The sequence below is a fragment of the Equus asinus genome, chromosome 2, assembly GCF_041296235.1.
Source record: "Equus asinus isolate D_3611 breed Donkey chromosome 2, EquAss-T2T_v2, whole genome shotgun sequence".
NCBI classification, from domain to species: Eukaryota; Metazoa; Chordata; class Mammalia; order Perissodactyla; family Equidae; genus Equus; species Equus asinus.
Genome location: NC_091791.1, coordinates 126024179 through 126311187, shown reverse-complemented (window position 1 = coordinate 126311187; position 287009 = coordinate 126024179). Strand labels below are relative to the sequence as shown.

General features: G+C 45.5%; 6 protein-coding genes, 1 long non-coding RNA gene and 1 pseudogene across 35 annotated transcripts in view; 5 read left to right on the top strand and 3 right to left on the bottom strand.

Moving 5' to 3' along the window:
• Positions 1 to 5914, bottom strand: part of UBL7 (ubiquitin like 7) — a 12845-nt gene extending 6931 nt beyond the window's left edge. Inside the window, exons 1-3 of one of the 3 annotated variants that reach the window (XM_070498148.1) lie at positions 5804 to 5914; positions 4195 to 4407; positions 3258 to 3377 (exon numbers count right to left, since the gene is read on the bottom strand). In XM_070498148.1, coding sequence (XP_070354249.1) covers positions 3258 to 3377; positions 4195 to 4407; positions 5804 to 5843 — 373 coding nt within the window. In that variant the 5' untranslated portion in view covers positions 5844 to 5914. Of the gene's footprint in view, positions 1 to 3257; positions 3378 to 4194; positions 4408 to 5605 lie in introns of all 3 variants that reach the window. The other 2 variants (XM_014859384.3, XM_014859383.3) reach the window with 2 other exon arrangements.
• A 25046-nt stretch (positions 5915 to 30960) lies between these two features.
• Positions 30961 to 36215, top strand: LOC139046250 (uncharacterized). 3 transcript variants are annotated; one of them, XR_011506089.1, is made up of 6 exons: positions 30961 to 31210; positions 31533 to 31712; positions 32095 to 32144; positions 32391 to 32558; positions 32936 to 32989; positions 33385 to 36215. It is a non-coding gene; the product is annotated as an uncharacterized lncRNA (long non-coding RNA). The 3 variants fall into 3 exon arrangements; XR_011506088.1 differs by having other exon boundaries at positions 31581 to 31712; positions 32095 to 32229; positions 33385 to 36214; XR_011506086.1 differs by having other exon boundaries at positions 32095 to 32229; positions 33385 to 36214.
• Positions 36216 to 70382: 34167 nt separating this feature from the next.
• On the top strand, positions 70383 to 122080 carry ARID3B (AT-rich interaction domain 3B). 4 transcript variants are annotated; one of them, XM_070498130.1, is made up of 9 exons: positions 70383 to 70509; positions 73040 to 73686; positions 99676 to 99747; positions 99947 to 100019; positions 113091 to 113274; positions 114455 to 114726; positions 114922 to 115110; positions 116569 to 116667; positions 119589 to 122080. In XM_070498130.1, exons 2-9 carry the CDS (start codon positions 73117 to 73119, stop codon positions 119750 to 119752), a joined length of 1623 nt encoding a protein of 540 aa, XP_070354231.1. In that variant the 5' UTR covers positions 70383 to 70509; positions 73040 to 73116; the 3' UTR covers positions 119753 to 122080. The 4 variants fall into 4 exon arrangements, with proteins under 4 accessions (XP_070354231.1, XP_044620439.2, XP_044620438.2 ...); XM_044764504.2 differs by having other exon boundaries at positions 116566 to 116667; positions 119589 to 122078; XM_044764503.2 differs by having other exon boundaries at positions 114856 to 115110; positions 119589 to 122078.
• A 2617-nt stretch (positions 122081 to 124697) lies between these two features.
• CLK3 (CDC like kinase 3) lies at positions 124698 to 170127 on the top strand. Of its 12 annotated transcripts, XM_070498061.1 has the most exons (15): positions 124698 to 124740; positions 126922 to 127148; positions 133108 to 133238; positions 145132 to 145283; positions 145930 to 146146; positions 148058 to 148154; positions 148432 to 148498; positions 150847 to 150963; positions 151703 to 151869; positions 153067 to 153161; positions 153248 to 153377; positions 153633 to 153715; positions 154222 to 154301; positions 154589 to 154679; positions 155325 to 155822. In XM_070498061.1, the coding sequence occupies exons 3-15, from the start codon at positions 133227 to 133229 to the stop codon at positions 155499 to 155501; spliced, it is 1485 nt and encodes a 494-aa protein (XP_070354162.1). In that variant the 5' UTR covers positions 124698 to 124740; positions 126922 to 127148; positions 133108 to 133226; the 3' UTR covers positions 155502 to 155822. The 12 variants fall into 12 exon arrangements, with proteins under 12 accessions (XP_070354162.1, XP_014714876.1, XP_070354161.1 ...); XM_070498060.1 differs by lacking the exons at positions 124698 to 124740; positions 126922 to 127148; positions 133108 to 133238; positions 155325 to 155822 and adding exons at positions 141541 to 141699; positions 163281 to 163401; positions 169330 to 170127; XM_070498056.1 differs by lacking the exons at positions 124698 to 124740; positions 126922 to 127148; positions 133108 to 133238; positions 155325 to 155822 and adding exons at positions 141541 to 141699; positions 163281 to 163401; positions 166223 to 170032.
• Positions 156256 to 215574, bottom strand: EDC3 (enhancer of mRNA decapping 3). 10 transcript variants are annotated; one of them, XR_011498345.1, is made up of 9 exons: positions 215463 to 215520; positions 196943 to 197024; positions 195284 to 195494; positions 192533 to 192852; positions 177863 to 178198; positions 165442 to 165595; positions 161429 to 161646; positions 158158 to 158700; positions 156256 to 156372 (listed from the first exon to the last, which is right to left on the bottom strand). XR_011498345.1 is itself a non-coding variant. In XM_044764506.2 (8 exons), the coding sequence occupies exons 3-8, from the start codon at positions 195445 to 195447 to the stop codon at positions 158366 to 158368; spliced, it is 1527 nt and encodes a 508-aa protein (XP_044620441.1). In that variant the 5' UTR covers positions 195448 to 195494; positions 196943 to 197024; positions 215463 to 215520; the 3' UTR covers positions 156256 to 158365. The 10 variants fall into 10 exon arrangements, 6 of the variants coding, with proteins under 6 accessions (XP_044620441.1, XP_044620440.1, XP_044620442.1 ...); XR_011498344.1 differs by having other exon boundaries at positions 215366 to 215510; XR_011498346.1 differs by lacking the exon at positions 196943 to 197024 and having other exon boundaries at positions 215463 to 215574.
• Positions 215575 to 241226: 25652 nt separating this feature from the next.
• CYP1A1 (cytochrome P450 family 1 subfamily A member 1) lies at positions 241227 to 248186 on the bottom strand. Of its 2 annotated transcripts, none has more exons than XM_014841349.3 (7): positions 247153 to 248186; positions 243901 to 244765; positions 243243 to 243369; positions 243065 to 243154; positions 242849 to 242972; positions 242616 to 242702; positions 241227 to 242452 (listed from the first exon to the last, which is right to left on the bottom strand). In XM_014841349.3, exons 2-7 carry the CDS (start codon positions 244735 to 244737, stop codon positions 242143 to 242145), a joined length of 1575 nt encoding a protein of 524 aa, XP_014696835.3. In that variant the 5' UTR covers positions 244738 to 244765; positions 247153 to 248186; the 3' UTR covers positions 241227 to 242142. The 2 variants fall into 2 exon arrangements, with proteins under 2 accessions (XP_014696835.3, XP_070354120.1); XM_070498019.1 differs by having other exon boundaries at positions 243901 to 244762; positions 247153 to 247288.
• Positions 248187 to 260918: 12732 nt separating this feature from the next.
• LOC106831253 (actin-related protein 2/3 complex subunit 1A-like) lies at positions 260919 to 264400 on the top strand (annotated as a pseudogene).
• A 3085-nt stretch (positions 264401 to 267485) lies between these two features.
• On the top strand, positions 267486 to 274043 carry CYP1A2 (cytochrome P450 family 1 subfamily A member 2). Its single transcript, XM_014841351.3, has 7 exons — positions 267486 to 267611; positions 268698 to 269537; positions 270098 to 270218; positions 270668 to 270757; positions 271026 to 271149; positions 272287 to 272373; positions 273348 to 274043. The coding sequence occupies exons 2-7, from the start codon at positions 268707 to 268709 to the stop codon at positions 273643 to 273645; spliced, it is 1551 nt and encodes a 516-aa protein (XP_014696837.1). The 5' UTR covers positions 267486 to 267611; positions 268698 to 268706; the 3' UTR covers positions 273646 to 274043.
• Positions 274044 to 287009: the final 12966 nt, after the last annotated feature.

Sequence of the window (287009 nt, the reverse complement as noted above, 5' to 3'; positions counted from 1 at the left end):
AACTGCACTCTCTTTTAAGCATCTTCAGGAGATAAACAAATTCAAGTTCCAGCAGGGGGGACTCTTACCACATGAAAGAGACTGCTCTGATCAATATCTCACTGCAGCAATTCTAGACTTCTTACATTTGAAAAAAGGAAGCTATAATCAACTCAGAAGACTTTTATGCAGTGATTTATAAGAAGCGCTGCAAGCCATCTGAACAATATGGAATTACGCTGACACAATATGTTAAGGGAAAGAAATAGAACACAAAGTTGGATGTGCATTCTCTAGGAAAACTACACAAAACGTGTCAGTGCACATGTGGCCCGAGGCTGGAAGGGGCCAAGTGGAAGAACAGCACTTAGGTAGGGTGACAGGATCAGGGTAATTATTTTCTCTTTGATATTTCCTTTCACGCTTCTGTAATATTATTTTCAATTAAAAAAAAAAGAAAAAACAAGAAGGACCAAGAAAACACAGTAGGGTTCTTAAACTTTCCTCACTCACCTGACAGCAAGTGTTTTACTGGAACTCAAAGCTTCTTTTTGATCTTTGGACACTATGACTCATATATATGGGAAAGTTTAGTTATTGTCTTAATTTTACTTGGTTAGTTTACTATTTAGGAAATTATCGTATTTCATAAGTGAAGAAATTTGGATAAAAGGAGGGGGTGTAAGTAGGAAGTTCACCACGGGTCACACTTTTAAAAGTGTGGTTACCCTCGCCTAGGATGGCTACTTGTGATTGTACACACTGTGTACTGGCCAACCCAGGAGCACCATTCCCAAAGCAAGATGAATGGGACACCTGGCCCCAACCATATTCCTACCTATAGTTCTAATTATACAGGTTGTCACTTTCGAAAAAGATTCATCTTAAGTAAATTACCTAATTTATTAATTCAATAAACATGTACTAAGTATTTACTCCACACTTGGTTTTGGGCAAGGCACAGGAATACAAGAAATAAGAGTCCCTGCCATCAAGGAACTCTGAAGACAGTAGGAGAAACAAGACTCAATCAAACACGCAAACACACAATTACAAGGTACCAGGCTGAGGACCTCAGCAGAGATGTGGATCCCAGCCAGGGGGTAGGGAACATGGAGGCCGATAGCCATTCCTGAGGGAGGGCCACACAAAGCTGCCTCCCAGAGGAGACCATCTGGGAGGATATTTAAGTTAGAGCAGATGTCTACTAGGAAAAGGTATTCCAGACCTAAGCAAGAACACATGCAAAGGCAGGTAAGGACAAAAGAACGAGGTGCTTCAAAGGAATGGTAAGTCATTCTTGTGGCTGGAGCTCGGGGTACACATCGCTGCTCAAATAGCAGGCTAAGAGATCCTGAAGGGATTTGTAACCGTCCATGGAGAGCCACCAAAGGGATCCAGGTGGGCAAAGAGGAACTGACAGGTTCTTCCTCCTACAGGCGCTAATCCAGTGAGAGATCAAGAAATGTGCTTCCTTTTGGAAGAGCACTCAAAGATAAAATATCTAAAATGCCATCACAAAACAGTTTCTTTTCAGATCTAAGTTTCCTTTCACTTCCCAATAAAAAACCCACTTGTTTTAAAAATAAATCTCCAGGCAGAAGGGGGGAGGAAAAGGACTCCTAGTATCTTAAGTTGATAGCCAGCTAAGAGTTACAGTTGTCTCCATAATATCTCTGAGGTAATCTCACCCTTTGGAAGTAGGAGGCAGCCAGCCCAGTGGAAAGAACATGGGCTCTTGAGCCAAGAAAACCTGGATTCACATCCCAGCTCTTGCATTCACTCTCTAAGGAGGTAACCTTGAATAAATACGTTTCTAACTCTCTTTTTCTTCATCTATAAAATGCCAATACTGTTACCTACCCTGTAGGGCCACTATAATGAACAAATGAAACAATCTGGCTCAAAGAAGCAATGAATGTTACTTTCCTCCTGTCAATGCCCTCCAGCCAAGACCAGAGGGCCACACATGCAGGTGAACAAGTTGGGTTTGCTGCTCCTTCCAGAGAGGAGAAAGCACACCACGGAAGTGTGGGGCATCTCAGTAAGAGGATGTTAGAAAGGACTTATTATAGGATTTGGAATTTGACTGGTGATTTGGGGGGAAGTTTAAGGAAGCAGGGCTTTGCTCTGGACTGGGTGCTGTCAGGAAGTGGGGGTGATTTTACAATTGGGTATCTTAATAATTCTTATCTAGATGGAAGAAAAACTAGAGCAAAGCAAAAGCTGTGATTGGCAAAGAAGCAACGGTCATTCATAATAGCCAGGACAGAGGGACAGTTCGTCACTTTTGTGGTCTGGACAACATTCAGGTTTTTGTCTCTGTTCAGAAATGAGAGGGATCTTATTTTGTCTTGATCCATCATGGTCTCAGAGTGAGTAGACTTGTAGACGTTGGTGACCTGTGAAATTGTTCATGTTCCATAGACTGGCTGAGGGCCAGGCCAACTCCTGGATGTCAGAGACTCTCTGCCTTTCTCTTTCTCACTTCCCATCAGGGTATAAAAGAAAATCTTTTTTTCCTTTATGTTTAGAATTGAAAAAAGGGGAAATTTCAAGCTGATAACCAGTCACAGCAATCATGAACATTATAAAAATACATCAAACTGCCAGTTTAACAAAGCTAATCTCTTGTAGACAGCTTAGCTTTACCCTTGAGGATGCTTTTAAAACACAGATGCAAAACTTAAACTATGAATTCCAAGCAGCACCCTTTATTAATAAATCAAAATGGCATTAGAGGCTTTGTATGTATTCTCCAAGAGCTACATTAATACTGTTTGAATATTTTCAAGCTTCAGGAAACTAAATGACCAGTATAGCAGGAGAAGCGAGCTGAGCGAGCACACCATCACCTGGGGCAGTTCGATGGAAGATCTGCTAAGAAGAGAACAAACTACAGCATTAGAGGGGTTTCAGCTTTTTTCTAAAGAGAACAGTAACAACAGAAACAAAAAGATACCAAGTTCATTGCGAAATAAACTGTTAACCTAAAGCAATTTAAATAGACACACACTCCCCACCACATTAAAACAGTGGGTAATGAACTGAAAAAGTAGAGAAACACATCCCCTTCTGTCAGTGGTGCTGGCAGCAAGAAAGTCAAAACTGCACCCTGTTTATTAATGTGGTCTAATCCAATCAGTAAGGAAGATATCATCGTCTCAGTAAATCATCCTCTGTTACCCCCAGGCCCATGCCTCAAGAATACACAGACCCTTCCCTTGTAGATATTCCATAAGCTCTTCCTGTTTGACTAATGGCTAACCCTCACTCACCTGGTTTCTGATCAGGCTCAGGCCAGGACTTGCGCAGAACATGCACTGTGGACCCAGGTTGAATGCCGTAGAAGTCAAGGGTCTGGTCATCTTTTAGCTTCCGGCCACAGTAGATCAGATCTAAAAAGAACTGTCCACTTATACTTTGCTCCTCAAAACAATTTAGATGGTTTCTGTCCCCTAAGAACCTTATCTTGATTGGCCAGATAGCTGGAGAATGCTATATGCTTTAAAAAGTGCTCTTATTTAACAAACACACATTAATAACAACTGCTAGCAAGTGCAAACCGATAAAATGTAGATTCCATGCACAGGAAAGCTCTAGAGCTTAACATCATGGACACAGCTCGATTCAAATGAAGGGGAAAATGCAACAACAAAAAAGGATGAATCCAGTGTTTTTATGACTGAAAACGTACTTTTTGCGAGTTTATACCATTTTGCCAGTTTATTCACCATTATATTTATAATCTAACTTATGTGATATTTAAATTCCTCCTTCCTCCAGCTAGACTGCGCTTGTCTAGGAAAGGATCCTTTTTCACTGCCTTCCCCCTAATCAACCAACCAGCCAAACAAAAGTTCTCCTAACCACCCCCTAGGACCCACCCCAAATGCCATATACTGGGGCGCTTTCCCTGACGAGCTCATCTTTCCCTAGCCCACTCCAAATTCTTGCTCTTTCGAAGAATTTAACAAACTCATAGTTAAGGAAATCTGTGCTAAAGTACTTCAATATAACACACAACTGAAATGACAACCAATAGTTTTATTATGTGATTTCTGTTTCTATTTACCTAACAACACTCTCTTCCCTGGAGTGTTAACATTATGAGGCAACGAATCCCAAACTCTCAATTTACCCTTGTAATTCCAGAAGTATCCTCCCCAAAAAGAGATCAGAGCAGCAGCCCATCCCCAGTCCACAGAGACTCACCAATCAGCTCAGGGTCTGGAACAGACTCCTGGAGTTTGCCAGCAATGAGCTGCTTCAGAAATGAAATACTGTAGCTCCCCAGTGAGTATTCTCCCAGCTCTGTCTCTGGCAACCGAAGAATAGACTTTGGGGCAAGTGGCTGGTCAGCCAGCTTCACCGCTAGGTGCCAATCTGAGAGAGACATCCTCTCTCTTTCGCGCTCTCTCTTTCTCCCTGTAAAGGAACAAAGCCTTAGTGGTTAAAAGGCAGACTACCACCCCACCAAGGGGTTGAATGAGTGATAATTCAGTGTGACACTGTTGGAAAGCACAGGATACAGCACCAGGAGGCCAGAACGAGAACGTGGGGGTCCTCTCTTTACTCATCCTATGATGGACAGCAAGGAACTTCCATTCTCTAGACCTCAGTTTCTTCATCTTTAAAGTGGACATAAAAAATCATCCCATCTAATAGGAATGTTGTGAGGTTCAAATGAGATCATCCAACTCTCTCCCCTACATACACTCCTTATTTCCAGTTTTCTTCATCAACTCTTGCTTGAACTACTACAACAGCTTTCTACAAGCTCCCTGCCTCTTATGTCTCCCTATCAAATATCCATGCTGCCATCCAACTCATCGTTTTAAAATACAGATCTGATCAAGTCACTCCTCTGTTTAAAAGTCCTCCAATAACTCCAAACCACCTCTATGAATAAGTCTAAACTCCACAGCCCGGCTTACAAAAACATTCACATCTGTTCTCTCTTGCCAGCTTTCTTCCCGAAGAGCCCTGTGCCACCCCACCCTCCCCAACACGTAAGTCCACCCCCACCAAGCCTCCATTCATAACAAAGCTCTGTCCCACTTTACACCTCTGCTCATCTAACACTGCATGTAATGCCTCTTCCTTCCTTGGTCTCTTAGCAAACTCCTATCAAGACCAACCCAAATCCAACCTCCTCTGTCCCCTCTCCCTTTCCTCTGTTGTCCCCATAGTCCCTCAGGGCAAAGTGTTACAAATATCTATTTACTTCTCAATCTCTCCCACACCCCATTCATGGAGGCCCTTGAAAGCAAAGACTAGATATTTTTCGGACTTACTGTCCCTATGCCTGGCACACATGGGTCCCCAGAAAATGAATCAGAAACTCTGAGAGTGGAAGAATCTTGTAAGGAAAGACAAGCCCTTGTTATAATCATTATTGCTTCCAAACAGGCTTCTTTGGAAAAGAAAAGAAAAAAGGCTGTGAAGGGAGGCTTTGAGGCTGCCCGGCAGATCTTAAGGCATCCTCAAGGTACCTTCCATCTCCAGGTTTATGACAGGGAAGGGAAGAGGTCTCTTTATAGGCCGTATCTCATTTAATTCTCACAACTGTGACCTGAGGCAGACATTATCATCCACATGTTACAGACGAGGAACTGAAACTCACAAAGGTGAAGTCACTGGCCCAAGGTCAGAGATAGCTAGTCGTGAGGCAGGGACATTATCTCTTTGGTGACGACCCCACTGCTCCCATGGGACCAGGTAACTAGTCAACAGACGACGAGCCCGCGCGCCCCGGGACCCAGCGCCCTCACCCGTCCCGCGGAAGGAATCCGGCCGCAGAGCCGCCGGTGTAAACACTCACTCCGGTCCTCTCGCCGGAAACCGGAAGCTCCGCGCTGCATTCTGGGAGTTGCAGTTCCTGCTGCAGCCCCGCCCTTTATAAATAGCCGACCGGCAAGGGGCGCTAGTTGCAAAACTTCCGGTTCCGGGAAGGGCGTGGCTTCTGGGCCGTTTGAAATTTCCGGCGCGAGCGTCCTGTTGTTGTTCTAAGGCGCAAGTCGCGAGAGGGATGCCTGTTGTGGGGTTTACAGCACCGTGATTCCCACGCCGTCCTGGGAAGCATACGGAGACTAGCGGGTTGCTACAGCGCCGCAGGAGGGAGCGCGCTGCCAGGCCCTGGGCCGGTTCGCGGACACTGATCCCCTCCCGCTCCGACCCTTCCCTCCGCGAGGGCTCTTAGCAGAGCGGCTTCTCCAGACACGCCCCAGCGGTTCCTCGCAGCCTCACTAGGAAAACGGCTTGCCCTCCGGTGAAGTCAGCCTATTTTGTGCTCCTCTCCTCCTCTTGCTTCTCGCGGCGAACCTTCCTGTGGGGGCATTCTGGGATCTGAACGATGACTGCTCTAAAAGTTGATTCAAGAGGGGAGTTAACTACGTCGGGTTCCCGGCACGCCACAACATGCAGTGGTGGGGTTTATATAACAGCCATTCATCCAATCAGTTTGGCAAGGGGAATTTCCACTGAACTCTCTTAGAGAAACTGCATATTTTAGTTGCACAATTAGAATTGGATTGTGCTTGCACAGAAGTTAGGATTAGCTAAAATAGAAAGAGGGGCTACTTCTGATTGGACTCTACTCAAGGAATTAATTGAAGGACTAAGGTGAATATAAAAAAATGAGATTGATCACAGCCAGTGTGCACAAACATAAAAGCATCACTCTGGAACTTCCCAATGTAGGCCTGGGACTAGGGCAGCGACTGAGCAGAACAACTCGACTGAAGCAGACCAACTGCAGGGTCTGGGAGGGCCTAACAGTGGAGGTTAATCACCCCTCTGCTGCTCCGATAAGATAATGTGAGAGATTTTCACAGTCTCTCACTCTGCCTTTCAGGCTGAAGCCCAGGTCCCTCATGGCTGTCCCCAAAGTCCCCCTTCCCCCAGCTACCCCTTCTCTAGATATAACCTCTCTTTCAGAAATCCTTCCTACCTATCCAGTCTTCTTTAGGCTCCTTCCTCTCCTATCTACTAAAGCTTGCACCTGAACCACATAATTTAGTGTTTTATTAAACTTTGTTCAGTGCTGTGCCTTAACCTGCACACACTTAACAACTGCTGGTAACTGCTATTAACACTTAATAACTGCTGGTCCTTAACAAGGACCCTGTCTTCATTTTGTTTTCCTCAAAGTGGAGCTGAATACACTAGATACTCATGAATTTCTTGTTTCAGTTGATTTCATTATAATCTCCCCAGGGAAATGGACAATGACTGTCTGGCACTCCACTTTATCTTCAGCAGGGCCTGACATGTAGTATTTGAGCAATAAATACTTGTTGAATGAATAATTCAGGCCAAAGGTTCTTCCAAATGTGGCTGTCTTGCTGTAGCTTGTTGATCCCAGGAAAGAAAGTAAGCCTCTCTGAGTTCTGATTCATTGCACTGTTCAGAAACATTGTAATAATAAATTATTAAATCAGCAGATGAATGAAGGAATAACCCAGGGCCAAACAGGTTCTTTGGGAACCAATTTACCAAGTAGGTGCTGTACACAGAAGCAAGGGTCAGATTCTAGATAAAATTAGAAGAACCTGGACACAAGACAAAGATGCATGACCAGACGTGGTAAAAAGGAAAGTGTTGGGGCCCAGTCCCTTGGCCAGTCCATATTTGGAGACATTGATACCCTCATTAGTTCTCTCTGAGAAAGTGGTGGACAGTTACTCATTAAACCTTCAAGAGATTATTTGGCCCAATCATTTAACTATTGTAAAACAAATTAAAAGAATGCACATTTGCATTCTTAACTTTTTTCCGTTTATAAAATTAACATGGGGATTTCTGGGTCTGGCAAGGTAGCAAATAAAAATCGTCTGTAGGGGCCGGCCTGGTGGCACAGCGGTTAAGTGTGCACAGCGGCCCGGGGTTCACTGGTTCACATCCCAGGTGTAGACATGGCACCACTTGGCACGCCATGCTGTGGCAGGTGTCCCACATACAAAGTAGAGGAAAATGGGCACGGATGTTAGCTGAGGGCCAGTCTTCCTCAGCAAAAGGAGGAGGATTGGCAGCAGATGTTAGCTCAGGGCTAATCTTCCTCAAAAAAAAAAAAGAAAAGAAAAAATCATCTGTAAATACTCCTGCTACAAATACATGTATAAAATAATACACTTATTATTATATCACATAGCTGTGGTCACAAGAGAAATGGGAAATCCTCAGATGCCAGAAATGAAAGGGGAATTGGAAACAAGGCAATGAGCTTGAGAGCTGATAGGTACCTCTCCGGAGAGATTAGTGGTCCTAGAAACCTTGCTTGGAGATTTTTGTGTGAATACTAAAGTACTGGGCCCCTCCAAGATCGAAACTGACACGACTACACAAAGTTGAAACCCTTAAAAGATTTGCACCCTAAGTGAAAGGGCAGACTACAAAAACAAACAAACAAAAAACCATGTATCAGCACTAAGAGAGGGCAAGAAAAGTTCTCTCTGCTTCTCTCTGAGGACAGGGCAACTGATTATGTGAAAGAATAATCCTCCCTGAGAATTTAAAACACTAGTCCTGTCCTTTGTGCAAGTTTGTGGTCAAACTTTTCCAGAAACATCCAAAATTGCTCCTGGGGTCTGCAGTTTGACATACAGTAACAGTACTATATAATGTCCAATGAATGGATACACAATGAATGGATACACAAACTGAGGCACTCTATTGAGAGATTAAAGATTCAATGGCAGAAAAAATATGTAGTTGGGTGGGTTTTGTGTGAGTGAACTTGACTAGACTGAGGTGTGCTATTTAATAAGAGGAAAAAAGGCAAATAACCTGTCATTTGAGTGTCTACAAATTTCAACTTTTAATCCAGTTTATTCTTTTACAGAAAGCAACAAAACCTAGATCTATATGAATAAAAAGTACAAAGACTTAAGACATGAAATTAAAATAAAGTTAGGATGTTCAAAGTGTTATCTTGATTAAGTATTACCTCTAGTTTTATAAGTCAACTTTATTTAGAAATAATTTACATACAACAAAATGTACACTTTCCTTTTTTTTTGCTTGGTCCTGGGGCTCTTGGTAAAGCAAATATAAGTCCTCTTTGGAGCAACACTATCAGAACCCATGCCATCCAACAGGAAAGGAGAAGGCTAAGCTGCAGACTTTACACAAAGAATTAGCAAATATTCATGGAAATAAGCCATTGTAAGAGCAAAGAACAAGCAAGAGTCACAACACCAAAAATGTCAGATATTACAAAGTCAATAAAAAATAAAATAAGCATGATAAAATTTGTTAAAAATACTAAAGAAGATATCAAGCCTTTGAGAAAGAACAAGACATGATGAAAAAAGAACAGGCATATATAAGAAGAACCAAAAAGAATTTTTAGAAATAAGTATTGTCACGGAAATGAAGAATTCAACAGATGCATGTTCTTCTCAAAAATGTATATTGTGTTGGGGCCACCCCCATGGCCAAGTGGTCAAGTTCGCACACTCCACTTTGGCGGCCCAGGGTTTTGCTGGTTCAGATCCTGGGCGTGGACCTAGCACCACTCATCAGGCCACGCTGAGGCAGGTCCCACATAGCACAACCAGAAGGACCCACAACTAGAATATACAACTATGTACAGGAGAGCTTTGGGGAGGACGAGGAGGGGGAGGAGGGGGAGGAGGAGAAGAAGAAGAAGAAAGATTGGCAACAGATGTTAGCTCAGGTGCCAAAAAAAAAAATGTGTATTGTGAATATCTTCTCCCAGTTGGTTGCTTGCTTTTTAACTCTTTTAATAGTATTTTTTAAGAACTTCTTAAAAGTCCAATTTATGAAATTTTATTTTGATGAAAAGTGCTTTTTGCATCCTATTTAAGAAATCTTTACCTGCCCTAATTATGAAGATATTTTCCTATGTTTTCTTCTGTAAATTTTATCTTTCACATTTAAGTCTATGATTAATTTCAAATTAATTTTTATGTATAAAGTGAGATAGGAATCAAGGTTCTTACTTTCATATGGGTATCAATTGATCCAGCACTGTTTTGGCTTTTAATCCTGTCCCTGCTGAATTTCAGTGGTAGCTTTGTCATAAATAAGGTGACTATTATGTATGGGTCAATTTCTGACTCTATTCTGTCCGGTTGATGTATTTTTGTATCCTTGTGCCAATAACCATACAACTTGATGTCTGTAGTTTTAGTGTAGTTCTTGATGCTAGTAGAATAAGCCCTCCAACTTTGTTTTGCTTTAGGATGGATCTATCACCAATAGATGACAATTGTTAGCTTTTTTTATGCTTCTAAAAATATAATTATATTGAATTAAATAAATACAAGTATTCAACAAAATTTAGATTATCCTGCACATGTATTTAGTAATCTACATATTTCACTGAACTTGTTATTTCCCCATGTGCTCAATTTGTCTTCAAGAACATGATATTTTTACTTTTTATTTTAAAATAATTTCAAGTTTACAGTAAAGATGCAAAAATAGTACAAAATAACTCCCTCATAACCTTCACTCAAAGCACCCAACTGTTAACATTTTACAACATTTACCTTATCATTCTTTCTTACTCTCTCTGTATACATATTATTCTTCTCCTACCCCCATTTCTGAGCCTTTTGAAAGCAAGTTGCACATATGATGCCCCACTACCCTTAAATATTTCAGTGGGTATTTCCTGAAAACAAGGACACAGTCTCCTACATAGCCACAGTACAAGCCATAAGAATCAAGAAATTAATATTAATACAGTCCAACCATCTAATCCATAGTCAGAATTCAAATTTCATCAACTGTCCCAGGTAGGTGGAGGCTGATCACCTCACGGCTGTTTTCATCGGTTATGTGGGAGACTTTCACAAAGTCTGTCATATCAGTCATTAATCCCAGCAGGCTTGGTTCCTTTTAATGGAGAATGGTATTTAGAATCCAAGTCTGGATGCCAGATGTGCTTATTGCCACTGGGATGTCATCATTTCGAGTTCTCAGTGGATAGATCTAGGAAATATGTGAATATTTACCCACACAAACACATTCATCTCTATTTCTATTTCATATATATGTTTTAACACCAATACTTCAAATTCCAATCCAATATCATGTATTTTTTTCTAGACTTCCCCTCTATAATTTTACCTCTCTTCTTCAAAATGCCTCCCGTTTTCCACAGTATATTTACTTGCATTTGCTCATGTTGAAATCCATGGTTCTATCATAGTGGAGCCTCTTCAACTTGAGGTCTTAGTCCTTTCAACATATGACCCTAGAAGTTTTTGATAGTTTCCTTGCTATCTGCCATAACAAGAGTTCCAGGTTCATCTTGTACATTTCCTGGCCCAGACACGAGAATGAGCCATTTCTTCAAGAAACTCAGATGGTTTTTAGTGAGAAATTGTATTTCAAGACCTCAGTCTGGGCCCTGGGGATGCTTGTTGCTACTGGATTGGTCATTATTTCTAAGCTGCTTTAATGGAGCCGGGGAGAGATGGAGAGCTAGATTTATAGCCAGAGAGAGAGAATTTATACTGCTACTTCAAATTCAAGACTACTTTTTTTTCGCATATATTCTTTTCATTCTACTCCCTCTGCTCCTTTCCGTTTTAACAGATGTATTACATATTATCAGAATCTATACTCATTAAATACTTTACCTTCTTCCTTTTAACTCTTTTCATTCTCCAAAGAATTCTATGTTTAATGTTCACCACTAGTTTTTTAAAATTGGAACACCTTCACGACTAGATTTCTGAGGAAGGGCCACAATATTCCCTGAACCTTTTCATATTAATAGCAGTTTGTCTGTGGCCTTTACTCTTGAAAATCAGTTTTCTGAATGTAAAATCCTTGGCTCGGATTTTTTCCCTTGAGATATTTCATTTTCTTTTGATGATGAAAACCTAATTTTCTTTCCCTTATAATTTACTTGCTCTTGTCACCTAGTTACCCAATGAATTTTTCCCTTTTTCTATAAGTTTCAGTAATTTTACCAGACTATATCTTAGTGTTGTTTGTTCTAGGTCGATAGTCTCAGACATGTGGTATGCTGTTTCAAAATGAGGTTTCAAATACTCTTTATTTCAGGAAAGCTTTCTTGAATTAGAAGTTTCAGAATAGTTCTGCTCTCTTGCTTTAGTTTGCTTCTTAAGAGTACTCTTGCTATCCATATGTTGGCTCTTCATTATCTCTCTTCAATATTTATCATTTTTTCTCAAGTCTTTTATCTCTTTCTTCATTTCTTTTTATTTTTAAGATGTTCCTCCTTTTCAAACACTTTATATTTCTCTTATAGCATAATCTGTTGCATTTATTCTTTCTTGCGTTCCTTTTGGTTTAGACTACCTATTGTATTGATTTTTTTTCCTTTTATTTGTAATTTTGTTTCCTGAGATCTGTCACCTCATTTCTGAGTTTTCCTAGTTCTAATTGATGTTCTGCTTTCATGTCTTATGCCATTTTCTTAAGCTCTTTCAGTTAATTTTGCAATAGATGATTATAGTTTTTATCTGTTTCTTGCTCATGTCTTATTGGTATGCTTTTATTGTCCATTGGAATGTAATTCTGCTCCTTCTCTAGACAATTGCACTGGCAGAATCTGACGTAATTATTTTGATCTCTGGAGTTTACTGAAAGCTTCAAGTTCAAGGGGAAGGCTTGGAGGGTAAATTGCAGTTAATATCAGTGAATTTCAGCTCCTAGCACAGTAGCAGCTATCCATCCCCAACCAGCCCCTTAGCAGGCAGTTGTGCATGTATTTCAGGAACAGCTTGCAGACAGCTTGCAGGAGCCAGGGTGGGCAAAAAGGACCCTGTCCTCCAAATATTGGGGATCTGTGCTCTGATCACTGATTGTTGCTTCTGATCAGACAGGTGCAGACAAAGAGGAGGACAGCCATTGTTGTGGCACCACCCCCATTGTTGCAGGTCCCTCCACCTCTGACAGAAGGGGCTTTCAGAGGATTTAGAAAGCCAGCACCCTTTCCCTCTCTCTTTCATTTTTCTCTTTTTCCCCATTTGGAAGCCAAACATTAAAGACTGGGACATTCAAAAACAACTGCATACATAGGGAAAATTAGAAAGTGACCATGCATGCTCAGGGAAAGGTACAGGCTCAGAAAAGACCTGAGAAGACCTTAAGTTTATACCTCATGTTAAGCCTTAGCAAAGAGACAGTCTACAAGAAGAAAAAAGTAAACAAAAATTTAAAAATAACAAAAAACAGAAAGTGCTAGGGAAGGGGGAGAATCTGATTTGAAGAGATACAACATTATTAGATTCAAATGTCCCATCTTCAACAAAAAATCATGAGGCATACAAAGAAACAGGAAAGTATGGCCCATCCAAAGGAAAAAATAAATCAACATAAACTACCCCTGAAAGAGACCTGATAGCAGACCTACCAGACAAAGATACTAAAGCAACTGTCTTAAAGATGCTCAAAAAACTAAAGGAATATGTAGAGAAAGTCAAAAAAATGATGTATGACCAAAATAGAAATATCAATAAAGAGATAGAAAACCTAAAAAGAAACCAAAGAGAAATTCTGGACCTCAAAAGTACAATAACTAAAGTGAAAAATTCACTAAAGAGGGGCCAGCCCCATGGCCGAGTGGTTAAAGTTCTGTATGCTCTGCTTTGGCAGCCCAGGTTTGTGGGTTCAGATCCTGGGTGTGGACCTACTCCACTCATCAGTGATGCTGTGGAGGCATCCCACATGCAAAATAGAGGAAGAATGGCACAGATGTCAGCTCAGAGGTAATCTTCCTCAAGCCAAAAAAACAAAAGGAAGGTTGGCAATAAATGTTAGCTTGGGGCAAATCTTCCTCACCAAATAAATAAATTAATTCATGAGAGACATTCAAAGGCAGATTTGAGAGGGCAAAAGAAAGAATCAACAAACTTGAAGATAGGACATTGGAAATCATTGAGTCTCGGGAACAGAAAGAAAAAAGATTAAAGAAAAGTGAACAGAGCCTAAGGGACCTGTGGGAAACTATCAGCAGGACCCACATACACATTTTGGGAGGCCCAGAGGAGAAGAGAAAGAGAAAGGGACAGAGAGAATATTTGAAGTGATAATAGCTAAAAACTTACCAAATTTGATCAAATACATGAATGTTAACATCCAAGAAGCACAACAAACTCCAAGTAAGATAATCTCAAAGAGACCCACACCAAGGAGCATTATAATCAAACTTTCAAAAGACAAAGATAAAAGAAGGAATTTTCAAAACAATAGGAGAGAAGTGATTCATCACATACAAGTGATCTTCAATAAGACTGTCAGATTTCTCATCAGAAACATGGGAGGCCAGAAGGCAATGGGCTGATATATTTAAAGTGCTAAAAGAAAAAACTGTCTACCAAGAATCCTATATCTGGTAAAACTGTCCATTAAAAATGAGGGAGAAATTAAGAGATTCCCAGATTTAAAAAGGTAAAAAAAAAGCTGAGGGGGTTTGTTACCACTAGACTCGCCCTTCAAGAAATGCTCAAGGGAGTCCTTCAGGGTGGAATGAAGGGACACTAAACACTAACACAAGGCCATTTAAAGCAATAAAGATCTCAGTAAAGGTAAATACATGTGCAATTTTAACAGCTGGTATTATAGTAACAATGGTTTGTAACTCCACTTTTTGTTTCCTACATCATTTAAGAGACTAATACGCTTTTTAAAAAACTATTAGGCTAAAAGGTAGTATTATTGTAAGTTTGATTTATAACTCTACATGTTGTTTTCTACATAACTTAAGAGACTAATTCATTTGAAAGAATTATTACTTTATGTTTTGGGACACATAATGTATAAAGACGTAATTTTGTGACATCAACAACTGAAAGGGGTGGGGAAATACCTATAAAGGAGCAGAGTTTTTGTATGTTAAGTAAGTCAAGCTGCTATAAATACAAATGAGAGTTTGTATTAAGAGTTTGAATTAAGAGAAATACAAATGAGAGTTTGTATTAAGAGTTTGAATTAAGAGATTCCCAGATTTAAAAAGGTAAAAAAAAAGCTGAGGGGGTTTGTTACCACTAGACTCGCCCTTCAAGAAATGCTCAAGGGAGTCCTATACAGCTATAGGATGTTAAATGTAATCCCTGTGGTAACCACAAAGAAAATAGCTACAGACTATAAAAGAAGGAAATGAGAAATAGTTGAAATGTTTCACTACAAAAAATCAACTAAACACATAAGAAAACAGTAAAGCAGTAAATGAAGGACCAAAAAAAGCTATAGGACATATATAAAACAAATAGCACAATGACAGAAGTAGGTCCCTCCTTATCAGTCATTACCATAAATGTAAATGGGTTAAACTCTCCAATCAAAAGACGGAGATTCTTAGAATGGATAAAAACACATGATCCAGAGTGATGTCAGCATCATGGCAGAGTGAATTTTTCCATTTGTCTCTCCCCTCTAAGTTACAACTAAACAGACATTCATTAACTAACAGAAGATTCCCTACACAACCCAACAGGATGCCTGAGAGATCCATGCAGCTGTATGTCTGAAGGTGGGTGGACTGGATCCCCTGGAAGCAGTGGAACTAGGTGAGCAGACCCCTCACCCTCCTCAGAGACAGTGATCTAGGTCATGGATCCTTACACAGCTGCCAGCACAACTGTGAGTCGACGCGTGGGCAGCCCAGCCCACATGCAAATGCTTTTAGAGTGGTAGCCAGGCCCACAGGAGCACCTACCTACTGAGGCACTCCACCCACATGAACACTCCCCACCAGCTCAGCCCATGCAAAGGTGCCCCACCCACCAAGTGCAGTGGCTCAGCTGTCCTGCCTGAAAGCACAGCGGCCCCACCCATGGGAGCACAACCTGCCTGCTAAGCACAATGCCTGGCCACAACCAGCCTGCCAAGCTCAGAGGCCTTGTCCACATGAGCACAACACACTGAGCTGCGATGGCCAGGCCACATGAACACAGAGTGGCTCAACTGGCACAACTACCAGCAGACAGGGCAGGATCAGAAAACACAGCTCCTGCCCACTCCCAGTGGTGGCAGGTGGAATCTGCAATCTGATACTACAATTCATCAAACACTGTGAAGAACTACAGTAACACTGCAGAGCAGAAGGAAAATGACGAGTCTCCAAAAACCAATCCTAAAGTCACAGAAGATTACAATCTAAATGACACATATTCAGAATAGTTGTTATAAAGAAACTCAACGAGTTACAAGGAAACACAGAAAGACAGTTCAATGAACTCAGGAATAAATTAATGAACAGAAGAAATACTTCACCAAAGAGATTGAAGCCCTTAAAAAGAACTATGCAGAAATTCTGGATACGAAGAACACAATTAATGAGGTAAAAATGATGTAGAAACCAAAAAAAATACAGTAGACCTTATGGAGGACAGAATTTGTGAATTAGAAGATAGAAATACAGAAATGCTTCAGGTGGAATAGGAGAGAGAACTAAGGTTTTTTTTAAATGAACAAATCTTTGACAAATATCCAACTCAATTAGGAAAAGTAACATAAGGATTATAGGTATTCCACAGTGAAAAGGGAGGGATAAAGGAGCAGAGAGGTTGATCAAAGAAATAATAGCTGAGAACTTTTCAAACCTGGGGAAGGAACTGGACTTACAAGTACATGTAGCCAATAGAACTCCTAATTACATCAATGCAAAAAAACCTTCTCCAAGGCATATATTAAAACTGGCAAAAGTAAATGACAAAGCAAAAATGTTAAGGGCATCAAGGCAGAAGAAAATAACCTAGAAATGAACCCCTATCAGGCTTCCAGTGGATTTGTCAGCACAAAACTTACAGGCTAGGAGAGAATGGAATGATATATTCAAAACACTAAAAGACAAAAGCTTTCATCCAAGAACACCCTATCCAGCAAAATTATCCTTCAGATGTAATGGAAAAATAAATGCTTTCCCAAATAAACAAAAAGTGAGGGAGTTCATCACTACTAGAACTGCCTTACAAGAAATGGTAAAGGGAGCCCTCATACCTGAAACAAAAGGGCAAAGATTTACAAATCTTTGAGCAAGAAGAAAAATAGACAAAATCAGAAAACTGCAGTTCTATATCAGAATATGCTAGCAGACAACTATAACATGAAATATAAAGAGAAAGCATCAAAAATAACTATAAACACTTCAATTTAGCCACAAACTCACAACACAAAAATGAATGATTTGTGACAAGAATAACTCAGAAGGGGAAGAGTAAAGGGACGGAAGCTGCTTAGGCTAACAGAGATAAGAGGCTAACAGAAAAGGGACAATCTTATCTGAGATCTTTTATGTGAACCTCATAGTAACTACTAAAAAAACCAGAGCAGAGCCACAAATCATAAAGAGAAAATTGAGAAAACCACCAAACTGAAATGGCACTCAGAAATATAAGGGAAAAGAAACAATGGAAGTATAGAACAACTGGAAAACAAGAGTTAAAATGGCAGCATTAAGTACTCATATATCAATAATCACTCTAACTGTAAATGGACTGAATTCCCCAATCAGAAGACACACTGTGGGGTCCAGCCATGGCACACTGGTTAAGTTTGGCACACTCTGCTTTGGTGGCCCAGTTTCGCAGGTTTAGATCCCAGGTGCAGACCTACACTACTCATCAGCCATGCTGTGGTGGCCACCCACATAAAAAGTAAAGGAAGACTGGCACAGACATTAGCTCAGGGCTACTCTTCCTCAAGCAAAAAAAAAAAAAAAGACATAAAGTGGCTGGATGGATTGAACAACAAGACTCAACCATATGCCGCCTCCAGGAAACACATCTCAACTCTAAGATAAATATAGGCTCAGAGTGAAGAGATGGATGATGATACTCCAAGCAAATGGCAAGGAAAAGAAAGCAGGTGTTGCCATACTTATATCAGACAAAGCAGATTTCAAGATAAAAAAGACAATGAGAGACAAAATCAGCAGTATAAAATGATAAAAGGGACATATTACCAAGAGAACATAACACTTATGAATATATATGCACCTAACACAGGAGCACCAAAGTGTATAAAGCAACTATTAACAGACCTAAAGGGAGAAATTGACAGCAACACAGTAATAGCAGAGGATCGCAACACCCCACTTACATCAATGGATAGATCATCCAGACAGAAAGTCTACAAGGAAACAGTGGCCTTAAATGAAACACTACCCCAGATAGACTTAATATATATACAGCATTTCATCCAAAAATGGCACAATACATTTTCTTCTCAGGTGCACATGGAACATTCTCAAAGATAAGCCATATGTTGGGAGACAAGGCAAGCCTCAATAAATTTAAGAAGATTAAAATCATATCAAGCATCTTTCTGACCACAATGCTATGAAACTAGAAATAAACTACAAGAAAAAACACCGGAAAAGTAACAAATATGTGGAGACTAACCAACATGCTACTGTACAACCATTGGATCAATGAAGAAATCAAAGTAGAAATAAAAAAAATAACTGAAGACAAATGAAAATGGAAACATTACATACCAAGTCTTATGGGATGCAGCAAATGTGGTACTAAGAGGGAAATTCATAGCAATACAGGCCCTCCTCAACAAACAAGAGAAATCTCAAATAAGTAATCTTAAACCACACCTAACAGAACTAGAAAAAGAACAAAGTCCAAAGTCAGCAGAAGGAGGGAAATAATAAAAATTAGAGAAAGACAAATGAAATAGAGACTAAAAATACAATAGAAAGGATCAATGAAACTAAGAGCTGGTTCTTTGAGAAGATAAAATTGACAAACCCTTAGCCAGACTCACCAACAAAAAGGAGAGAAGTCTCAAATAAATAAAATTAGAAATGAAAGAGGAGAAAATACAATGGATACCACAGAAATACAAAGGATTATAAGAGAATACTATGAAAAACTATATGCCAACAAATTGATAACCTAGAAGAAATGAAGAAATTCTTAGACTCATACAACCTCCCAAAACTCAATCAAGAAGAGACAGAAAATCTGAATAGACCAATCACAAGTAAAAAGATCAAGACAGTCATCAAAAACCTCCCAAAAAACAGATGTCCAGGACCAGATGGCTTCTCTGGAGAATTCTAACAAAGATTCGAAGATTTAATACCTATCCTTCTCAAATTATTCCAAAAAATTGAAGAAGATGGGATGCTTCCTAATTCATTCTACAAGGCAAACACTACCCTGATACCAAAACCAGACAAGGACAACACAAAAAACGAAAATTACAGGCCAATATCGCTGATGAACATGGATGCAAAAATCTTCAACACAATATTAGCAAATCAAATACAGCAATATATTGAAAGGATCATACATTATGATCAAAATAGGATTTATTACAGGGACGCAGGGCTGGTTCAACATCTGAAAATCAATCAACGTGATATACCACATTAACAAAATGAGAAATAAAAATCACATGATCATCTCAATAGATATAGAGAAAGCATTTGACAACATCCAACATCCATTTATGATAAAAACTCTCCATAAAATGGGTATGGAGCCAGCCCTGGTGGCCTAACGATTAAGTTCAGTGCACTCTGCTTCGGCAGTCCAGGTTCGGTTCCCAGGCGTGGATATACACCACTCATTTATTGGTGGCCTTATTGTGACACTGGCTCACACACAAAATCGAGGAAGATTGGCAACAGACATTAGTGCAGGGTAAACCTTCCTCAGGGAAAAAAATGGGTATAAAAAGAAGGTCTCTCAACATAATGAAGGCCGTATATGACAAACTTACAGCAACATCATACTCAACAGTGAAAAACTGAAAGCCATCCCTCTGAGGACAGGAAAAAGACAAGGGTGCCCACTCTCACCACTCTTATTCAACATAGTACTGGAGGTTTTGGCCAGAGCAATTAGGCAAAAGAAAGGAATAAAAGGAATCCAAACAGGGAGTGAAGAAGTGAAACTCTCGCTGTTTGCAGACAACGTGATCTTATATATATAGAAAACCCTAAAGAATCCATTGGAAAACTATTAGAAATAATTAACAACTACAGTAAAGTTGCAGGGTACAAAATCAACTTACAAAAATCAGTTGCATTTCTATACTCTAAAAACAAACTTACAGAAAGAGAACTCAAGAATACAATTCCCTTTACAGTTGCAACAAAAAGAAGAAAATATCTAGGAATAAATTTAACCAGGGAGGTGAAGGACTTATAGAATGAAAACTATAAGACATTATTGAAAGAAATAGAAGACGACATAAAGAGATGGAAAGAGATTCCATGCACATGGATTGGAAGAATAAACATAGTTAAAATGTCCATACTACCCAAAGCAATCTGCAGATTCAATGCAATCCCAATCAGAATCCCAATGACGTTCTTCATGGAAATAGAACAAAGAACCCTAAAATTCATATGGGGCAACCAAAGACCCTGAATTGCTAGAGCAATCCTGAGAAAAAAGAACAAAGCTGGAGGCATCACAATCCCTGACTTCAAAATACACTGCAAAGCTATAGTGATCAAAACCACATGCTACTAGCACAAAACCAGACACAGATTAATACAACAGAATGGAAAGCCCAGAAACAAAACCACACATCTGTGGTCAGCTAATCTTCAACAAAGGAGCCAAGAACATACAATGGAGAAAGGAAAATCTCTTCAATAAATGACTTTGGGAAAACTGGACAGCCACATGCAAAAGAATGAAAGTAGACCATTATCTTACACCATACATAAAAATTAACTCAAAATGGATTAAAGACCTGAATGTAAGACCTGAACCCATGAAACTCCCAGAAGGAAACACAGGCAGTACACTCTTTGACATTGATCTTAGCAGCATCTTTTCAAATACCATGTCTACTCAGGCAAGGGAAACAAAAGAAAAAATAAACAAAGGGACTACATCAGACTAAAAAGCTTCCGCGAGGTAAAGGAAACCGTGAACAAAACGAAAAGACAACTCACCAACTGGGAGAAAATATTCGCGAATCATATATCTGACAAGGGGTTAATTTCTAAAATATATAAAGAACTCATACAACTCAACAACAAAAAAACAAACATCCCTATTTAAAAATAGGCAGAGGAGCGGGCCACCGACGCACAGTGGTGCGCAGGTTGAGAGGCCTGCTGTCTCTCCTCCGCCCCAGCCTGGACTGGGCTCCAGACTGGCGGGCCCAGGCGGGTGGCGTGGGTAGTTGGGCCCGCGCTCGGCACTGGAGTGCAACCAGGGATTTAGATGGAGGTCCGGAGCCGCGAAAGCCCGCTCGTGTCTCTCAGCTTGCTGCGCCCTGGGGCCGCCGGACAGCGCCGGGGAGAGGCGGGAACAGCTTCTCCGGGCTTTGGGGTCTACCTCTCGTTTCTCGGCTCTTTGGTTTTGGATCTCACACGCTGCCGGCCTCCCTCCGTGTCCCGCGCGCCCTGCAGGGCATAAATAACTTGTGGGGCGCAAGTTATGCGAGGAGGACCACTAGCGGAGGGACGCGGGGCGGGGAGTGCAAACGCGGGAGCAGCCCTCCTTTGCGGTTCTGCATCGCCAAGGTGAATGCTGCGCGCTACACGTGGTCCTTCCCGCCCCCGCCCCCGCCCCCGCCTCCTCCTTCCCCCAACCCCAGGAAGCGTAAACTGGGCTCTTCTTCTGGGGCTCGTTTCCGAGGACTCGGAGACTCCTGCATCTCTATGTTGTGTCTTCTACGGAAAGGAGAACTTCCGAAGACTTGGAAGCCGCCTAAGATCAGCAAATTGCTTTTGCGTTCGCAGGGAACCGTGCGCACATTTGTGAAACCAGTGAGCTGTAGAAGTAGTTTAGCGTTGGTTAGGTTGTGGTTAGCATCAGGTCTTAGTGGCCATCTTGGGCGGGTAATTTAATCGTTTTTTGCTTTGAGTTTTTCATCTCGAGCACGGTATTGAAAGTAGTAGGTACTGCCCGAAGGAGTTGTTAAGCTGTTTGATGGAGATGTAAGTTTTGTGACACTTAAAGGTTCTAGGGACTGTTCATCTTAAAGAGTATGATTATAACTTGGTTAGTAGGAAGTTTACGGTAGACGGGGCAAGTCTTGCGTTTTCAGTTCTGAGAAGCATAACTCGTTTTATACTTGCTTTCTCAGTTTCTAATAAGTCATAATTTATTTATTTATTTTATTAGTATTATTTTGTGTGTGTGTGTGAGGAAGGTTGGCCCTGAGTTAACTTTCATTGCCAATCTTCATCTTTTTGCTTGAGGAAGATTGTTGCTGAGCTAACATCTGTGCTAGTCTTCCTCTACTTTTTTGTGTGGGATGCCTCTGCAGCATGGCTTGAGCAGTGTGTATGTCCTCAGAGGGGATCCGAACCCCGACCCCCAGGCTGCCAAGTGGAGCGGGCGAACCTAACAACTACCCCAGCAGCTGGCTCCAATAAATCATAATTTTTTTCTTTTTATTAAGATTATGATAGTTTACAACCTTGTGAAATTTCACTTGTACATTGTTAGTCATGTTGAGGTGCACCCCTTCACCCTTTGTGCCCTCCCCTCACCCCCCCTTTCCCCTGGTAACCACCAATCAGTTCTCTTTGTCTAAATGTTAACTTCCACCTATGAGTGGAGTCATACAGAGTTTGTCTTTCTCTATCTGGCTTATTTCACTTAACATAATACCCTCAAGGTCCATCCATGTTGTGAATGGGATGATTTTATCCTTTTTTACAGCTGAGTAGTATTCCATTGTATAGATATTCCATATCTTCTTTATCCAATCATCAGTTGATGGGCACTTAGGTTGCTTCCATGTCTTGGCTATTGTAAATAATGCTGTGATGAACATAGGGGTGCATGGGACTTTTGGAATTGCTGATTTCAGGTTCTTAGGATAGATACCCAGTAATGGGATGGCTGGGTCATAAGGTATTTCTATTTTTAATTTTTTGAGAAATCTCCATACTGTTTTCCATAGTGGCTGCACCAGTTTGCATTCCCACCAACAGTGTATGAGGGTTCCTTTTTCTCCACAACCTCTCCAACATTTGTCACTTTTTGTTTTGGATATTTTTGCCATTCTAACAGGTGTAAGGTGATATCTTAGTGTAGTTTTGATTTGCATTTCCCTGATGACTAGTGATGATGAGCATCTTTTCATGTGTCTAACACCCATCCGTATATCTTCTTTGGAGAAATGTCTGTTCATGTCTCCTGCCCATTTTGTTATTGGGTTGTTTAATTTTTTGGTGTTGAGCTGTGTGAGTTCTTTATATATTATGGAGATTAACCCTTTGTCGGATAAATAACTTGTAAATATTTTTTCCCAATTAGTGGGTTGTTTTTTTGTTTCAGTCCTGTTTTCCCTTTCCTTGAAGAAGCTCTTTAGTCTGATGATGTCCCATTTGTTTATTCTTTCTATTGTTTCACTCGTCTGAGGAGTTATGGTGTCCGAAAAGATTCTTTTTTTTTTTTAAAGATTTTATTTTTTTCCTTTTTCTCCCCAAAGCCCCCCAGTACATAGTTGTATATTCTTCGTTGTGGGTCCTTCTAGTTGTGGCATGTGGGACGCTGCCTCAGCGTGGCCTGATGAGCAGTGCCATGTCCGCGCCCAGGATTCGAACCAATGAAACACTGGGCCGCCTGCAGCGGAGTGCACGAACTTAACCACTCGGCCACGGGGCCAGCCCCCGAAAAGATTCTTTTGAAACTGACGTCAAAGAGTGTACTGCCTATATTCTCTTCTGGAAGATTTATTGTTTCAGGCCTAATCTTTAGGTCTTTGATCCATTTTGAGTTTATTTTTGTGAATGGTGAAAAAGAATGGTCAATTTTCATTCTTTTACATGTGGCTTTCCAGTTTTCCCAGCACCATTTGTGGAAGAGACTTTCTTTTCTCCATTGTAGGCCCTCAGCTCCTTTGTCGAAGATTAGCTGTCCATAGATGTATGGTTTTATTTCTGGGCTTTCAATTCTATTCCATTGATCTGTGTGCCTGTTTTTGTACCAGTACCATGCTGTTTTGATTACCGTAGCTTTGTAGTATGCTTTGAGGTCAGGGATTGTGATGCCTCCGGCTTTGTTCTTTTTTCTCAGGATTGCTTTAGCAATTCAGGGTCTTTGGTTGCCCCATATGAATTTTAGGATTCTTTGGTCAATTTCTGCAAAGAATGTCATTGGGATTCTGACTGGGATAGTATTGAATCTGTAGATTGCTTTAGGTAGTATGGACATTTTAACTATGTTTATTCTTCCAATCCATGTGCATGGAATGTCTTTCCGTCTCTTTATGTCATCATCAATTTCTTTCAGGAAAGTCTTGTAGTTTTCGTTGCATAGATCTTTCACTTCCTTGGTTAAATTTATCCCAAGGTATTTTATTCTTTTTGTTGTGAGTTCTTGAGTTCTTTTTCTGTTAGTTCATTGTTAGCATGTAGAAATGCTACTGATTTGTGTATGTTGATTTTATACCCTGCAACTTTGCTGTAGCTGTTTATTATTTCTTATAGTTTTCCTATGGATTCTTTGGGGTTTTCTATATAGAAAATCATGTTGTCTGCAAACAGCGAGAGTTTTACTTCTTTGTTGCCTATTTGGATTCCTTTTATTTCTTTTTCCTGCCAAATTGCTCTGGCCAACACCTCCAGTACTATGTTGAATAAGAGTGGTGAAAGTGGGCACCCTTGTCTTGTTCCTGTTCTCAGAGGGATGGCTTTCAGTTTTTCACTGTTGAGTATGATGTTGGCTGTGGGTTTGTCATATATGACCTTTATTATGTTGAGGTACTTTCCTTCTATACCTATTTTATTGAGGGTTTTTATCATAAATGGATGTTGGATCTTGTCGAATGCTTTCTGTGCATCTATTGAGATGATCATGTGGTTTTTGTTTCTCATTTTGTTAATGTAGCGTATCACGTTGATTAACTTGCAGATGTTGAACCATCCCTGTGTCCCTGGTATAAATCCCACTTGATCATGGTGTATAATCTTTTTGATGTATCGCTGTATTTGGTTTGCCAAAATTTTGTTGAGGATCTTTGCATCTATGTTCCTCAGTGATATTGGCCTGTAGTTTTCCTTCTTTGTGTTGTCCTTGTCAGGTTTTGGGATCAGGGTGATGTTGGCTTCATAGAATGTGTTAGGGAGTGTTCCATCTTCCTCAATTTTCTGGAATAGTTTGAGTAGGATAGGTATTAAATCTTCTTTGAATGTTTGGTAGAATTCTCCAGAGAAGCTGTGTGGTCCTGGACTTTTATTTTTGGGAGGTTGTAAGAGTCTAGGAATTTATCCATTTCTTCTAGGTTGTTCAATTTGTTGGCATATAGTTTTTCATAGTATTCTCTTATGATCCTTTGTATTTCTTTGGTATCTGTTGTGATTTCTCCTCTCTCATTTCTAATTTTATTTGTTTGAGTCTTCTGTCTTTTTTTCTTAGTGACTCTGGCTAAGGTTTTGTCAATTTTGTTAATTTTTTCAAAGAACCAACTCTTTGTTTCATTGATCCTTTCTACTGTCTTTTTTGTTTCAATATCATTTATTTCTGCTCTAATTTTTATTATTTCCCTCCTTCTACTAACTTTGGGCTTTGTTCTTCTTTTTCTAATTCTGTTGGGTGTTGTTTGAGGTTGCTTATCTGAGATTTTTCTTGTTTGTTGAGGTGAGCCTGTATTCCAATGAATTTCCCTCTTAGGACTGCTTTTGCTGCATCCCAAATGAGTTGGTGTGGCGTGTTTTCATTTTCACTTGTCTCCAGATAATATTTAATTTCTTCTTTAATTTCTTCAATAATCCATTGTTTGTTCAGTAGCAAGTTGTTTAGTCTCCACATTTTTTAAATCATAATTTTTAAGCCATTTGGTGAATGATGTCCACAATTAGTTTGCAATTAGTAATGCCTTTACTGGACATCCTTTAGTTATGTAGAAACTATGGTACAGGGCCAGTTTGGGCTGCTTTGCCTCCTTTGTTTACTCTGTTAGTTTCCTCCCTCCCCAGGACCTTTCCCCTTGATGAGGAGGGAAATAGTGGGATACCTCTCCTTGCCCACTTCCCCTCAGCAGACTCATGACAAAAACAGCCCGCTTACTATTAGGGAACTGCTACAAAAGCTACCTACATCCATAATAATTGATGCATAAGCTTCACGATTTTTGTTTCTTCTCCAAGTAATATTTTAAGCATCTCCTATTTGAGGCCTTGGATACATTGAAAATATTTTAATGTACATGTTCAGTTTTCCTTCTTTAGTACTTCTCATGGTTGTGCATGGTTGTTCCTATAAGTAAATTGTTGGATCTTCCAGTAATAAATCTTTTCAGTTTATATTGCTTTAGAGTATCATCAGTTGATGCTATTGAGAGATTTGCTACTGATGTCTGTATAAAGAATCAGAATATCTCAGGACTCAAGTGGTATTGATGTGATTTTCTCCAATAACACGGAGGATGCATGATGTGGTGGGAAGATTATGATTTCGATAATGAACAAAAGAGATTTGAATTCAAATTCTGACTTGGTAATTAATTATATTTGTGATATTAAGGCAAATTGCTTAAACTGAAGCCTCAGTTTCCTCATTTGTAATATGGATATAATTTCTTTTTTACAGGTTGATGTAATATTAAATGAGTTAATGTCTGTAAAGTACATAATAAATCTTAGTTTCTTTCCCCTCTCCTTTTTTTTTAGAAGAAATAAAAAAGTACTTACTTTTCAAAATGTCAGGATAAATTCTAATCTTGAGATTGATAATCTAAGTCATCAACTATCATAATGACTGCCCAGACTGTTGTTTTTTGTTTTTAACCCAAGTCCAGAAATTATTGGAGAGAGTCTAAAATCATTTTGACTAACACCACAGTGTTTGGAATTTCTAGCCTTTGATCTCTGTGGTTTGATTTCCCTTCCTCTGGGGAGAGCAGATGAGTGATATATTCTATAGTACAGATGGAGTGAACAGGTTCTAAAAAAAAAAAATAGGCAGAGGATATGAACAAACATGTTTCCAAAGAAGATATACAGATGGCCAACAGGCACATGAAAAGATGTTCAACATCGCTAATTATTAGGGAAATGCAAATCAAAACTACAATGAGATATCACCTTACACTTGTCAGAATGGCTGTAATTACCAAGACAAAAATAAGAAATATTGGAGAGGATGTGGAGAAAAGGGAACCTTCGTACACTGCTGGTGGGAAAGCAGTACAGACAAAATGGAAGACAGTATTGAGATTTCTCAAAAAATTAAAAATAGAAATACCATACAATCCAGCTAGCCCACTACTGGCTATTTATCCAAAGAACATGAAATCAACAATACAAAGAGATTTATGCATCCACATGTACATTGCAGCATTATTCATAATAGCCGAGTTGTGGAAGCAACCCAAGAGCTCATCAACTCACAATTGGATAAATCATGTATATATACACTGGAATACCACTTAGCCATAAAAAAAGACAAAATCATCCCATTTGCAACAACATGGATGGACTTTGAGGGTATTATATTAAGCAAAAGAAGCCAGACAGAGAAAGACAAACACTGTATGATTTCATTCATATGTGGAACATAAACAAACACATGGACAAGGAGAACAGATTAGTGGTTACCAGAGGGGAAGCGAGTGGGTGAGGGGCGTGCAAAAGGGCTAAAGGGGCACATTTGTATGGTCATGGATAATAAGTAGACTATTGGGGGTGAGCAAGATGCAGTCTATACAGAAACTGATATATAATGTACACTTGAAAATACACAATGTTATAAACCAATATGATATCAGTAAAATAATTTTGTAAAAAACTACACAAGGGGCCAGCCCTGTGGCCTGGTGGTTAGGTTTGGGCATTCTGCTTCAGCAGCCTGAGTTCATGCATTCAGATCCCAGGCACAGACCTACATCACTTGTCAGCCATGCTGTGGCGGCAACCCACATACAAAATAGAGGAAGATTAGCATGGATGTTGGCTCAGGGTAAATCTTCCTCAAGCAAAAAGAGGAAGATTGGCAACAGATATTAGCTCAGAGTGAATCTTCCTCTGCAAAAAAAAAAAAGCCACGTGACCCAACAATATACTGCCTATAAGAGATTTAGTTTAGATCCAAAGACACAAATAGATTGAAAGTGACAGGATGGAAAAATATATTTCATACAAGTAGTAATCAATAGAGAGCAGAGATGGTTATACTAATATCAGACAAAATAGACTTTAAATCAAAAAAGTTTACAAAGACAAAGAAGGGCATTAAATATTAATAAAGAGGTCAACACAGCAAAATACAACAATTATCATTGTAAACATTTATGTACCTAATGATAGACCATCAAAAATATATGACACAAATTGACAAAATCAAAGGGAGAAATAGTTCTATGGTAATAGTTGGAGACGTCAATGCCTGACTCTCAATAATGGATAGAACATTCAGACAAAAGATAAGGAAATAGAGGACAAAAACAGCACAATAAACCAACTAGATCTAATAGACATATACAGAAGGCTCCACCCAACAACAGCAGCAGACACATTTTTTTCAAGTGCACATGTGACATTTTCCAGTATAGAAAGTACATTAGGCCACAAATTCTCAATAGATTTTTTTTTTTTTAAAGCTTGGCACCTGAGCTAACAACTGTTGCCAATCTTCTTTTTTTTTTTTTTTTTCTGCTTTATCTTCCCAAACCCCCCACACATAGTTGTATATCTTAGTTGCAGGTCTTTCTAGTTGTGGGATGTGGGACACTGCCTCAACGTGGCCTGACAAGCGGTGCCATGTCCGCGCCCAGGATCCAAACCCTGGGCCACCACAACGGAGCACGCGAACTTAACCACTCAGCCACGCAGCTAGCCCCTCAATAGATTTTAAATGATACATATCATACAGAGTATCTTCTCTAACCACAACAAGATGAAGTTTGAAATCAATAACATAAAGAAAAATGGAAAATACACAAAATTATGGAAACTAAAGAACATCCTTTTAAACAACAAATGGATCAAAGAAGAAATCACAACAGAAATTAGAAAATACTTATGAAACAAATGAAACAAAACAGAAATACCAAAATTTATGGAATGCAGCGAAAGTGATGCCAAGGGGGAAATTTATAGCTATAAATCCTCACATTGCTTGTCAGTGCAATTGAGTTGATGCTGACTCCTAATGACCCTGTGTACAGCAAAGCAGAAGCCTGCCTGGTCTTTTTTGCGCCATTCTCTCACCTTCCAGCACCAGAACAGACAATGCTCTGCTGCTATTCATATGGTTTTCATGGCCAATTTTTTCGGAAGTGGGTGGCCCCAACTTTCTTAGTCTGTCTTAATCTGGAAGCTCTGCTGAAACCTGTCCACCATTGGTGACCCTGCCGGTATTTGAAATACCAGTGACATAGCTTTCAGCATCACAGCAACACGCAGCCACCACAGTATGACAACCAACAGATGCATGGTGTGGTTCCCTGACTGGGAAAAGAACATTGGCTGAGGTGATGAGAGCACCGAATCTTAACCACTAGACCAACAGGGCTGCCTAATCCTTATGTTAAAAATCAAGAAAGATCTCAAATCAAAAACCTAACTTTACAACTTAAGGAACTAGTAAATGAAGAACAAACTAAAGTCAAAGCTAGCAGAAGGAAGGAAATAATAAAAATTACAGCAGAGATAAATGAAATAGAGAAGAGAAAAACAATAAGGAAAATCAATGTAACCAAAAGTTGGTTCTTTGAAAAGATCAGCAAAATTGGCAAACCTTTAGCTAGATGAACTAACAAAAAAGGGAGAAGACTCAAATTACTAAAATGAGAAATGAAAGGGAGGACATTACTACCAGTTCTAGAGAAATAAAAAGAATTATAAGAGAGTACTATGAATAATCGTACAGCAACTAACTGGATAACCTGGTAGGGATGGACAAATTCCTAGAAACACAAAGCCTACCAAGACTAAATGACAATAAAATAGAAAATCTGAACAGACCTGTAACTAGTAAGGAGATTGAATCAGTAATCAAAAATCTCCCAATGAAGAAAAGCCCTGGATCTAATGGCTTCACTGGTGAAATCTCCCAAACATTTAAAAAGAACTAAGACCAATCCTTCTCAAACTTTTCCAAAAAACTGAAGAGGAGGAAACACTTACTAACTCATTTTACAAGGGCAGCATTACCCTGATACCGAAGTCAGACAAAGGTGCTTCACAAAAAAATTACAGGCCAAAATCCCTTATCCACACTGATGCAAAAATTCTCAACAAAATCCTAGCAAACTAATTTCAGCAGCACATTAAAAGAATTATACACCATGACCAAGTGGGATTTATTCCTGGAATACAAGGATGGTTCAACATATGAAAAATGATCAATACAGTAATACACCACATCAACAAAATGAAAGAAAAAAACCACATGAGCATCTCGATATAGAAAATGCATTGATAAAATCTGACACTCAAGATAAAAACACTCAACAGACTAGAAATAGAAGGAAACTACCTCAACATAATAAAGGGGCCTTCTTAATGAGTTTGGATTTTCTGAGCATACACCAGCTGGCTGGAGGGAGGCAGCCCAGAAGACTGCTGGGTGGGGAAGGGGGAGAAGGGAGAAGGGAGGGGAGGGAGCCAGGCCAAGATGAAAATCCCCAGTGTTCTCACAGTAGAACAGTGATGGGGTGCTGAGTGCTCCTCACAGATGGTCGACCCTCCGCCCTCCTCCTTAAGGGATAGCATCTTGCTCCTGCTTGTAGGCTCAGAGGGAGTAGTGTCCACTCAGGTCATCCCATCTTCTGAGAACCACAGAACTTGTTCTAAACCACTTTGCGGGCCATTCGAGGTTTTCTGGTATCAGGCTTTTCTGTGCCCTCGGAGAGATCCTCCCCGACTTGTAGGCCAATCCTTTCATGGGCTTGGAGGAGTGGATCTGAGGCCCTGAGAGGGAACCACAAGTCTGTCCTGTCCCCGCCCGCCCGGGTTCTCCCCGCGGAGGTGCTGGGGAGGGGACGGCGAAGGTTCCCGGGGCAGCAGGCACTTCGCGCCCCTTTGCGCAGCCGGGAGGCTAGCAGGGCTGTCGGGGCGGGGGAGGGGCGGGGTGGGGTCAGGCGTTTGACTCCGCCTCCTCGCGCTGGGCTCAGCCTGCGGTCGGGCGCTGGCTCAGTCTAGGCTGCTCGCCGCTGTCGCTCCCGGGCCGCGGGATGACACCGCCTCCGCCCCGATGCGCCGCCCTCGGCGCCCCGCGCGCCCGCGTCCCCGGTCCGCTAGCTCGGTCCGGGTTCCCGCTGCGGCTGCTGCTGCTGCTGGTCTGGACGGCCGCCACCACCCAAGGCCACCCGAGGAGCGGACCGCGCATCTCGGCTGTCTGGAAAGGTAGGTGGCGCCGCGCGGCCGGCGGCGCGCGGGATCGGACGCCGTGCGGGGCGGGTGCGGAGTGTGCGGCACCGGAGGGAGTGCGTGAGCGCGGCTCTGCGGGTCTCGGGCTGTCCCCGCGGGGAGCGTGCGGGTGTGGGTGAGTGTGTCTGTGTGAGCTGGCACGCGGGAGCGGGCTGCAGCGCGGCGCCGAGCGAGCGGCGGGGCCCGGAGCCCCGGCTAAGTCGCTCCAAGTCGGTGCGCAGCCGGGAGCCGCAGCGCCGGGGCGCAGGGGAAGGGAGCGGGCCCCTGTCTCGGCTCAGAGCCACTCTCGGTTCTCCAGGGCCGGGGCCTCTGTACAGGGCCCTTTCTCCTTATGCATCTCACTCAGAGCCTCGCTCTGCTGCGTCCCGGCCCGGTGGCTCGGTTGGAGCTCCTGCTGTGGCTACTGCTGCTGGTCTGTGCTGCCACCACCACTGAGGCCACCCGAGGAGCGGACCCCGCATCTCCGCTGTCTGGAAAGGTAGCTGGCGCTGCGCGGCGGGCAGAGCGTGGCTCTATGTCCCAGGCTGTCCCCACGGGGAGCGTGCGGGTCTGGGTCCGCCCGCAGCCCGGAGCCGCACGGCGGGGACTGACTTCTCCTCCAGGAGCATGCCCTCCAACTGGTACAGGGAAGTATCAGGTGAGCCCCAGGAGAGGTAATGCAGGTCCCCTCAGGAACCTGCAATGGCCCAGGGATTTACTTTACTCAGCAGCCATGTGTAGCGCTGGCAGGGGGTGTTCCTTTCGAACTCAGAGTCAAGGAGAGAGGAAAATATGAATTTGGAGAGTATGTGAGCTGAGATTCTGGAGCTACGCCTGTGCCTTTCTGTTCTTCCTCCGGAAATCTGTTCTCCCTCCTCCAGGTGGCTTCCTCTTTGAAGGGCTCTCTGATGATGAGGACGACTTTCACCCTGTAAGTGGCCTGGCTGCCTGCCCTTTGCGGGAGATGGTGCTGAAGATGGGCCCCTCCCTGGGACCTGGCACAGCCAAGCTGGGAGGTGGGCATAGGCCATTTGGTGGCCAAGTCTCTGTCATACTGTTCCTCTCTGAACCTGGCAGCTTGGGGAGTCTTCCCCAAGAGCGGTTCCTGGAGTGGGGTGGTGTTCACCTGGGAATGTCACAGTGCTGCTTCCCTGATTCTGGTGCCTCCTATCTCCAGAGTGCCAGGTCCACGCCCTCTAGCAGCACACCCAGCTCCCGCCCAGCCTCCCTGGGCTACAGTGGAGCTGCTGGACCCCGGCCCATCACCCAGAGTGAGCTGGCCACCGCCTTGGCCCTGGCCAGCACTCCGGAGAGCAGCTCTCACACGCCAACCCCTGGCACCCAGGTATGGAGAGAGAGCCAGAGGATGGAGGCTGGGCCCCCAAGGGAGAAGCTCCCTAGCAGTAGAATGGGTTAACTTTTGCTGGCCCTGGTGCTAGATCTGGTTTGAGCTGAACTAACCTGTGTGGTTTCTGCTACCCTATGTGGCCCTGGTGGACAATGAGGGGAATAGGAACAGGACCTGTGGACAGCTTGTTTTTTCCTTTCCCTCATCTTCCCCAGCTAGAGGCCTGTTCGCTCTGCTCTCTAGCTCAGGAGCTTTCACTGGCTCCACCTGGCCTGTAAAGTGAATCTGAGTTGGTTTCTGTAGTTTTTTTAAAAGCCCTCCACATCCTCACCGTTGCCTTCCTGCCTCTCTGAATTTGCATCTCTTCCCCACAGCCTTCTCCTTTTCACAGTGTGAGGCCCTACCATGCAAGAAAGAAGCCCCGACAGGTTAGTATTAGAGTTCATACTGACTAGACTGCTCCAGTCCCTTCAGACCTTGAAACGGACCCCTTGCACTTAGCCGCTATTGCAGTGGGCAAAAAAACCTCCCAGTTTCGGCTGCCGTTCTCAAAATGGTCAAGCTTTCCAGTAAATTTCTCTATTTATAAGAATTCCTATTCTGAGAACTGTTAGATGCCTCATTATTTCCCTCTGCTTCTTTCTGCATAGATGCTGATACCATGCAAGTCCTGTGGTTGCCAATAGTTTGCCCTCAGCAACTTGTATTTTGGAGTTCGTGGGAATAGCTTGTCACCTAGTATATTATTCTGCTCATGCTGCCATAAAAAAAATACCACAGACTGAGTGGCTTAAACAAAAGAAATTCATTTCTCACATTCTAGGGGCTGGAAGTTCCAAGATAAGAAGGTACAGCAGGGTTGGTTTCTGGTATGATGAAAGTCGTCCTCATCATCAGAGAGCCCTTCAAAGAGGAAGCCACCCGGAGGAGGGAGAGCAGATTTCCAGAGGAAGAACAGAAAGACACAGGCGTAGCTCCAGAATCTTGGCTCACATACTCTCCAAATTCATATTTTCAACTCCCTTTGGTTCTAACTGAGAGTTCCCGAGGAATGCCCTCTGCCAGCGCTACACATGGCTGCTGAGTAAAGCAAATCTCTAGGCTATTGCAGGCTCCTGAGGGGGCCTGCATTACCCCTCCTCCGGCTCACCTGGCACTTCCCTGTACCAGTTGGAGGGCATGCTCCTGGAGGAGAAGTCAGCCCCCTGCCGTGCGGCTCTGGACTGAAGGCAAACTAGGAGCCACTTAGCCCGGTTCTGGCCCCACCACTCACTCGCCTCAGCGTTCCAGCCCTCTCCACCATGCCAGCTCACACAGACACTCTCACATATCTCCAGACCCACACGCTCCCCGCGGGGACAGCCTGGGACATAGAGCCACGCTCTGCCTGCCACACAGCGCCACCTACGTTTCCAGACAGCAGAGATGCGGAGTCGCTTCTCAGGTGGCCTCAGTGGTGATGGCAGCCCAGAGGTGCAGCAGCAGCCACGGCAGGAGCTCCAATCAAGCCGTCGGGCTGGGATATAGCGGAGCTGGGCTCTGAGTGAGACGCATCCTGGCGAAGACAGTGTTATCCCGCAGCCCAGCAGTGACAGTGGCGAGCAGCCTAGACTGAGCCAGCAACTGCTGGCTGGTCCCAGCAGAAGGAGGCGGAGTCAATTTAATAAATATGCAAGACATTATGTCAGGAGCTGTGGAAATGTAAAATGAAGTACACACAAGAAGTTCATAGTCTGGGAGGGGACGTGTCTGTGCATTAATTATTCCATGAATTTTTTTTTTTTTTTTTTTTGGTGGGGAAGATTTGCTCTGGACTAACATCTGTGCCAGTCTTCCTCTATTTTGTCCATGGGACACCATCACAGCATGGCTTGACAAATAGGGTAGGTCCATGCCTGGGATCTGAACAACAATCCCAGCACCTAAGCAGAGCAGGTGGGGCTTAACCACTATGCCAGGGGACCGGCCCCTCCATGTATAATTTTAATACTAGATATAAAATATGAAATTTACCCTTTTCTGTGCCACTAAAGCACCCTGTGCTTCTCTCAATTATTGTATGTGTTTCCCTATATTGTCATTAACTTCATTTTCTTTCTCCCACACAGTGGTAGATTGTGTTGGTGGCCCAAGTCCTCACCCTCCCTGTATCCGTGCCATTGTCTAACTTTTCAGTGCCCATCCTCCGTGAGTGGAGTAACCTGCCCCGCCCCTTGAGTCTAGCTTGGCCATGTGACTTGCTTTGGCCAATGGAATGTTAGCAGATATGGTGGAAGCAGAGGCTTGAAATGGACTTGAGCTTTGGGAGCTACCGCTTTGCACCTCTGCCATCACCATGAGATCAGGCCTGGACTGGCCTGCTGGAGGATGACAGACACATGCTACTGAGCTGAGTCTTCTGAATTGCTCCCACCTAGGCCAGCCTAGGTTCTCTGCCTGTCAGACAACCTACAGACATATGAACAAGCCCAGCCAAGAAAAGTATACGAGTTATAACTGTACAACTTGATGAATTTTCACAAAGTGAACACATCTGTTTAATCACTACCCAGATCGAGAACAAGAATATTAGCAACACCTTTGCAGCACCTCTCATGCCCCTTCCCGGTCATTACCCACCTCCTCCTCCAAAGGTACCTATTATCTTGACTTCTAGCATCATGGATTCGTTTTTACCTGCTCTTGAACTTCTAAATGGAATGATGCCACAGATAGTCTTTTGTGTCTGGCTTCTTTCATTCAACATCATGTTAAGGAGATTCTTCCAGGTTGTTGTGGATAGCAGTAGTTTCTTCGTTTTCATTGCTTTACAATATACCAAGGTATGGATATAACAGAATGCGTTTATTAATTCTGCTGTTGATGTACATTTGGGTTATTTCCTATTTAGAGCTATTATGAGTGATGCTGCAATGAATATTCTTGCACGTGTCTTTTGTTGAGCATATGAATGCATTTCTGTTGTATACATAGCTGGGAGTAGAATTATTGAGATATAGGGTAAATGTATGTTCAGCTTTGGTACATATTTCCAAAAAGACTTCCCAAGTAGCTGTACCAGTTTACACTCCAAGCGGAAATATATAAGACTCCTGGTTTCTCTACCTCTTTGTCAACACTTGGTATTGTTAGTCTTTTTAATTTTAGCCATTCTGCTTGGTATGTAGTAGTATCTTATTTCGGCTTTAATGTAGATATCCCTTATGACTTCTGAGCATGACTACATTTTCACACAAACATTTGAATATCCTCTTTTGTGAAGTGTCTGTTCATGTAAGATTCAAATTTGTGCCTTATAGACTCTTCTACTGTAAGATCAGAAGGGCAGCTAGGCAGGTCATGAGGCTCACAGCAACAGATCCTGAAGGTAAAAAAGAACTTTGCATCAGCTCAGACCCAGCCATATCAACATCAAGAATGACGCAGTGGGGTTCCAGCATAAGAGCCTGAACTCTGAGGCCTCAAATCAATATCTAAGAAGTAGGTGATGGGTTGGACACATGGCAATGTGGGAGTCTTCAAGGGAAACCCGTTTGCTGGTTACTCTTAGCTTCAGAGGTTGCTAGAGATCTTGGAAACACCAGGGCTTCAAAGTCTGGTTCTCAGCCACGCAGCCTCAGAAAAGAGCTTTTGCAAGACACGAGTCAGAAATTAATGTAAAAATCAGAATGCTGATTTATTAATTTACACTATGAACCAGATGACCAAGAATTCCAGTCTCTGATTAGGACGCTCTCTCCCTATAAGAAAACACATTGGGATGTCAAATATAATCAGAAGGCTGCATGGTGAGCTGGAATCAGCACCAGAATGAGAGAGGAGCATTGGGAATAACAGGAGTGGGCTTCCAAGACCCTCATAGTGAAGATGGATCTGCCACTGGAACTGGATGGGTGTGATCTTGAGCCTGGCCTCCCTCTCCCCAGTCAGTGCTCCGAGGAACACTGTCAATGTCACTTCAGAGGCTGTCCTTTTGTCAGTGTTTCCAGTGCTAACTAATCCTCTCTCTGATTGACTCTTTCTTTCTTCAGACGTCCTGGAGGACATTTGTTGGTTGTCTTCCTATCATCCATTTCCCCACCTCACCCTCCAGAGGTCCCTGGCCCCTTTTTAACAGACCATACTTTCCATCTGGGGATCCATGGTTTTCCTGGGATAGTTCCATCCTAGATCTCGGTTTGGAGCTGACCACCTAGGCCAAGTCAATCAGCACATTCCATCGTCTGAGCCCAGTGATGAGTTGAGCATGTTAGCCACAAGCGCTGGCGTCCTGATACTCTGTATTTCCTACTAGGCACGAATGAGAAAGCTTGTAGCCCTAGGAGCCATCTGAGGACCCCAAAAGGAGTCAGCTTCAGATTATTCTGACACAGAGAAAGGCAGAGTGAAGAGCTGAAGAGAAACTGATTCCTGGTGATTTTAGTAAGCTGTTGAGTCAAGCAAGCACAACCTCTGGACTTTTCAGCTCTTTGAGCCAAGAAATTCCTTCTCGTGTGCAAAACAGTTTGCTTTGGTCTGGCAGACCTAGTTGACTATCCAATATCTGTTCTCCTCTTCTTCCTTACTTACAGAACCTCAATTTTACTGATATTTTAAAAATATTCATCTCCCCATACTCCCCTGGAGCTAAGGGTGGCAATGTGGCCAATAAGGTACAAGTGAAAGTCACTGGGTGGTGCGTCTGGGAAAGTGATTGATTTCCTCATTTAAAAAAAAGAAGAGTGCAGACTCAACTGGCGCGTGCATTCTGCCTTCCCTCACTCCCTTCTTCCTGCCTGCAAAGCAGACACCATACCTAGAAGAGTGACAGCCAACTTGTGATCACGAGGCCAAAAGACTCACACTAGGGATGGACAAAGAAGACAGAAAGAGCTGGGTTCCTTGATCAGCTGCATGAATCCCGGACTGCCTATCCCAGACTCCTCATAACATGAGAAAAGTAAACCTCTTATTGGTTTAGTCACTTTGTTAGGTTTCTGTTAAATGTAGCAAAATGCAATCCTACCAGATAGAGAACTCAGTACACTAACGTGGGAGGCTGCAAGTAATAGAAGCTGAAACATGGACTTTGTTTAGTGGTGGAGATGGAGTTTGGGGCCGTGAGGGTACAGACTTTGCAGACTGGAATGCCGATAACCTTGTCATGCAGTGGTGAAACGTTTGGTCCACTGCTGTTCTGTGGGGGACACTGCACATGCCAACCAAGTCTGTAGTGTTAGGGGAAGTGTTAGAGTAATTCAGAATGGCACATGCTAGTGACTTCTCTCCACTTCAAAAAGTCCTGAAGAAGACTGATGAACTAAAGTTATCCAGGCTAAAGAAAAAAGGGAAGGAAGTACCACTTCACTAAGGAAAACACTCTCCCTGGGGCCTGCAAAACTCCTTTGAATGAGCATCTCATCACCTGGAGACTTGCAGGGCTGAAAAAGATCCTTGCTTCTGTTCTCCAAATAGGAGTGGTGGCTGTCAAGCAATAGCTAGAAGAAGAAAAGACTGGTGTCCTGGGTCTTTCTTGAGTTCTTCCTTTAAGAATCACCATTAGGGGCCAACCTGTGGCTGAGTGGTTAAGTTTGCGTGCTCCACTTTGGTGGCCCAGGATTTGTGGGTTCGGATCCTGGGTGCGGACCTACACACCACTCATCAAGCCATGCTGTGGTGGCATCCCACACAGAAGAACTAGAATGACGTACAACTAGCATATACAACTATTTACTGGGGCTTTGGGGAGAAAAAAAAGAATCACCATTAACAGAGGAAGTAAGGTCTGCAAAGTGTTCTTTATCCACCAGAGCTTTTTGTTTCCAATTGTCTCAAGTCAGTAAACATTAAGTTGAAGGCTATAGGGATGGGCAGAGCACAGAGACCAATAGGTAATAGAGGAGGATTTTCAGGTTTTAAGACAGGCCGTATAGGAGCTTTGGCTGTGGTTACTCACACATAAGACTGAAGAAGAAGCAAATAGACTGGAAGCCTATAACATTTTTGGGGGAATCACATCACCAAAATGAAAATTTAAGAACCTCGCCAGCTAAAGCTTATCATTTTTCTACCCCAGGCCCCTGAGCACACCAACAGAAAGGGCATCCTCCCCAAAGTTCACTTCAGATATGGCTAAAGAGGATAATGAACAAGAAGTCATGTTAAAAGAAGATGGAACTTGAACCATGGAGCACAATAGGAAAGAGAGTTCCTTCCCGAGAGGAGTTCAGCGGAGGAAGGAATTCCTGTCGGGGAGGGAGTCCTAGCTGCTGCTGTCTAGCAGAATCTGGTATTTGCTGTAGATCTGATGTTCATTATACTTTGACGTGCTTCCCATTCTTCCCTTTCCCGTGTGGGAGTTTATTTTGTTCCTTCTCCACTATTATAAATACTACATGTTGAGGGAAGATAACTCATCTTTTAGTTTATAGGCTACTGGACTATAAGGCCTCACATCAGGACTAAATGGAGAAAACTGCATTTGGGCTAGATATTCTGGCCTTTTTTTTTTTTTTTTTAAGAATGGCATCTGAGCTAACATCTGTTGCCAATCATTTTTCGTTTTTTCTTCTCCCCAAAGACCCCTAGTACATAGTTGTATATGCTAGTTGCAGGTCCTTCTAGTTGTGGCATGTGTGATGCCACCTCAGTATGGCCTGATGAGTGGTGCCATGTCCACACCCAGGATCCGAACAGGCGAAACCCTGGGCCACTGAAGCTGGAGCTCGTGAACTTAACCACCCCACCACGGGGCCAGCCCCTATATTCAGGCTTTGAGGTGGATGCAGCATCTGGATGAGACTTTGAAACTGTCCCGAGTAGAGAGAGTGTATGTTCTGCCTGTGGCAGGATGGATAGCCAAAAGTGTGGATGGTGGCCATCACTGCTTTCTTTCTACCCAACGGCCATTCTTCTTTTCTTCTTTACCAGCAGAACCCTGAATTTGTTTGGGAAAGCAATTTGCCCAGCTAAAAATGACCAGAGTTTTTTCGCCAGTGAGACGTAAGCAAGACTCTGCTGAGGATGTCCGGAAAAGCTTTGCTTTCTGATTATAGGTGTCACTCTTCTCCTTTTCACTTCTTTCGTCTTTTCTTGCCTGAACCAGGTAGAAATTGAATCTTCATGAAAGAATGAAGAGCATTGGAAATGGTAAATATATGAGTGTCAAAGACTGCTTTTTCCTCTTGGTTTCTTTCTTTCTTTCTTTTTTTAAATTCCTTTTTTTTTTTTTTTAAGATTGGCACCTAAGCTAACATCTGTTGCCAATCTTCTTCTTCTTCTTCTTCTTCTTCCCGAAGCCCTCACAGCACACAACTGAGTATTCTAGTTGTAGGTCATTATGGCTGTGCTGTGTGGGATGGCGCCTCAGCGTGGCTTGATGAACAGTGCTAGGTCCACACCCAGGATCCAAACTGGTGAAACCCCGAGCCGCTGAAGCAGAGCGTGCGAACTTAACCACTCAGCCACAGGGCCAGTCTTCTTGGTTTCTTTAAATGCATGTGGCTATTTAAAAATAATGTAGGAGTTTCCTTTTTCCATGCTCTGGAACATTTTAAGTAGCTTTGAAGGTTTGGTAGATTCTCCTCTGAGTCCTTCTGGGCCTTGTGACTTTTCGAGGAGTGACTTTTTAATTTGTTTAAATTTTTTATGTTTACTAAGGTCGATTTTAGTAAATAATATTTTCCTAGGAAATTGTCTATCTAATCAGGTTTACAAATGTGTTTGTCTAGACTTGTGAAAAGTACTATCTTAAGATTTTTCATTTTTCTTCTGTTTCAATGGTTATTTCCTCCTTCTTGTTTCTTATCTTGCATATTTTTGCCTTTTCTTTTTTGTTCCTGATTAGGTTAGCTGGTGGTTTGTCTATTGATTGATTTTTTCCTGAGAACCAGCAGTTGGATTTATTTTTTTTTTTTAGATTTTTTCCTGTTTCTAACTCATTAACTTCTGCTCATATCTTTAACAGTTCCTTCATTCTGCTTTCTTTGGATTTACTTCCTTTTTTAAAAAAAAGATTGACACCTGAGCTAACATCTGTTGCCAATCTTCTTTTTTCTTCTTCTTCTTCTTCTCCCCAAAGCCCCCAGAACATAGTTGCATATTCTAGTTGTGAGTGCCTCTGGTTGTGCCATGTGGGACACCACCTCAGCGTGGCCTGATGAGCGGTGCCGTGTCCACACCCAGGATCCGAACCGGTGAAACGCTGGGCCACTGAAGCAGAGCGCGAGAACTTAACCACTGGGCCATGGGGCCGGCTCCTGCATTTTTTTTTTTTTTTTTTTTAGCTTTTTAATAGATGTTTAATTTTACTGATACAGGTACTTATTTTTTATTTTTTTGAGAAAGATTAGCCCAGAGCTAACATCTGCCACGAAACCTCCTCTTTTTTGCTGAGGAAGATTGTCCCTGAGCTAACATCTACGCCCATCTTCCTCTATTTTTTTTATATGTGGGACCCCTGCCATAGCATGGCTTGATAAGCTGTGAGTAGGTCTGCACCTGGAATCTGAACCAGTGAAGCCTGGTGTGTGGAAGCAGAACTTGCGAACTTAACTGCTGCACTACTGGGCCGGCCCCCGGTACAGGTATTTAAGGTAATACATTTCCTTCTAACAGCTGCTTTTACAGTATCTCATAGATTCTGATAAGCTGTGTTTTCATTATTGCTATTTTATAAAATTCTGCGATTTTGGTTTGTATTACCTTGTTGACCTAAGAGTTGCTTAATACAGAATTTTTAAAATTTCTAGGTCGAAGTCTTTTTGTTTTTAATTTTGTTGTTATTTTATTGCATTGTGATGCAAGAATGTTACTTATACTATTGCTATTTTTAAAGTTTTTGAGATTTTCTTTTGCAACCTAATATATCATCAATTTTCACGAATGTTTCTTCTGATTACTCAGTAGCTGGTGGTCTGATCCACCAGGCTCAGCCCTGTCCTCAGTGTTTGCCCTCTCAGGATAGGATCCTCTTCTTCTGGGGATAATCCGAGCAGATGTTGTTGGTCTCTGGCCTCCTCTAGGACCTGGCTGCTCTCTCCTCTCCTCCACACGGCTTCCCTCCCCCACTCTCCCTCGGTTCAGATGTGAGCTCTGGAGCTGGCTCTGTGAGCTTCAGGTGCTTATCTCCCATTTACATGGCAATTGAAGTTTAAGGTCTTCTCGTCTCCTGGGGTCATTTAATTTGCTTTCATTGTTGATCCGTGTGGTTTTGGGGGGATTGTGAAGGGATTGAGGCATCAGGAAGCTTTGTACTTTCTTTTTATCACATCTTTACTGCTTTTTCTTCATTCCTGCCTTCCAATGGCTTAATCAAATTTTCTTTTTTGCCCTTTCCCTCCCATCAACACTGAAGTCACAGATCTGTGTCTGTCCTCTGCGCGGTAACCCTGAAAAGTGTAGCATGCACATTTAGCTTAGCAAAGGCTAAAGTTAGTTAATATCACTACCTTCCCTCCCAACAAGATAAGGCCCTTGAATGCTTTCACTCCCGCCATCTTCCTCTCATGTTAGTATTCCTTCACCAAAAAATTTTGAGTGCTTGCTCTGAGCCAGGTTGATACAGTAATGAACAAAAGGTGGAGGGGAGAGAATCCCTCTTCTAATGGATTTACATTTTAGTGCAGAAGAAAAACAAGGTACAGATTCGAAATATGTAGCATGTTATACAGTGAAAAGTACTAAGGAGCAAAAAATAAAGTAAGGTACCGGAACATGGAATCTCCCATGTATGTGCGTGTTGTATGTAGCTAAGCATTCAGATATCTTGGGAAGAACATTCTGGGCAAAGAGAATAGCAAGTGCAAAACCTAAAGGACTTTTTGATGTGTTTAAGGAATAGCAAGGAGGCCTGTGAGGCTACAGTGAAGTGAAAGAGGGAAGAGTGGTAGGATTTGAAGTCACAGAGCTGATGAGACCAAAGTAGACCCTTACAAGAACTACAATATGGACTACAATCCATATTAAGGATTTTGGCTTTTATTCCAAGACAGGCACCCATTGAAGGATGCTGAACAGAGGAGTGACATGGCCTGGCGTATGTTGTTCCAGGACCACTCTGGTTCCTGTGTTGAGAACAGATTGCCGAGGGCAAGCCACTTAGGAGGTTACTGCAGTAATCCCTGTGAGAGATGGTGATGCTGGCCCAAGATAGGGAGTGGGAGGTGAGAAGAAGTGGTTGAATACTGTGTGTATTTTGAAAGCTGAGCTGACAGAATTTACTGACTGACCAGTGAGGTGTGAGGAAAAGCAGGAGGACAACGATGACATCCATAATGTTGACCTGAGCAAGAAGAGAGTTGCCATTAACTTCCTGTTGACTAGAAGTTAGTCACGTAGTATCATAGGCTGAATTCTGAGAATGCCCCCAATGCCCTTCCCCTTGCATAATCCCTTCCCCTTTGAATATGGGTATGATCTAATTCCTGTGATTATGGTATAGCATATGGCAAAAGGAAGACTATCAAGGCGGGCCTAATCTAATCATGAGCCCTTTGAGAGCACAGTATTTTGTGGCTGGTGGGCAGAAGGGAAAGTCAGAGAGATTCAAAGCATGACAAGGACTTGCTGTAAAGGTGGAGGAGACCACGTGAGAAGGAGCACAGGCAGCCCCCAGGAACAGAGAGCAGCCCCCAACCAACAGCCGGCAAGGAAATAGAACTTCAGAACCATAGCTACAGGGAACTGGATTCTGCCATCAACCTGAATAAGTTTCGAAGCAGGCTCTTCCCCAGAAGCTCCAGACAAGAGCTCAGCCCAGCAGACACTTGATTTTGGCCTTGTGGGACCCTGAGCAGAAAACTCAGTCAAGCCCAGACTTCCGACCTACAGAACTCTGAGATAAAAAGTGGGTGCTATTTTAAGCTGCTGCATTTCTGGTGTCTTGTTACTCTGCAGTAGAAAACAAATACACAGGCCACATGTAGCTCTCAGGGAGACGGGGAAACGGCAGCTCCAGCTGGGCATTCGAGTGCATGGGAAACTTGGCGGAGTGGGGGAAGTTCTACAAGGAAAGAAAGAGAAGAATGAGTATGGGGCGGGGGGGAGCGGGGGCGATTGGGTGTTCTTCCACACGGTAAACCTGCACTGTCCAGGACAGCGCCACCAGCCACGTGTGGGTACTGAGCACTTGAAATGTGGCCAGTCCAAACTGAGATGTGCTATAAGTATAAAAACCCACTAGATTTTGAAGACCCTGTATGACACAAAGGAAGGTAAAATATCTTAGTAAGTATACTTTATATTGATTACATTATGAAATAATATTTTTGATATATTAGATTAAACAAGATGCATTATTAAACTTAATTCCAACTTGTTTCTTTTTATTTTTAAAAAATTTGGTTACGTATGTAACTTAAAATTTAAAACTACATATGTGTCAGAGCTGGCCTGGTGGTGTAGTGGTTAAGTTCCCACTCTCTGCTTAGGCAGCAGCCTGGGGTTCGCAGGTTCAGATCCCAGGTGCTGAGGACCTAGCGCCACTTGTCAGGCCATGCTGTGGTGGCATCCCACATAAAAAACAGAGGAAGATTGGCACAGATGTTAGCTCAGTGACAATCTTCCTCAAGCAAAAAGAAGAAGATTGGCCACAGAGTTGGCTCAGGGCCAATCTTCCTCACACACACACACACACACACACACACAAATTACATATGTGAGTCACATTATAGTTTTATTGGACAGTGCTGCTGTAAACTCTTTTGTACACATCACGGTTTTTTTACATGTACATGAATTGAATTTTTTTAAATGTTATTTTGTTTTTTCATTCAACACCACAGGTTTAAAAAGGCAATGTTCCCATAAGAAATAAGGGCAAAGAAGGGAGTTCCTAGTCACACTCAGCAAACATGTTTTCCCAGACTATCTTAATACACTAGGCGATGCATGGATGTATATAGGAGGAGAGGCTGATGGAGAGATTGGAGGGTCTTGGAAGGAAGGAAAAGTTATGACATTAGATGACCACTATCACGGAGATGGAGACGGTGCTTATACCATCATAATTCATCCCTTGAGGGTGGGCACACCACAGTCTCAAATAAAATCTAAGTTCTAGTAGCAAAGGGCAAGGGGCGGCTGTTATGTAGGTAGATTTCACACCTGTCTTTAGGGGAGGATGAAGAAAGGAGTCTGTCACAGCTCAGCCTCACCAAGACACATGTACTGCCCTCTGGTGGACTCTGGTGGCACTTCAGCTGAGCCGACCAGAATCCCCCACTTACCACCTCCACCACCCCTATCCAAGCCACCATCATCTCAGGCAAGGATTATTCTAAGAGGTTCTTAATTGGTCTCCCTCCTTTCATGCCTGTCCACCAGTATGATCTTTTAAAACCTTCATCAGATCTTGTTACTCCTTTGCTCAAAACTCACAAGTACCTTCCCTTCTCACTCCCAGGTAAAGGCAAACTCCTCACCAGCCCTGTCCCCTACCCATGTACCACTCACTCACTCCGCTGTAGCCACACTGGGCTGCCCGCTCTTCCTCTGCCAGCATAACACGCCAAGCGCGCTCCCACCCTTGCATTTGCTGTCTCCTCTGCCCAGAGTGTGTGGAGTGCTCCTTCATAGCTGTGCTCAAATGTCACCACACCAGCTTATCACCCTAAGTAAAAAAACAGCCCTCCTCCCACCGTTTTATATCCCCCTCAACTAGATTCATTTTTTTTGTCATAGCATTTAACACCCTGTGACATAATGCATATTTCCTTATTACGTATATTATATATTTATTACCTGTCTCCCCTGTTAGTATGCATATATCAGAAAGGCAGGAGCCTTGTCTGTTTTCTTCACAGTTGTATCCCCAGCACCATGAACAGTCCTTAGCGTGTAGTAGGTATTCAAAAATATTTGTTGAATAAATAAATGAAACAAGATCTGAACAATGAAGAGGCATTGTATGGCCTTCGCTGTTTATTCTCAAATATGAAGACCATGTCACAAAAAGGCCAGCTCCAAAAATTTGTATAAAATTAAGAAAATTATAATCCCCACAGATTTCTTTTTAATTGGATTAAATTACTTTAGAATTCATTTGGAAAGAATAAAGCATCTGTGAATAGCCAATAAATGTAGGGGGAAGTACACTAAGGATGCACTTGGCTTCCAGATATCAGAAGACACTGTAAAGCTACCATAATAAATTCCACATGAGATTGGCGAAGGAATAGACAAATAAACCAGTGTAACAGACTAGAAAATCCAGGTATAGGTGTCTGTTGATAAGAATATAACACATGAAAGGTGAAATTTTAATTCAGTGGGAAAAGGATGATTATATAATAAATGGTGCTGATATTATCTACCAGGAAGAAAATCAGACCTTCATTTTATACCATTTATAAAAATAAGCTCTAAGTAGATCAAATGCTGAAGCATAGCCGGAACTTTTATTTTATTTTATTTTTGAGTAAGATTGCCTCTGAGCCAACACCTGTACGAGTCTTCCTCTGTTTTACAGTCTCCGCTGTGTAGCTTGACAAGAGGCACCAGGTCCACGCCAGGGATCCTGGCCTCTGGACCCTGGGCCACCAAAAGAGAAGACATGAAGTTAACCACTATGCCACCAGACTGGTCCTCTGTAGCTGGTACTTTTAGAAGCCTAACGTAAGTTCAGAATATTGTTAATTTTGTCCTTATGCCTATATAAAGACATATAACTGATTTCACCACAGTTGCGATTTATAATGCACATTCTTGATCTCTTTGCTTTAAAAAAATCACATTGCATGGCTGGGCTCAGAGTGTTGAAGCCCAAGCAGAGTGAGGAGGGAGTTGGTGTTGGGGAGCCGGGGATCGGTGGGGTCGGGAGGGAGATGTTGGAGCCCAAGCGTGAGGAGGGTTTCCACAGGGCGGCGAGGAGGTGCAGCAGCCACCCAGCTGGGAAAGTCGGAGTCGGAGCCAGGTGAGGAGAGGGTTCATGAAGAGGCGGGACAGTGGTGATACAGAAGATGCAAAGGGATTGATCAAAGAAGTAAATATTTTGAGAACAATGGGATGATGGGAGCCAAGTTTTCCATTGTCAAAAATGAAAGGACAGATTTAGTAATGGAGAAACCAGACAAACCCTATGGTGTTGGATTGGAATTGGAATGGTTTTTGTTTAATATAAATAGATATAATGTATGTGTAAGCGTATTATGTATGTATATAAAAAACATATATTCCCTACATCTGCCCACAGAGAGCAACTGGGAGCAGAGACATTCTAAAGCAAGGAGCCCATTTAGCACTCAGATCTTAGATTCTTAGTGCTAAGAAGCCTGGCAAAGACCATCTTACTCAAGTAAATCAGAGAATGAAAGTCAACATCACAAGTAACTGAACAAATTGAAGTTGTGCACCACCTGATAGTATGCAATGGGAGGAATACAGGATCACTGCCGTGATATTCCCGACAAAGTGCATAACTTGAATCTACACATGAGAATACCTCGGACAAACTGCAATCAAGGGAAATTTTACAAGATAACTGGCCTTTTATCATCAAAAATGGTCATGAAGGTCAAGGAAAGACTGAGGAAATGTTCCAGACTAAAGGAAACTAAAGAGGGATGAAAAACAAAGGCAAGGTGTGATCCTGGGTTGGACTCTTTCACAAGAACAATGTTGGGACGATTGGTGAAACTTGAATGGGGTCTGTGGGTTAGACTGTAGTTAAGTGTCATTGTCAATGGCCTGGTTTTGATGGTCACGTTGTGGTTTTGTAAGAGAATGTTGTTGTTTGTAGAAAATACACACAGCAAAGTATTTGCGTGGGTGACAGGGCATATTGCTAACAACATGCTCTTAAATGGCTCAGGACAAAAAAATTCTTTGTGCTAGTCTTGCAGTTTTTCTGTAAGTTTAAAGTTATTTCAAGATAAAAAGAAAGGAGGGACCGGCTCCATGGCCGAGTGGTTCAGCTCACGTGCTCCACTTCAGCAGCCCAGGATTTCACCAGTTCGGATCCTGAGTGCCGACATGGCACCGCTCATCAGGCCATGCTGAGGTGGCATCCCACGTGCCACAACTAGAAGGAGCCACAACTAAAAAAAATATACAACTATGTACTGGGGGGATTTGGGGAGAAAAAGCAGAATGAATAAATAAATAAATAAATAAATAAATAAATAAATAAAAAGGAAAAAGATCTTGTTTTAACCACTGATCCAATGGGGGGAGAAAGAAACACAAAACAAAACTGCACAGGTACAATTCGAATCTACATTTCTGTGTACATACTTCAGTATAAAATAATTGTCAACTTTTAGAAAGAATGAGTTGATGTATTTCTAGGAAGAAAGGAGTGTCAGGCACGGAAAGTCAATCTGTGATCACCCGTACCAGTAATCCGTATTATCCATTCTAGTGTAATTCCAGACACTTGTGGCACACCACTCCTGCTATATTGATTCAATGCATGTTCTGTATTCTGGAGCATGGCACCCTTCTTTGCAGAGTATTGCTTCTGCTTCCGCTGTGCCTTCAGCAGACTGCCCCAGCACTCTTATCAGGCAAGATTCCTCTTGCATCAGGTACAGCATAGGATATGACCATTAGTACCGGGTCATGGGTCTAGCTCCACAATTCCCTTGCTGTAAAGTGGGCCCCTGGTCTGATCCAGTCAGGTGGGATCCCATGATAGTGCATCTTCATGGTGCTGGCTGAGACCCTCTGGGCAGGAAAGGCAAACCCATACCTGGGATTTGTGTCTGTTCCTGTGAGAATGAACTACTGGCCCTTCCAGGATGGAAGGGATCCAATGTGCTCTGGGCCTGCTTTAGGCTTCACTCAAAGCTGTCAGTCCTTCATGCCATAGACTGCAACAGTATCCCTAAGGTGTATAATATGCTCACTCTAGAACCTGAAGAGGCCCACCAGGTGGAATGCTTCCTTCTTTGTGGCTGTTGTAAGACACCCATAATTTGTCTTTTACTTTGGAGGGCAGTCATCATGCCCCTGACGACTGGACTCCTAAAAATATTATGCATGTATAAGGCCCTGAATCCTCACAGAGCTGCCTCTGAAGCGCATGTGTCTTACCAAGGTCTCCAGTGTGCTATCCACTCTTGTTCCTCTGGCTCATTAACGTAATGTCATCAACGCGATGGGTCACTGTGATACTCTGCAGTATGTCCAGATGTCCAAATCTCTTCAGACTATATTATGACATATGGTAGGAGACATAACATAACCCTGGGGTAAAACTTTAGGTGTATATTGTTCTCCATTCCTTGTAAACGCAAATGCTTTCTGTCCCTTTTTTTTCTGATTGGAATAGTAAAGAACGCATTTACCAAGTCAATGATTGCATAGCACACACCTGAGGCCAAAGTAGCCTGCTCTAGCAAATATGCCACCGCTGGCACAGCAGCTGCAATTAGGGCTGGAGTCCCTGGGTGAGCTCGTGGTAGTCTACAGTCACCCTCCAGGATTCATCTGGGTTCTTGCGGTGGTGAGAAGGGTGACTTAAAAAGAGATGGGATGGGCGGCCAGCCCAGTGGCATAGTGGTTAAGTTCGCCTACTCTGCTTCGATAACCTGGGGTTCGTAGGTTCAGATCCTGGGCTCATCAGACCTAGCACTGCTCATCAAGCCATGCTGTGTGGCATCCCACATAAAATGGAGGAAGATTGGCATAGGTCTTAGCTCAGTGACAATCTTCCTCAAGCAAAAAGAGGAAGATTGGCAACATATGTTAGCCCAGGGCCAGTCTTCCTCACAAAAGTTAAAAAATGAAATAGAGAGAGGGAGATGATGGAAACCGGCATCCCTGCATCCTTGAGGATGGAACTAATCTCTGTTTTCTCACTCCCAGCACTTTTCTATGTTGATCCCCAGGAGTAAGCCAATCCCAATTATACACTCAGGGACTGGAAAATGACCATCAAGTGGGTCCAAGAGCCTGGTGGACCCACTGTAAGCCAAACCTAAGACAGGATTCCACTTATTACCGGGCCCCCATCTGCCTCCCAAGCTCTAATGGGGAGGGGACAGATGATACTTCAGGTCTCTAGTACCAGTGTCAACACAGAACATGTGTCCAACAGACCTTGATATGGCTGGGTATTCCGCCTTTCCCAGTACAGTTGCCCAAGCAAATGGCCACAGGTCTCTTTCGGAAAGAACTGGGGGAAACATTAGCATGGATTCTTGCTTAGGTATTGAGGGTCCTTCCTCCCATGGACCCAACCACCTCTTCAGTCATGGTCTGAAAACTAGCTCAAGTCCAGACAGTGGGCAAGGGATTGTGATTTTTTTATTGGGGCTATTGCCTTCAGTCTTTAGTCATCTATCCTAAATTTCTTCTGCTGGTACAAGCTAAGTGGTGTCCTTGACCATTGCCCGTCTATTTTGCCTCTAGGGACGCTTTGCTCTGTTAACTGTCTCCATCAGTCTCCGTGGGCCAGGTGTTCCTGGCTGCCACTCCAACCTTACCAGCCACTGTGATCGCTGTGATTCTCCAGCTTCTGGAAGTTAAGCACTACCACCTGCCTTTATTGTTTCAGGGTCTGATTATCCCCATTGCTATCAGTAAACCAAGTTCTGTAACCGTCTCTTCTATCATCATCCCTGACCTACAGAAGAGAGCCACCACTTAGTTAGAGATTCTGGTGGGCCTCTCACCAGCAAATTCTTTATGGCTTTGGTAAATAGCGTGTCTTTTGGTTCTTTCCATGGAACATAATTATTTGGCAGGCCTTCTAATTATCCGTAGTCCATCTGGCATACCCACTTCCTTGAGTCTTTTAATCCCACCTCTATCACCTTCCTTAGCTATTCTAACATTTAAGCTCCCTTTCACACAGGTCATCGCTCTTTTTAAGCTCTAGGCCCTATCCTAGTGATGAATTTGTGCCATCTCCTGGTCCTTGCCAGGACATTGAATGCTGTAACTCAAAAGAGAGATCCCAAGTCAATAAACTCTTCCCTTTCCAGTTTTAAGTTCCTTCCGCCTTCATCAAGCACCCGCAGAAGCCAGTTCCACGTGTGTCCCCTCTGGCTCCTGCTAGTACATGCTGGCTGGGCCTTGCCACTCCTATGGGGCATAGTCCCTTTCCTCCCTTAGCAGGCCCAGCACTTCTATAGCTGGGTTACCCCGCAGCTAACCTCGTACAGGCCTGCAGGCTGGGAGGGGAGGGGGCAGATCCTGAGGGGGTACCTGTTGCTCTTTGGGGGACAGTTTCGGCATTGTCTTCCAGCAGAGAGGGAGTGCTGGCTCCTGCTACGGAGGAGTGGGCCACTTCTGCAGGCTCAGAAGATTCAGGGGAATTTGTAGAGCTAAAATCTTCAGGAATGGCCAGCCTGATGTCTCCATTCTATGTGTCAGAATCCCAGGTTTTTCCAATGAGGACCCTGACTTCAGCGTAACAGATCTTCCTTAGTTGGGCATTTAACCATCTTTAAAATCAGTCATTCACACTATTAAGTCCTGGGCTTTGTCCTCGCCTTCTCCACTCTCCCACTGCAGGAGGTGTGGGCTTCTTTGTATGAACCAAAGACCCTCTGGTTTTCATAACTGGCTTTCACTTTCCTGTTACTGGCCCTAAGTTGTTCATTATCCAGTAGCACATCCGTGGAGCTTAGTAATAGCCACTCAATTCCATCATCCTTATAGCTACTATTCCCTCCATACATCTCAAGCATTCTCCATTGTGCCTTCTAGAGCATTCCATTCTATTGGTCCACTCTCCCAATTCACTCCTGGTTGTGCTCCACCTTCCTCCAGTAATGGCATCCTTGTTGTGAGATGGGTGGGATCCAGTTCCAAAACTCCATCTTATCAGCTTTCTCGTCCACTTCTGTTACCAACTGTTGAAGGTCACTTTCTCAAGAAGGAGATGCTGAGACAGAGCTTGGGATATAAAATGCTTGTTAGAGATCTACACCTGTCAAAGGAAGGGAGTGAAAGCAGGGTTGGGCAGGGAGAAAGTCAACCTGTGCTGCAGGCTCAGCGAAGTCTCAGCCAATCAGCAGATCACTCTGGAGTGAGAAGTCCCATCAGTTGTCCAGCATCAAATTGAAATGGCTGGACCTTTATGCCCCTACTTTGCTCAGTCACCAGATGAAAGTTGCCCCAGGAAGGATGTGACTTCAGACAAGCCAGCCCTCTGCAAGCTCTGAGGGAACTGACAGCTGGAGACGGTCTGCTGACCCCTCCACCTGCAGTTGACCAGTAGGTCCTTCCTTGAAGGGAGATCTGGGGAACACATCACCACATGTCCCACGGTAACACGAGAGTGCATAAACCTCAGGGTGCAGCTTGGTGATTTCACCCAGGTAACCATCACCCAGCTCAAGAAATAGAAATTACCAGCACCACAGAAGTCTTATTTATCCCTCTTCTCAGTCATTATCTCTCCCCCACAGTAACTATCCTTCTTCTATCACCATAGATTTATTTATCTGCTTTTTAAAAAAATTTTTAACTGTAGTTAAATACACATAACGTGAAATTTACTATATTAACTATTTTTTAATGCTTCTTTTTTGCTGAGGAAGATTGGCCCTGAGCTAACATCTGTTGCCAATCTTCCTCTTTTTTTTTTTTCTCCCCGAAGCCCCAGTGTATAGTTGTATATCCTAGTTGTAAGTCATTCTAGCTCGTCTATGTGGGATACTACCACAGCTTGGCTTGATGAGAAGTGCATAGGTCCGCGCCCAGCATCCTAACTGGCAAACCCTGGGCCACCGAAGCAGAGTGCATGAACTTAATCACTCGGCCATGGAGCCAGCCCAGAATCTTAACCATTTTTAAGTGTACATTTCAGAAGTGTTAAGTAGATTCACATTGTTGTGCATGCATCTCCAGAACTCTTTTCATCTTGCAAGACTGAATCTCTATACTCATTAAATAACAATTCTCCTTTCTCCCTACCCTCAACCCCTGGCAACCACAATTCTACTTTCTCTCTCTATGATTTTGACTACTCTAGATACCATATATAAGTGGAATCATACAGTATTTGTCTTTTCGTGGCTGGCTTATCTCACTTAGCATAATGTCTCAGGTTCCATATTGTAGCATGAGTCAGAATGTCCTTCCTTTTTAAGGCTGAATGATATCCCATTGTATGTGTCTACCTTACTTTGTTTATCCATTCATCTGTCGATGGACACTTGGGTTGCTTCCACCTTTTGGCTACTGTGAATAACGCCACTATGAATATGAGTATAGTCATTTACCTGCTTTTGAACTTTTTATGAATGGGATAAATTATACCATGGGTATTCTATTGTGGCTAGTTTCTTTCCTTCAATGTTACATTTGTGAAATTCATCTATCTTGTTGCATATAGCAATGGTTTATTCTTTCTCACTGATATATGGTATTCCGTTGTGTGACCACACCCCAATTTGCTTATCCATTCTACCATAGATGGACAGTTAGGTTGTTTCCAGGTTTTAGCTATTATGAATAGTGCTGCTATAAATATTCTTGTTCATGTTTTCTTATTCTTGTTTCTCATCCTCAAGAGTACTTGATATCATCAGTCATTTTAATTTTAGCCATTCTCGTTGGTATAAAGTGGTATCTCATTGTGGTTTTAATTTGTATTTCCCTGATGACTAATGACGTTGGAAAACTTTTCATGTTTATCAGTCAATTGCATATTCTCTTTTGTGAAGTGCTTGTTCATACCTTTTGCCCTTTTCTTAATGGTGTTGCCTGGGTTTTTCCTTATTGATCTTTAGTATTGTAGTATGTATATATATTTTCCAAAGGGTGTTTAATTCTCCACTGCAGATGGCATGGCCTTCCTCCAGAACCCCAGGGATCCTTCTGAGGCTTGCCACAAATTACACAACTGTCCTCTCCCGTCTCCCATACACATATGTGTGTGTGTGTTCTTGATAAGTGTCCACTGTTGGATATATGTATTGCAAATATAGTCTTGCTGTCTGCAGCTTGCCTTTTTGCTCTCTTAATGGTGTTTTTGATGAGCAATAGTTCTTCATTTTGGTGTTTGAATTATCGATCTTTTTCCTATGGTTAGTACTTTTTGTGTTCTGTGTACTAATTATTTTTAAAATATATATAAGAATAAACATGTATCTATTGAAACAAAATATTCTTTTGTGACCAACCTAAGATTATGCTGTGTAACCCCAGCGGTCCTCATTGGCCTACTGGATGAAGCACAAACTGCCTAACATGAATCCACAGTCGCACCGCTGCTAAGCCCCCTGCCTCCTCTCGTTGCTTCCTTTTCTGTACTTCACCCTGCAGCTATTCCAAGCATTGTTCCCTCTCCTACAGCATGGTGTTGCTAACCAACCACCCTGCGCCCGTATCAGCAGTTCTGGAAACAGTGTGTCAGGAACTGTAGCAAACACTCCTCCTCTTTCCCACAGAGCCCTGATTGTGTTCAGGCGTCCGCACTCCTCCACATAGCCCTGTGCTTCAGGGGCAGATGGCCCAGCTCTGAGCTACTGAAGGGGCATCCTGATTGCCTAATCCAATCATGGCTCCACATCCCTCCGGCCGTGGGCATAGGACCCAGTTCTGGCTGCGGAAATGCCAGAGGCTCCTGGGAAAGTCATCTTTGTTCCTGCCAAAGAGAACAGGAAGAGGTGCTGCATTTCTTACTTTGGACGTTATGGGGTCTGAGGGCAAATCCCATACAGTGAGCACAGAGATTTACCTAAAAGAACCCGGGCCTTTGGTGATGTTGGGTGCCAGTGTTCACATTGTGCCAGAAGAACAACCTTCTGCTAGTCTATATTTCCTCCTGATTTAAGCCAGTTTGAATCAGGGTTTCAGTCCCTTTCAGTTGAAAGCACCTAGTGACCTGGGTGAATGACTGAAAGTGGACATCCTTGGTGGACTGTGATGTGCAGGGCCAGCTTGAGGAGTGTGTGACCTGTGCCACGACATAAGGCCTCAAGGTTAGTAGGACACAAACACACTCTTGGTTTAATGTTCTGCTGTTACTGTTTTGAAATTCTTAATAATTTATGTTCAAGAGGCCAAGCATTTTCATTTCACACTGGGCCCCCCAAATTATGTAGCTGGTCCTGGTGATGTGACATTTTTTTTATCTCTTTGTTTTTCTTTATCTTCCCTCTCAATCTTTGAATCTTCACAGCTTCGTCTTCAAGACACTAGGCCAGATGTGTCATCTGTGAAACCCACCAGCTTAACTGTAAAATGGGAGATTGAACCATTCATCAGCTCATACCTCTGGATACCTTCCAACACTGTTAAGAATTCAGCTTTCCTCCCACCCACTTTGGTAAGCAATGACTTCTTAGTATCCAAAAGTGACCTCTACAAGGCAAAGTCCAAGCCCCCGACCTGGCATTCAATATCTTTCTCAATAGGTTGCTCACGTCCATCTTTCAACCTCAACCTCCATTACTCTCCAGTGGGAATCACCCGCTTCAACCAAAATGAGAACAACAATAATAATAATGAAAACAATGCATTGAATAGTGGTTTACAGACTACATTCACACATATTACAGCATTTAATCCTCACAGTAATTCTGTGAGACATAATTTAAAAAATAATTACCCTGTACCTTTATTCTATTACAAACAAGAATTTGCTTATCAGCATTATATTTAGTGCAAAAGTCCACAAACTTAATAAGTATCATTAGTTACTAGTCACTTTTAACAACTTTTTATTTTGAAGTAATTTCGGACTTACAGAACGGTTGCATGAAAACCACAAAGACCTCCCATATACCCTATATTCAGATTCCCCAAATGTGAACTTTTCACCACATTTGCTTTATCATTCTCTCTCTATATATGTATATATAATAAATATACACACATGTAAATGATTTCTTCCTGAACTATTTGAGAGTAACTTGCAGATATGATGCTCTTTTATCCCTAAATACTTGATTGGGTGTTTCCTAAAGCAAGGACATTCCCTTACATAACAATAGCAAAATTATAAAATCCAACAAATAGCATTGATACAATAATACTCTCTAACCTAGAGACCTTATTCAGACATTATCAACTGTCTCAATAATTTATTTTATAACAAAGAGGAAAAAATCATTTTTCTGCTTCATGATCACACATTACATTTAGTTGACAAGTCTCTTTAGTTTTTTTCAATCTGGAATAATTCCTCAGGTTTTCTTTACCTTCTACAACCTTGTCACTTGAAGAATACAGGCCAGATATTTTGTACAAAGTCCTTCCAATTAGGTTTACCTGCTTTTCTTCGTGATTAAGTTCAGGCTGTGCATTTTTGGCAGGAATATTACAAAAATGATGCCATGTTCTTCTCAGTTCACTAAATTAGGAGGCATGTAACGTCTATTTGTCCTATTATTGGTGATGTTAATTAATTTTGATCCCTCGGTTAAAGGTGGTATCTGCCAGGTTTTTCATTGTAAAGTTATTCGTTGTCCACTGGCAATTAATAAGTATCTTGTGGGGAGATATTTTTAGACGATATCCTATTCCTCATAAAACTTTCAGCTGCCAGTTTTAGTATCTATTGATTCTAAAGTTACTAATTCTTTTAATTGAAAAAGTATACATGACCCAATGGTTAAAAAAATCCACACAACGTAGAGAACAGTTCAGTACAATACAGTGAAAATTAATTCTTCTGATATCAGATCCTGACTCCCTCTTCCTGTCACCTGTTTTTTGTGTGTCCTTGTGGCAGAGACAATGTCACATGCTAATGAAACCCATTTCCTTTTCTTCTTCTTGGGCCTGAAGGATGACAATATTTCCTACCCTGCTTTGCTTGAGGCTGCACCCGTAAGACTAGTTCTGGCTCAAGGGCTATGAACAGAAGTGATATGGGCACTTCTGGGCCGAAGCATTTAGCGTTAGTGTGTGACCCTCCAGCTTTCCCTTCCCTTGCTGCGACAATTGTGGAGGCCATACCTTTAGATGGTGGAGCCACAAGATGGAAACAGCCTGGATCCTTGAGTCACCAGATGGAAAATACCTATCCTGAAGAGTTTCCCATCTCACATTGGACATGTGTATGCACAAGAAATACAAGCCTTTGCTGTGGTAAGCAACTGAAATTTCAAATTTAATATGTTGCTACAACATAATTTAGCCTGTCCAAATAAAATTCTTCTGGAAATGTTCCTCACATATTAAAAAAACATGTATTTATGCATAATTTTATTGTATGTAAATAGGTACATTATGAAATATTCTGTATGTTCCTTTTCTTACCTAACAACATTTTTGAGATTTTTCTACATCAGAACATATAGCTCATTCTTCTTAAGAGTTGGAAAGTGCTCTATGGTGTGAATGTACTTTCTTGAGTTTCTTGAATAAGTAGTACATACATATGATTTAAAATTAAGATGGTTCAAAAGAGTATATGTGAAAAATTCTCCTTCCCACAGCTTTCCTGAGCCAACAAATTTCCCACCAAAGGTAACCAATATTTCTGGTTCCATATGTATACTTCCACAGATGTGTTACATATAAGATGTTTAAATGAATCTCACTTAGTCTCAGGCTTGGCTGAGACCTAAAACAATAAGGCCATATTCAAAGTTAGATGCAAATCCAACAACACAGGATTTGCCACGGGAGAGTACAGAAAACCAGTCTTTCACTCTTAGTTCACCACCCACCTCCAGCTTACAAAAGATGTTGGAGAGGTTGAAAAATGATAGGAGATTTTTTAGAGATAGAGATAAAGTTTTTAGAGAAAGCTATTGGTGTAATGAGTCATTGTCACCACCCCTAAGGAGTGTATGACCCTCACCTCGTGCTGATAGAAGGAGTTTTGCTGGGATCCCACAGCAGTACATGGTATTCCTTCCAATGTGAGAGACATGGTGGCTGATGTCTGAGTTATGTCTGGGACATGTAAAAGGTGAAGGGCTGGCTCGGGCATCCTGTGGGGTTGGGATGAGGCTGTGGTTTGGGATGGAGTAGCACTCTCAACAATGGTTCAAATGAACATGTTTCCTCTAGTCCAAATATAGTACGCATAAGCCAGAGTTCTGGGGAAGTAATGTCTTGGATCCTGTTCAAGAAAACTGCCTAGAGAAGTGAGTGGACTTCAGCAGAAGGAAGGTAGAGGCATATAACCAGGTGCCCTGAGTTTCGAGAAGGAATTGTAAACAAACAGCTGTAAACACAATGCATTCATGTATGGGAAAGAAACCACAGAGATAAGATCCTCAAAGATGGTACGAGGGAGCTTTAAAGAACTCAGGAATACAGCCCCCCCACCCCAAAAAGGAGTAAGCCTTAAACATCTGCGAACCCTTGAGAATGCAGGTGCCACTCACAACAGTACTAGTCAAGTACCAATGTTACTGTCCCCCCATTACTTCCTCCATATGCCCCAACCTTCACAGGTCTCACGATTGTGTAAGTCCTTCACGAAAAGGGTGCCTGGCTGCAGGTGCAAATGGGCGCTGGAATCCAGCCTGCTTTCCACTCTCCAAACCATAAGCCCCAGTAGAGGGCTGTGTCTACTTGGAGGAAGAGTTGCTTTTTCCTACTTCATGAGAAGCAATTCTCTCACCGTGGAATTGCATCCACCCAGAAGGGGAATATTTTTCTAAACTACGCAAAGACACCAGATGGACAAACAACCACTCAGGGATCATCTTTCTAGCAAGATGAAGAAAGGAGTGGAAGCATTGAACGAGGGAAGAGTGAAACTGGTCACACACTCCTTTTCCATAGGCGTTGGCCCACCTTATAGAGCCCAAGCTGGGAGAGAGAGAGAAGCTTCAGTTTTAAATAAATTTTAGTGTGATGACTATTAGAGGGGGCTGGGTATTTTTGTTACTTAACTGATGATGTTTGGGAGACCAGCATGACAGGAGAACTTTTAATACGTAAGAGTGATCAGAAAAGTTGAGGGACCTGACCAAGTTTTCCTCTAAGGGGGCAAGAGAAAACTAGCCCCAGAGAATAAATTAATGGGCCAGTAGAAGACAAAAATTAAGATGTTTTCTGATTTACACCCTGTATGGAGACCGCTAGCTCCCTACTAATCTACATTCTGTCCTTTAGGCACAAAGCCAGGCTATATTTCCCAGTGTCCCTTGCAATTTGATATAACCTTTAGACTAAATTCTTTTCGATGGAACGTGGGATGGGTTAGGGCTAATCTGATGGATGCCACTTCCAAGACTGGCCTATTAAACACCCTCCCCCGCCTCCCCACACAAAACTCTTTCTCTCCTCTTCTGCCAGCTGGATGGAGATGGTGACAAAGGCACAAAAGTTGACAGATAGAAGGAATCTGGGTCCATGAATGACAGCAGTGATGAGAGCTGCCCTATGAAGCTAAACACCTGTCCAGACTACTATGTGAGCAGAAAATAAACCTTCATTTTGTTACATCATTATATTTTAGGTTTGCTTATATTAAAGGAATCCCAATTCTTTCAAATCTAAAAAAATAAAACACAAGTAGAAATTATTTCTTGCCAAGCAAGAGAGAATTGCAGGGAGACATATAATCTCTGTGAACAAAGTAAAAGATAGGGTTTATAGGGCTTGGGGAAAATGTGGGATTTAGGTTAAATATAGATGATTGGCTTTGATTGGCTCAAAGCAAAATGGGGTTAGTCATTGATTAGATGGATTTCAAGAGCAGACCTATTGGGACAGGGTTTGGTGTCTGTGGGTCATTCAGCCCAAGACTGATATTGACTGATCTTACAGTTTCCTGTTTAAATACCTGAGAGCATGAGTAAGGTCCTTCAGGCAAGAGTGGAATTTTCCATTCTCATTTACCTTTTGGTCCTCATTGACAGGTCATGGAAGAGGCCGTTAAATATTGTCTAGAACAGGGATGGGCAATTTTTTTTTCTGTAAAGGGTCAGAAGGTAAATATTTTAAGCTTTGCAAGCCATACTGTCTCTGTTTCAGCTACTCAACTCTGCTGTTGTAGCACAGAAGCATCATAGACAATATAGAAACAAATAAGATTGGCTATGTTCCAATAAAACTTTATTTACAAAAACAGATGATGGCCCAGATGTGACCCACAGGCCATAGTTTGCTGACCCCCGGTCTAGAACTCTAGATCTAGTCTATCTAGACTAGATATGGTTTTGGTTTTTCCTACAGGGTGAAATGGTGGCTGTGGTGATCACCATGATTTCATTTTGTTTTTGATTCAGGATCATCTTTTGCTCCATCTGATGAGACAGTCACCACACGGTAGAGGTTAAAATTCTGGCCACCAACTAGACAGTATACAACTGCAACATAAACAAATACACAACTAGGAGAATCAGGAGGGACCGGAAAGCTCACCAAAATCAAGATCCAAGTTTTCAGAGATTAAACTCCCAGAAAAGATCCACTTCTTGACCTGAGTTATGGGAATAAGATAAGGAGTATTGACCAGGTTGTTATCTTTTGAAATTTTTTGAAGTTTCTCTAACTTTTTTGATAATGTTGAAAATCTGTCTGAGAGATCTTTGGGAATATAAGCTGCTTAGAAGCAAAGAGATCTGAAGTTTCTGAGGAAGTGTATTGCCAAAAAGCCCACAAGCCTGGCCTGAATAAATAAGTAAAGCCATAAAACAACACTTGAATCTGCAAACTTGAGCCATCAGGAAGCAAGCTGTCAAAGCTGTATAGTCAGTCCCCAAGGAAGGCAAGCTCCCCACTTCACGTAGAGCCAGGGACAACAATGGCTGGGCGAGAACTTGCCAGAGGCCAGAACCAGGGCCTAAGGAGAACAATGACAGAATTTTTCCTAAAGAGCAAAATTGGGTCTAATCTAGGAACTTCCTTCACTGTCAGGAAAGGGCATCTTCATACATCTCAGGATTCCATAATTGCTTTTAACGTGACTGTTTTGTGTTTCCCATTCTCCCTTTTCCAAATAGGAGTTTTTATGCAGTTTTTCTGTCCCCTCTATCACTGTATATTGCGTGGGTGGGTTTATTGGGATAGTGATGAAGTGGCAACACCTTGGCTTTTAGTTCACAGGTTGCTGGACCATGAGGAAATTCATCCAGGCCAATTAGAAAAGACTGAGAGGGGGCTGGCCTGGTGGTGCAGCGGTTAAGTACACACATTCCGCTTCGGCGGCCTGGGGTTCACCGGTTCGGATCCTGGGTGCAGAACTACGCACCACCTGTCAAGCCATGCTGTGGCAGGTGACTCACATATAAAGTAGAGGAAGATGGGCATGGATGTTAGCTCAGGGCCAGTCTGCCTCAGCAAAAAGAGGAGCATTGGCTGCAGTTAGCTCAGGGCTAATCTTCCTCAAAAAAAAAAAAAAAAAAAAGACTCAGATCTAGCTTTTGATATGAAATGCTATAATTGGGTGGGATTATTTGTCATCTTTCTTGCAGGAAGGGTGAGTATCTTTGCTGACCAGAGAGACAGACTGTAACAGAGACCTCTTCTGTTACAGACTGTAACAGAGACCATTATTCTCTTTAGGCACACAACTAAACTCTTTCCCACATTACCTTTCAATTTGTGTGTGGCCATATGACAAAGTTTTTTCCAATGTAATGTGAGTGGAAGCAATGTGCACCACTGTCTGACCTAGTGGATGGTAGACCACAAGATGGAAGGAGCCTAGGGCCCTGAATGACAGCAACGAAGGAGAGCCACCTCCTTGACTTGAATATCTGTTCAGGACTGTTAGGTGAGCAAGAAATAAACTATTTTGCCCAGTCATGTTTTGGATCTATTTGTTGCAGTAGTTTAGCCTACATTAACTGATACACACCCCTTGAGTCATGCTTGTTCAACATAATGATTACACATGTACATCCTTTTTAAATATAATTATTTATTTATTTTTTTTTGGTGAGGAAGATTGGCCCTGAGCTAACATGTGTCAACCTTTCTCTATTTTGTATGGGGGACGCCACCACAGCATGGCTTGATGAGTGGTGTGTAGGTCCACACCCAGGATTCGAACCTGTGAACCCCCGGCCACTGAAGCAGAGCATGCGGACTTAATCACTAGGCCACTGGGCCGGCCCTATCAAACATAATTACTAATGGAAACATACTAGACACCCTGTAATGAAGCTTGCTTTTTTCTTTAATGTCTTGGAAAGGGTTCTATATCAGTATATTTAAAACTTCCTTGTTCTTCTTTTCTTTCTTTTTCGCTTTTTGATAGCTTAAGTATCATGTTAATTAACTAATTACCTACTGATGGATGTTTAGGCTGTTTCTAATCTTTTGCTAGTGTCCTATGTTCAGCTTCTTTCAATTGGTACTCTGCAAATGCAAGGCACAGGTCAGCTTGGTGTTTAGCATTGTCTAGTTTTACTCTCTGACTTAGGACTTTACTTAGCTTCTTTTAGCCAAAGTACAAAGCTAATATGCGACCCTACTGATTCTCTGTGGCCCGTTATTGTAAAATGTATATTGAAAAGTAAACTCAAATGGTTACAAGTCAAATTTTTACACTGATAGGAAGAATATGGCTTGGTGGTTACCAGCATGAATTATATAGTCAGACAGCCCTGGGTTCAAATCCCAGCTCTGCTACTTGTAACAGGGAACTTAACCTTGGGCAAGTTATTTAACTCCTATAAGCACTAATTTTCTCACTTGTACCATGGGGGTTACTGTGAGGATTAAATGACAATGTAAGTGAAGGGCTTAGTGCATGATAACTATCAATTAACAGATACTGTAGATTTTTCCTTAATATGGAATTTTTTCTAATTATCAAAGAAAGCAAAAATTAAACGTGAGTCTAAGGTTAGGACATATAACTATCTTTATTGTTAAGACGGGAACTTGTTTTTCAAAAGATTAAATCATCATTCAATGTTTTTTTCAAAATGATTTTACCTACTTTTTGGTAACTTGCTAGTTTCTCTTTAAATTCTACCACTAACATCTCCCCATGTCAATAGAAATGTATTGACTTTATTCTTTTTAATGGTTAAACCATTTTTGGGGTAACTACAGTATTCGTTTTTAATAAGTAGAGAGCCCTCAAATCTTGTGACTATTCATTTGAATTTTGGATCAAACTATGAGCATTAGATTGTATTGGGTCAGGGCTGATCCTATACTGTAGGTTCAGAAAATGCGGTCATTGCAGATGCCATAACAAATGTTAAAGCAAACAACACAGCGGCTTCCTCGCTTTGGGAGGGAGAAGGGAAGGAGTTGTAGAAAATGTACACAAATGTACATGCCATTCTCCTAAGCCCTTGAATTCCAGAAGTGAAACTGGAGGGCTATGCTGTCCATATTAGGAAATGAATGGTTGCTTGATGACCACAGCATTAAGCTAAGTATTTTGCCACTTTTTTAGGGGGGAGGCATGGAAGGGAATTGGTCAGGAAGATATTATTATTAGATGAATTAGCTTTATAACCCCTCTATTCTCTTCCAACATAATCTCAGTGCAGTCACAGGCATTATAAAACCAAACTTTCACTTTAACTGGAGAGACTGAAACCCAGCTCAGTCTTTAAAGATGAAGTTTCTGAATCAGATTCCCAAATGAGGTTATCTGTCATTCTCTGAAATTGCAGCAGGGTTAAAAACCTGTGTTAAGATTGGTTTGAGGGGCTGGCCCCGTGGCCGAGTGGTTGTTAGTGCACTCCACTGCAGTGGCCCAGGGTTTCACCGGTTCGGATCCTGGGCATGGACATGGCACACTCATCAGGCCACATTGAGGCAGCGTCCCAGCTAGAAGGACCCACAACTAAAAATATACAACTATGTACCGGGGGGCTTTGGGGAGAAAAAGGAAAAATAAAATCTTAACCAAAAGATTGGTTTGAATCAATCAAAGCATTCAATATGTGCTCTTGCTATAAAGCAGTAAATGAAGGCCCAGGGTACAGACAACCTTTTCAACCTCTCTGCCACTGAATATATTTCACCGTAATAAATATCAGCATCTCCCATTATACTATACTTAGTTTCCTTTAGCTTAGAATCAGGGATAAAATATCATTAAGCTTGCAACAGGAATACAGCTGTATGGCATGTGCTGTGTGAGGGCAGTAAAGATGTGATGAAGGCCAGCCCCAGCAGCCTAGTGGTTAAGTTTGGTGCACTCCACTTTGGCCACCCAGGTTCAGTTCCCGGGCGTGGACCTATACTACTCATTTGTCAGTGGCCATGCTGTGGTGAAGAAGATTAGCAGTGGATGTTAGCTCAGGGGGACTCTTCCTCTGGGAAAAAAAGAAAAGATATGATTATCCAGGGGCCCAAACACCTCAAACTTAACAAAATCAAGTGGGAAACTCCTTTTCTACACCCTCTATTTGGGAAACTTCTTTTTCACTGAAGTTTCTCTGGGCCACCTTGCATCCTCAGAGCTCATGTTTCCAAAATACTTGCCTGGTGTCCTCCATAACTCCTCTATACTTTTCTCCTGAAAGATTTTTTATTTTTAACTCAGAAAGGACATATTTTTTTTTTTTTTGAGGAAGATTAGCCCTGAGCTAACATCTGCTGCCAATCCTCCTCTTTTTTTTGCTGAGGAGGACTAGCCCTGAGCTAACATCCGTGCCCATCTTCCTCTACTTTATGTGTGGGACGCTTGCCACAGCATGGCTTTCCAAGCGGTGCCATGTCCGCACCCAGGATCCAAACCAGCGAACCCCAGGCCACCCAAGCAGAATGTGTGCACTTAACGGCTGCACCACCGGGCTGGCCCCTGAAAGGACAGATTTTCGTTTTTTTTTAACTCAGAAAGAATCCTGGCCAACCTTGACAACAGAAAATGTTTATTAATATACTTTATAACTCAATATTCAGTGTTGGTGCTTGGAAATAAAGATTTTTTTTTTGAGGAAGATTAGCCCTGAGCTAACATCTACTGCCAATCCTCCTCTTTTTGCTGAGGAAGACTGGCCCTGAACTAACATCCACGCCCATCTTCCTCTATTTTATGTGGGACGCCTGCTGCAGATGGCTTTGACAAGCAGTGCGTAGGTCCACACCTGGGATCCAAACCGGCACTCCCAGGCCGCCAAAGTGGAACGTGCGAACTTAACCGCTGTGCCACTGGGCCAGACCCTAAATATTTTTGATAGATGTAAAGCCCCTGGGCACGTGTAGGTGTCTATGGACACATTTACAGGAACTGGTTGGCCCTACAATTCTCCCAGCCAGCCACGCTTTTTGCTAGGCTGACTTCAACTTGGGCATCCTCTCCTAAGTCTTAACAGTACTTGACAGCATCTTGTTTATAACAGCTCTGTCAGACGGGGGGGGCCAGATGGCTCCCAAAGAGCCCCGACTAGAGGCCCAGACCTGTAACCAGATGTCTTGTTCTAGGACAGATGGCTTGAACTGCCTCCTATTCCCTTTTGCTCTGACAGGCTGTGGGACTGCTGAGTGCTGGGGCCACCACAGAAATCTGGATGGAGCTGTGCAAAGACAGCTTTCTATTAAGTATCAAGGAGAGTGAAATGATCCAATGTTTTCAAAGATGAGTTACTCGGGGGGCCTGGCCCAGTGGTGTAGTGGTTAAGTTTGCACGCTCCACTTCAGTGGCCCAGGGTTCGCGAGTTTGGGTCCCAGGTGCAGACCTACACACCGCTCATCAAGCCATGCTGTGGCAATGTCCCATATACAAAATAGAGGAAGATGGGCACAGATGTTAGCTCAAGGACAATCTTCCTCAAGCAAAAAGTGGAAGATTGGCAACAGATGTTAGCTCAGGACCAGTCTTCCTCACCAAACAAACAAAAAAAAACCCCCAAAAAACCGATGAGTCACTTTGGGATTGGCCTTTTTACTTGCCTTAAAGTTCTGACTACTTCCATTCCCAGGTGAGTGAAGAACAACATGGTGCACTTCATCAGAATGTTGGCAAATCCCAGAGTCACAGGAATGGAAAGGACCTTTGTGGTGAGAGCAAGTTGAAAGGGAATGTGAGCAAAAAAGTTGAAAGGGCAAGAGAGCATCTACCTGCAGAGGAATGCCGGCTGCCACAGGCCAGCAGCCCTCATTACCTTGAAGACATTCTCAAATTTCAGCTTTGGGCCTCAGGAACTAGGTGCTGGCAGTTCCCCAGGGTTGACTGGCTGGGGGAGGCTGACACATCATATAACTCATGACATCAGATACCAAATGGCAATTGACTGCTTTAAAATGCAAACTACAACACCACAAATAGGAACAGTTCTGTGAAAGAAAGGACCTAGGAGTCATGGGCATATCACCCTCTGTAGGAACACACACCGGAAGCCCAACCAGACTGCAGATAACATTCCTGGTGTATCCATCTCCACAGCAGTGAGGTCGCCTCAGGAATGTGTTGACTTGATATACCTCCTTTCAGGCACCCCCTGGACTGTCACATTTTTTCTTTTACACAAGTTAGCACCATTTACTTAGCAGAGGCTTTACACATGCTAACAGAGGCTCCTGAGGCTATACCTTGATCTCAGAAGAAGAAGAAACATTAATCTTCTTGTTACATTTTAATTTTCCATGACAGTAAAAGGTACAGTAACTGCAGGACAGTCCTCTTCTGCCTTCCTAGGGTAATTAATCCTGAAAAACCTCATGTGGGGCCAATGTAAGTCAAAAACGTAATCACCGTTAATTTCAGTGGGAAAACATTTTATATGTTCCCTGAGTCCCAAAACTGATGCCCCCCCATGCTAAAATACCAAATCTCATTAAGACGGACACAATTACATCAATAATTAACATTGGCTGGGGCCGGCCCGGTGGCACAGCAGTTAAGTTCGCACATTCCGCTTCAGTGGCCCGGGGTTCACTGGTTCTCATCCCTGGTGCGGACATGGCACTGCTTGGCAAGCCATGCTGTGGTAGGCGCCCCACATATAAAGTAGAGGAAGATGGGCACAGATGTTAGCTCAGGGCCAGTCTTCCTCAGCAAAAAGAGGAGAATTGGCGGCAGATGTTAGCTCAGGGCTAATCTTCCTCAAAAAAAAAAAAAATTAACATTGGCTATCATAAACACAAACTAAAGACATTTTCCCTTCATTAGTTATGACTGATTACATTATTATAAAATATGGCCATTTACCTGTTGTTTGTTAGCTTTTGTCATGCACATTTAAGATTAAATTTATAATAAAACTTACATACAAATGATACCAAATATGTGTACAACTCAACCTTTATTTTAAAAAAGAGTAATAAAATCAATGAAAACCATGCAAATGGTATTACCTTTACTAAACATGTGGAAATATAAGAGACATGATGTGTAAGATTATTTCTGCTATAAATAAGCAAAACTATGAGAAATCTGATGGGAGAACTTAAGGTAACATAAGCCAACTTCACCAACTAACATAGTGAAGATGATCCACAGTGGCTCTCTTCTTCAGGTGCTAGCAGCTCCAAGAAATAGACCCAACCAAACCCAGCCTGTTGATGCAAAGAAATGCCTTGGGTATCATTTAACTTTTATTGCAAAACAAACCACCTCAGAACTTATTGGTTTAACTTTAAAGCAATAAACATTATTTTTCATTGGTCTGTGGGTTTGCTGGGGGGTTCTTCTGGTCTAGGTCAGTACAGCTGGGCCTACATGGTCTACGATGGCCTAGCTCACATGTCTGGTGGTTGGCAGGCTAGTCGGTCTAAGGAGCCAACCTCATATGTCTAGCAGTTGGTTAGATGTCAGATGGCATGATGACCACATCTCTCATCATGCATCAGGTTAGCCAGGAGTTTTTCACAAGGTGGTGGAAGAGTTCTCAGCAGCAAGAGAGAACAAGCCATAATTGTAAGCACTTTTCAAGGCTTTTCTTGATCAGATTTGCTAATGTCCCATAGAACAAAGTAAATCACATCACCAAGCCTAGATTCAGAGAACGGAGAAACAGACTCCACCTCTTGATGAGAAGCTGAAAAATACCGTGGCTATTCCAGCCAATCTACTATAGCTTGGAAGCCAAAGCAGAGAGATTAAATGATATTACTTGTAACCAGATGGGTGAATATCTCAGGGTTTAAACATATTTCTATGAAGGGAGAGGGACTTTTCTGTTTCAACTACTGAGGTCATCTAGTATGGCTGCCCTCTTGGGTCCTCTACACCTGAGGCAAAGAGATAAAACCAAAGAGGTAGGCAGAGGTTAGGGCTCTGCAGGCCACATGAAAGTATTTAGGTCTTGATCCCAAGAGCAATGGGAAGCCATAGAGTGTTTTAAGAAGGAGAGATAAGATCACTTGGGCTGCGGTGAGGACAGTAATTCTAGAAGCTCTGTCAGGAATGGGAATAGTGAGATAAGTCTTCAGTCACAGAATATGGCATCAAGAGAAATGTTTTTTGGTTTTTTTTGAGCAAAAGATGGTTGAAACTAGAGCTTGTTTGAATACTGATGGAAGGATTCAATATTGTAAGCGGTTAAAGGGAGACCCCTGAGAATTGGGAAGGGAAACTTGAGCACGCATGAAAAGTTTGCCTTTTAAAAAAAATCATCATATAATAAAATTGATTATATCTTTGTTGTACAGTTCGATGGATTTTAACACATGTATGGATTCATGTAACCACCACCACAATCAGGATACAGGAGTTCCATCACCCCAAAACCCTCCTTCTTGCTATCCCTATAGTCACTCCTCCATTCCTAACTCCTGGCAACCGCTGATATAGTCTCCATCACTATAGTTTTAATCTTTTCAAGAGTGTCATTTTGAGACTAGCTTCTTTTACTAAGCATAATGTCTTTATTGTTATGTTATTATAACGCCAAGTTGTTGGGTATATCAATACTTCATTCCTTTTTATTGCTGAGTAGTAGTCCATTGTGGTCATTCTGAAAGTAATCCCCAGGTCAGTAAATGATATCACTATTCTACCAGGTACTTGGCCCAAAAACCTTGGCAACATCCTTGACTCTATTCTCTAACCTATACTTCCAATCCACAAGGAAATCCTGCGGGCTTCACTTTCAAAATACACTTGGAATCTGACCGCTTCTTACCACCTCCCCTGCTATTACCTAGTTCAGGCCATGATCATCTTCTACCAGGACTAGTGGTTCCACTCTTACCCTTCCACTCCCATAGTCTATTCTCCACACGATAGCTAGACTGATCCTTTTAGAAGGCTTAAATCTGATCAAGTCAGTTTTCTGCTCCAAACTCTCCAGTGGTTTCAGTGGTAACAATCCAAAGTTGTCACCAGGGCCTACAAGGCCCCACATGATTGGGCACCTGGTTACCTCTCTGAGCTCATCTCCTACCACTCACCCCCTCAATCACTCTATCAGCTGTAGGGGTCTCCTTGCCATTCCTATAGCACGTCAAGCATGCTCTTGCCTCAGCGCATTAGAACTTGCTATCTCCTCTGTCTTGAAAATTCTTTCACTAGATATCCACATGGCTCACCCTTATCAAGTCAATTTCAGTTTTTGCTCAAATGTCCCTTACCAAAGAGTCCTTCTCTGACTAATATCTAAAATAGCAGCTACCTGACACCACTGTCTAACCCTGATCTGTTCTTCAAAGCACACGTATGTTTTTCTGTCTCCACACACTACAAAGATCCTTGAGAACAAGGAATTTTTTTGTTTACCACTCAACAAGCACCTAGATGAGTGCCTCACCTGGCATATAGTGAGAGTTCAACGAATATTTTTGATTGAATACTAAATTATAGGAGGGAAGGACAGGATAGAAACACACATAGATTTCTAGATTTTAGGGCATCCTCCATTTTTCTGTTACTTATACAGTAGGATAATCAGGGGAAAGAGTATGGGAAGTGTGGGGTTAGAGATCTGCAGACAGTGGAGAGCAAGTTAACTAGAAAAATATAATGAAATTTCCTGGCACTGTTCAGAGCCCATTTAAGGCTGAAATTACTAATTTAGTGATGCCAAACTATTCAGCAGGACAATTTTCTGTGACAGAGTACAGACATGAAGAAGCATGTTGGTCCATTCAGGGCAGAGGATTTGGCTGGGGAAAAGGTAGTACTGGGGCAGGCTTAAGAATAAGTAAGAGCAGGATTGTAATGATGTACCTTGAATCTAAAATGGATAAGGAGGGAAGTGAGGAGTGAGGATTAAGTACAGGCTTTCAACAGATTGGAGGTTCTGATTAAGTGAAAAAACAGTTATGGTGAAGTTCTTGAGCAGTCAAGCTTAAAGGATATCAGGCTGTGATTGGACAGAGGGATGTTCTAATTACTGAATCGTGCTGCGATAGCGTTTCTGGTGACAAGGTCCAGGGTTTTGACTGGGATTGGGAGGCTGACATAAAGGTCCTTAGAGATGAGGCTCGGACGTTAAATGAGTTGTCCACATTGACTCTGAAATTATCAAGATGGAAGATGGTTAGAGGAGAGAAAGTAAGACAAGGAGCTGGATGCACAAATAAGCAGATGATCTCTACACTGGCAGCTGACAAAGTCTAAAAAGTAAGCGTCAGAGAGGCAAAGGTTTTTACAAGAGGCGACAGTACTGGGCACGCAGCCCCTCATCTTTGGAACCTGGGAAGTGAGAATACTAATCCATAAGAAGGGGTTCCAGGGAATGCTGCACCCTCAGGGGACGGCCAGGTCTCCGTCCAAGGAGTGTAGAAGTTCAGAGAAAAGCCGATCTGGAAGCGGGAATCTCAGAGGAAGACTCATTGTCCTGTATTTACATTCTTCAACCTACCGCCCGCGCCACAACAAACTCCGCAAACTAGAAAACACACAGAGAAGACTGCATGCAAACCAGCTCTTTTCAACTGCCCGCGGAAGTGCTCACACCGGAACTCCTCCGTGTCCGCGCTTTCCTATTGGCCGAAGCTTCCCCCAGCTTCAACCCGCTTCCGCCCACGACTCAACCGGGCGGGGCCATCCCTAGAAGTCACTTCCGCCTGACCCCGCCCATCGTTCCCTTTTTGGCCGCTTCCGGCCTCCGGCCCCGCCCCATCCTTGCGGCCCCGCCCCCGCCCCGCCCCGGGTCGGCAGCCCGGCCCCGCGGCGCCTCTTCCGGTGCGGGCCCCGCCCCGGCTGTGGACCCCGGCTGCGGAGAAGTCCGAGACGCAGCTGCCGCGCCGGGGCTGAGCGGCCGCCTCCTGCACTGCGGGCGGACCGGAGCGCCCCGCGCAGGTAAGCCTCACGGGGCCCGTCTCCTTTGGCCGCCGCGGGAGCGGGGGTTGTGGCAGGTGGAGGGGACGGAGGAGTGGGAGGGGAGGCAGGTGTGTCAGGGGAGACGTGAAGGCGCGGGCTGGCGGAGCGTGGGGCCGTGGAGGAAAAGTGAGAGCTCTGGGAGGAGCCCGGAGGCGCCCTGCTCCCATCAGGGTGATTTGAGATAAAGGAATGGGAAGAGTAAGGGGCCCCCGGGAACTGAGAGGGCAAGGATAGGTGGGGTTGGGGTGATCGGAGAAGAGCCAGCGGATTGGCTGTGAGGGCTTGGTAAAGGTAAAAGTGATAGGGCTGGACCTGGGGGGGGGCGGGTAAAGAATGGGGGAGGGGGCTGGAGTAACCTGGGACGGAGGTCTGGGGCTGGAAGGGGGCCGGGGCCTGAGGGATCCGGCGGCGAAGGTAGAGGGAATGGTGGGCGAGGCCGGGTTCAAAGCTGCAAGTAGTCCGTTGCGCCGGGCTTGGTGGTCCGGGAACTTTAGGGGAAATGGGGGAGGGGGCCGTATGAAGGGATGAAGTGGCTTAGATTTCTGAGACGTTAAGTTTTCTAAGTGTGGGCCGGTGGTATTGTTGTTTGGATCAACTGGCTGCTTAGGGACAGGGGGAAGATGGGCTCTTTGGGGGAGGGCGTGTGTATTGAGTTGTAGAACTGAGTCATCTCAATCTTACTAAAGAGGCCGTGAGACACCTCCCCCTCTGCTGGGGACAGCATGCAGAGAAGATGGTGCCACAAGACAAGAAGCAGTTGTTCAATGACTGGCAGGACTTGGTTGAAAAATTATCCTGCTTGTGATCGATTGACTGTGATGATTATAAGGAAAATTAAAATGACCACCGAGTTATTTGCTTTATTCTTTTGTTTCATTTTCTTTGAGGCAAATTGTTTTTATTTTATATGAACTCTTGTCCACTGGATTTAATGTGGGTGCAAATCTTTTCATGCTTTGTTACACTATAAAAAGGGCTAAGCAGAACGAAAGTATTGCTACAGGCATAACTCACACTTTCTAAGGTGCCAAGAGAGGAAGTAAAGGCAGTAAGAGGCAAATTGGAATTTGAATCTTTCACAGAATACACAGACTACAGAAGGCAAAAGCAGTGTTTCTAAGATAAACAGAAAATGAGAATTTTTTAATCTCCGCTTTTTGCCTAACTTTAAAAATTGTACCTTTTTTCTCTAACCCATTTAAAAACTCATAAGTCCAAGCAGTTTTTATTGCTAGGGATGTGATTATTTCCCCATGAATTTTTGGAAATGCTAAAAACATTTAGGTTTTTAAAATCTTTCTCCGCAATCCTAAAACAGTTCCACAGAATGCAAATATCAAGTCCTAACCTGTGCCACCCAGGTCCTTCTTTCATGTGATGACAACATTGTAGCCATGTTGCAAGTCCTGTTCACCTAAAATTTGCGCATGCATAGTAATCCGTTCAGTTTTGGAGCTTGCTGAAGAAAGTGAGGTTTGTTGGGGGTGGGGGCCTGGAGAGGAAGAAGGGAAGTGGGGGTTAGAGGAGGAGAGGGTGTGAAAGGGGAGTGTGTTTGGAGACTGATTGGTAAGAATGCTGATAAACCTGCCCACAGAATACTTTTGGCCTGAAAGCCTTTTCTTTTTGTATTCGTCATAGAATATCATAGAAGTGAATCAGAAAGAAAGGGGATGTGAAGAGATTTACTTGGCTGTTTATAAAAAAGAAACATTGACTTGTTGTTTAGACACTGTTGATATCTCTTTCAAATTAATTAACTTTAAAATCTCCAGAGGAACTCCCCCTTATTTGTTTTTGAGTGACTATTGCAATTTGAAACTCTTGCCTCCTCGCCTGTTTTCTTTCTTTCATGTTGTTGAAATTGGATTCTTTTTGAGGCTCTAATGTCAAGTTAGTGTGGTTCAGCCCACAAACGCTGGCAGTTTGATCTGGGAAATTTGAAAAGTTTAAACCCCAGAGCATTCTGCTAGGTTCTGCTTTTCTGTGAGAGAAATCTGTCTGCCTGATAGTTGTGTGTCTACCTGATGGTGCTGTCTTTCTCTGATGGGCCCGGGAACCTAAGCACTATTCTCTCTTTGGTAGGCAAGCCCTTCTTTCCCTTTATTATTGTGGTTTTCATACTCACAACCTTTGTACAGTGCAAACCCAGTTGCCTTCTCAGTAATAAACAGATTAATGTTTGATAATGTTGAGGGAGAGAGCACACAGATGTTTGCAGGCTAGATATTGTCTGGATTTACGTCTTTTTAAACCCACAGTAGTCACCACTACTGAGATTCATCCCTTATTTCTCCTGTTAAATCATATTCCTCTTCTTCATACTCTTCCTTACCCACCTACCTCTCCACTCCTCCCCGAGTCCCACCACTCACTCACCTTAAAACTGAAGTTTAGGGACATATGTTTAGTGTTCAGAATTCATGCCCTTTACTGGAGAAAAGAAAGCCTTCTTGTACTTGTTTTACATAGTGTTTTTTTTCTCTTTTGTGGTTTCTATCAATCACTTAAGGTTTAGGCCCAGTGTGCCTGCTGGGCTGTGCCCACATTCAGAGCCATGCCAATCTGTGGGTGAAGCTTGAGGTAGTGATGGAGCCACAGCAGCAGCAGAAGCAGCAGCAGCAGCAACAGCAGCAGCCGCCGCCACAGCCGCCACCAGCACACCTGGCTGCTCTGCAGATGGATACCAGAGAGAAACAGGGACAGCAGATGAGAGAAGCCCAGTTCTTGTATGCCCAGAAGCTGGTCTCACAGCAGACTCTCTTTTCTGCCACACCTGGGAAGCCTTCTGGTAGCCCTGCCCTTGGTCCCTTAGCCAGAGTTCCGCAGGCCCCAGCAGTGACCCGAGTTTTTGAACGGAGCAGTGTGAACTCAGAGCCTGAAGAAGAGGAAGGATGTTTGGAAGATGAGGAAGGGGATGACGAAGTTACAGAGGTGGCTGAGAAGGAGGCCCAGGCTGCTTCAAAATATTTTCATGCGCAGAAACTGGCTCGCCAAGACCCCAGAGCAACACCTGTGTCTGGTCTACTTCCAGCACCAGGGCTCCCACCACATGGACAGCAAGCTAAAGAAGACCATACCAAAGATGCTTCCAAGGCCCCACCTTCAGTCTCCACAGCTGGGCAGCCAAGCTGGAATCTGGATGAGCAGCTCAAGCAGGTCAGTCTTTCTGGCATGTGAGGTCCTTAATTCTTCCTAAAGGCTAACCAGAGAAGGTACTAGATTGCCAGGGCTAGGGTCTCTGCCAGTCTGTGCCTTCTCATCCCACTTCAGTGACCAGCAGCCTAGATATAAAAAGACTTTGAATTTTTTTCTCAAATTTGTTTTCTTGATTAAAGAAATGAAATGTGTAAGTTATTCCTAATATAGATTGTTCCAGGTTTGATGTGAAAGAATATAAATACAATCCCTTTTTGTTTTTTTAAAGATTTTATTGTTCCTTTTTCTCCCAAAGCCCCTCGGTACGTAGTTGTGTAGTTTTAGTTGTGGGTCCTTCTAGTTGTGGCGTGTGGGATGCCTCCTCAGCGTGGCCTGATGAGTGGTGCCATGTCCGCGCCCAGGATTCAAACTGGTGAAACCCTGGGCCACTGAAGCGAGCGCGCAAACTTAACCACTCCGCCACAAGGCCGGCCCCTCCTTTTTTTTTAAGGAAGAATGAGGTTGCAGCAATGTTATGAGGCATATCTAAAAATGAGATGTGTGACTCTAATTATAGTTTTTCTAGTAGTAACGTAAAGAGCAGTCTTGCCTAAGACAGTGTCTTAGCCCCAGGCTAACCCAGGTTCATGCCCTTTAAGGACAGTTTTGTTGTTTTGCAGCTAAACAAACATCCTTGCTGAGAAGCTTTTGCATTGTATGTATTTTCCAGCAAAGAGCCTTGTAGACATGATTTTATTTCACCTTATATATCGCCTCCTTTGAAACAGGAAAAGGTAGGCCTCACAATTGCCTTTTTAGCCAAGGCAAGTTGCAGTGATTCCAATACATCGCTGAGCATAAGAGTCATCTAGGGAGCTTTAAAAAATACAGATTCCAAGTCCTAATGAATTATCTCAGGGGGTGGAGCCTAAGGAACCTGTGTTCTCAACCAAGCTTTGACTTCTAATTTCTCTTCTCTTTCTGACCTGTAATGCAGCTTTTCCTCACCCAAAGAATGGGAGTGATGATAAGTTGTTCCGGGTTAAGTGTCTTGTTGGTGCTTAGGCAGGAAGTTCATGATAAAGCTGGTAATATCTGTCTGGGTACTCCCCATAAGCATATACTCTTCATGTAGTCCACTGGTGCTGTTTAGAAATCAGTTGTGAGGAGCAGTGGGTTTATTCAGTGCAACTGAGAAGTCGTGTAAAAAATGTCCTTTGGAACCTGAAAAATCAGCATCTTTGTATCAAGGAGCCCTGTGCAGTTGATCTGAGTCTTACAATAGCAGTGTTTGCAGAGTTTCCAGAGCCAACAAAGTGAGGTTCAGATCCCATCTCTTCCATTCATTACCCTTGTGATCTTTCGGTAGGGCTCTTAATTCCTCTGAGCCTGTGTCTTCTCCTCTGTGAAATAAAAATACTGAAGTGTACCTCCAAGGATGTTATGAGGACTAACTGAGCTAGCACATGGTAGGTAGTATTGCTCCAGGCGCACTTTTATGCAAATAGTGCCATCCTCTGCTGCATCCACACAGACATGCTCGGAAGCCCCGAAGGTGCTGAGATGCGTAGAGGTTTTCCCTCAGATCACCTGGGAGGTAGTGGCAGAGCTAGAAGTAGGATCAGAGAATCCCAGCTTCCACGACAGCAGCAGCCTGGCTGCCAGCCCAGACCCGCCTCCTGGCTGATTGCTTTGGTTTAGCAAAACATCTGTGACTTGCCGGCCGCCCCCGCATTGCTGTGGGGTTGGCAGAGTTCCATGCCGGCCGCTGAGTCAGCTCATAGTGGGATCCCGCCCTGACAGCACTGGGAAAGTTCAGGCCCGAGGCGGCTGGGCTGCCCCCACCTTGGCAGCTGGCCAGCCTCTGCATGTGTGCGGTCGTTCCTAGAAAGTGCAGCCGCGTGCGAGGAACAAGTGGAGCTCCAGAGCCTGTCTGTCTTCAGGAAGTGCAGCAGGTGTTGAGGTCAAGCCATTAGAGCTTTGAAGAAAGAGACTGTTCGGAACGGGCGTGTGCAAGCACACATGTGTGCACCGTGGCCGGCACCCAGCTCTGTGTTCTGGGCGGCAGCAGCCCCATGGCTACACAACTCCGTGCTCAGGAGGGTGGCTCTTGGCTTCTGAAACCCTTTGAGTTCATTTTAGGTTTCTGAGGCTTACTCGCTAATTATAGACTGCCTGGCAGAGCACCTGCCAAAATGTTTTTAAATGCCAGCATAGCTGAAGCCTAATCTTGCACCCTAACTTTACCTCCCCCTGGGTTTGGAGATTGAGAACTGGGTTAGTAGGTCATTGGGTAACAGTGACTTAAAACCTTAGATGTGCATCTCCTTTTCCCCTTTTGAATTTAGTTTTTCAAAACTGATTTGGCCTGTGTCATCCTCCTTTGTCTAACCCCACTTTTAAAGTAGTAAATATTGTGTTTGGGAATTTAAAAAAAAACTTTTTAGTTGTGCTTTGGAAGGGGGACTAAGAAAATAACATCCTTAGGGAGAGCCTATGGGAACCATTACAAACTATGAGACTAGCTTTTTTTAATTGTCCAGTCTTTTGTCTCTTATGCAATTAACTTCTAGAGAGCAGAAGTAGAGTGTCACTTACTCCAGCAACAATTAACAAAGATCTTTTACAGTTGATGCAAAATGATCTTGTTAATATGTTACAGTGTCCATTTTGTTCTTTTACACAACAAACTTTTACAGAGGCTTGTTGGGTCAGGCCTCTGTTCCCTGGACAAAGGCGTGCTTCTCCCTCAAAGAGCTCGGGGTCTAGTGGAGGCAGAGCGGGAACCTCAAGGGAAACTGGGTCCTGAGTCAGCTGAAGCGCAACTGCCCAGTCTGAGCTGTGCTGCAGATATTTTAAAATAGGATTTTGTTTCAAACGTTCCTACACCAATACAAAAGTTGATTTCGTCTACAGCATAGCTTGGTAAACCAACAGGAGTACTCAAAGTAATTTTAGAGGTTGGGGAGGGACAGGCAGCAGGCATTTGTCAACTGAAAAGCAAAATTTGAAAAGCTTAAGGGCTCCACAGATTATTTTTTGTTTCTGAAATTCCTTTCTTAGAACATGTAAAATCAAAATTATTTCATGGATTCTCTTTGAAGAAACTCTTAGAAAATAATTGCTGAGGCCTGGATTGTTAGAAAGAGCATGGTGTTCTCTGACACCAGAGTAATGGGAAGATGGATAATGCCATTGAGCCGAGGGTTCTAAAGCCCATCAGATTTCCATGGGCAGAGTAAATAATTGTAAAACAAGACAAGAAACAAAGAGCTGAGTGTCCCTTCTCTCAAGGGAAATCAGTAGAGCCCTGTCAGCATGCAACCAACTGGGGGGTGTTGCTGGCCTATTAGGTCTTCTGTCCTCCTGGGAAGAGGTCGGTTCAGGCAGTGCAGGCATTGTCTGTCTTGAGCCCATTAGTGGAGCTAGTTTTCCAGAAGGGCACAGACTGTCTCCCATAGAATAGAAAGATGAGCGATGGCTTGATAGGCATGTGGGAGCCAGAGTGTGTGTGTCTGATTCTCTGCATACTTTGGCAGGCAGTCAGTTTGGTTACTGAATGTGAAGAGGAGAAGGATGCTTAGTCTCCAGAATCTATTACCAAGAGTCCCTCTAAGTAGTAAGGTGTGGTCTCCTGGGCTGGGCCTATTTTTCTTGGTGTGTACTGCATGTCTTTGAAACATCTGATGCTTTTTGTAAACATTGTACAAACTATTGCCTGAAAATAAATAAGGTCATAAGCTTTCCCCAGTTTCTTTGTAGGTCTCTCTTGTGTGCCCTCAACTTCTATAGTAACAGTGAAATTCATCCAGATCAGTGTTCCTCAACTGGAGGTGATCTCCTCCCTACGCCCCCACCCCCACCCTGCCCCCAGGGGATGTTTGGCAGTGTCAGGAGACATGTTTGGTTGTCATGACTGCTGCCCTGGGGGGAATGTGCTACTGGCATATAGTGGGTAGAGGCCAGGGATTCTACTAAACATCCTACATGCACAGACAGTCCTCCACAACCAAGAATTACCTGGTTCAAAATGTCAGTGGTACCAAGGTTGAGAAACCCTGCTTTAGATTGTGTAATTAGAAAGAGATCGTATGTTGTGCTTTCATCAGACACTGCCTTGGACTCTGTTCATTTGTGTTTTGGTCTTGGTAACTGAGAAGTTTGGCAACCTTGAGTTTTCTTCACTTCTGTTTTCAATAACCATGTTGAGTTCATGTCTTCACCTGTAGTCATCTGGGTGAGCAGACTCTGTCACTTGAGAGAGGATTGGGACCTAGAACGTGCACTCATTCTTCCAGCCCAGCATTCCATGATGTCTAGGATGTCTGTGGTGATTTGTGAGAGAGCTTGGTTGCTCTTCTAGACATTAACCCCAAAAGATTGAGTCGTAATTACTCAGCAGACTTGTTACGTAACAGATTTAATTATTAAATCAGCCTTGATTTTAGAGCCAAAAGATGGGCATTTAGATCCCAGCTCCACCACTTGCTTTCTATAGTACTTGGGACAGGTGTCCTAACCCACCTTTCTGAACTCGTGCATACATCTATCCCAGTGGATGATAATCCTCTCCTGCCATCCTCCCGGAGCAATTTTAAAGATATTACAAAGGTGGAAGAAGAATATGAGTGTGAAAGATCTTGGAAAAGCTATACCATCATACAAAGTTTAGGTCAAATTGTCATTAGCACCTAAATACTTGTTGAAGCTATAATTTTTCAGTATTTACTATCTTTGTAGGTAAGATGCCCCATAAATCCTAGACTCTAAAACAACTCCTTTTCAAGTTTTCAAGAACTGTGACCAAACTCTAGTATTCTGGAGTTGTCTGAAACATTTCAGGATTATGTGAGCTAAAACCATTGCACTTTTGAAGCCACTTCTTTCCATATTAAAATAAGGATATGTGCATATTTGTTCTTTAGTAAGCTTTATTTATATTAAATTCTTATAAATACATGATCACTGACTTAACTTGGGTCCTTATCCATCTTACCAGAGACTATTCCCTCCTGATTTTTGAGGACTTGCTCCATCAGTGAACTCCCCATTCTCTTTAGACTCACTCTCTTCTGAAGCCTTTTCCACATTCACCCGTGTTCTACTATCTCCCAAATTTAAAACAATCCCCTTTAATCATAAATCTACCTGATTTGATTGTTACAGGGAAATGAGAAGTCGCTTTTTAAACGCTTTCCTGTGACTACAGTCTCCTTCCAGCTTGTTCTATAGTCCTAGCTGTCCCCCACTCCTCACAGCAGAGCTTCTCAGAGGGATTGTGTGCACTCCTTACCTCCACTGTCACCTCCTACTCACTCCTCAGCGCATTTCAGTCTGGACTCTGTTTCTTCCATGTCCCTGAAGTTCCTCTTGGTAAGGCCTCCCAGTGACCACCATTTTGCGGTGCCCAGCCTGCCCTCACCGTATTTGATTTCTCAGCAGTATTGAATACAGTAGTTCCCTCTCCTTGAAACAGTCTCTTCTTTTACTTTCTATAGCCTCTCTATCGGCTTATTTTCCTTTATCTCTTTCTCTTCTATCTGACCTCTAGAGCTCCAAGTTCCCTAGGGCTCAGATTTAAACACTCTTCTCTGTATGTTCCCCCTGGGCAATTTCTTTCACTCTCATGGCTTTAAATACTATCCACAAGCCACTGACTCCAGTATATATGGTTTGAGCTCATGTTTCCATTTGAGCTCAATGGATATATTCCCAGCTACCTTCTTGACATTTCCCCTTAGAAGTTTTACTGGTATCTCAAGTTTAACACATATAAAGCCGAACTCTTGATTTCCAACCTACTCCCCCACAATTATTTCCTCCTTTATTTTCCTTCTCTGTAAATGGCATTTCTATCCACTTGGTCATTCATATCAGAAACCTTGGAGTTGACTGTCTTTCATACCTCCTACTCTGTCACTCCATGTAGTAATGTCAAGTCCATCACGAGGTGTTACCAGTTCTCTCACCTAAATATCTAGAATCCTGTCACTTCTCTCCTCCACCATCATTTATGTAATCCAAGCTCCCTACCTACTGCTGTAGCTGTCAACAGGTTTGTGTCTCCGCCCTTCCCATCCATTCTCTACCCAGCAGCTAGGGTGATCTTCTGAAAAACAAATCAGATTATGTCACTCCTTTAACACCCTCCAAGTATGATGTGAGTTGCTCTAATTGGAAAAGCCAGAATCTGCATAATCTGATCCCTGCCGGCTTCTCCAGCCTTATTTTTACCAATCTCCTGACCTGTCACTGTACTGCAACTACCCTGGCCTTTGCATATGCTAGTCCTTCTGCCTAGGACACTCCTCCAGGTTAACTCTTACCCAGCCTTCAGTCCTCACCTTAAACATCACTTCTTCAGAGACACTGTCTTCACCTTTAGTATAGATCAGGGTATATGCTCTCATTAAACATTATACTTTTATATTTGTGTTCTTTGATATCTGATTCCCACACTAGATGGTAAAGCTCCAAGAGGACAGGGACCATCTGTGTTTTGCTTGTCATTGTATACTAGCACCCAGCAGAGTGATGGCAAATAAGAGGCACTGAATAAAAATTTGTTTCTTCTCCTTTCTTTTAATTTGCCTTGTGGCATTTTGTTTGTTTGTTTTTGTGAATGGCACCATTTCATTTCTTAAAAAAAAGTAGACTTTATTTTTTAGAACAGTTTTAGATTCACAGCAAAATGGAGCAGAAGGTGCAGTGATTTCCCATATACTCCCTGCCCCAACATACACACAGCCTCCCCCACTATCATAATCCCCCACTAGAGTGATAGATTTGTTGCAGTTGATGAGCCTACATTGACACATCGTTGTCACCCAAAGTCCCTAGGTTACAGTAGGGTTCACTCTTGGTGGTGTACATTCTGTGGGTTTTGACAAATGTGTAATGACATATATCCACCATTATAGTATCATACCAGGGTAGTTTCACTGCCCTAAAAATCCTCTGTGCTCCATCTCTTCATCTCTCCCTCCTTCCTGAGCCCTGGCAACCACTGATCTTTTTACTGTCTCCATAGTATTGCTGTTTCTACAATGTCATCTAGGTGGAATCATATAGTATGTATCCTTTTCAGGTTGGCTTCTTTCACTTAGTAATACACATTTAAGGTTCCTCCATGTCTTCTCATGGCTTGATAGCCTCATTTCTTTTTAGCACTTAATAATTTTCTGCTGTCTGGATGTACTACAGTTTGTTTATCCACTCACCTACTGAAGGACATGTTGGTTGCTTCCAAGTTTTGGCAAGTATGAATAAAGCTGCTATAAACATCTGTGTGCAGCTTTTTGTGTAGACATAAGTTTTCAACTCATTTGGGTAAATACCAGCAAGTACAATTGCTGAGTTATTTTGTAAGAAACTGCCGAACTGTCTTCCAATGTGGCTGTACTACTTTGCATCCCCACCAACAATGAATGAGAGTTCCTTTCGCTCCACATCCTTGTCAGCATTTGGTAGTGTCAGTGTTAGGGATTTTGGCTGTTTTTTAGAATTATTTTATTAAGGTCGTATTGACTTACACATTGTGCATTTTTTTAATTGAAATTTTCACTGAGAAATTGTAGATTCACGTGCACTTGTAAGAAATAATTTAGAGAGATCCCTGTACACTTTGCCCAGTTTCTCCACCAGTAACATTTTATAAAACTACTAGTATACTATCACAACCTGGATAGTGACATTGATACCATCCACTGATCTTATTTAGATTTCCCCAATTTTGCTTGTTCTCTGTGTGTGTGTCTGTTCTATTTTTAAGCCTATTTTGTTGTATGTTTAACATATCTAGATTTCTCCCAAGGTCGCACTTTGCTGTATCCCACGTTTTGATATGTAATGCTTTCATTGGTTAGTACTAAACATTTCATAATTTCAGTTGTGATTGCTTCTTTAACCAATGGCTTGTTCAAAAGTTTTTTAGTTTCCAAATATGTGGGGTTTATCTTTTTCAAAATATTAATTTATAGCTTATAATTAAACTCTAACCATAGTGATTAGAGAACTGGCATGATACCAATTTTCTGGAATTTGTTATGATATCCTTTGTGTTGGCCTTGTATATGATCTGTTTCTATAAATTCTCCATATGTGCTTGGAAAGAATGTATATTCTGTTTGATAGATGTGGGGCTATATATCTGTCTATTGGATCGAGCTTATTAATTGTGTTGTTCAAATCTTCCTTATCCTTACTAAGTTTTGTTTGTGTTGTCACTTCAGAGAGAGGTGAATTAAAATATTCCAGTGTAAGACTGGCTTTCTTTTGATTAGTATTAGTACATTTTTTTTCCTTACACATTCCAAATCTTTATATCTTGAGATCACATATAAAAGACCTGAAATCTCTGTCTTTTTTTATTAGGTTATCTTTTTTATTAGGTTAATTTAAGCCATGTAGTTAGTAGGATTGTGATACATTTCAACCTGTTTTTGCCTGCTAACTTTGGATTTCCTGTTTAACCATACTTTGTTTCTGGTTTTCTCCTTTCCTATCTTTTGTTCATTTGATTGAGTTTTCTTTATTCAGTCTTTATCTCATCTACTGGTTTAGAAGTTATACTTTCTGTTTCTATTCTTTTATTGATTACTTTTAGATTTTTTACTTGCATTCTTTCCTTTTTACACAACTTCCAAACGATATTAGGACCTTAGAAATTCTAGTTTTAACTTCCACTTCTCTGCTACCATCTTCCAGTTTATTGTGGCTAGCAATTTATATCCAATTTGTTTTGATCCCTTCCCCAAATTAGTTTTTTTCCTCCCCTAACAGTCAATATTTATTTAGACTTCCCAGCAAGTTTATCCATTTTTTTCCTCCCTCATATCTCACTATTTCCCTTTGGGCTCCGTCGTCTTTTTCCTTTTTTCGTAACTCTCTTAGCAGAGATTTGTATATAGTAAACTCAGTCCTAGTGTGTCTGAAAAAAGTTTTAATTTATATCTTTGGTTTTTTTGCCCTTACTTTTCAATGATTGTTCATAGCTCTAGATTCTAGATTGGCCATAATTTTCCTAACACTTTGATGGTATGATTCCATTGTCTTCTAGCAACTATTTTTGCTGTTGAGAAATCTATGTTCAGTCTAATTGTCACCTTTGTGAATTCTTTTTCTCTTTTGTAGCTTTTAAGACTTTTCTTTTTGACTCTGCTATTTTTCACTTGAACTACAGTATTTTAGGTCTGGACTTATTTTTATTTATCCTACTTGGGCCCCTGGTCTGCTCCTTCAACCTGATTTCTATTTTTTTTTCCCCTTGGCTTCTATTTTTTCTTGACCATTATTCTAATAGAAGTACTTGGAACCTTCTCATTCAGTCTTCTATGTATCTTTTCTTTCATAACCTTCTCTCTTTATGTCATTCTCCTGCATTCTGGAATATTTTCACATTCTGTTTTCCAATTTCTAATTCTTCATCTCTATTCTACTTAATAACTTTTAAAATATTATCTTAATACTGTGTTTAATTTCTGTACTTTTTTTTTTTTTTTAAAGATTTTATTTTTTCCTTTTTCTCCCCAAAGCCCCCCGGTACATAGTTGTGTATTCTTCGTTGTGAGTTCTTCTAGTTGTGGCATGTGGGACGCTGCCTCAGCGTGGTCTGATGAGCAGTGCCATGTCCGCGCCCAGGATTCGAACCAACGAAACGCTGGGCCGCCTGCAGCGGAGCGCGCGAACTTACCCACTCAGCCACGGGGCCAGCCCCTGTACTTTTTTTGGCTTTTAAAAATCTGTTCTTATCATATGGTTTCTAGTTCTTTTGCTTTTTGAACATCTTTAACTTTTTAAAAACTTTATCTTATGGAATTGTTAAAACTTTTTTTATGGAAATCTCAAACATACAAAAAAGAGAATGGTAATGAACCATCTGTGTTCCTTATCCAGCTTTCAACAGTTACCAGCATTCTGCCATTCTTTAAACATGCTTATTTTATTGAAACTTTTAGATTATTCTGTTGTTATCTTAATTCTTGGGGTGCAGGTTCTCCTTGTGTCCTGTTACTCTCGCACATGATGGTTTATTTCCTCTTGTGGTGATGTGTTTTTGTTTTAATGTAAGCTCATTTTGAGTTGGGGCTTGTTTCCATGGAAGTTTTGTATGCTTTGGTTTATGGAAGCATTCGTAAGGGAGTTTTATTTTCTCCTCTACTGGGTCCTGCAAATTTAGCTGGTTGTCATTGGTTTGGCGTAATGTGAATTTGGGGTCTACATCTGTGCCTGGTCTACAGTCTGTTTCTTGTAGACCCTCTTTTTCCCTGAGGCCTCTGGCAGATGGCAAGGTTCCTTGCTTCGCTTCTCCAGCGTGGTAAGCAGTTTTTTAGGCCCCACTTCAGGGGGGTGGAAGTGTAGTCCTTCATGGCCTCTGGCTTTGTGCGTTTATCTCGATTCTGGTTCCTGGCATGCAGGGGGCTGGTAGCCTGGACTCTCCTCCCTTGGGGGTGATTAAATCCCCAGTCTTCAGCCTTCAGCTGTTAAGAAGTCTATCCGGATCTCTTCTCCCTTGAGCCCTTCAGCTTCCGTGTCTGCTCACTGCTGATTCCTTCCTTTTTGTTTCTGGCGCTGTGGGCTCTGCTGCCTTTCTGGGTTTCAAGCTTAGCCCTGTGTGTAGGGGGTGGAGTATTACATTGTATCCATCATTTCTAAGCAAGGTTTTCTTTGGAGAGGGAGGGAAGCGGTAGAGTTCTCCACATCAGACTATCCTCACTCCTGGTTTTGTTTTCTGCTTTTTTCTTTGATTTTTGATTTTTAATAACTTAGACTTGATGTCTCATGTGCCAAGTACTTGCCGTCTTTCATTGCGTTGTGTGAGGCAAGCCCTGATAGTATCCTCCCTTCACGGGTTTGTTTTTATTTTGCAGAGGAGGGAAGAAGGGTGGAATGGGCTGCTTGCAGTCTGGTGGGGCAGCTGGGCTCTGAACGCAGGCGGCCTGACTGCAGCCTCCGTGCTCACCTCTCCCCGTGTTCCCTCTCGCCCCATTCCAGACAGAGGAGGGTGAGGATGATCTTCTTCGGTGGGCTCCTTATGTCAAAAGTAACTTTGATTTATTTTTTCTGATTGTCAGAGTAATTCAGACTCATTAGAAAATATGGAAAATACAAAAATTTGTAAAGAAAAAAATGTAGTCACATAACTTAGATATAACTGTAAACATTTTCTTATATTTCCTGTGTTTACAAAAAAATCCTATTATAGGGATACTTTTTGGTTTTATGTATAATTTTGTGCCCAACTTTTATCACCTAACAGTCCACAAGCAATTTTTATCATTAAAATTTATTTTAAAGTATTATTTTAAAATAGTTTAATTTTTTAAAAACATATTACAGAAGTTATATTGACTCAAATAATTTTAGAAATATAGAAATGTGAAAAGTAAATGTCAACCTGACTTTCCATGGCTCATTGTTGTTACCAGTTTGGTCTTTACCTTTTCAGAACTTTTTCTCTTCACAAATACATTTTGCTTGTTTTTAACAAAAAAAAGGAACTCTGCGTATTATTCTACAACTTACTTTTTTGACTCAGTATTATGGCTGTCTTTCCATATGTGTTCATAAAGATCTATTTATTAACATTTTTATAATCACTTATCTCACAGTTACATAAGTAATGTGAATAGATGCTCATGAAAAATTAAAACAATATAGGAAAGTAAACTTTATACTGTAGAAAAATATTAGAGTGTCCTTTTGCCCACCTGCCCTTCCCATCCACCCCCTTATCCCAGAGGATGCCACGGTCAGGTGTGAATCAGCCTCTAGGGCTGTTTCTAGATATTTAACTACCTTAAGTGGGTGGTCCCAGAGAGTGTGTGTGTGTATATTTAGTATAAATATAGACTCTCTTCATGGATGCTGTATAACCCTGTGCCCTTGTGTCTGTATTTCTGTAGTAGATTATTCTAGAGGTTGAATTTGCTGTATCAGTGGGTATATGTATATTACTGTCTTTTCAAGTGTTTATGTGCTTTTTGTATTTGTTCTGTGACTTATCTTGCTTGTAGCCTTTGCCCATTTTTCTTCCTTCCTCCCTTCCCCCCTTCCTCTCTCCCTCCCTCCCTCCCTCCCTCCACCGTCCCTCCACCCTCCCTCCCCCTCTTCCCTTCCTTCCCTCTCCTTCCTTCCCCACCTTCCCTCCTCGGAGCTAACATCTGCTGCCAATCCTCCTCTTTTTGCTGAGGAAGACTGGCCCTGAGCTAATATCCATGCCCATCTTCCTCTATTTTATATGTGGGATGCTGCCACAGCATGGCTTGATAAGCAGTGGGTAGGTCTGTGCCTGGGATCCAAACCAGGGAACCCCAGGCTGCCGAAGCAGAGCACACGAACTTAACCGCTGCACCACCAGGCCCCTTTCTTTCTTAATCATAAAAATCATGTGAGATTTACCGTCGTAGCAAATTTTAAGTGTACAGTACATATTGTTAACCGTAAGTACAATGTTGTATGGCGGATCTCTAGAAATTTTTCATCTTGCACAACTAAAACTTACACCCATTGAATAGCAACTACCCTTTTCCCCTCCCCACAGACCCTGGCAGCCACTATTCCTCTTTCTGCTTTGATGAGTTTGACTACTTTAGAGCCTCATGTAAATGGAATCATGTAGTATTTGCCCTTCTGTGACTGGCTTGTTTCACTTTATTTACATTTATTTAAATTTTTATTGAAATATTTACATTATTTAGCATAATGTCCTCCAGGTTCATCCATGTTATCACATATTGCAGGATTTCCTTCCTTTTTATGACTAAATAATATTCCAGTGTGCATATACCACATTTTCTTTATCGTTTCATCCATCAACGGACACTTAGGTTGATTCCATATCTTGGTTATTGTGAACAATGCTGCAATGAAGATGAGAGTACAGGTATCCCTTCAAGATTCTGATTCCAATTCGTTTGGATATATCCCCATAAGTTGGATTACTATATCATATGGTAGTTCTATTTTTTATTTTTTCAGAAACCTCCATACCGTTGTCCCTATCAGCTGTACCATTTTACAATCCCATCAGCAGTGCACAAGGATTCCAGTTTCTCCACATCCTTGTCAACACTTGTTATTTTCTGTTTGTTTGTTTTTATAATGGCCATACTAGCAGATGTGAGGTGACATTGTGGTTTTTATTTGCATTTCCCTGATGATTAGTGATGTTGACCATCTTTTCATATACATGTTGGCCATTTGTATGTCTTCTTTGGAGAAATATCTATTCAAGTCTTTTGCCTATTATTTAATTGGGTTATTTGGTTTTTTGCTAAGTTGTGGAAGATCCATGTTTTCAGTGCTAAGTTGATTCTAACTCCTAGCAACCTTGTGTACAGCAGAGTGGAGCCCTGCTCAGTCTTTTTGCACCATCCTCTCACCTTCTGGAGCTATTTCAGACAATGTTCCACTGCTATTCATAGGGTTTTCATGGCCAGTTCTTTCAAAAGTGAGTGGGCCGGTCCTTCTTCCTAGTCTGTCTTAGTCTGGAACCTCTGCTGAAACCTGCCCACAATGGGTGACCCTACTGGTGTTTGAAATACCCATGATATAGCTTTCAGCATCACAGCAACATGCAGCCACTACAGTATGACAGCCAACAGACAGGTGGTATGGTTTCCTGACTGGGAGACGAACCTGGGCTACAGCGGTAAAAATGCCGAATCTTAACCACTAGCCCACCAGGGCTGGCTTGGAGTTCCTTATATCTTTTGGATATTAATCCCTTATCAGAGAGATGGTTTGCAGATATTTTCTCCCATTCTGTAGGTTGCCTTTTCACTCTGTTGATTATTTTCCTTTGCTGTGCAGAAGCTTTTTATTTTGAGGTACTTTCATTTGTCTATTTTTACTTTTGTTGCCTGTGCTTTTGGTGTCATATCTAAGAAATCATTGCCAAGACTAATGTTGTGAAGCTTGTATCCTATATTTTCTTGTAGCACTTTGGCAGTTTCAGGTCTTATGTTTAAGTCTTTAATCCATTTTGAGTTGATTTTTATGTATGGTGTAAGATGAGGGTCTAATTTTATTCTTTGCTTATGGATATCCAGTTTCCCCAGCACCATTTGTTGAAGAGACTATCCTTTCCCCATTGTATATTCTTTGCACCCTGTCAAAGATCAGTTGACCCTATGTGTGTAGGTTTATTTCTGGGCTCTGTATTCTGTTCCATTGGTCTCTGTGTTTGTCTTTATGCCAGTATCATACTATTTTGATTACTGTAGCTTTGTAATATGTTTTCAAATCAGGAATTTTGAGGCCTCAGCTCTATTCTTCCTCAAGATTATTTTAGTTATTCAGGGTCCTTTGTGGTTCCATATGAATTTTAGAAGTTTTTTTTCTATTGCTTTAAAAAATGCCTTTGGGATTTTGATGGGGGTGGCATTGAATCTGTAGATCGCTTTGAGTAGTATGGACGTTCTAACAATAGTAAGTCTTCCAGCCCATGAACATGGGATGTCTTTCCATTTATCAGTGTCTTCTTTAATTCCTTTCAGCAATGTTTTGTAGTTTTCAGTGTACAAGTCTTTCACTTCCTTGGTTAGGTTTATTCCTAAGTAGTTTATTCTATTTAGTGCTGTTATAAATGAGATTTTTTTCTCTTAATTTCCTTCTCAGATTGTTCATTGTCAGTATATAGAAACACAACTGATTTTTGTATGTTTGTTTTGTATCCTGCAATTTTCCAGAATTTGTTTGTTAGTTCTAATGGGTTTTTTGTGTGTGGAATCTTTAGAGTTTTCTACATGTAAGACCATGTCACCTGCAAAAAGATAATTTTACTTCTTTCCAATTTGAATGCCTTTTATTTCTTTTTCTTGCCTAATTGCTCTAGCTAGGACTTCCAGGACCATATTGAATAGAACTGAAAGAGTAGGCATCCTGGCCTTGTTCCTGCTCTTAGAGGAAAAGCTTTTAGTTTTTCACTGTTAAGTATGGTATTAGCTGTGGGCTTTTCATATAAGGCCTTTAAAATGTTGAGGTAATTTCCTTCTATTCCTAGTTTGTTGAGTATTTTTATCATGAAAGGGTGTTAAATTTTGTCAAATGCTTTTTCTACATCTGTTGGGATAATTATGTGATTTTAATCCTTGGTTCTCTTAATGTGTTGTATCACATCGATTGATTTTTGTCTGTTGAACCACTCTTGCATCCCAGGGATCAGTCCCAATTGGTCATGGTGTATGATCCTTTTAATGTGCTCTTGAATGTGGTTTGCTGGAAGTTTATTAAGGATTTTACATCTGTATTCATCAGATAGTTTTGTTTTAGTGTCTTTTTCTGGCTTTGGCATCAGGGTAATGCTGGCCTCATAAAATGACTTTGGAAGTGTTCCCTCCCCTTCAATTTTCTGGAAGAGTTTGGGAAGGATTGGTATTAATTCTTCTTTAAATATTTGGTAGGCTCACTCGTGAAGCCACCTGGTTCTGGGCTTTTCTTTGTAGGGAGGGTTTTGATTACTGATTAAATCTCCTTACTAGTTATAGGTCTCTTCAGACTCCCTATTTCTTCGTGATTCAGCCTTGGTAGGCTGTAAATTTCTGGGAATTCATCCATTTCTTCTAGATTATCCAATCTGTTTGCATATAATTGTTCATAGTAGTCTCTATTTCTGTGGCATCCATGGTAATGTCTCTTCTTTCATTTCTGAATTTATTTGTCTTCTCTTTTTTCTTAGTTTAGCTGAAAGTTTGTCAATTTTGTTGAACTTTTCAAAAACCAACTGTTAGTTTCGTTGATGTTTTTCTATTTTCTGTTTTGTTTATTTCTGTTCTAATCTTTATTATTTCCTTCCTTCTGCTAACTTTGGGCTTACTTTGTTCTTCTTTTTCTAGTTTCTTGAGGTATAGAGTTAGGTTGTTTATTTGACATCTTTGTTTATCATATTTATTGATCATGTTTATCCCTGTAAACTTCCCTCTTAGTACTGCTTTTGGTGCATTCCATGAGTTTTGTTATGTTTTGTTTTTGTTGCTTTTACCTGTTTTTCTACTCTGTTATCTTTTTCTTATTGATCTGTAGTAGCTCTTGGGCATAGGCCCTTGTCTTTGTGTGTCAGATATTTTTCACAGTTGTTGGTCTTTCAACATGATTTGTAGTTCTTTCATTAAGTAGGAATTTAAAATTTTCGTGTGGCTAAATCTATTGATCTTTCCCTCAGTGGTCTCTGTCATAATTTAAAAAGCCCTCCCCTCCCCAGGATTATAAAAAAATATATTGTTACTGTTATTTTATGGGTTTTTTTTATATGTAGATCTTTACTCCACCTGGAATTAATGGGAAGGATGTGGAGTAGGGATTGAACGTTTTTAAAAGGCAATGTTCTTTTTAAGGCCTGCACAATGGTCTGTCACGTGGATAGCACCTTCATTTGTTGCCTATTCCTTTAGTGTTAAGACATTTAGGCTGTTGCTAATTTTTTGCTATTATAAATAGAATTGTACTGTACTTCTATTAATTTTTGTGGGGTAGATTCATAGAACAGTATTACAAGATCAGGAGAAGACTGAAAAAGTGAGGCTGTTACAAGCAGGGACTTGAAGGTGCACTGCTGGCATTTGATTCTCGGCTCCACTGTTTGGTTGCTTTGCAACCTTCTGCAAATCACTTGCTTGTACCTTGGTTTTCTCATCTGAAAGATGGGGGTTATAATAGTACCCACCTCAGAGCATTGTGCTGAGGTTTAAATGTTTGATACACATAAAATACTGGAACAGGGCCTGGCATGTAGTAAGTACTCGATTCTTGCTAGTTGTTGCTGCTGCTGCTGTTTTTATTGTGATGGGCATTTTAAGGCAAGTGACTTTGTGGAAAGGTCATGCCATTTTTATATTTCCTTTATGGGAATATAGGAGATCCCATTGTCCCAACCCTTGTTACCATTGAATATTATCATTTTTTAAAGCCTTGCTAATTTTACTTAGATAATAGGCTCCTGTTTTCTCTTTTTTTTTCTTTGATGCACCCTCTTCTGTTATCCTCTTGAACCTAAAAATTAAACTGCTATCTTTAGGAAATGGTTTATATTGCCTTTGAGATCCTTTTTATGGACTTGTATTTTAGAACTTGAAGCCCACCTTTTAAGTGTGCGATTTTTTTGCCCCAAATTCATCACTTAGCCTGAGGCACTTCTAAGTTTATTCCTGTGGCTTGTTCTTCAGGTACTGACGTTCGTTTGAGTCCCTACCATCTGCCAGGGACTGTGCTGGGTGCACAGGCCTCATTGAGGAATAAGCTTCTGTCCCTGTATGAGAGAGACTCATAGCCTGGGAGAGGTGGCAGACAGTGCAGGGACAGCTGGCATCAGAGTTGGAACTTGTATGCCATAGGACCACCCCCTGGGATGGGGATGTGGGGATGGGAGAAGCCCTAAGAGAAGCTCTCAAACTGGTAAATGGGGTTGACTTTTAAACAGAAGTACAAGTGTGTTCTGTCTGAGGAAACCTGCTCTGTGGAATCCGAAACTTGAAAATGAAAGAGGGACTTTTTTTTTTTACTGTATAAAATAATTTATCATAGCATTTTTTAAAAACGTGGTCTTCCTATATATTTAAAATATATAGTTTGAAAAAGAGAAGTTTTTAGGAAACTTGTCTGAAGCACTGCCTTTGGCGCTCAGTTTCCCCTTCTGTCAGATGAGGGGTTCTCCCGCTCTGCTCTCCAGCTCTGACTCTGAGCTCTGTGGTGTGCGTGGTGTCAGCGGCCATTATGAAAGCTCAGGTGGTAGGTGGCTCTCGGGGTGGAATGAGCAGTACTGCCAACTTGGATTCTGCAGAGAACAAGGCCTTCCTCTGTGGCTCTCAGACTTGGACTTGGCTGGGCCGCTTCACTCTTTGGCATAGAGCTGTCCTCGTCGCCAACATTGCATTTTAGTTTCTCTGCCTCCTTTTGTAGGAACAGAGCATTTCTGGGCAGTCTTCTTGATTATTGACTGCGTGGACTGATTGTGTGCCTAGATGGAAAGGTAGGCCTGCCGCCCTCTCTCCCTTCCCCCACCCATCCTCCTTTCTACTGCTTCATCAGAAAAGTGTCCTTAGTCTTTTTCCAAGCCACCGAGTTTGAATTGATCTTTGTTGCTAGTAAGAGGTGGGGAGGCACTTTCTGGTTCCTGCTAAAGTTACCTGACAGCGGAAGGTGTGCATCTGATAATTATAACTCTAGTGCTTCCAAGGCCCGAGCGATTTAGCTAAGAGCAGTAATCCTGATCTTATCAGGAGGGTTTTGTAGTCCAACAGTGTTGCTTATAACAGTATCTGTTTTACTTCCTGGGCTTCCCCTCTCCTCTTAGGATTCTCCTATAATCCTGCCCATTACCCTCTTGTGCATGTCTCCTTACCTCCTGGAATCAGTTAAAACTGGTAGGAGGACAAAGATAGCTTTCTTTTCTTCCTACCAAGATCTGGGAATTGGACTTTTAACATTACAACATCATCAGCCTGGCCAGCAGTAGAGCAGTCACAAGTGCGGTACAGATAATACCTGCAGAGCCACAAACCTAGCCAAAGAGAAGGTAGTTTATGCATTGCTTATTAAAAAATAGTAATAATACTAGCAACAGCAGTATTCAGCCCAAATCAGAACTTCAATTGCATTTTGTATTTCAGAGTAATTAATTGGTGTCCATGAGCGTGGGATCAGCCCCTTACTAATGACTACTTTGAGGTTCAGGTCCTAGGCATTTGCCCAGATCCTTCACCTTGGGATTCAGAATCTATCCGATTGTAGAGAGTAGACAGAAAGGAAACACGTTACTCTTCTGTATCTTCAGAGAACACTCAGGAATCTCTATAGAAGTTGTCAGTGTGCATGATGGTGTGCTAAGGACGGGACAGTTTCTTAGAGGTTTCAGAATACAGGGAGCCCAAGTGAAGAATAGGCGGCTTAGCCTCTGTGCTTTGAACCTGGAGGCAAGGGTTAACTCTTGCCTTGCGGGGGAGTGAGGAATGGGAACTAAAATTGCTTTGGACATCTGAGCTGTGCTTTAATAAGATATTCCAGGTGGTCAAGGAGTAATCCTAAAATAGCCTAGATACTTAATTGCTTTTAAAGTCAGGCACTCCTGTCTCTGGGGAGGTACAGCTCTCAGGAATGCAGTGCTGGCTCCTAAGGTCTTAGAGGCGTGGTCTGGTTGGGCTTTTTTTAAATCCCAGGAAAAAGAAAGGCACAAGGTAGTCTTCTTGTCAGGAGACACTGGATAAATACTCCCTTTCTCCTCATTGGAAAGTTGGCAGTAAGCCTTTGGCTCCTGCTGCTGCCAGCTGCCATAACCTGGCTTTGTCTAGGGCTGTGGGATTGGTCTTGTCGCCCCCCACCCATCCCCAGAGACAGTGGCCTATTTTCATGAGTGCTCAAAGGCTTCCTGTTTGATCCTCTGCCCAGCGTCTCTCCATTTCCGTCAGAACATACCTTTCTCACGATTAGATTCAGATTCATCCTGCCCTTTCTCTTTCATCCCCTCAATCCAGATCCAGTTGATTCTGATTTGGCTGCTGCTTAAAGTCCTTCCTCCCTGGGCTGCTACTCCGCCAGCCCCTGAGCGGGCTCTCAGTGTGGGAGACTGCCCAGTGGCCAGCACTGGCTTCCCTCTCAGATCTTCAATACTGTTTACAAAAGTAACGTATTGACATTGTAAATCATTACTGAGGGGCATTAAAAATATATTTTATTAAATGAGTCATACTGCTCTCTTGCTTGAAAGACTAAATATTGTGAAGGTGTCAGTTCACTAAATTATTTTATAATTTCAGTGCAATCCAGATTTTCTTTGTTGGCAGGGGAGAGCAAGTAATGGGTCTTGACAAATGATTCAAAAGTTAATACAAAAAAAAAAAGCAGGGGCCGGCCCGGTGGCACAGTGGTTAAGTTCGCACATTCCGCTTCGGCGGCCCAGTGTTGGCTGGTTCGGATCCTGGGTGTGGACATGGCACCGCTTGGCAAGCCATGCTGTGGTAGGCATCCCACATACAAAACAGAGGAAGATGGGCACAGATGTTAGCTCAGGGCCAATCTTCCCAAAAAAAAGAAAAAGTGTTTTGATTCTTTCTCTCTCCATTAGACTGTAAGCTGCGCCAAGTCAGAGGCTCTTACCTGTCTTGTTCTTTTCCTCTCAGAATCTTTCACAGTATCTGGTATATCTAAGGTGATCAACGTTAGTACGTAATTGAATATCAGGAAAAAATTGAAAAATGAAAATCCCAATCCAAGTAGGTGTCTACATACATTTGTGTGTATATATTACATTTTTTTCCAACAAAATTGGGCCATTAAAATAATCTAAAACGCTGATTTAATCCTTTGTGTGTCTGTTCAGAAAACACCCACTGCCTCCCTACAGTTCGGAGTGTAAACTTCCTCCTGGTATTCAAGGCATCTCACAGCCTGTTTCCACTTTAACTACTCTGACTTGCATCCTCCCTGCCAAAACATGCCTTGTTTATCCCCTTCTCCAGGCTCATTTAAACTGTAAATCTCCCCCACCCCTCCTCCACCTCCCGGGCACTTTGTGTCCTGGTACTTTGACTCGCTTTGTTCAGTGCTCTGTGTGTTCAGCTTGTTTTGCCAACCGGGAGGTAAAGCTCCCAGTGGTGGGACCGCTGGTTTTTTTGTATCCTCCTCAGCAGCTTGCACAGTGCTCGACCTGGGGTGGGTTCTCCGGAAATCAGTGTTGAATGAATTTGGCATAGGATCTTCACTTCTCAGGACAGAAAGGAGCCCTGGAGGCCCTCTCGTCCAGCCCTGTCTCTTGTTGGATTCCACACCATGACATCCCAGACAGATGGTCATCTAGGGCTAGGAAGCTGCCCATCTCCTGAGAAGGCCCACTGCATTACTGGGCAGTTTGGATTGTTAGAAAAGTCCTTCTATCAACCTGAAATCTTCCTGGTTACTTCTGCCAGTGACTCTAGTTCTCCCCTCTGGGGCTTTCGAGGAAAACAAAAAAAAAAACCGAACAACAAAAAAACCCTGCTTCCTCTTCCACAGGCAGCCTTTTAGATTTTCAAACACAGTGAATACATTTCCCCCGTCTTTCAATCTCCCGAGGCTGAAGTGTTGGGGAAGCACTGTTTTAATTTTGAGTAGCAGTCAAGTTAGACTTAGAGTCATTATTTTTTGAAGGCTTTTATGTGCATGTCACCGTGCTAGCTGCCATATTTCTCTGATCCCCTCAGAGGTGTAACCTGCTTGTCTTTCTTTCCTGATCCCCTGTCCCCTGGGGGAACATGGGGGCCCATCCTACCCAGAATGTTCTGTTTGGGAGGTAGTGGTAAAAAGTTAGCAATTCCTTTTTTTTTAAGGTATGCTTTTTATTTACCTTTTTGGTGAGGAAGATTGGCCCTGACCTAACATCTGTTACCAATCTTCCTCCTTTTTTTTCCTTCCCAATGCCCCAGTACATAGTTGTATATCCTAGTTGTAAGTCCTTCTAGTTCTTCTATGTGGGCTGCCACCACAGCATGGCTTGATGAGTGGTGTGTAGATCCGTGCCCAGGATCTGAACTGGCGAACCCAGGCCACTGAAGTGGAGTGTGCAAACTTTAACCACTACACCGTTAGGCCACCCCCCGGCAATCCTTATTTCACTATCCCAGATAAGTCTCCTGGGCAAGTGTTGTGTGAGGGCTGGCTTTCTGTTTGGCTGCCTCTCCCAGATGAAGCCAGTGAGATGAATCAAGAAATAAAAAAATCTCCCACTGATAGGAGCCTCCCAGAGCCATGACTTGACGTTGTCGGCATTGTATGGTCAGAGGATTTCATTCTTTTTCTCCCTCTCTCCCTTCCTGATATCCCTACCCAGAACTTTCTACTGTTCTTTCAGCCCACGTGGCAGCATGGTATAACAAGGAAAGCCAGACAGCCCTGGGTTTAGGTGCTGGCACCACGACTCAGAAGCTCTGAGGCCTTGGGCAGGTGAAGTTACTTGCTCTTTGAGCCGTTGTCTTCCCATCTCTAAAATAACCACCTCAACATAGTAGAATTAAGTGAGGAAATGCTTCTTAAGCGTCTGGCCCAGTCCTTGATACACAGAATGTGCACAGACACTAGCTTCCTGCTTCCCTTTCTCCTTCCCCCCAACCTTCTTTCACTACCATTTTTGAGGGCAGAACACTCTGTGGCCTCCCAGGGGAAAATGAGCTAGTGTGGATATAGTAACCAAAGCTAGTCTTGGGTGAGTATTTGGGAATAAACTGTTTCCTGTGAGCCCCTGGTGAGATCAAAGCTGCTAAAAGAGAGTTCTCAAGTAGGAGAGGCTGAAAAGGTTGTAAATAGCAATAAGTGACCACTCTGGCTACTGTTGACTTCTCGCACACATTTCTGCCTGCTGCCCATGGGGGAGTAACAGAGCCTGTTCCCTGGGCAGGTGAGACGTGCATGCAGCGCCCCCTTATCTGAATTGTGTTTCTCTGGGACCTCTCTGGATCCCTAACCTGTTGAGCTGGCTCTTTTTGGATATGTTTTCCCTGTACTTGCCTCTACCACTCCCTGCTTTCCTCCATCACTACCATCTCAATCAGACACACTCAACATTGAAGAAAAGAATCATTTCTCTGGGCTGATAACTGTCCAACAGTCACACCCACACCATGTTGATAGACCAAGAACCCTCCTGCACGTAAACCTGAACTGCATAAGTGAGCTATGTTGTGCAGCAATTGGTCAGAGTTAAGAATCAAGAAAATAACTGCTGAAGCCTGTAATCCTCCCAATGAAAGGAGAGAAGAGAGGTGTTGTGGGGTTGGTGGTCTCATGGGAGAGCCCATCCCTGTCTTTCAGCAGATATGTCAGGGCTTTCCATGTCCTGAGGGCTGGGGGTACCCTGCCAGGATGCTTACAGACTGGGAACATAGGCAGAGGCACAGGGAACCAGAACCCAAGGGGACACAGCCCAGAGGAGAAAGGCATTGATTCTGTCTGGTGGGGAGAGGCTAGAGGCTTCGTGGAGGAACTGGCATTCCAGCTGGACTGTGAAGGACGGGCAGGGTTCAGAAATTACTCTCACCTCAGCCAGAAAATCTTGTGAAGCAGAGTCGAAGTTTAACGGCCCCAAGACAAACAGAGTAATGCAAAGAGAGTGGATGTTTCCCCATCAGCCCCAACTGAATAATTTTTTCAATTAAGCAATGGACCATCCTGGCCTTGGAACTGGACAAAAGAAAACGCCTGCACTCCTGGGCAACTCTTGTGCGCGTGTCTTCTTTAAATGGTAGCTGACATTCCTATCCATGGAATGGGTCAAACAATGGCATTGCTCAAAGAGTTTAGTGTCCCATTTCTACCCTGTTCTGGCAGGTTTCTCTGTTCTTTGTGATCACTGAGTCAGGGGCGTTTCAGGCTAAAATCCAATCACTAAACAGATTTTTAAGCAAAATAGTTCACCCTTAGTGCAAGGTCTGACCATCCCACTGTTCAGATTCTGTTGCGGTTTGGGCAGAGCTGGAGAAAGTGAAGGGAGGGGGTCATAATGACCCCCAGACCCCATCCTCCAAGGCATTCTCCTCTGTTCCTGGAGCTGAGCTCTCACACTTGGGTGTTTATTTTCACACGTAGTCACACAGTGGTTACACTGACGGGCTTGTTTTTACACTCCTCTCCTGCTGTAGAAAACTCTGTCTGAGAATCTAGGTTGTGGATTCCATCCTCGCCACCCAACAGAGTGTTAAATAGTTTCTGAGTGAGCATTCGGAGTGCCTAAAAGTTACTGTAATTAGCAAAAAAATCTGTTTTCATCTCCCTTGGTGACCAATAGAGAAAGAATCCTCCTGTGAACAGAATCAGCTTCAGATCTCCAGCTGGAGAGAGTTGGGAATTGAGCTGCCACAGTAAACAGCTGACATAACAGAAGCTGCAATGATCCCCCATTAAATGTCTTTCAGCCGATAGGGGCTCCCACGATAATTGACTTTCCAGCAGGAATTACTGGCTCAAACGAAATCACTGGGCATTAGGGCAACCTACTGCATCCTTTGAAAGGAGGACTGTAACTCTGTTCGGTTTTGCTGACCTGACAGGCATAATTCATCTTGATTATTCGTTGTGCTAGTTGCCATCAGATGACACCCGATTTCTGTTGACTGTAATTAGAGTGTCGGGGTGAGTTTTAGCTTTTTTTTTTATTAAACAGTGTTCCACCTGCTTGGTTGTTGGCCTCCCTGAGCTGAAGGTGCTTGAGGAAGATTCCTCCAACATCTGCCTGGGAGATGCTGAGTGCACAGTCAGATGGCATTTACTGAGCACTTCCTTACACGTCTTTTACTAGATAAGCAGGGAAACAATTTGGTGTAGCCTGTTTCGTTTCAACTGACAGGGTGTCACTTCTTCTTGGTTGTACTTACCTCCCTCTGTGCTAAATTGCTGCTCTGCAGTGGGTCTACATCTCAGAGCCTGCTTTGAGCAGGGGAAGCACAGGGTGACCCCAAAATATAACTGAATAATACCTCCACTTTCAGGCAAGCTCTATTAAAGGGAGAGAATGGACTAAGACCAGGCTTCCATTTTGTTGGCTTGGTTTTACAACGAAATCCCTGTGCCAAGGATTTCCTCCAAAGAATTTCCAGTCCAAAGAATGTCCTCCCAAGAAACTCGTTCCCCATCCCCAGATGCCCCTCCCCAACCACTTAACACACCCCAGCCAGCTGTGTGGCATGTGTGTGCATGTGCATACATGTGCCTGTGGTCCTAGGGGAGAAATGAGAGTGTGCTGGGCTTAGTGCATTTGGTCCCATCCACTGGGTCCTCCACTGGCCAGTGGAGCAGCAGTGAACGGCAGCTTTCTACTGACGTTTCATAGTCCCCACTAGCAGAGGGCCTCTTTGACTCTCTGTATGGTATATGTGTTTGTATATTTTCTGAAGAGGTGCTTAATTGGTTCAAATAGCCAGTTAATGCCTTTTAACAATGATTATAGTTCATCACGAATTCCCTGGGGCCTAATAAGTGCCTGGCAGTGTGCTGTATGCTGGACGTGCAAAGATAGATAAGACACCTTTGCTCCCAAAGAGCTTACAGTACGGTGGGGATGACCGATAATTTCAAAATAAGATGTTAAATTCTAAGCTTGAAATGTACGGAGGTTGCTTCCAGTGTTGTTAGCACAGCTGGGAGTGACTGAGGCCTCCCCGAGAGATGTGCCTGCTTTGGGGAATGAGTCACCCAACTGAATAAAGGTAGGAAGCGATTTCAAGAATGTCAACAAAGGCATATTTGCCATTTCCTCCTGTTCAGTTGAATGGTGTTGGTCTAACCTAATCAATTAAATTAGGATTAGGTTTTCATTACTTCTCGATGAAAATGAACTCCACCCTACTGGCACTGGAGTCTCTGTATTTTGGGAATAATCTCAGGTCCCTTCTAGAAGTTTTATGGTTTCAGGTCTTACGTCTAAATCATTAATACATTTTGAGGTAATTTTTGTGTGTGGTGTAAGATAGTGGTCCAGAAGTAACAGATTGTTATATATCACTCGGGAGTTCTGATTGCTAGACTTAGGGCTTCTAGTGGTGAGGCTTGGCTGAGAGACCACAACTTTGTCTAGGTCTTGCTCCCCTTGACCTTTCATCCCCACTTAGAGTGTTGCGTGGCAAGCCAGGCCAGGTATCTTCACAATATACCATAGAATGTACAAACACATAGACCATACAGAACCTGCAGAAAAGTGCTACATCTCAGAGTATTGGCTTCTGGAAGATCAGCTAGGGATGAGCAGGTTCTCAGAAAATTGAGCCTTTGTGTCCTCTTCTTCCAAGATTATTGGGTATAAGTAACACCCCCCTCCTCTGACAAATGGCGATGATTCTTCTACCTGACTCCCTCTTAGTTTGGAGCCGTAATTGAAAGCAAAAGACCCAAAATGTCCCTGTAAGGGTGGCGGTGGCAGTTACCTGAGCAGTCTTTATACTGTGAGCCAGGATAGCACAGTTGGTACGAGTCTTCATCTTCCCCCTAAATGATTACCTTGCCCTCTGTCACTCTCTTCCCATTCCCTTCTGAACGCTGTGCTTTCTTCCCCTTCAGAATGGTGGTTTGGCCTGGAGTGACGATGCGGACGGAAGCCGGGGACGAGAAATCTCTCGAGATTTTGCCAAGGTCTGTAATGTTTCCTTTGTGATAACAAATGGGGTAGTTCTGCAGTGGGTTGTTATATCTGATCCCCAAGGAATAGGGACAGGAGTGGTCTATGAGTCCCATTTGTAGTCGTTCAGATGGTTCTGTGTCTCTGGTGTAGACTTCCTGCACAAGATGGAATTTTTCATTGTGTTTTTTTCTTGGGGGATCGGGACTGCAGCTGTATGAACTGGACGGTGATCCGGAAAGGAAAGAGTTCCTGGATGACCTCTTTGTCTTTATGCAGAAGAGGGGTAAGTGTGCAGTCCCCTCATCATTTCAATTCAGTGGATATTTATCAAGTGCCTACTGTGTGCAAGTCACTGTTAGCCATCCTCCCCGCAGAGTACCAGTGTCTTAGCCCAGGAGGACAAGAGGCCTTTACTACTGATTGGTTCCAGACTTAGCCAATAATTGACAACCAGATCCAAGAGGGCAGAAATGGCCTTGGCAGAAAATGAATAGAATGATCATCCAAATTTGGTGCTGCCTTATTTTTGTCCCTCTTCTTCCTCTGATTAACTGATCTCTGGAGTCATTTCAAATTCAAATATACTTTTTTCTTAGCCTTATAGCTGCCCTAGACATCACTTAAACTAGTATGTGGGACTTCGTATTGGTGCATTTAGTCTTATAGGGACGGAGAAAGGTGGATGAAAGAATGGCGGTCCCTCAGGATTTGTTGGGAGAGTCTGAAATGATCCATGAGAGAGAAGGGCTAACAGTTTTCCTATCCATCGGCTCTTTGATTTTTGCATCCACTGGCTCAGTTGGGGCATTCTTGCAGTTTAACTGTGGGGTACGTGGGCATCTGCTTTATAATGCACATTCGTACTTCTCTGTCCCTCTCTCCTTCTCACGCCTCCCCCACACACCCCTAACTAACTCCACCCTGGACCATGGCGTGACTGGGTCTTGAGCCCAGTGACTCAACTTCCTGGCTTTATATCCTGTCACAGCAATGGGTTCACCAGCTGGGTCAGCCCTCAGGAAGCACGGCCAGAACCCTAGCCTCTCTAGGAGAAGGTCTTCAGTAACCTGTGCAGCTCTACCTTCATCACCCTCAGGACAAACCGACAGGAGAGAGCTGCTCCCACCAGCCTCTTCCCTGGTACCCTCCTTATGTCTGATGATGTATCTCTTGGTTTCTGTGTCAGCTCCTTTATTAAGACCTGGGAGTGAAATCTTCCTCTCTATCCTAGGCTGAGCCATAATGGCAGCTCCCAGCAGCTAAATATTCTAAATATCCTTTCCCTCCCTCTTTCCCCCTCCTTCTCTTTCCTTTACCTTCTAAAGCCTTGTTGCCTTCTTAGTAGCATGCCTGTTACTGGTGATTTGCTTACAAAGGCAATCGAAAGTTTTGAGTCTTGGTTCCCCCCCATATTCAAGCTCATCAAAGCAGTCTAAGCAGCCTTAATTAGTTTATTCCTTCAACTGTTATCTGGAGATGCATGTGTCAGTAAAAAACAAGAATATAATCCTGAAAGATAATGTGACTGGCAGCAGTGAAACTCCCTGGTTGCCCTGAGAGAGAGAAATCCACTTAATACTTTGGTCTCCCCTTCCAATTACCTTTTAATTATTTACAAGCTCCACAAGCCCAGCTGGTGCAAATCCACGAGCTGATCTCGTCTCAGAGGGGCTGCCATAGCAATATAGATTTTAATCAGTGGTGTAGCGCCACTGCTTTATTTTCTACTTTATTGTTTTTCTCCCTTCCCAGAAGGATTTTTAAAGGAAAATGGAAGTTATATCAGCCTAGCCAAGAAAGAAGACCAGTCATTTTTGCTTATTACTGTGTGTCCCCACTAGACTGGGGACTCCTTGAGGGCAGCTACTTTGTCATGTCTTTTTGTCCCCAGTCCTAGCACAGGGCTAGGCAGGGCGGTGCTCAGGACACATTTGCTGTATGAGCACTCCTGTCGGTTTTCCTGACTCAGCTGGCCACACACGGGGAGGCTGTGCTCCCCTTTAGACAGCTGCGCTGCAGTTGAAGTCAGCAGCGGAGAGCAGTGAGTGCTGCTCCTCCGCAGCGTCGAGGCGCTCCACACTGCTGTCTCGTGCACTTCTGAGTGAACCCAAAGCAGGAGTGAGTGACTGCCTTTGGTCATGTCGGTTTAGGGTTGTTCAGGCCCCGGGTAAACCTTTTTCCTGTCTTCAGCACTTATGTCAGGTATTTCACTATTTGCTGGCATCGCCATTGAGGGGAAACAATTGAGCCAGTCTTCCTACTTGTGAATTAGTCTAATACAAGGCTTCTCAGCCTCAGCATATTAACTTTGGAGACTGGATAGTCCTTTGTTATGGGAGGCACCCCTGAGGTGTGATAACCAAAAATGTCTCTAGATATTGTACATGTCCCCTGGGGGACAAAATTGCCCCCCTGTTGAGAACCACTGCCAAGAAGGTTGGGAAAGAGGGTGAAGATCTAAATTTCCTCTGCAGAACAACTTTTTATGGAAATCATCTTCCCTCCACTCAGGTTCAGTATCTGAGGGCTGCAGGGCCTGTGGCAGGCACTAACGTGAGCGCCCCTCCTGTGGCTGAGTGCCAAAGGAGAGGGTGCTGGGACCCCATCCTGGGCTGGAGTGCAAGGCAGGCCTCTGAGAGGAACTGCAGCTCCAGCATTTTGGAGGTAATAGGAGTGAAGAAAACCACACAGGTGGAGGCAGAAATGCAGTGGCATGCGTGATGTGCAAGGCCTGCATGACCAGGCACAGCTGGAACCCTTGTCTGCGGCCTGGACGAGTGAGCTGGCCCTGTATGGCCAGGAAGTTAGCACTCAGTCTATGGACATAGCTGAGTTACTGAAGTTGAAACATGAGGAATGTCACCAGAGGTGGGCTTTCAGGAAACTTGCTGTGGCAAGTAGTGTGTAGTTGGGCCGGAGAGGGGAGACTGAGGCATGGAGACAGTGTGGAGGCTGCTCCCTTTAAATTCATCTCCCTGGAACAGGGCACGTGTCTGATGGTCTAGAGTGGGTGGCTCAGGAGGGCTGGGAGCAGACTGCACTTGAGTCATGTGAAGCTTACTGTGCTCTTCCTAGAATGGTGAGACCAAGGGCCCCAGGTCATCTGTGACTTATTTGTCACTCCTAAATTGGAGTGTCTGGGGCACTCAGGAGCCACATCTTGTAAGCTAGCTCCAAGGAAAGGCCTCATAGACCTCAGCAGCAGGCCAGCAACTCATCCTCCAGAGCTAATGTGAAAGATAAGCAGTAGATTTCATAGGAGCCACTGAACATGCCTGTCTTTGAAAGGCCTGGTGATGCCCACCTGGGCCGTGAGTGGTGCCGGGCAGCTTTGTCACAGCAGGCTGCACTGGAGAGGAAGTGGCCAGGGCTCCAAGAGAGGCACACACAGCAGGCGGCCCGGGATGACCGCAGCTGCAGGTGATAAAACGGCTGTCCAGAGGGAGGGGGCCGGCCGTAACTGCTGTTTTTTGCTGGGTCTCTTTTGCTTGTTACCGTCTTTGGGTGAATTGACTGCAACAGATGGACCTTTCAGCCTGAGGCACCTTGGTTTCTAGGCCAGGCTGGGTTACTTACCCCCCTGGTGACCCCTCCCCCACCAGCAGAGCAGCCAGCTCCAGGAGGACCCTGAAAGAGACCTAGGCAGTGCCCGGCGGCTCGCTGTCTCCTGTCTGCCTCGGAAACAGCACAGCAGCCCTGTCGGGAGGCATGCAGAGGGGAGAGCGCTCTAGACAGAGAAGTGGACAGCCAGGGCTAACATCCCACCCCTCTCCATGGTCTTGAGCAAATCCTTCCCCTTCGGGCACCACAGTTTCCTTATCTATTAAAGGAGAGGCTTCACTTAGAGTCAGTGTAGAAGTTTCTCCCAAATTCTCTGTTCTGTGTTATGCATCCATGATTGAGCTACCAAGAGATAATGAGCCACCCTTGATGACAAAAAAAAAAGGAAGAAAAGCCCTTTTTAGCAATTTTCTGTCAAAATAATTGTGTAAAAACTACACCAAGGACGCCCAAGACCAAATGCTCCCCTGTCCTTGCTGAATAATGTTTCCTCTTTTGTTGACTGAGCCAAATGTAATTAAACAAGTTGCTTTTGATTCTCTTTCCCACCCCAAATCTTTCTCTAGAAAGACTGGTTGGATTTCAGAACTCTGATGCCCCTTTTTGCTCACCTTTTGCCGTGTGTGTGTGTGTGTGTGTGTGTGTGTGTGTGTGTAAAATATACACACATTTCTTTGCCAAAATAAAGCCAAACCATTGTAAATAGAATTCTCTGGGTAATTTAACCCCCTGTGGGTGGTTTCTGAGATATGAATCCCTGGTAGATTTTCCAGGGGAAATCTAAGGAGTGGACTAATGTGGAAGTCTGCTAAGCAAAGGCTTATAGACAGTTCCACTCTGCTTTTATCAGTGAGGAAGAAAAGCTTATTCTCTTGTTCCCTAGGCAGTGGAATAGAAAGTATGGTTTCATCAAAGAGGAGGAAGAGGAGGAGAATTTTGCTGTTATTTTTATTATTATCTCTTGCACTTTACAGAGCCCTTTCAACCCAGTATTGGGATCTGCTGCTCCCCACAGCTCTAGCTCTGTGGGGTAGAGAGAGCAAAGGTTATCTTGTTAGCCAGGAAGAATTGGCCCCAGGTTACATGACTTCCCTGAGGCCGCAGAATCTAAGCCTAGGGTCTCCTGACTCCTAGGCCAGTGCTCTTTCCCTCTCCTGCACTGCCTTTGAGAAACTTGGCCCCCATCACCCGTAGCTCCATCACTTCCCCTTGGGGCCTTGGACAAGCCTTGCTTCTCCTTCAGCCTTCTGAGCCCCACAGAGAGCGCTGGCCTGCCTCCACAGGCCAGTGGCTAGGAGGGTCTGACAGCGTCTGGCTGATTAACATGGGGTGGAAGTCTTTGTGCAAGAAGAGTCTTCATTGCAGGGTAAGGCCTATCTCTCAGGGAAGGGCAGATGTGACAGTTCACAGTGGCACAGAGGCTGCCGTCTGTCAAGGCAGGATGGAGTGGGGGTGGGGGCACAGGAGACAGAAGCCCTAATCGTAGCATCTTGCACACACCCAGAGTGCCCAGGAGCGGGGCTCTCCTCTCCGGCCCCTGCCCCAGCTGGGCACACTGGGCTGGGGAACTGCTTGGTCATGTAGAAGACAAGTTTTGTCAAGATCTCACCCGGAAAACTGCCTCCCTCCCCCACCAGTTCTGTTCAAGGCTGCAAACTGACCTTGGTTTTCCCAAATGGCTTGTTGGATCTGTTTTTGATGTGTATATACAAAGAATTTACTGTGGGAAAAGGGCTTGGTCTGCCTTAAAGTGCAATTTGAGTGTTTTTCCTTCTGTTGTGTGCTTATCTATCCATCTCAGGCAAGGAAATGTTCGTGACATATATTGCTTTGCCTTTTGGTGGAAGCAGTTTCTTGTATATTCTTTGTATCTTGCAGTAAATGGTCTGTGCCGTGGACATTCTTCCTGATAGACTAAAATATGTTGTCTCTGTCAGATAAAATAGGCTTTCGGGCTTCCTTTTCTACCTTTATCCACAGACGAAAGTCTAAAATGCAAGAGTTTGTCTCAGGGTTAGCCGTTTGTCTGAGGCCAGATCTTTCTCTCTCCCCAGGTGATCCAACTGCTGTTGATATACTTTCTTTTTCCCACTTTTAATAGTCATTTAATACCCTATAACTACCCAGTTATCCATGATAATGGGAAGGGATCCTGGTTTTTGAAAGGCATGATTACTTTGTTTTTTTTTTTTAAGAATTTATTTTTCCTTTTTCTCCCAAAGCCCCCCAGTACACAGTTGTATATTTTAGTTGTGGGTCCTTCTAGTTGTGGCGTGGGGGATGCCACCTCAGCATGGCCTGAAGAGCGGTACCATGTCTGCGCCTAGGATCCGAACCTGCGGCAGAGTCTCGAACTTACCCACTCGGCCACAGGGCCGGCCCCAAGCATGATTAATTTGAATAGCCCACTTTTGTCATTACAGTCAGCCTCTTCCCCCTTCAAAATATTTTATTGGTCCTTCTAGCACTTGGTAAAATTGGGTTGATGAGTTTTGCCTCCTTTGTTCCAAGGTGAGCCAGTAGTCAGTAAGTCGTCCAAGGGTTGATGCAGGCAAAGTTTAAAGTGAGGGTTTGGTCCCCTTACACTGTGGGGAAGTCTAGTGGGTCTTGAGAGGCTACTGGCACGGACTGGCAGTGGAAGCTCAGAGAGCGGTGCGCTGCCCATGCCAGAAGGCCCTTGAGTTGCTGTGCCTCTCCCCGGGCAGCCTTCCACCCACTCTCCTGGAGACGACAGCCGGGTCTGTTGATCAGCAGAAAGCAAAGCAGAGAAGACACCACAGTCCACCTCCTTCTAACTCCTTGGCCAACTTCTTTGAACACAGTTTTTAAGGAAGGAGACAGCGCAGCCATAACCATAATTTTATTATTAGCCATAGTAGAATACAGCATTGCACATACTGTTGAACTTCAACTAAAGCAGTTTGTCTGAGCTAGAGTATCAGAAAGCATAATGAGTTTAAAATTAACCTCTTGGGTTGTGGTGCCTCCAGAACTCCCATGCATTGCTGATGGGAATGTAAATGGGCATAACCACTTTGGAAATCTGTTTGGTAGTATTTTACTAAAGCTAAACATACACTGACCCTGTTACCCAGCAGTTCCCTCCTGGTTTATACCCATCAGAAATGAGTGCTTGTGTTCACCAAGAGACACGTACAAGAATACTCATAGCAGCACCATTCATTAGAGCCAAAAACTGGAAAGAACTCAAATGCCCATCAACAGTAGAATGGATAAATGGTGGCATAGTCATATAGTGGAATACCACAGCAATAAAAAAGAATGAACTAGGGGGCCAGCCCTGTGGCCAAGTTCTGTGTGCTCCGCTTCAGCGGCCTGGAGTGCACAGGTTCACATCTCGGGCTTGGACTTACTCCACTCATCAGCCATGCTGTGGAGGCATGCCGCATACAAAGTAGAGGAAGATTGGCACAGATGTTAGCTCAGGGCCAACCTTCCTCACACACGTACAAAAAAGAATGAACTACTGCTGTACCCAACGAGGGTGACTCTCACAGACCTGTTGTTGAACAAAAGACGTCAGACACAAAAGAATATATACTACATGATTCCATTTATATAAAGTTCAAGAAAATCACCCGTGGTGATACATGTCAGAATAATGGCTACCTCCTGGGAAGGCTGGGGTCGGGGGATGGGTATTGATTGGGAAGGGGCATGAAGGAGTTTTTTGGGGTGCTAGAAGTGTTCTGTATTTTTATCTGAGGAATGGTTACAAGGGTGCACACAGAAGTAACACTCCAGTGAGCTGTATACTTAAGATTAGTGTGCTATACCATATGTCAGTTGGACCCACTCAGTGGGAGCTCGGAGCTGGAGGGCTTAAGGATACCTGTCAGTCCAGTGTTAGATATTTGCACATCCTTGCCTCTGCCCTGTCTTGAGGAACAGTCAACTACACACTGCACTGCACACTACCAGACACGGCTACCCTGTTTCCCGATGGGGAGTGTTTTCTACATAAACAAGTCTGAGGGGAAAATCACCAGTCATTTCTCCACTTGTTCCTGGGGACTAGAGCGGGGCAAGAATTAATATGCAGAGGAATGGGCAAGAGGCCTACCTACCTGTCTGTCTGTGCACGTTCACCACTTAACATGGGGCTTAACTCTTCTAGGCTCTCTGGTCAGCTGCCCAGCTCTCTTGACAGGCTATGGAAATGATTAATGATCTTTTTCCAAGTCAGGAAAAAGCAGCAAGGGTCCCTGAGGGCCACGCCCTGGGTCCTGGGCCCTCACCCCTGACCAGTAGGCAGGAAGACAGCCATGCAGCTCTGTCTGGGGTCCCTGCCCCCTGATTGCTTCTGGTCTTCATTGGAACTTGCCCATTCTCTGTGGTGGGGAGGAAGTGGCGCTCCCCACAACACTCCTGCCATCTCCAATCTTTATCTCCAGTGCCAGAGGAGACCATCCTGAGACTCCCTATGCCCTCACCCCTACCCCCACCTCTGTCTCCATGGTTTGAGTGGTGGGAAGGAGAGCAGAGTGCCAGGGAGCAGCTTTTGTTTGGCTCCATCTGCACTGGAAACTCCTGATTATAGCTTTGGCCCACTAATGCCTGTGTCCGGAGGCATACCCACCACCAAGGGTTAAAGCCCCAGGAGTCCCCACGGCTTCACTGGGTCTGTGGCCCTCATAAAAGCCTTTCTGCATCATCCCTCAGGCTGCCTCAGGCTCCCTGGCTGAAATCTGATAAGGGGTCTCTTTGATGGAACTGTCAGTCTCCTTTATTGAGGAGGGAACTGGAGACCAGCGGCATTTCTTGGGGTACAGATAAGGCCCTGGATTCCTGTCAGAGGGAGCATGATTAATTACCCTCAACCCGAGCTCCTGCTTTGATAGCAGTGACTGACAGTCCGCAGGCTTCCCCATCAGGTGCTCACCCCGCTCTGGGAGGCGTGATGGGGGAGGAGATCAGCCTCCTGCAGGGCCAACACCAGTGACCCACAGAGAGCTCTCTGCAGTGGTTCTTTGCCCCCTTCCTGGTTCTATGCAGGTTGCTTTTGCATTTATTGTGGACAGAGGCCTGTCCCCTCTCAGATGAAGAGCCTCCATAGAGGAAGATGTAATCCGGCCCAGAGAGCAAGACAGAGACTCCCTGCTTCCCTGCAAGGCTAGGGAAAGAGCCATTGCGTACGGACTTGAACTTCACAGACCTGGTCCTAAGCCACACAGGGGCCCTTCATAGGAGAAGATCCCAAACCACCCATCTCAAGGTCACTTGGCAACATTATTCCATTATTCAGGCAAGCTCCCCAAACCAGCTTACCATCCCTTTGTAATAATCACAATCACCAGTTTTTGTTTCATTTTTATTCATAGCCCCATAGGAGTTTAGAACTGAGAGTCGTCTAGTCCAAAGTCCTCATTTCACAGATGGGGAAACTGAGGCTGAATATGTCGATCCCCCATCCCCACTGCCCAGTATAATGTATTGGTTTTCTTTCTTGTTCAGGCAAGTAAACTCAGCTAAAAGGCCTTCTCCCTTCTCTCTTCATACTTGAGTCTTAGGACAAAGGAGGTGGACGCCAGGGCTGTCAAGCACAGAGCAGGCTGCAGACACAGGGCAGCCTGAGGATCCTGCTCCTCCTTGTTGTCAGAAGAATTGAAGCCAGGGCAGGTTTTGTTTCTGGATTATTTGGATAATGTGAGAAAACCATACTGTCGTCGGGAGCTAGCTCTCAGAATAGCCTCAAGTTTATTTCTGACAGTACCGAGGGGCCTGTCTGCACTGGGAGCTACTTTTAGCAGTGTCACAGGTGTCCACACAAGGAAGAAAGCGCCTGTGCCCCCTACCCACTGACCTCTGGAACCAGGGTGCCTGGCCAAGCCGTAGGGGCCCATGTGAGGGAAAGCAAGATCCCTGTATGCCCAGAGTAGGGCTGGGCCACTGAGCACGGCTGCTGGGGTCACCACCAGGGTCCCAGTGCACCCCTGGCCTGTGGTTTCTCTGGAGAGCTTGGAAGAGGTCCCTCTTTGGTTAGGCTTACGTCCTTGACTTCAGACACCACTTCGCCCCTTCCTTGTCCTCTCAGGTCCGATATCTACCTCTGTTCCCCTTGTCCCTGACCAGTTCTCAGCCTAATGCAGTCACACTCTGGGTGACTATGAAAAGGCCAATTTTTAATGAAATTTCTGCATCTGTAACGTTGTCTTTCAAAGAAGCCATTTTAAATAGCTAGACATTTAGTTCAATGGCTACTCAGAATTTATAATTCTTCTCTGGGGAGTGGCCTTCAAAGGCAGTTTGAGCCATACTAGAAAATCTGTCATGGTTTATGGTCACACCCATCTTCAAACAAAATCAGTATAAACAGCCTGGTTACTTCATCCTATTCTGGCTTGCCTCTGTGAATGGCCATTTCTAAACGTAAAATACACCCTTTACTTTTGAAGATTTACCACCGTTGAAGAGATTCAAACGAAAATAGTGCAAACTCTGAAGGCTTTTCCCAAGTGGAGTTCCAAAACCTGGTGGTAGCTGGCTCACCAGGGGGACTGTTCTGAAGGACAGCCCTCCATTGCCTGGGCAAGCCCTGCTTGGTAGTTATATGCTCAGCCACACCTGTTCTGTGTAGGTCACAGCCCCAGCCCCCTCCCCTCTTTAATACGTTTTCCCTTCTCTTTGGCCCCACTGAATGAGGTCATCGTTTCTTTACCTTCTCAAAAGCCCCAACTCTCCATCCATTCTGCTGCTAGTCCTCTTACTGTGAGACTTTCACACAAAGAGCTTAACCACTCTGAGACTCAGTTGCCCCATCTGTTTAGTAAGGGTTGTGACCCTGATGAACCTGCTTGGACTTGAGAAGAGAAGGTGACTTCTATTCAGCGCTCTCAGCATTAGACATTGAAAGCTAGTGACGGGTCCTGGCGGGCACACCACAAGCATGAGGGAAATGCAGTTAAGATTCCCACTTGGGTTACCATGGAGCTGCTTGTTTTTGACTCTGAGAAGCACTTTTGTTTTTTAGTCTGCATGGTGGTTTGATTTATTATATAGCACAATATTCGAGACATGTGAAGGAAAAACAATCCCTGCCTTCACAGAGCTTGCAGTCCTCCTGGGACACCAGGCAAACATGCAGTCATGTGCCGCATAACGACATTTTAGTCACCAACAAACTGTGTGTCCAACGGTGGTCCATCAGATTAGCGCCATGTAGCTTAGGTGTGCAGTAGGCTCCACCATCTTGCACTCTATGATGCCATACAACGACCAAATCGCCTAATGACGCATTTCTCAGAACTTATCCCTGTCGTTAAGTGACTCATGACTGTACATGAAACAATCAGAATAATTATTTGCTGAACTTGTAGGGTTTATAGTAGAAATTCTGAGCAGGAAGAAATCCACGTGAACAGGAGTAGTGAGAAAGTTCTCCCTGGAGGGAGTGCAGGTTGAAGGCCATTGTAGAGGTGATTTGAGCAGAGGCAGATCATTTTAGGCTTGATGAGGAGGGAGAGCACAAAGCAAAAATTAGGGGAGAAATGAGCGTGGTTTTAGGGGTGACAGTGAGAAGCCCTGACTCACTGGAGTGAGAGTGAGTTGCTGGGATGTGTTGGAAATGCTTCATACGTAATCTTTTAAGGAGTGTTGACGAACACGGGTCGTGAGACTGAACATGTACGGTGGGATGGGTAGGCAATAAGAGTCTTTGTAGCTTTTTAAACAAGGTTGTGAGTAATATGGTAAAAGTAGTATTTTAGTAGGATTGTCTGGCAGCAGTGTGCAGATTGAGTGCATGGGTGAGTGGCTGCTGTAGGCATCTATTTGTGAGCCACCAAGGGCCTGGTCTGGGGTAGTGGTTATGGGCCAGAAAGGAAGATAGCTTTGAGAGGCACCTCAAAGGAAGAATCGGAGAAGCCTCATTACAACCTAAAGGTGGGTGAAACAGGAGAGAAGAGGAGCCAGGGCTGCCTCTGAGGTTTCTGCCTAAGACTTCAAAGAGTGATGGTGTTGCTGGAAGAGGAGGAAGCAGTGGGAAAAGGGAGCTAGCTTAGGGGATGAAGGGGAGCTTAGTGTGAACATTCTGACTTGGAAGGGAACAGGTCACACATGTGAAGATGTCCTGGAAGCTTCAGGAAATGTGAACTGAGGGGGCCTATGTGAGGGGACCTTAGGAGTGGTCCTCCCAGAGTCTCCAGGTGATGCCATGGAGAGTATGAACTTGCCAGGCCGTGAGGGTGCCCCGGAAGTCAGGCCTCCAAAAGGAGGTGATCCTTAGCCCTGTCCTGCCAGGGGACCAGTTCTGCTGCATCAGGCTCTTGTCTTTATGACAGGAATAAGGTTTACCATCTAGAGCAGCAAAGGGAGAAGGTAACCAACACGCGGGCTGTGTGTCTTAGGCGGATGCCATTAATCCTCTGATGCTTTCCCTGTGAATCTTTGAATTTAACTCCATGACCCCTTTATCCTTGACCCTCCAAAGACCAGCTGGTCAAGACAAAGGTCTTCGAGACCTCTAACTCCCTCTCCACACTTAGAAAAGAGGCCTGCTCCCACCATAGCAGTCCCATGTGTTCATGCTCACGCTGCTTTCTCTTCATAAATGTGGGACCCCTCACTGCATTCTCTGGCTTGAATTCTCCTATAGAAGAGTTGATGAGGCTGATGTTCCAGGGCTGAGAAGAAAATGCCATTCCTTGAGGGGAAAGAAGTGGGAGGAGCGAAACAAACAGTCCTTCTCTAATCAAGCTGGCCTGAAGTCCACCAGGCAGTCAGTGAGACCTCAGCAAGATTGGGGCAGTGGGAGAGGGGCAAGACGGGAGGAGCAGTCTGTGTACAGTAAAAGGGGTTTGCCATCAAAAGGCAACAAGTCTCATACGCTGCCCTGGACGGTGACCCTTCCCTGTGGAATTCTCCCCTCTGACCTCCAGATCATTAATCTCGAGGCTGCCAAATGACAGTCATCCATCACGCCTCCTGACGAGCATCCCGGCCGCCTGTGAACAGGGCTCTGGCCCCGCCCTCCCTGCCGTCCCCTGGTGCTCATTAGTAGGCCTTCCTGCCCAGTGCCCGGTTTCCTAATCAAGTCCCTGGCTCCTCTCACTTCCCTTCGGGCCCGTGGCCGGAAGCTGCGCTGACCCTCCCTCTTTCAGAGGCCAGGGACTCGGCAGAGTGATTAGTGGGGAGAGAACTGTTGAGTAGCTTTTCATCCCTCTGGAGACCTGTGTGTCCAGCAGCTCCTTTGACATGGTGGGGACACAGGAGAGAAAAAAACCATTTCTGCATCCTGCAGCAGGAGAGGAGAAAGCAGGCAGGATGCAAATAAAACACTGTTACAACTGCACTGAGAGCTGCAAAGGAGAAGCCAGGGAACTGCCCGGGGGATGATAGGGCAGGACCGGCGGGGAAGGCTTCCCTGAGGAGGCAGCTGATTGGCTTCTGAGGCTCCAGAGGAGTGTGAGTTGCCACATCATTAGGAGAGAATCTGAACTCTACTGCTAGCACAAAAAAATAGAAAATAAAAAATAAATCTTCGAAGTCATCTAGTCCAGCCCTCTTATTTACAGATGGGAAAAGAGACCCCGAGAGGCTACATGTTTCACCCAAGGCCACACAGCCTGTGAGTTGGACCTATCTTTCTGCTCATCCCAAGGACAACTGGCAGCTAGTCTGAGAGCTTCCAGGCTTTTAAGGGTTTAAGTCAAATTTACTTCTAAGCAGATTTCCTGACAGATTTCCAACTCAGCAGAAGGTGGTATGCATAAGCAGATGTATTCTCTGCTCGATGATGACATACCCCACTGTTTCTCTCTTTGGACAATCACAGGGACCCCCATCAACCGAATCCCCATCATGGCCAAGCAGATCCTGGACTTGTACATGCTCTATAAGCTGGTGACGGAGAAGGGGGGCCTGGTGGAGATCATCAACAAGAAGATCTGGAGGGAGATCACCAAAGGCCTGAACCTGCCCACATCTATCACCAGTGCCGCCTTCACCCTGAGGACACAGTGAGCAGCCAGGGCTTGGAGAGAGGAAGCCGAGGCTGGAAAAGGGGAGGTTTTAACCTAGAGGAGGGGAAGGAAGGATGTTCCACTGTACAGTGAGCAAGATGAGTGGAATTCCCGAAACAGCCGGGAGCTTGCTGAGGTGACTCCCTTGCTAGACCCAAGTACCAGTGAGAGCCCTGTCCCCCAATGTCCCCATGCGCTGCTGCTTCACCATTCTGTTTCATTCAAACCTCCCGTCAACCCTGTAAAGGAAGTGTTGTCTTCACTTTCCAGATAATAAAAACCAAATCTCAGAGGTTAAATTATTCAGTCAAGGTCATACCAGCTAATAAATGGTAGAGCTGAGGTTCCCACCTGGGCTTCCCTTTCCAGGACATTGACTCCCACACAGCAGCTCCAGTCTAAGCCTGGCTCTTCCTCCCCGACACTCAGCTTGCCCAGCAACAGAGGACCCAGAGGAAGGCAGGCAGTCAGGCCCCACTGGGATTGGTGACCTCTTTTTGTAACCATTTGAGTTAATTACAAGGGTGATAGAAGCAGTGAAACATTGGAGAATGAGGGCCAGAGGGGAGTCTGTTCTCGGAACACACTGGAAGTTGCTCTATGAAGAATAAGGAATGAGCAGCTGACATATCAGTTAGGTGGCATGTTATGACCTTGTTGGAAAGTGAAAGGGCTTTATCTAATGGAACGGTTCCAGCAGAATTGGGGACAGAGTCATAAGCAGTATAACAGTCTTTCTCTCACAGTTCTTAGGTAGAGAATTGCTTTTTGGGACATCTGACACTAAGAGGGACAGCATTTCTGGGTCCACGCACAACAGGAGGAATTGCACCTCTCTGACCAGCTTACTTAGAATGGTTTGGAGACCAAGGAACCGGAAATACGTGGCAAAACATGGGCCTAATTTCTCGTGGGGTGTAGGAAGTTAGGGAAGATGTTACCTATTCACCTTAACGATGCCTCCAGTCTGAGCAGTGTTTAGAATTGAGTAGCAGTTAGAGGGGCCTGGGGCCGAGTGTCCAGCAGTCCTGGACTTTTCCATCAAGTGCTCAGGTTGTGATCCTTTGTCCTAGAGGCCCGTCCAGCAGAGGCAGCTTCCAGAGACCCATCAACTTAAAGTGAGCGGTCTCTGGTACGTGTTTTGCATTGTTCTCCTTGCTTCCTTCCTTCCCTCCAGGTACATGAAGTACCTCTATGCCTACGAGTGTGAGAAGAAAGCCTTGAGCTCCCCAGCTGAGCTCCAGGCAGCCATTGATGGCAACCGGAGGGAGGGCCGGCGGCCCAGCTACAGCTCCTCTCTCTTTGGCTACTCTCCCACTGCTGCGGCTGCCGGGGCCCCTGCCCTTCTCTCCCCACCAAAGATCCGCTTCCCCATCCTTGGACTGGGCTCCAGCAGTGGCACCAATACCAGCAGCCCTCGGATATCCCCAGCCACCACTCTCAGGAAAGGTCTGCAAGGCCCTTGGGAGAGAAGGGAGGGAGGGAGCCAAGTTCCCCGTGTCCAAGACTGGGTGGGGGAGTCGGCTGTCAGGCAGGAGGGTGGATTGTGGGTGGGTCCAGCTCTGGTGCTTTTGCCAGGTGATGGAGTCTCAGTGACAACAGTGCCCGTGCCAAATCGCCTGGCTGTGCCTGTGACCTTGGCAGGCCAGCAGGCCACTACCCGGACGGCCACGCTGGAGCAGCTGCGGGAACGGCTGGAGTCAGGGGAGCCCCCTGAGAAGAAGACATCCCGGCTGTCGGAGGAGGAGCAGCGCCTGGTACAGCAGGCCTTCCAGCGCAACTTTTTCAGCATGGCACGGCAGCTGCCCATGAAGATCAGGATCAACGGCAGGGGTGAGCGCTGGCCCAGGGCAGGTTCCTCCCCTCCTGATGAGTGCCAGCCCGGCTCCAGTCAAGGGCATGGCCCCAGGACCATCCCCCAGCACCAGGGTGAGGCCCCTCCAGGCCCCTAGAAAGGTCTAGAGGCCAGAAAACCATATGAAATCATGGCCACTGAGATCTGAGTTCACCAAGCAGAGGTCATTTTTCAAGGGGCCAGAAATCGCCTCAGGCAGTGCCCTGTTCTTTAGCAAAAAAGAGGTTGTTGGAGGAGGGGCCGGAGACCTTCAGGAACAGCTGCTGTGTCTCTGCCCCCCACGAGCCTTTTGATGTATCCAAATTAAAGGGCTCAGCCTTCACCCCAGTACCTCACGGGATGTAGGTCTCTGGCCTGGGAGGAAGACAGCACCTCTATTCCTGAGGCTCAGCGAGGAGCCAGTGTTGCCTCAGGCCAGGCTGCCAGTGACCCTGGGGAATGAAAGGAAAGGAGGAAGTACAAGTTTGGCAGCATTATTGACATCCTCCCCTCACCTCTGCATTTCCTAGGTGCTCCACCTTCTCTCCCCCAAACTACAGTGCCATGTTCCTTGTTCCTCCTTCTCCCCATTTCCTCTTCACACACATATTCTTTGTCATTCTTGCCCTTGGCTCTGTCTCAGAACAAACATGAATAAGCATGTGTTGGGAAGAAATCAGGTGTGAAGGTTGCTGTGCATATTCCCAGGCAGCCCCTCCCTGTCCCACTTTCCCCTGAGCGAGGAGCAGAAGGGAGCTGGAGCTAACAGCCCGCACAGCAGGCCTCCACCCTGTTACCCATTCAGGGCCAGGTGCCCCTGGTCCTGCACAAGCCAGAGGCTAATAGAAAAGGCAACTCATCTGGAAGAATCTCTGCTGTCTGCGTAATGAAAGGGCGGAGCCTGGGGTGAGCTGGGCAGAGGCCCTATGTGCCAGCACCCGCAGCCTTCCCTGAACCCCACATGCTCAGGTGGAGATGGAGTGCCGGGTGCTAGGCCATGTGCTGGGTAGGTAGACCCTCTCCTTGAGGACTTCCCAGCCTGGTTATGGGGAGGAGGCGGCAAGGCGAGTCCTCAGAGGCAGGGACTGGGTCTTACTGGTCTCTGATCCCCAGCCTGATGGATAGAGGGTGCTCAGTTAGGCCTTGCTGAATCGCGTTGAAAGTGTCAGTGCACAGCTGTGAGCCAAGGTCAGCCTCCTTGCCAACTGATCCCTTTTCTCCGAGAGCAGCAGGACTTGGGAAGTGAAGTGGCTCAGTGGAGAAAGCAAGCAATAGAATGCTGGCAAGCCTGGTTCTCCTGCCAGGCCTTACCCTCAAGTGAAGGTTATACAGATGCTCTCTAACAGTGGGAGGCCTCATCCTGCCACGGTCAGGCAGGGAGAGTGGGAGAACCTCAGAGAGGACAACAAAAGAGCCAGGAGGCCTGACCAGGCCTGCTGTCTTCCTTGTCCCAGCAGAAGACAGATCAGAGGCGTCGGCTGCAGCACTGAACCTGACCACGAGCAGCATTGGGAGCATCAACATGTCTGTGGACATCGATGGTACCACCTACACAGGTGAGGCTCCTGGAGCTCTAAGGGAGGCCGCCGGTGTGGGGGCCCTCTTGTCACTGTCCTATCTGAAAACCTTCCCGGGGGTGGCTTCCTTCTTTGTAGTTTCCAGGTCCCAAAGGTCAGGTGGTTCTTCTGGACCAGTAGGAGCTGAGGATTGCTAACAGGATGACAGGTCCGTCCCCTCCACCTTTGACAGAATGATAGAAATCCTTCATCTAACCGTTTTGGATCAATGGTTGGCTCATTAATTGAAAAAGTCATTTAATGTGAAGAGTTACAGTCAACCGCCTTACACATCATATTGTAAGTCACATCAGTGTCCACCATTACAGTCTTCTAATGCATCGCTCTCCTTTCTTGACTGTGGCTCAACTCTTCTCTTCCTAATCATCATCTTTCAGTCCCCTTCTTTGAAATGGACCAAGCAGGGGCCAGCCCTGTGGCGCAGCAATTAAGTTTGCACATTCTGCTTTGGTGGCCCGGGTTTTGCTGGTTTGGATCCTGGGTGTGGACCTACGCACCGCTTGTCAAGCCATGCTGTGGCAGGCATCCCACATATAAAGTAGAGGAAGATGGGCACAGATGTTAACTCAGGGCCAATCTCCCTCAGCAAAAGGAGGAGGATTGATGGCAGATCTTAGCTCAGGGCTAATCTTCTTCAAGAAAAATAAATAAATAAAAATAAAAAATAAAATGGACCAAGGACTGAGCTACAAGCAGTGGAATCTGAGTGCAGCAGAATCAGCCTATATTTTTTTTTGAAAATTTTCCGAAGTCTTTTACAGTTCTGTCTCCCTAAATCTAATGGCAATAGGTTTTTTGTTTTTTTGTTTGTTGGTTGCTTTAGCATCTTTACCAAGACTATCCAAGACACTCAACTTCATTTTCATAGAAACAGCCATCCTTTTCCCATTCCCATTTCTTTGGGAACAAATGCAGCCAACTCTTAAGTGCAGCTTCATGAGTGGCGGCCAGGGAGCCCCCGGGGCACACGAGCCAGTGGCCTCCTCCGGGAGCCTGGGCATTGGCCTCCTGTTACAGAGGCAGAAGGAGGGGCCTGCGGAGGGCGTTACAGCTGCACCTTCCACCAAAATGGGGGCCTGCTCCTGTCTCTCTGAGTGCTCCTGTCCTGGGGGCTGGGGACTAGTCCCCCTGAGGCACCACCGGCAGGCCTCATACTTGGGATCTCTTCTGGGCCACCCGCTGTGGCATCAGGGTCAGGACAGGGAAGGGGCAGAGCTCCTGGAAGCAGCCTGCAAGCAGCCTGCAGAGAGGCTGTGCTGCCAGGTTGCCTCGCAGGCACCACGTAGTTGGCGCTTCAGAGGCCACATGCTGAGGTCTCTGCCTGACATAGGAGCCCCTCGAGGAGACCGGGCAAGCCAGCTGGTAGGGCCAGAGTGCCCTCTGCCTCCTGGTGTGCTGTGGTGGTCCAGGAGGCTTGGGGGTTAGGAGTGGCTCTGTGGAGAAGGCAGGGACGGAGGAGATCAGCGCCTGGATCTCAGTATCCTCTCGTCCTCTGTGAGGAGAAAGGAGAAGACAATGCCTCTTTCTCAGAATGGGGAGCACTCAGAAGAGAGTTGAAGGCTCCCCAAACCTCACTTGCCTCAGTCCCGGTCCCACTTGTGCCCTTCTCAGTGGGTGTGCAGTTGCCCAGGCAGGGAGCCTGGAAGTTGTTCCTGAGAGCTCCTCATGCCCGTCCTCGTCCCCCAGAGCTAAGCAGGCAGCGCTCCTCTGTGCTCCCTCTCCTCCTCTCCCATCCTTGCTGCCACCACCGCCCCGGTTCAGACCTCTCTTCCCCTGCTAGAGTGGCTACCTTGCAGGCCTCCATCACCCATATTCCTCCCAACCCCACAGAGAGCATTCTGTAACTTACATCTCATGATGTCCCTTCCCTGAAAATTTTCAAGGGAGGGCTGGCTCAGTGGCGCAGCAGTTAAGTTCACATGTTCTGCTTTGGCGACCTGGGGTTTGCTGGTTCGGATCCTGTGTGCAGACCTTCACACTGCTTGTCAAGCCATGCTGTGGCAGGCATCCCACATATAAAGTAGAGGAAGATGCACATGGATGTTAGCTCAGGGCTAATCTTCCTCAAAAAAAAAATGAGTCTTTGGGCCGGCCCGGTGGCACAGCGGTTAAGTGCTCATGTTCTGCTTCAGCGGCCTGGGGTTCGCTGGTTCGGATCCTGGGTGCGGACATGGCACCGCTTGGCACGCCATGCTCTGGTAGGCATCCCACATAGAAAGTAGAGGAAGATGGGCACAATGTTAGCTCAGGGCCAGTCTTCCTCAGCAAAAAGAGGAGGATTGGCAGCAGATGTTAGCTCAGGGCTAATCTTTCTCAAAAAAAATAACAAAAAACTTTCAAGGGCTTTATGACCCCTACCGGGTACACCCCGGGCTTCCTAAGAGGCATACAGGCCCCCGTTACCTCGCCCTCCTGTCTCTCCAGCCTCACCTGCTCCCGTGTCTTGCCTTCGGCATCCCCTAGTCACTGCACGCCACTGTGTCAATCCAGCACATTCGCTGCCTCTCTCTGCTCTTTGTTCTCTCAGATCTCCTTTGCCTGCAAACCATCCCTTCTTGATTTGGCCCTTTTTCTGACAGTCTAGGCATGCTCTCCCTCTGGAGCCTTTCCTGATCAAGTCTCCCCTGCCCTCCAAAACCTTTTGGTTCCCACAGTGCCCCGTGTACACTTCCCCCAGAGCCTTTGTGACATTTCAGCAGAATTACTCTGTTTCCCTGTCTGTCCTCCTCTCGGGCCTAGAAGCCCCTGAGGGCAGGACAGGGTTTGGACATCTGTCAGCACTAGCACGATGTCTAGAATGGAGCCTTGTGCAGAGTTAGGCAGCAGACAATACGGTGGAAATGAACTGAACCTGCCCCTCTCCGCATCTGCTCACACTTTCGTCTCCTCCCCTACCCCAGGTGTGCTGTTTGCCCAGAAGCCTGTGGTCCACCTCATCGCGGGATCTGCACCCCAGAGCATCGGCAGCAGCGCCAGCAGCAGCAGCAGTTCACACTGCTCACCAAGTCCTACCTCATCTCGGGGCACCCCCAGTGCAGAGCCCTCCACCAGCTGGTCCCTCTGAAGGGCAGACCCAGCTTCCCATTCCCCACTCTCCTGTTGAGAGTGAAGGAAGCTGATGCACAGAATTTACCTCATCTCATGGAGCCCACGTCAAACACCATTTGGCCAGATGTTGAGAGTTTGGACATGTCTGTCTGTCCAGGCTCCATTCGGGTCCTGCTGTACTCTGGGGACAGGGGGAGGCTCGAGGGGCAGGACAGGGCAGCGTTGTCCAATCAGGGATTGTCCTGGAGAACTGGGTGGGGTCTGTGGGCATCCAGCTTCCTCCAGGGTTCCCAGGCCACCTCGCATCCCGGGCACAGTGTATCGACAATCTGTAAGCCGACACGGGGCTGGAGGCCTTCCATATTCCTTTCCCTTTAATTTATTTCCCTTCCCCTCCCTTCTGCCATGACCCCAGGGTCACTGGTCTCTTCCCCTGCTCAGTCCCCAATCTGTAACTCCCCTGTGGGGCTGCTGGGAGCCAAGAGCAGGCCTCCATGGACTTTCTCTGCTGGGCATGGGATAGGGCCGTCCAAGCCCACCTTGCCTACCATGTTTGGTTCCTAGGGTGTGGGTCCCTCAGATTCAAGTCTTGAAGCAGTCCTCAGGGCCCCACTTCCCCCTTTTAATTGTCCCAGGAAAGGTCACCTGCGGGCAGTCCTCAGGTCCCAGGGCCTACTGGGCATCTGCTGAGGGAGAGGCGGGGCCTCGGGGCTGCCCAGGCAGGTCCTGGCACCCACTCCACACTGATCCTCCCGACCCTCCCAGATCTCACGTTCCCCACTCTCCCTTGTTGGCCAGCAGTCCCGAGAACAGCCCACTTGTCCCTTGGGCCTCCCTTCTTCTCATGGGGCTGTCTCAGCCCCAGCATCCCCAAACCTGCTGATGTCAGGTTCATTGAAATACCTCAGATTTGTAATTGTTGATGTTTGATTCTTCAGGAAGTATTTGCATTTCTGAAATCTTTTTTATATGTGTTTTGCTGACTTTTTTTTTTTAATTTTTATTGTTATTGTAGCACCAAAGAATGAAAGCAGATCACCCCCAAAGCCGAGCAAATGATTTGTTACCCCAGCCCCTCTGGCCCTTCCCTAAGACCCCAGTGAGGAGGTGGGGGAGGCAGGCAGGAGAGATGACTCAGGGATCACAGGTGGGGGAGGAGGTGAACAGAGAGGCCCGCTGTTGTGCAGGTTGGGTCCTGAAACCACACCAGTTCTGAAGATGGTCCTTGACCCATTTCCTGCCAGAGTGGGGCCAGTCCCACACCCATACCCCCAGCTCACCAGGGTAGGGGCAGGACATCTCCCCTTCACTCAGCATTCCTGCCTCAGGGCACGGGCAGGCCGTGGGCCTTGCAGAGGTCCAGCTGCCCCAGAGGAGGAGATGCCGAGAGAGCTCCGCCTCCTCTTGGACCCTGGGCTGGAGCAGGCTGCTCCTCTGTTGTAAGAAGAGGTGATTCTCACACAAGGCTCACCTCGCAGTCAAGTAAGCCTTGCAGTGATCAGTGGAATGCCGCCCACGGACATCATCAGCCTCTGGTGGTCAGGGCCCACGCCTGGCCCACGTTCCGTCCTGTCTGGGAAGGGAAAGGGAAATCAGAAGCTTGAGCACAAAACAGATACCTCAGCCTGGTAAGCCACGGCTCTGCTGCGCTGCATCTTCTTTCCTTCCCCCAGCCCCCCAACAGACCAACGCACAGCCCCTCCATGGGGGGCTGACCCTCCTCGGTCCTCAGTAGCCTTCCCCACCAGGCGAGCGCAGGGCGTGGGCAGAGAAGGGAGCCCGGGAGCTGGTGCCAGGGAGGAGCCCAGTTGGCTGGCGCTGGGCCCACTGGAAGGTGTCACAGATATTTGGCCAGTGTGTCTTTCTCAGGGGTTTGGTCACGAAGGATGGACTCTTCCCACCCGGAGGACGCAGGGACAGCACACTGTCTTTCCGGTCACTGGATCCTCTCCCTTTCCCCATGCATCTTGCCCAGCCTCACCTTCTCAGCAAACCTTCACTGTCCTCAAGGACAACAGCAGGGTCTCAGCCTGAGAGTCCAGGAGTGGGGTCCCAGCAGGTGCCCCCCGGAACAGGGCCCTGGGCCAAGAGGAGCTTCCCCTAAAGGTGCAGACCTGAAGGCCGCGTGGTGGGCAGGTGGCCGGGGCAGCTGTGTTCCGGCCCCCCCCCAACGTCTTATATGTATTCTAACCAGGAAAACGTGATAGCACATGGGTAGCCTAGCCAGTGGATAAATACCTCAGACGTCCTCTTGCAGCAAGTGTCTGTATATGTTGTGGCTATTTTCTATCTTACATGTTCTCGAATGTTTATATTTCAATAAACCTCTACCTCTTCACACCAGCGGTGCTCTCAGGTGCTTTCAGTGACTCTTCCATCAGACAGGAATGGGGAGAGGCAAGAGCCTTCAAAGTAAAAAGGGGTACGTGAACTGCTCCTCTGATCCCCTGATTTTTCCTGAATCTTCTCCCCTTCACTGCTCACCCATCCTTTCCCCAAAGCTCTCACTCTCCACCTGTTTTCTGTATTAGAGTCCCTCTGGTACTGCCTGATCACCAAAACTGACTCCAGTGGTGTCACATCAGTGTCCTGGCAGGTGCAGGGCCCAGGGATCACCTCCATTTAGTAAGTCCTTTTTGAGATGCTGCTGAGTACATGTGGTCCCCATGCTTGTGGAGCTCACAGTCTGTCTGTGAGGCATGCACAATCATCTTTACAAAATCCGGTTCTTTAGAATACAACATGACTGAGACAGTAGGCTGTTGGTGGGCAGACAGATGCTGGAGCAGCTCACTAGGGAATCTCTGGAAGGCTTCCCAGAGGTGGTGAAATTTTAGCTGGAAGAATGAGACTGCCAACCGGAGACGAGAGAAAGCATTCTCAGCAGGGGAACTGATAGATATATGGAAACTCAGTGGCATCAAAGGACCTGGCACTGGGCAACTGTGGCCATTGCCTAGGGTTGGTGGGACGGAGAGGAGGGGAATTAGGAAGAAGTGTGTCTGGGGCTAGGATGGATCCCAGGCTATGGGTTTTGTGTGCCATTCTCTGAGCATCAGGGCACTGCCAACATATTTTAACCAGGACATAGAAGATTTTCTGGAAGGGTGGTCTGGAGCCAGGAGACATTCTGGCCATGGGCACCCTGGGACACTGCCACTGGAACTGGGGCCTAGACCCTGGGCGCTCAGCCTTTTTCTCTTGCCGTGATACACATCCTATGGGCACAGCCTGGTTTTGGCAAAACCAAAAGAAACGGGCAGAGAGGTAAAGCACTGGATGGATTTGTGACTTCCTCCTCTATCCACAACAACACCCACCTCACCTGTCTGTGCAACCCTCTGAGGTAGGCAAGCGGGGACCCCTCTCTGCCATTTTGAAGTGCTAGAAAATGAAGGTGACATTGGGACAGTCTTGAGCCTCTCTCACTGATTTCGTAAAATCTTTTGAAAGAAATGACCAACCCTTTAGGACTTTAATTACTGGTAACCGGTAGTTGGTATCACACTTCAACTTGCTGTGACACACCAGGGGCTGCCACGTGGATATTCAGTCGGCCTAGTCTAGGAGGGCGCTGAGAGAGGAGGAGAAGCAGCGTCCAGAGATGTTTAGATGGAAATGGTATGTAGTGACTGGATGGGCTGCCGAGGGAGAAGAGGCAGCTGACTAAGGCTCCTGATAGAGATGGGGAATCTAGGAAGAGCAAGGCACCTGGCCACTGCAATTCCATCCCATTTCAAATTCACAGAAGAAAATATAAAAGAATATCTCAAAGACATTGAAAAAAGGGAGAATTTCTCCAACTTGACCCTCCAAAAAAGTTCATCAAAAGATACCGTGAAGTAAAAAGACAAAGTGGGAGGAGATACTTGGACCACACAAATAGCAAAGGAAAAGTCAGAATGTATTCTTTTAATCCTTATTGTTAAGATAAAGGCAAAAAGGATTGGGGAGAGGGGGCAAAGTTAGGAAGAGGTGTTTTGCAGAAGAGGAAATACAAATGGCTGGACCTCATTAGTGATCAAGGAAATGCACAAAAAGCCATTCACACCAGCATCATCGGAATGGCACAAACTCTAGTCTTACAATACCAGGACGTGGTGAGGATGGGGACCAGTGGGAACTCTCACAGACTGCTGGGGGAGTGTAAATTAGTCTGACCACTTGGGAAAACACTTCAGCACTATCCAGGAGAGTGGAACGTGCACATGCCGTAGGGCCCAGCAATTCTGCTCCTAGGTTTGTACCCCAGACCAGCTCTGAACATGTGCCCCACGAGATGGGACAGCACTGATGCTAATAACTTGGCTGTGAAACTGGCATGTGCCAGGTGCCTTTTAAGGTCTTTGCATGAATTAAGTCATTTGATCCTCTACAGATTTATGAGATGGACTATCACTATCCCCATTTTACAGACGAGGAAACTGAGGCACAGAGAGGTGGAGTAACTAGCCTGAGGTCCCATTGCTAGTGAGAAGAGCAGCAGGGGTTCTAATTCCATGGCTGCAGAGCCGCGAGTCTGTGCCCTAACCCCGTGCTAAGCACTCCATACACAATATCTCATTTAACACTCCACCCACAGACCTATGAGGCAGTGACTTTGTTCATTAGTCAGATGGAGAAACTGAAGAGCAGAAACGTGCTGGAGGTCACAGATCTAGTGGATGGCAGGGCTGGGAATGGACTCCAACGGAGCTGCCCTACCCTCTCCTGCATGTGCCCGCATGTGCCTCCCGTCAGTGAGAGGCAGGGGCGACTCTGCACGGTGACGAGAGGGTGGAGGGGGTGTTGGCAGTCCCCTCTCTCTGCTCCGCCTCGCTGCGCACAGCCGGGGGTCTCCTGAGGCCCTCAGCGGCTGCAAGCACCCGCAAGAGCAGCTTTCCCGGCTACGCCGCAACTCCCCCACCTCATTGGTCAAGGCGGGTCACGTGCCCTCCGCATAGCCAATGGGGGCGAGGGGGCGGGACGACTAGGAAGGACCTCGGACTGCGCGGCGCGACGAGGGTAAGTTGTGGGCAGACTGCGCCGCCGCTCGCGGGCGCGCGGCCGCGGTCCCTGTGACACGGAGTGCAGGTCGTTGCCCGGAAGGAAAGGGGAGCTGTGGCTTGGGCTTATGAAAGAGAAGGTCCGGAATCACCATTGGAGGGAAGGGGAAAAGGAACCGACCAGAATAGCAGGACTGGGAAGAGTGGGGCCCTGCTGCGCTTGTACACACCTCGCAGCAGCTGGGACGCAGGGACAGATGAGAAGGCCGGGGACGGGGGGGACGCGCTCTGTGCCAGGGAAACAAACAGGAGCCGGGTCCGAGAGGGTACGTGGCGGGCAGACGCCCGGCCTAAGGGAGAGCCTTGCATCAGGGCAGCGGTCTGGTTTTGGAGGCACTGGGGATGTTTCCCGGGCAAGGGACCCAAACCACTCGGGCCACGTAAGCAGAAAGGAGAGGGATTTATTCTCGGACCCCAGGGTGTATGGAGGAGCCCAAGGGCAGCGGGACCTAGGGCTGGCCTCAGGAAGTGTCTGGAACCCCAAAGCGCTGCCCATGGAAGTTATTCCTCTCCTGAAGACCAGCTCACCCTGCTGCCCAGGCCACAAAGCAAGGTGAGATGACCATCCCAAAGGCCAAGTTTATGTCTTCTCCATGCAAGAGATCCCCCCGGGCTGAACCACACTCTCTCCATCCCATTTCCACTCTCTGGGACTGGTTGGCTCCGTTGGTTCTCACTGAACTCCAGGTTTTTCCACAGTGAAAAACAGGGCAGTTGACAGTTCCCATGTTCTGTGTGTCCAGTCGTCAACTGTGGAGAAACTACTCTTTTGTCCCAAGTCCAGTGATCCTAGGAAGGGGCCCATGGGTCCCGCTGGGCTCAGTCCCCAGTGCTGGATCAATCAGTTGAGAAGGCAGCAGCCCCCACGGCAGCCATGTGGCTGGCAGGAAGGGCAGAGAACACTCTGCAGAAGGCGATGCTGGGGCAACAATCCCAGAGATGGTCTGACCCTCCACCCTGCCACAGAGTCCCCCTCCCCAAAACTCTGCTGCAGTTAAAGCAGTAGATGGAGAGAGTGTTCACTGACAGAGTTGAGGAGGATTCTGGGGACCCGAGGCCCAGCTGACAGAGCTCTGTAGAGGAAAGGTGGGGACAGAAGTGCAGAAAAAGAAAAATGGCCAGTTGACCTCCAGGGGGATGTCAACCCTAAAACAGTCTTGCCTCTGGCCACTGAAGATGGTCATGCTGTCAAGCTCAGAAAAGGTAGTGTGAAATGAGAAACCACCTTTTTGGGACAGGTTAGAGGACCAGGGGACTTAGCTGCTGTGTGGCCCAGGGCAAGTTACTGCCCTTCCCTGGGCAGTTTCCCTGTCTGGGACATGGGGACTGTACAGAGGTCTGAGGCACAAGTGAATGAGAACTCACTTTGAAAAGTCTAAAGCCCAATGCCCAAGGCCTTCACCAGTAAGACAGAGGGTCCCTGGTTGTCACTCTGCTGGCACTGCAGCATGAATGGGCCAACCAAACCCCACAAGGACCCCAGCACTTCCACTGGCCACTCCCTGCCCAGCTCTACTCCTAGCTACAGGGTCCCCCTGGGAAAGAGACAGGTGGCCTCGTCTACTGAGAGTCAGGACATGGTATTCAGGCCAGGGACAAGGGAGGCCTCTCTGCAGCCACCTTCAGCGGGCCCCATTCCTCAGGCCTGACTGAGACCCTGGCCTTGGGGGCTAATGGCATAGCAGAGGAGCCTCCCTTCTCCCCAAGGAGTCCTTGCTCACCCTTGATTCCCTGAGGCCTGTCAGTCCAGACCTTCTGTGCCAGGACCACCCAGGTCACTGGGGGTGGGCAAGGGGCTGACCTCAATCTCTTGTGCTGCAGGGGGCACTGTGAATCTTCCCTGCTGGCTCTGGGCCTCAGTCTCCATGCCACCTTTCTCCCCCAGCCTGGGCACTGCCCCTGGCCACGGACTTTTCTCAGATGCTCCTCTTCTTTGTGGTTCCAGGGCTGTGGCTGAGGTCCGGGGGTCGATGAGGCAAAGGCTGACCCCATGGAGGGTAGAGAGGCAGGTCAGTTACCAGGTATGGGGTAGCTACAGCTTTGTCCAGGGAAGGGGGGCCCGGCTGAGGAGTCCACTCAGAACCAGCAAAGGCCCAAGCTGGAAGGACCCTTCAAACCTCTGTTTCCCCTCCAATTGCAGGCGGAGAGATGAAGGCAGCGAGAGGAACTGAGCAGAGATGGACTGGGCCTGGGTCCCACAGGGAGGCAGCGTCACTCCTCCCGCCCTTCTAAAGAGTCCCTAACTGCTGCCTTCAGGGGTTGAGAGGTGGCTGGAGACTCCTGTCCTCCCGATGCCAGCACTGGAGCCCTTGATGCTTGGAGCTGCCCCAGCTCCTGCTCCCTGAGGACACAGTTCTCAGCCTGAAGGTCAGCAGTCTTGGAGTCTCCCCAGCATATCTGACCCCCTTCCCTAGGGGTCCCCAGAGAACGGGTGAGGCAAAAGACAGGAGCCCCACCCCATCAAGCTCCTGCATGCAGGGTCATAAAGATGAGGATCTCTGTCAGAGTGGAACAGTATGCAAGCCTAGACCAGGAGCGCTCCAGGCAGTGGAGCGTGCTACATCGTCTGTCACTGGAGGCTGCATATCACATCACAGTGTTTCCTGAATTTAGTAAGAAGTGCAAATAATGCCTTGTTTTGTTTTTTTAAAGATTGGCCCTGAGCTAATATCTGTTGCCAATCTTTTTTCTTGTTCTTGTTCTTGTTCTTCTTCTCCCCAAAGCCCCCCAGTACACAGTTGTAAGTCCTTCTAGTTGTGGCATGTGGGACGCTGCCTCAGCGTGGCATGACGAGTGGTGCCATGTCCGCGCCCAGGATCTGAACCAGCGAAACCTTGGGCTGCTGAAGCAGAGCGTGCAAACTTAACCACTCGGCCATGGGACCAGCCCCTCAAATAACTCCTTGTTGATGGAACACTGGATAGCTTTGTGACTAGAGCCCTCTCTGCAGATGGTCTTGGGCACACCTCCATGGTTTTATGACTTTAGCACTGACTCACACTATCTGGACCCCAGGTACAGGGAGACTCAGGAGGACAGGAAACAAGCATTGTGCCACGTGTGCTGTCTCATGGAATCCTCACTTCATCCTGTGAGGTAGTATTGTTAGTGTCCCCACTTTCCAGATGAAGAAACTGAGGCTTAGAGATGGCAGACTTACGCTCACTGGGCTGGTCGGGGTGGAGCTGACTTGAGCACAAGACTTCTTGGCTCTGAAGGCCACTCTCCTTCCGTCCATGATCCTGGCCCAGGAGCCCAGATGTCCTGACTCCCTGGGCCCCCCAGAGCCCACCTAGCCACATCCCTTCCTGCTTCTTCCCCTCTTCAGAGGGGAGAGGGCAAACCAGGAGATAATCAGCCTCCAGGACCAGCAGTCCCTCCCCAGAGAGTGAGAGGACTTTCTCCACAGCATGTCCCCAAATGCCCCCTCCTACAGGCCCCAGGTCCTCAGGGAAAGGGGAAGAGCTCTGGGGTCTGGTGAGCATCTCTGTGAGGGAACAGGGGTTTCTCCCTCAGACCTGGGTGCCCCCTTGCCCCACGTCCCTCGCTTTTCCACCAGCTCATGCTCCAGAGTCCTCAGCTGCTGCTCCAGGCTCAGCTTCTCAGCAAGGCTCTCTGCCACCTTGGAGGGAGGAGAGAGAGGCAGTGAGCATGCTCCAGGCCAAGCCCTCCCAGGGGTAGGAGTGAGGGCGGCTCAAGGGCTTGGGAGGGACTTGATTGCGTGAGTCTGGGGAAGGGAGGTCAATGGCCACAGTGGGCACCAAGGATTGGGCATGAGGAAGACTTGGGGTCCCTCCCTAAGCATGCAGTCCTGGCAGAGGCACGGAGCTGGGGCAGTGCTGAGCACCTGGTTCTGCGCACCCTCCAGGGCCAGCTGCTGAGCCTCCAGCTCTGAGTCCCAAGCTTTCAGCATATCCCAGACTTTCTTGAGCTCGGCCTGCATCTGGGCTAGCTCTGAGCCCACTTCCTCCAGGGAAGTCTGGGAATGGGGGCAGGGTGGGGGGCATTGGTTCCTGTCGTGATCTGGTGCTTCCCCACGGACATCAGCTCGCCCTGTCTCAGCGCTCCATTCTCACAGGGGCCAGCCTGAGACCATGCCTTGACCCTTCAAAGAAAAGACATAATGGCTATCCTGTGTTGGCAGAGGCTGATGGAACAGCACTGAGGGGAGGGAGCACGACGGCCTCATTCTTCCCCTCCAAACTGTACAGGGGACTCCAAATTTCCCTGAATCTAAAAGTCTTGATGGGTGAGACTCCCTCAGTACTCCCTGTGTAAGTAGTACCACTCAGCCTGAGGCTCCCTGAGGGCAGGCCCAAGTCTCCAGACACCCTCCCTCTCCAGACCCTTCCCTTTGTCCCTCTGCAATGGGTCCTTGTGCACCAGGCTGTGCCCTCAGTGCCTTGGCCCCCATGAACTTGCTTTGTGTTGATTGGTGAGCCCACCCTGCCAAGGAGTGAGTCACTGGTCCCCTCTCACGGCCACCCCGAGACAGTGCTAGGGCAGGGCAGCCTGGAGGTCCACCTGGGATGGGTCTAGGCTCAGGTCTTGGCCCTGGGTGAAGATGTCCCAACAAACCAGGTGCCATCCCCTCCCCCCCTCCCAGGTTCAGCTGCACCTTCACCTCTCCGGGTGGCCTCAGTCTCAGCTCCTCTGGTTCCTGGTCACAAGGGCCCAGTGTAGTCTGAGAGTGTCCAGTCCACACAGCAAAGGGAGACAGAACCCTCTGCCTGGAAGGCCCCACCTCCAGCCCTGTCCCCCACTTGATCTGAGGGAGGGCAGCCCGGACCACCCCAGCACAGCTCTCACCTTCTGGGGGGTGCTGATTAGCTCTGCCCCCGCCTGCCCCTGAGATCTCCCCTCCACCCCTGGTGGGGCCCCCCCAGGACACTCCTCTGGCTCCTCTGCGGGCCTTGACTCTGGCAGCTCCTGAGGCCTGGTGGGGACAGCAGGACTGTGTCCCCTTATCCTCATCCCATTCTGAGCATCAGCCCAACCAAGGCCAGTGGGCCAGTAGGCTGGGACACAGGCCCAGTTCTAAAGAGCTGGAGAGAGTGTGACCAAGGGACAGTGACCCAATGGGTAAACTGAACAGGGTCATAAGATCACTGAGGGTCAGAACCCCTCCCAGAGTACACCACTCCCAGAGTACAGATGGGGACCTGAGCCCAGAGACAGCAAAGGGCTTGCCCAAGGCCACCAGCCACAATCCCATCTCTGTGTTCTTGGAAACTGCTGCTTGAGAGGCCCGGGGAGGATTCCACGGCGGCCTCCCTGACAGGCTGTGGGGCTAGAGGCTGAGGGAAGCAGGCTTGGCTGATGCCCACTCAATAAATGCCAGTCTGGTCCCCAGAGAGAAGCCAAGCTGGGCCCAGAACTCCACAGGGGCTGGGGGCTGGGGGCGGAAGTGGAGCCCACCTTTCACGTGCAGACTCTGGGAGCTCGTGCCTGGGTGCTCTGCTGGGGGCTGCGCCTCTGGGAAGAGGGCAGGTGGTCAGGACTCAGAAGCACCTCGGCTGCTTGCCTTCCTTCTAGGTTGGCTTGATTGTCTAGTTGCTCATGTCCCAGTCCTGGGGTGTGGGCAGGCCTGGCCACACTTATCTGAGGGCACCTGACCCTCACCCCGAGCAGCTGATGCTGCAGCTTCCAGTGCCAGCTGCCCCCAAAGCCCTGCTCCTGCCCCCAGGGATCCAGTTCAACCTGGAGTACAGGCTCTTGTGCATTTGTGGACAGATGGGCAGCTCAGCCCAAGAGGCCCCACTCCTGGACCTGAGCCCCCAGGTATGGCAGGGGCTAGGGCAGAGTTGGGACCCATTATACAGACAGGGAAGCTGAGGCCCCGTGAGGGGAAGGGGCTGGTGACTGTGACTGACTGAGCCCAGGCCTCCTGCTTTTTTGCACTAGGTCCTGACTTCAGGTTTGAGGAAGACTCTAGGGTCATTGGGAATTGGGGACCTTGACCCTAGGTGGGCCCCACCTCACCCCACCCCAGGCAGCCCCCAGCTCCTCCCCACCTCCCACCTCTGGATCCCAGCTGCCATCTGGTCGTCTTCCTTCTCCAGAGCCTGCATCTTGCTCCTGTTGCTAGCCAGGGAGAGGCACTGAAGGAGCAGACTGCATCCCCATCTGAGAGGACCCCCACCTCATCCTCTGTGCCTGCAGACACCCTCACACAGGCTTGTGGGTTTGGGCAGGGCTTGGCCCACAGGGAGGAGCCCAATCTCCAGCCTGGACCCCAGCCTGCCTCTCACCCAGATGCAGACAAGGGGTCTGGGGGCTCACTGAGTGGCACACACCACTACTCACAGCGGCCCCTCTCTTGGACGCTGCAGCCTCTCTGCCGCTCTATCAGGGTCCTAAAAATGAGACAGGGAGGGGCCGGCCTGGTGGTGCAGCGGTTTAGTTCGCGTGTTCTGCTTGGGCAGCCTGAGGTTCGCCAGTTTGGATCCCAGGTGCAGACATGGCACCGCTTGTCAAGCCATGCAGAGGCAGGCGTCCCACATTCACATATAAAGTAGAGGAAGATGGGCACAGATGTTAGCTCAGGGCCAGTCTTCCTCAGCAAAACAGAGGAGGATTGGCGGCAGATGTTAGCTCAGGGCTAATCTTCCTCAAAAAAACACAAAAACAAAAAACGAGACAAGGAACAGCTGCGCCCCTGAGATCCCAAGTCACACCCAACCCCCCCAACAGGAAGGTAGAAGGAAGCAAATTAGGATGTTATGGGTTGAACTGTGCCACCCCCCCCCCCCAAAAAAAGACATGTTTCTGTTCTAACCACCAGTAACGCAGACTGTGACTTTATTTGGAGACAGAGGTAATCAGTAATCAGGTTCGAATGGGCTCATCAGAGTGGGCCCTAATCCAGTCTAACTGGTGTCTTAGAAAGGGAGATCTGGACACAGGAACCTGCAGAGAGGGAGAGTGCTGTGCGCACATGAAGGCAGAGATGGGGGTGACACATCCACAAGCCAAGGAATGTCAAAGACTGCCGACAACCACCAGAAGCCAAAGAGAGGCAGGAACAGAGTCTCCCCCACAATCCTCGGAAGGAACCAGCCCTGCCAACAGCTTCATCTCAGACTTCCAGCCTTCAGACTGTGAGACAGGAAGTTCCTGTCATTGAAGCCGCCCACCTTGTGGTGCTTCATTATGGCAGCCCTAGCAAACTACCACAGAGGGTGAATGGGATCCAAAGGAACCCTGACTTAGAAGGGGACTTTGGCCTCAAAGCGGCCATGCCTGCGGCAGCTAACATTTTATGCCTGCATGCCATGTGTTGAGCACTGCACTGAGCCTTTTACATGCTCGTTGAATTTAACCCTCACAGCCAGCTGATGGAGGAGAACTGTTATTGTTCTCACTTTTTGTTTCTTTTTACAGATGAGGCCCAGAGAGGTGGAGTGACCTGCGTAAGGTCACACAGCTAGTATAACGTGGAGCCAGGAGTATTTAGGCTCCTCAGCCCACAATCTTAACTACTAATTTGGGGACAGTAAAGACCACAGAATCCTAGGATTGAAGAGGAAGACAGACTGAGGGAGAGACCCAGAGGGGGTCCGGGTGGAAGGAGCTTGAGGTTGAGGATGGGACTGAAGATGAAGACTGCTGGGGGCCGTGGAAGCCCCTTCCACCCCCTGCCAGCCAGATGTAGATGCAGCGTCTGGCCCGCATCTAGCTGCTGCTGTGTCTCCTGAGAGCCTCTGCCCTGCTGTAAGTTTGGCCCATCAGCCACTCCCCGCAGGACCCTGCTCATGACCCAGAGCTGAATTCTAGGTCACCCTGGACAAGCCCAGGGCCTGGGGCACCCACTTGCTCACAGAAGGCAGGCCTCCCTGGGGACTGGAGAGAGAGAGGAAATGGCTTGACATCCCTGAGGGGCAAGGGCCCTTGAAAGAAGGCCCTGCAGTTGGGGCCCAAATTGGCACTAGTTTATGGGTCATTTGCATGTTCTTGCTTAGGGCTCACCTGGCGCCACCTCCTTCCCAGAGCCTGAGTTTGCTCTGAAGGCCCAGCACATAGTCCACTGCAGACCCCCAAACTGACTGGCGTGCACACCCCATAAAGAATAGAGTCCCTCCAGGCCCTGAGAAGACAACCTCCAAGCCCCAGGGGTCAGGGCTGAGAAAGAGAAAAAAACCCAAGATCTTTTTCCGTACAAATGTACAGTTGCAGACTATCATTGCAAATTTGCTTCCTTAAGGAACTGACAGCTCTCTCGGAGCACAGTTCTGGACCCCTGGTTCAGACCAACTCCACCTTTCATGAGGCCCGAGGCCAGCTAAGTGCGGCTGCTGAGGCCTCCTCTCCCACTCCTTCCCTCCAGGTCCACAGAGCAGCTCCACAGGACCTCACAACTCCACATCCCTGGGGCTCCCAGCCACCTCCTTGGCGTCTGTATCTGTTTCTCTGTGTCTCCGGGTGTGCACATCTGGGAGCCTGGGCATGTGTCTCTGGGTGAGTGTCTGATGGGTATTTTGTGGGGGGGGTATCCGTCTGTCTGTCTGTCTGCCTGCCTGTGCACACATACATTTGCTCAGGAGACTAAAGGAGGACACTGGCCAGGAGGAGGCAGTCACCAAGCTGGAGTTGGAGTTGGTGGACAGGACATGGGATACCAGAGCCCTTGCTCTGGCCCCTGTCCCGCATTTCAAGTAACCCCTCACCCCCTCCACTTCTTACTGGGTCAGGGACTATTTACAAGAGCCCCACCTCCACGTCTCTCCTCTCTGGGCCTTTGCACATGCTCCTCCCTTTTGCTGAGATGCCCTTCATTCCTTCACTCCTGGAAGATGCCTGTTCCTCCTTCGGTGAGGGTTCAGAAGCTCAGAAACACCCTTTCTGGGGAGAACTTTCCTCTCTGCTGCCCCTGCTCTCAGCTCCCATGTGTCTCTACCCTCATCAGGCATGTTAAATTGTAATTGCCTGCTCAATGACCGTGTGACCCAAACCATAAGCTTTTGGGGATGAAGAGCAGTCTGATACGACTTTGGTTGTCCTGTGCACAGGCCAGACATGTAGCAGATGCTCAGTGACTGCATGCTGAATGAGTGAATGAGTGGCTGATGGAGGAGAATGAGGAAGAGGTAGAAGGGAAGAAAGGGTAGGATAAAGCTAGGGGGCATCCTAAGAAGGGGGAAGAGACTAATTGGCTTGCAGTAGGAAAGACAGGGCTGTGGGGAAGAGAATGGAGGAGATTGTGGGGATGGAGAGGAAAGGGGTGGACAGAGAGCACCCACCGGGGGAGGCCAGGCCTCATTCTGCCTCTGGAGTCCCTGCAGTTCCTCTTTAAATTGCAGCCAACTGCCACCTGGTGCCAGCGTGCCTTCCAGTACTCACCCACCTTCTCGTGAAGCCTGGGATGTGATTCTTCCTCCTGTAGCTCTTTCCTGAGGAACACTGGTACCTCCTAGACCAGGAGTGTGCTAGGAGAAATGGGGCAATCTGGATGTAGCATGGCCCCTAGATCGCCCCCACGCCATTTTCAATGATTTCTTTCCAAGTGGCATGGATGTCCTCACTATGTCGTCTTTTTTTTAAAAAAGATTTTATTTTTCCTTCTTCTCCCCAAAGCCCCCAGGTACATAGTTGTATATTTTTAGTTGTGGGTCCCTCCATTTGTGGCATGTGGGATGCCACCTCAGCATGGCCTGATAAGCGGTGCCATGTCTGCGCCCAGGATCTGAACTGGCGAAACCCTGGGCCACCGAAGCAGAGCGTGCGCACTTAACCACTTGGCCACGGGGCCGGCTCCCCTCACTATGTCTTGTTGACTGGGATGGGACTGGGGCAGAGACATCTCCTTCATGGCTCCCTGCACACATGAAACCCCCTGTCCTGGGCACTTCCACTCCCAAACATCTTGACTTGAGCCCAGCAGCTAAGGTTATCTCACCTCCCCCAAGCCTGGCCTTGGGCTTGCAGAGGGGCTCAGCCACGTGGAGGGGAGATAGGACTTGTTGCAGCTGAAAGATTTCCCACACGCGCCCATAAAAGAGCCAGAATGTGACAGCCAGGCGTGTTGATACCTGGGGAAGGGAGTGGAAGTGGCTTTGGCCATGTGATTCAGAGTTTGGGTCTCTGGGCTGTTCCAGCTGGTGGCAGAGGCTGGCCCACCTCCTGCCCACAGGGCCCTCTCACCCAGTGTGAGAGCAGGACCCCAGCCCAGCCTGGCTTGGACACTCTGGGGGGTGGGCTGGAGCAGCCACTTGCCAGGTGTCCCCGCCAGGGGCCACTCCCAGCACTGCAGCCGCACTGACTTCTCCCCCAGCAGCCTGGCCCACTCTGCCTCCAGGGTCTGCAAGCGGCCCTCCAGCACCGTCTGCTCTCCTTGCAGCTGCGGCGGCAGCTCCAAGCAGACCCCTAGTCGCTGGTGGTTCTGGCCCAGCTCTTCCGAGAGTCTTTTATTCACCTGTGAAGACCCTACTCCACACGGAGTCATGGCTTAGTCTCCTTCAGGCCTGTGGGCCTCATCTGGCTGGGATCTGTCTGCACAAGCTAGCTCCCAGGCCTTTACCGATACAGTCTCCTCCTCCCAGAGCTTCTGATCTCCTCGTCCTCTGGGGCTCAACCCTTCCAGGAGGCCTTCTCCGATTACCCCAGCCCACAGAGGCTTCTCTAAACTCCAGGCTTCAATCTGGAGCAAACAATTTAAGGCTAGCCAGTACCTGGCTGCACACCACCAGAGGGTGCTGTTTTAGTGGACCACGGTGTGAATGTGCTCCCTGGAGTTGTGTGGAGGCCCTGCTCCAATCTGTCCCTCCTGGTCATTGTCTTTTCCATGGTACCCCTAGAGCCTCTCCCCCAAATTCAGAATCCCCCAAAGACAGAGCCCAGGCTCCCCTGCTTCTCTGTCCCCTGGCACATGTGGGCACAGCCTGGCTCAGTTGCAGCCCTGCGTTCCCTGCGGGGCTGACCCTGTCATCTGTGTTGACCTACCTGGGTGAGCATCAGCAACCGCTCCTGCAGGAAGGTTGTGTCCTGAGCCTAGGTAAGGGTCTCAGCTGCTCCCATTGAGACTCCATCTGGGCCCTGACGTACCTGGGCCCCATCCCCATCCGAGCTCTGCTCCTGGCCCTGCGTGCCTGGCGCCAGCATCTCCTGCAGATATACTCAGTCCAGGATCTTGGGCTCTCCTCTCAGCCTCCAGACCATGCTGTTATGACCCTGTAGAAGCTCTTCCCTACCCTCTGGGCTCTGTTTTCCCATCTGAACTAGGAGGAGAGTTAGCTAGATGATCTCAGGGTCTTCTCAAATGTGCATGTGTGGGTGGGGGTCCCTCTCTGGCTGAACAGAAGCCTCTGTACAGTACCTGACACAGTAGCCTCCTTCCCCAGCTACTGCTCCAAGAGTGAAGACCAGAGAATGCAGTATGGGACAGGGCCAAAGGTGCGGCAGGGTCAGTGGTCAGGGCCCTGCCATGCACCCGCTTAGAGGGGGCTCTGGGGTCATTCCTACCCCAGAGGGCCCCAGGCTGGGGTCTGGGCCAAGGGGCTGTCGGCTCATCTAGTCCAAACACCACTGGGCCTTTTCCACTTCTGTCTACAGTAGCAGGATCCTGGGGACAGAAGGGTCTATCTGCCTGTCCTCTGTCACTCTGCCCCTCCCCATCTCCCGGCACCCTCACTTGTCTTCTATGTCTTGGCCTCCTCCACTCCTGTCCCTGAGATCCCCGCAGCTGGTGCCTCTCCTGCTCCAGGTGGGCCAGGGAGCATTCCACCTGCTGTGGGTAGGGCTGAAGGCAGCATGGAGCCCCTGCAGAGGGCTGGCCCTGCCTACTCTCCACCCGCTTTAAGGCATGGCAGTGTCTGCGGCCTCTGATAAAGCAGGCTGACTCCACAGGGCCCTGCCTGCTCCACCAGCTGTGATAAACCCAGCCAGGGGCCCAGCTGACGGCCCAGCATGGACCTGTGCCCTGGCTTGTACACAAGGGACTGTGTCCCACGGCTCTGAGAGGCTGCCCAGCTATTATCACTCAGGCACCAGATGTGCAACCCTCCACCCCCAGCTGGACCTGAAACACTTCCCTTCTCCACCCCAGCTGCTGATGGCTTTGGAGCTCCAGCAACAAGACCTTGGACGCTGTCATGGAATGCCAGAAAGTGGGCAGGCATGAGGAGACAGGCTGTCAACTGGGTCCCCTGGGTCCCCTGAGGCCTGGTAGGGAGGAGTGGCTCTAGGAGGGTCAGCTGTGGGCTGAGATCCCCAGGTCACTAAAGGCTTAAGTATCTAGGCCATCACACTGTGAGAGTGGCGCTGTCCACACTCTCACATGGGGCAGGGATGCTCCCCTAGAAGTCTCAGTTTGCATAGCCCCCTCGTTCTCCCTGGGGAGTGCAACTTTCACCAGAGGCCACTGGGCTTCTGAGGAAACTCTTCTGTCCACTGAGCTAAAACCAGCCATCTCCCTCCAACTCTCTCTGGGGTGGGGGGCAGGGCCCCACAGGGCCCTTTGCCTTCATCCAGTGCCCCCAGTCACACGACGCAATGCCCTGCACGCCTCCAAGGGGTGCCATTCACAGAGAGGACACTGTTCAGCACAGCAGCCCTGTTGGGATCTTGATTACCCTCTGTTTCCTTTGGGTGTCCCAGACCCTGACAAGCCTTCTTTCTGAGAACATGACACCAGATGTGGTTCAGCCTGGTAAGGGGACTTTGCTAGCTCAAGGGACCTCCCAGGGGTTGCGGACAAGCAAGGAAGGTCAAGGAGAGAGGACGGGAGCCTCATTTTCTGCTTCAGAGCCAGTAGTTCACACTGGGCCCTGCCAAGTCCCAGCTCGCGTTCTCGCCTCTGCAGCACCTGTGCTTGCTCTGACAGGGTGTCCAGTGCCGCCGGAGGGTGGCCAGCCAGGTCGGCCCACTGCCATCTGCTGTCTGCCAGCCACACCCACAGATCCTTCTCTCACTGCCTCCTGTCCTGCTCAGGGACCCTGTCTGAGCACCTACCAGGAAGACAGGAGCTGTGCTTCAGCCCGGCCCCAGGGGCTGCTGTGCCCACATTCCCCACGCTCACCTGGCAGGCCTTTCAGGGGGGCTCGGTGGGCAGGCACAGTCCAGTGGCCAGAAGTGACAGTGAGGACAACAGGCGGGGCCAGGCATCAGGTCCATGGGGCTCTGCCTCAGTAGGTCCTGAGAGCAGGGCAGATGGCAGCCCCTGGAGCTGGCACAGTCCTGCTCTCCCAGAGCACCAGCCTCTGAGGCCCCTCCTGAGATGTGGCAACCGAGGCCCTGGGGCTGCGCATGCACTTAAACCCTTCAACCCCAACTGCATGGCCCAGGATTTTCCCTGGTGGTTGAGATTTCAAACCAACACCAGCCTCAACCCCACTAAACAGTTCTCAGTTCCAGCAGGTTCCAGGAGCTGGGTGCTGACTATAGTCCGGCCACTTGCTGAACAACCAAGCTTCTCCCGTTTGGGGAGGTGGGACTGAAGCTCAGAAGGGGAGATCGATTGCCCCAGGTCATACAGGGAGTCCACCGTGAACTGGGCCCATGCTCCCCCACCCCTGCTGCTCCCCTTCCCAGTGTGGGAGTCTGGAAATGGCAGGGGTCAGGGGAACATTTGGGGGACACCGTAGTTCAGCTCTGATGTAGGAGTCAGAGCCCTCAAATCAAGTCACCGCTGGGTACTTCTCTGGCTTCCAGAACCTCAGCTGTAAGGTGGGAGCCCCGACCGCCATGCCCCACCAGCTTGGTAAGGGAACTCACGGTGTAGATAGGGGCTGCTCAGCTGGTGTTACCTCTTACCCCACTCCTCCTTACCCCCTCCCACTTCACCTCCCGGGTATAGGTGTCAGGATTCTACCATTGTCTCCCTACCCACAGCCTGGGACACCAGGCACCTGCCCGAGCAATGTGTGGACACAGGAAGAGGGCATCCCCTGAGGAGAAGGTGTACTGGGCTGAGCTCCCCCTGACCCTCTAACTGACTTGCCCACTGCTCACATTCTCAGACCTGCCCCCTGCTCCCCACTCAGGATGGCGGCCCCCCCCCCCGACAGGCCCTCTCCCCTCTAGACACCTTAACTCTCTCCTCTCCCCTGACTCCAGGCCAATTCCTGTAGTCCCCTCTTGAGCTGTCTTCCATTTCACCACCATACAAGGCCTCTCCGAAATGGACCATGAGAACTGGCCCCTACGCCAACCTCCCATGCCCTGGCGCAGCATGCACAACTCCTGGCTGGGTGCTCTGTCTTCCCATTTAGAAATGGGGGCTCTGCACGGCAGTGCCAGCCCTCACTGAGAACTCGAGCTCTGCTGGCTTGGTTTTGGAGGGGCTCATGGCCTGCTGGAGTGGGGAGTGGCACAGGGCAGACTGTTGAGTTTGCGCAGCCACCACAGAGGAAAGCACAGCTACAGAGTGCTGTGTGAGGACAGGGAAGGGGAGTCTGACGCTCCCTTGGGGCCCCCAGGAAGGCTTTCTAGGGGTGACCCTGGGGCTTAGGCGGGAAGGTGAATTAACTGCCCCAGAGAAGGCACAATGGATGTAGCAGGAAGGAGAGAGCAAGGGCAGCAGGAAGAGGAGGGATCAGGGAAGCTGGGGCCTGGAGGGGGCAGTGAGCTGAGCCAGAGGGGTAGAGGGGAGATCAAGAAGGGCAAGTGGCTGGTGGCAGGGCACAGGGCAGGGGTGTGCCCTGGTGCCTGGGAATCACGCTGCAGTTCTCAGCCCACACAGAAGAGACTCGGTGGGCACAATGGTTGAGGCCTGGGAAATAGTTTGGGCCTGAGGGGCAGAGGATTGTGGAGCAGGCCTCCTCCAGAGCCCACCCCCTGCGCCCCCCAGGCTCCGGTGCCAAGGTGTCAGCCGTCCAGCACTGGAGAAATGAGGGGGTGAAGGGGGAGTTAGCCAAACTTCACCTCAGGGTAGATCTTTTTCCAAGGGCCTATCTGAATCTCTGCCTCTCTTTCTTCAAGGTGTGAGTTCTTTTAGGAATAAAGAGACAAAAGAATGAAGCTCTGATGGAAGAATCTCGGGCAGGACAGCTGCTGGGCTGCAGGTTTTGGAGAGGAGTTGGGAGAGGGCTCCTACACCACTTCAGAAAAAGAGAGTTGCTTCGTTTCTGGGAGGCAGGGACTCCTGGGTTCTCGATGGCGGGAGGGCTAGTGGGAAGCTGGGTCCAACGGAGCCCCTCAGAGCCCGGTCCCCAGCCCTGGGGACAGGAGCCTCTCTGAGCTCCTCTGCCCTCAGCTGCCGACACGGTCCTGGCTTCCAGGAGCCATGGAAACCGCAGGCAACACCAAACGGTGGGAGGAGGACACACGAGCGTCCTCCCGCCCCTCCGAGTGCATGAAACCCTGAGAGGGACCCCTGCTAGCGTGGCCGCGGCCGAGGACCAAGCACTGGAGCCGGGCAAGCAGGGCGACTCGGAAGCGCCGGCCCGAGGCGGGACCCGAGGGGGCGGAATCGGGGCAGCACAACCGGGCTTTCGGTCGCGCGCTGCGCCCTGGAAGCGGCTCCTGAATTTCTATATTGGGGGGCGGGTGCATCGGGTGGGAAGGGGACCAGGAGCCGGGCAGGAGTGGGCGTTAGCGGAGCAAGGATCCGTTTTTACTTAGCTTCGGTTGTTTCCTTCGGGCAGGGCTCACGGAGATTTGGGGGGTACTAGGCACCCGCTCAAGCCACGCCTTCGGATCCCAGTTTGAGGGGAGCCAGAAGCTAACGACTAGAAAGCCCGCCGGCCCTCGGGAGCGGGGGCTGCGCCCGGACCGCGCCGCCCGGGCGGGGAGACGCCGCTCCGCGTCGGGGTCGCGCCTGCCCTACGGGGGTAGGGCGGGGGCTGGCGGACGGCCCCCGCGGCGCAGGGGACAGCTGGCGGCCCGACGGAGTCGCCCCGGGGGCAGGGCCCCACCCTCCTGCTCCGCCCCCTGCGTGGCGTGGGGGCAATTAGGGGCAGCTCCCGCCCGCGTCGCTGAGGGGACGTCCGCGAGCCGTGAGGTCTCCCAAAGGACTCGGCCTCTGTTTCCTCATCCGGAAAACAGGGGCCTCGTTATCCCGCCCTCACCGACGCGGGACCGGAGGTGGGAGGGGCTTTGAGGACCCCACGCTCACGGCCTCGGCAGAGGAGTCGTCGAGTGCCTCCGAGAGATGGCGAGGGGGGCCTGACGGCGGCAGGGCTCGGGCTTTATGAACTGAGAACCGACGCTGGCCCTTTTCCTGCTGTGCTCAAGGAGAGGGAGCCCCCTGTACCCCAGACCCCGTCCCTCGAGGCCCTGCCGACGGGGCTCTCGGGCGTCTTCCCAGACACTGCTCTGCGTGCATATGGAAGCTTGGGCGTGCCGCCATGGCTTTAACCGCCCCCCCCCCCCCACACACACAAAGAGAATAAGGTCTCATTTGCTTCTTTCACGTAACCGAGTCGTGACCGCCTTCCCGAGCCTCGGGCACAGACCTCCATAGTCTTTAGCGCCCTCCGGGGCCCCGGCACCGGGCGAGCGTTCAAAGTCCTCCCGGTTCTCACCGAGGAGACAGCGAAAACAATGCCCTCCTCCCCGCGCGCAGCAAGGGTTGGCGGGCACAGGCGGGGTCCGGGCGGCAGAGCGGGCCAGCCCCCGGTCGGGCCGGGGCTCCACCTTCCGGCTCCTAGCGCCCGCCGGCGGAGGACAGCGCCCCTGTCGCGTCCTTGGGGCCTACGTGCGTCGCAACACGCCGCGGGGCGGGCTGCGGCCTGGGACGTCCCCTGGGCTCTCCCGGAACCAGTCTGCACAGCTGCCGCACCGACCGGGGCGGAGAAGACGGGTCCTCCAGAGCCTTCGAGTCGGGGGCTAGAGCGGCCAAGCCACTGAGCTGGGTCGAGCCCGCGCTGGCGACGGCTGCGTCATGTGGGGGGCGGGGCCGCCACGGGCGGAGGCCGGAGCCGGAAGCGGAAGAGGCTCTCGGAGCGGGGAGTGGGGCCTAGCTGCAGCCGGAGCCTGGGAGACGGTGAGTGCGGGCCCGGGCCCGCGAGGGCGGCGGTGGCGGGGGGTGAGTCGGCGGTGCGGGCGCGCTGGGTGCGGTTCCCTGGGCTCTCGGTTCGGTGTCGACCTGTTCTCGTTCTTTCTCCTTGTCGGCCTAGCTCAGACCGCGGCCCCGACCTCTCACCCCTGACCCGCCGCTTCTCCCCCGGAGCGCGGTCACCGCACACCCCGACCTCTCGATCCCGTGGTGTCGGAGTCCGAGCCTGAGCGGCCTCTGAGGTCCCTGCAGGGATCCAGTTTCAGCCCTGCACCTGCCCGCGGAATGGGGTCGGGGTCCTACCCGGGATAGCCTGGAGGAGCATTCAGGCCCCCCCAGCCTCCTTCGAGGCTTGTTCCGCAGACGACTCCTTTCCGCGCGGCCTGGAGTTTGATTCTGGCCCAGGCTAGCCTTCTCCCTGCCCCCCAGGTCTCCCCTTGCTGCCACTGGCGGCGGTTATGGGGGACGGGGCTCTGAGACCCGACGCTCCGGGAAAGGACGCGAGCGAGGGCCCCGGCCTCCCTGCGTGTTTTGCTGTGATTGTGGAGCCGCTCCAGCCCGGGGGAGGGGCCTGGCCAAGCTGACTGTACAAATGCCCTGGCTGCTCCCCGGCTCGGGAGTCTCTGTGCTTTAGTTCCGGGTGCGGGTGGCTTGGTGTGGAGCTGGGGTGGGAATTGCCTGAGCCAGGCCCCCGTCGAGGCGGAGTTGGCTGCCTTCCAGCTTCCCTCCTCCGTGCCCTTGAAAAGGAGGAGCGTTTCACCCGGTGGTGGCAGCATGCAAGGTGGCAGGTTTGAGGTTGCAGTGGTGGGGCAGCGTCAGCCAAAAATAACCGTGGGGCGCTGGGGTGGCTGGCATCCGGGAGGGCAGCCGCTGACCTGGCTGGCTACTCTTCTTGTCTGCCCAGTTCTCTGGCCAGGAACAGCAAATGAGAAGCCAGCTAGGCCTGTGCTCAGAGAAAAGCTGGCATTCTCGGCCTGGTTTCCTTGACATTATCTTTTTCTTCATTTTGCAGAGCAGAGCTCTCTGGAGCATAATTGTGGCTTTTAGCATTTTTAAATAACCCGTTTGCTGTGGTCTCAGAGAATCAGAGATAATTGAAGAGAAGTGAGCCTTAGAGCCCTGGCTGGGAAGATAATCAGGGGCATCTAGTATTTCCAGTATTTCACCTGTCTAGGATATGTTAAAGGAGAGGTTATCTCCTCTATGATTGCTTTATGTGTGGTACTTTATAGCTCTCATATTTGTCTTCTTTGCCAAGTTGGCTGGGAGGTGTTGTTATCTCCATTTTCCAGGTATGGTAACCAAGGCCTAGAGTGACTCGTATAAGGTCACGAGCTCAGGAAGTGGCATTACTGGGATTTAGTTAAGGATTTTCTACCTAGAGCTCTCCTTGCACACTTTGGAAGGGACTTTGGAACTTTTTTACTGTTCCTTCAGTATTTCTTGTGGGCCCAGACCTGTGCTAGGCATTTGACCTAAAGGCATGTGTGACACATGTACTTAAAGGAGTGACATAATTTAATCTTTGCAGAACCCTGTAAGAAATTACTATTCTCTTGTCGCAAGAGGAAGCTGGAGGTCAGAGTAGTTTAATAACTTGCCTGAAGGCACACAGCTAGGAAGTGGCAGTGCCAGGATTCAGATTGACATCTATCTGACTGAAGCTGTTTTCTTTCTACTAATGTGAACATGTGTGAACATAAGATCGTTTAGGTCCCAGAAGGGAGTCTTTGGCCTAGTGTGGACTAGACTGTGTTCTCCAGCTCTGGTGCTTTGTCTGCACAGTGAGGATGGGCAGGGCTTCTGCCTTGGCCACCAGAGCATTTTCCATGTCACTTAGTGAGATGTGAGATAGCGCCTTTGTTCCATAGCTTGGGCACCTGACCTAGGGTCATCACAGAAAAACAGTGAAACATTAGTCAGCTGAACATCAAAACAGAAGAGCAGTCTAAGCTCTTGAGGAGCTCTCGGTGATTCTACATAGTATTTATCTCCAGGGATCATGGGGGCTTGGACTTCCAAGTGGACGGGGAAGACACCTGCTGATGGGGAGATTGAGGGCATCTCAGGATCAGGATCTTGGAGAAGGAAGATCAAGGAGAAGTTTGATCAAGGAGATCAGGATCAAGGAAAAGCTCCCAGGGCTTTGGTCAGATAGGCCTCACTGTCCTGCTCATGCAAGGGGAGCCATTGTGCTCTGCCCCTGACAAACCCTTCTCATGAGATGGGGTAGCCTCTCTGGGTTTGTCCAAAATGTGCTTGGTCAGGCGAGCCCAGGACTGACTACCACTGGAGGTTGTCAGAGAGGCTGGCCACGATCTCTGGCTTAGCCTTCCCCTGGAGGCAATGTCTGGGTTTTCGGTGTGGGTGGAACAGGGAGCTGGCCTCACATAGCCATCTTTCTCAGCTGGTGGCCGATCCACCCTGGCAATTTCCTGTGGCGGGTAGAAGTCCCTGTTGAATGGGGATAGTGAGGTGAAGCCCTTTCGGCCTGCCTCCCTAGCACACAAGCCTGCCAGACAGCCAGCCGTCTGGCTACTCCTGAGATGGGCGCAGGAGAGGGTACACTAGTGATACTGTTGGATAGAGGTAACACACTGCCTGGCATGGTGCTGCAGAGGTCTGAGGATGCTAAATAGGCATTGGGCAAGATACTTGGACGCTCTGAGGACTCTGGCATCTTTACTGGTGCTAAGACTGTATAGACCAGCAAAAGCTGGACAGACCCCCATGTCTGCTTGGACAGACCCTCAGGTGGGCTAGGGAAGGTTTGTGAGACCCTGTGTACCTCTTTCTCCAAGGGCTGATCATCTTGTTTCTGCCTGTGGCTCTTCACACTGAGTTGTGGTCCTTGTTCTATTATGTGGGGTCCAGTTCAGGGCCTCAGCCAGGCAACTTGGCTTCTCAGACTTGAGGGCTTCCCCCCTTGTTCCTGTGTTTTGGCTTCCTGCCAACAGCCCTTTGGCCTCTGGCTTGACACAGCAGTTACTTCATAGGCCCCTGCAGACAGGCAGGAGGGAATTGAGTGCAGGAGCCTCCCATTTCTCCTTGACCTTGGTCTCCTGTGATGGTGCTCAACAACTCCCCCCCCCCCCCCCGCCCCCCGCCGCCGCATGTTCCACCTCAGCACCTGTCTTGGCTCGCCCAGTTCCCTGAGTGCTCAGGCCACCAGGCCAATGATGCTGTGTTGGGGAGGCAGCTGTTTGTTTGTTCACTGGCAGAGAAGGGTGTTACCCATTGTCTGCTGTTTGACCAGTGTGACCTCAGAGTTCTTCCTCACTTCATAAACCCCTGGGAGGGGCTACCCCTAAACAGAACAATGGGCCTCTTCTTCAGGAGCGCCTAGGCTGCCTGAGCAGCCCTGTGGCTGGAGGTGGCTGGCTGTGTGTTTAGCAGGGCTTTCTATTTCTCGTGGCCTAGATGCATCACTGTAAGCGATACCGCTCCCCTGAGCCAGACCCGTACCTGAGCTACCGATGGAAGAGGAGGAGGTCTTACAGTCGGGAGCATGAAGGCAGACTGCGATACCCATCTCGAAGAGAGCCTCCACCCCGGAGATCTCGGTCCAGAAGGTGAGAGGGAACTAGGTCAGAAGGAAGGGCTCCTTCAGGTGACTGCCGCTTCTGTGGCTGCACCTCGATCACTGCCTTGTCCTCTTCGGGTTTCTTCCTGATCTCACCTGCAATCCCTGGCCTCAGCATTCACTGCTATCCTTGCTGCCCCTTCTTTCTCCATCCTTGAATTGTTTTTCTCCCAACACATTTCCCTGTTTTCTAGGCCAGCATCTCCCTTGCTAACCTCTGAGCCTTCCTCGGTGGGCATTTGGAACGTAACCTCAGCCCTTTCCAGGGGTTGGTCCATGGTTCTATCTCAGCCCCTGGACCAAAATTACAGTCTCAGCAGGCCACAGGGAGCTCCGGGGCGTTGGAACCCTCAGAGGCCCTCAGCTGTGCTTACCTTCCCTTCGTCTTCACTGTGCTCTGCCTTCTGTGGCACTAGAGGGATGCTGTCAGTAGCTGAAGTTCTTGACGTTGGACTTCCCACGTACACTCCCCCCTCCCCCACATCCCCCAGCCTGAGGGCCTCTGCTCCAGCAGGCTACCCTTGTGAGCCCCTTGCACAAGGGGCTCCACTGCACACCTCTTGCCTGGTAGCAGAAACCTGGCTAGTGGGAGGAAGGGCCCCATCTGACCAGTGTCCCCATCCCCCTCTTGGCAGCCATGACCGCCTGCCCTACCAGCGGAGATACCGGGAGCGCCGTGACAGCGACACATACCGGTGTGAAGAGCGGAGCCCATCCTTTGGAGACGACTGCTATGGGTCTTCACGTTCCCATCATCGTCGGCGGTCACGGGAGAGGGAGCCATACCGGACCCGCAAGCATGCCCACCACTGCCACAAACGCCGCACCAGGTCTTGTAGCAGCGCCTCCTCGGTGAGTGGTGGCCAGAGTGCGCTGGCTGGGGCTTAAAGGCCTCATCTCTTTCTAGCCTTCTCTCAGGCTGGCTGGTCTGGGTGAGTACTGCCAGCCCTGCGCACGCGCATTTGGTGTGCGTGCATGTGTGTGTGTATGTGTTGTCTAGTCCAGGTGCAGGGCTGAACAGCGCGCCCGGCTCCTCTATCTTCTGGCCCATTGGCAGTGGCAGCGATAGGGGCTCTGGCTCCGTCCGGCGCTGACTGGCCCCTGGCCTCTCTGTGTCTCCGCACTGCTTCAGGCACAGGCCACATGGTGCAGGTGGCTGTGGACACTTCGTAAGGATCCTAATAGGGTTGCTGGTATGTGGTCTGGAGCTGTATGGCCTGGTCCTTCCCACCCACAGATTGCCTCCACATGGAGCTGAGTGCTCTGACTGGTGTGGATGGCACCCACCTACCTCTGCAGTCTCATCTCCACACCCCTCCCCAAAGGTCTGGAGGCTGGAGGGAGTGCCCACGGGTACGGGATGGTCTACTTGTCAGTGAGCTCTGACTGGGAGCTTCCCTTCTGACCTCCTGCCAGGCCCTCTTCAGCCTAGCTTCTTCACATGAGGGGCAATCAAGGCAAGGGGAACGAGCTGCCTGTGTGACGGGCATGTGAAGAAATGACAGAAAGGTCCACAGCCCCAGGCTTTATCCAGTTGCAGGCCACGTGCCAAGAGCAGGGCCTGGCAGTGTTCCTAGCCTGGAAGGTTGTGTAGATCTCTGCTGAGACCAGGAGCCCACACTGCACTCAGATCCCTGTGAAGGAAAGCCACTTGTGTATCCCTGAGGTTGTCTGTCTTCTCTTCTCCTCCCCATCCCTCTTTCCTCCTTCATTCCCTCCCGCCGGCCATGAGGAGTAGTGGCGGAACCAGTGGAGGAGGCCAGGCATCTTCTCTGCCCAGCTCTCCTGTGACTTCTTTGAGTGGCCATGGGTTGAGGGTTGACTGTGCAAGTGCCCAGCAGGGCCTGGTGGCCTCTCTGCACACTGCCACCCACTGCCACCAGATGGCAGTGCAGGTCTGTGGCTCTGTTTCTTCTCTTTTTGGTGCCTTCTCTTGTCATGAGGCTCGGGATGGGCCTGGCCTATGAGTAGCATGGGTGCCAAGGCCAGGGCAGGAGCTGGCTCGGGGCCTGTGCGGGCCATCATGGTAGAGGGCCTGGAGGTCAGCTGGCCCAGAGGGACCCAGGCTCCTTCCCTGCTCGTGGCTGGTGGCACAAGGGCTGCTGATGGAAGGCTGTTTCGGATGGTGATATTAAGTCTGGCCAAGGATGCCGTCTGGGGGGCAGGTAGCAGCTTGGCTCTGAGTGGCAGCTGTCGGGCACGTTCAGGATTGTACATGCGAACAGAGGCAGGCAAGGACAGGCAGGGCATTCTGCAGCTGAAGCCAGAGTGTCCTCTGACCATTCTGGATGATCGGACCCAGTCTGGGCCAGCTACCTTCTTGCGCCGTTCATGAATCACTGCGTCTTCGCTCTGGCTGAAGCCGTCATGGGAGGGTCCGGGAGGGGAGATTCAGTGGAGGAGGGAGTCAGGGCTGTGGCTCTCCGCACGGCCCCGGCCCCTCAGCAGCAGAGGCTGGTCATCTTTCTGAGCGTTTGCCGCGCCCTTCTCTTAGATAATGTCCGAGTTTTCTTTACATACCTGTAGCTGTTTTTACTTTTCTGTTTTTGAAGTCAGTTTGTGTCTTGACGTGTCCCTTGCAATATCCCTATCGTTATATATGCTGTGTGCCTTATGAAATGCTGGGATCTGGAAAATCCAACCAACCAACCCACCGGCTCCTCACCGTCTCCACCTCTGCCTTTGACTGACACCTCAATCTGTCAATCGGAACCGCCTACCATGCGATTGGTCGGATGGCGTTTCGGGGGGCGGTGCATGCAGAGAAGCCAACAGAGCAGTAAGCGCAGCAGCCGGAGTGTGGAAGATGACAAGGAGGGCCACCTGGTGTGCCGGATCGGCGATTGGCTCCAAGAGCGATGTACAGCCACCTTTCGTAAAACTTTACCTCTCTACTTTCTACCCCCCTTGTTAGATGAGACCTCTCCTGCCCGGAGGGGCCTCTAGTGCGCGTGGCGCCTTAGCGGGGCCACCAGTAATTGCCTGAATGACACAGACGCTAGCAACTTCTGTTTTTAAGAGTGTAGCAGTGAGAGAGCAACCTTTTTTGTTTTTGAGAATTTGAATGCTGTGAACTTGCAGGAGCTGCCGACCCTCTGCCCTCCAGACCCTCACGCCCTGCTTCTTTTCTCTCCTAGATGAGATCGTGGGGAACCTGGGTGAAGGCACCTTTGGCAAGGTGGTAGAATGCTTGGACCATGCTAGGTGAGCCATCTTCTTGGGAAGAGCTAGCGAGAGCTTCTTGAATGTGGTGGCAATTAGAGCTTAACTTTTTTCTTTTTGATGGGTAGCACCAAAGGAGGGTTCTGATCTGCACATGTTGGGGTTTTCCTGATCCCCTGAGATAGGAGGGAGTTCCAGGGGTTCCATAGGCACGTGGCATCCCTGCCCACAAATTGCTCATCAGTGAATGGTGGTACCCCAGGTTCCGTGCGTCCCCAGGGCTGTGTTGGTGGATATCAGAACAGGGCCAAGGCCCTGGCTCCTCTGTGGTCTGGCTCTGCTTCCTGTGATCTCTTTTAGGGTCTGGACTTCGGAGGGGGTTGAGAGTACTGCTGAGCCCAGCCCAAGCATGAGCCCCCACCCTCTTGGAGGTCTGCCTGAGAGGCTGTGCAGGTCCCAGTTGAAAGAAACAGGACCCTGAGCTTTCTCACCAAGCAGGCCGCTGCCTTCTGCAGTTTGGCTAGGGTTTAGTGTGGGCCCTTTTGAGTGTGCTCAAGTAGAGCAAGGTAGACCTATGCGTGTTAGGGTGCTGCTGGGGGCACCTTGGTCCCTTGCAGGCTGAACAGTGAAATGCTTTTGTCCCCTTGCCATTCTTCAAGCCTGGAATCATTGCCTCTTCCACCTTAGGCTGGGAGACTACCTTCTTGGAGCCCATTGCCTCCTTGTCTTAATGGCCTTCTCATTGGTTCAGTGCTTTAGCTATAAAGTGTTTGTGTCCTTCCTGTTTCATTTGAGCCATGTGCCGCCCATACGTGACCCTTTCACTATTTTAGAGATGGAAGAAACATGCTCAGAGTTTGGCCATATGCCCAAGCTGTTGAATGGCAGAGCTGGGTACTGCAGTACTGCCGTGTTCCCACTGTCAGAGGGCTGCTCAGAAGGGACACTTAAACCCAGCAGTCCAGCCAGCCCTGCAGCCCCAAGTTAAGGTGGTGATGGTGATTGAGAGGAAGCCTCCCTGGGCTTTCAGTTCCCATTTAAACACCTCTCAGACCCAGTGTAGCCCAAGAGGTTAGGGTTGGGACCAGTAGGCATAGGGACACGTAGACTGTACTGTGACCAGAGAGATGTGGCAGATCTGAGAGCTGTGACTCATGGGGGCATCTAAGCTCTCTGAGCTGTGCCCCTGGAGGGAAAGTGAGCCTCTGAAGTCACTAAGGGACAGGCACAGGGCTCAGGAGACTTTTAGGGGGTCCAAAGGGAGTTGACCAGCGGGGTTATTGTGAGGAGGCAGAATTTAGCTCAGCAAAAGGAAGGGCCTTATCCTCAGAGCTACCCAACCCTGCCGTGGAAGTGATGAGCTCCCTGTGTTGAGGGTCAGAGTGCCATTGAGGGATGCTGTTCTGGGAGGAGGCTAGAGTGGGTAGCCTTTCCTCTGAGGTCCTTTCCTGCCCTGAAAACATGGGAAAATGGGATAGGGAGAGAAAAGCAGGACATTCTCTAGAAGATGCTTCTGCTCAGGGGCCTGTGAGCCTTGCCTTAGGCACCCAGGCCAGCCTCAGAGGCCACACCCTTGCAGGCCAGGACTGTGTCATTCCAATTTCCCACCAGGCATCTGAACTCTGGCTGCCCCTTCCTGACAGCCACTGGGCCTGGTATCCAAACCTCAGCAGGTTTCCTTCTTGGCTGTCATCCTGCAAGTGGCCTCGGGGGTGGGAAGTGCAGAGCAGGAATTGTTAAAATTCTCTTTGGACACTGAACAAGGGTTCCTGGCACTCAGTGGTCTCTGATATATGCCATGGCTGGTAGGTACGTGGGGCCGGAGGGGGTGTGGTAAAGGGAGTGGCTGTGAGCCTCCCAGTGAGAGGACCCTCCTACTGGCACCCTTACCCTCTTGCCAGGCCTTCACTCCATCCTGGAACGCCCACCCCAGGGGGAGCTCTTTCCCCAGACTGCACCTGTGCTTGGGAAGGTCAAGAGGGGCCACAAGAGGGTTCTGGGTGGGATGGCCTGGCCAGGGACAGGGCTGACTGGCCTACAGGTTGGATTACTGAGTGAGCTCTAGGGCTGGTGCTGGTCAGCAGGATAGCCCTCTATTTCTCTGCCCACTCTCCCCTGGGAGCTGGCAGTGGCTGAGATCATAAAAGCCTAAGGATGGCATGGATGCCAAGACTGTTAACTCACAGATGCCAGGGGAGCTTGCTGTGAGGAGTTTGGAGGTCTGGTGTTGCATGGAACAGGCTAGGCATTAAGCATCTGCTCTCTTCAGGGCAGGCCCTGTTCCTGGAGTCCTGAGTGGTAGTTGCAGGGAGTTGCTGAGTTGGGGTGGAGGGTGGGGGAAGGGCTGGGCAGCTTCTCATGAGAACCTTTGCTTCCTTCCCTGGTCCCAGAGGGAAGTCTCAGGTTGCCCTGAAGATCATCCGCAACGTGGGCAAGTACCGGGAGGCCGCCCGGCTAGAAATCAATGTTCTCAAAAAAATCAAGGAGAAAGACAAAGAAAACAAGTTGTGAGTGTTGGCAAGGAATGGGAGGGGAATTTTCAGTGGAGACAGTGTCCACTCCAGTCCCAACTGCCTGGACCCCCCAGGCTGAGCAGTGTCCTCTCACCTGGTTGGCACCATGCCTCCTCCTTACACCCAGATCCAGGGGTTTGGCGAGTGAGTCTTGGTGGAAGGAGCCTTTGGACTTCAAGCCAGGCTCTACTTCACCTGCTCTGTGTTCTGAGGCAGGCCTCCCTGGGTTATGGGGGGCACTAGCCAAGATATAAACTTGAAGCTGTTTGGGGCTCTTGCATGGTCAGAGACATCCAAAGGAGAGCCGCCTTTGGCACACAGACACTGAGCGTTTCCTCTCCTGTAAGCACTGTGCTGAGCCCCGCAGACCCTCAGGAAGCTCAGCTGAGGGAGTTGGAAAAAGCAAGACTAGTCCTGTGGAGTGTACTGGCATTATTCCATCTGTTCTGAGGTGCCAGGACCATGACATATCATAAATAGGTGAGGCAGCAGACCTCAGACCAGAATGACCTCCGTCTCCCCACAGCAGGAAGTTCAGTTGCTCTGGGTAACAGCTGGTGGGGAGATGTGCTCTTCTTCTCTTAACTGATTCTCTTTCTTCACATATACCTGCATTCTGGTGTGTGACCCAGTGGCCTGGGAGGGAGTGGGGACTGGCTTCATCTGAGGGAGGGGGTGGGGTAGCCAGCCCCCACAGCATGGAGCCTGAGTCCCACCCATCCTTCTCCCCCAGCCTGTGCGTCTTGATGTCTGACTGGTTCAACTTCCATGGTCACATGTGCATCGCCTTTGAGCTCCTGGGCAAGAACACCTTTGAATTCCTGAAGGAGAATAACTTCCAGCCTTACCCCCTACCACACGTCCGGCATATGGCCTACCAGCTCTGCCACGCCCTTAGATGTAAGTGTCTACCCTTATCTGGAGCATGGGGCGGCCACATACCTGCAGCAAAGACACCTGGTAGTCTCACTCTCCCCCATTCACTCTAGCACATTGCCTAACATTCTCCTGGGCCTGAGAGACACAAGGGCCCCTTTGGCTGAAAGGCCTTCAGGTAGGAATCTGTAATAGAGAGGCTACAGTGCCCTTCAGTGGCCTCCTGAGCCACCCTCTGCCCCCCAGGCACTCAGGAAGAAAAAAAATGAAAGAGCTGCTCTAGACTTAGCCCCGCTACCAACCGCATTCCCGCCTTCCTGCATAGGAGGAAAAGGTTGAAGGTCCTGCCCACACGGACACCCTCTGTCTAATCATCACTTCACATCTGTCTGCCAGCCTTTAAGAGCATATTTGATGGTGCCTGTGCTCAGTACTGCAGGATCTGCAGTGGTTGGAGCAGGACAGAAGGGTTCGTTGGAGAGGACGTAGATATACCTAGAGCTGGACTGTGCAGGGTGTGCATAGATGGTCTGGGAAGAGCATTCAAGCAAGGTGGGCAGCTGAGTGACAGCCCCAGAGCCTGGCATGTGCTGAACCTCACTGGTGAAGAGAAGGCCCATGTTGGGGAGAGGTGGGCTACACTGTTGTGAAGGTCTTGAGTGCAAGATGGGAGCCTGGGGCCTGAAAGTGATAAATGGCAAGGCACCACCATCAGTGGGACAGGGGCTGGAGGGGAAAACTTCCTGCTCAGGGCTAAGGACGAGGAAAGGCAGGGCCAGCTTCACAGGTTGTGCTTCACAGGTGGCCCTGTGCTTGGTTTAATGCTCTGTTGCCACTATCTTGACATTCTTAATCATTTTTCAATAAGGAGCCCTGCAGATTATGTAGCTGATGCTGGGGAGAGGGAACCACCCCAGAGCTGATGCTGCAGCTTTGGTGAGAGACCAGTTCAGGCGGCCTGGGCCCTGCAGAGGAGAGGCGGAGGGTTTTTGGAATGGAGAAAGTCTCCTCCACCCTCTCTTCTAAAGTATCAGAATTGTCCAAGGCCGCAAGCACAGGCAGAGTACAGTCTGCTCCCTTGGCCCCCTGCTGAGGTTAGGGGTGTGAGGGGCTCTGGTAGGCTGTCTTTGGAGGAGGGATCTGGCCTACAGCTGGAAAGAGGGCCAGCGAGGAAGCCCAGGTGCTCAGTGTCTGCTTCCCTCCTCTCTCCCACTTCCCCAGTTCTACACGAGAACCAACTGACCCACACAGACTTGAAGCCAGAGAACATCCTCTTTGTGAATTCTGAGTTTGAAACCCTCTACAATGAGCACAAGGTATTGGTGGGGGAGAGGGTGAGGCCCTCTCCAGGGGTGGGTTACCCTCTGGGACAGACTCCTGACCTGGCTGACTTGCATTTCAGAGCTGTGAGGAAAAGTCAGTGAAGAACACCAGCATCCGAGTGGCTGACTTTGGCAGTGCCACCTTTGACCATGAGCATCACACGACCATTGTGGCTACCCGTCACTATCGCCCGCCTGAGGTGATCCTTGGTGAGTGACTGTATAGCCCTTAGCCCCCATAAAGTGTGCAATTGGGAGGGTATGAATAGAAGCAGTGATGAGCCTGTGTGCCACCCAGGGTCAGTGTCATGAGTCACTGTGGTGGTTGACTTGGCCTTACTGAGAAAGGGACTTCTACTAGGATTTGGGCAAGAGTCCTACCAGCCAGTATGGCAGCTGCTCTGTGACCTCTAGGCTGGGAGCACAGGACTGGATCTCATAGCCTCTCCCAATCTTGGCTTTCAGAGCTTGGCTGGGCACAGCCCTGTGACGTCTGGAGCATTGGCTGCATTCTCTTCGAGTACTACCGGGGCTTCACACTCTTCCAGGTAAGGTCTGCCACGTGGCTCCACTACACTGAGCACTGCTACTCTGACAGGCTGCAGGGGCCTCGTGCGGGAAACCCTTCCACCCTTACCAGTTGTGAGATTTAGACTCCTGAGGGTTGCAGATGCTCTGGGGAAGGAAGAGGTGAGGGTAGCTGGAGCACTCAGGGAGTCTTGCGCTGGGTCATCAAGGATGGAAGATTGGGGTGGGAGGAGTGCGCATCGTAGGCATGGAGATGGGCTGAGGCGGGGCACGTTCTAGGGAGAGTGAGGGGAGCTATGCAGTCATGGATGAGTCTACCTGAAGGGCCAGGGAGTGTGACCCGGACCTGAGAGAACAGGCTGGCCGACTGCCACCAGGTCAGAGAGGCTGGCACTGCTGTTCCATTGGTGGGTTTGCATCTCCTGGGGTCAGGAGGGCACTTGCCCATCTGTTTTGCCCCTCACTCTCCCTAAGGCGGCTGAGACTGGTACTGACCCCCACTTGCTCTATACCTGACCTTCCATAGACGCACGAAAACCGAGAGCATTTGGTGATGATGGAGAAGATCCTAGGGCCCATCCCATCACACATGATTCACCGTACCAGGTAAGGAGCCCTGGTAGCTCCCTCAGGGCTGGCCTAGGGAACTTTCCCATCTTGGCTGTAGGTTAACAAGCTACTTGATAGTCTTTGCAGGACATCCCAGGGATCCTGCCAGCTCACAGCAGCCTTCCCTGTACATGCCTGTGGGGGATCTGGCAAACCAGTTGCCCAGAATTTCCTGCCCTGCTAGGTCAGGCCAGGACCCCCTGCCTGGCTTTGCTGCCATTCCCTAGGCTGCCGCTGTCTTCTCCACCCCAACCCAAGACTTGTCCCTCTCCCTTCATTTTCAGGAAGCAGAAGTATTTCTACAAAGGGGGCCTGGTTTGGGATGAGAACAGCTCTGACGGCCGGTATGTGAAGGAGAACTGCAAACCTCTGAAGGTCAGTTTCTGGCTTCCCCCAGCTCAACTCATGCTCAGGCATTGGGCAGACATACAGCAGAGAGACAGGCTAGGCAGCTAAAGGCTGCCTCCTTGCTCTGGCTATATGGGCGGCTGCTGGGTGCTGGCAACGCGGCTTGCAGACTGCCCCAGAGGGGCCCTTAGCCCTACCCCTTCCCCACAGGGTGGCTATGAATATAATTAGGGAACACCAGAAGAGCCAGATGTCAGCCACCCTGCTGCTTCGGCACCCTCCCCACCCCTCAATTTTGGGAAGAACTAGGCAGGACTGAGGTGAGGGGGAGGGAAGACCTAGACATGGCCAGGAAACCTCTGTCAACTGCATTTGATGCTCAGACAAATGAATTTCGCAGAGGTGATTTCTGTCTGCCTATCAGGACTTTGCATGTGGGGGCAGAGGCACCAAGTCAGGAAGACATCTAGGAGCCTGACCAGTTCAGAGCAAAATGCTATATACACAGGCATGAAAGGAAAGGAGCTGCTCGTTGTCCAGGAGGGCAGAAGCAGTCCTTCAGGGAGGCATCACTGCCTCCTAAACCCAGTAAGGCTTCCTAGAGGCAAGGGGACCTGCTATGCCTTCCCATGGCCCTGCCATCACACTGAGGCACCTTGTGTCCCTGAGCAGAGTTACATGCTCCAAGACTCCCTGGAGCACGTGCAGCTGTTTGACCTGATGAGGAGGATGTTAGAATTTGACCCTGCCCAGCGCATCACACTGGCGGAGGCCCTGCTGCATCCCTTCTTTGCTGGCCTGACCCCTGAGGAGCGGTCCTTCCACACCAGCCGAAACCCAAGCAGATGACAGGTGCAGTCTGCTGCATGAGGAGATGGGGAGCGGGACTGGGCTGCCCAGCCCCATTTTCTCCAACCTCTACCGCCAGGCCCCAGGGCCAGAGCCACCCAATGAACAGTGCAATGTGAAGGAAGGCGGGAGCCTGCAGGGGAGGAGACGTGATGCCCGGCAGCCAGAAAGCACAGATTTGACCCAAGCTATTTATATGTTGTAAAGTTATAATAAAGTGTTTCTTACTGTTTGTAACCCCTGGTACCAGTGTGTCCATCTCCAGGCTCCTTGCCTTCTCCCTTCCCTACCTTATGAATAAAGTCTTTCTTAGCAGTTCAGCTTGTGGAGAGCTAAGTGTGAACTGGGCCAGGCACAGAAGGGCTAGCCAGTGAAGACCAGAAGCTGGGGTGTCCTTCTGGGCCCAGGAGAAGAGCAGTTTATAGCCCTGAGACAGGGCCGCCCTGAGGCAGCAGGCCTGCTGGACAGTCCTAGAAAGTACCTGAGCCTTGACCTGCACCTGCTCCCCAGCTGGCCTCTGTATCTCTCTACTCCAAGGAATTTAAGGGAAATGACCCACTGTAGTTAGCCAAGCAACAGCTAGTTTTACCTATCTTTCCAGCCCTGTCACTGGCTGGGACTTCAGGCTGTACATGCAAAACCACCATGGTTTACTGAAGGCTGTCAAGCATGAGACAATCAAAGTGGGCTCCTAGGGCTAGGGTGGCAGTACCTCACTGCAGCCTGCAGAACAATTCACCACAGAGCAAAGGACTCCATCATTCAGCTTTATTTTAGTGCTGGTTTTTGGTTCCCCAAGAGCTGCGTGAGTGATAGGCTTGACCACCTGATTGGGGCCCCTTGGGGACGGGGCACTGTGCGCAGGATGCCTCTGAAAAAGAGTTGGAGAGAGAGGAATCATGCTTATCTTTGATACCACTGGGGAAGGCCCAGGCCAAGAGCAAGGAGAGGCTCCAGTGCCACCTGGGGAGAGGAGTGAGAGGCTTGGGCACAAACTCCCAGTGGCCTCTCAACAAGGCCTTTACCCTCAGGGCCACTGTGACTTACTGGGGCAAGCAGAGTCTTCTGAGCCAGGGTTCTTCTAGCTCATTTTCCATTGTACCCAATCAGGGGACCCAACTGCATTAACAGGAAGCCAGAACCTTTTTAATGGTTGCTTACTCAAATGCCTGTACTCCAGCACTGCTCCTCAGATTATGGCCCTGCCTCTAAAGTGGGGGCCCCATCTTGAGAGCTGCTTGGCCCTGAGAGTGAGCAGAGGCTCAGGGAGGATACACAACACAGGGTCACAGTCTCTGGCCTCCTCCCACTGCTGGAGACAATTTAACATTTGAGGGAGGATGAGAGGAAAGGAGGGACCAGCCCTCTCTGCCCTGCCTCATCTGCTCCTGGCTATGCTCCTATAAGAAAAGTGTTAACTAGCCTGAAACCCACGGGACTAGGGCCTACCCTGTGTCCACAATCCTTGGTGAGCCCTCCCACTCACCCCCTTAACCACAGTAGGTGGGCACAGAGCAGAAGCCTGAAGTCCTGAAAAAGGCTTCAAAGCACAAGCCTTTTGCAAAGGCCCCTGCTAGGGACTCCAGGGCATGGCTCCTGTTCCACCAGCCTCCAGGGCCTAGGCCTCTGAAGGTCTGGGGGCTTAGTTGCCTTAGGATCCGAGCAGCAGTGTGTTCCTATGGCTGAGCCCCAACCAGCTAGCTCATCTACAACTAGCCTCATTTTGGCATCTTTGAGATAGGGAGTGGACAGCCACAAAGGGTTCAAAGCCCAGACACTGTCAGAGCTGGGGTGGAGCCCAGACAGGGGAGGGACATGCACCCTGCTCTGGGATGACAGCTGCAGAGGACCGTTTCAGGGGCAAGGCAGAGGGGGCAGAAGAGAGTAGGGATATGTACGTGCAGGCAAGAAGGTGGAGGGAGTGATGGCCTAGGACAGAAGCACCAGGGAGCCTCTTCTGGCTCAGCACCAGGCTCCCCCAGGGGCCTCCCCAATACTGAACATTAAAGCTGTACCCGGAGGGGTCTGGCCCCAGACTAGGCAAAGGCTCAGCCCCCAACTAGAGAGGGTACGGTGTGGGGGGGCACTGCTGGCAAGATGGGCACTGTGGTTCTACAGTAATGTAACCTTACACCTGTGCTGAAGACAACAGAAAGAAGAGTATAAAATCCCAATACAGTAAAACCATCCTCATGGCACCCCCTTCCCTGCCTCTCAGAGCGATGGAATGGAAAGGAGGAAGGACCCTTGAAAAAAATCCCAGCATAAAACTTGCATTAGCTCAGGAGAAAAGGTCAAAAGCCCCCCAGTCAACCTGTGGGGCTCAGGGAAGGCCGCCTCACAGTCCTCAAAATGAATGGAGCGGGCAAGTCTCCCCTCTAGTGGACAGCTGCGGTGCAGCCGGTTCTACGTGCTCAGAGGAAGGGCTGCCAGCTGGGGGAGCAGGGGAGACAAAGACACAAGCTCTGAAAAGAGCAAGTACAGGGCCCTAGACAGGATCTGCCCCACCCCACAAGGTGCTTGCCCAGGCCCAGCTGCTGTAAACCTCAAACAGTCTGAGAGCTGCCTATATCTGTAAACAAAGCCCCACCTGGCCACAGAGGGGGCCGAGCATAAGAGATGCCTGGAGCCACTGCACACTCAGCCTGCCACCTACCTGCACACCCAGTGAGAAAGCCTTCCCTGGCTAAGGGCAGGTGACAGGTCAGTTTTAAATATGATCTGTCCTCTCACAGAAGAAACAAATCCAAAAGAAAAAATTTAACATCAAAGTCCATGAAGCTTCACATCCTTAAGGCGTTTGTTGTCAAGTTCAGTGTCAGGAGCAGCAGGGGACTGCAGTGTCCAGCCTGCCCAGAGCCCCTCTAGGCAGAGTGCAGTGGGATGACAAACTTGCAGCCAAAGGGCGAGTGGTAGTTGATGCCCACCTCCTGGAATACCTGCTGGGGAATGCCAATGTCGCACAAATAGATGCGGCCTGCATGCTCTCCCAGCGGCAGAGGCAGGCCCAGAGCCAGTGACCACTTGGCATCGATGCCCTGTTCGACTTCATGCACAGGAGGGTCTATGCTGAGCACTGGTGCCCGGTTCTGGTTGGCCCAGGCCACGGCTGCCTTGTACCAGGGCTGATCCCGCAGGAAGGCATTCTCGGGGCAATCCAGGCAGTTGATCACCAGGTCCACAGGGCTAGTGGGCAGATCTGCAGGTGGAAAGAGTGCCATCTGAAAATCCCTATGAGCAGAGAGCAGCCCAGGCTAGAACTAGAGCCCAGGTAGCCCCAAGTGTGTCTTGTTCAGACACGAACCCAATGCTTCTCCACATGCCAGCCTTCTGAAGGCTGGGCCAGGACTCAAGCCCCGGGATTTCCAAAGCCTGGCTGGGCTGGGTGCTAGAGACCAAGGGCATGTCAGCCCAAGGGACCACTGTCCTCATGGAGCTCCCAGGCTGAAGCATTGTCCTGCTGAGTGTGCAGAGCTTCTCAGGGCACAAGGCCCTCACATCCTCTACATATCCAGTTAACTTCCTGGGTACATTATGAGCTCTGGGAAGGCAGGGTCCACTGCCAAGTCAGCCCTCAGAGGGAGGCCCTGCCCAGGGCCCAGCAGAAATGGGTTGCCATTTGCTGACTGGCCCAAGAAGTGTGAGCAAGCAAGAACATGCTCACTCACTCTACTCTGGGCTGGCCTACTCACTCTGCTTGAGCCAGCCTGGCCTCGCTGGCCCCTCTACCATCTCATGGGAATGGATCCTCCTTACAGCCCAACCTTAGGAATGGGGAGGGAACCTATCACTTTTCCCAGGCATTTAAAAATGCTTCTCTGCTCTAACCAGGCCTCTGGGTCAGTTTAAGAATAGATGTTTCAACAAGTGCATAAATCTTGACCAGCCTAAGAGAACTGAGAAGAACAGAAATCAGACCAAACTTAAGGGCTGGCATCCTCAGACTTGCCTCCTAGAGCAGATGGGATAAGCAGCCTTTTGGGCAGCCAGAGGAAGAACTGCCTGGAATAGGGCATCATGTTGGATTTCAACAGGAGGAACCCATACCAGGCCCCCTTCCCAGCTCTCAGCCTAAAGTAATATTTCTCAGTTACAGACTCATGGCTTCCTTAGTTAACAGGCCACCATGTGGGGGTCCCTGCAGGCCACGAGGCTCTCAAGAGTGAGAGTGGCGTCTTATCTTCTGTGTGCCTACAGGACCCTAGCTTGAGAGGAGACTGAGGCTCTGGCCCCAGCTCTAGCCCCAACTTGCCATCTGACCTCTGGCAAGGCCCTTTCTTTAGGCCATATTTGCTCTCTCTACTTCTTCTCCCCCATTTTCACTTAAACTCACTCCAACCAGACTTTGCCCCATCACTCCACTTGAAACTGTTCTTGGCAAGATCATCAGCAGCTTCCACACTGCTAAATCCAGTGGTCAATTATCAGTCTTCATTTGAACTTAACCTAGACTGGCTTGCTTACAAGGCTGATCACATCTTCCTCTTTTTACTTGTCTTTCAAGTACAAGACTCTCCTAGTTTTCCTTCTCCTTCACTGACCACTCCTTCCCTGTCTCCTTAGCTGGTCTCTCAACTCCCTGACTTCTAAACAAAGAACTCAGTCTAACAACTTCTCCGTCTACTTTCTCTTTCATTGTTTTTGTTTTTTGTTTTGTTTTGTTTTGAGGAAGATTAGCCCTGAGCTAACTGCTGCCAATCCTCCTCTCTTTTCCGAGGAAGACTGGCCCCTGAGCTCACATCCGTGCCCATCTTCCTCTACTTTATACGTGGGACGCCTACCACAGCATGGCTTGCCAAGCGGTGCCACGTCCCACCCGGGATCTGAACTGGTGAACTCCAGGCCGCCAAGAAGCAGAACGTGCGCACTTAACTGCTGCGCCACCGGGCCGGCCCTACTCTCTCTTTCTAGGAGATATCTTATCCAGGCCGATTACGGCTTTAAATACCACCCACACACTTGTAACTCCAGACTGGATTCCTTCACTGAACTCCAGACTCATCTGTATCAACCAACACTGCCACCTGCATATCCAACAGGCATCTGTAACTGAGCTTCTGCTCTTCCTCCCTCAAGGCTTCCCCGCTCAGTGATGGCACCTCCATCCTTCCAGTTATTTAGGCCAAAACCTTGGAGTCATTCTTAATCCTTCTCTTTCTCTCATCCCCTACATCCAATCGGTAGACTCTATCTTTAAAACTGATTCAGAAACTAACCACCTTTCACTACCCCCACCACTACCACTCTGCCTTAGCCACCATCATCTCCCCAATTTGTCACAATAGCCTCTGAACACTTCTCTTTATAAGCTCATAGTCTACTCTCAAACAGGAGCCAGAACGATCATTTGGAACCTGAGTTAGAGTCTATCTTTCTTCTGCTCACTCCTCCAGTGACTCTCCATCTCACCCGGAGTAACTGTTCAAACCCTTCCAGTGACCCACAGGCCCTTTACAACCTCACCCTGAAATGTCTAAGTCTGCTACTCCCTGCCAACCCTCCAACATTCTGTATCTCCCTTCCTGCTTTTTATTTGTCTCCATAACACTTACTATTATCTGACCTAACAGAAATGTTACTTATTTGTCACTTCGTCTGTGCTAACCAGAACGTAATCTCCATGGAAGACTGGATTAAAAAAAAAAATCTATTGCTATATCCCAGTGTCAGGAACAATGCCTGTTCTGTAAATATCTGTGAAATGAATAAATGGGTCCCCAGCCCTCCATCTGAGTAGTGGGAGAGGGAAGAGGGTGAAGGAATGGGAAGTAAGCAAGACAACACCAAACGTGTTTCCCTTATGTGCCAATGCTCCTTACAGGCAGAGCACTTTTTAATTCATGGTGCCTGCCACTGGGCGGCGCCACTGAACCATCAAACTACCAAGGATGAAGGCGGCCTCAGCTTAGCCCTGCACAAGTGCTCACCTTTGAGGCTAGATACTTGTTGGCCTTGGGTCTTGCTGAAGAGAGACAGCTCGTTGGTGATGGACTCCAGCATCTTCACAAAGTTTGGCAGGAAGAGGATGACCTGGACATCATGGTTGGCTAGGTGCCTTCCACAGCTGATACCTTGAGCCCCCTTCACATGGGGCCCACATAGCAGGGCCACCGTAGGCCTCTGGTGAACATTTTTGGGATTCAACCTGCAACAGAAGGTAAAGAAGCATTATCAGCTACAGACTTGCCAATCCCTTTTACCTTATACCAGATGGGTGCCTCTTGGTACCTGTTACTCCCAGAGTTCTTGATAGTCCCAGCTTCCAGAGGGGGCCAAAATCCACTGCAGTCTAATCTACAGGGTGGCATTCCCATCGTCTCACACCCCAGTGTCACTTCATCTGCTGGGTCCTCTCACTAGGTAATTCACCCAGATCTTGTTCCATATAACACTGGTGCCACAACACTGCTTTCTGACCAACAACACTTACTGTTCTCACTGTGTCACCCATTAGGTCCAAACTCTGCTTGGCAAAGAGGCTTTTCCTTCTCTGCAGCCTTCTCTGCTCTCCTTCCCCATCATACCTGCTCCACTGCAGCAAGGCTGGTCTCATCATTCTCTCCTGCACTTGGAAGACTCTTTCTTATTTCTGCTCAAACTATGTCCCCTGCCCAGAGAGCCCTTCACTTTTCAAACTCTGACCCACCTTTTCTTTGAGATCCAGCTAAAGGCTCACCTCTTCTAGGATTAGTCTGGCTCAACTCCTAAGAAACTCACAGCAAGTACCAAACAGGACAGTTCTAAATCATCCTCAGTCGGTTGCCAGTCTAAGTTCTCTTCACGGAGCTGCCAGTAAGCTAATAAGGGCAATGCTGTAGCTTCTAATAGTACCTATTTCATAGGATGCTGTGTGGATTAATGGACATACCACACTTAGAACAGGGCCCGACACACAGAAAGTGCTCAATCGATGGTGGCATCATTACTGTACTGGTCATGGGGGAAGCAGCAGGCTAGGGGCTTCCCAGTCTCCTAAGCTGGCAGCTGCCTTAGACACCCACTTTATGATGAAGTAGTCATTTCCAGTTTCCTGCCATTTGAAGTTGAGATCCCTCTGAGCCCAGAGAAGCCACAAGTATGGAGGTTTAGAGGATTAGCCCTGGAGCTGTGCCCAACTCACAGGCAGTACAGTCTGCCCCCAGGACAGGAAGGTACGGGCAGATGAGAGCAAGAAACAGGCTTAGGTCTCTGCTTAGGGGCAGAGCAGGGACAGTCACTTACTGGTCTCCCAAAGGAAGGAAAATGACAGATGCCGTTGAGCCAAAGAGGAAATCCCTACCCTCAAAGTAAATTTTGGGGAATTTAGCAATGTTGTCTACAAATACAGTAAACTATTCATTTCCCCCAATATATCTGCATCATAAAGAAATATGACGAGTACTTTTCCCTTCTGACAGATACTGCAGAGTTCTGGCATCTGACTCACCCGTGTCTGTTCCCTCAATGGATTCTCCCCCTCACAGAGGCACCTCCTATCAGAGGACTCAAAGCAGACCATGGCACCCACATACCCAAGAGCAGGGGGCAAAATACAGGCACTGGAGACAGACCTATATGGATAGGAGACCTGGCTCCACCACACACCAGCAGCGTGACGTGGTGCAAGCTTTTCAGCTCTCTGAGCCTTAGCTTGCTCATCTTAAAACACCGGGCTACTATTTACCTTTGAGGTGAAGTTATGAGGATCAAATTAAATGCTGCTGCAAACGCACAGCAAAAAACTGCTTGGTACTTGACATACATGAAACTGACTACTAACTGTGGCAATCTTTCTCAAAGGAAAACCGCAGCTGCTGCAAAGGACAGAAGACGGCCCTTCTGAGAGTTCAGACACTGAGAGAAAAGACAGGTGTGAGGACAGCCAGCCCCCAAGAAGCTGGCTAAAGAGGACTGTGACTTGGTGAGGACATTCAGTCCCTGCCCCCAAACTGTTGTTTCTGGGAAGCCACTTTTATGGCCTCAAATACTCCCGGGAAGACCTTATTCCCGGAGCTGCCCCAATGGCTGCTCTGGGAGGAAGCGCAGCAGCCACCAGACCCGAAGGCCCGATGCTCCTTCAGAGGGCAGCCTGCACTATTCCTTCCTTTGGGGGTCTCTATTGGCTCTTCCCTGGCACAGGAAAGGCCAGGGATCCAGCCTGATTAGCAAGTACGCCTAAATAAGGGACAAGGAGGAATGAACACCCCCAAACTCTGTAGGGCGAGGGCGGTGGAGGTACAGGGGAGGGAATCTCACAGCCAGCTTGGATCACTTTAGACACCACTCTCCCACAAGGTTGCCAACATCCTCCTCTACACTGACAAATCGAGCAGACACTCGTCAACTCTAATTTTGCCTGATCTCTCAGCAGTACGACTGGGGACCATTCCTGTATTCTTCAAACACTATTCCTTTGGTTCTTAAACACTACCCCTCTTAGTTTTCTTACCTCTCTGGCTTTCTTTCTCAGCCATTCTGAAAGGCTCTTCATCTCTAACTATGCCTTTAATGCTGACATTCCCCGGAATTTCACCCTCGGCCCTTTCTTCCCTTTACACCCTCTCCTAAGAGGATTTCATCTATTCTTACACCATCTACGAGCTGATGACTTCTAGGTCTCTATCTTCTGCTCAGACCTTTTCCTAAACTTCAGATCCAGACTGCTAATGGTCTATCAGGATATTTCACAGGGCTCCCAAACTCAACACATCCAAAACAAAATCCACCATCTCCCCCAAACCTGCTCCTCTTCCCATATTCCCTATGCCAGTGAATGTTCTCACTACGAACCAGGTGTCCAGGCTAGAAGGCCTGAAGTCAGTGATCACCGACACTCCACTTTCCACCACCTCTCACACCCATTCAGTTACCCTGCCCTGTTGATTTTACTTTAAAAAAAAAAAAAATCCCTCATCTATCTACTTCTCTGATCCCTACTTCCTTGGTTGGAACCACCATCATCTAGCCCCTGGCTCAGTTTTCTAACTGGTCTCTCTGCCCTCAGTCTTGCTTCCATTCAATCTATTCAGCCAAAGTCATATCCTTAAAACACAGGACTAATCATGTCACTGCCCTAATGAAATCCCTTCAGCGGCTCCCTACTGCTCAGCTATACTAAGGCCCTACTTCCCAGCCACACAGAATGACTTATGGATCCCCACAACTTCCACGGTCTCTCAATTCTCTGTGCCCTTGGCACATGCTACTCTTGAGACCTAAGACTACTTTTCCTCCTTTCTGCTTGCCACAGTTAATTCTCCCTTGTTCTGCAGGACTCAGCTTGGGTGCCACTGTTCTAGGAAGGTTGACTGGCTTCTCCAGCCTGGAGCAGAAATGTGGCTTCCTGGAGAACATTCTGTTTCCTCTACCCCAGCACTGTACTTTCTGGAGACCTCACTAGGCTACTGGAGGGCAGGAGCAGTATTTTATTCTTCTTTGTATCTTTAGTGCTAGCACAAGGTCTGGTACATGGCATCAGTAAATGTCCACAACTAAAATTAAGTATTGCTCCTGATAGACGAGCCCAAGGGGCAAGTGAAAAGGTGCCAAACTCTAGCTCTCCCACCCAGTTGTCAGGGTGGCTCTACAAGTTTTCAAGTACGGAACTCAGGCTGATTTGTATTCCAGCCCCTCTGAGTGAATGACGAGTAGCACAGCCTGGGGCTCTGAAAAGCTTCTTCAAAGGCAGGCCTCCTGTAGTAAGTAGGAATCTCAAAGTCTTTCCTGTTACCAGGATAGAAAGGGTCCAAGGGTGGCTTGCTGGAAGAAGAATGAGGTCTGCCAGGAGATGAGTAAGAGGGGCAAATGAAAACCTCGTAGCATCCAGGAAAGTGACTTCATAGAGATACGCACACTAGACAAGCAGGAACTATCTGATGAACTCTCTGTGAGGCCCTGTGGTGATGACTTGGCAGAGTAGCATCACCCCACACTCAGCCCCCACCAGTCTATAGGCATTTACCTGTTGGGTCCTCCAAGCAGGGTCAGTGCCATCTGACTGGCACATACTCCTGTCATCTCCAGTCTCCGCTCCAAAGTCAACCCATGCTTCTCAGCCACAGACAACAGCTTTTTATGCAGCTCATAGGAAACACTTGGGACAACCAGGCCAGAGTCTGTAGTTCAAAAGGAGATGAGAAGAGAAAGGGAAGGTGATTACAGGAAACCAGGTCCACAAATGGGTATACTTGATCCAGGATTCTGTGAAAGCCAGATTTTAAGACTGACCCTTCCCTGGCCCATCCACGTAATCTGGGACCTAGCCATGCTCTGCAGCCCTCCAGAGCTCGAGCAGCGGATGGGGAACTGAGGAACAACCTGTTTAGGTTACCAGAGAGCAGGGATGAACTTAAGCTCTCTTAGCAAGTTTAGCTTTAGACCTCGAAGGCCAAATCCACCTAGATGTATTTGGTAGTACCAAGAAAAGGCTGGCCCAGAGTGTGTAACAGCAACTTATCGATCGCATTAGAAGAGAACATGCTTTGCTTAAGGTGGGGGAAATGCCATCCTGGCAACGGGGTCTTCCTTACCAGTAGACCCCTTATTCTTCCCCAGAAGTAGAATACACACTAGCTGACCCTCCTGACCTCGCGGTTCAATTTCAAGGCAGGATGACTTATTCATCTACCTGTTCCCCACTTCTTCTTCCTCTTCCTTTCTTCTATTTAGCCCTTCCTCTTTGCTTAAGAAATTCAGTCAGAAACTTGTTTTCTCAAATAATTTGTCATTTTCTCCTCATGCAGGGTGAGTGTAACCCAGTACTCACATCACAGGGAAAGAGTACCTGGAAAGTAACCCAGAGCTTGCTGTAAGCTACTCAGAAGAATCTTGGACATTTTATTCACCACAAATAAAGAGAACTCTATAAAGGGAGGATCACAGTCGTTGAAAGTACACCACGGAAAGTACTTAGTTTTAACAAGGCCAAAGTCTGCAGCACCTGGTACACTTGAAGGAGTCTATGATATCGTACGCCTCAGTATCAACATACCAGCTACTGTTTCAGGGCCCAGAAAACCAGGACAGGATAGAAACAGCAAAAGTCAAAAATTGTGATCTGTAATGGGTAGCTCTTGCCTTGAGAAGCAATGCCATCTTACAAACAGGGCGACAGGCTGGCCCCAAGGGAGCAGACCCTTTGCCAAATAGCCCCATTTGGACTCACTGGCTGACAGACCAATAAACATGATTCCAATTAGCAAGTCATCGTGGGACTGCATGTAACCAGTTTTGTCTGGCTGAATTAGATGCCTTTTTAGATCCTGTGTCCTCATCTATACTGAATTGTAAACTCCTCAAAGTAGGGAAATAAGCCTTTTTAATTTGGCCCCAACTCCTCAAGCTGTCTCAGCTATATATATTCAATAGGCCAGATTTCTCATCAGGTACTCACACACATAAATGATGCAAACCTAGTGCTATTTCTGGTCTGGCCTAACTCTAAGATAGAAGTTCTCAGCAAGTTCATCATCCTCATTCTATTAGTTCCCGTGCTCTCTATAGAAAAACCTGTCTTCCTAACTGACCAATTCAGGAGAAATTTCTTGAGGTTTTATCGGGTGTCCAGTTCTGCCTACACAGATTCTTAAAACCACACAGAATGATTCTATGGCTGTACATTTTAACAACGGGAAACCAAACACAAACACTGAACCTTAAGCACCCAGGTCTGTATCTCTCAAGGGAAGGCGAAATAATAATTTCATGTAATGATGATAATAAAAAAGTGTCTACATATCAAAATTAACACTATCCTTTTGGTTAACTGAGCCCCTCTACCTGCCTGAGTCCTACTTCTACCTTGGGCAGAGATAACAGTGCCATGAGGAGCGCTGTCTCTCCTCCCACCTTTTCTGATTTGTCAATTATTGACATCCCAGGTGCCAATGCTGGAGGCTGCAGCCTGACCTTGCATGTAAACAGCTGATTAAAACAGCCATTTTTATGGCCTGCTCCAGACACGCACATATTATCAAAACTAATTAGGAACCACTGATAGCAGTGTGGAAAAGCTGAAGGAATTCTCACGAGTCCTAAGCCACTAACAACCCTAAACCTGTCAGACAAGTCATGCACCTGCCTACTTCAAACACCCGCTTTACCTGCAAAGTCACGCAAGGGAGAACTTCCCCTCAAGTCTGCATTTCTTTACCTATTTATCAGATGAATGTGAAACAGGTCAGGGGAGTGAATCTTGGGCCTGCCACACTACAAATCAGGCTTTCTCTCTGGGTCTAGGTCTCGTGCTGTGTATACAGGCACCCCCCTCTCCTGTTGAGGGCTCTCTGGAGGCAGGCTGAAGCATTCTCTGTCACCTTTCTCCTCAAGTCCTTAAGGGTACAAAACTCATGGTGCAGGGAGAAGAGAACTTATCCCACTGTAGTGCCAACCCTGACAGTTTTATTATATTTTTCTTTTTTGGAATGTAAGTTACTGACCTCAGCTTTGATTACTGAGGCATCCTTTCAAAGAGGCATCCACTTCAAAGATGGCTATCTCAAATAAACGCATTGCCAGTCACATGACTAGATAAAGAGTCAGGCTGCCTCCCCTGACTGAGGCTCCTTTGTTTCAGAGATCTTGGTTGATTTCAATAACTGACCATTTGGGCTATCTTTTTCTCTTCCTGCTTAAATTCCCACTCATGTTTTAAACTCGCCAATAAAAAGTGACCCCACGAAACCCTAGGTCCCCACCCTCGATCCCAGTAAAAGCAGAACCCTAGGCCCTTTCTCTCTTTCTCTCTCTCTCCCTGTGACCTCTTGTGTGGCCCTAGATGTGCTAATGTAATTCCAGGTCTTGTAAGTAATATACCTTCATTTTTTAAAAGTTTCCTGACGGTTATTGCTGAAAGGTGTCTTGCAATCATAATAAGAACCATAAGGGCTGGTCCAGCCACAATACTGGTAATCGACAGGTTGAGACCAGCACAAAACACCCACTATGGCTGGCTGGATGCTGCAGATGGAAACTGCGTGCCTATCGCCGTCTCCCCACTGATCTGTGCTGGGGGGAAGGGGCACTGTTGATGAACTGGCTAGCGTAGGGAAAGCCAAGGCCAAGAATCTTTTCTGCTCAGTCTGCCAGCTGCAGACTAGGACTCCAGTGTACTCTTTTCTGATTGCTTCTCTGAAAGGAATATGCAAGCACACAAAATGTTCCTTTTCAGCATTTACATACAAAGTCCAACCAGTCAGACTGGCTTATCAGAAACAGTCAGAGAATAAAATTCCAAAGGAAGGGAACCAAGAACATAGCATGTAACTGCAAACAATAACACTGCCAAAGCCTGAACATGGGCCAAGCCTAATTATGTTTGAGTTGGAAGGTGGATCTTTATTGTTTGAGAACCAAGGCAGTAAAATCAGTTGGTAGAGTTTCTCTTAATATGTATTTTACAGCTGTTGGTGAAACAAGAAAGGGAAATAAAGTTATACTGAGTTCGGGACAAGAAGAGCCTTTCTTAGGCTTAACCTTAGGGTATCAAGGAAAATGACTTCAGCACACTCAGTACAGGCCAGGGGAGAAAAGTCCTCCTCACTGCACAACTCATTCCATAGCATGAGGCTAGGGCTACGGAACCCAGTGGCCCAAACACTGCCCATGCCTGCTGCAGTCTGCCCCTTCTTCATGGCTTCATCACTTCCACTGCTCGTTCCAGTATATACTATTTCAGGCCTTTCCCTCCCTTAGACACATATGCAAGTTCTCACACCTTCTATCGCACCACTCCACCAGCACCATGTACAAGCCTTTTCCCAGAAAGGGTCAGCTGTAAACAAAGGCAAGTATGGGTGAGATGTTTCTGACTCTTTCCCCACCTTTTCCTTCCCGCTTTTACGACAACTAGACCAACACCCTGTCCACACTGGACCTCATTCCTTCAGGTTAAAGCTCCAGTGGAACAAGCTTTGGATTCAAGACGTAAAGGCCTTCTCAAGATTACTTATTAATTACAAAGGGGAAAGTATCCTTACAAAGAAGAAATCTGGTGGACACCACCTTACCAAGTGATCAAACTTAGCCCCAGTGATGGGACAAACTGACATCACATGCCCTGAGAGAGAAAGAGCCCCACCAAAATCCTGGAAAAAATGTTTAACATGAATCATATCAAAAGGAAACAATCAGTAAAGTCAAAACTAAGGGGTATTCTGCAAATCAACTGGCCTAGATTCTTCACAAATCTGTATCACAGAAGACAACAGAAGTTGTGAGAACTGTCCCAGTTAAAGGAAAAGAAACAAAAGAGATATGACAACTAAATGTAATATGCAATGGCTGATTAAAAATATGACTTTATAAAGGACATGACTGGGACAACTGGAAAGTTTTGCATATGGAGCATATATTAGATAATACTTTTGTGTTAATTTTAAATTTCCTAAGGGCAATCTTGCAGCATGGTTGTATGGAGCAATATCCCACTGAATACTCACAGAAGTATTTAGGGGTGGAATGTAATGAGGGCAACTAAATCTCAAATGGCTCCAAGATCTGTGTGCGTATGTTTATATATTTATTAAGTAAATGTGGTAAAATGTTAGTGAATCTAAATGAAGGGTGTATGGCTATTCATTATACTATTCCAGCAACTTTTCTGAAAGTTTGAAATTTTTTTCAATATAAAAAGTTGTGGAGAGAAAGGAAAGAGAGAGAGTTAAGAGTCTCCAAATATGATTGACAAATGTTTATAGAGTAATAATACAGCAATCAGTGGTGGAGTGGGGATGGCAAGAGACAGAGAAAATAAAGAGTATGAAAACAGACCCTGTTCTCACAATCTTACAATCCAGCTGGAAACAAAAAATATACATGTGTAAATATTAGAGAATACACCACAGTCCTAAAGTGTGTCATTCTGGGCACAACATGAACAAAATTCCAGAGGTGATGTGAGGCTAGCTTAGAGTCATGGGCAGGGCCAGATTTCAGATGGCTGTAAAAGCTGAGTTGTTTTATGCAGGATGAAGTAGACAGGGATAGAAGAGGAGGGTGGAAAAATCCTGTAGAATTGATTTCAAGGGATGTGGGGAGCCTACGGGGCAGCACACAAAACTAAATGGTCATGATAATTTCAAAGGAGATTTTGAAGGAAGAAGAGAATCTAGAGCCAGAATGAATACTGAGGATAAAGGAAAATTCCCTGACAGGGCTACTACAGAAGGAATCACCTGCTATTAAATTAGAAAAAATGGCCTCCAGGGTCCTTTCTAGTCGTGAATTTCTATGAGAAGGAAGAGGCAAAGATGGCCCCAAAGTTTCATGCTGGACACTTAAAGAATGGTGATTCCACTGAAAGGAATGGGCATGCCAAGGAGTCAAAAGATATGAGTGGGGGTGAATTACTGACTTAGCTTTGATATGTTGAATTTAAGGAGGATGGTAGGTGCATTGAAATCAAACTATTTCCTCACTCTGGCTAATACTTGTGGCTCTGAAATGGCAAGGGGACACATATTGGCAGAGGAGTCACATTTGAAGAGATCAACTCATTTTCTAGAATGACCAATTGGCAGCTTTATCAAAAACCCAGGTACCAGGCCATAATGTGCTAGGCTCCAGATCCTCCAGCCCTTAGTCTGAACTTAAACTCTTAAATTAAAACTCTGGCAACAAGTTGCCATGAGACCTTTTCCAGGCGACAGACTGCAGGAAGCACAAGTGTTCACTACTGGGGGAAGAGTCTAGCCAAGACATCTGTCTTACGAGTATGGCTCTAAAACCTCATGAGAACACCAATGACTACAACCAAGCCCTTCAGCCCTATGACAACTGTCCACCTGATTAGCCAGGTCTCCATGTTAAAGGGACCGACTACTTCCCTCTACTCCTGGACTGGAGGATCGGCTAGAACCTGAGGTTCCCCAAATCAACCAAGTTGCTGTCAAACAAGTCTGCCTACCGAGACACAATTTTAGAAACTAGGCTCATTAGCTCTGCTCAATGAAAGTTGTGACACTTGGTGCAGGAGCACAGGTGTATTAGTGTTGGTATCCTGGTCCAGAATACCTCCTAGAATTTACCTCCTGATATCTCCCTTAAAATAAGCAATGTAGAAGAGGTGCCTTCCTGGGAATGGCATCCCTGTAGCACCTGGTCTAACCTGTAAAAACAGGACAGGGAATGGAGTAGGGGTGGGGATCGAGAGGAGACCACGGCAGGAACCCATGTGGGTTGGGTCTCTGGTTTGAGAAGGCAATGAGATCATGACCAGTTCCACTGCAACCAATAGTGGATTCTCTGAATGAGAAGGATCCTCAGCAGGAACACAACAGCTGCTGAAGGGGCCTCACTACCCTCAGGGTAAAATTCTTAAATGGCCACTTCTAACTCAAAGATTTATTTCTTCCTGGATTCCTTTTGAACACATAACAAAACCAAAGCAGGTTTCCTGATTATTTATCCTTTCAGAGATAAAAACACTGCTGGTCTTGAAAGCATTAGAATGCTTCTTGAAGGACTCTTGATGACAAGAAGCAGAGAAAGGCAACCAGGGCTCAGAGGCAGAAATGGAATGCCAGCTGTGGAAGACAACTGCCAGCATGGAATGGTGAAAGCCAAGCTTGTCATTAGAGCAAGATACATCCCCACTGAATCTAAAAGACTTAGCTCACAAAGGTGGGAAGAGTAAAGAGGCAAGCCACAGGAACAAACCCACTGTGGCTTTACCAGCTGTTCCCCTTCAGAGTAGGAGCTAGAAGTGCTTTCACCAAGAGAAATGAGTATGGATAAGTCGTGTTGGACCCAAAGGGAGCTCAGACCGGAGTGCCTCACGCAAACTCTGACTGGATCCTTTTGCAAGACAGTAAAGAACAGTAACCCTACTTCAGGTCACCCTCACATACTTGCTGCTCCCTAAATCTCAGCAGACACATAGTGTGGAGGTAGAAGAAGGTCTTTCAGACAAAGCAGATGGGACAACTGCGGAGACTTGGTGCCTGCACCGACAGCACCCCACTGCCTCCCATCTGGGCTTCTACATACTTGAGGACAGAAAAAGGCCCCACAGTGGAAAACAAATGACATAAGTTAAATAAGAATTCTACCCAAATGGAAGCGCTCTTGAATAAATATACCTAAGAAGAATTTATTAGAACCCAGGAAATGAAGAATTTGAGATACTTTAAAGTTATTCTTGATGAAAGTTTTACTGGAACACTTAACTCCAGCAAACGGGGATAATAACAAAATGGGGCTAACAGTTCAACCTCATAGAGATGCCATGAAAATTTACTGAGATAAGCACATGAAGTGCTGAGAATGGTGCCTGAGACATAGTAAATACCCAATGAACATTTCATATTATGATGTTGGCTATAATCATGTTGCTTCTCTTGAATCAGGCCCCTATCCTCCCCTTTCTGCCACCTCTAAACCTTGTACACACATCTATTATTTGTTTGTTTATACATCTGGTTATCCTATACTCTAAGGCCCCTGAGGTGACGGACCATGACTTACCCAGAGTATCTAGAATGGTGCCTGACACAGAAATTCTGTAAAGGTTGATGTTTTAAAATAATCTTACTGAGGCAGCCTTTCCAATTCACATTTAGAGTCAAATACTGATTGAATAACAATTACATGCCAAGCATTTTGCCAGCTGCTTTTCCACATGATCTCCTTTAATTGACATGTATTACGCCACTTTACAGATAAGGAAACAGGCTCCGTAGCCTCCATTTGGCTACATACCTCATTTCCCTGCCATTTTTCCTGCCCCACAGGTCCAGTGCCTCTGAACCCTTTTACTCACTCAACCCTTTCCCACCTATTTTCAATCACCAAATCTTATCAAATTCCCTTTTGTCATTTCTCTCACACCTTCGTCTTCCTTTCCATTCAGAGGCCCAAATCCCTGGTACGTTAGTCATGACATGAGCCTAACTTAACTGGTCTTCTGCTCTGGTCTCTCTCTCCTCTCATTCTATCCTGAATCCTTCCATGAGACCAGTCTTCCTAAAGACTAAAACTCTTCCTAAAAGAGATTTTGGATCATGTCATTTTCGGAATCCTTCAGTTGTTCCCCATGGCCACAGGACAAGGATAACATTGGCACACAAGGTTCTCTGTGCTCTGGTCCAAAGCTTTTTTTTTTTTGTTTTTTTTTTTTGTTTTTTTTTGGAGGAAGATTAGCCCTCAGCTAACTACTGCCAGTCCTCCTCTTTTTGCTGAGGAAGCCTGGCTCTGAGCTAACATCCGTGCCCATCTTCCTCTAGTTTATACGTGGGACGCCTACCACAGCATGGCTGCCAAGCAGTGCCATGTCCGCACCCGGGATCCGAACCAGCGAACCCCGGGCCGCCGAGAAGCGGAACGTGCGAACTTAACCGCTGCGCCACCGGGCCGGCCCCCAAAGCTTTTTTTTTTTTTGAAAGATTGGCACCTGAGCTAACATCTGTTACCAATCTTCTTTTTTCTTCTTTCTTTCTTTTCTTCTTCTCCCCAAAGCACCCCCGCACATTGTTGTACATTGTAGTTGTGGGTCCTTCTGGTTGTGCTATGTAGAATGCCGCCTCAGCATGGCCTGATGAGGGATGCCATGTCCACACCAAGGATCCAAACCAGTGAAACCCTGGGCCACCAAGGCAGAGTGTGCGAACTTAACCACTCGGCCATGGGGCCAGCCCCCAAAGCTATTTTTAATTCCTCCTACCCCCAACACAAACTCTGTCCTGGCCAAACCAGACAATGGCTAATTTCCCACACAGCCCTTTACTCACACTATTCACCAGCACCTGCCCAGCCTACCCACAAACATCCTCCTCTTCCTCTGCCTGATAAAATCCTGCCCATGCTTCAAGGCTTCTGTCCTGCTCCCTTTGTGAAGACTTCCCTGATCAGCCCAGCCTTTAGGACCCCTCCCCGCCTCTCAACACCCAGTGCTCTTAATGTCCACACTCTCACTGGACTCTGGGCATATATAGTATCTTTCCATCTCCAAGTACATTTTAACAACATGAAGGTAAGGACCATCTTAGGGTGACTTACACATAATAAGCACAGTGTTCTGACTGACCCAAAATGTCTTAAACATCTCTTTTTAGAACATTATGAGTGTCGAGCAAAGATTCTTCACTGAAGCCTTACCACTCTCCTAACCATTGCTCTTTGGGGACCTCTCACCACTGAACACAGAGGGCTCACACACATCTAGCATTTTACAGCCAAATGTAACACACATGTAGCTGATCACTGGACACCATTACTTAGCGAGGTATGTCCAAGCTGGAGGAATGTCTCACAATCTGTGAATGTTGGAGATAGCAGCACTGTCAAAAGACCCAAAAGAGCTTTCCAGAGAGAAAAGATTTGGGTTAAACAAAGAGATAAATTTAATTGCTTCCTGAACATGTTTTTCCAATCACCAGCCTTTTTATAACACTGCCCCCCCCAAAACACCCACATCCACACCCACAGTTGGCAGAGCATTGCCAAGAGGAGTATGAGCAACTAGAGAATAATGGTTTAGAAACTGTTGACAGCACTTAGCATGCAGTCCATGTGTAGGACACTAGTAGCAAGCTGTCAGAATCCTAAAACCCAAGCCACCATCCAACGGGGAGTAAACATGTTGTTCTTCCTTTGCGACTCTGAGGATTAGCAGAAGATAAGGTATTGGGGGCGGAGGGGCCGGCCTGGTGGCACAGCGGTTAAGTTCGCATGTTCCACTTCTCGGCAGCCTGGGGTTCGCCGGATCGGATCCCAGGTGCGGACATGGCACCACTTGGCACACCATACTGTGCTAGGCGTCCCACATATAAAGTAGAGGAAGATGGACACGATGTTAGCCCAGGGCCAGGCTTCCTCAGCAAAAAGAGGAGGACTGGTAGTAGTTAGCTCAGGGCTAATCTTCCTGGAAAAAAAAAAAAAAGGTATTGGGGGTTCTAGGACACGAATGCTGCAAGGCTACACTGGGGAGCTGTCCAGGCCGCTCTCCACAAGTTGCTGATGTAAGTTGGTTCATTTCTGAGGGAATACTAAAAAGAAAAGACTATAGTCTATTTTGCCATTAAACTGCCCTTCTCTTCTTATATATACTCTTCTTCCTCTCTAACTTATCCACATTCAGAAGAAGAGAGGAAATGTGATGGATATGGTTTGCAAGAGCCTCTACCTCTCTGGGCCTCAAGGGCCTTATCTATATAAAGGAGCAAATTATACTAGGTGATCAAGTAACCTAACACTAACATTTTACGGTTCTAAGTTGTTTCCCCACATATTCCAGATGGTTTGCCTTATTCTGATCCTAACATTTGGATAGTAGATCCAATTGGAAGAGTGTCTCCAGCTCTGCACTACCTGAATACCACTCAGTAAAAACCTGCTTTGAGGCTTGTGCCTGGGAGCTGGCAGAGATAAAAATCACCTGTAGGAGAAGCTGCTCAGCAAGGCAACTGCTTGCTAGCTCTATTTCCAGCAAACACCCTGCTTGGCAAAAGGACTTTATTTCCACTCCTTCTCACTGTTGAGAACACAGAGAAAAACCAGATGATATGAGGCTGCGAGACCTCTCGTCCCCTCACTATCATCACCAGCAAAGTGCAGCCAGTCGCTACACACCACAAGCCACCAGAGTGACTTACTGGATAAGGACTAGCACGTGTGGTTTGTAGTATGTTTGTTAATGGCAATTCTGGAAAAATAATTTCACAAGAGAGGAGGCAACTTTTTACTTCTGTCATTAAATTAAATAAGGTGCAAGGATCAAGGTGTGGAGGTAAAGTGTGTAGATGGAAAAATTTCCCACCTCTCCTTGTGTCTACTTTAGCAAATGTTTTCTCGGCCTCTTTTATCTGAGAATCTTCCCTGATCTTCACTGTTATTCTCTCCATTTTGGGAACTTTACTCCAAGGCAGGCTATAATCTCCCCAAGCTCAGGAATTTCAGGGAAATCACCACTGCATGACCCATCCACCACAGCTCAGAGAGCTACCAGGAGAGGCAGCTTATTTTGCAACTGAGGGCAGTAAAAAGGGGAGCAGCCAGAGGTGGATGGATGGCAGGATCTGAGTATACTACCAGACCTGCTTGATGATAGCAGTCTTCGAAAAGCTTAAACCCTGGAAACTTAAGCGTGATTGTGAGCTGGGCTGTTTGACTTTACACAGGTGGTAAAAATCAAGAGTTCAGCAAGTCACACTGTCAGTGCCACTCAAGGAAACTACCTTAGTATAGAGGCATGCCTGCCAGTCTGCCAATGAAAGATAGAAACAATTTAGTAGTCTTTCTTAGCCTGACAGTCTGCTTTTTTTGTTTTTAACATATAAAGCACATTCAAGCTTCTGTACTCAGCAAAACCAAATACAATACAGCCATACTGTTGTCTGCAAAAAAGCCATCCCATTGTCTCTGATTTTCCTCTAAATGTAATTAAACTGTCTCCAAAATTCTCCCTACAAATACTACTAGCATTCAGGATTTATATTCCCTATATTCAAAACTTCAAACCAAAATGAATATTATATTACTAAAACGATGATTCCCCCTTTAGCTCTTAAAATCATTCAACAACAATCGTATTCAAACTGTATTCCAAGAAGCACAGTTAATAATGTGGTTTTGGTGGAAAGGATAGGGACAGGGATGAGGCAGACCACCTCTCCCACAGCTGCTTTTATCTGCTTCAAATGCCATATGTTTGAGGAAAGATTCTAATGCTAAAAAAAAGAAACCTAAAAATCACTGAGGTAATAGACTAGACTACTATATACAGTGACCTATATAACTAAACAGGCACTACTACCTTGCTACGAGAATTATGACTAGCCAACTCTCAATGACCAGGGCTAGCAGGAGATGAGGACAGTGGAGTAAACAAATGTAATTTACTGAAACCCTATTTTCAACCAATGGATTCAACCATTCATCTCCAACTGTGTTTTACCCCAGCAAACAATCAGTAAAACAGAGCTGAACTTCTGGTAAAATGTACAGGCAGTAACAGGGAAGCTAAAGTGAAAACAGATCTGATCATGTGAATCTAGACATTCTCATCTGGCTACCCTCAAAGGGTGGACCAAATGACTGGTATGCCAAATGAACCTCAAACATAGTCTAACTAAACATAATGTACTTCCTTTTGAGAGACTGAGCTCCTCAATTTTACAGAAAATATTCTGTCTTTAGTTGTTACTCATAAGCAGTAGACCAGATCCTGCCAGCTGCAGGATATAAATGGACGTGTAGAAAAATTAGCCCCTCCACAGTGGCAGGCAGGATGCTGTACTGGTCACAATCCCCAAGAGATAATAATAACCACGAAGCCACTTTACTTAATTCCTAGTGCAAGACTCTGACTCAGAATCTGGGTCATTCTGTTACAAGCATAGTAGAAAAGGAAGAAGGGCCAGTGGAATGTGGGACCTGGTGCAACTCACCTGTGCAGAATTCCTTGCTCACATTGTGGGGCACTGTGATCCGTCGGTAGACGATGGGCTCTGACTCTAGGATGTTCTCATCATGGCGGTAACGAGCAGGCTTTTCATTCGGGATGCCCCGGGAACGGGTACCACTTCTCCTCTCATAGGTATCAATCTCCTCAAACACAGCTGCCTTGTCAAAAAGTGCCAAGTTCCCTTCAAAATCAAAATCTGTGTCTGGGATCTCCTCAATATCATCCCCGAAGCACTCGTCATCTTTACTCTTCATTTGGCCATTCTTTAAACCACTTTTCTTTGGAGTTGCCTGATTTGGGTGCCTGCTACTAGATGACCCTGGAGAAAAAAAGAGGGACTAAAGTCAGAGTGCCCACAGAAAGTGCTCATGGAAATGGAAAACACAATACATTAGTCCTTTATGGAGTATGTTACAAGAATCAAAGTGAAGATGGTAAAGATAAGCTATTCTTAAATCATATTAGGTTTACTAACACTTTTTTTTTTAAGATTTTATTTTTCCTTTTTCTCCCCAAAGCCCCCCGGTACATAGTTATACATTTCTTTTAGTTTAGAATTTTTTTCTTTAGAAGTGGGTCCTTCTAGTTGTGGCATATGGGATGCCGCCTCAGCATGGCTTGATGAGCAGTGCCAGGTCCGCACCCAGGATCCGAACCGGCAAAATCCTGGGCCGCCGCAGCAGAGCGCGCGAACTTAACCACTCGGCCACAGGGCTGGCCCACTACCACATATCATCATATTAGGACAAACTACCAGAAATCTCAAGGAATAACTGACGTTGTATATTACCCAAGTAATAGTGAATATGAAACAAGCAGTACTGGAAATCGCAACCAGTTCTGCCCTTCATAAGGAAGTTGGTAATGAGGCTTTTTTGACAACTGAATATCAAAAAAGCAGCAGAAGGGCAGGAATACAGCAATCTCCTCCCACAGGTCAGGGTGGTTTGATTCTGAATGTGTGGCAGTTGTTTAAGAGAGAATTACTTCCAGAGTAAAAAGTGGCCAAGCACTCATAATCTGAAGTTCACAGGAAGATACCATTCAACTGGTTCTTAATTCTATGCTTACAAAGTAAGCAACCTTCTGATTTTTAATTTGTTCTCTAGACCCCAGCAAGAGGGAATCCCTGATTTAGACAGATTTCAGATCTTGAGCCAGATATACATTTACCACTAGAAGTTGGTATTTTGACTTATAAACTTGTTTTTAGATCTTTTGGTTAATGTGATCTCTTTTCTCAGAATTTTATTACTTCTGGGTAAGTAATTTCTAAACCATTAAATAAGGACAAAGACTATATTGACCTGATCCTGTAGAGGTCACACCAAGACGCACATCAACACCAGAGCAGCCAGGTATCCTCTGTCTCTGAGTCTCTATTTGGCCACCACATATCAGTCTATTCCTCCTGTAGCAGCCAAGCCGGAAGACCCCACAGAATTCTCCAAACCATTCATTCCCAGAGAATCCTGAATTGAGTTTATACTCTGATCCCCACCTGGCTACCCCAAAGGGTGGACCAAATGACTGGTATGCCAAATGAACCTCAAACACAGTCTAACTAAACATAACGTACTTCCTTTTGAGAGACTGAGCTCCTCAATTTTACAGAAAATATTCAAGTAGAGGTTAGAATGATCACAAGCAAACCCCTTCACACATTTCATCCTAACTATACTGCTCTAACTCTTCTCACAGCAACTCCCTTCTACCCAATGCACCATGAGTCAGGAGACCTAGGGTCCAGTTGCAGTTCTGTCATTAACATGATCTAAAAGATCTAAGAAGGTGGCCTCCTGACCATTTTAACCATTTTTAAGTGTTACACAACATGCTATATAATCTTACACCTGCCACCCAACTTCTCAATTTCCTTGTATGTAAAATGCTCACTGTGGTATCCCCAGCAGGGTTTCTAGCACATAGCAAGCAGTCAATAAATATTGGTTTAACAAATTAATCAATATCAGCAAGATTAGTTATAATAATTATTCTGAAAGATGTGTACTACGCAAATGTAACTCATGTCTAAGTCTTCCTAATGCCAAATATTGGTATGGAAAAGGGCTGTGCTAGCAGTAACCATGAGATTTATGCCTCTGAAAAAAAACTAAGGCTGACCAAAATTATGAAGAGGAGGAAGAGTTGGCTGAGCCACCATAAATAGTTCAGATTATAAACCACTGAGAAGCTCGTCAAAGTATGGGTTAAGTTCTAGCTCCAATAATTTGATAAAAACATTAAGCAAGAGCATGCTGTGTGCCATAGCTAGGTGCTTGGAATATAGTATATAACCCAGACATGCTACTCAAAAAAGGAGGAGGAGAGATATATAAGTAAATAACTAAAACATAATGTAATGAGAGTTATAATAGAAGTTTATATAAAGGGACACTGAAACATGGATGAGAAAGCAGAGCTGGATTAGGAATGGGAGAGCAGGCATGAAAATACAAGGTCAGGATAACACCATTAGCAATACATATTGGTAGGGGAAGAACTAGAGAAAAAGTCTAGTTTGCAAGATTACCAACGTACTCTCTCAATATTAATTCAAACTATCCTATTACCAAACAGGTCTCTAGCCTAGCAGTGTCTCTCCAGTGGGTATGTGCATACCCAGGAGTGTACAGGATGACCCACTTGGATGCAGAAAGAAGATACTGAATATTCTATTTACTTTTCCTTTTAACTAAAAACAGTAAGAAATTAAGCTTTATGATTTTTTTTTAAGATTTTATTTTTCTTTTTTCTCCCAAAGCCCCCCGGTACATAGTTGTGTATTTTTAGTTGTGGGTCCTTCTAGTTGTGGCATGTGGGATGCCGCCTCAGCATGGCTTGATGAGCAGTGCCACGTCTGGCGAAACCCTGGGCCGCCAAAGCGGAGCGCACAAACTTAACCACTAGGCCACGGGGCTGGCCCTAGCTTTATGAATTTAATGTATAGATGGAAATTGGCACTCTTATAAGGTTTCATGCCAGTCAATCACTGCCAGTATTTGAGACATCTGAAGAAAGAGTGACGTTCCATAACAAGAAGTATATCCATGCAAGTAGACTTACATCAATTTTTTTTATTGTAGTTAAATATACATAACATAAAATTTACCATTTTCACTATTTTTAAGTGTATAGTTCAGTGGTAGTAAGTACATTCACATTGTTGTGCAACTATACAAATTTTTAACTAAAGCATACAAAAATGAGTAAGTAGCTTAAGAAGATTCCTACATAGAAACTATGTATTAAAGATAGTACTGATAACGCAATCCTAAGTGAGCGAGAGTGCAGAGTTAACACTTACCCTGTTCTTCTCATAGGCCTTCTTCAGCTAGAATGAGGTTTTTAAATCCATCTACTCAGTTCTAAGAAGGTGGCCTCCCAAATTAAAAAGGATCAAGGTTATTCCAAACATGAATCCATATGGACCATCACTGATTAACTTCACCCTAAGTGTATACTCCACATCAGAAGTCTGCAAACTATAGCCCTGGGGCCACACCTAACCCACTGCCTGTTTCTGTAAAGTTTTATTGAAACACAGTCACACTCATTTGTTTACATATTGGCTAAGGCTGCTTTTGTGTTACAAAGGCGAAGTTAAGTATTTGAGACAGAGACCTTATGGCCTGCAAAGCCTGAAATATTTAACACTTGACCCTTTACAGAAAGTCTGCTCACTCTGCTATACATCATGCCTCTCAGAGGTATTCTTTCTATTACGACAAAGAAAAATTAAAAAATTAACTGAACCTGGGATCAGTTCTTTGAATCTCTGTCTCATTCAAAGTATTAAGTGTGTCACTTATTAAACTACGGTCTTTCAACTCCACAGTCACTCTTGTGATGCAGGGCTGGAACCCTACAAACTACATTTTTCCTTCTTTACCTAGCTTCCTGATAGGTTCCACCAGTGGTAGCAGATACTTGAAGAGACTAGGAGGAAGGAGAAGGGCCTTCTCCTTTTTGTCTGCTTGCTATTGGCACCAGCACTGCCCTGGCAGTTGGTTCCAGTCTCCAGCTTTTCCTTCTGGCATGCACAGACAGAACCAGCCTCATTGCACCCCCTCAGAAGTACTGGCATCAACTCTGTGAAGCCTCTTCTCTGAACTTCAAGGTTCTAATAACCCCAACCTCTTCCCGTTGTTTCTTTTCTCTCAACATCTCCTTTAGCCTTTTTAGTCTTCCAACACCTACTTAACCAATTCTCTACACTAAATGTTTTCTGAAATAAGTAGTGCGATTACTATTTTCCTTAGTGATATACCAAGATTTTAAAAGTTAATGACTCAAAGTTAATCACTCTGTTTGAGCCAAATATTAGTATTTAATAAGTAAAAAATGTTCTGAACCATCATTAAATATTACTGTAAAAACAGTTCATTTCAGTTTATCTAATCCTTTTTAATTTGTAAAGGTAAAGACCCTTCTGAATTACTGACACATACACATACAGAGAGATTATAGATTCATTTCTAAAATCACAGACATGGGTCAAGAGTAAACACAGAAATATAAACACTCAGCAGTCTAGATATCAAAGAGCTGATCTTCTCCCAGTGGGCATGAAAATCTTAAACAATTTGAAGCTCAAAGTAGATGAACAGAAAAGACTAAAAACAGGCTAATCAACCAGATTCTCTGTTGTCTCCCACCCAACAGAGATTAGATATCTAGCAACATTAATCCCTTCACAGAGATCACCAAGTGTTCAAACCATAAAGCCAAACACTTTCAATCACTGCTGCTCCCAATAGGGACAGCTTAGCTGTAAACCAACCAAAAACAAAGTAAAACCACAAAATTAGCAGAAGGAGAAAATACTAAAGAAACAAAGTCAGCCAAGTTCTATTATTGCTTTGGATTCACCCCCGGGAGCCAAGAAAAGATGCGCCTGGGCATCATCTGCTCATGAGGTGCATCACTATTTTTGTTTGTTTTACAGCTTTACTGAGGTATAACTGGTACACAGAAACCTGCATATATTTAATGTATACAATTTGATGAGTTTGGAAATATGCATACACCTATGATACCATCACCACAATCAAGGTAATACATATATCCACCACTTTCCCCCAGACCCCCAAAAAGTCAATGATCCACAATCACTCTGTTCTAACCAAATATTAATTTTTAATAAGCAAAAATTATTTTGAACCATATTTTGAACCAGTAAAATATTACTGTAAAATAATTTACTTCATGTTTATCTAATTATTTTTGATTTGTACTCATGTCTCATATCTAACATATATAATATGTAGGTATGGTAGAAGTCAATAAATAGGTAAGCCAATCAAGAGTTCTTATCAATGTCACAGAAATGTTTAGGAGGAAGTACAAGAAACCTAATGAAATAATATCAATATTATGACTCACCTACTTCAGGCTTTTTTTATTAAGATTATGATAGTTAACAACCTTGTAAAATTACAGTTGTACATCATTATTAGTCATGTTGTAGGTACACCACTTCACCCCTAGTGCCCTCCCCCCACCCCCCTTTCCCCTGGTAACCACCGATCAGTTCTCTTTGTCTCTATGTTAACTACCACCTATGAGTGGAGTCATACAGAGTTCGTCTTTCTCTGTCTGGCTTATTTCACTCAACATAATACCCTCAAGGTCTATCCATGTTGTTGTGAATGGGAAGACTTTGTCCTTTTTTATGGCTGAGTAGAATTCTATTGTGTATATATATATATATATCTTCTTTATCCAATCATCAGTTGCTGGGCACTTAGGTTGGTTCCATGACTTGGCTATTGTGTATAATGCTGCGATGAACATAGGGGTGCACGGGACTTTGGAATTGCTGATTTCAGGTTCTTAGGATAGATACCCAGCAGTGGGATGGCTGGGTCATAAGGTATTTCTATTTTTAACTTTTTGAGAAATCTCCATACTGTTTTCCATAGTGGCTGCACCAGTTTGCATTCCCACCAGCAGTATATGAGGGTTCCTTTTTCTCCACAACCTCTCCAACATTTGTTACTATTAGTTTTAGATATTTTTGTCATTCTAATGGGTGTAAGATGATATCTTAGTGTAGTTTTGATTTGCATTTCCCTGATGATTAGTGATGATGAGCATCTTTTCATGTGTCTATTGGCCATCCGTATATCTTCTTTGGAGAAATGTCTGTTCATGTCCCCTGCCCATTTTGTGATTGGGTTGTTTGATGTTTTGTTGTTGAGCTGTGTGAGTTCTTTATATATTATGGAGATTAACCCTTTGTCGGATAAATAACTTGTAAATATTTTTTCCCAATTAGTGGGGTTTTTTTTTTTGTTTCAATCCTGTTTTCCCCTGCCTTGAAGAAGCTCTTTAGTCTGATGAAGTCCCATTTGTTTATTCTTTCTATTGTTTCCCTCGTCTGAGGGGTTATGGTGTCTGAAAAGATTCTTTTGAAGCTGATGTCAAAGAGTGTACTGCCTATATTCTCTTCTAGAAGACTTATTGTTTCAGGCCTAATCTTTAGGTCTTTGATCCATTTTGAGTTTATTTTTGTGAATGGTGAAAAAGAACGGTCGATTTTCATTCTTTTAGATGTGGCTTTCCAGTTTTCCCAACACCATTTGTTGAAGAGACTTTCTTTTCTCCACTGTAGGCCCTCAGCTCCTTTGTTGAAGATTAGCTGTCCATAGATGTGTGGTTTTATTTCTGGGCTTTCAATTCTGTTCCATTGATCTGTGCACCTGTTTTTGTACCAGTACCATGCTGTTTGGATTACTGTAGCTTTGTAAGTATGTTTTAAGTCAGGGATTGTGATGCCTCCAGCTTTGTTGTTCTTTCTCAGGACTGCTTTAGCAATTTGGGGTCTTTTCTTGCCCCATATGAATTTTAGGATTCTTTGGCCAATTTCTGTAAAGAATGTCACTGGGATTCTGATTGGGATAGCGTTGAATCTGTAGATTGCTTTAGGTAGTATGGACATTTTAACTATGTTTATTCTTCCAATCCATGTGCATGGAATGTCTTTCCGTCTCTTTATGTCATCATCGATTTCTTTCAAGAAAGTCTTGTAGTTTTCGTTGTATGGATCTTTCACTTCCTTGGTTAAATTTATCCCAAGGTATTTTATTCTTTTTGTTGCGATCGTGAATAGCATGTAGAAATGCTACGGATTTATGTATGCTGATTTTATACCCTGCAACTTTGCTGTAGCTGTTGATTGTTTCTTATAGTTTTCCTATGGATTCTTTGGGGTTTTCTATATATAAGATCATGTCGTCTGCAAACAGTGACAATTTTACTTCTTCATTGCCTATTTGGATTCCTTTTCTTTCTTTTTCCTGCCAAATTGCTCTGGCCAACACCTCCAGTACTATGTTGAATAAGAGTGGTGAAAGTGGGCACCCTTGCCTTGTTCCTGTTCTCAGAGGGATGGGTTTCAGTTTTTGTCCGTTGAGTATGATGTTGGCAGTGGGTTTGTCATATACGGCCTTTATTATGTTGAGGTACTTTCCTTCTATACCTATTTTATTGAGGGTTTTTATCATAAATGAATGTTGGATCTTGTTGAATGCTTTCTCTGCATCTATTGAGATGATCATGTGGTTTTTGTTTCTCATTTTGTTAATGTAGTGAATCACGTTGATTGACTTGCAGATGTTGAACCATCCCTGTGTCCCTGGTATAAATCCCACTTGATCATGGTGTATAATCTTTTTGATGTATTGCTGTATTCGGTTTGCCAAAATTTTGTTGAGGATTTTTGCATCTATGTTCATCAGTGATATTGGCCTGTAGTTCTCCTCTTCAGGCTTATTTTAAGGCACTGTTTAGGCCAAAGCATAATTCTTTCGAAGCTGAGCATAGTGTATTTGGAAGAAAGGAATGGGATTGTCTACCCAAGTCTCTTCATTTCAGCCAACTGCATTTATAATCACAAGACTGCTGACTGAATCTAAAATACCATTTCACTCACGAGAGAATGCTGATCAGCATTTCTCTATATTCATTTATTCAAAAAACTTTCATTAAGCATCTGCTATCTACTAGGATTTGTGCTAGGTGCAGAGTCAACAGTGAACAATACCAGTATAACCCCAGTCCTCACCTAATGTTATACTTATCCCTTTACTATTATTCCAAATCACTCCTGCAGACTCAATAGTCAAATTGACTGCATTTTCCAACATGGCACTTGCAATAGGCCCTTGCCACAGGTAAGCAATTTTAGAGTGAATGTTTTTTTCCCCTGTTAACAGACTCTGTTATTGCCTGTCCAACATCCAGACCCCTCGACCCTCAGAATAAAACCCATTTTTATTCAGATAGCTACCCCCCTCTCAGGTGAGGGAGCTGATTAATTTCTACATTGATCAAGGGGTGCTAATAACTGATTTAAACATGGGCATGTGAAGCAACATTGGCCCAGAAGACATGAAGGGGCAGGGGCTGGGGAGATGGAGATCTTGGAGCAGGGTTTTTTTTTTTTGAAGGTTAGCCCTGAGCTAACATCTGCCGCCAATTCTCCTCTTTTTGCTGAGGAAGACTGATCCTGAGCTAACATCCGTGCCCATCCTCCTCTACTTTATATGTGGGACACCTAGCATGGCGTGCTAAGCAGTGCCATGTCCGCACCCAAGATCTGAACTGGCGAAGCCCGGGCCGCCAAAGCGGAACATGCACACTTAACCGCTGTGCCACTGGGCCCGCCCATCACTTAACATTTTGATGTATTTCCTTTTGGTCAAAATAGATTATACCATATTGATGTATAACATGTCTATTACGAATTTTTAAGCTATTTCTCATTTTTATTGTTACAGACTCAGCCCAAACATGCTGCCTTTGATCACTCCAGCTAAAAATCACTTCCTTCTGATCACTTGCAGTAGTGTGGGTACAATTCATCCAGCACCTACCCTGTACTACTTACTTTGTTCTGTAGTTATCTGTGTTCTTACACTAACTCTCCAAGGAGCTTGTAAGCCAAGAGAGGGCAGAACCATGTCACTCAGACCTGTCACCCAACACTACGCCTGATCCACCATAAGCACAAAAAATCAGTGCTGAATTAAGAAATAAAAACAGTCATATCAAAAAACCAACCAGGGGCCAGCCTGGCAGCGTGGTAGTTAAGTTCACGTGCTCCGCTTCAACAGCCCAAAGTTCGCCAGTTCAGATCCTGGGCACAGACCTACATACGACTCATCAAGCCACGCTGTGGTGGCATCCCACATAGAAGAACTACAAGGACTTACAACTAGAATATACAACTATGTTCTGGGGATTTGGGGAGGAGGAAAAAAAGAGGAAGATTGGCAACAGATGTTAGCTCAGAGCCAATCTTCCTCACAAAAACCAAACAAACAAAAAAACAAACAAATAGTAAAAGTTAAGAGTTTTAAGAGGTTATAAAGAAAAGGCAACTCAAAATTAACTATGAAAAAAAAGGGAGTCATCGAAAACTATGCCAAATGTGTTGTGTGACTGAAAAGGACAGGAAGATGAAGTTGTCAACAATAATACAAGAGAAAATATAAGGCAAGGGCTTCAGAGGAAAGGAGTTCAGTCATGTCCAGTATTAACTGACAATGAACTATCCTGGACCTATCACAGCAAGAGATGAAGACAAGCAATTGATCAATGTGAGAGAAGACAGGGTAAAAGCAGCAAAATATGAAACCAGTGCTGGCGTGGCCATAGGACTCTACAAACATAACTCACAACCAAATTCAGAGCTGTGTCTTTAGAGGGTACCAGGCACTTCCTCATGCTCCCTCTGAATACAGATCTCCCGCTCATTCATGTGACAAATATACACTGACTAGCTACGTTCCAGGAAAGTAGAGAATGAAAAAGATTTCTGAGAGGTCAGCAAGGAAAAGATAGGAGAATATAAAATAAATGAAAGGCAAGCTAACATGCTTAGTTGTCTCTTATTCTTCCCTTTCCTCATACTTTAATACAATATTGAGAAATCCTGGGTGAATAAGCTGTCTCAACACTTGGCTTACTCAGCTCAAATGGCCTGGCTCTGTATTAAACTGGCCTTTGACCACTGGGAGAGAAAAACATTTCCCTTGGAAAAGATAAACAGTGTTTCCCAGATTTCTTTTCCTTCTAATTACAAAGGCCAAGTATGCGTTAAGACTGGAGGATGGCCCTCTTCCTGTGCCACTTTGCTGCCAGCCTTTGGCACAGAGGCCCTTTGGTCAGGATAACTTATAACAAACACATTGTTGTGTAACTCTCAGTACCACTTATTTATTGGTTTCTGTCACACACACATATTGTAAAACGGAACTTTGTCCTGCACTTAGCACGCTAAAGGGCACCTGAAGGTCAAATTGCAAATATTTCAGTGCCAGACTCAATAGGCTTCGTGAGGAGGTGCCCGAGAATATCTGGGAACTTCTTTTCAACTTCCAAATTCTAGGCCCTGATAATCAGTCAACTTCTTGGGCTCCAGCAGTAGCACCAGGGTTTGCAAGTCTGTTGGCTATATGAAGCACATTCAAGGAAGTTAAGAAGTTACATTAAGACCTTAGTAAGACCATGAAAACTTTGTAAAAAATAACTTTCTGACCTCAGATGGTGGGATCACTGTTAAAATGAATAGACCATACACAGACCTGTATCCCTTTTTTTTTTTCCCCCCACAGACCTGTATCCTTAACTGGCGTCAAGTGGTTTCCCTCTGCTCCTGAGACTGATGTTCTATTCATCCATTTGACAAACATTCCCAGTTGGTCAGTTCAATGATCAAGGTCATATAAAATATTCTTTATAATCATGTCGTCAATCTAAAGTAAGAGATTAAAATCTGCTTGTGCTAAAATTTCTCATCGATGTTGGACTAGGTAACGACCCAACAATTCCCTCAACAGCTCATTACTAACCTTGAAAGAACACTTAAAAATCAGAATTGAAGAGAGATTATGTTCCTATAGCTTTATCAAGCTACTAGCCTCAAAATCCATGTAAATATACCAGAGAAAATTCTATTTATAGATTTCTAATAAGAAAAATATTTAATCTCCATTTCTTCATCCAGCATTGAGAAAAACATTGATAATCTACATTACAACTGTAGCAGGAAGAAAGCCATCTAGTTCCTTGGAATCCTTAAAATGCTACATAAATGCTAAGTAAAATTCTGGCAGACCTATCTACTCACCTTACAGGGCTCACTGTAAATATACCTTCTACCACAAACCACTTCTGAGCCACAGCTCGACATCAAATTCCCAGGCCACAGACATTTTCCACACTAACCTGGATTCAAAAGAAGTTCTCTCAAAGAGAATAACATTTTATTGCCTATGACCTCTTTATTTACACACAGTTGACAATCTACGAAAAGGGAATGGACTAAACAGCAAAAGCAGAAGCAGCATCAACCAGGGTATACTTTTAAAAGTGACCCCTACTTTTTAATATATCAGAGTGACCTGTTAAAGATCAAATAAATTATTTGTTTTGACGTTAACTGCACTCCTTCAAGAGAGTTGCTATAATTGTTAGTAATGGAAAAAAAAAAAGAAACACATAGTCTTACCATAACATCCAGCAATCACATTCCTAGTTATTTATGCAACTTATCTGAAAACTTATGCCCACATAAAACCTGCACATAAATGTTTGTAGGAGCTTTATTCATAATCACCAAAAGCTGGAAGCAATCAAGATGTCCTTCAATAGGTAAATGGATAAACAAACTTTGATAAATCCGTACAATGTAATGTTATTCAGCAATAAAAGGAAATGAGCTATTAAGCCACAAAAAGACATGGATGAATCTTAAATGCATATTAAGTGAAAGAAGCTAGTCTGAAAAGGCTTCATACTGTGTGATTTAATTTCCAGAAAAGGGAAAACTAAAGAGATGGATCAGTAGTAATCACTGGGGTGAGGAGGAGATGTCATGAAGGGAAAAGAGGAAGGACTGAATAGGTGAAACACAATGGATTCTGTATAATATTATAGTGATGGATACAAGACACAATGTATTTGTTAAAATCTACAGAATTTTAGAGCACAGAGTGAGCTTTAATGTATGCAAACCTTAAAAAATTCATTGAGGAGGCTGGAGGATCCCAGAATGGAATGCAGCATGTGACAAAACAATGCAGAATGTTACAACGAGGGTACAGGTTACATATATAAATAATTATAGATGTGTATATATACTGGTTAAGTGTACACATATATATTCCCTTGCTCTGTTGGCTGAAAGGGTGACACCCAGTGCAATGAGCACATCTAGTGCCCAGATTGTGGTTTGTAATATCTAATTCTCCAATAAAAGGAAACAGGGCTCCTTGGAGACATGGCTGAAATATAGAAAATAAACCTGGAGCATCTTGTAGTGCCAGAAAGTAAGGAAGTACTGCGAAAAAAACCACCCACAATGATGAAGCCATGTCAAAGGGACTGAAAGAGTTCCCAGTGGCCAAAGCTGAAACGATTTGAGCATCAAAATAAAGCAGTACTTAATTATAACCTGAAGTATAAATTAAATATTTATGAATCCACACTGATAAAAATGAACGACTGAATAAAGAAAGAAACGGGGGAGAAGAGACAAATCTCTGGTGCAGAAGAATTCCAAATAATTTATGTAGTTACTCTGCATAACTCCCCACTCCTTACATGTGGGCTGCACACAGTGACTTCCCTCCAAAGAGTATAGTATGGAAAGGGGGGAAAAAGAACTTTACAAAGGAGAAACCTGACACACACTACCTCAGCCAGGCAATCAAGGTCAACATCAAGTCATAAACCATGTCAACAGTACACACCCCTGATATGATGTGATGAAAATGACACTTTATCCCTGTGCTCTTCCTCCCCAAAACATATAACCTCAGACATGAGAAAAACACCAAATACCAACCATGGAATATTCTACAAACACCTAACCAGTACTCATCAGAACTGTGTAGGTCATCAGAAACAACGAAAGTCTGAGAAACTGTAAGAGCCAAGAGGAGACATGACTACTAAATGTAATGTGGTATGCTGGAACACGGCCTGTAACAAAGACATTATGTAAAAACTAAGGCAATGTGAATAAAATACACACTTAAGTTAATAATTATGTATCATCATTGGCCCATTAATTCTAACAAATGCACCATAATAATGTAAGATGTTAATAACAGGGGGAAAAATAATATATAAATTGCTAATGAAGTCTATCTCCAAGTGCATGATAGATTATAAACTGCTTGAATATTTGAACTTTTAACAAACAAGTCAATAGTTTTGGTAAAGAAAAAACTTTTTTTTTAAAGAGAGAATAAAGCAAAGTAGTGAGGGTTAAAGTCTAAATGGAAAGAGCCATTTCTAGCCAAGCATTCTACAGTTTTTCAAAGGATACAGAAGTAATAACTCAATTTCAGTCTCAAGTTTTCAATCGTTGTCAATTCAGATAGTTACTTAAGAAGCACTGAAAGAGGGGCTGGCCCCGTGGCCAAGTGGTTAAAGTTCCACACACTCCAGTTCAGCAGCCTGGGTTCGCAGGTTCAGATCAGCCACGCTCTGGAGGCATCCCACATACAAAATAGAGGAAGATTGGCCCAGATATTAGCTCAGGGTGAATCTTCCTCACCAAAAAAAAAAAAGCACTGAAAGAAAGTGCCTTGAAATACATTTTTTGAGGGTGGGCTCCATGGCCAAGTTGTTAAGTTTGCGCGCTCCACTTCAGCGGCCTAGGGTTTCACCACTTGAGATCCTGGGCGCGGACATGGCACCGCTCATCAGGACCATGCTGAGGTGGCATCCCACAGAGCACAGCCAGAGGCACTCACACTAGAATATACAAGTATGTACTGGGGGGCTGTGGGGAGAAGAAGAAGGGAAAAAAAAGAAGATTGGCAACAGATGTTAGCTCAGGTGCCAATCTTAAAAAAAAAACCTTTTTTTTAAATTTTCAAAATTGCAACCATTTATTCATGGAATCAGGCATTTTCAAAACTTAGAAACGTTGGCCCCTGACACAGGTGCCACACAGATTATAGTGAATCTGTTATAATTCACTATTTTAACATTATTCTAATGAATATGTTAAAGAGCATACCAGATTCTAGTGAATTAACTATGATTCTATAATGAGTAAATACTATTCAATAATTTGTTAGTACCAAACAAAACTAGGCATCAACACCCACCAGTGCATGCTCTCCCTGATGTGCCAGTAGGGACAGTGAATATAGAAAATTTTAAATTGTCAGTCTGTCAGAAACTGTATGATCACAGAGATGTCTAGACTAGTCCTTTCCTCTCTTCTGAGGATGGTAGCCAAATTGCAAGAAGAAAAGTTATTGAAGAATCCTCCGGAAGAGCCCAAGTGCAGGTTTAACTCAGACATCACTACCATCATCGTTACCAAATTAAAAACAACATCCCTTTGTCTATGTGAACTCTAGCAGATCGCTGACTTTTCTTGAAGGAACGGAAGTGGTGGGAGAGGGCAGGGACTAGTTTTAGTCTCCAACAGCTTATTCCTTTTCCCTTAATATCTTGAGGGAATAGCCCTGGAATAATAGAACCATGCTACATTTTTGTGAAGCTCTGCCAGCATCCTTTTTTATTAGGGTAATAAAGGACTAGTTTAAAGAAAAGCAGTGGATAAGAATTCATAGCCCTGAAACATCAGGTTAAGAAGAAATATCAAGTTGATCCAACTTACAAGAGTTGTGCCGACGACGGAAACTTCTGGACTGACTCAAGGATTCCATGTGCCTGTCCACATAGCTCTTTGAACACTGCTGCTGCTGGGGGGAAACGGCAACATCTTGGCTCTTCACATCTGTCCTCTTAGGGATGTTCTGAGGGGCACTGCTGGAAGACGCTGGCTTCTTGACCAACTTGCCCATGCCATTCTGATTGATACCTACTTGGTACCCAACACCAGAGGGGCCTAATTCTGTCTGATGGAGGTCTCCAAAGTGTTGGTTTTCTCCAGGACCTGGTATCTCCAGAATTTTTAATTCTGTAATGTCACCTGCCCTGAAACACACAAAAGAGTCCAAGTCTCAAAACTATAACAATGATAACAGTGATAAAACTAGCATCAATAGCAACCAGCCACACCTTTGCAGGGCTGCATTTCAATGAGTTAGCAAAGGCAGAAACTAGAAAAGGTGGTAGAGCACTCACAGACAAGGCTTAGCCACCAACATTCAACTGACATAGCACTGGCCTTTAAAGAGACCTACTGTTAATCACACAACTACCATTAGCATCTTAGATTTCCAAAATGCTTAATGGTTTTTTTTCATTCATTCACTCAATTACTCATTCAACAGGGATATGTAGAGTACTTACAATGTGGTAAACACTGTGCTACAAATGGGTATATACAGATGAAAAGCAATACATGCCCACAAGGAACTTACACTCTGGTGAGCATAAAAGACAAGCAGACAATCAGAAGTGTTAAGTACTATAACAGAGGTGTGCAAAGAGGACTAGAGATCCCAAAAGCAAAATATATAAGTTAGTCTGGCAGAGACACATAAAACACTTAAGCTAAGTCTGGGTGGGGAGGGAAGATAAGAGTTGGCCAAGGACAGTATGGTAGGGAGACGGGCATTTCAGGCCAAGGCTCAGAGACTGAGAAAATGTGGCCCATTTGAGGCACTGCAAACGTTATGGCGCTACTAAGGGAAGGATGCTTGTGGAGGGCCATCAGGTGGTAAGGCTGTCGAGGTAATCAGGGACCAGATCATCATCACACTGGATTTTTCTGGTGGCTGCAGGGAAGGTGGAGAAACTAAAGGCAGGAGCACCAGTCAGGAGGCCAGACAAGAAATAAGAGATGAACAGGGCAAGTGATGATACAAAGGGAGAAGGGAGGATGGAACCAAGAGACATTTGGAATCCACAGGATTTGGTGACTAACCGAACATGAGGATCACAGAGAAAGAAGAATTTATTATGATTCCTAAGTTTCTAACTTGGGTGAAAGGTGTCAGTCACAAATTAAGGGTAGTCGATTGGAAGAAATCTGCAGGTAACATAATGAGTTCAGCTTTGAAAATCTTAAATTTAAGATATCTTGTGGGATATCCACTTGGAAACGACAATTAAAATAGTGTCTGGAGTTAAGATAATGGGTTTAAATTAAAGATTTGGGGTCTCATTAATGTATTAGAAGGTACACATGAGATTGTCTAGAGAGAATACAGAGAACAGAAGCAAAGATAGAACTTTGAGTAAACCAATCTTAAAAAGTGAGTAGAAGAAAAAGAACCTGGGCAGAAAAAAAGATGTAAAGGAAGAATACATGGAAGGAAAACCCAAAGCAGTGACAGAGAAACTAAAAGAGAGCACTTCAACAGTTAGGAAGTACTTGAGTAAGATTAGAACTGAGATACTGCAACTGAATTTGGCAATTAGGTCATTTGTAACCTTGGCAAGAGCTAGTTCGGCAAGACGGTAAAGTTAGAAAAAAGATAATGGTGTGGTAAGGAAGGACTAGAGAATGAGGCCACAAAGGGAATGAAGGCAGATTGTTTTGCTCTGAAAAGAACTGTGGGTATAAAGAGAAGGGAAATGACAGGGCTATACTCAGTGGCAAATGCAACGTGTGGGCCAGGGGAGTATTTTTACTATGGGGGAGGCCTAGGAATGTTAGAATGCCAAGAGGAAAGAGACAGTATAAACGTTGGAACTGAAGACACAAAAGAGAGGGAGTAGAGTCTCAAAGGAGACAGAAAAGGATAGCATATAAAGCATAAATGATAAAGTTAGCCCTGAACATAAAGGGTATTTCTTCTATTGAGACTTCAGAGGAAGTAACAGATAATGAAACCTACAGAAAAGGTTATGTGTCGGTATTGTTCAGAAAGTCAAGGAAGTTCGTGCTGGACAGTCTTTCTTTTTCTTAAGAAAGCTCTCACAAACTGGTGAAAAGAGGGATGTGAAAACAACTGAACTTGAGATCTGCTGCCAAACACAAAGAAAAATACATTCCTGTAACTAAGTGCTTTAGCTACCACCTACAGTGTGCTTCTGGAGATAAATTATAATACAAATCTACAAAGAGAGATAGATTTATGCAGGGGGAAAAAAATCAATAAAGACCTTAGCTGTAAGAAAGGGCAAATAATACAAAACTGAGAAAGAAAATTTGAAATTCTAAAGGAAAACAGAAAGGTTATTCTGAATTTGACCCATTTAAATAATGTAATATCGCGTGCTTGAAATAGATTAGAATAATGTTTTACAAACCCTGAATCATTCGTTGAAAGGTAATTATGACACAAAGTCTCTGCTGAAATAGCAGCGGGACTATAAGATCTAAAACTGCAAAATCTTGCCCCGACAAGACTCTACTCAAAAGCAGCCCTGTGCAAGAGAATACTGGCAATCAGATCTAGGTTCAAGCTCCATAGACCACCAGGCTGGATTTAGAAGAATCAGTCAAGACACTCACCTGAAGGTGACCTCTGGCACGAGGCACTTCACTCCATTGTGGAAAGGCCGGGTGAGAGAAATGGTCTGGCTGACCTGATCCACTGCTGACACTCTTCCCTGATAGACACCCAAGCTATCTCCACAGTTGATGGACACAATACTGCCCAGCCAATCCGTAGCCATGTTTCAGATGTGGGACCACCGTGGTGAGAAGGAACCATTCAGTGTGCCTTGAGAAACAAAGCTTTAATTAAATTCAGCAAATAGTATGTCAAGCTCTGTACCAGGTGTTGCTCAATACATATTCTGTCACATCTGTAATTGAAGTAATAAAGCATAAAAAATAAACATTTTTTTCAGTACAAGTAGGCATATTAATGAATAAGCAATATCAGTTAATATATATAAAGATCTTATCATTTCTTTAAAGCACATGTACTAGATGAAGATAATATATACCTAGACATTAAATCACACAAACTACAACCTGTTTATAATCTATTACATTTTATTACATCTGCCATCAGAATCTTCCTAAGAGAATATATTATGAACAAATAATACATAAAAAAAATAATACTGGTAATGTCAGAGTAGCTCATATCAGACTAACCCTCTTGTTGATGATAATGATAAATTCTGGACAAAAATTTTTTTTAAAAGCTGACTGAAAGCATTATAGAGCACTATACCTAACAACTACAGAACATACATTCTTTTCAAATCCACATAAAATGTTCGCCAAAATATGCTGGGCCTTAAAACTAGTATCAGTTCTGAAATCAGAGTATATTCTTTGTCCACAATAGAATTAAACTTGAAATTGATAAGATATTTCAAATATTCCCAAATATCTGGAAATTAAGAAAGACATTTCTAAATAACATATGGGTTGAAGAAGAAATCAAAAGGGAGATTAAAAAATAGTTCAAACTCAATGATAATGTTAATACAATAAGCCAATATTTGTGGGATGCACTTAAAACCATGCTTAAAGGGAAATTTATAGCTTCAAATGCTTATATTAGAAAAGAAGAAAGATTTAAAACCAATGATTGAAGCTTCCAGCTTAAGAAGCTAGGAAAAAAAGAGCAAATTAACCCAAAGTTATTATAAAAGAAATAAAGAATAGAAATCAATAAAACAGGGAACAAGAAAAATAAATAAAACCAAAATAGTTCTTTGAAAATATTAATAGTTGACAAATCCCTAACTAATGAAGAAAAAGAGAGAAAACATTGTCAATATCAGGAATGAACAAGGGGACTTCACAGGCATTAAAAAGTTAACTTTATGCCAGTAAATTTGACAACTTAGATGAAACAAATTTTTTGAAGACAAAAGTTACCAAAACTGATACAAGAATAAAAAGAAAATCTGAAAAAGTTTATATCTATTTAAAAAACTGAATCTGTCAAGAGAGTGAGAAGACAAGTGACACACTGGAAGAAAATATTTGCAAAAGACAGATCTCGATAAGAGACTGTTATCCAAACTATATAAAGAACTCTTAAACACAAAAATAAGAAAATGAACCATCTGATTAAAAACCGGGCAAAATATCTGGACATCTCACCAAAGAAGATATACAGATGGCAAAAAAAGCCTATGAAAAGTTGCTCTACATCACATGTTATCAGAGAAATGAAAATTAAAACGACAAGATACTACTACACACCTATTAGAATGATCAAAATCCAAAACACCGACAACATCAAATGCTGGAGAAGACATGGACCAAGAGGAATTCTCATTCATTGCTGGTAAGAACACAAAATAGTACAGCTACTTTAGAAGACAATTTGGCAGTTTCTTACAACACTAAATTTACTCTTACCATATGGTCCAGCAATCAACTCCTTGGTATTTACCCAAACGAGTTGAAAATTTATGTGCACACAAAAACCTGAACATGGATCCTTATAACAGCTTTATCCAAACTACCAAAACTTGGAAGCAACCAAGATGTCCTTCAGTAGGTGAATGGATAAATAAACTGTGGTATATCTGGACAATGGAATATTATTCAGTGCTAAAAAGAAATGAACTATCAAGCCATGCAAAAACATGGAGGAAACTTAAAAGGATACTACTAAGTGAAAGAAGTCACTCAAAAGGCTACATACTGTATGATTCCAACTATATGACATTCTGGAGAAGGCAAAACTATGGAGACAGTAAAAGGATCAGTAACTGCCAGGGGTTTGGGGGAGGGAAGGATGAAAAGGCAGAGCACCATTCTGTATGATACTATAAAAGCGAATACATGTCATTATACACATTTGCCAAAACCCATAGAATGTACAACATAAAGAATGAACCCTAATGTAACCTATGGACTCTGGATGACAATGATCTGTCAATGTATATTCACCAATTGTATCAAATGTACCACCGTGGTGCAGGATGTTGATAGTGGGGGAGGCTATATGTGTGTGGGGGGGGGGGGGGGTAGAAGGTATATGGGAACTCTCTGTACTACCTGCTCAATTCTGCTGAGACCCTAAAATGGCTAAAAAATGAAGTTTATTTACAAGAAAAATAATTGAATCTTTAATTTAAAACTTTCCCACAAAGAAAACTCCAGGCCTAGATGGCTTTATCAGTAAATTATCAAACATGTAAATAAGAAATAATGCCGATCTTATACAAACTTTCAGAAAATACAGGAGAATGAAACACTTCCCAATTCATTTAACAAGACCTACATAATCCTGATATGAAAGCTTGACAAAGGCATTACCAGAAAAAAGAAAAGATCAATATCCTGTACAAATATAAGCCAAAAATCGTCAAGAAAACATTAACAAATCAAATCCAGCAATTTTTTTTTTTGAGGAAGACTAGCCCTGAACTAACATCCATCACCAATCCACCTCTTTTTGCTAAGGAAGACTGGCCCTGAGCTCACATCCATGCCCATCTTCCTCTACTTTATATGTGGGACGCCTGCCTCAGCATGGCTTGACAAGTGGTGCCATTTCCGCACCAGGGATCTGAACTGACAAACCCTGGGCCACTGAAGCAGAACGTGTGCACTTAACTGCTGTGCCACCAGGCCGGCTCCCAGCAATATATTTTAAAAGGATAATATATCATGATTATTTAGGTGTTTACTCCTGGAATGCAAGGTTGGTTTGACATTTTAGAAATCTATCAATGCATTTCACCACGTTAACAAAACAAATGAGAAAGTCATATAATTTTTACCACACCAATAAATGCAGAAAACTATCATGATATCAAAACTAGACAAAGACAGTACCAAAGCAACAATAAAAACCAAAAAATAGCTACAGAACATCCCTAGTGAATACAGAAATAAAACTCCTTATCAAAATAGTGAATAGAATTCAGCAACATATAAAAAGAATTATACACCATAACTAAGTGGGGTTTAGTCCAAAGTGCAATGCTGGTTCAATGTTAGAAAACCAATGTAATCTACCATATTCACAGGCTAAAGAAGAAAAATCACATGATCATAGCAATTGATGCAGAAAAAGCATTTGACAAAATTCAACACCTACTAATGATAAAAACTGTCAGAAAAACAATTTTACCAATTTGATAAAGAATATCTACAAAAAAACCTTACAACTAACATTATCCTTAATGGTGAAAGACTGAATACTTCCCCCTAAGATCAAGAACAAGGCAAAAATGTCCAATCTCACCAATCATATTCAACATAGCACTGGAGTTCTTGCAATTAGGCAAGAAAAGGAAATAAAAAGCACACAGATTGGAAAGGAAAAATAAACTGTCCCTATTTGCAGATGACATGATTGTCTACGTAGAAAATCCCAAAAATCTATAAAACAAACTCTTAGAACTAACAAATTAGATTAACAAGGTCCCAAATACAAGATAAACATACAAAAGTCCATCTTACTTTAATATACTAGTAATGAACACATGGGCACTGAAATTTAAAATGCAATGCCATTTAAAATTGCTCAAAAAAAAAGAAATGCTAGGTCTAAATCTAACAAAACATGTACAGTATTTATATGCTGAAAGCTATACAATGCTAAGGAAAAAAATGAAAAATATAAATGGAGAGACATTCCACGTTCATGGATTGAAAGACTCAACACAGTAAGTATGTTGATTCTTCCCAAATTAGTATACAGGATTAATGCAATTCTTATCAAAATCCTAGCAAGATTTTTTGTTAATATAGACAAGATTATTCTAAAATTTACATGGAAAAGCAAAGGAATAAAATAGCTAAGTCAATTTTGACAAGAAAATGGGAGGAAGCAGTCTACCCAATTTCAAGACTTAATATATAGGTATAACAATAAAGATTATGTGGTCTTGGTGGAAGGACAGACACACAGATCAATAGAACAGAATAGAAAACCCAGAAATAGTCCCACACAAATATGCTCCACTGATTTTTGACAAAGTGCAAAAGTAATTCAATGGAGATAACACAGCTTTTACAACAAATGGTGCTGGAGCAAATGGATATCCATCAGTAAAAAATTAACCTTAACCTAAGTCTCATAACTTAAATATTTACTCAAAACAGATCATGGACTTAAATGTAAAATGTCAAACTATAAAACTTTTAGGAGAAACATAAGAGAAGTCTTTGGGATCTAGAGCAGGGGAAAGAGTTCTCAGACTTGATGCCAACAGCACAATCCATAAAAAGAGAAACTGATCAATTGGACTTCTTGAAAATTAAAAACTTTTGTTCTGCAAAAGCACTTATTAGAAGGATAAAAAAGACAAATTACACACTGGGAGAAAACATTTACAAAACCACATATCTGACAAAGACAGGACTAGTATCTAAAACATATAAAGAACTTTCAAAACTCAATAGCAAAAAGTGAATCCAATCAAAAATGGTCAAAAGACATTTCAACAAAGAAGATATGCAGATGGCAAATGAGCACATCAAAAGTTGTTCAATATCATTAACCATTTGGGAAATGCAAATTAAAACCACAATGAGCCGTCATGACACACCCACCAGAATGGCTGAAATGAAAAACACCAAGTGCTCACAAGGATGCAGAAAAACTAAATTACTCATATATTGCTGATGGGAATATTAAATGGTGCAACCATTCTGGGAAACAATTTGGCAATTTACTAAAAACCTAAACTAAACATGAAACTACTACGTGACCCAGTAATTGCACTACTGGTCATTTATCTCAGAGAATGGAAGACAAGCTCACACAAAAACCTACACATGAATGTTTATATCAGGTTTACTCCTAACAGCCCCAAACTGGAAACAACTCAGATATCTTCAATGGGTGACTGGTTAAACAAACTGTGGCACATTCATATCATGGAGAAAAAGTGAAAAAAGCCAATCCCAAAAGGTTACATTCTGGATGATTCCATTTGTGTAACATTCTTGAAATCACAAAATATAAACATAGAGAAGAGATTAGTGGTTCCCAGGGGTTAAGAAAGGGGTGGAGGCAGGAGGGAAATGGGTATGGCTATAAAAGGGTGACAAGAGGGATCCTTGTGGTAATGGAAATGGTTCTGTATCTTGACCATATCAATGTCAATATCCTGGCAGTGATATTGTACCATAGTTTTGCAAGATGTTACCAATGGGGAAAATCAGGTAGGGTATATGGAATCTCTCTCTGTATTATTTCTTACAAGTGCATATAAATCTACAGTTATCTCAAAAAGTTTAATTTTTAAAAAATTAATGTCTTCTACCACATTAACAAAATAAATGAAGAAATCATGTACAATCATATGGATAAATGCAGAAAAATAATTTGACAACATTCAACATCCATTCATGATATCAAAAGGAGGGGGGTTGGTATCTACAAAACAATTACACCTAACATCATATTAATGATGAAATAATGAATCCTTTCCCCTTAAGACTGGGACAAGGCAAGGATGTCCATTCTCACCACTTCTTTATTTTTTTTTTTTTTTAAAGATTTTTGATTTTATTCCTTTTTCTCCCCAAAGCCCCCCGGTACATAGCTGTATATTCTTCGTTGTGGATCCTTCTAGTTGTGGCATGTGGGACGCTGCCTCAGCGTGGTTTGATGAGCAGTGCCATGTCCGCGCCCAGGATTCGAACCAACGAAACACTGGGCCACCTGCAGCGGAGCGCGCGAACTTAACCACTCGGCCACAGGGGCAGCCCCCCATTCTCACCATTTCTACCTCTATTCAACACTATACTGTAGGTCCTAGCCAGTTCAATAAAAGAAAAGAAATAAAAAGCATAAATAGGAGCCGGCCCCGTGGCCAAGTGGTTAAGTTTGCACGCTCCGTTTTGGCAGCCCAGGGTTTCACTGGTTTGGATCCTGGGTGTGGACACGGCACTGCTCATCAGGCCATGCTGAGGAGGCGTCCCACATGCCACAACTAGAAGGACCTACAACTAAAATATACAACTATGTACTGGGGGGATTTGGGGAGAAATAGTAGGGGGAAAAAAGCATAAATATTGGAAAGGAAGAAGTAAAACTTTTTTGGTAAACTGTATGATTGACTACGTATGTAGAAAACTCTAAGGAATGTACCAAAAAAAAAAAAAATTACTAGAATAAGTGAACTTAGCAAAGTTACAGGATACATGCTCAATATAAAATAAACGTATTCTATATAATAGCAACAAACAAATGAAAATGAAATTTTAAGGTACTATTTATAATAGCACAGTCACATGCCTCATAACAATGTTTCAGTCAACGACAGACCCTAGATATAACAGTGGTCCCATAAAATTAGTACTATATAGCTTAGGTGTGCCAGTAGGCTACACCATCTAGGTTTGTGTAAGTACACTCTATGATGTTTGCACAACAATGAAATTACCTGAAGGTAACCCTGTTGTTAAGTGACATACGACTGTGTTAAAAACCATCAAATACTTAGGAATGAATCTAATGGAAAACGTGCAGGACCTCACAATGAAAACTAGAAAAATTAAAAGAAGATTTACATAAATGGAGTCACATACCACATTCATGGATTGAAGAGCTTAATGTTGTCAAGTCTCCAAAATGATCTACAGATCAAATAGAAGTATCAATAAAAATCCCAGCTGGCCTTTTTGGAGAAACTGAAAAAGTGGTTCTAAAATGTATATGGAAAGGAAAAAACAGAATAGCCAAAACAATCATGAAAAATAAAGTTAGGTGTTCTACATTACCTTATTACATTACCTGGTTTCAAGATTTACTACAAAGCGACAGAAATCAGTGTGCTGTTGGTGCAAGGACACAGATCAATGGGACAGAACAGAGTCCAGAAATAGACCCACACACATGTGGTCAACTGATTTCGGATCAAGGTAACAAGATAAATCAATAGAGAAATCAAAATATTTTTTCAATAAATGGTGCTACAACTAGAAATATATGAGAAAAAATAACAGTCTATTTCTATCCCACACCAGATACAAAAAAATTAATTTGAAATAAACAAACGTAAAAGTTAAAGCTACTAGGGAAACAAAAAATTGAATAGCTTAGTGACTGTAGGGTACAGAAACATTTCTTAGGTCAAACACAAATAAGTACTAATCATAAAAGAAAAAATCTGATGAATTAAATTTCATCAAAATTTTAAAGTTCTGTTCATCAAAAGTCACCATTAATGAATACAAATTGGAAGAGGTGCAAAAAAGATGCAGTGAAGCCAGCTAGGAGGTGATTAGAGCAGTCTATTTGAGAGATGATGGTAAGCTGGAATAGGGAGAATCAATGGAGATAGAAAAAGTTGATGGATTTAAGACCTATGTACAGGTGGTGGCTTGAATTTGGTGATGGTTTAATATGGTAGGTAATGGAAAGGGGGAAAAAATCACCATTGAAATGATAAAAGGTGAGTAGAACACACATAATCCCATAGCCTTTACATACATGCCATCGTATCGTGTAATGACAGCGGCAGCAGTAGCATTTCTTACACACTTACTATATCCTCAGGCAGGAGCTAATACTTTAAGGGCAGTCTTTCCTTCATCCTCCATGACAATCCTATGAGGTAGCTACTTTACTACCCCATTTTACAGATGGGGAATTTGTAACAAAGAAATTACAATGGACATTTTACACACTTGTAACCACAGCATAAAGTCAGCTTCTTAGTACAATGGCATATTTTCTATGTTGTACATACTATTTCACTGCATTCATATATCATGGTTTTCTTGTCACTGGACATTTAGATAATTCCACTTTTCATAATTACAGTTAATGCAGCAACGATCAATTTCATTTAGTGCTTAAATTATTTTCTTAGGATAGAGCCTCAATCAGTCAAATCATCATTCTATCATGTTACAACATACTAGAGCAGAAAACTTCTTTTTCTCATAGGTAATTTTTTTTTCTCCCTAAAGCCCCCCGATACATAGTTGTATATATTTCAGTTGTGGGTCCTTCTAGTTGTGGCATGTGGGATGCTGCCTCAGCTTGGCCTGACGAGCAGTGCCATGCCTGCGCCCAGTATCCGAACCAGGAAACCCTGGGCCGCTGAAGTGGAGTGCACGAACTTAACCACTTGGCCACGGGGCCAGACCCCAGAAAACTATTTCTTAAGCCATTTTTTTTGGAAACCAAATCATTCTCTGGACGAGTTTAGATAGTTATACATTTAAAATAATGGTATTGTAACAAAATATTTAGGAAGATATTCCATAGAGTTTTGCCCCATTCCATAACCACTCCAGTGAAGGCTACATGGCGGGGAGCCAAGCACTTCAAGAAATCTCCAGACTTATGATGGCAAAAAGATGTTTCTCCCCTCTTCTATTATAATCACTCCAAAATGAGAGGAAAAATAAGAAAAGCTAAGCCATAATCAAGGAGAAAATATTTACAATAGCTTTATCTGATAAAGGACTTGTATCTGGCTAGGGGGTTGTCAATTTTGTCTGTCTTCTCAAAGAACCAGCTCTTTGTGTCATGGATCCTTTCTACTGCCTTTTTTGTTTCAATAGCATTTATTTCTGCTCTGATTTTTATTATTTCTCTCCTTCTGCTGAATTTGGGCTTTGTTTGTTCTTTTTCTAATTCAGTTAGGTGTAGTTTGAGACTGCTTATTTGGGATTTTTCTTGTTTGTTAAGGTGAGCCTGTATTGTGATGAATTTCCCTCTTAATACGGCTTTTGCTGCATCCCGTATGAGTTGGTATGGCATGTTTTCATTTTCATTTGTCTCCAGGTATTTTCTGATTTCTCCTTTAATTTCTTCAATGATCCATTACTTATTCAATAGCATGTTGTTTAGTCTCCACATCTTTGTCCCTTTCTCAGCTATTTTCTTGTAATTAATTTTAGCTTTATAGCATTGTGACCGGAAAAGATGCTTGTTATTACTTCAATCTTAAAGTTATTAAGGCTTGCCTTGCTTCCCAACATATGGTCTATCCTTGAGAATGTTCCATGCACACTTGAGAAGAATGTGTATTCTGCTGTTTGGGGATGAAGTGTTCTATATATGTCTATTAAGTCCAACTGGTCTAGCTTTTCATTTAATTCCAGTTTCCTTGTTGATTATCTGCCTGGATGATCTATCCATTGATGTGAGTGGAGTGTTGAGGTCCCCTACTATTATTGTATTATTAATATCTTACTTTAGGTTTGTTAATAGTTGCTTTATGTACTTTGGTGCTCCTGTGTTGGGTGCATAGATATTTATAAGTGTTATGTCTTCTTGGTGGAGTGTCCCTTTAATCATTATATACTGCCCCTCTTTGTCTCTCTTTACCTGTCTTATCTTAAAGTTTACTTTGTGTCATATAAGTATTGTGACACCTGCTTTCTTTTGTTTGCCATTAGCTTAGAGTACTGTCTTCCAACCCTTCACTCTGAGCCTATGTTTGTCTTTGGAGCTGAGATGTGTTCCCTGGAGGCAGCATATTGTTGGCTCTTATTCTTTACTCCATCTTGCCACTCTGTCTTTTCATTGGAGAATTCAATCCATTTACATTTAGGGTGACTGCCAACATATGAGGGCTTAATGCTGCCATTTTATCACTCATTTTCCAGTTCTCTTGCATTTCCTTTGTTTCTCGTCCTGTGTATTTTGGTCTACCAATTGAGTTATGTAGTTTTTTATGTTGTGTTTGTTTCTTTCCTCCTTATTTATTATTTGTGTCTCTGTTCTTTTTGTTTACTGGTTACCATGAGGTTTGTATTCAAAATCTCATAGATAAGATAGTGCATTTTCTGATGGCCTCTTATTTCCTTAGACTAAACCAGTTTACTCCCTTTCCTCTGCCCCTCCTAAGGTGTTTTTTTCACATCTTATTCCATCTTGTGTTGTGAGTTTGTGGCTAAAATGACAAGATTATCTTTGTTTTTGGTGTTTTCCTTTCCTTTATCTTTAATGCTGTACTTGAGCATTTGCTAACTTGTTCTGATGTATAGCTACAATTTTCTGATTTTGTCTACCTATTTATCTCCTTACTCTGTGCTTTGTAACCCTTCTCCCTTTTTTCCCCCCAACCAGGTATGAGGGCCATCTTGAGGATTTCTTGTAAGGGGGGATCTCATGGCTATGAACTCCCTTAGTTTTTGTTTATCTGGGAAAGTTTTTACTTCTCCATCACATCTGAAGGATATTTTTTCTGGATAGAGTATTCTTGGCTGAAAGTTTCTGTCTTTCAAAGATTTGAATATGTCATTCTAGTCTCTCCCAGCCTGTAAGGTTTCTGCAGAGAAATCCGCTGAAAGCCTGATAGGGGTTCCTTTGAAGGTTATTTTCTTCTGCCTTGCTGCCCTTGGTATTTTTCCTTTTGCATTCACTTTTGCCAGTTTCATTGCTATATGCCTTGTGCTAAGTCTTTTTTCTTTTAAGATTTTTTTTTAATTTTAATTTTTTTTGAGGAAGATTAGCCCTGAGCTAACTACTGCCAATCTTCCTCTTTTTGCTGAGGAAGACTGGCCCTGAGCTAACATCCATGCCCATTTTCCTCTATTTTATACGTGGGACGCCTACCACAGCATGGCTTTTGCCAAGCAGTGCCATGTGCACACCTGGGATCCAAACCGGCGAACGCTACACCACCAAGAAGTGGAACATGCGAACTTAACGGCTGTGCCACCGGGCCAGCCCCTTGTTAGGTCTTTTTACATCAACATATTTAGGAGATCTGGTAGCCTCTTCCACATGGATTTCCATCTCCTTCCCTAGGTTTGGGAAGTTCTCTGCTATTATCTCTTTGAACAAGCTTTCTGCTCCATTCTCTTTCTCTTCTCCCTCTGGAATACCTGTAACTCTTATGTTGCATTTCCTAATTGAGTCAGCTATGTCTCAGGGACTTTCTTCGTTTCTTTTTAGTCTTAGTTCTCTCTCCTCCTCTATCTGGAGCATTTCAACATGTCTATCCTCAATTATGCTGATTCACTCCTCTATGATGTCCACTCATTCAGGGAATCCATATTTTGTTTTATCTCTTCCATTGTGTCTTTCATCTCTAATATTTCTTATTGATTCTTCTTTATAGTTCAACCTCTTTTGTAAAGTAGCTCCTGAACTCATTGAATTGTTTCTCTAATTCTCTTTTAACTTGTGGAGTTTTTTGATGATCGCTATTTTAAATTCTCTGTCATTTAGGTAACACATTTCTGTGTTCTCAGGACTGATTTCTGGGTACTTGTCATCTTCTCTCTGGTCTGGAGATTTAATATAATTTGATACTGCTAGAGGGCATGGCTCTATTTTTACATATCATGGTATTATTTAGTCACAGTTGCCACCTATCACCACTGAGTGGGGGTCAAGAGCAACGTATTCTGAGCCCTCTGCATTCCGCCAAGATCCCAGGCACTGGAGCTGGCGCTGGGCGGGTTGGGTGGAGGGGCACTTTCTTCTGCATGCTCTTGGGGTTTTCCTCACTCTGCTCTATCTGTTCTCCTGGGGTGCTGGCTTGATGAGGTCACCCCCCACAACAGCTCTCACTCTGATAGAGAGCTTCCCTCTAGGCTGTAAGAGCCCTCAGGGATCTTTGACATTCCCACGAATGAACGTCCCCTCCCCTGTTCCTTCTTTCTTAGAGGCTGCCTGCAGTCTCGGATCGCAGTCTTTTGGGGAGGGAGCGAAAACTTCTCTTACCCCATTCCACCTCCTCCAAGTAGGGGCTCCAGCCTCTGTGCCCTCTGTCATACGGCTGTGTGGGTCTCTCAGACGTCTTTTGTGTTGTTTGGATGTCCTCTGTTGGAGTATGAATGTCTTTTCCATTGTATGGTGGAGGGGAGAGATTACTGGGAAGCTCACTCCACCATTATGCTCGCAAAACTATTTTATAGTGAGAAAAATCATACGTGATTGCCACTAGAGTGGAGAATTTATTAAAAAGGGCACAGGGGCCTTCTGGTGTAATAGAAATGTTCTATATTTTTACTGATGCAGTAGTTACAAGGATGTACACATTTATCAAAACTCACTGAACTGGGTACTTAACATCTGTGCATTTTATTGTACATAAACTATATTCCAATAAAAAAGGAGAAAAGTATATGTAGCCAACATAATCACCATATGCCACAAAATATTTAGCCATTCCTCCAATATAAGAGAAGATTAATTTCCTAGAAAGATTTTCTACAAAACATAAAATGAAAATTCACATATACAGCAGTTTCTAGCAAGATGTCTATTAGGCGTCTCAAAAGTGTCCAAAAGAGAATTTCTCCAGCCCCACACTCACATCTCCCAATTTGTTCTTTCCCAAGCTGTTCCCATCTCAATAAATGGCACCAACATCCACCAAGTTGCTTAGGTCAAGGAAAAAAAAAAAAGTTACCCTTAATTCTTTCCTGTCTTTCATCCTATACATTCAATCCAACAGCAAATCCTATTGTCACCACCTTAAAAATATGTCCATTTCTCTCCATCTCCACTATTGCCTTTCTAGTCCAAGACACCTCATGATTACAAGAATTCCCTAACTGGTCTCTGCTCCCACTCCTGCCCCCTTCCTTCAATTCTTTCTCTACACCACAGCCAGAGCAAATTTTAAAATGTAAATCAGTTGTCATGATCCTGCTTAACAACTGTACTTATAATCAAGTCCAACTCCCTTTCCATGGACTATAGGCCCTACATGATCTGATTTCCGCTAACCTTTACAGCTTTACCTCTCATCACTCCCTTCCCACTATTGTAAAGAAACAGTGACCTTCTTATTCTTCCTCAAATATATAAGCTTGTTGCCTCCAGAACTCTAAACCAGGCATTCTCAAAACATTCTTTCCCCAGCCCTGTGAAGGGCTAGTTCCATCTCGTGTTTCTGGTATCTGCTAAAATGTCACCATCCCAAAGAGGCCTTTCCTGCCTACCCAATCTGATGTAGCTACTCCCCAACACTCTCCAACACCTCATCTCCTGTTATGATCTCAAAATGAATCACCACATGAATTATCTTGTCTGTTTATGTTACATGTGTAACCCCACCAGAATGTAAGCTCCATGAGAGCAAGGGACCCTGTTTTGTTTAGCCAACAAGAGTGCCTAGAATGGAAGAGGAGCTCAATAAATATTTATTCAATCAATGAATGAATTAGATGTAATAAATCTGACAGAAGTTAATCACTCAAAATCTAGAGTATCTAAATATTTATATCTAAATGCTTTGGCTCTTCTTGGAAATGGCTGTAAAACTAAAATATCCTTTAAGCATACTCTATGCAAAATCATATCTATTTTAGATCTGAAATCTAACACTGCCCTACACACAGAAGGAAGTCAGGAAATAGCAGATGAGTATAAACATAACACACAATATTAAGTTCGAAATGAAATACTGGCTTAGTGTTTTCCATGAAAAACAGAAAAGAAATAGAACAGCATTTCAAGTTGTTTTCAAATATTAATTTCAGAAATATACTTAGATAAAATATAGAGTCTAAAAAAGGAAAAACAGCAAAACAACATATAAAGGAGAAAAAAGCACTCCTGTGGTGAAGAGTACACCCCATCAGAAACACAAAAACCTAAAGACAAACTCAGGTAGTTCTCTAGTGATCTGAGCAAGTATCACAAAACTAGGCTGACAGAACAGAAAATAAAAGAAACAATGTATTAGCAGGCTCATCCTTAAGATTTTTTTGTACATTTTATTATAGAAAATTTCAAACATACAAAAATGTCGACAGAACAGCATAATGAACACCCACATATCCATCACGGAGTTGCAACAATTATCAATATATCTATAAGAATTTAAGAGATCAGGTGAATTTCCAATGCAACAGAATTTCTACAACACTGATGATGGTAAAAGGCACAAAATACACATACTTTAGGCTTATTTCCACCTTCCTAATCAGCCACGTCTACCTAACATCACAAAAGTACGAAATTCCTTTCCTATCATTTACACCCCCTCGTAATCCTACTCTGATGCTTATTTTAGATAGATTCAGAATGAAAAGCTGTAATAAGAATTCTAAAAATACCAGAAATTAATCAGATGTGAAGACTTTTTACTTCTTCAACACATCTGTATGACGCTGATGTTGTACATTCAAGTTTATATTAATAACTGAGTAGAATGTTTAATAATTCTAAAGTGGATTGCTAGTTTACAAGTATGTGTGTTTCTATTTAGTTCTATATGAATAGAAACTTTTTAAAAAGTAACCAATAACTGTGTAACAAACTGTCCTTTCATTATCTGAAACTTTCCTCTATGTAAACTACAACATTAATGCATTATTCAAAACTCATCACATAAGTTTATTCCATAAAGAAAACTCCTTTATTAACTGAAAACAGTAAATCTAAAACAAGTGGAGTGCCATCACCTGGGTTCCTAATCAGATGAATACACTAAGGATGGGGGCTTCATGAATTACAGGGCTAACACCATGGCAAAAGAAGAGCCACAGCTGAAGCGAGAGATCTAGGAGGATCTTCGATGCCTTTGATTTTCTACTTTTCTATCAAGGTATAAACTATATAGTAAGTCTACATATTTCAAGTGTACAGCTCAATGAATTTTTACACATTAATAGCCCCACATAACCACCACCCATATCAAGACACAGGATATTGCACACACCCCACAAGGTTCCACTGTGTCCTCACAATGGTAGTCATTATTCTGATATCACAAAAGATCAGTTTAGCCTGTTTTTGAACTTCATATAAATTGAATCATAAAGGTTCTCTTTTAAAGTGTTTGGCTTCTTTTGCTCAAGATTACCGCTGTGAGATTCATCCTTGTTGTTGCATGTGGCAATAGCTCATTCTCTCTCATGGCTATGTAGTATTCTTTTATATAACTGTGCCTCAATGTATTTATCCATTCTACTGTTGATAGACAGTTGGGTTATTTCCAGTTTGGGGGCTACTATGAATAAAGAACTAAACATTTTTGTATATGTGTTTGTGGTGGACAAATGTACCCATTTATGCTGGGTACATTCCATATTACATAGGAAGTCAGAGTAGATGAGAACTATTTTGCTCAAATGCTGAACTATCAGGACTTTCCGACTACCAAATTCCACACTAAGTATGAGACTTTACTGTTTCATTTCTTTTATAAGAAGTCTTTGTATAACAAAGTCTAAAAAAGCCTAAATAGTCTTCTACCCATTACACAACTGAGGTAGTTGCCAAAACGATCCACAAACTACAAATAAACAACTTGCCAATTGCAGACCTATCCACTTTCATCTCAACTGTCACATCAGACAGAACTCACAGCATTCAGATCCAAGGAGCAACTCTGATCTGCTAAGGACAATTACAATCAACAGCTGTGAGTGAGTGAGTGGTTAGTTATGCATTTCTGAAAAGCTAGGCATTTTTCCACGCATCTATCTGGAAAGGTGTCTGTAGAATCAAAATCTTGGGAATGGCAGAGATCTTAAAAGAAAACATCTAGTACAATCCTAATACTAACTCCCCATCTTCCATAAAAGGTGGCATAGTGAAAAGGGCATGGACTTCAGAAGTCAGACATCACAGGTCCTGGTTCACTTCTGGACTTCACCACTTACCAGCACTATGACCCGGACAAATTATCCTCATCTGAGTCTCAATTGCCTCAACTATAAAATGGGAATTATACCAACTTTACCACCACCTCACAGAACCACTGTGAAGATTAAGTGAGATAATCTATATAGTTTCTACCATATAATGAATTTTACTTCAAATGTCTCCTTTTAGCAGAAAGAATACTGGCTAGATAGGGGACTTGAGTTATGTCCCTAGAAAATCATACTGTGAGGGCCACCTCCCTCTTCACCCAAACAAAACTACAAAAAGGCCTGAATTACCTCTACAACATCTTGGAAATGTCCCAATCTTCAAAGTGGAATACACACATCCCCAGGGGTACACAAAGACAGGCAAGCAAGGGAATCAATTTCCATACTACTCTTCCATAAACCTGATCTGCCCAGATAACTGGATTATCAGTAAAAAACTTTCAACCATAGGGGGCTGGCCCAGTGGCCTAGTGGTTAAGTTCAGTGCACTCTGCTTTGGCAGCCCAGGTTCAATTCCCAGGTGCAGAGCTACACCACTTGTTGGCAGCCATGCTGTGGTGGCAACCCACATACAACATAGAGGAAGCTTGGCACGGATGTTAGCTCAGGGCAAATCTTCCTCAGGGGGAAAAAAAAGTTCAACCATAAAATGTATTATTTTGGCACCGGGGTCAGAAAACTAGGCCCGTGAGCTAAATTTGGCCCACTACCAATAAACTTGCATTGAAGCACAACCATGCTCAGCTGTTTGCTTATTGTCCTGGCTGTTTTCACACTACAATGAGATAGTTGAGTAGTAATGACAGAGACCACATGGCCCACAAAGACTACTAGCTGGCCCTTTACAGAAAAACTTTGCTGACTCCTGCTTTAGGATAAAATTCCGTGGGAAAAGAATGGGTACATTCAAAAAGGAAAAATATGAAATGGACAAAATCCCAGACCAAAAAAATTACCAAAACTGACTCAAGGGCTAAAAGAAAATCTGACTAGACTTATATCAAGTAAACAAATAAAGAAATTGAATTAGTAGTTAAAAATCTTTCCACAAAGAAAAGCCCAGGCCCAGAAGCCTTCACAAATTCTATCAAACATATGAAAAGAAACAATTAACAATCCTACAAAAACTCTTTCAGAAAACAGAAGAGGAACATTTCCCAACTCATTTTATGAGGACAGTATTACTCTGATACTATGGCCAAAGACATCAAAAGGAAAACCTCAGACCGATATCTCTTATGAACAGTCACACAAAAATTCTTAACAAAATATTAGCAAATTGAATTCAGCAACACATAAAAAGTATTATACACCATAACTAAGTGGGGTTCAGTCCATGAACACAAGATTAACTTAACATCTAAAATCAAGTAATAAAACACACCATTTATACATATACACATCTTAGCGTTATTTTAATATAAAAAAGGTTATTTGTATATTTTAAAAATATCACATTGCTACTGTATTTAGATAACTTTGTATTTTTAAAAAGTCAATGTTTACAACATGTCAGAAATTACATGCTAAACTACTTAAAATTAGTCTTTTTTTTCTTTTTGAGGAAGATTAGCACTGAGCTAACATCTGCTGCCAAATCTCCTCTCTTTGATGAGGAAGACTGGCCCTGAGCTAACATCCATGCCCATCTTCCTCTACTTTATATGTGGGACGCCTGCCACAACATGTGGGGGGATGCTTGCCAAGCGGTGCCATGTCAGCATCCGGGATTCTAACCAGCGAACCCCGGGCCACCGAAGCGGAACAAGCACACTTAACCGCTGCGCTACGGGGCTGGCCCCTAAACCACTTAAAATTAAATACTTAAACTACTTAAATTTCTGATGAAAAATTTCAGACGCCAACTTAAAAACATGTAAGAGATACACAGATTTCCCAATGTTTTGGACACTCTCAAGCAAAAATATTTTACCATCACTGACCCTGAATATACCCGAAATGACAAAGGGAAAAGGAATCACTCATGCCAAAGCAAGTCCACTGTATCTTCAGCCAGCCAATAAAAAACAACTTTTTAAAATTTAACAAATCTGACTCCTTTTAACTTTTACCCCAAAACTAATTTACTCTTGAAGAGTACCCAGACCTAAACCTAATATTCCCAGTGTGAGCCAACCAGTGCTGAGTCAAGTAATGCAAACTTACCTTCCCATTCTAGATTTTATATTTTCCTAATGCAATCTACTACTGCAGGTCACATCCATTCTTCTCATAGTCTAACCACACCACTGATTCAGATGACTGAGACTCCACATATTTTTATTACATGAACCTCCCCTAAGTCACATCTCTACCTTCATTAACTGGTATAATTGAATTTTTTTGACCCAAGTGAAATTCCTCATGTTTATATGACCCTTCCATTTCATTAAACTGTACTGTGCAAATCTTGAGATTAACCAGATGATACTTTCTCTCGTCACTCCATAAACACAAGTTTGTTAAGCTCACCTTCCAGATAAGGCTTCAAATACATATTGTGTATAAAGAAAGTGATAGAGTCTCAACTCAGATTACCAGAATCCCAGCTGTAAATTGTGTCCATAAATCAAACCCCTCCAGACACAGATGCTTGTGACTCCATCTAATTTTACCACAAACTGGCAAATTCCCCCACGTCACCCACCAGGTCATCCTAAAAGACTTAACAAACGCCTTATTAAAATTCTCACACACTGTCACTATGGATACTATACTTTTTTGAGATACAAATTTGGATGTCCTGCCCTGTTCTGGCTAAATTTAGAACTCTAGTAACCCTGCTCCTCTGCCTGATAAGAACAGAAAAATGACACTTTCCACTTTGCATTAATTACAGAATCTCAGGAATTGCAAGGATCTTAAACATTTTCTTGTCCAATGTCTGTCAAACTAAAGGTCTTTAGCTGTCAGACCCATTAGCAGTCAGAGTCAATTCAATAAGTTGCAATCAACTTTTTTTTTCTTTTAATGAAACAGAAGATGTCAAAGGGCATCATACGTAGAAAGGGTAAACTTCTGTTTCCTGCACGTGTGTGTGTACACACAGTCTGTGCATGCAGGGGGCACACTTAAGTCATGATGTAAAATGTATCTAACTGTGGGTCACAGGTCAAAAAAGTTTAAGAAACACCTTGCTAGTCCCACCACCTTACCCCCACAAGGAAGCTCCACAAAAAAATTCTTAGTAATCAAAAAGTTATTTGTAATGATCTTCACTTTATACGGAGAAACCAACAAATAGCAATTTTGTGCTAATTACACCTAATCTACCATTCAACAAAAAACAAGACTAAATCCATTTGAGGTTTCCAGTTGAAACACTCATCTGCTCAGAGACAGTCACTTGTTTTAATGGGATTTACACATATTTGACAGCAGGCTGAAATCAGGTTATTCTGTGGTTAGGGAAGAAAACAAAAACCATTCTGAGCCTCGAGTTCCTCATCTGTAACCACAGGAGAGGATTGTTAGGACTCCTAGCTCCGAAATTACGAGATTTTATTGAAAACCAACCGGCCAAGCAGAGGAAAACTATGCTTCCCACACACCAAAACACTTTAACCACTCAACAAGTCAATTATTGGTAAATTCAATCACTATCACACAAAGAGTACAAATAAGAATCAGCTCCGACTTAAATCAATAGCCGGAAAGAAATCAAGGGGAAATCCCCAGGATTCAGCATTAGCTGCGCCCGAGTAGGCATCGTTAATTTCTCAGCCACTCTCCCCTCTCACACCCCAGTTCACCTCTGTCCTCAAACTATCAGTCATGCATGTGGTACTCGCGCTCTTCCCTGGAAACTGAGGCATGGAGCAATGAGTGGGCGAGCTGCAGCAGCCATCAACAAGGCTAAACCAAGAGCCTAGGCCGCAAAAGCCTCATGCCTCACACAATTCCCAGGCTACTCAGAATCCTGCTTTCTCGGCCTCGCATCTCAAACCACAGCCCTGACGCAACCCCCAGTACCTGGCCGCCTGGGCACCCGACGCGGTCACCAGCTCGCGCCCGCCTCCGTAAGGGTCTACAAGGCCTGGAACCCCGAAGCCTAAACGCAAACCCGCCTGGCAACCCCGGAAGCCCCCTCCCACGAGCGCCCACAGACCAGCCGCCTCCCCTCACTCCCACCTCCACGCCGTCTGGCCTACGCCTCCTCCGCACACCACACCAAGGCGAGCCCGCAACTCCAGAACACCCAGAGACTGAGGGGCTTCTCCACACCCACCCCCACAGCTGCGCCCCCGCCGCCGGAAACTCCTCGCGTCTTCACGCCACCGTCGTGAGGTCACTTCCGGCGCGACGCCTTGGACACCCGAGGGCAGGCCGTTGAGGGGCGGGGTGCCCGGGAAATTTGAAAGCTTGCGAGAACGCGGCCAGGGCCAGCCCGGCGGCCTTCCAGAACCCCGCCTGGGCGGCTATTTTGCGTGCTCCGCCTACTTGTTTTGGGTGGAGTCCTGGTTAGAGTTGAGGCCCTGCCAGATTCTTGGGGGCCTCTGCTTTCTCTTGCAGTCTTGATGAAATGCTCCCCCTTTGCCTCAGTCCCCCTTGCGCTAGTCGCCGAACAAGAGCGGAGGCGTTTGTGGGGGAGGGCTGGTGACGTGGACCCCATGCTTGATCATTTGCAGCTGTGGGACGCAATAAGCGGGCTCCCGCGACGGATTAAAGGAAACGACATTCTCTCCGTGGTTGATCTTCAAAGTTTCTCAGCTTCAGCTCATTTTGGGGTTAGTGTCAGCCATTCTGTGCTTGACTGCTCTCCTCCCAGGACTCGGTACAAGGGAAAGCGCCATTCTCCTCCCCATGGCATTTTAGAGTCTTGATTTTGAAAAAAAAAAAAAAAAAAAGTAGGCGTTTACAGCCAAGACGGAGTGTAATGAGGAATTTTAGAGCTTAAAGTTTGCCTCTTGAAGCCTGACACTTGGTTTGGGAACCACTGCTTGGGCAGGCAGCACAGAGTAAGGCAGTGGTTCCAAACTTGGCCTTACAAAATCAGTTGAGGAACTTTATAAAATTTCCTCTTTCCAGGGACTCTCCCCTCACTTCCACCGTCATCAGAAATTCAGTTTTAGTAGGACTGTAGGGGTCCTGGCATCTATTATTTTAAAGATTCCTTCCAGTCAATTCTTTGCACACCACAGGTTTGGGAGCCATTGGTGTGTCAGACTCAGGGTTGAATCCTATCTCTACCCGTTTGTTTTTTGGTTTTTGTTTACCAATGAGCTGTGCAACTCTGGAGATAATAGCTAACAAAGTTGCTGTGAAATTAAATGAGATACTGTGCACCTGACCATGGTTGATATTCCTAAAAGGGTGGATAATTCTCTTGTGCCTTCCTTTGATTAGGGTTTTATAGTCTACACCAAACGATTTTTTAAACTCACAGGAGACTCGATCTTCCATCACATGGTTGTTTGCTGCAAGCGCTTATGTAGCCCCAGAGGTCAGTTGATGTTGTGCCTACCCTTACATTGCCATCACCTTGCACAGTGCCTGCCAAATAGTCGGTGCTAAAATAAATATCTGTTGAATGAATGAAAGGATTGTCCTGAGACCCCCTACATAAACTTTCCCCAGAGTCCAAACTGAGAAGCTCTAGTTAGATCAGAAGTCATGGTTGGTCAGCCATTAAACTTTAGAAAAGGGATCAACAACTGCCTTAATTCCACTAATGAATTGCTCTACTTGGAGAATTACTCTGTATTGGTTATGAATTTTCACCTCATGGAAGGATCAATCACCCAGTCTTTTAACTCTCTTAGTGCTTTTAAGCATTATTGAGTTTCTCATTCTGTCTACAAGGAGTGGCAGATACATTCAGAATTGGAAAGGGGAACACTGTTTTCTCTAAACTGTGTCTCCATTCTCCTTTCTTTAGGGCTGGTCGTCTTGAGAATCTCAAAGATTCTTTCCAAGAAGGAGATTGTTTCCTAACCTGAGCACAGAAAAGTTGCTCTCATTAAGTTCTTTCAGAAACCACAAGCCAGTGGCATCCTGCAAAAGTTGATAAAAATGCGCATTCTAGGCCTCACTCTCAGAGAATCCAATTCAGTAAGTCTAGGGTAGGAACCAGGAACCTGTACTGTGTAACAAGCGCCTCAGGGTGTTCTGATGCTGATAGCTAGAAGACCATACTTTTGGAGCCACATCAAGCTCTTTGCTTAACATTAGATGGAAAAGGCTGCTAGCATCACCATTCCCTCCCCAAGCCTCTCACCACCACCCTGTGCCCAAGTCACACGCTGAAACTGACAAGGTACACTCCTCCAAAGCCTAATTTAGTTCTTTCCTTTCTTGCCTTTTGCCCTGGGCTCTGATGGCTTCTACACTAATGCATATCCAGTTTTACACAAGAGGTATGTTGTCTCAGCAAAATCTAGAATTTGAGGTGTTCATTAATTACACAACAAATTCGAATTAAAGATCAACCTCTTACAGAATTAGAGGAGAGGAGTCATGCTGTAACTTTGCTCCAAAAACTTTGTCTTTGCTACAACCACCCACTATACAGATTGACTCTCTCTGTGTTAAAATTAAATACTAGTTGGGACAAGAAATAGACACCATATGCCTGGAACATCTTGTGGTACAAGAAAGCAAAGAAGCTGTCAAAGACTACTAGGTTTTTGTTAAAAGAACTCAGAAGCCAACTTGAAGAGGTTCCCACTGGTCAAAAGTGGGGCAATTTGAGCATCGATAAGAACAATAGAAATTCATCAAATATATTAAAATCTATGTATCACTAATGATAATTTTAAAAAACTTAATTGGAAACATACTTAACCATACTCCTGGCACTCCCACTCCTGCTTATTTTACTCAAGTGAAATTAAAACCTATATTCATGTAAAACTGGTACACGAATAGATATGTCAGCTTTATTCATAATCACCAAAAATTGAAAACAAATGTTCCTCAACTGGGGAATCAATAAACAACCTGTAGTAGGTTCCATTTGTAGGACATTCTGGAAAAGGCAAAACTATAGGGATGGAAAACATCAGGATTTTCCTGGGTTTGACTAAACTTTCTGTCCCTCAAAAGGGGTAACACAAGGGAATTTGGGCGGGGAGGGTGATAGAACTGAATCTTGAATGTATGCGTTTGTGAAACTCAGAGAAATGTACACCATGAAGAGTGAATTTTACTGTATATAAATTAAAAATGAATTTTAAAACTAGATTGCAACATTTATCCATCAGAGAATGCATGGAATTTCATTTTCCCAGCTGTTTAGTTGGGAATAATGTTTTAGTTAGTCAATTAGTTGTACTTGTTGCAGTATAGGAAAAATAAAACAATATAAAAACCAAAAAAACCATGATAAGTCATTGCTGGAGGATGCTACAAACCAACACATTATTTTGAAAACTGGTAAGTGAAGGGAAAGAATCAGCATACAGCCTGCCTTTCTTATGCCATCTGTACTACTGAGTAACCAAAAAATAGAGGAGGGGAAGTTTCTCTTTGAAAAAGTATTCCAGCTAATAAATGAAGAAGAAATGGTAGAATATCGTTTTGCTTCCTGTAATGAACTAAAGGATCTAGGCATTGAAGATCAATGGTTTCTAACACCATGAAAAGAGAGACAACCAGACGAAGTGCTTCCTGATGGAAGAACACAACACTATTTATGGAGTAAACTTGCCCCCCCTAAATCAAATCTGAAGCTGAACAAACCTCTGATTCAACCACCAATTTACAGGAAATACACTGGACAAAGAAACATATTAAATGACCCTACAGAGTTACAGTCAGCTAAATCCAGACTGTGAGAAATTCTACAAGACAAACAACCTGTTTTTTTCAACAAATTTCAAGAGAGAACAAAGACAAGGGTAAACCTTTATAGTTTCCATGAGCCTTAAAAGACAACCAATCACAATATGTGGCTCTTGTTTGAACCCAGATTTTAAAAAACTACTGTGAGAAACGTGTTTGACATTTATTAGACAATTAGAAGTTCGAATACTCTGGATATTTAATGATATTAAGGAATTATTAATTTTTTTACAACTATTCTTGAGATCGGCACCTGAGCTAAAAACTGTTGCCAATCTTTTTTTTTCTTATTCTCCCCAAAGCCCCCCAGTACATAGTTGTATACTTTAGCCGTAGGCCTTCTTGTCATGGCATGTGGGACGCGCCTCAGCATGACCTGACGAGCGGTGCCGTGTCCACATCTGGGATCTAAACCTGCGAAACCGCTGGTCATCGGAGCGGAGCTGGCGAACTTAACCGCTCTGCCACAGGGCCAGCCCAAGGAATTATTAATTTTTAAGCATGGTCTTATTTCTTAAAAGTCCTTTCAGAAATACATACTGAAATAATTACTGATGAAATCATATATTGTCTGTTTGAAAATAATCTGAGGGTATCAGTGGGATGTTGATGGAACATGACTGGCCATGGATTGATGGTTGTTGTGACTGGATGATGGTGTATAGGGATTTATTATGCTATTATCCTGTCTACTTTCGTGTATGTTCAAAAGTCACCATAATAAAAAGTTTTTTTTTAAAGTAACAGATTTTTTTTTTAAAGGTTGGCACCTGAGCTAACAACTGTTGCCAATCTTTTTTTTTTTTTTCTGCTTTATCTTCCCAAGCCACCCCCCCGTACATAGTTGTATATCTTAGTTGCAGGTCCTTCTAGTTGTGGGATGCGGGACGCCGCCTCAATGTAGCCTGATGAGCAGTGCCGTGTCCGCGCCCAGGATCCGAACCCTGGGCCGCCACAGTGGAGTGCGCGAACTTAACCACTCGGCCACGGAGCTGGCCCCAAAAGTAACAGATATTTAAACATGAGTAACTGACGAATGTCCAGCTTTATCAAAGCCAGTGCAGCCTTATTTGGTGTGTTAGTATAGCTCAAAATATATTAGGTATGAAGTTGTTAAAATAGGAACACCCCAAGCCACATAGCAACCAGGGATAAGTTTAACAACATTACACTGAAAGGGTATTTGTGTTCCTTTATGGCACATATGTGAAGCAGTATGGGATAAAATTTAACAATGACTATTGTAATAGTAAACTAAGAAATTTGTAACTCCAAATAACTATTGTGGAAATAAAGCATGATTAGTAAGGAAAGTGAGTAGAAGAAAAGGATTCATAGATTTCAAACTGTTCTTGGAGAGAAAAAAAAAACCAGCCAACTAGCTAAGACCTCATCTCAACAAAACCAAAAGTAACCTTCCTAGTTTGTTAAAATTAACTCACTTTGCGAGACTTAAGCATAGTAATCAACAATGGAATGTTATGCAAGTGCTGAAAGTTGGCAAATAGCTGCTGACTTGGAAGGAGCTCCAAGAAAAGTGTAAAAAAGTAGGTCACGGAACAATATATGTATTACAATCTCATTTGTGTGAAAACAAGCTATATATGTGATATATACAAAACTGCCTGTGTATAAACAAACAAAAAAAACCTACCTGTGTGCGTGCAAAGAGAAAGGTCTAGAAAGTAGACCCTCTAAACTGTGTACTATCGATATCTCAGGGAAGAGGTGTGGCATGGGAGTATGAGAATAGGCGAAGATTTTCACTTTTTACTCTATATATTTCTGCATTTTTTTAATTTTTATGAAGATTATGTATAATTAAAAAATTTTAAACACTTTTTAAAGTTTTTCAAAGAGTCTCTTGAAATAGAGCTTATTAGGGACATTCTATCCACCCCCCTACCCACATACCCTCAGGAAAGTTAGCTCCCACTACACCAAAACCAGAGCTAGCCATTCAGAATGGTTGTTTACACAGAAAAAATGTGAGTTCAAGCTGTTGGGAAATTAAAATTTCATGCACACCAGCTATAAGTGGAGAAATTCATTTTTACAATTCCAAGTTGGATCGGATCCAATCCCAATCAGAGAGTTACTTCTGGCTTATACTCACAAAACAAGGAGTTTGGGGCAATTCTGCATTTGCCTGAGTGTGGTGAAGAATACAAAAGGGCAGAATTCAGGATTTAGAAACACAAGTCAGGACACTGAGAACCCAGATGCCATCCATAAGCTCAAGTACCCCACAAAGTGAGAAAATTCCCAGTTTAATAAATTAAGCAGGATGCCAGCAATTTACAGGGAGGAAATTAAAGGAAAACAAGGCCTCCTAACAGCAATACAAGCAGCAATTGTTTAAAAATTAAAGTGAAGGCTGAGGAAGGACATAAGTAGCCCAAGACCAGCAATAAGCTATGACAATCCCAGTGCACAGCATCTTGGCATCCAGAAAAGGCTCCACAGAGCTTGGAAAAGGAGGAATCTGGGCTAACCATAACAGAGGCACTTTTCATGGTCTCGCCCGTTTAATGATTGTCATCAGCAAAAACTAGAAATTGATTTCAGAACTCCTCTACCTTATAGTAATTGCAGCATATAAAATTGCTTATTAATTGCATAGACAAATAGTATCTTTAAAAAGTATTTCTAAATAGACTCTTTAGTCCATAGTTCTTTGATTCATTTGGTAAACATTTGTAAAGAGCCTGCCTACTAGGTGCCCTGTACTGTGCTAGATACTGGGACAGGGATAAAGACAGAGCTTCTGCCTTCAAGGTGCTTACAGTCCAGAGGGGAAAACAGAAAATTACAGACTAGCATGATACAAAAGCATGGAGTACCAAGAAAGCACTAAGAGGAGATCTAACTGAGACAAGGAAGTGGGGGAAAGGGGCACTGAGGGGGGCATGAGGTTTTCTAGATGTGACATCTGGGCTGAGGTACAAAGGATGAAAAGTGATTAATTAGCTGAAATAGGGAGAAAGGTCATTCCAGTAGAGGGAGAAGTGCATAGAACCCAAGGAAATGTAAGTATGGCCCATCCAGTGAAATACAAGTGCAGTGGTTCAACTCGGATGGAGCATATATGGAAAGGGAAGAAGTGATGATAGATTGATCTGGAAAAGTAAGCTGCTGGATCCCAAAAGGTTTCCTATGCCCTAGGAGCTTGGATTTATCCTAAGGACAATGGGAAACAAATGAAGAATTTTAAGCAAGAAAGTGTCCCAGTCAGACTAGTATTACGGAGAATGGACTTGAGAGAAACAAAACTGGTGGGAGTAAAACCAGATGAGAAATGATGATAATTTATACTAAGGCATTAGCAAGTGGGGTTGACGAGATGAAGACAGACAAATTATAAAGATGTTTAGGTGAGGGGATCAACTCGTAGTTTTATGGCTAAGGCAAAAGATTGTTTGCTGGTGCTATTTGTTCAGATATGGAACAGAAGAGGATGAAGAGGTTGTGGGCAGGCTGTAATAGAAGAGGAAAAGGAGATAGATGGTAAATTCACATCTGCATATGTCGAGTTTAAGGTACTGTGGGTGCAGTTAAAATCCCTAGACTTGGGAAATTGGGGGCCTTTCCCTAAACTCCACACTGTAGATGGTCTCCACTCTGGTTCTCCTCGAGCCAAGCCATTCTCTGTGGGGCTAAGGGGACATGACTACCCAGAGCTCACATCCCTACTTTCAGACCTGCTCTATTTCACATTCCTAGGATTTCCAAATTCCCTCCCAAACAGCCTGAGTCCACTTTCAGCCCATAGACAAGCCTCTTGCCCAGGTCTTCCAGATGCTGGACCTCACTGTCATTATGCAACATCCCTAGAGCCAGGGAATGGCCAAAAAGGTGGCTGTTTGGGAGGAGTGTGGAAGGAGCATGGAAATTCAGCCTGGGGTATTCACACATGGGGACCTCAGAAGCCCCTCACAGTATGAGGGAGAATAGGGGTGGGAAGACGTGGGGAACAGGTCAGGGATCTCTGTGTGTACTCCTGTCTGGCTGTGCACGTGTTAGGTGCGGGCCTACTATAGGGTATCTGGTGGGAAATTCGATATGTGGATCTGGAGCACAGGAGAGAGATATGAGATTTAGAAGTCATCAATAACCAGGCAGTAATTAAAGTCCCAATATTGGGCAATATGGTCCAGGCATTGCATATAGCATGAGAAGAGTCAAAGGCCAAGGACAGAACTCTGAGGAACCAACATTTAAGGTTGAGAACAATTAGGAAGAGAACAACTCAAAAGAAATTGAGACGCGTCAGCTAGGAATACAGAAGAAAACTCAGCAGTGGGTGATGGCAAAAAGGCCCAAAAAAATGGAAAATTTTAAGAGAATAGTCAACAGTGCTAAATACTGCAAAGAGTTTGAATCAGAGGAAGACTGAATATGTCCGTTAGATTTAGCAACTAGGAGGTCCCTGGTGATCTTGACAGGTGTTTTATAGCAAAGTAAAGGGGCCAGAAACCAAATTTCGTTAGGTGAGGAGAAAATGGGAGATGAGCAAGTGGGAGCATTCAGTGTGGACAACTTCAAGAAGTTTGACTATAGAGGTAAGAAGTGAGATATAGCAACAGCCACAGAGGCGGGTGGAATGACAACAGTTCAGTGATAGAATTTACTACTTGCCAAATCCTATTGCAGCCTTCCTAGACTCCCAAGTTACAGAACTCCACCAGGTAGGGCAGGTTATAGACAACTATCTGAACTGGGTTGACCCTACCCAACCACTGGAGCCAAGTTTCTGGGAACTATTGTAGATAAAACCAGTGGGCAGCACCCACTTACCTCTCCTGACTTAAGGAAGGGGGCATTTGTTTTAACAAGACTTGTTTCTGCCTTAAGGTACTGCAGGCCACACTAACTGTTTATCTTATTGAGTTATGAGACTTCTTTATTCTGGATAGTAGATGCTTATCAGATATTTGATTTGCAAATATTTTCTCCCATTCTGTGGGTTGTCTTCGCTTTCTTGATATATCCTTTGAAGCACAAAAGTTTTCAGTTTTGATGAAGTCTAATTTATCTATTTGTTTCTTTTTTTGGTGTCATAGAAACTCTTCCCTAATCCAAGCTTATTATTCTTTTTAATCCTGACCTTTGCTTAGCATTTTATAGTCTGGGACTTGCTTTCATGTACATTACCTCACTTATAAAATGACATGTAAGAGTCTAAGACACTTAAACCTTTGAGATCATATAAAAGAAAAATAATTTTATGTTAAGTAAGTGGTAATACTTCCTTAGCCCCAAAACCTGTGCTATATAAGTAGGGTGACTATAGAATTTATTGTCTAAGCCAGAATACTTTTGAGAATAAAAAGGGATGATATTAATCATTATGACAGGGTAACAGGCATGAACAGGGACTGTTCCAGGCAAAGTGGGACTTATGTTCCCCCTACATATAAGTAATGGAGACCCAAGCCCCAGTGTTGGATCCACCATTAATTTGCTAAGCCTTCACCTATACAATGAGGGGTGAATTAGATCATTTCTAGGGTTCCTTTCAGCTCTACCATTCTAGAACTCCACAACATGTACTGTCAAGTCAAGAACTGTAGATTAGTGCTGTGCTGTTCTCAACCAGAGAATTCATTTAATTCTCTGATGGCGGATGTCCTTTTTAGAGACTTCATACACTAAGATGGCTATAATTTTTTTTAAAAAACCTGAAAATAAGTGTTTGTGAGGATGTGGAGAAATTGGAACCCTCGTGCATTGCTGGTGGGAATGTAAAATGGTGCAGCCACTGTGGAAAACAATTTGTCAGTTCCTCAAAAAGTTAAACATAGAATTACCATATAACCCAGCATTGCCACGTCTAGGTATATACCCAAGAGAATTAAAAACATATGTTCAAACAAAATTTTGTATACAAATGTTCATAGCAGCACTATACACAATAGCCAAAGGTAGGAAAAACCTAAATGTTCATCAACAAACAAATAAACATAGAGACAGAAAGTAAATTAGAGGTTGCCTGGGGCTCGGGAGAGGGAGAAATGGGAAATGACTGTTTAATGGGTACAGGATCTCTATAGATTTGCCTATTCTGGACATTTCATCTAAATAGAATCATACAATATGTGGTCTTTTGTGACTGGCTTCTTTCACTTAGCATAAGTTTTTCAAGGTTCATGCACATTGTAGCATATATCAGTACTTCATCCCTTTTTATAGCCCAATAATATCCCATCTCCACATGGTCACCGACATTGATTTTCCATTTTTTATTATAGCCATCCCAATGGGCATGAAGCAGTATCTCACTGTAGTTTTGATTTGCATTCCCCTAATGACTAATGATGTTAAGCATCTTTTCATGTGTTTTCTGGCCATTTATATATCTTTTTTGGAAAAATGTCTATCGAGTCTTTGCTCATTTTTAAATTGAGTTGTTTATCTTTTTGTTGTTGAGCTGGGGTTTCCTTTTGGGGTGATGAAAATGTTCTAGAATTAAATAGTGGTGATGGTTGCACAACATTGTTAACATGTTAAAAATCACTGTTATATGTTAAAAAATCACTGAATTGTATACTTTAAAACAATTAAAAGGGTAGATTTTATGTTATGTGAATTTTATCTCAAAAAAATTGTGTGCATGTTTGAGGAAAACTGGCCCTGAGCTAACGTCTGCTGCCAATCTTCCTCTCTTTTTTTCGCTTGAGGAAGACTGTCCCTGAGCTAACATCTGCACCAATCCTCCTCTACTTTGTATGTGGGACACTGCCACAGCATGGCTTGATGAGTAGCATATCAGTCCGCACTGGTGATGCAAATCCGCCAACACTGGGCTGTCGAAGTGGAGCCCGTGAACTTAACCACTATACCACCAGGCTGGCCCCTCAAAAGACTTTTTAGAGAATAACATACATTATGCACAGTGAAGATCCAGTTCTTTAAAAAAAAATTAGTTCTCTCACTGTTAGCATTATTATCACAATTATTTTTGCTTGCAAGAACAGAAACTCTCTCCATCAGTGGACTCCATCAGTTTTATCATGGAAGTCAATGGGATTTATCTCATAGAAACTTGCCTCACCATCAACTTGTTGCAATTTCTCCATCCAATTATACAAGAACTCCACAAATAAATGAATCCAGATTTGTCAAGAGATAGCTTTGCATTTCGGCTGAAATCATCTGAGAATTCCCTTTCTTTCTACCTTATTCTGGTGAAATCAGCATAGGCATGACACAGGGATCCTGCATCATAGCAGATGAGGCCAAAGGGGTCACCATAAGGAGTCCATGGCCCACCGCCACAGCAACTATACCTCTGTCCCCCAGTGCAATGCCCTCTCTCCTGCTACACCCCTCCCACCACACCATGTAACCTTTACCTTTTCCTTGGCCTTCTCTCTCACTCTCCTTTCCTTATGTCCAAACTAGAGAGAATTGTTTTATTTATTTATTTATTTATTTTTGAGGAACATTAGCCCTGAGCTAACATATGCCGCCAATCCTCCTCTTTTTGCTGAGGAAGATTGGCTCTGAGCTAACATCCATGCCCATCTTCCTCTACTTTCTATGTGGGATGCTGCCCCAGCATGGCTTGCTAAGCAGTAAGTAGGTCTGCACACGGCATCCAAACGAGGGAACCGGGTAGCCAAAGCAGAGCACAGGAAGTTAACCACTTTGCCACCAGCAGCCCCCTAATTTTTTAAATGAGGCAGGGATAGATATTGAGCATAAAGAACAAGAGGAAGCTCAGACTGTGCTGGGTAACACAGGTGGGTGTGTGTTGCCTGTTTGAAAACATGTCCAAGAAGAGAACTGGCAACAACTGTCACCGGTGTGGCAGCAGCCTTGCTGCTCACAGGCGTGAGGCCCCTCCCAGCACCAGCCATTCAGCCTCTGTATCCCCCCTCTTCTTCCCCTCCTGGGATACTCCCAGAGAAACTGGCTCAGCAACAGTTGGCTTTTTCAGATGCTGCCGCTAAGTTGCCACTTCTTACTCCTGGGACTTTAAACAATTTCAGGAATGCCAGCTTCACATCTCTCAGGTTCCCAGGCAAGCCAAGGGGGTTACGCGCAGACACAGAGGCTCCCGATTTTCCTCCCTGGGACCTGCAAACCAGCTGTTAAAATATTCAGGAGAGGCAATCTTACCGTGCAGGCACAGAGCTGAACCAAAGAGAAGCCTGGATGTTGGCAGGTAGGGGGTTGCTTGGGGAAACCTCCTAGGTTTTCTTGGCAGACAGCGCAGAGGATGGGCTCCCTTCCAGGTTCAGTGTGCTCCTGGGGACCTAGAAGCCACTATCGTCCCCAAGCATACCTCAAGGGTCAGACCACTGTGCAGAATGTTTAGGAGTTCAGGACACTTCTGCATGTTCTCCACAGCCCAACTGGGTGAAGACTGCAAGTTGTATATCTCTTTGCACCCTTGTTCTCTTCCTCCATTACCACTCACCGCAGCGCTACATTCTGAGATATCTGACATTTCCCCTTCAAGAGAGGTGCAAGGAAAAGTGGGCAGTAGAGGAATAATTTTTCATGCAGAGTAAAAGCATTTAAATAAACTTTGTGATAAACTCAAGGATGCTTTGGCCTGTGTCACAAGTCTGCATTTTTTAAAAATAGATTGGCTATTCTTGTGGAAGACCCACCAAGAGATGCTCAGGAAAAGCGCCAACAGAGAAACTTACATCTTTATTTACTCATGATCCAATCCTTTGGAAAGAGCAGGCAGAGGTGTCGACAGGAGAGAAGTAAGCCCAGACAGGCAAAAGGAGATGCTCCAAGGCACCCACCCAACCAATAAAGTTATTAGGGAAGAACCGATCAATCAAGAAGTATGTATGATGTGCCAACCATGTGCTCTGCCCCAATGCTAAAAGCTGGGAGGAGACAACAAAGAAATAGGCCTGCCCTGAAGAAGCTTGGTGTTCAAGTAAGGAAATCAAATTAACACAGTGTATCAGTTATTTATTGCTGTGTAACAAACTACCACAAAATTTAGTAGCTTAAAACAGCAACCATTTATTTAGCTCATTAGTCTGTGGATTAGTTGGATAGTTCTGCTCATTGGTATAGGCCTGGCCGATCTTGGCTGGATTCAGTCAAGGAAGGTTGGCCAGGGTCTGGCTGATTTAAGGTAGCCTTGACTGGGGCAACTGCTCTCTGTTTCATATGGTCTTTTATCATCCAGCAGGTTAGGCCAGATTTGTCTCATGGTAGTAGCAGGATTCCAAGAGAAAACAGAATTTTGAAAGGTCTCTTGAGGCCTGGGCTCAGAACTAGCACACCATCAGTTCTGATGCATTCTATTGACCAAAGCAAAGCACAAGGCTCCTGTCTTCTGCCACCTGACCAAAACCTGGCACTTTGCCTGTGGCCCTGCACGGCATGCAGTGATACTCTCGCTGGGACCTGTGAATATGAACTTCTTCCTCCAAGCCTTGTTCCTGTTTCCTCCTGTAGCCTCACCAACTTTATCATACGATATCCAACATGTACATTCTTCCAACAGGTAGGAAGTATTACCCCATTTTATAGTTGAGAAAATGTGGACCCAAGGAGCTTAAGTCACTTGCTGAGGATCATACAGTAAGTGGAGGAACTGAGATCTGAACTATTGATAAAATAACAAGACCAGTGGAAAGACAAAACTGAATGTGTAAAACTTGCCTGGCAAGGGGGCCCTGTGTTCCTTTGGAAACAGTCTCTCCCAGCAATGGTTGAGCAGGTCTAATAGAATTTACACTGAGTAAATGGAGAAGATTTTGATTGGCTCTAACAGAAGCAGGAAAAGATTCTGAAAGGCCCTGACAGATATGGGGAAAGACTCTGATTGACTCTTAGACTAAAGCTGAACAACTTCAAAATTCTATAAGGTTGGTTTATTCTGACCTCTTACTCCCTGCTATGAGTTTTTTCTTTAATTAAAAAAAATAAATTTTACAGGCCGGCCCGGTGGCACAGTGGTTAAGTTCGTACACTCTGCTTCAGCAGCCCAGGGTTCACAGGTTCAGATCCCAGGCGCGACCTATGCACCACTCATCAAGCCATGCTGGGCAGGCGTCCCACGTATATAATAGAGGAAGATGGGCACAGATGTTAGCTCAGGACAAATCTTCCTCAGCAAAAAGAGAAGAATTGGCAGTGGCTGTTAGCTCAGGGCTAATCTTCCTCAAAAATAAATAAATAAATAAATTTTATTGTGGTAAAATATACATAGCATAAAATTTGCCACTGACATTTAGTACATTCACAATATTGTGTAACCATCACCACTATCTAATTCCAGAGCATTTCATCATCCCAAAAGGAAACCCTCATACCCATCAAGCAGTCACTCCCCACCCCTTCCTCCCAACCAGCCCCTGTCAATCACTAATCTGCTTTTTGTCTCTATGGATTTGCTGACTCTGAATGTTTCATATACATGGAATCATATAATATGTGACCTTTTGTGTCTGGCTTTTCACTTAGAATAATGTTTTCAAGGTTCATCCATGTTGTAGCAAATATCAGCACTTATTCCTTTTTATGGTTGAATAATATTACATCGTGTAGATATAACACCTTTTGTTTACCCATCCACTAGATGATGGACATTTGGTCTGTTTCCATCTTTTGGCTATTGTGAATAATGCTGCTACAAACTTTCACATACAAGCTTTTGTTTGAGAACCTGTCTTCAATTCTTTGGGGTATATATCTAGGAGTGTAATTGTTGGGTCATATGGTAATTCTATGTTTAACCTATTGAGGAACCAATGAACTGTTTTTCACAGTGGCACACATTTAATATTCCCATCAGCAATGTACAAGGGTTCCAATTTCTCCACATCCTCTCAATTCTTGTTACTTTCCTTTTTGAAATAATTGTTATTATTGCCCTCCTAGTGAGTGTGAAGTGATCTTATTGTGGTTTTGATTTGCGTTTCCCGAGTGACTAATGATGTTGAGCATCTTTTTACGATCTTGTTGGTCATTTGTATATCTTCTTTGGAGAAATGTCTATTCAAGTCATTTGTTAATTTATTAATCGTGCTTGTCTTTTTGTTGTTGAGTTATAAGAGTTCTTTATATATTCTGGATACTAGTCTCTTATCGGATATGTGATTTGCAAATATTTTTCTCCTATAGAAAATATTGTCTTTTCACTTCCTTGATAGTGTCCTTTGATGCATGAAAGTTTTTAATTTTGACGAAGTCCAAATTATCTCTTTTTTTCTGTTGTTGCTGTGCTCTTGGTGTCATTTCTAAGAAACCACTGTCAAAGGCTTGCATCTGTGTTTTTTTATAAAAGTTTTATGGTTTTAGCTCTTATATTTAGGTCTTTGATCCATTTTGAGTTAATTTTTGTATACGATGTGATGTAAGGGTCCAACTTCCTTCTTTTGCGTTGGGTACCAAGCACCATTTGTTGAAGACACTATTCTCTCCGCATTGAGTAGTCTTGGCATCCTTGCTGAAAATCAATTGACCGTAGATATATAAATTTATTTCTGGACTCTCAATGATATTCCACTGACCTACGTGTCTGTCCTTATAGGTCACACTGTTTTGATTAGCTTTGTAGTTAAGTGTTGAAATTAGAAGTATGATTCCTCCAACTTTATTATTCTTCTTCTGCTATGATTTTAATTAGCAAAGTTTCTCCTAGTCTTATGGTTTAAAAGAACAATATTTCAGGGGGCCGGCCCCATGGGCGAGTGATTAAGTTCGCGCGCTCTGCTTCGGCAGCCCAGGGTTTCGCCAGTTCGAATCCTGGGTGCAGACATGGCACTGTTCATCAAGCCATGCTGAGGAGGCATCCCACATGCCACAACTAGAAGGACCCACAACTAAAAATACACAACTATGTACCGGGGGGCTTTGGGGAGAAAAAGGAAAAATAAAATCTAAAAAAAAAAAAAAGAACAATATTTCTCAGCACTTCTTACTGTTGATGTGATTTCAATGAACATGCCCTAATTTTATGCCCTTGATATTCATTATCAGGAGCAGCACCCTATTTGTCTTTTTAAAAATCTTCCTCTTGAGAGTCTGACCCCGTGGCCGAGTGGTTAAGTTCACGCGCTCCGCTGCAGGCGGCCCAGTGTTTCATTGGTTCGAATCCTGGGCGCGGACATGGCACTGCTCATCAAACCACGCTGAGGCAGCGTCCCACATGCCACAACTAGAAGGACGCACGACAAAGAATATACAACTATGTACTGGGGGGCTTTGGCGAGAAAAAGGAAAAAAAAAAATCTTCCTTTTGATCCTTTTTTATCTAAGATAAGAAGAGACTACAAAATTCTGATTCATGTCTCCAGATCTTCACAGCTTTGTTTATTCCTTCTCTGTATCCAGTTGATCATCAGTTGTTTAAGCTGAGGTGATAGCATAATCGAGCCATTTTCTTTTTCTGCAATGTTATTTGATGAATCAGTTTTCAAAATAACAGCTGCACAGTAGCTTTTAAGATTCTGAAGTTTAAGCATCATATGACTCTGATGTAAAGTTGCCAAGTAAAACTATAAGGAGGGTTTAAAAAGCACTTCTAAACCATAATTCAAGGCTTCCCAGAACTAGCCATGAGAATTGATTCCAAAAGGGTACCTTTAAAAGCCAAGTAGCTTACTTTTGATTTTGTGTGAAGATTTTTCTACTTGAACAGAAGTAGAACAAATATACAAGAGGAGGTATTTGCTAGTAGACAGACAATACCTTATTCAGCCAACAAGTAGCTCAGTCTAATTCTATGATTTAATGCCATAGTGGCAAATGAATCATGGCCCTCTCACTGGGCATCAGCAGTGACTACCACAGGAAGAAAAAGATTTTGTACATAACGTTCAAATGCAGGTATACCAAATCAAGGAGCAAATACATTCCCAAAGGGTTGGAAAGTAATTCTTTGAACTCCTTCTAGATGCTCTGTACTTTAACAGGCATACCAGTGAGAGCAGATTAAGTAATTTGTGATACTATCAGGGAGTGAAAAAGTATTACAATCCAAGAATGACGTAAAACACATTCCCGTGTGGTGGGCTCCTCACCTCCCAAGAAAGAAAAGCCCAGAACTAGATGGTTTCACTGGCCAATTCTACCAAACATTTAAAGAAGAATTAATGTCAATCCTTCTCAAACTCTTCCAAAAATTGAAGAGAAGGAAACACTCCCAAACTCATTTTACCAGGCCAGCATTACGCTGATACCTAAGCCACATAACGACACTACAAGAAAAGAAAATTACAGACTAATATCCCTAATGAATATAGATGTAAAAATTCTCAACAAAATATTAGCAAACAGAAGTCAACAGCACATTAAAAGTATACACACCATGGTCAAGTGGGATTTATCCCTGGGATGTAAGGATGGTTCAACATATGCAAATCAATAAATGTGATACACCACATTAACAGAATGAAAGAAAAGAATCATATGATCACCTCAATAGATGCAGAAAAAGCATATGACAAAATACAACACCCTGTCATAATAAAAACACTCAACAAATTTGGTGTAGAAGGAATATACCTCAACATAATAAAGACTATATATGGCAAGCGCACAGCGAACATCATACTCAATATTGAAAGGTTGAAAGCTTTTCCTCTAAGATTAGGAACAAGATAAGGGCACCTACTCTCACCACTCCTATTCAACATAGTTCTGAAAGTCCTAGCAAGAGCAATCAGGCAAGAAAAAGAGACAAATGCATCCAAATCAGAAAGGAAGAAGTAAAATTGTCTTTGTTTGCAGATGATATGGCCTTATATATAGAAAATCCTGAAGATAACATCAAAAACTGTAAGAACTTATAAACGAATTCAGTAAAGTTGCAGGATACAAAATCAATATACAAAAATCTGTTGCATTTCTATACACTAACACTGAACAATCTAAGAAGGAAATAAAGAAAACAATCCTATTCATGATAGCATCGAAAACAACAAAATACTTAGGGATAAATTTAACCAAGGAAATGACAGTTCTGAACACTGAAAACTCTAAAACTTTGGTGAAAAACTGAAGAAGACGCAAACAAGTGCAAAGGTATCCCATGTACATCGGATCACAAAAGTTAATCATTTTTAAATGTCCATACTACCCAAAGCCATCTATTGATTTGGTGCAATCCTTATCAAAATTCCAAAGACATTTTTCACAGAAAGAGAACAAACAATTCTAAAATTTGTATGGAACCACAAAAGACTCCAGAAAGCTGAAGCAATCCTGAGAAAGAGGAGCAAAGCTGGAGGCATCACACTTCTTGATTTCAAACTATACTACAAAGCTATAATAAGCAAAACAGTATGGTACTGGCATAAAGATAGATACACAAACCAATGTAACAGAATTGAGAACCCCGAAATAAATCCTCACATATATGGTCAACTAATATTTGACAAGGGAGCCAAGGATACTCAGTGGGGAAAGGATAATCTTTTCAATAAATAGTCTTGGGAAAACTGGACAACTACATGAAGAAGAACAAAATTGGACCCTTATCTTACAGCACTCACAAAAATTAACTCAAAATGGCTTAAAGACTTAAACATAAGAACTAAAACCATAAAACTCCTAGAAGAAAACATAGGGGAAACCCTCTTTGGTCTTGGCAATGATTTTTTGGATATGATACCAAAAGCAAAAATAAACAGTGGGACCACAGAAAACTAAAAAGCTTCTACACAGCAAAAGAAACAATCAACAAATGAAAAGACAACCTACAGAATGACAGAAAATATTGGCAAATCATATATCTGATAAGGGTTAATATTCAAAATATGTAAAGAACTCATACAACTCAGTAGCATAAAAACAAACAACCCATTTCAAAAGTGGGCAGAGCAGCTGAATAGACACTTTTTCCAAAGAAGACATATAAACGGCTAATGAGTCATGAAAAGGTGCTTGACATCACTAATAATCATGAAAATGTAAATCAAAACCATAATGAGATATCACCTCACACCTGTTAGAATGCCTATCATCAAAAAAAGAAGACATAACAAGTGTTGGCTAAGATGTGGAGAAAAGGGAACCCTTGTGCACTGTTGATGAGAATGTAAATTGGTGCAGCCACTGTGGAAAACAGTATAGAAGTTCCTCAGAAAATTAAAAATAGAACTACTGTAAGATCCAGAAAAACCACTTCAGAGTATATATCCAAAGGAAATGTAAGCAGCATCTCAAAGAGATATCTGCACTCCCATGTTCACTGTGGCATTATTCACAATATCCAAGATATCTAAACAACTTAAGTGTCTGTCAACAGATGAATGGATAAAGACGTGAGAGATATATTTGTAGACACACGCACAATGGAATATCATTTAGCCATGGAAAAGAAGGAAATCCTGCCATTTGTGACAACATGGATATGCCTTGAGGGCATTATGTTAAGTGAAATAAGTCAGACATGGAAAGACAAATACTGTATGATCTCACTCATAGGTGGAATCTAAAAAAGCTGAACTCAGAAACAGAGAGTAGAGTGGGGGTTACCAGGGATTTGGGGGTGGAGGAAATGGGGAGATGCTGGTCAAAGGGCACAAACTTCCAGTTATAAGATGAATAAGCTCTAGGGATCTAATGTACAGCATGGTGCCTATAGTTAATAATACTGGGTTGTGTACTTGAAAGTTGCTAGGAGAGTAGAAGTGTTCTCACCACAAAAAACAAATGGTAATTGCATGACGCAGTGGAGGCTAGCTAAGGCTATGGGGGAATCATTTTGCAATATATAAGTGTATCAGATCAACACATTGACTCATACATCTTAAACTTATACTACGTTGTATGTCAGTTATATCTCAATAAAGCTGGAGGGGAAAAGAAAAGAAAGCGGGAAGAAAAAAGGTTAAGCTTTATAAAGGATAATTGTGTTTGTATGTAGGCAAAAGAATAAGAAAAAGCTATTATCCTACTCTGTACATTTGTTCTCACTATCCTATAAATTCTAATTTCCTTAGGTTATTTTATCATTAAAAATTAATAATTAATGAATTTCAAGACTTCAAAGTCAGTTAGGGATCTTAAAAACTAAATTTAAGTCATTTAAATACAATCAATATTAACAAGAAAAATCACCAGAAAAATACACGACATTTTTAGAATTTACATAGATACCTCAAGTTTAGATTCAATTTGCAGTACTGTCTGAAGTTACAAAAATCTTGTTTATGAAAACGTTAGTTATCATTTAATTTAGTCGAACACATAGGTTTACGTATTTATAAATAATAATGAAAGCAACTTTAGCTTGTCTAGTACAGGAAACTTAGAATGTTCAAACTAATTAGGCTTTCTTTAAGAAAGTGAAGGCTTTGCATCGCCTAGAATAGTGCTACAATTGCTAAAATTGTGATAAAATCTGGGATAAGTCATATTATCAAACCAGACTAATTTCCAAAGATTCATCTTAACTAGAAATAGCTTTATTTTTTCCTTCGATAGATATATTCTGATTATTAAATTACTTAAGCTGATTAAAAGCTCTGAGTGGACTGCATTTCTTTTTACCTTCTAACTTAGTAAGCAAGGCCATTAATTTAATTCAGTTAATTCCTTTTTTCCCTGCAGAGTTCAGCTTCAGCTGGAGAGACAAAAAAAATCTTTAAAAAATCGGCTTATTTTAAACATTATAAGTTAAAATTTTCTCTATTTTAAAGAAATTCTTGTTTCCTTGTTTTAAATTCACATAAGTGCTTAGTCTCCAAAATCAATTAGCACAGAGCTCTGATAGATTCTAAGGGACCTTATAATCTAATTTAGTGGTTTGCTCTTTTTTTGTTGTGAGATTTGTCTGAATGGATTAGATACTCCTGAGGTGTACATAAAATGAAAGGCTTTATCACCAACAAAAAGATGGACTCTTACAGAACTGGGTTTTTGTTTTCCTTTTTGTTCTAAAACATTGAGGCAATATAAGACTTAATTAAATCAAAAAATTTCCAAAAAAGTTCCCTGAAATGGCCACTGTATTTCTAAACTGTTTTTAATGAAAAACTGCTTTTTTACCAAATGGGCTCAGAAATTAGGGTTACAAAGAGGTTACAATATGAAGCAAGAATTCAGCCAGGAGGAGTTTGAGGTCAGATGTTAACAAACCCAAATGGATAAGGGAAGAAAATATCATGATTAGAACAAAGTATGGGAGTTTGAACCAAGCATACAAATAATGCTTGAGCCTGTCTTATATGTATTTTACATTAAATATATTACACTTGAGTATGCACAGAGGATTCTGATTGGCTGTAACAGAAGGGAGAAAATTCTGATTGGCTCTTAGACCCATTATGAGTAGCTTCAACATTCTACAAGGCTAGTTTATTCTGGCTTCCTGGTCCCTGAAGTGATTTTCTAAATTAAGATATAATACATATACCATAATATTCACCCTTTTAAAGTGTGTAATTCAGTGGGGTTTACTATATTCACAAAGTTGTGCAACCATCACCACTAATTCCAGGGCATTTTCCTCACCCCAATAAGAAACCCTATACCCATTAGCTGTCACTCCCCATTCCTCCCTCCCCTCAACCCTTGAGAACCATTAATCTGATTTCTGTCCCCATGGATTTGCCTATTCTGGATATTTCATGTAAATGGAATCATATAATATGTGACCCGCATATAATCTGTGACCTGGTTTCTTTCACTTAGCATAATATTTTCAAGGCTCATCCATGTTACAGCATGTGTCAGTCCTTCATTCCTTTTTATGGAAGAATAATATTCCATTCTATGGATATACCACATTTAATTTATCCATTCATCAGGTGATGAACATTTGGATTATTTCCACTTTTTTGTCTATTATGAATTACACTGTTAAGAACATTCATGTGCAAGTTTTTGTGTGGGCATGTTTCAGTTCTCTTGGTTATACACCCAAGAGTGGAATTTCTGGGTCATATGGTGACTCTATGTTTAATCTTTTGAGGAACTGTTTTCCAAAGCAGCAATGTCATTCTACATTTCCGCAGCAATGCACGAGTGTTTCTTTTTACAGACACTGCAGTACATCATGTTTTCTTAAAAAGACACTCAGAAGCCTCCAAAATGAGGTAAGCACAAGTTATCCAGGAGAGCTTCCAGGAGGGATAACTGATTCCCTCTTCATGTGTACTCTACCAGCTACAATTCCCACAATGGGGATAGTATAACTAGAAGAGGTTCAAATCTGGTCTCTGACCTACCAGAAGTGACGTATGAGCCCACTTCTGCTCTGAAAGCCCAACAAACTAGTCTAAATTCATTAACTAGAGTTGCCACAGACAATTGTATAGCCCGTGATTTTCTCTTAGTCAACCAAGGGAAAATTTGGGTTATAGCACAAACTACTTGCTGCGCCTATGTAAATACAACAGGGTAAATAGAAAAAGCCACCTGATTCTCTAAAATAGGCCCAACTAAATTCTAAGACATGTTTTGATTGCCTGGATTCAATAATCTAGGTCCTTGGCTTCCAAACCTATCAGAAGACTAATAGTCATTTTGATTCTGATGATTGTCTCTGTTACAGTTGGCCGATATAACCTGTCCAGAATCTCAAGTTCTACTAGGGCATTACTAACAGGGCAGCCGCTGTCACATCAGATGGTTCATAACTCATCCTGCAATAGAAGAAGGAAAGATTAGTCCTGGTTCAATTATAGACTATGTTCAGTGGATGCTCTTCTTAATCAGCAAAACCTTGGCAATGATGAAAATCTGGGTATAATGGGTGAATGTACTTTGTTTGTATTTGACAAAAAAGGAGCGCTGAGAAAGAACGTCCCTGATAGCTGGAACCGATCTGATGCTCTCATCTAGAACTCAATATTACTACAAACTGGTCTGATGCTCATAGGCCACTTTGTGTTCCTCTTCTCCAGTTCTTTCCACACAGAACACCAACTTCAGACAAGATTATTCTGAGAACATGATAAGGTCACTTTTCATGGAGACAGAAGAAGAATGGCTGCAGAGAGTGGGGAGCAGGCAGTTACTGTTTAATGGGAATAGAGTTTCAGCGTTACAAGATGAAAAGAGCTATGGAGATGGATGGCGGTGATGACTGCATAACATTACGATCGTATAATGCCACTGAACTATACACTTAAAGATGATTAAGATGGCAAATTTTACGTTATGTGTATTTTACCAAAATAAAAGAAAAAGACAAGGCCGCTTCATAATTTTATCTAACCAAGGTCATGATGTTACCCATCAAACATCCAATCATAAAATCGCCCCACTTTCTGACAGCATCTATTCTAGAGCCAACCCTCCCCTAAATCATTCAACCAAAGCCAAAATGGTATAACGAGCTCTTTCCAACATCTTCATATGGAGATATCCTACGGTTTCCGGTGGTGTGCATTCTTGCTCACTGCAGTGAGTCATAAACCCGATTTGTTTAACGACAGCTGCTGTCTCTGGCTGAAGAGCATGACAACATATATTAATTATATTTCTAAAAAGCGAAGAGCAATACAAGTTATTTATATTTTTTCTTCATTTTTATAAAGCAAGCCTCCTTGAACCATGCCAGTTTAAGAAACGGAACTTTATAAACCATCCTAGAAGCCCTCCCTTGTTCCATTTCAATTATAACTCACTCCCTCCCCAAAAGTGACCACTCTCCAGACTCCTATAGTAATCATTTCCTTGTTCTTACAAGATTTATCACAAAGTGTGTATTCTGAGATGCCATAATTTAGTATTGTTCATTTCTTAAAATTTGATGTGTCTTTTAAGTCTCTTTCAATCTATAACTTTCCCCTCCATCCCTTCCTTTTCCTTACAGTTTTTCTGTCAAAGACCCCAAGACTTTTCGCCTTTAGAGTTTCCCAAAGCCTGAATTTCACTGACTTCACCCTTATGTTTCGATTCAGCGTGTTTCTTCATCCTCTGTGTTTACTGCAAACTGCAGCTGATCCAGAGGCTTGATCAGACACCGGTTTAATCCTTTGGGCAGTACTGTAGGCAGTGTTGGGTCTTTCATCAGGAGGCACTGATCTGGTTTTCTAACTTTTTATGATGCTAGCAATTGTCAAACACAATGCCCAGATCCATTTATTTATTGGTGGATGCAAAATAGTGACATTCTAATTCTATTATTTCTTTTCCATTTGTTAATGGGATTCTTTTATTAAGAAGTGTTGCTTCTCTACTCTTAGGTAATCTGTAGGTATAGTTCGTATAGGAAAGGCAAGATAAATACTTGATTCTTTGTCTTTGTTTTCACTTTTCAATATAGTGAATCACTTCTTCTGAAGGTGATCAGCTAACCAAAAAAAAATCTTTATGAACTCATGGATTCAAGGCTCATTAATGGGTTTTAATCAACAGCAACTGTTATTATTGACACTCAAATTGTCCTATCTTTGCCCTGTTGGAGCCTCTTCAGTTGGTTCCTGAATGGCTTGATCCACTTCTGGTAGTCTTTGTGGCTTCTTTGCTATCTGGTATGAGCAACTCTTCCAAGTTCATCTTTTACATTTCCTGCCCTAGATCTGTAATAAGCCAAGAAGCCATAGATGGTAATCTAGGCATTAGGGATGCTCATTGCTATGAGTTGGTTATTGTTTCTAACACTTAGAAATAGATATACATAATATATATACAACATATATTTTTTAACTTGTTTTTCTGTATTACATCTGTATCTCCTTTTTTCCATACCTAAAATCCTGGTACTCGAGGCTACAGGGGATGATGAATTAGAATATACTCATTATTAATTGCTCATCTGTTTTATTCCACATTACACTACAGTCCCAATATAGAAATACTAATATTACCATTACCAGTATGATTACTGAGAACAGTTATATAAATTGTTTTGCATATGCCATTCCCTTTCCGCCCTCACTTTTTTTTCTTAGAACAAAGGCTGGCAAACTTCTTCTTTTTTTTACTGCTTTAACCATTTTAAACTACATAATTCAGTGGGTTTTAGTATATTCACAAAGTTATACAACTGTCACCACTAATTCCAGAATATTTCCGTCACCCCTAAAAGCAATCCTGTGCCTTCTGTTCCCCCCACCCCCAACCCCTGGCAACCACTAATCTACTTTCTGTCTCTATGGATTTGCACGTTCTAAAGATTTCATGTAAATAGAATCACACAATATGTGACCTTTTGTGTCTGGCTTCTTTCACTTAGCATGATGTTTTCAAGGTTCATCTATGTTATAGCATATAATACAAGTTATTTTTTAAGTAAAAAATAAATCAATACACGAATGATTGGGCAACACATTCCCCATCCCCCTGCGTAAACAGGGTTGCTTGAGCTCACCTTGGCTCCTTACTTGCAGTAGCCTGAAACCCCTGGTGAATAGGAACTAGCTACCCCTGCCAAAAAGCACAGCACATGAATGTCATCTGCTGGCCCCTGCACAATGCCTCAGGAAGAAAGCTGGGCTGGGTGTCACATCCCAAGATGCATCTCCCCTCAGTCCCTTAGTTAGAACGGCTTCTGGCTACGTGGGCCCAGCCTCTGCCCCTACTTGGCACTACTTCTCTGCCATCCCAGATGGACAGGGCTTTCAGTGTTGAAATCTGTGCCACAGTCTGCTTATGGGGCCCGACAATCCAAGGCCTTGTTCTCCATCCATGACCAGGCTTGGGTTCTAATAGGGCTGCAGGACCTGAACCAGGCATGACTAGTAAGGAGCAGACCACAACTTCTGAGCTGAGAACTTCTCTCCTCCCCCAACACCATGACCAGAATCTACCCTGTTGGACTTGAGCATATAATGCTGTGAGAACCAAGTGAGACTGCCTCTCATCCCTCAAGAAGGGCTCTGTGAAGATATCCCCAAGACCTGGTAACCTTTCCCAGCACCCACTCCCCCCAACTCAGCCCTGCCCCGGCTCTGGGCGTCGCCCTCTTGTATGCATCTGTCTATTCTAGTGAGACCTGATCACAATGAATTGGATGATGTGTTTATGAGTTGGTTCCTCCAACCAGCTTGGGAGGCTCTTGAAGACAGGGACTGTGTTTTATTCACTTTATACCCCTGTGCCTGGTCCAGAGAATGCTCTTCATCAATGTGTGATCACTTACAGAAGGAAGAAAGCAGTGAAGTGATAGAGTCCCACGCCCCAAGCAGACTGTGTGCTGCCTGCTTTCATCTCTCTACTGCCTCCTCATCCTCTCCCTCCTCCCCCAGTAAAAACCAACAAGAGATGGGGCTCAGAGTGGGCATGTGGATGAGTGATGGTTTCATGTAAGATTCAAAAAAATCTCCACTTGTGGGACTTCCGGATAATTCTTTATTTAGCTCAGGTAGATGTTTCCTACACATTTCTGGATACTTGGGTTAGAATTTTCTCCATTGCTCTAAATAAATTGTTCTTAAGCTCTTATATATGATAAATGCAAACATGCAAGTACAATGCAGGCTAAAATAAAAAGCTCCTTGCATACAAACATTTTTTAAAAAACATTTTAATACAAGGTGTAGAGAAAGGAGACCAGTAAAAGGTGACTGAATTACTACAGCCTCACTCCTGACCTGTCCTGGTGCCTGGATTTGCGCACTCCCTCTGCTCTCTGCTCCTCTTTGACACAAGTCCCCAGTGCTCCCTAGAAAGGAACAGGGGCCTTGTAAGGCCAAGAGGCTGCCCTGTTCCTGCCTACACAGAGGGCAGAGGGAGGCAATCCCCCCAGGCACTGTATCCCACACCCATGTGGTCAGATTGCTCAGCCTTGTTCAAGTGGGCAGACCACCTGTGCACCAGTATTCTGGGATGCCTCTTCCCTTCACTCTTTACTGCTCTCAATTGTCAAAGAGATTACACAGGCCGTGGTGTGGCCTGCTTTAAATGTTTCTCAAGCCAGTCAGCTCCCACAGAGAGTCAGTCAGCTGCTGTGCTTAGGGGCTTTCAGAGGCCTGAGGATCTCCTAACCCTACCAGGCCTCCTAGCTCAAGCATAATTCAGAAGGGTCTATCAGCTCCTGTGTGGCCCCTGCTGTGTCCACTGTCTGTGGTCAGTATGCAGAGGGGCAAGCCTAGGGTGGGGGGGCAGGCATAATCCCTCAGACTTCCCTGCAGCCTAGACAGCAAAAATCAGCCAGACCAATATCTGTGGGTTTCAGGCCAAAGACTAGACCCCCCGGGCCAGCACCCTGGCCTGGCTGCCCAAGCAGGTCAGGTAGACAGAGTCTAGGCTGCAGGGCTTTCAGTCCCCTGAGAGCGCACCTGCACCTGGAAGTGCTCGCAGCGGGCATGCTTCATGCTCAGCCCGTAGATGGGGGTCATGTCCACCTTCACACCTGGTGGCACGCTGAATTCCACCTGCTGCAGCAGGATGGCCAGGAAGAGAAAGACCTCCAAGCGGCCGATGGTCTCACCGATGCACTTCCGCTTGCCCAAGCCAAAGAGAACCACCTTCTCACTCAGTGCTTTGTTGATGGTGCCGTTGGGGTTGAGAAACCGTTCTGGTCGGAACTCAGATGGGTCACCCCACAGCTTCCTGCAATCAGAGAGAGGCAGCTAAGGGGCAGCTTAGGGGCTCAGAGGCATCAAGTGAGTTGAGCCCCAGTCCCAAAGAGTAGGGGGATGGGAAAGTGGCCCAGAGACAGCAGAGGCTGAAGCTTGGGAGAGGGTGGAGTTTCCCCTGCCCCCTCTCAACTTACTGGTCATGGTTGATCTGCCACTGGTTCACAAAGACACAATGCCCCTTGGGAATGTAAAAGCCACTCAGACTTGTGTCTCGTGTGGTACTGGGGAGGGAGGAAGCTCAGTCAGGCTCAGGGCCACAAGGAGATCCCCCTGTCTCCCATACCATGTCCCTCCCACCAACCCTGATCAGGTACATGGACTGGAGTAAGGCCCAGTATCAGACAGCAGGGGATCCATGGGGTCTCACCAGTGGGGGATGGTGAAGGGGACGAAGGAGGAGTGTCGGAAGGTCTCCAGGATAAAGGCCTCCATATAGGGTAGCTGGGGCCTGTCAGAGAGCCGGGGCTGCCGCGCCCTGCCAATTACTGTATCTGCAGAACACAAAAGATCAGATGGATTAAGGGGCTGCCCAGACCTTGGCCAGCCCCCTGCCTTGAGTGCTTTGAAGGAAGCCCCCACCTACCCAGCTCCTCCTGGATTTTTTTCTGCATGCTGGGCCTTGTCACCAGGTATAGGAGGCTCCAGGAGATGGCAGTTGTGACTGTGTCAAACCCTGGCCAGGGGAGGACAGAGGGAGAAGTTAGGCAGTTGGTGGATCAGGGCAGTTGAGCACAAGAAAGGCATAGCGAGGTAGCTCATACCAGCTCCAAAGAGGTCCAAGACGACATTAATGATCTTCTCGTCTGACAGCTGGATATTGGCATTCTCATCCAGCCTCTTGTCCTGACAGTGCTCGATCAGGCTGTCTGTGATGTCCCTGATGTGGCCCTGGGTAGGGAAAGCTCACCGGTGAGCAAGATCCCAAACCCAGACCTACCTCTCCATCCAGGCCTGGTCCCTCACCGTCCCTAGCTCCTTTGTTCAAGAGGCTGCCATCCCAGCTTCTCTTGCCTCTCCAAGGCTTCTCCTGCCTCAGAATACTGACAGCCCCAACTCAAGAGACTCCTATCACAGAGTCTGGTACCATTATCATCTGGATATGCTCTTTTTCTCTCCTTTTTCCCTCCCATAAGGCCAAGAGACCAACTATTTAACTCTTCCTTGTCCCCAACTGGCCTAGGGTCCTGCATGGACTGGCTATTCAGTAAATATTGCTGTCTCATGGAAGGATATTAGGGCTGCTCAAGAAAAGTTCTATTTCTCTACAAGGATGGAATCTATTTCACCACTGGCTTCAAAATCCCAGGGTGAAGGCCCCCTGAGAGCCTGCCAAACCCCATGCTGCTCCAGTTATCTCTGACTTCCTGGACCCTGACCCCACCTGCTCCCCACCACCCACTGCCTCTCTCCAGCCTGTACCTTTTCAAATGTTTTGTAGTGTTCCTTGATCATCTTCTGCATGAAGATGTAGAACTTCTTATTCAGGTCCTTGAAGGTGTCCAGGGCAGAGTTGGGCAGATAACGGAGAATAGGGATGAAGTCAGCCGGATTCCCGGAGGCAGCCACCTCCCCAAACTCATTATTCAGGTTGATTAAGTTAAGCAGCTCCTCGTCATCATGATCATATCGTCGGCCAAAGCACATGGCACAGATGACATTGGCCACTGACATAACTACATACTTGTAGGGGTCGAAGTGCCCAACCCCTGCCATCAGCTCCTGGAACTTGCGGATGAGATATTCTGCCTCCTTGCTCACGTGCTCCTCCAAGTAGCAGGAGGACGAGGAAGCTGGGTCTGAGGCGATGGAGAAACTCTTCAAGGCGTTCTGGGCCAGGCGCCGGCGGGCAGCCCACACTGGTCCAGAGTCTGGGCTGAAGGTCATGCTCTGGCCATCAGAGATCAGAGTGAAGCTGTGAAGGTCAGGCCGGCCCTTGAAATCATCGCCCTGCCGCACCAGGGCCTGCCGGACGGTGTCCAAGCCGCTGAGTACCAGCACAGGTGTGCTGCCAATGCGGATCTGCATCACGTCCCCATAACGCTGGCTCAGCCTCGACAGAGCCAGATGTGGGTTCTTCCCTAGGGTCAGCACGTGCCCCAACAAGGGCCAGCCCCAGGGCCCTGGTGGACTCTTCAGGCCTTTGGGGATCTGGGGCTGCCAAGCTCTGACCAACCAGAATACCAGACAGAAGATGGCAGAGGCCAGGAGAAGCTCTGTGGCCGAGATGGGGACAGAGAATCCAAACACAGAAAACATGATCAGCGTAGGGATCTCAAGGTGGCTGCTGAGGGATGGGGCAGGAAGAAAAGATCAAGACATCAGATGGGGGGATGGGAGGAGCCAAGGTCCTAAAGTGTCAGCATGCTGATCAAGGAAAGGGAAAACCTTATCCAGAGCTGCTCACTGGACATAAAGGGGAGGAGGAGGCGGGAGAAGCTACTTGTTGAGTTGCCATTATGTGCCAAGTAATTCATGGTCATTTTTCGTTCACACCTGGTCACAGCCTATGAGGTAGGCTGCAATGAACCTCAAAGCAGGTAAGTAACTTGCCCAAGGTCACACAGCCAGGATGTATCAGATTCATTCTCCCAATCCAAACTGCCTAATTCCAAACACCCTCTCTTAACTGCTGCACCAACCTAAAACAGCATTTTCCAAACTTTAGTCTGTGATTTCCATCTGGCACCTGTACTATTATTTACTTCATATTTTTCTAAAATCAACTTTAAATCCACCCACATAGCATCATCCCAAACAATAATATCTGTGAAAGTGCAAGTTTGATTTCGTTTTCCCAACATATATTAAAATAAACACGTAATTGACGTGTATCACCCCAAATCCCCTTGAGTACTACCCACGACCCTTGGGAAAACGCTGCTATCAGGAGAACTAGGGATCATCTGCTTCTTTAGCCTCATTTCACATTTGAGAAAATTGACCTCCAGAGAGGGCATTGACTTGCTTAAAGTTACCTGGCAGTCAGTGACAAAGCCAGGACTCAGACCTCTCAGGAAAAGTTCCCCAGGAAATGTCTAGCTCCTGTCATAGGTGACTCCCTTTGAAAAGTGGTCAGATTAATCAATGAAAAGGAACTTTCCCAGAACCCTCAGCTTTCCACTGCTCAATCCCAGCATCCAGGGAATCCTACCAGACCCTGGGAAGGGGTGGGGAGGGAACAGGTGACAGGAAGGCCACTGCTTAAGCCACACTGCTCTCAGCCCCAGCTCTCTGAGTTCAACTGACCCACAGTTTAAAAGCAGCTGGAGACTAGCTAGATTGAGGCTTCTGGTTGCAGAAATCCAGGCCAGGGTTTTTGATGGGCTCAATTCTCAATGAATGAATAGTCGGGGCCTCCCCCATTTGCCCTGTCACTAATCACCAGAGAGCAGAGAATAAATGGAAGGCTCCCACCAGACCAGGGCTGCAAGAAAACTCCAGACTGGAATAAGGGAAATTAGAAATGGATCTGAACTTAACAGAGGTGGAGACAATATTTTCTCTCTAGGCTTGGTCTAGAAAGGGTGTGTAAATTCATGGAGTACTCTCTCCAAGGCATCTGCCTGGTGCTCTGGACTGGAGGTGAGGAGACCCAGTATTCCAGGCTCCATAACGGGGCCTTGGACTGGTCATTTTACCTTTCTGGGCTTATATCACCTGAGAGAGGGGGTGGGATGTGATCTCTGATTCAGGGTCCCAGCTAGATCTCAGAGAAGAGAAAAACCCAGATCTGACCTGGGGAAACTCACAGTCTGACTAGTAAGTTTTCTCCACAGGAGAGCCACCCAAGATGGGGAGGTTGTATGGTTCCCATCTCAAGTACTATAGTCCTCTGTCTAGGGAGGCATCTTGGAGGAGCTGGATCCCAAAGCACACTGGAGCCCTGATTCCCTGAGTGAACTGGGGACAGGACTTGGTGTGCCATGGTGTCCTCTTCTGTACATCGGGTGCCCCAAGGACTTCTGGCCTTAGTGAGATAGTAAGAGGCCAAGAGAGATGTGACCGGTGAGTTTTCAGGGACTGGTGGTCCAGCTCTCTGCAGCTGGCAGTCTCTCACACTGATTGCCCCCCAGCGGAGGCCAGAGAAGACAATCAATGAAGTAGGAAAGGCCTCTGGGCAGTGCCCAGGACTCCTGCTCAGATCGGCCTCACTTGTCCTACCCAGCACATCTCAGCTCTGACAAGCCATGCCTTGGGAGGGTAGAGCCAGCCAGGGGTAGCTTTAAGATAAGGCAGCTGATTAGAACCCAACCTGCCCCCTTCATCCACCCTGACCACCCAGGGAGAAGCCCCCCTCATCACCCAGCCTAAAGCTGGAGCTGCACATGCTCCCAGCTTCCCACAGCTGTGTCCTTATTCCAGCCTCCCATTGACCCTGATGGGAAGTCCCAGCCATTCAGGGGGTCAGTGGGGGATGGAGCTGGAGCCTGGTCCTAGAGTTCTGAGAGGGGGGCCATCTATATCCAGATTTCTCGTACTAGCTGTGGGACCTTGGGCAGGTCCTGCCCTTCCCCGGGCCACAGTTTCCCCCCTAGGGAGCTGGACTGCCTGGTCACTAAGGACCTCCTTTTTTGAGGTTCTAGGCCAGTGGCTTCCCAGAAAGACCTAGAGGCGTCAAAATTTTCTTTTTATTAGGAGGGAAGGGGCAAGCCAAAAGCCCCCAGCACTCACCTACGGCTGTGAGGAGGTACTGAGCTGAGCTGGGAAGAGTGATCTCTGGAACCAGGGACCTCAAAGAGATAAGGGAAAGCTCCAAGGAACCGACACCTTCAGGGTGAGGGTGAAGGCACTGCCACCTTTATGGGCAGCTTGTGCGTGTGGCCACGCCCCCTGAAGTGCCGGGATGGGACAGAGGGAGGTGCCGGTCTAGGGGGGATGGTGGCTCTAGGATAGAGGGGAAGCGGGGAGGGACGGGAGGGAGGTAGATGCAGGGGGTCAGGTGAGAACCCACTATAGGGACTCCTCATCCAAGTGCTGGCACGTTAAGGGGTGAGAGCTGGGGACACTTGAGACCCCCAGTTCCAAGGTACCTCATGGACAGCGCAGAGTTCAGCTGAGGAGGAGATTTAAGGGAGAAGTCCCAGGACTGCCCTAAGAAAGGGTATGGGGAGCCTCCATCTTTGGGTTCGGGGTCCCCTCACCCTCATTTTTGCACTCACTGGAACACTGGGCGTGTAAGTGCCTCCCCCTCACTACTAGCGGACGGGGGGTCCAGGCAGGCAGGGGCGGGGCTGCCTGGTGATGACCTCTTTCCCCTGGGTTACTGAGTCCAGGCTCGCGTGAGAAGCGCGGCGACCCCAGTCCTGAGGTCACTGGGGCCGGAAAGCCAAAGGCGCCAATGGACTGGCCCGGTCCCCTGGAGCCCCCAGAGCCTGGGCGGCTAGCACAAGTCCGCGCTCCCTGACCGAGCGGCGGGAATGGATGGAGAACGCGCATTCTCGCTGAGCGCTCACTGAGCGCTCGGCGCCACCTCTAGGGCCACTTTGGAATGCTGCAAACCAGGGGTACCTCCAGCCGGGACCCAGAGGCCTTCGAGGTTCCCACTTGGCTCCCGGGGTTGCTAGCGCTAGGTGGGTAGAGAAATCGAGCGGCGATTGGGGGCTGCGCGTCTAGCTCGCAGGGGTCGAGGAAAGGGTTAGAGAGAGGCCCTCGGGCCGGGCAAGAGAAGGATCCAGGGACAGAGGAGCGGGGCACCCGGCGCAGATGCTTCCCTAGGCTAGCGTGCGTATGTCTGGTACATCCCTCCAGGGGGCAGAGTTCACGGGGCCCATCCCCGCCCCACCTGGCGGGGGCGCGGTGCCCGGGTGTTGCGTGAGAAGAGCCCGGAGGCTCGCGCAGCCACCCAGCCGCCCAACTCCCCGGTCCAACGCGGGCTCCGGCACAGTCACGCGAGGGGGGAGGGGAGTCGGGGGCAGGGCTCTTAAAGGGCCAGATTCTAGCCGAGCGTGGGGGTAGGGGTGAAGGGACAGGAGCCAGCAAAGACTTGCGGGTGCACGATTGGACGGGTCCGGGGCGGGGAGTGGGGCGGTGCAAAGGGCCCAGGTTTGCGTGCGGAGCTGGGCTTTTGGCTGCAAGCTGGCGCCTGCATGTGTCCGTATTTTTGGTGAACGCCTGTGGCAGGACACGCAGCCCCAACGTCGCCCACTTCGCCCAGTTCGCCTGGCTGGCTGCCTCCAACGCTGTCCCCGCCCCTGCTGAGCCCTCCCGGTGTAGCATGTCCAGAGAGAAAAAGCTGTATTTGCGTGTCTAGCTCAACCTGTCCCTAACTAAGCACATCACCTGTTCTCCCCGTCGTGCTGCGAATGTCATCGCCACCCCCTGGCCCAGGCCAGAAAACACAGCCTCATCCGGCCCCCTACCTCTCACTCCAGTCAGATGCCACCTCATGCATTGCACAAATAATTTATCAAACGCCTACTATGTGCCAGGCACTGTTCTGGACGCTGGTGGATTGATACAGAAGCTAACAATACAGACAATGCTTCTGCTCACATGGAGCTTACTTTCTGGAATGGGGAGACAGATAATGTTCAGAGAATCTCAGAGGATGAAAAGTGCTAAAGAAAAATAAAGCAGAGAAGGGGTAGGAACCACATGGGAGCAGACTGCAATTCAAAATAGGGTGGTCAGGGTGGGCTTTACTAAGAAGATGACACTAAGCAGAGGCCGGAGTGTGGAATCAAGAATGAAGGTGCACACATCTGGAAGAAGAGTGCATGAACCTGGCAGAGGGAAGGGCAAGTTCAAAGCCTCTGTACAGTGATTCCTGAGGGAGGGAGCAGTACAGGGGCACTGGAAATGCCTAGCAGTGGTCGTGTGACTGGGGAGGCTTCCTGGAATTTAGCGCTGCCAGGGGATGGGATGCTTGTGGGGGCCAGCCCTACCCCAGGTGCAGGAAGCACCCTGTTGAGAAACATGGGACCTCCTCTGTGTGAAATGGAGACGTTGTGGAGTGTGAGCCAAGCAAGATTCCTCTGGCCATTATGCTGAGAATAGATTGAAGGAGCAAGGACACATTTCTCCACTCTGAAGTCTGTTCAGCCCCACTGCCATATCCTCAGCCAGGCCACCTCTCTGCTCCCTAGAGGACTAACAGCCTCCAGACCTGGTTCCCATTTGTCTTTCACTCCCTCGAATTCCTTCTCCACCCTGTGGCATCCAGAGTGGTCTCTTCAAAAACACAAAATCTCGGGGCGGCCGGGTGGCTTAGCAGTTAAATTCTGCTGCGGCGGCCCGGCAGCCCGGGGCTCACCAGTGGCCGCAGACCTACTCATCAAGCCGTGCTGTGGCAGGCGTCCCACATATAAAGTAGAAGAAGATGGGCATGGACGCTAGCTCAGGGCTAATCTTCCCCAGCAGAAAGAGGAGGATTGGTGGTGGATGTTAGCTCAGAGCTGATCTTCCTCAAAAAAAAAAAAAAAAAACCTGAAAGAATATCAAAAATGCAAAATCTCATTCCATCACCACCTTGCCCCTTCAGTAGCTCCCATCTGAACAGAAACCAGAATCTTTGGCAGAACCTAACATGTCTGCCCACCTCTACTTCTAATCTCCCCTACTTTAAGTCTCAGCTAAGACATTACTTCCTCTGGGAAGCCCCCCTGAATCCCCTCCACAGCAAGTTAGGTGTCTCCTGGTCTATGTTTCCAGCACTTCTCCACGGTAATTCTCAGGACACCTGACCCTTGTTATGACCCTGACCCAATCTATCACTTTCTTCCTCCATGTTCCAACACAGAAAACCAGCCTGTGGGAAATTGGTCTGACAAGCCAATTCCTTGCAAGATATGAACAACTGGTAAAGGAGTTAAATCTAGCTGTGTTATGGATGGGGCACGGGACCCAATGTGATGTTGAGCCCAAAGTGCTGATGCTGTAATGGTGGAATTTAGGCAACAGAACAGGCAGGAAACAAGGGAGATATTGCTGGGCTTCCGGTCCGTCCAACATCCTTCCATTCGTTCCACCTCTATGTCTCTAGCTCAGCCCAAGGAGCTTCACGGTACCCAAAAGAGGTCTGTCCTTCAATCCCAGTTTGAGCTAGAGCCACAGAGAGTAGAAAGAAACTGTGTGGAAGCTGTGGCAAGGAAGTGGGGAGCAAGGCACTCCCGGGTCCCTCATCCTGCTCTGCAGCCCAGTCTCTCCCTCGGCTCTCCAGAGTCCCCACCAATGCCCTAGCTCCAGAGAATCATGGCAGCCTGCTCATCAGGACTGGAAAACTGTCTGCTGGGGCTCCTCGCCAGGGACCCAGAAAACTCCTGCTCTTGGTAGATGTATTGCTTCACTCACATTCTCTAAGGGACCCTTGACCCCAAAGAGATTCATTATTTTGAATTTTGCCCCAGACTACCAGCAAAGCCTCAGGGGCCAAAAGCGGACAGGCTCAGACCCTGAGTCAGGGCCCCTATCTCCCAATACTCCTAGACAAGAGTCTAGCACTGGAGTTACAGGAGGCTTTGCACTTCTCATCTCCAAGCTCTGTCTCAGAAAGCTCCCAAGACACAAAGGGGCCCTCAGGAGCACTGGGCAGAGAAAGAGGGAGACAGGCAGGAGGTTAGAGGACCTTGGCCTGGAGCTGAACAGCCAATCCTGGGTCAAAGTTTGCACACCTTTGCGTGAGAAGCTCTTTGGCTAGGATTCCCTAGTGATTGATACCGGGAATGCAGAGGCAGAGGGGCAGTAGTGGGGGGAGAAGGCTCTGGGCTGGAGGGAGAGAGACAGCTGAGTGTCTTGGCCCAGCAGAGTGATCCAGCCTAGAGTCTTCGGTCAGCACTGCTGAGGGCTATGTGGCAGGGGTATGAGGAGACAGCAAGACCCACAACAAACCCCAACCCCATGGTGGAAACAGGAACCATGCTCCAAACATAGCCTATGCTGAATCTGGAAATTCTACAGGAGCTGCGAGAAGGCTGAGGACCCTGGGGGAGGGGGGCAGGTGAACACACTCTCTAGGAGAGTAGAGGACTGGAGAAGAGTCATAGGGCATGAGGAGTTTAAGAAGGGCATTCCTGGCATGGGGAGGGAGTATAACACAAACAAAGAATGATAGTAGGAGGTTGGGATGAGGCAGTTTGAGAAGAGTGGCGTTTGAGTGGATGTGGAGAACTGGGATTTGTCTCCCACCTAGCCACCCTCCACCCTACCCGAAATCTGAACCCTGAGCATCCTCTCCTCTCTACTGATACCCAGAAAGCCAGAGAGATTCGGTTTGCAGGATGCAGGGCTCAGATGGGGCCGCCCCCGCTGGTTCTCTGGCTCTTGGCTGTTATTAGAGTGGCGATACTTTCCCAGGATAATCTCGGTCTAAGCCTGTTGTCCTGGTATAATTATTAAAAGTGCCCTCTTTCACACTCAAAAGAGTCCTGGCTTGGATAACAAATCATATGGTCACCCCAGTGATAGTGGACATCTGAGGGGTTTTGTGTGCCCAGCATCCATCATCTCTTCTTCTGGCAATACCACTTTGATTGTCCTTTGGGGACTACCCCACCTCGACTCTCAGCCAGTACATTTGGTGGAGCTGATCCCACCCTAGGCTACCAGGCCGGCACATGACCCAAACTAGACCAATGAGAACTCTACGAAGGTTTTTATGAAGCTGTTAGAAAAGAGAGGTTCTCTTTCTCCAGGAGTGGCTACACTGGTTAGAAAATGTCTGGACCCACCAGTGGCCATTTTTTTTAAGAAAGCCTACTTTAGAATGATGCCCATTCAGGGGAAAGCAGAACTGGGAGGTGAGGGGAGGGAGAGAGGGATGAAACTGATAACATTGAGCACCTAGATCCAGTTATTCCTGAAGCAAATGAGATTTACCCATAGAACATCTCTGTTACGCGAATCAACATCACCATACCTCCCCTTCTCTTCCTTTCCCCTTCTTCTTCACTTCTTCCTCTTTCTCTTCTTCTTCCTCCTGCGTCCCTTTCTCCTTCTCTTCTTCTACTAGGAGTTGGGTTTGGCGACTTGTAGCTGAAAGAACTGTGACCTAAACCTGCCAGCCAGAGAGGCTTACCCAGCAGTGCTCTCTGCATGCTGAAACCTAGGCCCTTAAGACAGGCCTGGGCAGGCAGAATGGAATCCTAAGTTACTCCTGTCCAATAGTTTCCCACTGGTCTGCCCCTGTGCCCCAAATGCCACCATTAGCACCACTGTGGGAGGCTAATTTTATCTCCAGAAGACCCCATGACAGTGTGGAGGAGTTGTTGGCTGGTAGTGCCTGGAGAGAACCCATGTGAATGGCAGAGGTCATCAGATGAGTCTGTGCCACCTCGCCATGCCAGGAGCAGAGCTCACCACCCTGTCAGCTAGAGGCCCTTTTGCTGGGGATGCCCTGGGAAGAAAGAGGCCGTGGCCAAGTTCCCGGTGCGCCCCAAACTCTCCCTGCTCCTAGCTAAGGAAGAGAAGCCATTCTTTCCCCCAAGTTTGGGACAGGCTAAGTGGAAGTTTTCAGAAGGAAGTTTATGAGACATCTCAGGGAAACAGTCCTTACAATGGCCTGCATCCCCTTCCAGATGTGGCTCCCATTATATCTCCCACCTCCTTGCCTGTTACTCTCCCTCCCCCTGGCTCATTCCTCTCCAAGCACAAAAGACTCCTTGATGCTCCTAAGACACTCCAGGCAAGTCTCTGCCTAAATCCATCAGGGTCAGTCCCCGCAGGGCAGAGGGCCCCTTCAAACCAGTCACTGAAGAGGATTAAATACAGGAACCATTTACAGAGGTATGGGCAAGGTCTAGGGGAGCCAGCAAGGGACAGTGTGGCCCCAAGGCCTACAACAGCAGGGCCAGAAGTGGTGAGGGGAAAGAGCACAAAACAGACCCCAGAGAAGGTGGCCATGGAGAAACTGTGGAGAGGCGCTGTGGCCTTCAGTAGAGAGTTGCAGCTAGCACACAAAGACCCTACAGTTAGAGAGCCTAAATTCTCTGACCTCACTCTTTTCATGCCCTCGAATGTCCTGTTGGTGTCTTTTGGGGACTGAACCTAACTGGAAGCCAGAGAGCAAGGGGCCCATTACCGCAGCCCATAGAAGTCAACCTCCCAGGACTGAGAGTAGAGAGGGACGGAGAGTGTATCTGAAGAGGCAAGCGGAAGACATCCTGCACTCTGCCTCAGGACCTTTGCACTTGCTGTTCCCTCCACCTAGAAACTCTCCCTAAATTCTCTTATCTTGCTTCCTTGAATATCACCTTCTCAATATGCCTTTCTTGGCCATCCTATGTAAAACTGTTACCCTGACTCATAGTCTCTATCCCTGTTCTTGACTTGATTTTTGTTTGTAACACTTAGGAACTTCAAATATACAATGTATTTTACTTATTTATGTTGTGTATGATCTCTCTCCCTCAACTAGAATGCAAGCTCCAGCAGAGCAGGGACTTTTGTCTGTTTTGATCAATGCTTCATCAAGAGCAAACTGGCACACTGTGGATGCTAAATGAATATTTGTTAAATAAATTAATGGAAACATGTCAAACCCCTAAATAGGAAAATACACTAGGTTTGAAATGGCAGAGGCCTGGTGAAATTGTAGGTCTTGGTAGGCAGGGCACCAGGTCTCAGATGGTCAGCTCAATGGATCACTGCAGCCCGATCCTTTCTTCAGCACCCACTGGGTGAGTGCTGCCGGAAGACAGGTGACTAGGCACAGTACTGCCTTAAGAAGCTCATCTCAGTCTGGCCTGGCTCAGGCATCCTACCTTACGCCACTTTCACTCCTGTCCAGGGCCAGCATCTAGGCTAGGCCTCGCTGCTAACCACATGGCCATGGTCACCAGAAGTCCCCAACCTCTTTCAGTGTCAAAGCCTCCTGGTTCCTCTTAACGGGCACAGCTCCTCTCTGCATGGTCTGGCCCTGCCACGACCATCAGCAGGAGCAGGTTCCGTGGCCGCTCTCAGCAGAGGGCTCTGCAGGGTTGGGGCAAGAGATACGCATATTTTTTTTTATAGGACATATTTTTTTTTAATTTTTATTGAGTTAATGATAGGTTACAATCTTGTGAAATTTCAGTTGTACGTTATTGTCTGTCAGTCGTGTTGTAGGTGCACCCCTTCACCCTTTGTGCCCACCCCCCACCCCACCTTTCCCCTGGTAGCCACTAATCTGTTCTCTTTGTCCACATGTTTAAATTCCTCATATGAGTAAGAGATCTTCATCTTTTGATGGATGGGGAAGGGCTGTGAAGGTGCAGAGCCTGGGATGCTGCCCAGCGAAGGCAGGAAGAAGGCAGCCCAGAGGTCTGGGCGGACCTAGATAGAGGGCAGTGCAAATGAAGGCAGATCTGCTTTTTTCTTTTTCTCTTCTTCCTTCGATAGCATCAAATACAATAAATTTAGACCCACATTATGTATCAGAATTTGACTAATTCTGCAGCTTCCTTTATCATTGGGGAAATGTTTAGCAAGCCAGGGAATTGTGAAAGCAGCTTTGCAGGGAAAGGTTTGACCTCCTGAAGGGCATGTTCGGCCTGTTCAAGGGAAGGCTCTGTTTACAAGTTAGAGATGCCCTTTTAGACGTAAACACAGAGGTTTGCTGATCATGAGCCTTCTTGTCCTCTCATCAGAGCAGGGCCTCTGGGGACACTGCTTTGTCAGCCAAGAGCTCCTGGACATGCTCCCACAGTCCCTGCCAAGGAGGTGGTCTCATCCAGACCTGTTGGTGCACAGCCTGGCTGTCCCACCAGCCAGTGACAGGCCCCTTAACCAACTTAAGGACTCTTTCCCAACTACGCCATCACTTGTAGACACCCAATAGCCATGCACCCCACCTTGATTTTTCCTCCTTCCCAGTACCCTCCCCCAATTCCAGTTTTGTCCAGGTACCCTCCCTCTTCATTTCCAGAGCTATGTGCTTTTAGGGGAGGCTGACCTCAGCCCTCCAGCCTCAGGGACTGGGTACTGGCTGGTCTGAACCAGCCATTGTGGCCCCAGTTGCCTTGCTGGTGATTGGATTAAACATAGATCTGTTACAGGATTCTAGCCAATTATACGTAGGAGAATTCTGGTGGGATAGCTTTTAGGGAAGGTTTCCCCACTCTGTTTTTTTTTTTAAGATTTTATTTTTCCTTTTTTCCCCAAAGTCCCTCGGTACACAGCTGTATATTTTTAGATGTGGGTCCTTCCAGCTGTGGCATGTGGGACGCCGCCTCAGCATGGCCCAACAAGCAGTGCCATGTCCGGGCCCAGGATCTGAACCAGCGAAACCCTGGGCAGCCAAAGCAAATCTCACAAACTTAACCACTCGGCCACGGGGCCGACCCCAGGTTTCCCCACTCTTAAATGGGATGCATGGCAAGAGATGCACTCTTGTCCATCTGGTCCTTGTCATGTCTGGATGTGATGGCCAGAACTGCAGCAGCCATCTTGTGACCATAAGGGAGCCAGCTTGGGAGAAAGGCTGATATTCCAAGGATAGTAAAGCAGGAATTTGAAAAGAACCAGTTTATTATTCAGGGTCCCCACAAGAAACAGGATCCACTCAATCTGGGTCATTGAGGAGAGCTTAATAAGGAGACTATTTACAAAGGTGTAGGCAGGTTTACAAAAACCAACACAGGATAGTGTGGTACAATGTGACTAGTAACGGAGAGGAGCTCTCACTATCTGGGGCCTAAAGGGACAAGAAGGAGCTGTTTCAGAACCCAGAGAGAGACTGTAACAAGAAGAGAGCTGCCTGACGGGAGCTGTGGCCTACCATGGTGACTGGCAGGGAGGGTCTGGAGAAAAAATACCCCAAACTCCCTCTCTTCCTGCCCTCCCATCTCACGCCAATGCCTCCCATTGACTGAACCCGACAAGAAGCCAGAGGCTGGGGGAGCCCAGCGACACAGCTTGCAGAGGTCAGCCTCTCAGTGCACAGAGCAGGACAGAGAAGCAATGGGAGTGGATCTGGGGGACAAAGGATTTTTCAGCACAACCTAGGTCTGCAATTATCTTATTCATCTGTTTGCCTGCTTGTTGTCAGGCTCCTCCGTAAAGGCAGGAGCATTTATGTCTTACTCATGACTGTAAATTTCCTCCTAGAACAGTGGCGGGCAGCATAACTTATGCTCAAAGAATATGGTCGAACACCCACTATGTGACAGCCAGTGTACTAAAAATCGAGTGAACAAGAATAGTTTGCCTCAGGTTGTTCATAGTCCAGAGAAGGAGAATGAAACCAAAGCAATATGGCAGCACGGTGTTAGTGCCATGAGAGAGCTGTGCCCGGGGGAGGCTGGGAACCAGAGCGGGGGCGGGCTGCCCTGGAGGAGGTGGGCCTGGAGCTGAGCTTGGAGGATTTGCTTTAATGGAGAGATGAGAATGCTTTGTCATGAAGGCATCATAGTACTACAAAGTAGGCAAACATCTCTAACCTGGAAGCACTGTGTTTCCCTGAGATCATTTCCTGGATAGGGAAGAAGTGGTTGGGAGGAGGGTAGGATGTTCCAGGCAGAAGGAACAGTGTGTGTGACTGCCAGAGGCAGAAAATTGGAAGAATTGTAAGAAGTTCCCTCTGCCTGGTGGGAAAGCTGCATGGGAGGGAGGGAGCAGTGGGAAATGTGAGAGAAGTGAGTAGGAACCAACTCCCACGCTGAGCTAAGGAGTTTGAACTTTGTTTTGAATGACTTAAGAAATTACTAACGTACTTTACTTAGTGATATGACATGCTCAGATCTGTGATCTCAGCAAATTCACTTGGGTGCAAATGTGGAGCACGGATTGGAGGGGTGAGGTGGGAAGGGAGCCAGAACTGCACTGCCCAATGCAGAAGCCACAAGCCACATGCAGCTACTTAAATGTAAAATTAAATAGAATTAGAAACTCAGGGGCCGGCCCCGTGGCCGAGTGGTTAAGTTCACACACTCTGCTTCGGCGGCCCAGGGTTTCACTGGTTTGAATTCTGGGTGAGGACATGGCGCCACTCATTGGGCAATGCTGAGGTGGTGTCCCACATGCCACAACCAGAAGGACCTACAACTAGAATATACAACTATGTAGTGGGGGGTTTGGGGAGAAGGAGAAAAGAGAAAAAAAGAAGATTGGCGACAGATGTTAACTCAGGTGCCAATCTTAAAAAAAAAAAAAAGAAGAAGAAACAGTATCTCAGTTTCACTCGCCACATTTCAAGTGCTCCACAGCCACATATGATAAGTGGCCACCCTATCAGATAGCACAGATCTAGAACACTTCCCTCATCACAGGAAGCTCTGTGGGGCAACACTGGCCCAGAGGCCCCGAGACCAGGCTGGAGGCTCCTGCAAACGTCCAGGCGGGAAGTGGTGCTGAGAGCCTGCTTCAGGACAGGGCCACAGTGATGGAGAGGAGGGGTCAGACTCAAGAGGTATTTAGGTGATAGAATCTTGAGAATGTGGTATGAGGTAAACGAGAAGAAGAGTCTTCAAGGATTCCCAGGTTTCTGACTGGGCTGATGACCCAGAGGGAAGCTGTTTGGGCAGAGAAGCGACATGATCCGTTTGGGCATAGTGAGGATGCAGTGGCAAAGGGCCTCTAGGTGGACATGTGCAGCAGGTGATTGGATGTCCACGACTGAAGCTCCAGGTCCATGCTAGAGAATTGTGAGACCCTCAGCTTTAATTATTCACCTGTGCTTCCTATAGCACCTGTGTCCACAAAGGTCTTTCCTCTCTACCAGGTCTGGGCACAGAGATGGACGGAACTCGGCCCCTGCCTTCAAGGAGCCCATAGTCTCTGTTTGGGTTTGGGTTAGTTGAAAGGCCACCCAAACACCACAGCTCCCTGTGGCCAGAGCCATGACAGAAGTGAGAGTGGAATGGTGAGGGGAACAGAGGAGGACTCACCCACAAACAGCAGTGAAGGGTCTGCCAATTACTGAGTTCTGGCCGCCAGCTCGGCTGATGAATGTGCGCTGAATAAATCTGTTGAGTGACGCAGGGGTGTCCTTCACCTATCCCCCCACCTCAACCTGAGCGACACCCTGCATCTCCCCAGGTTCCTCTCCTTTGGGCAGTGAATTCTGTCTGTGCCTTCTCTCACGATAGCCTCCTGATTTGTCCTCTCCCTTGCCCCATGCTCACTGAGCTGCTTTTTCCCCACATTCTGGCTCTGGGAAATTACTTAACATCTCTTGGCCTCCATTTCATCAACTGTAAATGAGACTAATAATAGTACCTACTATTAGTACAGCAATAGTTGCTATGAAGCTGAAACAGAGATGGCTGATATTAAGCTGCAGCCCAGAGCCTGGGGTACAGTAGGCTCTCAATAAGTTTTAACGGTAAGGATTATCACTTGCAATTTCCATGAAACCAAGGCAGGAAGTGCCCGAAGCAGAATCTTCATGAAGCTCTTGGGCAGGTTAGCACTCTTACTTGTGAACATTAATTCACTCAACAAATCTGTTTCTGAACATATGTTGCATGCCAGTGCCTGTGCTAGAGACTAGAGATACGAAGAAAAGCAGAGGCTACCTTGACCTTCAAGGAGCTCACAGTCCAAAGGGGAGAAAGCATGATGGGTGCTACTGAGGAGGGCAGTATAGGGCCTGTGGGAACTTGGAGGAGGGGCTCAGACCCAGCCAGTGTGGCGATAGCTGAGCAGGGTATTAGATGATGAGGAGGAGCTGGCCAGAGAACAGAGGATGGGACATGGGTTTCAAGTAAAGGGATCAACATATGGAGTGGATCAACAGTGGAGGTAGGGGGCAAGGGAAACATGGTGACAAACAGGGCTGGGGAGGTGAGCGAGAGCTGCTGCTGAAGCCTTTGGGTGCCAAGCAAAGGAGTTTGGTCTTTATCCTGAAATCTATGGGGAACACTGAGGGATTATAAAAAGAGAGGTAGTCAAACATGATCCAGAATGACTGAAACGAACAAGATTGGAAATAATCTAGTGGTGGTGAGTATGAGAAGCAACTGGAAGCCTCATACACAGGTGGTGGGAGTAAAATTGGTTCAACTACCTTGGAATATTATTTGGGAGAATCTAATAGTGCTGATCAAATGCCTAGCCTGTGACCTAGCATTTCCACTCCCAGGTCTATACGTAGCAGAGATGCGTACAAAAACAGCTGCAAGAAGGCTCACAACAGCAGGGCTCATCATAGCCCAATACAGAAGGCAACTCAAATGTCAACCAGCAGTTGAATGGATACATAAGTTGTTGTGTATTCGTATTATAACAGACCATCACACAGCAATGAGAATGAACTCCAACTACACCCAACATTGTTGATGAGTCTCATAAAAAAAGAGTAAGTGACAGCAGCCAGACACAAAAGAGTACAAACCACCCACTGAATCATACACTTAAAAATGGTTGAAATGGTAAATTTTATTTTATATTTTATGTTTTACCAAGATAAAAAGGTGAAAAAAATTCATAGAACTATACAACACAAAGAGTATACCCTAATGTAAACAGAGACTTTAATTAATAATAGTGCATTAATATTCATTCACCTATTGTAAGATGTAACATGCTAATAAGAGATGTTAATAATAGGACGAACCATGATGCAAGGAGAAATATAGGAGCTCTGTACTTTCCGTTCAATTTTTCTATAAACCTAAAACTGCTATAAAAAATAAAATCTTCTAACTAAAAAAAATTCCAGGCAAAAAAAATATGCATGGCATGATTTCAATTACATAAAGAATAAAAACTAATACATTAGTTTTTATTAGACATTAGAAGTTGGGATCATGCTTACTCACGGGGAAGGAGCACAAGGGGGTTCTAGGGTGCTGGTAATGTTCTGTCTCTTGATCTGAGGGCTGGTTACATGGCTTTGTGAAGTCTGCAAAAATTCATCGAGCTGTACATAGTATCTGTCCTTCTCTCTATGTGTCCTGTAATTTAATAAAAAGCTTTAAGAAAATATTTTTTTAAAAAAGATAAATAGTCTATCATGTAGAAGTCCAAATAATTTATGTAGATACTCCATCCTCAAGGAAGGGGAGGAGAACTCCCCGCTCCTTAGGTGTGGGCTGGGCATAGTGACTTCCTTCCAAGAGCACAACATGGTAAGGGGGAGAGGAGTGATTTTACTGCGGAGAAACCTGATAAACACCACTTCAGCCAGCTAAGCACGACCAACATCAACTGTCCTAAGTTGGCTTAGTAACATGCACCCTTGATATGATGTGATGAAAATGATGCTTCCTTCTGTGATCTTACTACCAATAGCCCATAACCCCAGCTTCGCATGAGAGAAACATCAGACAAATTCCAATCGTGGGACAGACTACAAAATACCTGACCAGTACTCCTGAAAACTGTTGAGGTCATCAAAACAAAGATAGTCTGAGAAATGTCACTGCCAAGGGAAACCCAGAGAGACATGATGACTCGGTATAATGTGGTGTCCTCCTTGGTGGGATCCTGGAACAGAAAAGGACATTAGGTAGGTCAGCTGCTCCTTCTGGGCCTTGGTCCTCTGCCCGCGCCCACCGGAGCCTGTTTGTGTAGACTGACCAGAGCTGGCGAATTCTCCACTCCGAGCCCATCCAGACTGCCCCGACCCCAGCTTTCTGTCCTTTGAAAACACTAAGAATAATGTCCCTGAATCGGTTTTTACTAGAGCCGATCACCTGTCACGCCTGGAACAGGGATCATACCCAGACTGCCCTTAGCCCCACTAATCACGAAGTCCACATCTATAAGAAGAACGGGAGTCAGTGGGTGAAAGCTCATGAACTCAAGGAGCACAACAGACACATCACAGGCATCAACTGGGCTCCCAAGAGCGACCACATTGTCACTTGTGGGGCAGACTGCAATGCCTATGTCTGGAGTCAGAAAGATGGTGTTTGGAAGCCAACACTGGTGATCCTGCGAATTGATGTTGCAGCCACTTTTGTCAAGTGGTCCCCTCTAGAGAACAAATTTGCCGTAGGAAGTGGAGCACGGCTCATTTCTATTTGTTACTTCGAGTCTGAAAATGACTGGTGGGTAAGCAAGCACATTAAAAAGCCAGTTCATTCCACGGTCCTCAGCTTGGATTGGCATCCCAAGAATGTCTTGCTGGCAGCAGGATCCTATGATTTCAAATGCAGAGTGTTGTTTTTTTTTTTTGAGTTATTGATAGGTTGCAATCTTGTGAAATTTCAATTGTACATTAATGTTTGTCAGTCATGTTGTAGGTGCACCACTTCACCCTTTGTGCCCACCCCCCACCCCACCTTTCCCCTGGTATCCACTAAACTGTTCTTGGTCCATAGTTTTAAATTCCTCATATGAGTGGAGTCATACACAGATTATCTTTCTCTCGCTGGCTTATTTCACTTAACATAATTCTCTCAAGGTCCATCCATGTTATTGCAAATGGAATGATTTTGTTCTGTTTTGCAGCTGAGTAGTATTCCATTGTATATATGTACCACATCTTCTTTATCCATTCGTCTGTTGATGGGCACTTAGGTTGCTCCCACGTCTTGGCTATTGTAAACAGTGCTGCAATAAACATTGGGGTGCATAGGACTTTTGGGATTGCTGACTTCAGGCTCTTTGGATAAATACCCAGTAGTGGGATGGCTGGATCGTATGGTAGTTCTATTTTTAGTTTTTTGAGGAATCTCCATACTGTTTTCCATAGTGGCTGCACCAGTTTGCATTCCCACCAGCAGTGTATGAGGGTTCCTTTTTCTCCACAACCTCTCCAACATTTGTTGCTATTAGTTTTAGATATTTTTGTCATTCTAATGGGTGTAAGGTGATATCTTAGTGTAGTTTTGATTTGCATTTCCCTGATGATCAGCGATGATGAGCATCTTTTCATGTGCCTATTGGCCATCAGTATATCTTCTTTGGAGAAATGTCTGTTCATGTTTCCAGCCCATTTTTTGATTGGGTTGTTTGATGTTTTGTGGTTGAGTTGCGAGAGTTCTTTATATATTAAGGATATTAAGCCTTTGTCAGATATATGACTTGCAAATATTTTTTCCCAGTTAGTGGGTTGTTTTTTTGTTTCAATCCTGTTTTCATTTGCCTTGAAGAAGCTCTTTAATCTGATGAAGTCCCATTTGTTTATTCTTTCTATTGTTTCCCTTCTCTGAGAAGGCATGGTGTCCGAAAAGATCCTTTTAATACTGATGTCAAAGAGTGTACTGCCTACGTTTTCTTCCAGAAGCCTTATGGTTTCAGGTCTCACCTTTAGGTCTTTAATCCATTTTGAGTTTATTTTGGTGAATGGTGAAAAAGAATGGTCAATTTTCATTCTTTTACATGTGGCTTTCCAGTTTTCCCAGCACCATTTGTTGAAAAGACATTCTTTTCTCCATTGTATGTCCTCAGCTCCTTTGTCAAAGATAAGCTGTCCATAGATGTGTGGTTTTATTTCTGGGCTTTCAATTCTGTTCCATTGTTCTGTGCACCTGTTTTTGTACCAGTACCATGCTGTTTTGATTACTGTAGCTTTGTAATATGTTTTGAAGTCAGGGATTGTGATGCCTCCCATTTTGTTCTTTTTTTCTCAGGATTGCTTTAGAAATTCGGGGTCTTTTGTTGCCCCATATGAATTTTAGGATTCTTCGTTCTAATTCTGTAAAGAATGTCATTGGGATTCTGATTGGGATGGCGTTGAATCTGTAGATTGCTTTAGGTAGAATGGACATTTTAACTATGTTTATTCTTCCAATCCATGTGCATGGAATGTCTTTCCATCTCCTTATGTCGTCATCCAATTCTCTCAGAAAGGCCTTGTAATTTTCATTATATAGGTCCTTCACTTCCTTAGTTAAGTTTACCCCAAGGTATTTTATTCTTTTTGTTGCGATTGTGAATGGTATTGTATTCTTGAGTTCTTTTTCTGTTGGTTCATTACTGGAGTATAGAAATGCTACTGATTTATGCAAATTGATTTTATACCCTGCAACTTTGCTGTAGTTGTTGATTACTTCTAACAGTTTTCCAATGGATTCTTTGGGGTTTTCTATATATAAGATCATGTCGTCTGCAAACAGCAAGAGTTTCACTTCTTCCTTCCCTATTTGGATTCCTTTTATTCCTTTTTCTTGCCTGATTGCTCTGGCCAGGACCTCCAGTACTATGTTAAATAAGAGTGGTGATAGAGGGCATCCTTGTCTCGTTCCTGTTTTCAGGGGGATGGGGTTCAGTTTTTGCCCATTGAGTATGATGTTGGCTATGGGTTTGTCGTATATGGCCTTTATTATGTTGAGGTAGTTTCCTTCTATGCCCATTTTGTTCAGAGTTTTTATCATAAATGGCTGTTAGATCTTGTCAAATGCCTTCTCAAATGCAGAGTGTTTTCTGCCTACATTAAAAAAGTAGATGAAAAGCCAGCCGTACCCCCTGGGGCAGCAAGATGCCTTTTGGTCAGCTGATGTCAGAGTTTGGTGGCAGTGGCACTGGTGGCTGTGTGCACGGGGTCAGGTTTTCCAGTGGGAGCCGCCTGGCCTGGGTCAGCCACGATAGCACCGCATCTGTTGCTGATGCCTCAAAAAGCGTACAGATCTCAACTCTAAAGACAGAGTTCCTGCCCCTCCTGAGTGTATCATTTGTTTCGGAGAATAGTGTTGCAGCTGCTGGCCATGACTCCTGCCCAGTGCTCTTTAACTACTATGACCGTGGTTGCTTGACCTTCGTCTCCAAGCTAGACATTCCAAAACAGAGCATCCAGCACCACGTGTCTGCCATGGAACACTTCTGCAACATGGACCAGAGGGCCACGACTGAGGACCGCAACACAGCCTTGGAGACGCTACACCAGAACAGCATCACTCAAGTGTCTATTAACGAGGTGAACAAGCAAGATTGTCGCAAATTTTGCATGACTGGCATCGATGGAGCCATGATAATTTGGAATTTCAAGACCTTAGAGTCTTCTATCCAGGGCCTTCGGATAATGTGAAGCTGAGTGAGCCTCCCTGATCGTGTGGCAAACTGACACACCGAAGTGACGGCAGCCCCGCCCGCCATTTGCATGATGGCAGCGTGAGCCAGCCGCAAGGAAATACTGAAGACACATCGTGTGTTTTTGTTTGAATATAATTGGTGAAAGTGTTAGTTTTTTTTGTTTTTAGCCTTTTTTTTTTTTTTAAGATTTTTTATTTTATTTTTTCTCCCCAAAGCCCCCCAGTACACAGTTGTATATTCTTCGTTGTGGGTCCTTGTAGTTGTGGCATGTGGGACGCTGCCTCAGCGTGGCTCGATGAGCAGTGCCATGTCCGCGCCCAGGATTCGAACTGACGAAACACTGGGCCGCCTGCAGCGGAGCGCGCGAACTTAACCACTCGGCCACGGGGCCAGCCCCGAAAGTATTAGCTTTTTAAAAGCAGCAGTGACTTGGGGTTTTTTTTGTTTTTTGTTTTTGCCTTTTCATTCCATTCTTGACCAAAGCTTCTCTTTAAGTAGTTTATTATGGAAAATTGTCACACTAAGTAAAAGGGTGGGGAGGTATGTAAATTATCTACTAAAAATTAAGTTAAAATGCTGGAAAAAAAAAAGGACATTAGGTAAAAACTAAGGACATCTGAATAAAGTGTGACTTTAGTTAATTAAAGAAAGAGAGGGTGTAAGAAAGAAAGGAAAAGAGAGGTTGTCCATTTTCTATAAAATTCAGCCTAACCTCGAACCTTGATACTTTTTATCGAGAGAGCTGAACCCTGTGGAGGTACGGTTAGAAAACAGCTTTTCTTTCCTCTCATCCGTGGTTTTCAAACAGGTTCTGTCAGTGTCGGGTTCCCAGTCGTTGTCCCTTGACATTTTCACAGGTTGACCCCACAGCTTTCTCATTTTCAGAAATTAAAAAGCCCAGTCTAGTCTAAATCAAAATTGGCTTCTCACACCCAATTTAAAGTGGGTCCCCATCTTCCTCTCAGATGTGACCCTGTGGGAAGGGGAGAGGCGTGCTCTTTTTCTGCTCTTCTTTCTTCCCCTCCCCCCTCCTGATGCTCCCACAGGGCAGGGAAAGCAGGGCACTGGGAGAAGAGCCAATCTCTTTTAATTCGACTGGAGCTGTTTATCTTCTCAGCTATGGACACCCTGGTGTGGAGTAGATGTTCTACTGCCAGCTTTTCATTGAGTGCCTTTGAGTCCCAACAGTGTCCCCCACGTCACACAGTTCCTAACGTAGTTGACGGACTCTCTAGATGAACTTTTGCTCACCCCCAGCTCAATCCCACAGGATATGCCCTGTAGTCTGTCACTGCTGGTGTCCCCTCCCCTCTGCAGTGAGGTGCCATGCATGCAGCTTAAGTCCATTCCCTTCAGCATGTCCGCCTGCCTTAGGAGACTCACGTTCTGTAAGGTAACCAACTCTGGCCCTGCAGGCTGCCCTCTGCTGCCTCTGCCATCACAGGCTGCTCCACTCAGTCTCTGTGTCCATGGATTTCCCCCAGACCCGAGGACACATGTCAAGCAGGTGCACTGCATAGTGGTCCAGAGCACAATCTTCTAAAGTTTCGAGTCCCAGCTCTAACATACTGCTATGTGACCTAGAATAAATTACACAACTTCTTTCCACCTTTATTACCCTATTGTAATATGAGAATAGTATTAATTTCTGTCTCATAGGATGACTGAGAATGTTTTTTGTTAATACGTATAAAGCTCCTAAAACAACACTGGGCCCATAAGAATTGAGCGCTGTGCAGTGTGTGATAATAACACACATGCCAGACAAAGAGAACAGATTAGTGGCTACCGGGGGAAAGGTGGGGTGGGGGGTAGGCACAAAGGGTAAAGGGGTGCATCTATAACACAAGTGACAAACAATAATGTACCGCTGAAATTTCACAAGATTGTAACCTATCATTAACTCAATAAAAATTAAAAAAAAAAATAACCACATGCCACAGTCTCCCTCACCACGCTCTACCCCACCTGGACTCCTGGCTGGGGAGAGAGATACCATTCTCCCTTCCTTGCAGGTATCCCACTCCCAAAGTTTTGGTCTCCTGGGACTCCCTTCACTTGGCTCTGTGACATTGGGGGGGCGGGGGGGGGTCCTCCTTCCTTCCCCAGGGGGAGGAGAGAACCACTGTGGGACTCCTCACCAAGAATCAGCCCTTTACCTTAAAGCTCTCTTTCACACAGTGAACGCCCACATACCATCATGTAGGTTCAGATTGCTGACATCTGTCTTATCTACTCTCCCTCTCTCCTCTCTATATAGATACATAGTTAGATGTACATTTTTAAAGTGAACTATTTAAAAGTTACAGAACTCATGACCTTTCACCCCTAAACCCTACAGCATTGATCTCCTAAGAATGTTCCCTAAAATATTCTCCCACAAGACCATTATACTACGTTCACACCTAAGAAAATTAGCATTAATTCCATAATATCATCCAATCTCTAATCCTTGGCCATGTGTCTTCAATTGTCCCAAAAATGTCTTTTGTAGCTTAAAAAAAATTTTTTTTAAATCCAAGATCCAATCAAGGTTCACATATTGCATTTGATTGTTATGTCTTTAGTCTCTTTGCTCTGAAAAAGACCTTTGTCATTTTTTTTTTTATGACATTGACCATTTTGAAGCGTCCAAGCCAGTTGCCTCGAGGAACAGCTCGCACATGGATTTTCTTCGCTCACCTTTACCATCTCTCAAGACGAGGGAAGGTGAAAGGGGACTTGTCTTTGGAATGCAGAATTCTCATCATCTCTTGCTGAAGTGCCAGGTGGCTGGGACCATGACCTTTCCTTACCTGCTTTCACAAGTTGTCAGAGAGGCACTGCCGAACACTCTTCCGCAGAGGAGTGGGAGCCTCCTCCCCTGATCAGCCTGGACTTGATGCCCATGCAGGGTCCCTCCTCCCGGGCACAGCAGGAAAAAAGGCTGGACCAGCCCAAAGGCCTTTCGCTCCCAGCAGCCTGCCCTGCCCTTGAGAGAAATAAGCCCCGCACCCTCTCCACCCCCCCTCACCCCGACCCTGGACCCTGAAAGGAGCTGAGCATTCCTCCCCCAGAGACACAGCACCTATCCCCAAAGAGCTGCCCCTGGGCTGTGGGTAGTAGGTGGAGCCGAGGGATCATGGCCCAAGGCCAAAGACTGATCCTTTCATCTTTACCAGTGACTTTGATATCAGGTGACCAGCACAGCCAGGCCAATCTGATAGGGGGTGGTGTTCATAAAAGGCCCCCTCACCTGGAGCCAGAAGCTCTGTACCGGTCCCCACAATCCTGCTGATCTCAGGCACTTGCCTCCACAGGTACCTTTCCTGGGCCCATTTCCCAGTCCCTGGGATCTCCCACCATGTATTCTGGGGGCCAGTAGGGATGGAGGATGGGGGACCCTGGGTCAGGTGTAGGAGGCCTGAGTTCTAGTCCTTGTTGCCTTGCTCCAGTCCTCAGTTTCTCAATTTTTTTTTTTTTAAAGATTTTTTTTTTATTTTTTTCCTTTTCCTCCCCAAAGCCCCCCGGTAGATAGTTGTGTATTCTTCGTTGTGGGTTCTTCTAGTTGTGGCATGTGGGACGCTGCCTCAGCGTGGTCTGATGAGCAGTGCCATGTCCGCGCCCAGGATTCGAACTAACAAAACACTGGGCCGCCTGCTGCAGAGTGCGCAAAGTTAACCACTCGGCCACGGGGCCAGCCCCAGTTTCTCAATTTTTAAATGAGCAACTTGGACTGGGCCATCTCCAAAGATCGTTAGTCTGACTGGAGTGGAGAGATGGGGATGGGTCCCCACCTGGCATGAGGCCCTGGCTACAGCCGAACCTCAGCCTCCAAGACTGTGAGGTGAGGGGTACTCATCCTCAGGGGAAGCGCCCTCCTTGGTCTTGAAAAAGAATGCCCTGGGGGAGGGGGCATCATGAGCCATTTGCATCAGCCCTGGGACCTTGGCCCCTCAGCATTGCTGGGAGGGATCGGCTTCCTGTTCCCCGGGTATGAGGAGGTATCAGCAGGCAGCCAGCACTGTCAGGGACCCTTCAGCACAATGCCCAGCATACACCTTGTGCTGGGGGCTGGCGGGGGTGCTTCCCTGTTTTGAAGCGGTCACTTGGCTCTACTCCAGCCTCAGAATTGGAAACTGAGGTGATGGGCAGAGGGGAGGCCGGGGCTGAATTTAGATGCTCAAGTTGGGAATCTTGAGGCTTCTTTCCAGCCCTCAGGTTCAGTGCTGAGCTAAGGGTGAGCTCCTGGAAGTAGGACCCATGGTGGATGTATCTTATGCTTTCTGGCGTCCAGCTGGGAGCCAAGCACAGAACAGTACCAGGGTTTACTGACTGAGTAAATGAATGAATGAATGGCTCTATCTCTACTCTCAGCTTTGCTCCTCCTTCTTCTTCCCCTGTAGCTGATACAGATGATGTTGTCCCAGCTCAGCCCCTTCTCGGCCACAGAGCTTCTCCTGGCCTCCATTATCTTCTGTCTGGTATTCTGGGTGGTCAGAGCTTGGCAGCCCCAGATCCCCAAAGGCCTGAAGAGTCCACCAGGGCCCTGGGGCTGGCCCTTCTTGGGGCATGTGCTGACCCTAGGGAAGAACCCACATCTGGCTCTGTCGAGGCTGAGCCAGCGTTATGGGGATGTGATGCAGATCCGCATTGGCAGCACACCTGTGCTGGTACTCAGCGGCCTGGACACCATCCGGCAGGCCCTGGTGCGGCAGGGCGATGATTTCAAGGGCCGGCCTGACCTCTACAGCTTCACTCTGATCACTAACGGCCAGAGCATGACCTTCAACCCAGACTCTGGACCAGTGTGGGCTGCCCGCCGGCGCCTGGCCCAGAACGCCCTCAACACCTTCTCCATCGCCTCAGACCCAGCTTCCATGTCCTCATGCTACTTGGAGGAGCATGTGAGCAAGGAGGCCGAGGCCCTCCTCAGCAGGTTGCAGAAGCTGATGTCAGTGGCTGGGCGCTTCGACCCCTACAGCCAAGTGGTAGCGTCCGTGGCCAATGTCATTGGTACCATGTGCTTCGGGCAGCACTTCCCCCACAGCAGCGAGGAAATGATCAGCCTTGTGAGAAGCAACCATGAGTTCGCGCAGACTGCCTCCTCCGGGAACCCCGTAGACTTCTTCCCCATTCTCCGATACCTGCCCAACCCTCCCCTGCAGAGGTTCAAGTTCTTCAACCAGAGGTTCCTGCGGTTCCTGCAGAAAATAATCCAGGAGCACTATCGGGACTTTGACAAGGTGAGCCCAGGGTGTAGGTGGTGAGGGGGCACCGTGCAGAGCCTGGGTGTGGCCCCGCTTACCCATCTCCCAGGTACCCACACAGCTGCTGTGCTGCCAAGGCCTAGGAAGACCTGGGACACCTTGGGCCAGCTGTGTGACCTGGAGCCAATCTCTTTCCTTCTCTGGCCTCAGTTTCCTCATAACTATGGCCTTTCCCTCAGGGCCACTCAAAGCCCCAGAGAGATAAGGCCAGGAATGGGTCTCTGGCAGACACCTGCAATGTGGGGGCCGTTAGTGTGAGTGAGAAGACCTTTGTTCTACAGGAACCTGAATCCCCAGTTCAGATGTCACTTTGCTTCCCTATACATGAACCAACCTCCTCCTTTGGAATTGGATCCCTGGGGTTATTGGGAGGAAGGGTCAATGGGGCATCAAATGACACCTTAAGCTCTACCCAGCACTGCTACCAGCTCCTGTTGTGAGCCTGGAGGCCAGGCGGGAGTGCCAGATGGGATGGGGCAAGGTCCAGCCTTTGGCCCTGGAAGTGTTGGGGTGCTCCTAAGATTGTGCCTCCTCAGAGCAGCATCCAGGACATCACAGGCGCCCTGTTCAAGCACAGAGAGAACAGCTCCAGAGCCAGTGGTGTTGTCATCCCCCAGGAAAAGATTATCAACATTATCAACGACATCTTTGGCGCCGGTAGGAGCCAGACCGCTGTGCCTCCATCCACCAGTGACTGCCCTTCATCCACAGACTTGCCCAGCCCCAAGACCATCAGATATCTCACCAACCACATGGCCACATGGTGCAGGTCACAGGTTCAGGATTTGAGCCCAGACTATGCCACCAGCTCCCAGTGGAAGCTCAACCAATTCCCTCTCCTACTCTGAGCCTCAGTTTCTCCATATGAACGATAGAGTGTTCTCTGGCGTGTAAGTCTAGGGCCCTGTAATTCCAGCAGCTAATTACAAAACCAGTAACTCAAGTTTGTGTTGAGGAGACCTGGCCTCTCCCCTAAGAAAATTTATGGGGGCTGGTGGGGGTGAGGCAGAGAAAGACAACACTTGGTACATTATGGTGGGTGCTAGGTAAATGCTGGTTTCTTATTCCTTTCTTCTTCTTTCTTCGCCTTACCCCATGCTGCCCAGGATTTGACACAGTCACAACAGCTATCACCTGGAGCCTTACGTACCTTGTGACAAATCCTAAGATACAGAGGAAGATCCAGGAGGAGCTGGGTATGCTGTGTCCTGCAACTTCTGGTGGAGAGAAACCTTGGGGCCCCAGGTCATTTGTTCAATCTATATATAGTGTTATGTGCCTACTAAGTGTAAGCCCTGGGCATACAATTGTGCCCACTCTTGCCTAGAAGATGCTGGGTAGGGGGTTAGTGGGCCTCAGACATGTAAACAAACGTAGTACCACATAGGGGAAAGGGGACACAGATGCCATGGAGCAGTCAGTCAGGGCAGCCTCTAAGCCCTGTCTGTCCTCTGTGGCCTGCAGACACAGTGGTTGGCAGGGCGCGGCAGCCCCGACTCTCCGACAGACCCCAGCTGCCCTATATGGAGGCCTTCATCCTGGAGACCTTCCGACACTCCTCCTTCGTCCCCTTCACCATCCCCCACAGGTGAGGCCTGCCTATTGTGCCCTCCCACCTCTGAAGTCCTCACCATATCTTCTCCTCTCAGCTTCTCAGCCCTGGCCCTGCCTTAGACCTCAGCATCTTCTTCCTGGCCGTGACACCGGGTTCCTCACAGACCTCTGGTCTGCCCCTATCCAGTCCAAACACGATCAAGCTGCCCGACTCTCAGGAGAAAATCACACTCCTGACCTCAGCTCTCATTTCTTCCCTACAAGAACCCCATCCAGCCAGGCTGGTCTCACTGTCCCGCACAAGCATGATCCAGAATCCTCCAGGTTTGCTTACGCTGGACCTTCTGCTTGGAATGCCTGCTACTCTTTTCTCTGGCTACCAGAATCCTATCCTTGCCCAAGGTCAATCCCGACACAAATTTCCCCTCCCCTAGAAGATTTCTTGACTCCTCCAGCTGGCACAGCTTATTTTTGATATCTTATAGGACTCACAGAAATTTGTCCTTGATTATGCCCTGGGATTTTTTTTTCTTTTTTTGAGGAAGATTAGCCCTGAGCTAACTACTGCCAATCCTCCTCTTTTGCTGAGGAAGCCTGGCCCTGAGCTAACATCCATGCCCATCTTCCTCCACCTTACACGTGGGACGCCTACCACAGCATGGCTTTTTGCCAAGCGGTGCCATGTCCGCACCCGGGATCTGAACTGGCGAACCCCCTAGCCTCCAAAGCAGAATGTGTGAACCCAACCGCTGCGCCATCAAGCCGGCCCCTGTCCTGGATTTTAACAATGTCAACAGACTTAGTGAACACTTACTTCTGCCCATATACTGGTCTAGTTATTCCCAGAGTAAGAGGCCTAACTCCTCAGCCAGGCTGGGAACTTCCCAGGACTGGCCCAGATCGCCTGCTTCTTGGCTCCAGAGCATGGCCAAGTGCACAGCTGGGCACAAACAGAAGTTTAATAAACACTTGTTGAAGTTGAAGAACAGAAGCCACAGAGGGAGAAGGATAATTTCACCTCTTCTCTGCTCCTGACAGTCCCTCCCGGTATAGGGTATGGAGACCATGGTGGGCAGGCTCTTGGGGTGGGGTGGAGGTAGGAGCAGGAATCTCCTGGAGACATGCCCCAGTTTTCCAGCCCCTGAGCCTGACAGCCCTCTTCCTTCCTCAGCACAGTAAGGGACACGACACTGAACGGCTTCTACATCCCCAAGGAACGCTGTGTCTTCATAAACCAGTGGCAGGTCAACCATGACGAGTGAGTACACATCCTTCACTGAAAAATGTGTGAAGTTCAGCAGTCAGGAAGGCTGTTTGTCCCCCTAGGAAGTGGTTATATAATAAAGGAATGGTGCCTCGATAGTTATATAGCCTGCTCTAGGTGACAAAATTTAGATCCATGTTTCTCAAACTTTAGTGCATATAAGAATCGATCAGGGGCTGGCCCCGTGGCCGAGTGGTTAAGTTCGTGCGCTCCGCTGCAGGCGGCCCAGTGTTTCGTTGGTTCGAATCCTGGGCGCGGACATGGCACTGCTCACTGAACCACGCTGAGGCAGCATCCCACATGCCACAACTAGAAGGACCCACAACGAAGAATATACAACTATGTACTGGGGGGCTTTGGGGAGAAAAAGGAAAATAAAAAAATAAATAAATAAAATCTTAAAAAAAAAAAAAAAGAATCGATCAGGCAATTGGTAATAGATTATGGCTCCCCATCCTCCAAGATTCCACTTTGGTAGGTAAGGTGGGAGTACCTGCAGTGATTCTGATGTGAATGGCTGAGGGACCTCTCTTTGGAAATCCCACTTTAGTCTATAGGTAGGGGGATCATATAATTTATCACCCAAACTGGGGCACTTCTGAGTGTGAAAAGGGATGCCATCAATAATTAATATGAAACAATGGCATAAGTTGGTATATACTGTTGATTTCCCTTGTATATTGAGTAGGATAAAGACAAATATGTTTTCCTTCTTTTAGTTTCTTTTAGTTAAAGCATTATTTCTTTAAAATAACAAATAAATATTAAAAAGCACTATTTTCAAGGCTGATCATTTTAGAGAGAGCTATGTAAAAGAAATAAGCATCAAAGTACAGTTTGGTCCCTTTCCCCACTCTCCTTTCATTGCTCTCCATCTATTCTAACACTTGTGCTATCAATAAAAGTCTGTTCAGAAGTTCTCCCCAGGCCTTTCCTCCCAGAGATCCCATCTCCTCTGTTCCTTGCAGGGAGTTGTGGGAGAACCCGTTTGAGTTCCGGCCAGAGCGATTCCTCAGTGCTGATGGCACCACCATCAACAAGACCTTGAGTGAGAAGGTGATGCTCTTTGGCATGGGCAAGCGCCGGTGCATAGGAGAAGTCCTGGCCAAGTGGGAGGTCTTCCTCTTCCTGGCCATCTTGCTGCAACGGCTGGAGTTCAGTGTGCCACCAGGCGTAAAATTGGACCTAACCCCCATCTACGGGCTGACCATGAAGCATGCCAGCTGTGAACATGTCCAGGCACGGCTACGGTTTTCCATCAAGTGAAGAAGGCACCAGCATGCTGAGGCAGAGGGAAGGGTGGGGGCACCTATGGGGCCTCAGCCCTTGTTTCTTTCTTTCTTAAATAACAGCTTTATTGAGATATAATTCACATACCCTATAATTTACCTCCTTAAAGTGTATAATCCAATGCTTTTAGTATATTCACAGAATTGTTCTGTTACCACACCACAATCAATTTTAGAACCTTCTCATCTCCCGTAAAAGAAACCCCATACCCAATAGCAGTCACTCCCCACCTCCCCTAATGCACCTCCCCTGCCCAACTAGTAACTACTAGCCCTAGGCAACTACTAATCTATTTTCTGTATCTATAGATTTGCTTAATCTGGATATTTCATATAAACGCAATTATACAATAAGTGGTCTTTTGTGACTGACTTTTTCACTTAGCATAATGTTTTCAAGCTTCATCCATTTTGTAGCATGTATCAGTAAGCCCTGGTTTCTTGAGTCTTGAGAATAAGCCCAGGTCTGTTTCCTCAGTCATCAATTAGTACATCTTTCACTGCTCTCTTCTCTCCTTTCCTGTATAATCCAAGTCTTTGAACACTTGAAGGGAACAAAGAGGAAGGGACCCAGCCCTGTGGGCCAACCCCAGATGGGAGAATGGGGATCCCTCATGCCCCATCCTCAAAAGGTCGGATATCTGACTTCTCACAAGGCCATGATTTGTTTGTCCACAGCTAGAGGAGGATAAGCTCCCCAGAAGTGCTTGAGTTACCTGCAAAAGGCTCAGATCTCATGAAAGGGCACTATCAAAGAGTAAAAAGATAAGCCACAGAATGGGAGAAAATATTTGCAATTCATATATCTGATGAGAGATTAATATCTAGAATATATAAGGAACTCCTAAAACTCAACAACAAAAAACCGACAACTCAATTCAAAAATGGGCAAAAGACTTGAATAGACAGTTCTCTAAAAAGGATGTGCAAGTGGAGAACAAGTACATGAAAAGGTGCTCACCATCATTAGTTGTTAGGGAACTGCAAGTCAAAACCACAATAAGATACCGTTTCACACCTACTAGAATAGCTATTAAAAAAAAACCCAGAAAGTTATAAATATAAGTTGTCCTATGTAAGCCTAATAATAACCACCAAAAAAGCCTATCATAGATGCAGAAAAGAGAAAGAGAAAGGGAAAGGAATCTAAGGAATCTAATTACCAATGATAATGGTGTCAATTCAACAAGAAGACATAACATTTGTAAATATTTATGCACCTGACATAGAAGCACCTAAATATAAAAGCAAATTTTAACAGACCTAAAGAGAGAAATAGACAGCAATACAGTAATAGTAGGGAACTTTAATACCCCACTTTCATCAATGGATGGATCATCTAGACAGGCAATTAACAAGGAAACATTGGTCTTAAATGACACATTAAACCAGAAGGACTTAATATATGGATACCGAAAATTCCATCCAAAAGCAACAGAATACAAATTCTTTTCAGGGGCACACAGAACATTCTCCAGGATAGATCACGTCAGGCCACAAAATAAGTCTTAATAAATATAAGAAGATTGAAATTATATCAAATATCTTTTCCAGCCACAACGGTATGAAACTAGAAATCAATTACAAGAAGAAAACTGCAAAATTCACAAATATGTGGAGATTAAACAACATGCTACTGAACAATCAATGAGTCAAAGAAGAAATCAAAAGAGAAATCAAAAAATACCTTGACACAAATGAAAATGGAAATACAACATACCAAAACTTATGGGATGCAGCAAAAGCAGTTCTACAAGGGAAGTTCATAGCAATAAATGTTTGTCTCAAGAAACAAGAAAAATCTCAAATAAACAACCTAACTTTATACCTCAAGGAACTAGAAAAATAAAAACCAATGAAGCCCAAAGTTAGTAAAAGGAAGGAAATAAGAAAGATTAGAGTGGAAATAAATGAAATAGAGATTAAAAAGAAAATAGAAAAGATCAATAAAACTAAGAGCTGGTTCTCTGAAGAGAAAAACGAAATTGACAAACCTTTAGATAAACTCACCAACAAAAAAAGAGAATTCAAATAAAATCAGAAATGAAAGAGGAGACATTACAACTGATACCACAGAAATACAAAGAATCATAGGAGACTATGAACAATTATATGCCAACAAATTGGACAATCTAGAAGAAATGGATAAAGTCCTAGAAATATACAACCTTCTAAGAATGAGTCATGAAGAACAACTGATTACTAGTAGATTACAAAGAGATTGAATCAGTAATCAAAAACCTACCAACAAACAAAAGTCCAGAAATAGACAGCTTCACTGGTGAATTCTACCAAACATTTAAAGAAGAATTGATAACAATCCTTCTCAACTCTTCCAAAACATGGATAAGGAAGGAACACTACCAAACTCATTTTATGAGGTCAGCATTATCCTGATACCAAAACCAGACAAGGTCACCACAAGAAAAAAATTACAGGCCAATATCCCTGATGAACATAGATGCAAAAATCCTCAAAAAAAATTATTAAACCAAATTAAACAGTACACTAAAAGGATCATACACCATGATCAAGTAAAATTTATTCCAGGGATCCAAGGATGTTTCAACATCCACAAATCAATCAACATGATAAATCACATTAACAAAATGAAGGGATAAAAACCATATGATCATCTCAATGATACAGAAAAAGCATTTGACAAAATTCAACATCCATTTATGATAAAAAAACTCTCAACAAAGTGGGTATAGAGGGGATGTACCTCGACATAATAAAGGCCATGTATGACAAGCCCACAGCTAACTTTATACTTAACGGTGAAAAGCTGAAAGCTTTTCCTCTAAGATCAGGAACAACACAAGGATGCCCACTCTTGTCACTTTTATTCAACAAACTATTGGAAATCTTAGCCAGAGCAATTAAGCAGAGCAACAGAGAAAATTGGAAAGCAAGAAGTAAAACTCTCACTATGTACAGATAACATGATATTATATAGAGAAAAACCCAAAGACTCCACCAAAAAACTGTTAGAACTAATAAATGAATTCAATAAAGTTGCAGGATACAAAATCAATACACAAAAATCTGTTGCATTTCTATAAACTAATAATGACCTAGCAGAAAGAGAAATTAAGAAAACAACCCTATTTACAATTGCTTCAAAAAGAATAAAATACCTAGGAATAATTTAACCAAGGAGGTGAAAGATCTGTACACTAAAAACTGTAAGACAATGATGAAAGAAACTGAAGAAGACATGAATAAATGGAAAGGTATTCCATGCTCATGGGTTGGAAGAATTAATACTGTTAAAATGTCCATGTTACTCAAAGCAATCTAAAGATTCAATGCAATCCCTATCAAAATTCCAGCAGTATTTTTAACAGAAATAGATCAAATAATCCTAAAATTTGTATGGAATCACAAAAGACCCCAAATAGCCAAAGCAATCTTGAGAAAGAAGAAAAAAGCTGGAGGCATGATTTCAAACTATACGACAAAGCTATAGTACTCAAAACAGCATGGTACTGACATAAAAACAGACACATAGATCAATGGAACAGAATAGACAGCCCAGAAATAAACCCATGCATATATGGTAAGTTAATTATGACAAAGGAGGCGAGAATACTCAATGGGGAAAGAACAGTCTCTTCAATAAATGGTGTTGGGAAAACTGGATAGCTATGTGCAAAAGAATGAAACTGGACCGCTATCTTACACTATACACAAAAATTAACTCAAAATGGATTAAAGACTTGAATCTAAGACCTGAAACTGTAAAACTCCTGGAATAAAACAAAGAGGGAAGTCTCCTTGACACTGGTCTTGGCAATGCGTTTTTGGATTTGAATCAAAAGCACAGGCAACAAAAGCAAAAATAAACAAGCGGGATTACATCAAACTAAAAAGCTTCTGCACAGCAAACAGAACGATCAGTAAAATGAAAAGGCAACCTACCAAATGGGAGAAAATATTTGCAAATGATATATCTGATAAGGGGCTAATATCCAAAATCTATAAAGAACTCATACAACTCAACAGCAAAAAACAAACAATTTGATTTAAAAATGGGCAGAAGATCTGAATAGACATTTTCCCAAAGAAGACATCCAGATGGCCAACGGACACATGAAAAGATGCTCAACACCAGTAATTGTCAGGGAAATGCAAAGCAAAACCACAATGAGCTATCACCTCACACCTGTTAGAACGGCTGTCATCAAAAAGACAAGAGATAACAAGTGTTGGAGAGGATGTGGAGAAAAGGGAACACGTGCATTGTTGGTGGGAATAGAAATTGGTGCAACCACTATGGAAAACAATATGGAGGTTCCTCAAAAAATTAAAAATAGAACTATCATATGACCCAGCAATTCCACTTCTGGGTATTTATCTGAAGAAAACAGACTCCTTTCTGTGGCTTTGAAGAAAATAATAAATTTAACAAGGAAAATCCGCTGGAGTCTGTGCTAAAATCCTGAAAGGAGGAAGCACCTCACCCAGCTTCATCTGTCTGTATCCATGCCTGTCCTCAAACCAAAAGCAAACTCCTCAAGGAACCTCCATCTGAGAGAAAACTCAATTCACCTGTCCGTTGGAGGCAGCCTACCTGGGGGCTCCATTCTTAGGGGAGAAATGAGCCTGCTCTGAACGTCCCAGTCTGAGGAGGGAACTGCAGCCCAGCGCTGGGAATCTCAGGAAACAGGGCCTTGTCTAAGGAAAGAGACATGGCCTTGCTCTGGGAGCGCCAGTCTGAGGGGGACATGCTCCTATCCTTCAGAGCCCCTAACTAGTGGAAGACTCCACTTATGCACCCAGCAGCACATATAAAGACCCCCTAACAAACAACAAACAGATATTGCCATACTTTGTCAATCCAATATTCAGCAAGACCCAGCCTCCTGGGGAGTTTCAGGCCCAGTGGTCACCCAATGGTCACTGCCCCGTCTAGCTCCCTGTGGTCAGGAGTTGGCCTGAGCTTCTCACGCACACCTGGCCAATCTTTAACTCACTCAGGCTGGCCTGTGGCTTCCCTCTGGCCAGAGCCAAAGTAAGAGGAATTGGACATCGAGACTTTGCCCCTCACCCCCCACTCGCCATTCCTGACCCCCAAGCAGGCTGGAGGCAGACCGAAACAGTTCTCTCCTGCTCCTTCCTGGGCAGGCCCTGGATACACACCATCCCAGCCTGTTCTCACAGCTGTAGGAGGTGGGCACCGTTATACCCCCTTTAGAGATAAGGAACCCAAGTCTCAGAAAGCATGAGTTGGGAATCGGTGAGGGAGGGACTCAGGGCTGCATCGCCTACATGACTCTGACGTGCGTGCAGAGTCTCTTGCCCGGCCTGTGCCTCACCCTCTTAGCTGGGACTGTCTGGATAGAACAGGGCAGTTTGGAAATGCAACATGATTACTGAACCGTGTGGAGAGTTGGAAAGAGCACTTGGCTGGAGGGTTAGGAGGCCTGACCTCAGGTTCCAGGTTTGGGTGACCTTGGGCAAGTCCCTCCCCCTCTCGGGGCCTCAAATCCCCATCTTCAGCCACCCCTGAGGTCTTCCCCAGCACTGTAAACCTGAAGATCGGGCCACTGACAATGCTCCTCCAGTCTCACTTAAGGCTGTGGGCAAAATCCTGTGAGGGCCTGGCAAACTCAGAGCTGCAGTGCTCTGGGGAGGGGTGTGTTGGTAAAGAGGAAATGGTGGGAAAAGCCCTGGGCTTGGAATCCCACCTGTGCCTCACGGGGAAAATGAAGAGACTTTGCTGTCTCCCAGCCTGTCCAGTTCAGACCCTCAACTCCTTTTGTCTCAACCATCCACCACGAACCAGATCTTTCCTTTACTTGTGTAACTTGGTCCAGGTTCTTGAGAGAGAAGTTTGACTGAGCCAGGCCATATAGGTCAGAGGTCATGGGTCAGTCAGTGGTTGGGTCCGCCTGGAGCGGTGTCCACCTCTGGTCCAAATAGTCACAGCACACTGGCCACCTTGGCAGGTTGGCCCTGCATACCAGGCCTAAGAGAGATTCTGGCACAGAGGAAAGCCAGCAGAGCGACACTAGGCCTCCATTTGTCACTTTCTGCCCTGCCCACCCTTCTCCATACTGCATCGTGAAGCCATCTTGCCCTCCCCCTCAGTCCTTCCGGAGATTCCAAAAGCCTGGGCTTCCTGACAAATGAGAGAAAGAACTACCACTATTTTTACTTTAAACCAGCTCACCCCTTCTCAGAAGGGGGCTGTGACACTGAGCCAGTTGGTCCTCCCTGGCTCCTTTTTCCTTCAGGGTGACCCCCTCAGAGGATCTCCTTGGTCCCTGTGCAAGTGAACCAAGACATTGGGGAGCCCCTAGGTCTGCCCAGATAAGTCTCATGCAACTTGCTCCTCAAGAAAGGATTGTCCAATTGACAAAGGAATCTGAGGAGGGAGCAGACTGTCTGAAAGAATGGTGGTGAGTGCACCGTCTGGGTGGGGGGAACCAAGCAGAGGCTGGATTTTTCCAGTCCAAAGTTTATGAGGTTCAAAGAGTCAAACCATGAGTCAGCCTTCCACCTTATCCCTGTCACTGGCTCCTGTTCTTCCTGAGAGGGGGCTGCCGCCAGAGGTCATCACACCTAGCCGAGCTCCTCATCCCTCAGTGATCCCCTCCCTCAAAATTAGCTGCCCAAGACCCTGCACTCTGATTACCCTTTACCCTGATGCAGGATCTCCTTGCAGTGGGGGCTGTAATTCAAAGATATGCAGCTGCAGTGGGGGGCTCGCAGGCTCTGCAGTGGAGGGGGCACTTTTGGGTGAGGAGCCTGCCCTGGCCTTGCACTAATAAGGAGGCAGCCTCTGCTTTTTACTGAGGCACCTGTGCTTTTCCTGTGGGCCCTTTGTGCCAACAGATTACTCTGGTTTTAGGAGGATAATGTGGTGATACTCAATATGCTTCCCCAGGCCACCCCTTCACCTCTTCACCCACTGCATCCTGGGCCCACAATTAATAAGCATCTAATCCCCAGCAGGGCTTGGGAAAGGGAAAGGGGATAAGGTAGGAGGCTGGCTGGAGAGAGAAATCCAAATCCCAGCTCACCCAGCAGCCCTGGGCCAGTTGGGCAACCTTTGTGAGCCTAGATTTTCTCACCTTGAAGCTGGGGAGGAGAGTCTTACCCGACCGGGTTAGTGAGAGGCTTAACGAGATAGAGTATAGAGTGCCAGGTATTAGGTCAGTGTTCAACACACACACATGCACACGTACACATCACACACCAGGAATGCTGGCATGACATGTGTGTGGCATGTGCAGCTGTGTGCACACCAGGCACACATGTGTGAGCCGGCGTTCCTAGGACCCTGCGCTTTCTTACTGGGGTCTTGCCAGGGCTTGGGCTCAGCCCACTTCCTTCCACTGCTCCCCCTACCCAGAAGCTGGGGAGGGCTGGGGATGCTGGCATGCCAGGGAACAATGGGCCCCCAACCCCTTCCGGCCTATTGCGTGAGAAGGAGCTGCCGGAAGGAAACACCTCCCAGTAGGACAGGCCACCGCCCCCCTGACTCCTGCCCCAGGGCAGTCTGGAGACCCCCCCATGCTGCTCAAGGGGAGGGTCTCTGCACACTCCAGGCCTCTCCTTTTGGTGCCTTCTGACTCTACCACCTGGACTGGCTTCCCCCATAGCCTCTTTCAGAGGCATCCCAGAACCCTCCCCAGGGGCTGAGGTGGGTCCTCCTGCAAGTGTCCAGGGCCTTGTTCTCATACATCTCTGTGTCGCCAGCGTGTGGCCTGGGGAGAGCAGTCTCCAGGAGTGTTGACCAACTGGGTAAGTGACTGAGTGCAGGAAGCCATTCCGGGGATGGTGAGCGGCCCAGGGACTGAGCAGGAAAGAGGAGAGACAGGAGGATTGAGCTCGGGGCTCAGCCAAAACTCCTACACTGCAGATCAGGGTGAGGTCAGGGCCCCAGAAATCCCTCCAGAGAGCATAGGGCACACTGCTGGGGAGCCAAGGATGCTCTTGCTCTCCCCACAAAGTCCTTGCAATCCTCAAGGTTTCATTTGTGTAGCAGCACCTTCACCTACACCCCCCAAATTTTTCTCTCTCTCACGCACAATCACCGCCACTCAGGGTCCAGTGCCTCTGCCATCAGACTAGAGGCTCTCTGAGGCAGGGGAGGGAGCCAGCCAGAGGGGGGCTCTTCCACTATGCCTGTCCACACCCAGCAGGACGTCCCAGAGGACTCACGCCAGGTGGGCTGCTGACCAGAGGCTCTGGACAAGATACACCCAGTCTGAGCCTCAGTTTTCCCACCGAGAAGCCGCGTATGTGGGGAGTAGACTGGATGAGACCCTCCCTGCAGCTGGGCCCTCCTGGCCTGGGTGTGGGGTGGGTGCTGGAGCCCAGAGCACAGCCTGGCTGATGCCCAGGTGGAGGCTGAAGTCTGCCTGAATCTTGCCCAGCTACTAGTTTTCCACACCATAGCCTCCCAAAGCTCTGGGCAGGGTCTCTGCTCTTCCTGTCTAGGGAGGTGGTGTCACCAGGTCCAGGTCTCCAGGTTCTCAGGGGTGACCACAGCCAGTGAACAGAAAGAACAGGAATGGCTTTGCAAACCTGCCTGATTGCCCCACCAGCCACCTCCCCACATCCACCCCCACCTCAGAGAAAGCACTAATCTGGGGACTGAGATTCCTCGATTCTTGATTCTCACGGCAAGGACTCTCAGGCACTGAGCAGCAGCTCTCTCAGCCCTGAGGGCACCAGAGATGGCAGGCACACCTGCAAACACATGCCTGGCTGCAAGCATGCACATACCTGGCTGGCGTGCTGATCCACCTGAATACACACCTGGCGAACTCACGCACAGGTATACACCTGACCACCCCAGGCCCACACCTGCCCATGCACATGCACCCATAGAGAGTGGGTGGCCCCACATCGGCAGCCTTATACACCGTCCCCAGGACTAGCATCTGATACGCATGCCCACCCCTACTCCCACTCCCTACTGGCACTCTTGACTGGGCCACTCCAGGAACTGCATCTTCTTGTGAACCCCATACCACCTCCACTTTGGAGTTCCAGAGGACACTAGTGGTGTAGCATGGTGTTGGAGGTGACTCCTAGGCAGGGTCCAGGGGTAACAATGAGGTCTAATTCTGCGTAGCAGAGGATGTAGCAGTGAATTTTTGTTTCCAGCAATGCTACAAATTCACTCATTCATTCATACAAGTTTTTATTAAAAGAAAACATTTCAAATCAGTGGAGAAAAGATATATTATTGAATAAATAATGTTGAAAAAAATTGGATACCTCCCTCCCTCCTAACACCAAAATTATTTCAGATGGATCAAAAATTTAGGGGCCAGCCTGGTGGCGTAGTGGTTAAGTTCACATTCTCTGCTTTGGCAGCCCAGGGTTCACAGGTTCACATCCCGGGCGCGGACCCACACACTGATCAAGCCATGCTATGGTGGCAACCCTCATACAAAACAGAGGAAGACGGGCACAGATGTTAGCTCAGGGACCATCTTCCTCACCAAAAATAAATAAATGGTTTTTGAAAATATGTATAATGTTGGTAATAAAACCACAAAAGGCCAGAAGAAGACATGGAATTGATCTTTTTAAAATAATCTGAGAGTGGAAAAACCCTTTCTAAATTTGGCACAAGTCCAAAAGCTATAAAAGAAAAGATTGATTCTACTACATAAAAAGAAATCATTTCTGCATTTAAAAGAATAGTAAACAAAGTCAAAAGACATATGATGAATGTGTGCTGGATGTCTCCCATTTCGCCCCTCCAGCTCCCCTCTCTACCCTTCTCACCCTGTTCACTGCCATGCGAAGCTGACCTGTAGGGGCCTCGTCTGCAGGCTCCCTTGCCCTCTGGTTTCTAGCTGGGTCATGGTATGGAAGCTCTAAGGGAGATGGGAGACGTGTCCCCTCAGGCATCCCTCCCCAGCAAGCTCTCCCCCTGGGGCTCTAGTAACCGCTCCTTCCAGCAGCATCCTTCAGGCAACTGAACTACCCTCAACTCCCCCTACTGAACTACTCCCCCTACTGAACTACTCCCCCTACTGAACTCCCCCTACTGAACTCCCCCTACTGAACTCCCCCTACTGAACTACTCCCCCTACTGAACTCCCCCTACTCCCTGCCTACACTCTTGTAAACATTCCTGTATTAAACCTCCCTTAAATTAAACTGATTGGAGCACGTCATCTGTTTCCTGCTGGAACCCTGCATGACCCACAGAGAAAAGGTTAATTTCCTCAGTATGCAAGGAGTTCCTACAAAAAAACCCAATCCAATTAAAAATGGACAAAGAGCATGAACTGTTAACAGAAGAGGAAAATACAAATGAATTTTAAAACATAGAGACGCTTAGGGGGCTGGCCCCGTGGCTGAGTGGTTAGGTTCGCGCACTCTGCTTCCAAGGCCCAGGGTTTCGCCAGTTCGGATCCTGGGCGTGGACGTGGCACCACTCATCAGGTCATGCTGAGGTGGCGTCCCACATGCCGCAGCTAGAAGGACTCACAACTAAAAATATACAACTATGTACCGGGGGACTTTGGGAGAAAAAGGAAAAATAAAATCTTTTTTTTTTTTAAAAAAGAGATGCTTGGCCTCACTTATAATAAGAGAAATATAACTTAAAATGATATGCAATTTTTCACCAATCACATTGGCAAAGATGAAATGTCTGATAACACACTATGTTGGTGAGGGTGTTAAAAAACAGGCACTCATATTTATTATTGGTGAAAGTGAATTTTAGTTAAAAAGTAAATCTCTAAAAATGAACTTGGCAATATTTGTCAAAAATTTTAAAGTACATATCCTTCGACCCAGCAATTCTACTTCTAGAGATTTATCCTTCAGTTAGGCTTATACAAATGACAATAATATATTCAAAGATTTTTGTTGCAGCATTCTATTAATTCCAACAATCTGGAAATGGCTAAATAAATTATGATAGAGTCATATAAAATAATATGCATGATATGAAAGATTCTCCATATCTAGTTTTTTACCATAGTATACTAACATATGCAGAGAATATTCTACAAGAATGTATAAGAAAAAGTGAGTTTCTTCTCCAGAGAAGGTAATAGATGTCTAGAGGACATGGGTTTGAGAGAGATTTCACCCTTTTGTAACTTTTGGATTTTGTACCATGTGTATAGATTTCCTATTTCAAAAAAGGAATTTATGTTACATTGATTGAACATCTACTACGTACTAGGTGCCATGCTGGCTGGTGGAGATAAGCAGGGAATAAGATTAGCCTGGTCATCTCCTGCTCCCATGGAGCTCATGGTCTAGTGAAGAGACAGACACTAAAAAAGTAGATATACAAATAAATACCCAATTACAAACTGTAACGAGTGCTATGAAGAAGAAACGTGGATGCTACAAAGAGACAAACAGGGACAAGGACTTTAGAAGAGTTGATCAAGGCAGGCTTCTCAGAGGAGGTAGAAGTAAATAGCAAGAGCAGAGAAAAAAGAGCTCTGGGCAGAGGGACCAAAATCTGCAAAGGTCCTGAGGCAGGAAAGGGCTTACTGTGAGCCCATGGACAAATTACCACCCCTCTCATGGAAGGCATAGCCTCACCCGTGAAATAACCCCATTTTAGAGATGGAGTGACAGAGGCTCAGAGAGAAGAGACAGCTTCCCCAGGAAATTGGATGAGTCAGAATTGCCACTTAAATCCTCTGAGTCCATGAAGTAGGTGTTATTCTGGCTGTGCATTTGGGGGCCTTTTGCAGGAGTGGAGATGAAGGGGAGAAGAAGTTGGTTACTCCTTTGGCTCTGCCTCCTTCCCCCAGCCATCTCAGGGACTGAGTAATGGAAACACTCAGAGGCTGCATGCATATGCGAGTGGGGACACACATGCCATGAGCACTGCCCACAGCCCGCAGACAGCTGAGCTGCCAACTTACCATGGTCACCTCAGGCCTAGAGCCAGACCCTCCTCTTCTTTTCTCCAGCCTTTGAAATGTGTTTCTCTTAAAATACTGCTTCTTTTGTGTATATACCTCAGTGAATGCGAGTCCGTGTGTCCTGGTGTATCTGCCAGCTCAAGTGTGCAGCGTCCTCGGTATGTCTATACTGAGTGCTCCCTGAGGACAGCAACCAGTTCCCATCTTCCTCATTGCATAATAATAATAATTTAATCCTCACAACAGTCCTATGGGGCGCACACTACCCCTTTTTACAGATGAGGAAACTGAGGCCAGAGACATCACATAAATTGCCCAACAAGTAAATGGCAGAGGACAGACTCAAAGCCATGGGTGTAGGGTGGTAAAGACCCTGCCCTCAATTCAACACTAGATAAATGTGCAATGAATAAGTGAACCTCAGGGCACAGATGGGGAAACTGAGGTCGAGACAGGCACCTAGGAAGATGGTGTATGGGCAAGGCTAAAAACCCAGGCTTCATGCTGCCCAGCCAGGCCCCCCCCAGCTGCCCCCGCCCCCACCCCGGGGCTGCCGGCTCCCGCACAGCTGGGCAGGCAGGCAGTAGGTGGGACTGGGCAGGATCTCCTTTTTGCCATCCTGGGGTCTGGCTGAACCCACTGGCCACTGCCCTGCACCCCCAACTGGGAGCCCAAGGAGGTCATAGCCCTCGCTGCCCTGCACCCTCAGGTGCACTTGATGAGTCTGACAAGGGGCTGCCTTCTCCCTAAGCTACTTCCGCAGCCCCATCTCCTCACCCAGAGAGGCCCCAGGCCCCACTCTGACAGAGACTGGCAGACCTCACAACTTTCCCACAGTCCACAAGGGCCTGCTCTCCCACATACCAGCACCCGCTTCCCGTCTCCCTGCTCTGCAAGGTCTGTTTCCCTGGAGGAGTGTGCCAGCCCAGGACACTGGAAAACCAGCACCATGGGCTGCCCACCCAGGGGATGATGACAGAGACTCCAGGAAGCATAGCCTACCAGCTCCCCCCATGCCTGAAGTCTCCCCTCCTTCCTGCTTCCCACCTGGGCATCAAACTGTGGGGGTGAAGGTGGGGGTGGGAGTCCTTTCCTCTTGGGCACTAGGCCCCTTCCTCCAAGCAGCCGTACTCTCACATTCTCCCTGTCGCACAGGAAGGGGAATCTGTCCCTAAATGCCAAGTTAGAAGTCTTCCTAGACATTCGCTACAACTGTAATCTTGAAATTCATCAAACTTTTTCCAATAACTGGACTCATTGTTTAAAGGAAACTTTCCACCTTGTGCCCACCACCCGCCACCAAAAAATGTCAGGCCTGTGATCTGTGGGGAGCAGAATGGCCCTTCCTCCCTGCCCCACACACTCAGCTATCCAATTCTGAGTCCCTCTTCCTGTCCCCAGACATGTTCTCAGACCTCAGGCCAGGATCTGCCCAGACCCTCTTTGGAGCTGGATTGCTAGAATG

Coding starts and splice junctions, on each gene's coding strand:
- EDC3 (XM_014859392.3), bottom strand. CDS start 195,447: ATGGCTACGGATTGGCTGGGCAGTATTGTGTCCATCAACTGTGGAGAT. Junction 192,853..195,283: donor GTGCCAGAGGTCACCTTCAG/GTGAGTGTCTTG, acceptor TGTGTGTTTCAG/GGCAGGTGACATTACAGAAT. Junction 161,647..165,441: donor CTGCTTGGAGGACCCAACAG/GTAAATGCCTAT, acceptor CTTCTGTTGCAG/GTTGAATCCCAAAAATGTTC.
- CLK3 (XM_014859390.3), top strand. CDS start 141,598: ATGTGGGGGGCGGGGCCGCCACGGGCGGAGGCCGGAGCCGGAAGCGGA. Junction 145,284..145,929: donor CGGAGATCTCGGTCCAGAAG/GTGAGAGGGAAC, acceptor CCCTCTTGGCAG/CCATGACCGCCTGCCCTACC. Junction 151,870..153,066: donor GCTCTGCCACGCCCTTAGAT/GTAAGTGTCTAC, acceptor CCACTTCCCCAG/TTCTACACGAGAACCAACTG.
- CYP1A2 (XM_014841351.3), top strand. CDS start 268,707: ATGATGTTGTCCCAGCTCAGCCCCTTCTCGGCCACAGAGCTTCTCCTG. Junction 270,758..271,025: donor GAAGATCCAGGAGGAGCTGG/GTATGCTGTGTC, acceptor TGTGGCCTGCAG/ACACAGTGGTTGGCAGGGCG. Junction 271,150..272,286: donor CCCTTCACCATCCCCCACAG/GTGAGGCCTGCC, acceptor TTCCTTCCTCAG/CACAGTAAGGGACACGACAC.
- ARID3B (XM_044764502.2), top strand. CDS start 73,117: ATGGAGCCACAGCAGCAGCAGAAGCAGCAGCAGCAGCAACAGCAGCAG. Junction 100,020..113,090: donor TGTCTTTATGCAGAAGAGGG/GTAAGTGTGCAG, acceptor GGACAATCACAG/GGACCCCCATCAACCGAATC. Junction 116,668..119,588: donor CGATGGTACCACCTACACAG/GTGAGGCTCCTG, acceptor CCCCTACCCCAG/GTGTGCTGTTTGCCCAGAAG.
- CYP1A1 (XM_014841349.3), bottom strand. CDS start 244,737: ATGTTTTCTGTGTTTGGATTCTCTGTCCCCATCTCGGCCACAGAGCTT. Junction 242,973..243,064: donor AAAAATCCAGGAGGAGCTGG/GTAGGTGGGGGC, acceptor TGTGTTCTGCAG/ATACAGTAATTGGCAGGGCG. Junction 242,703..242,848: donor CCCTTCACCATCCCCCACTG/GTGAGACCCCAT, acceptor CTCCCTCCCCAG/TACCACACGAGACACAAGTC.